Genomic DNA, 288358 nt, shown 5'->3' with positions numbered 1-288358 from the left:
AGCAGGACAGTGAATCCTCTGGCTTTGTTTTTCTTAGATGATTTTAGGCCATTTCCAACAAAGGGCTAATGAGCCAGTCATCTCCTTTGCTTAAAGGAACTGCAGAGTGGAATAAAAAAGGAACAAAGTGCTGTTTTCATCTCTGTTGTTAATATTCACAATCAGTTTCTTACATCAAGGAAGAGAAGCACAAAAGAGAAGCACAGGTAGGACTCAGGTCCAAAGAATACTGCCTATGGAAACAGACTGGATTTAGAGGGGAATAAAAAATCAGGAAAGAATGAAAGAAGGTAAAAGACCAGGTGAGTATCTATATCTAAAACTAATAGCCATCTATTTTATACCACAGACTGAGTAGCTTTTTGTTTTTTTTAATGTTGGAGATCTTTGTGGATCCGTGCACCCAGCACTGCCTCATTCATTTTTTTTTTTTTTTTGGCCACATCATGCGGCTTGTGGGATCTTAGTTCCCCAATCAGGACTTGAACCCAGGCCCTTGGCAGTAAGAGTTCAGCATCCTAACCACTGGACCGCCAGAGAATTCCCATAGCTGTCTATTTTTAATTACTTATTTTTAACGTATCTAAAAACTTTCAGACACGTGAGACAATTGACAGGAAATTAAATTCAAACTTTGAAGAAAATCTAAAGCTAAATTGAGAACACTCAAGCAGCTCATTTTAAAATGACAAATTGTGGCAAAATACAGATGTGCCCTAAGAGAGCATGTCATAGTATCAAATACACAAATGAAATGTCACAGAGACAAAGAGATATTTCAGAAGGAGAATTGACTGGTGAAGCACAGGAGTTTACTGTGGAGAGTGGAGGAGATTTGGCATTGCAGGAAGAGATGATGCAAGTGTGTGCGAGTGTGAGAAATCTCTGCATATGAACTATTTTCAGCAGGCTTTCAGAGAGCAAAGGAAGCTTTGAAGCCAAGCTCGTGTTAGATTGGAACTCAACATGTAGAGCATTCGGAGAGAGAAAAGTTCACTATAATTTGGTCAGTTATTTATAATTTGTTCAAATGAGTACTTTAGCATATGTATTATTCGATACCTGTGCATACAATTACTCACTTTTCAAAACATGAATTTCCATGCAATTGCAAATCGTTACAACAAACTCCTACTGATTATCCTAAAAAACTCAGTTGGAGTTTAGCCAGACTTTTGTATGCAAAGTAAAATAGAAAATTAAAGTTACTATGCGGGCAATTTAATGGAAACAAAATCATCTGAGCCATTCAGAGTACTAAGGCAACACTATAACCCTGGCCATTCATTTTCCTTTTATTTCATCTGTATTCACCATAGATTCTCAAAACAACTAGCCTCAAGGTTTGGGATGTAGGTCAGGAGCTCTCTTATGCAGTGATACCGATTCCAAAGTTATAAAGGTGGTAGATTTCATCCTTCCCATCCTAGTGGTAATACACTAATCACTGAGGAGGTCCAAAAAAGACAGGGATTATCTTTAGATTTTTCACATCTTTAGAAAGCAAATATAAATCTAAACAAAATGTGTTTGGAAATAAGCACTAGATTGCTGCTGCATGTGGATTTGAGAAGTTAGTTTGGTATATACACACAGAAATTTCTATGGAATAACTAGGGACTACTGTGGTTAAAAAAAAAAACTTTCTTTCCTAGCTTTCTAGCATAAAATATATATATGTATATATATATGTATTTTGGCCAGTTGAATCTGCATCAGATACCTACACGGTAAAAATAAATAAAGGCACACAAAAAATTTAGCTGTTAACAGTATGAGTCAGACTGCTAAGGTATCTCCACCTATTTTCTTGAAGTACTACTGAAAATCTCTCTTACCACCAAAGCTCTGCTTTAGTATCTTAGTTGTGTTGCTTGAAACCCCTTCTAATAGTATCCCTTTAGCTTAAATCAGTGGTTCTCAATGTTTGGTCCCTACACAACAGCATCTTTTTCAGAAATATATATTCTCGGGTCCCACTCCAGCCCTACTGAATGAGAATTATTGGGATTGGGGACCAACAAACTGTTTTATGGCTCTCACATGATTCTGATGCATATACTCAAATGAGCTTAAACTGTTAACTTCAGTTCAACATAAATCCATTATCTGGAAAGAGTAATCTATCAGGGAATTGTAATCCATTTATACGTACATAGAGTTACCATATTAAGTGCTTGAGAATAAAGTCCAAGAATAAAACCTGACTCCGGTGATGAAAGGGATAAATTAGGAAGATCTGTTGGTACCAACAGCAATTGAAAGAAAAGTGTCAGAGTGAGAATCCTAGGAAAGACCTAGGGAATTTGGGGTGCTTCAGCCTAGAAAGAACCACTAAAGGAAACAGAAAATAATTGACAAGGCATGAAACATTAATTCTTCCCACAGGATAATATTCTCAACAATCTGTTATCATCAGTGCTGTATTTAGTTTCCCGAACAAATAAACACACAGCAGAATCAATAGCCCATCTACAAATGTATTTACACATTTTTAAACATACGTATATGTGCGTGTTCATATATTTTTAGTCCTATGACAAAAGACTATGATAAATACTGTACATATGTTATTTTATTTAATCAAAAAATCTTATTTGAAAGGTATCATTAATGTCTGTGAGGGTCATTTACATATAAGGAATTTTATGTTTAACACAGTAAAGGAATTTTGCTCAAGGGCATATGTTAGAAATTTGAGAGAAAACAAGATCTGTCGGGCACCAAGTTTAGCCCTTAACTAACAGGCTAAAGGCAGATGATAGATGATGACAGTTAAGCTAGATAGGAGATAGATGGATGGATAGTTAGATAGGTGATAAATAATCAAGGAATAACTTTATCTTTTTACAGTAACATACTCTTTAAAACACTAAATTATTCTGTTTCAACAAGGTACCTTTTTCTGTGTACAAAGCAAAATTGTTCCTCATCAACATTTAACTTTAGAAACTCTTTAACCATCACCCAGTGAAGGTCTCATACTCTGTCTCTCCTTCCCTATCTCTCTGTCTCAAAAAAATTATCTCTGGTAGCACTGCTAATGCAAACACACTGTTCTGGCTGTATTATCCTTCCAGTTCCATTTTCAATGCCATCATCATAGCTCAGTCTCTTAATATTTTTTCCTGATTTATTGTTTTAATGCAGTCTGTATTCAACTACCATATTAAATCTCTTAAATAAACCTCGACTATTGGAGTTATACAAAACTCCAAAGCCCACACCTTTCTTCCACTCAAACCTAATAAAATAGATAAAGGGCTCTCACCTTTGTGTTTAAGACCCTCAAAGATGGGTCCTGATCTGCCTTTCTAGGCACAGACTTAAGCTATAAGAACAGTGAGTTAAATGTAATATCTGTAAGCCTGTCCTACATTTTATTACCTATATGCCTCCTCTCCTATGATTCCCTGCCAACTACGCTGTCTCTTTCTTCTAAATCTACCAGTTAAAATAATTCAAGATTCAACTAAAATTTTAACTCCTTCTTGAAACTGCCTCTTTTACTTCCCACCAGATGAGATCCCCTTTTGAGAACTATGGCCTTTTGTTTCCACCTTTTCTATGACATTTATTACCTGTTCCCTCATCAAAGGAAATTTGCTTGAGAACAGAAATGAAAATAGCATCCGAGTTTCACAGGTCACACTGAGGTACATTTCTTAGTTCTGCCTCAACTTAACTGAGTACTGATTGATACTGGGAAAGTCAGATAACCTAGTTCTCTACTGATTCATTTAGAAAATGTGTGTTTCATAGAGTTGTTATAATGATGAAATGAGACAGCAAACACTTCTAAATATTTGAAAACTAGGGACTTCTCTGGTGGTGTAGTGGTTAATAATTGCCTGCCAATGTAGGGGACACGGGTTCGATTCCTGGTCCGGGAAGATCCCACATGCCACAGAGCAACTGTGTGTCACAACTACTGAAGCCTGTGAGCTCTAGGGCCCATGCTGTGCGACAAGAGAAGCCACCGCAATGAGAAGCCCGCGCACAGCAATGAAGAGTAGCCCTCGCTCGCTGCAACTAGAGAAAGTCCGCACACAGCAATGAAGACCCAACACAGCCAAAAATAAATTTTAAAAAAATTAAATATTTGAAAACTATATTCTTGAAATACACTGTTTCAACCATGACTGATATTATTACTAATTAGGATTGCCTCCCCTATGGTTCATAGAGTAAGCCTTTGCAGTAGTAATGCATTTTATATTAGTTGGGTGAAATAAGTAATTATATATTTTTGAAGTAAGAGTATGAAGTAATAAACCTCTTTTTGTACACATATCAGTATATTAATATGCAACGAAATGCGGTCTGTTCATGGAGCTCAGAATACAGATTCAAATTAGTCTGATACTGCACAAAACATATTAGAAATATTACTGTCAGGGACTGTTTATAAGCCACAAAAGAAGTACTCTCTCTTTATAGTTATATCACCTTTTGAACTAAATCTTTTCCCAGATGGATGCCCAGTCTTACTCACCAAAGTTAGCTCAGAATAATTTGTGACTGTTGGCAAAAATCAAATTCAAAATTAAATATAGATTTCCTACACTATATGTGGTCAAAATATTTTTTTAATATTAAGATACATATATTGCCTGGATGGTATATAGACCTTTGTATCTATGATCTAATTTAAACACGTGCGGGAAATGAAAAGTGTGCTGCGACTGCTACCTTTTCCTACTGAGATGACCTAGTTATTTTAGTTATAGGATAATGTCCGCTGTGGGAATTTTTTCCTTCATGAAATTTCTCTCCTTTCTAGTTAAAGATTCTACCTCATTAGTGTCAAAGAATAGCTTTTCCGAATATAACTTTGCTGAATTTCAAGTCATTTTGTTCTTCATGTGTACCTGCTCTGTTTTATTACTACAGACATTTGATTCTTTTTTTTCAAACATCAAATGTTTTTGTCAACTCAGGAGCCATGGGATATATTTTAGTCTTATCATAAAACAAATGATAACAGTTCCTGGCAATTGCATCATACTTCATAAAGTTCAATGTATTATCCCAGAAAAAATATTTCATTCTATTTTAATGACTTTGTGAAGCAGATAAATCATAGACTCTTAGAGCAGGAAGGAACCATAGTGAACATCCAGTACAAAGTTTCCATGACTATAATAGTTAGGGTGTGTTTTTTGACTGCAAGTAACAAGTAACAGAAGATTCAATTTCAAATGAATCAAACACAAAAGATCTCTTCTCTGTCCTTTCCCTCTCCCTCTCTCTCTCTCTCTCTCTCTCCCTCTCTCTCTCTCTCTCTCTCTCTCTCTCTCTCTCTCTCTCTCCATAACATAACAAAAACTATGAACACAATCTGATTAGGGTTAGTTAATTGATTTGCCAATGATGTCATCAAAGCACCAGGCATTTTCTATCTTTTGCTCATCATCCGTGTATAATACACCTGTATTATTAGTCAGGGTTCTCCAGAGAAACAGAACCAGTAAGATGTGCACATATAGAGAATTGTTATAAGGAAATTTGCTCACATGAAGCTAACAAGCCCAAAACTTGCAGAGCTGATCTCCCAGTTCAAGTCCAAAGGCTGGAAGCTACTGTAGACCCAGGAAGAGTCAATGTCTCAGATCAAAGATCATCAAATAGGAGAATTCTCTCCTAACTCGGGGTCAGTCTTTTGTCCTACTCAGGCTTTCAATTGACTGAATGAGGCCAACCTACATCATGGAGGGCAATCTGCTCTACTCAGTCTACTGATAAAAATGCATCCAAAAACACCCTTGTGGAAACACCCAAAATAATTTTTCACCAAATATCTAGGCACCCATGGCCCAGTGAAGTTGACAAAAAATTAACCATCGCAACACCCATAGCACAGGAACGAGGAGGTGGCTCCAGGCGTCAATTCCTCAGCCATTTACATCAAAGGCCAAAATAGAAGAGCGTATATCCTTTTCCCACCATCCATTTTAACAGCAATGAATCTTCCCAGATAAGTTTTCTTTATCGCTCACTGGACATATTGGTATCACGTGTCCTTTACTGAGCCAATTACCACCAAGGCGAACGGAATTCATATGATCCTCTTAGAGCAATCAGGATGAAGCACTTGGCTGCTCGGGGTCAAAATACTGGGTTTTTACTTTCAAGAAAATTGTGAGGAAAAATAACTGTTGTGTCGACATTAAATGACATCTGATTAATTGAAAAAAGCAAGACCCCCTTCATCTTACAAGCATGTTTACATATTTATGGGCACTCTGTTAATATAATTATTGTTTGTGGTAATTTTAAAGTTAAGGTTTTTCCATAGTGATTTTAAGATAATTATTTAATCTCTAGTAAAACTCCCTACAAATTGTTTATCCATATAGATATGCTTATTAGTCACACAAACCCTTCTTGAACATTTCTAAGAATTGATGTCTTCATTTTATTTTTTCAAACAATTCTAATTATTAAGCAGGTCCCCTTTATGTTTCCCCATAAATCAAAGCAATACGTTGAGTGTCTACCATGTATGTGCCCCCTATAGCTTCTGACTGATAGTCTTGGGCTGCCTTTTGGGGAGCACAGGAAAATCCTAATTTTCTTTGTATATGACTGTGTCCCTTCACAAGTGAGACCAAAAGAAATCAAGCAGCTTGCTAAAGATCACAAAGCTACTTACTGGAAGCACTGAAACAACTCCTCGGTCTTACTTGATATATCATTCCGCTTTTTTATGTACTTGATAGATGCATTCATTTTCCTCCAACCCTTTATTTAACTAGTGCATGTTGAATTATCCTAATATTTCAAGTTTTCAAAAGAAAGCATATGATGTTAAATAAAGAATTATGGCTAAATTATCTGCTGTGGCACCCGTGCTGTATGTTTGAGCAGAATTTGCATTTGAAGGTGCTGAAAGGGCAAAGCTCAACTCCATCCTCTTTATGTTCCTGCAAACTATAATTTATCTTCTCAACTGGTTGCTTTGTCCTTGAGCTTAGATTAAGTAATGCAACCAAGTGGAAAAGGCATAGCTGGACCCTGTTCTCATGCAAGGGAAGCTAAGAAACATGAGGACAGCAGTAATCTGGAATACAACCAGAAGTGACTCTTGCATCTAGTGAAACAGACTCTGGGTCTCATGAAAGACTGTCCATGTTTCACTGCATCTCAACAAGAGAACACACGATTCATTCTAACACTTTTCCATTGTCTAAAACTATAGCTATTAGTTATTAGACACTAATAAATTACTGAATATGTTAATTATGCTAATTAATTTGCAAAAAAAGTACATGTTGAATTTGATATGATAAAAATATATTTTGAATTAAAAAAAATTTTCTGACAAACCCTGAGAGAAATATGCTTTAATAGCATCAAAATACAGGAAGATGGATTCTAGAGAAGCTGAGTCAGCATTCAGAAGGAACATGAGGACTTTTTCATTTTTACCACAGTTATTCATCCAGTGGACCCTCCCACATGAACTAGTTTCTTGGATTTAAGCAAGGAGTAGGACACAAACAACCAAATTATCCCATTCCCTCCCCCATTTGTTTCGATTAATGATCCCTCATTGCTTCTACTACCCAATTTCTAGTGGTGCAGTATAGATAAACATGCACTGTAAGATCTCATTATAAAGCATGTACACTGCTAATGGTTACGGAGTTTCTTTTGAAATGACGAAAATGCACTGGAATTAGATAGTGGTGATGGTTGCACAAGTTTATAATATACAACCACTGAATTGTAAAACAACAATCATCATGATACAACTCATAGATTATGTCTAGTCACTCTAGGGAACATTTTTTCCCTTTACCATTCCCTGATTGCCATTTATTAATCCATGTGCTTCTCTGTGTTAGACTAAAAATTACTTATATCCAATTATGCATCCATCAACAAATCCTTTATCTTGCATGTTTCTATATATTTTCTATTTTTCTTGTTCAGTTTCTCTTTCTTTGGAGAACTGTCCTCTCCTAATTCATGTAGTTCAGGTGAACTATTAAATAATGTAATACCCAAACCCTAGCAACGGGAGTAGACATAGAACCTGACCCTAGCCACTCAATTTCATCATGGAATTTACTGTGAAAACATTTGGAAGGAGAAAGCCTCTCTCATCCTCTATTTTTTAAGTTATCAAGGTGATGTGAACTGAAGGCTTCCAGCAGCTATCTTATATTTCTGACTCGATACATTGAAGGAGACTCTGACACGGTAAATTTAAGCAGAGACAAACAGATCCAAGAGATATGGACAGACAAAGATGGAGGTGGAGAAAGAAACAGAAGAGCAAGACCTTACAAAATTGTCTGAAAGCCTGGATCCTCTTTGTAAGAAGATAGATTCCCTTTCTCCCCTTGGATTTTTCAAAGATATCCACTGAGATACATTCCCTCACTCTCCACACATATTTCCCCCACCCCAAGCAGTTTTACTTTACTTTTCTTATTTGGAAATAAAAACATTCACTTTAGATTAATAAAACACAGTTCTTGTTTTTAAAAGAATGTAAAGACTAAATGGCAGAAATAGACCTATAAGCAGATACATGTCAATAAACTATAAAAAAAAAGTGCTAAAAAATACGTATTAGGTATTCCAGGGAAAGAGTAGAGAAGTTATGTTCAATTATAATTGAGGTGGTGAGGGAACACTTCAAACAAGGTATGACACTAAGGCTGATTCTTGAAGTAAGAATAGAAATTTATCAGGAGCACTAGGTCAGAAAAATGTAAGACAGGCCATAAAAGGAACCAGCATGAGAAGATCCACTGACCATAGCATAACACGAGGCATAGAGAAAAATAAATCAAAATAATATAAAAGTTAATTACAGTTTGGCAACAAAACCATGCCTGAGGAGACAATGGTAAAGTAAGCAGAAGCCGGATCATATAGGTCATCATTTACTATATTAAGGCGTTTGGATTATATCATATAAGATAGAGGAAGCCAATAAAGAATTTTACACAGAAGAGTGACTCTATAACATGTTCCAACATACTGGATGGGATGAGGCTTAAGGCAAGGAGAACAGTTTTCAAAAAGTTGCAATTATACAGAAGAGAAGAAGGCCACAGATTAGGAAGTGATGGAAGAAATGGGAGAAAACGATATAAATTTGAGAATGTCTATTCTTGCCTCTCCCCCAGTCTCTGATTCTGAACTTTCAATTCTCTGCAGCATCAGTAAACTGAGTCTCTAAATTGATTCTCTTGGGACTCCATCCTACTTCATCTGTCCCTAATCTGACCCGGTACCTGACACGTCAACCCACATCCAGGCCTGACAAGAAAGATCAAGTTCAGAGAGAATAATGATAAGTATATTAAACAGGGTGGCGGGCACTGTGCAGAATTTTTAATAATATTCTTTCACAAGGTCACCACCCACCACTCTGAGATATTGATTGCTCTCTATGAACAACAGAGCTAAGGCTTATACTCAACATCGTTCCCTCTGATGGTATCATATCATCATGAGAGTAATCATTTGCAAAGTCCCACTCTGTGACTGATTGCCTCTGTGGCAGAGGATTCTGAATGCTTTTTAAATGGCTCTTCAGAGTTACGGTTACTACTTCATGGAAATACGAACCTGCAGCAAAGTGAGTGCATCAAAAAGACGGTGGTGAAAGTACCATACTGGAAAGGAATTTGCTTCTGCTGAGACCTGACACCTGTTTTTTCAGTATACACCCACTGGACAATGGTATTTGAGACTACAGCTGCAGATAAGCTTGTAATGCACATTAAGATCAATGTACATTACATTATTCTTACTAAGGTAAGAATACTAAACTGGTGAACTAATTATCTATTACTTGAGAAAAATAGCAACAGATAATATTGGAGACGCCACATTTCTTGGAAAGATCTGGATTCAAATATTGGTTCAGACACTTAGCAGTTACATAACTTTGAATGAGTTGCAGGAGGAGGTAGGGCTGTTGGCAATTTCCTTTGACAGTGCATCTGTCCCTAAGCCACCTTCTAATCCATGTGCTGGGGTTTAGGGGATTTAGATCATCTTGTTTATAGAGGGATATAGCTTCACTCTGGAGAAACTAATATATTCTTATGTTCCCCTGTGGGTAATGTATTTGCTGGGAAAGGAAAAAACAGGTAGTTAATATAAACCCTCAGGTATAGAGGGTTTTCTTATTCCTGGTGAGCCTGGATGAGACATTAGGTACAGCACAACACACAAACGTCCCTGATACCACTGCCACTGCCTCAATGCCACCCACTGTAAAAAATAAATCAAAGCACATTACATAACTGTCTTGGGTTTAAAGGTTATTTTCATAGATATTTGACGTGAAATAATAATAAAATGAGCCACGTAACTGACAGTTCCTCAGCATGGAAAACACCAGTACATCCTGTAGGCAGAGCAATAAAGAGGCCAAAAGAGATGAAATACTGAAATTAAAGATGATCGGGGTAATTGGCCCTGAGTGTCTGTGCAGTTTCTTACTGCACTGATATTACTGAGCAGCTCTCACAGTCAAGCAATACCCTTCCCCTAAGGTAGAAAGCAAATTAAAAAGTGATCTTGAACCAAGGCAGGGGTCCTTCAGTGTCTCAGAAACCTAAGGTCACTGGGCTAGCATACCTTCGTCTCCAGGAATATTGTTTGCTTTACCTTTAATGTATCCAAATGTACTTTCCCTGTAAAGTGCAATAAAATTTTTCAGCAGAATTATCAGCCAACTCTCACTTAGCATCATGTTTTAAAGCAGCAGCTAATCCCTTAGGCTCATATTTGAAGTGGATCAAAACAGGTCCTTCATGACTGAAAACAAGCCTATAGACTTTCCAAATAGCCTATTTTATATTAAAAATTTATTCCTCTAAGTCTTCTTAAAATCTTCTATCCTGGTGTTAGGAAAAGAATCTTTGATGATGTCAGTACGCAGTGAAATCCCCTAGGCTGACACCCTGTTGAATGGAATAGGAAGAGGCCAAAGATACTTGGGTGGTTTGAGGCCCGATGCCATAGAGGAGGAACAATAATAAAGAAGAATTTATATTTGTAGGCATCATACTTAAAAGAGAATATTGGGTCAGACGGTGTCGCCAAAATTTGAAGAAATTATCTGGCCTGTTCCTAAGCTGTTTTGCTGATCTTCCAGTTCTGTGTGTCCCCAGGTTATGGAACATGCATTTGGCAGGAAGAAAGTAACAGCTACATTCTCCTCCTAACAAATTCCATTGCATTTTTTGGTCATAGATTTATATGGAAACACCATAAAAATTCAACATATTATGGGCACCATCCATGTACCAATTTCCATATTAGACAATGTTGAATACTTATGAGTTTTTCTTTCACAAGCGAGGTGATGAAGTTTTCAGGACAGGCTCAATGCATTTACTAATTTTCTTGTAAAAATGGTGACTACTTAGTAGAGATGAAATTGTTTTGAAGCACTGCTAGCCTAGGACACTAATGCATGTCCATACCTAGGATGACAAAATAGCTGTAGGAAAAAACACATTTTATATATAATGTTGAAACATCTCTGGCTGTGCAATAACTTCAAAATAAAGCAAAGTTCCATTTAAAATATGTCATCTAGTGTGCTGCTATCCATTTAGAAACTGCTCAGTAAATATTTAATACGTGGCTCATTGTCATGGAATAGAGTGAGGTCAAACTAATTTTGTGAAAATATGAAAAAATAAATATGAAATACGTTTTAAAAGCTGGGAAGAGCTTGAGGCTGCTTAAAGTTGAGCTCTGCAATGATTTCAGAACTCACAGGGGGAAGAAGCACCACAACATGTAGAAGAAACAGCAGGACAACAAAAGTGGGATGTTTTCTAGTTATGTGTTACTTCAGACATTGGAAAATAAATGATTTTAGAGAAAAACAAAACAAAAGCACTCAGTTCTAATTACAAAAGTAGCTATAGTGTACCTAACGGTGTGTTATGCTCCAGGGAGCAATAAACAAAATCTAGTCTTTGCGCTAAAGGATCTTATATCCTAAGCATATTGCTCTAGGTGTAAGGCACATCCTAACAGAAAGAAAACTCTGAGGTGCTAAAAGTAGCCGCCTCTTCTGAAATACTAGCCAGATAAATATGAAACTACAGGTATTCATTAAAACAGTGCTTCCTAGAAACTAGATTTGGTTATAACATATTTTGCACCCTGAAAAGCAAAAGCAAGACTCCTGGAAAAAATATAACTCTCTTAAATCCCAAAGCAAGTGGAAAATTATTAAACCCAATATCCAATATCTGGCAGTAGCTGCAAGGAGAATTAAATTACCTTGCCCGTAACGAATGAATTTTATGGATGAAGAGGAAAGGTTTTGCACACAATAGAATATTGTTTAAAAACTGGACCCACTTTTTGTAGCTTTTTCCACTTTGTGTGATTTAAATTCATTATAGGAAAAAATAAAGGAAAATTGTTTACTTGGGAAAAATTCTATTTTTTCATCAATATTGAAACAGTCCTATCAAATCAATACTGAATTATAAAATGAACTAATGTAAGGTGGGAGGATGGATTTCAAGCTGTTTCCTATCACAAAAAGAGCCCCTGACCCCCACTTTTGTTAGGGGACCTGTTTCTTAGAGTCTTGCTGTGGGCATAGTGTTTGCATGCATCCATTGAAACTAACTTTGTATTTGATTCTATGTTCAGAAATATGAAAATAAAGTTAAATAAAGAAAAGCTCCCTTTGTTTCTGCTTCAAACTAGAGAAGATATTAAAATATCCCAAGGAACAAAGTGGTTGAACTAGAAGGGCAAAGAAAAATGGATGGGTTATAGGAAAGAGAGAGAGAGAGAGAGAGTGTGTGTGTGTGGGTGTGTGACTGATTGCCAGAACTCTTCAATATATGTGTGGCCTTAGTGTTTCTCCCTGGTTTGTGAACAGATGCTCTATAGCAGAATATTTCTTTCATCTTCATCTAGATCTCTTTTTAAAGCTTACTTTCTCCTTCTCTTTTCCACAATCTCCCTTTATCTTTTTTTAGGTTAATTCTTCTCTTCAACTCTTCCCCCTTCTTTAGTTTACTTCCCTCCTCTTCTTATACATTCAAGACCCTAGTGATGGTTGGTTCTGAGGTGGGATTATTTATAGTTGTCAAGTTGAAAGGGACATGATCCTTTTGCATAATTTCTGTTAATACTCTAGTTTTGGTTTAATCCATTAAAGTGGACTAATGGATAAAGTGGACATATCAAACAACTTGCTAAGTTTAGATTCAGTGACATAGTATATTTTATTTACCTGTCTCTGTGTGCACTTAAAAGGGTAATAATAATCCATCTGTTCTGCCAAAATTGCTCTTTGGAAGCCTTACTATGGTAGTTTTAAAACTGTTGAAATAAAAACTTTGCTGAGAAAAAGAGTTTATTTTTAAAATGTATAGGCTCTTCTTTCCTCTTCAAATGAAGTCAAAAAATATACCTTTAAAAGCTTGTTCCTTTAAAATTATTGCCAGAACTTTTCAGTCCAAAACTACTTCCAAAACTCTACCGTCCAAAGTCTTTATTGGGCTCAGGACTCATACGGCCAAATAGTTCCTGGCACATTTTAGTGTGTGTTTAGGTTGAGTTCCCTGCAGACAGACAGAGATGGTATGTTAGTCTGCTCAGGCTGCCATAACAAAATACCACAGACTGGGAGGCTTAAACAACAGAAATTTACTCGCTCACAGTTCTGGAGGTTAAAAGTCCATGATCAAGGTGCCAGCCAACATAGTTTCTCATGAGGCCTCTCTTCCTGGCTTGTAGACAGACACCTTCTAGCTATGTCCTCACATGGCTTTTCTTCAATGCATGCATGCAGAGAGAGGAAGAGAAAAAGCTCCCTGGCATGTCTTCTTATAAGGACACTTATTCTATCTTATCAAGGCCCCACCCTTATGACATCATTTAACCTTAATTACTTCCTTAGAGCTCCATCCCCAAATTCAGCCAAACTGGGGGTTAGAGCTTCAACATATCAGTTTTAGGGGGATACAGCATTCTGTCTATAATGGAAAAAATTGCACACCGGAGGTTTTAGATGGCACATTCTTAGGGTTACATCTGTAAGAAAGTATAGAAGACAGAGCCATGCAAAGGAGAAGCTGACCTGAAGCGTGGTTGCAACTGAGGTGCCTGACCACTTAAGGGGAGCTCTGCGGCTGGTATAGCCACTCAAACCAGTCCCACACTGTAGAAAAGAACCTGTTGCTTGCATCCTCACAACAACCAGTCACTAGTCACAGGCTGTCCCCTGAAAAGGACATGAACAAACACAGCAGCTTGCTGTGTCCCAGGACAATGCTCAGTGAGGGATACAGCTGTGACCTTTCAGCAACTGATATTCCCACCAGCTGTAAAATGGACGCATCGGCCCTGAAGGATTGTGAGTGAAGTACTAGTGTCCCTTGCACCCTCAGATTCTCTTGCTGCTTGTAGGAAGTTTACCTCGTGTACAAAGAGCTTTCCCAGGGTTCTGGTTGATCTTATTTCCTGGGGGCTTAAAAGTAAATGGAAAGAAACACAACCTGTGTTGTTGTAGTTGATCTCAAGGTCATAACTTATACTCATCATCCTCTCCTCCAGTACTCATTCAAGACTCCCTTCACCCTTGGCTAGCTCCTTTGTTGGTCTAATTGGTGGCTTGCCTGGTGGGGTCACCAAGGCCCTCCTCTATTCTTCTCAGACAATGGCTACTCTACTTACCCTTTTAGCACTAAAACTGGACAACATAGCAAAAGAGATTTGTTGGTAGATCACCTGAGCTCAAAACACAATCTACCTCATCCCCATCGTACAGCAATAGCCCTATCTCCTCCTGCTGATCTGAGCCAACTGTCCCTTTCAGTGGTCACTTGCTTTCTTCACTGCTAGTCCCTTGTCACAGAAGAACCAAAGTATCCAGATGGAAGACATAGCTTAAAATCTAGTGGGACTTTAATGTCTTCCCTGGTAAACCAGGAACTTTAGACCCACAGAGCCAAAAACTGCTGTGACAGAAATTGCAAATGCCCTAGAGGAAAACTGGGGGTGATGGTAAGTGACACCACTTCTAATTCCATCCTTTAATTTCCAGAGGATATAGCTTGTATTCTAGCTTCCAAAGGATATAGGACAATACAATGGCCCTTGATTTTTCAGTGTTAACCATGTGAAGGATGGCAATCCATCTTTACAAGGTACGATTTCCAACCTGGTACCTTAGTCATGTTTAAAATACCATTCCACCACTATACCAGATTGACAGTTTCTGGTTTGTTAGAACCATATCTTAGTCTATTCAGGCTGCTATAATAGAATACCATAGACTGGGTGGCTTATAAACAATGGAAATTTATTTCTCACAGTTCTGGAGACTGGAAAGTCCAAGATCAAGGTACTGGCAGGTTTGGTGTCTGGTGAGAGCCTGCTTCCTGCTCCATAGATTGCTGTTTTCTCTCTGTCTTCACGTGGTGGGTGGGGAGAGATGAGGGAGCTCTCTGGTCTCTTTTATAAGGACATGAATGTCATTCATAAGGGCTCCATCCTTATGACCTAAGCACCTCCCAAAGGCCTCACCTCCGAATACCATCACATTAGGGTTAGGTTTTAACATATGAATTTGGGCGGCGGGGGGTGGGGGAGGACATATACATTTAGTCCATAGTATGTGGTATAAAACAAGTGCAAGGAAGTAAAGGAAGCAGGACTGAGCAGAGGGACATTTTGATTTACACTGCATTTGCAACAAGAGGTCTCAGATAAGTCTAACAGAAGATCTGGAGCTGGGAAGATCCTTCAGAGTTGTCTCAAACAGAGGTAAAGGGATGGGATCTTAGGATTTCTGCATCTAACATTGGCCCCTGGAAGAGAAGGAGGCTGTAACCAGGAGAAATACAGTTCCCTGGGGCTGAGGGCAATTTCCAGTGAAAGACACAGCTGTGAGCAAACAGCAGCCACTATTCTCAGCAACTAGGGAATGGATGCATTGGTTCTGAAGAGAGAATCTGGGCAGAATATCACAACCCACTCTTAACTACTTCTCATCATTCAGATTTTAGCTCAGTCGTCACTCTCTCTGGGAAATTTTCCCTGACCTTGACCCATCCCTTCTCTCTGCCACACACTGCACTCTGCCAAACTAGGTCAGAACTCCTTAGCTTCCTGCATTTTTCTTTCAAGGAACTTGTCATATATTTAATTATATCCTTATCGGTATGATTCTTTGATTACTGTCTGTCCTCTCCATTAAATTGTAAGCTCCTAAATAACCTACATGGAGACTATGACATCATCGTCCACTATAGAACCTCTAGTGCCAAGCAGAGCACTGCCCACTTAATATTTATTTGAGTGAATATCCTGTTGATAAGTTGTTGTCAAGGGTGTTGCTCACTGTACCAACGGCACCATTATATGGTAAACTCACCCAGCTAGCTATTACAAAGAGTGGATTTCCACAAGTGAGCATAACAACATTTCTGTCACAGAGGATTATGTTCTTGAACAACATTCACAGCTTCTGGGGAGCTTCATGTGAAGCTGTCAGAGAAGGTGAAACAACCACTCACTGGCCAGATTGTCTTGATACCTTCTTAAATCAGTGATATGATAGATGTGACCACCAGATCAACCTCGTCATTTTTTTTTAAAAAAAAGGATGTACTAAAATTCTGGAAACAATTAAAAGAAGTGCTTACAAAATTGTGTCTGCTTTGCCTTACGTGACTTGAATTCACATTTTAGTTCTATGTTTGTCACTCATGACACTGGTGAAATAATATGCAAATTCTAACCTAAGTCAGTAGAGCAACAGCACTTTGGGGGATGCATTTATTTTATATGTCAAAAGGCACTGTGTGGTTCAAAGTTAGTTTTCTCCTAACGTACTGTCTCCAATACTGACTCTTACAGAGAATATTTCTTTTGATTTATCTGAAGTGATTTTTAATTTACAAATAAAGATCTTGTAGAAATTCTACTTACTCCTTATCTGTAACCATCTTTTTTATTTGTAATGAGACGTGTTCCCACAGGAAAAAAACCCCTGAAAAACCATGGGGATGGTTAACACACATTCAGAGGCTGCTGGTTCAACACCAAAAGATGACTTTCATTGTAGGACTTCAGCAAACCCTGTGCTAACATGGCTATCTGGGATTTACTAAATACTTTTATGTCAGTCAGCGTACTATCTGGGATCCATACACTAAAATTTTAAAGTTCATATTTAAACCATTTATATCCATAGTAAAACAAACTCAGTAGACTATACCATGTATATAGGATTTCTTGATAGGTGACATTTCTGTTGTCAAATTGCACTGTGACTGAGGGATTTCAACTGCTGTCAGATCCAGAGTTCTAGACCAGTGAGTTCTAGACCACTCTTTGCCAGATAGCTTAGGATGCTATTCCATGAGATACCATGAGATACAGACAAGGAAGCTTTGTTATAAATTCTGCTTTATTCTGTAAGAATATTTTAGAGGAGAAACTTCTTAACTGAGAGTGAGTTCATCTAAACATGTTTCATAAGACTTGTACATCCATTTTAAACCTTTACCACCAATCTCCATGGCACATATCCATAGAAAACTCTAATTTGGAAAGGTACATGCACCCCAATGTTCATAGCAGCACTATTTACAATAACCAAGACATGGAAACAACCTAAGTGCCCATCAACAGATGAATGGATGTGGTACATAAATATATACAATGGAATACTACTCAGCCATAAAAAAGAATGAAACAATGCCATTTGCAGTAATATGGATGGCCCTAGAGATTATCATACTAAGTGAAGTAAGCCAGACAGAAAAAGACAAATATCATATGATACTGCTTATAAATGGAACGTAATCTTAAAAAATGGTACAAATGAACTTATTTACAAAACAGAAATAGACTCACAGAGATAGAAAACAAACTTACAGTTACCAAAGGGGAAGGGGAGGGAGGGATAAATCAGGAGTTTGGGATTAAAATATACACACTATATAAAATAGGTAACCAACAAGGACCTACTGTATAGCACAGAGAACTATTCAATATCTTGTAATAACCTATAATGGAAAAGAACCTAAAAAAGAAAAAAAAATATATATGTATGTCTATCACTGAATCAGTTTGCTGTACACCTGAAGCTAACACAACATTGTAAATCAACTATATTTCAATAAAAATTAAAAAAATAAAAATAAAAGTTTACCACCCACAGCTTGGCATGTACTATTTATGAAGCATGAATTTCCAGAGACTATTGTTTGCAAAAATGGCTCTGTGTTTATCTCAGATAAAGGTAAGGTATTTGTGAACAGAACATTGATCTGAGCAGTCAATATCATGCTTTGTCACCCTGCATTAAATGGTTATGTTTACAGATTAGTGCAGAACACTAAGGCTGTCCTGAAGCAAATTGGACCTGCCAAGTGTTTTGCTGTGTAATATGTCATCTTCTGTTCCAAATAGTAGTGAGTCACAACGAATTATCAAGTGGCCATATCTCAGGATTTGAGTGTCTGATAAATAATGGATTGTATCCCATGATCCTGCCACTCGTATCACCTTAATATAAGATTTATTATTTGCTGGGAATTATGAAACCGGAATCATTTTGTTTTCATTGAACAAATACATGCATAGCACATGCTATATCAGTCTCTGTTCTAAATGCTCTATAAGCATTAAGAGATGCGTTTAGGACACTGTAATTGAGAACACAGGTTATATGTCATAGGACATGGAAGAAAGGTGGAATTACTGCTCATCTGTATGTTAATCAGTTATTCCCCCAGAGACACTCACAGCAAGACCACTGAAAGCTGCTCCTATAGAGCCTCTTGGAGTGGCTCATTCTGTGACACTGCCCGACATTCAGCCAATAGCATCTTAAAAACTTTGTGCTCTACTGTTGCTTGTGTTCCATGACATTAATGGATTGCCTGGTCTGTAAACTGTTTTCCTTATTAAACACAAACAACTACTTCAACTGAACCTTCCCGACTTTGACAGATGACACACCAGAACTAGCAGGCTTCACTGCAGCTTAAATGAGTGTGTGCACTCATTTATCCCCAGTTATTTTCACTGTACAGTGGTCTGTTTGTTCCAAAATAAAAACAAATAGGGTGATGTTTTCTACTTCAGGCTCTACTAGCAGTTCTTTGTAGAATGCATGAAAGTTGTTTGCAAGTACATTTTTCCTTATAAAGAAAAAAATTTAGTGAAGGTGTCCAATAACAGATCATAGTGAGCACTTAACTCACTACGTTGGCCGATAGAGTGATAAGAGGGAGTGTGGAAAATTTTCAGCCAATTATTACCCTGATTTCTGGCTTGAACTTCATCTTATTCTCATACCAGTTCCACTCAATGAGTTGTTTTATGAGTTAATACCAAGCCGCGGACAAAATTAGAACACTTATTCTTGAGTTTAAAGTAAATAACACAGCACTCTAAAAAACTAAGTTGGCTGATTTCTCTAACACTAAATGAAAGATTTTTAGAAAGCACAATTTCTCTGACTATGTATATTTAAAATTAAGTAAGTTTCACTTAATTAACAAACCTCGTGGCTGTTGGGGAAAAGACTGATTCGACAAGGAATGCCTCATTTGAGTGCCAGCCTTCTGAGTGAATTGAGAACGTAAATGTCATGAATTACATTTGACTCAGTACATTAAGTGTAGAGCATTTCTGGTCATTAAATTATTATTTAAATTATTTAAGGGTGAGCAGTTTACTCCTTGTCCCCATTGCATTGCTTGTTAGCAGAATAGCTCCGTGTCTAAATCTCTGTGGACTGCTATAATCGTGCTAGTTTTGCTAAAAACTTTTGGAATTTTTCTTTCATTTGGTACTATGGCAACCAAACAGTCATTTCTAAAATGTTACTTTGCCACTTTATTGGTACTTATTTTAATAAAAGTTGATTATATGTTTTGACTTTCTGATGTCCCCCTGATGTCACAAGTTAATAATAATTTTTAAAAATCCAAATAGCCTAATTTTCTTCCAAGCCAGTAATATTCCACTACTCTAAAACAGGCTCATTAAGGGCTGAGTGTTCTGATTTCTCTAAGAGTGAGAGATAAAAGAGCAAAAGAACTTAGTAGTAGCTCAATTCCACCAAGCACCCTAGTAAAGAGACAGATGTTAAGAAGACTGGAATCACCGAAGTGATGTCCGAGGATACATCTCTTACCCCAGCTATTAAAGTAACTCAAATCTGGTACAATCTCAATTTTATTCTCAATGACAATTGATTCTAATCATCAGTATATCAAAAATGGGTGTCAATATTTCAGCCACGTTGGACAGCAATTTGACACTTCCTCAAAATGTTAAGCAAAGTACTACCCTATGATCCAGAAAATAGGTATGCAAGACAAATAAAAATATGTGTCCATGCAAAAAGTTACACAGGAATGCTCATAGTACCACTATTTATACCAGCCATAAAATGGAAACAACCAAATTGTCCATAAACTGATAAACGAACAAAATTGTGTATACCCATACAATACAATAATATTGGGGAATAAAAAGAAATGAAGTACTGATGCATGGTACAACATAGAGGAACCTTGAAAACATTTTGCTAAGTGAAAGAAGTCAGTCACTAAGGAACATACAATGTACTGAACTGTTCAGAATACGTGGTTCTATAGGGACAGAAAATAATGATTGCTTAGACCCTGGAGATTGAGGGAGAGTAGATTCCTAATGAGGAAAGTGGGGACTGACTGCCAATGGGTATGGGAGTTTCTTTTGGAGGTGATGAAAATGATCTAAAATGAATTGTGATGGTCACACAACTCAGTTTAAGATGCTAAAAATGACAGAAATGTATGTTTGAGTTGGGTGAATTCTATGCTCTGTCATTTTTATTTCAATAAAAATATTAAAGATAGGTACCATTTTTTGAGTACTTACTATGTGTCAAAGACTGTATTAGGAAGTTTTTACACATAAACTTATTTAATTCCCAGAACAACCTTTTCATAGCTGAGGAAACCAAAGCTTGAAGATGTTAAGTAACTTGCCACAGCTCCCACAGCCAGGAATTTGCAGAAAAAGTCAGTCTGACTCCCTAAATTACTAAGCTACGCAGTATGGTCATCACCATGCTACCTCCAAAAAGGCAGCAGTTGTAAGAGTATTCAGCAAATCAGGGTGGTTTTAAAGCAAACATAACATTTTGCTAACATGTAGTAACCCCCCAAAAGCAATCAGCCTTACTCAGGTGCCTTTATGATGGGGATACCACCTACTTGACCTATATAGTCTGGGTGACACAATTTTTGTTATTAAAATGGTAAGGTGGTTAAAATCAGTCCAACTACCTGTCTTTAAAAAGATTCAGAGGGATTTTTTTAAACTCAGAGTTTTATAAGGACAATGAGACAATTGAGAAGACTCATGACACAAACTTTTTAATTGACTTAATATTTAATTAAAATATAGTACAAATTACAATTAATAATCATGAAAATCTGGTATGAACTTCCACTTGAGAATTGAGAACGTTACAGAGTAGTAAAGAAGAAAAAAATGAAAAGAGTGCCCCTCTGGTCACAGTCAGCTAAGGATTTCACCAATTCTGGAGTGTTACACACTGTATATGAATTCTTCACAATAATCCCAACATGTATGTTATTATTACAACTGATTGATGATTAAACTATATCTTAGAAAGGTAAATCATCAATGTCACACAGTTAGAAAGTGAGAGAACCTAGATTTAGCCTGAGCTTTTTGTTTAGAGGTCAAGCCCTCCCTTCTCCATGAGGCTATACTTGCACGTATTGTATTGGTTGTTAGAAATGATGTGTCACAATGTGAAATTAGAATACAAATCCCCTGCTACTAAGTCCAAATGATGAAGAAGATAATTCATGGTTCTCAAGAAATTTCAGACATCCTACCGTTTATCCTCTCATCCCAAATCACATTATTTCTTTCCCCAGATATGTGCCTACTCACCAGTGTGGCAGGGACTTTGGACAGATGCATGTCAAGACCCCTTCTAAATATTCCATGTCACCAACTGTCTAAACATCAGACATCTAAGGCATTAAGACTGTTGTACTTGATCGTACAGGCAGGAGCTCCTAGTTTGTGGCAATGCCAAATATATTGATCTTAAATCGTACCATTATTATCACTGTGGTCCAAATGCCGTGTGTGGCCATTAACATTGAAACTCATCAGTGCATTCAGCTGCATCTGTTTTCCAACTGGTCTTTTTTTAAACTTTTTATTTTATATTGAAGTATAGCCGATTAACAATGTTGTGATAGTTTCAGGTGCACAGCAAAGTGACTCAGACATACATATATATGTATCCATTCTCCCCAAACTCCCCTCCCATCCAGGCTGCCACATAACATTGAGCAGAGTTCCCTGTGCTATAGAGTAGGTCCTTGCTGGTTATCCATTTTAAATACAGCAGTGTGTAGCTGGTTTTAATGTGATAAGCACTGTCCTGTAAATAGCCTACATGATTATCTTCTAAAGAGAAAATGAGAAAATGTATAACAGCAGTATTCTAAATCTCATTTTTTCTGATCTATTCACTAGTGAATCACCTACATTTCCTAAACACTCTTAGTACTTGACTACAAAGTTAAATTATTTTTCCCTCTCTCTTCAATCTGTCTTTCCATACTGGATAATTGATTGGTTTGCCTGTATTTTCAATTAAGCAGTATAATTTCAGCTGAAAGTGTGTGACTCCTAGGTGTTGAAAGTTATAGGCAGACTATTGCATTTTCTTTTCAGTTCCCTAAATATCTAAACAAAACCCCTTAAGCCCCCAAAATCCAAAGAGTTTACAAAATTAAACTGCTTTCCCCCTAATCATAATCATTGCTTGCTAATAAGTATTTCTCTGGGTTTAGATTAATTAATATTGGGAGGATAGAAAGAAAATAACCAAGTTAAAATTTTAAAATATATTTAGCTTATTAAGTAACAGAAAATTATAAAATACCATATAAGTTAGAGACAAAAGATTGTGGAGAATCAGGCACTAAACTTTATACTTTGTACCTCTAACAAAGAGACATGAAGTGAAACTGTTATCTTACCACCCGGAAGCCTGTCTTTTACTTAATACAAGATTTCGAGCAAGCTACTTAATCTCCCTACATCTCAGTTTTCTTATGCAGAATGAGATGACGCTTAGAGCTTTGTTAGAAGCTCTAAGAAATTTGATCAAGAAATTTGATCAAGAAATCTGATCATTTCCATATCTACCGAATACATAATAAAATTGAAAACAGTAGAAGTAGAGCTTATAAAAATAAATTTCTCTAGAATATTTTTTACTGAAAAGAAATTATAAATTAAAGGACCAAAATTATTTTGCATTATACGTTATTTAGATCTAATCTCAATATTTCTAAACATCTCAAGTTACGTTTCATTAATTTGTTTTGTTTCATGACACATTATATTTGATGCTAAATCTTTCTGTTGCAGAGGGCATGAATTACTTTTGTTTTACTAAAATCTAGATCTATAAAGCCTTTTACCAAGCATGTATATGCACATGTGGGTGATCAGAGAGAGACACCAAGAGAGGCAGAAAGGGAGACAGAGGGAAGGAAAGAGCAAATAGAAAATGTATGAATAGAAAAATTTTAAATCTCCTTTCGTATATATAGGTAATCTTTCATATATATTTACCAAGAAAAAAAGAAATAATAAGTGGAAAGCAACATAAAGTTCAGGTAATATCTGTATGTTGTGACATATTTTCTTTTCCCATTTGTGGAAACCAAGTGATGTGACACTGTTAAAATTTAAGCAACAGAATTAGAATTAGTACTTCAAATACTAAGAGTGGGATTGTTTGGTAATAAGTGGTTAACCATCACTAAACATTCCTATATTCTTAGAAAAACATGATCAAGCATGATCCAAAGTTTCTAAGAAACTCTGGTATTGAACTCAAGTGCATTTTAAGGTAAAATTTTATTTAAACTGAATTGTGTGATGATTTTCTTTCAACCCATTCAAGATTTTTTCAAAGAAATAGTAAGCAAAGAGCACATCATAAGGAGTGTATGTATGAGTTGTACTGTTACAGATGAGCAAGATGTTAGCTATATCATCCTCAACCTAATAATGAGACACACTGTAATATACTCTTTATGTAAAGAAGAAATTTAAAAGTTAATTTCATACATATCTCAGTCTGAATGATGCGTAAATATTGGTCCCACTGAAGTTCATCTCTTCATAACGGAAAGCTAGCACATGAAGCATTGTATTCACTGTGAAGATCACAGGATCTGAGAGATGAATTAACTTGTGAAAATACATTTTCTCATCATCACAGCACTGGCTCTATCACAGTAAACAACTTGAGTCAATTAGTTCAAGGGAAAGTACTTATCCGACATCTTTCAGCAGTATGGGTGGGTCTCTGAAAATTAAAAATGTGTGTATCAGTCCCAGCTTTACAAGCATATGTGACAAAGTTGAAACAAGCAAATGCATTTGATTTGGATTTTGTGAATGTATTGTCAAGGACCAGGTGATAGTAAATACATGAAGCTGTTCTGTCCAATAAGGTGGTCACAACTCACATGTGACTATTTAAATTTAAACCAATAAATTAAGTAAACTTTAAAATTCAGGTCCTCTTGCATTCACTACATTTTTTATGTTCAATGGCCACATTTGGCTAGTGACTACATTATTGGACAACACATGTAAAGAACATTTCCATCAATGCAGAAAGTTATATTGGATAACAGTGGTTGGTAGAGATAGTTTAATATTTTATTTTCTTGATAATATGTAGACTTCCTTTTATGTAATAGAATAGTTTCTAAAAATATAAAAAGAGTTTGTTTAGTATCATCAAACTCTAAATGCAAGCAGAAAATTAGTTCTGTAGGGAAATAGTTTCCCCTTAAACTCTAACCTCCATGAAGTCAGGTTATGTCATCATATTAACTACTGCATCCTCAACATCTCGAAGAGTGTCTGGCACACAGTAGGTGTTCATTATGTATTTGTTACATTATTTCATTTATTTATCTATGCTGTGGATAATTCCTGTTTAAGTACTGTAAAAATTCATGTAGTCGACAAGTATCAATTAAATTCATGATAATTCAACCTAACATAGACTGAAATTTATGCCTGAACTCTAGGGAGAAAAAGCATTTTAAAAGCAAATTAAAAGTAATATTATAAGGTACATAATTTCCTTAAAAGAATAAAGTGGCTAAATGTCTTTGGAACTTTAGCAGCTCTATTTAGAATATGCTAATTACAAAAGCATCTTCAATTAAAACTGACCTTAAAAGATTCTATTTAGCAAGAGTTTCTTACCAGTGTTCCTTCTAATTACAACAGATATTTAGAATGAAAATAGTCCATAAGACAGACATCTCTAATGTAGACTGACCTTTCCACAAATCATCTTAATTACTGAAATTTTACTTCATGAGCTACTTTACTACATCATTTAGTCTGTCACTATCTTAAAGATAAATGGGAAAACATAGTTAAAATCTTAGTTGAAAGTTGCTTAACAGTCCAAGAACTTTGATCTGTTATACAAGGGGTGAGATAATAGCAGGAAACAGGACTAAGGCAAAGTGCAGTAAGATAGTGCATGACTACAAATTAGGGCAACCTTGTTCACTGACTGTTGATTTACACAGTGCAAGTCAAGCACAGTTCTAGTTCTGAGAATGCATGTTGAGTGATTAATTAAGTAAGCCCAGGACTCCAAGGGGTTTATGTATGTAGTCAGCATCTGTTATTTTGCCTACCCAGCATCAATTCCCTGTTCTGGTAATAGCATCCTGATTTTGCTTTGATGCTCAGCTTTACTCCTAATTTGAATCAGTCTTGGCAGACAGACCCAACTCTCCCCTGCAGAGGGGTAGGTGGTACCCTTAAACCAAGCTAAGTCAATCAGAAGCTGTCTCCCTGGAATTTGCATCTTTCGCAAAATTATACAGAACCTAAAAAGAATAGATGTCTTTTCTTCTTAGTTAAAGAAGAGTAGCCCTTGCTCGCCGCAGCTAGAGAAAGCCTGCGTGCAGCAGTAAAGACCTGATGCAGCCAAAAATAAATTAATTAATTTTAAAAAAATTTGCGTTTGAGAAATTTAAAACTGTATGAAATCCAAGACAGAAGAAATAGAATTAAAATAGCTTTCATACTGAAGCAAGAAGGTATATATTTTTGAACCCCTCCTTCCTTCAACCCATACACACATACTGTAGTGACTAGAGTATTGTCAGAAATATAGTAGTTAGTAAGAATAAAATTGAATTGAGCTTAATTGCCAAAGAAATGGTTTAGAATAAATACAAACAATTTAAGATTTAAAACCAATTATCAGAGCCCTTTCATAACCAAAAACAATTGCCTAATTATACCAATCATTTAAGTAAAACTTAACTGAAACTAGAACAATACATTATATGACTATGTCCCTAGGAAATGCTTCAAGGGACAGAACATTTTGATTCTCCATCATATATCCACATTGGCACACCAGAGAAAATCATGTATTTTAGACTACTCAAAATCTAGAAACATTTTAAGGAGTCACATCTTCCTTTTTTAAGCAATTTCTTTCAAAGGTTAGTCATCAGGATGGGAGAGCATCTTTAATAGTTTCATCTCAGTGTCCATTTATACACACAGCATCTATTCACTGAAATCTATCAGCCAATGTCTGTATCACATTGAAGCCCCAAGATACATCAGGACTGCAGAGCTGTGTAATGTTGAGAAGGCATTGAATTTCCATTTTAATTTTATTTCATTCAATAGTGCCCTTAGGATAGTTCCACAGAACATATCAAAATGCTGTCATTGAGCAAGGAATATTAGATTATTAAGCAAGGGAATTAAATGTTACATGCCTAAAATATCACAGAGGATAATTATGATTAGCTTTGTAAACTTAAATAAGTAATTTCTATGTCAGTTATTTGTCCCAAATTTTATAACCTGGCAATACATTTACTTAACTAACTATAATGAGAAGAGATTGAAGACCTAAATAAAGTCCAAAATAATTGTTCTCTGCCCAACAATGCAATCTTTCTCCTACACTTGAAGCCACTAAAAAAAAAAAAAGGACCTGATTTTCCCCTGCTCAACTTCATCCCAGATATTAGTGCCTAAATGTATCCTCTGTATTTATATAAAGTTATTAGCAGATGACCAAGTTATCAAAAGAATGATTTTGAATGCAGTAAAATTTGCAGAGAGCATAATCTTAGATATTTAATGACATATATAATTTATATTCATGTGATAAAAACTTGGTGTGGATGGTAAGCAGTTCATATAAATTGATGCAATTCATTGCAAACTCCCAATTGAAGAGTCGTTTCTATCAAGATTACTTAGTTTTGGGCTTCCCTGGTGGCGCAGTGGTTGGGAATCTGCCTGCGGATGCAGAGGACACGGGTTCAAGCCCTGATCTGGGAGGATCCCACATGCCGCAGAGCAACTAAGCCCGTGAGCCACAACTACTGAGCCTACGCGTCTGGAGCCTGTGCTCCGCAAGGAGAGAGGCCACGACAGTGAGAGGCCCGCGCACCGCGATGAAGAGTGGCCCCCGCTCTCCGCAACTGGAGAAAGCCCTCGCACAGAAACGAAGACCCAACACAGACTAAAATAAATTTATTTTTTTTAAAAAAAAAAGATTACTTAGTTTTGAGCAACAAAGTATGATTCTGGCTTAAGCAAAATTTATTGGAAGAATATGACGGAGGTAAATTAACCAACAGGAGGCTTGAGGAAAGGGCAGTAGCCAAGCATCAGGCACCCCAAGTGTTCTATCAACTCTGCAGCTGAGATGGAAGGTATTCTCAGTCTCTGTTTTGCTTTTTTCTGAGCAGAACTAACATTCCCTGGCCAGAATAAAACTGGCCTTTATTTGGAGAGATGTATTTACTCAAAAAGAAAGTAGCCGGCAGTAAAGAAAGGGAGATAGGTGCTGTTCTCTATTACTCTGCAACTGAAAGTATTCCTAAGAGATTAACAACAACAGCAAAACTAACATATTGTGAGAATAAGAAAGGCAATTGCACACAGGACTTTTCAGACATGAAGCCAGTTGTTAGATTCTCAGGGCTGGGATGTCATTGTCATTTCCGTTTAGACAGTAGCCCAGGCAGCCCTGCTCTAGAGGAAGCAGGATAATCCTCAGGTACTGTATACAATTACCTCTGCAGAGAATATGGGTAGTTGTCAGAAGTTCTTGACTGTGATGTCAGAGGCTATCAGATATACTCCCAAAGATGTTGTTCTCTTTCCTAAGAAGAATTATGTAGTAGTAATGATGCTGAGACAACCATTCAAAGGCAAGGCAGAAAAAAATGTTTCCTAACCAGCATAACAACACTGAGGATGTAATAAGACCAGAGCCTAGAAAAATTCAAGTTATTCTGAATGGCTTTTCTATGTGGCAGAGAGAAGCATGGTTAGGAATTCCTTAAGCGTCACTTAAAAATTGAAGATGGGGGGAGTGGACCTTGCCTACTTTCACTTCCAGGATGTGGTAAGGAGGGAGCAAAGTCCCTGAGAGGCAGTGGGAGTGCAAAAGTAGGTCTCATCCAAATGAAAGAGTGTCATTCAACAGATTTACTAAAAAAAGAAAAAGAAAAAAGAAAGAGGAGGAGGAAAGGAGGATATTGAAGAGGAGGAGAAGTGAAAGGTGGAGGGAGGGGGAAGCAGTAGGGAGAGGAGAGGGAGAATGAAAAAAGGAAAGAAAAAGAGAAAGAAAGAAACTTCATCCAGATTCTTCATCCCTGATGAGAAGGAGGGCACAAAAGTGGAATTTCTTGAAAAACAGGAAAGCTGGGCTTCCCTGGTGGCGCAGTGGTTGAGAGTCCGCCTGCCGATGCAGGGGACGTGGGTTCGTGCCCCGGTCCGGGAAGATCCCACATGCCGCCGAGCGGCTGGGCCCGTGAGCCATGGCCGCTGAGCCTGAGCGTCCGGAGCCTGTGCTCCGCAACGGGAGAGGCCACAGCGGTGAGAGACCCGCGTACCGCAAACAAAACAAAACAAATTAAAAAACAAAAAAAGAAGGAAAACAGGAAAGCTTGAGCTCATTAGAAGATAAGACTTCCTTCCTTCTCTAGCAGTCGGTCTTACTTGTTTTACCCTTCCTTGTTTAACCCTTAAGAGTGTTTGTTCGGATATATGTCCATGTCAGGCCACAGTCTTCTGAGATGGTTGTTGACAATTATTAATGTTTATTTTTGAGATCCATTACATCTGCCTAGGATTCCAAACTTTTAAGTAAGAAAAAAATTTAAAAACATATTGCCTTCTAAAAAAGAACTACCATTCTTCTATATTATCATTTCACATTCAATTAGTCCCTTTATTTGGCAAAAATACTTCAACTTTTCCAAAGACACAATGTTATAAAGGTAGAGTATGTTCTCTAGCTCATTGAGATGAAGCTAATTTTCAAACCAAGGGGTGTTATTTATAGATATTGAAAACAGGTGGAGAGATGAGTGCTGTTGGTCTTTTTAAAAAACATTGCATTCTATTAAAAGATTTTTCTGAACTTTCAGAAATATTTCAGAAATGTTTTCATGAATGATCATTCTGATCCTACCACATTTCAATAGGTCTGAGAAAGGGTTCAACAAGTCAAGACTTTCCTGCCAGAAAGTAAAGAAGATAATGCTTACCCTGGAACATGATGAAGGTTTAGTCAAATCAGCCTGATTATAACACTGAAATTAGCCCAGGTCCTGAGAGCATTAGGCTCTTTTTATGTTGTCCCAGAGTTCAAGATTCTGTGGCAAATGTCGGGTGCCTTTCCATGTCACAATGTCCACCAACCAAGATATTTCAATGTTAAAGAATCCAATCAGCAAACTCTCTGGTTTCCTCTGATGAGTTTAATACAGACCTGGAGTTATTTAAGGCAACTTGGATTTACATTCTCTTTTAATCATTGTCCTCTACTTTGAGGATAATTTTCTATTAAGGAAAGCTTAAATTCAATAGAATCGCCCAATTTTTATTATTGCGTCCAACTCCAAACAAGTTTAGTCTTGTTGCATATAGTCGAATTATTTTCTTTTCCTCGAAATTTTCACAAGTTTCGATTCTTTCTGACTTGTACATACTATTTTTGCTCATTTTCGTATATGCTATTATTTGTACCTTTCTGAATTGTCATTTGAATACACACATTTGTAATTCTCCCATTTTCATTCTTTTTTTTTTTTTTTTTTTTTGTGGTACGCGGGTCTCTCACTGTTGTGGCCTCTCCCGTTGTGGAGCACAGGTTCTGGACGCACAGGCTCAGCGGCCATGGCTCATGGGCCCAGCCGCTGCGCGGCACCGGGGCATGAACCCACGTCCCCTGCGTGGGAAGGTGGACTCTCAACCACTGCACCACCAGGGAAGCCCCATTTTCATTCTTATTGGAATTATTTGTGTTATCAAAGTGTTTTCTTAAACTTCCCTCACTTCTCGTGCCATGTTTTCTTTTAGGATCTTTAACGAAATCTGTTTTCTCTCTGAATTTTCTAAAAGATTCTTGTGTAAAACTAGGATATCTGCCTAGGACATCTGCACAAGTAGGGTATCTTCCTAGTTGTGTGAAATCTTATTTTTTATTTCAAAAACTCTACCATGGCAACATGACTTTTCTTACATTTTCCATTACTTTAACCTCACTAACTGGTTCATCATTGCTGATGAAAATTAAGTCCAAAGTAGTAGTTGCTCTCATTCCTTCTTCTAACACAGGAAGGATAAAATTATACTTGTTAGTGTGTGTGTATGTATGTGTGTAAAAGCATACAGAGTTAATATTTGGGAACATCAAAATCAATAGTTTCATAATATAAAATGAAAAATAGCCTTGACTTTTAATTTTTATTATTTTTTTATGGGGGTGACTGAAATCATAAATTAGACAAACAACTCCTAATGGTAGAATTTTAATATTACTTAGTTTTAGATATTCTTACACATTAAGGAAAATTTAACTGCATTGGGAAAAAAATATTTTATATTCACTCTATACATTTAGAAAGCTAGAGATTTAAACTTTTTTCTGGGATATCATAGATCTATTGACATGCTCCACCTGAGTTAAATTTTTTTGGAATTGTTTCATTACAATATTTTTGTAGGGGAGAACCTCTCGGGTTATTTAATGACCTAATTTTCATTAGGTCTTCACTACACCCTCTGAAGGCTGGATACTTGTGTTGCTAATTAGCCACTATTTATTTTTGAATAATGCAACACTTCCCTTGTCACATTCCTTAATTAGCTACTAAGATATAAAACAACTCTTTAACTATGTTATTACAGCCACAATTATGAATTATATATTGATAAACTGATAACTATATAGTCATGGTCAGTTCTTGCTTGTGTTACTGACCAACAATCATTAGGGTTGGGATATGCACCAAGTTTCCGCCAAGGCAGGAGGTTGGAGTGATGGTGGCTAGAGGTGAATAAAACACAGCCACTTCTTTTAAGTACCTGTTCAAGCAGGAATGAGATATGAGTTAAATATGAATCACACATACCACCATATTTGCAACTAACTATAAGGCATTTACAAAGTGTCAATAAATGAGATAAAGGGTCACAGTAGTCCACAAATGAGAATGGCATACATTCATATTTACTCAACATCAAGTTATATCTTATCTTCTTTCAAAAAAAATACTTTTTTTAATTAGACACACAAAAAATGGAAACCTCCAAGAACTCTTGGGGCCCATGGACAGAGGCTACTCATACATTTCTCAGCTTCTTCACCCTGCCTCAACTGACATGATTTCTTTCCCAGTATGTGGTAGGAGCTGAGGACCGACCTCCAAGTGCAGGACTGGACATAGTCATTCCTGCAGCTGCTGCCATAAGGACTGAAGTAGAGACTGCGTGTGTCCTGCAGAAAAAAAGTCCTGGGCTCTGAACTCTAGACTCTAGCTGAAAATAAAAAGTGGAAAATATGTGCTGGGACACACACAGACCTTGAAAATGATTAGACAAGGCAAAGATAAATTACTCGTGCTTGTCAACAACTGCCCTGCCTAAAGAAAATCGAAGTGAGTGCTGTGATCTGTCAGCTAAGATCACCGGTAGCGTGAATGACAGTAGCAGCAACACTGAACTGGGTGCAGCTTGTGGAAAGTACCACTGAGCATGCACAGTGTCTCTCACTGACCCAGGGATGGGTGCCTTAAGATGGCTTGGGTGAAATCCAGTTACTATAGGACCTGAGATATTCTCAAAAACACAGAACTGAAATAGACAAGTAAACTTAGAAGAAAGCTCTGATGCGCATGCTCTACACTTGATGAGCTTAGTTATCTCATAATGAGCATATTGTTAACAGACGTTCAATAAAGTAATATACAATGACCTGTAAAACATGAAAAGATGCCCATCCTCCCTCCTAATAAGAGAAAAATAAATTAAAACTAGGCTGAGATACTGTTTTTCACACACTGTGCTGGCCAAATAAGGTTTTAATAAACATGGTAAAGTGTGAAGAAACAGGCATTTTTCAGACATTGATCATGGAAAAATAAATTGATATAATTTTTGTGGAGTGTGGTTTGGCCATATCTATCAAAATTACAAAAGGGCATTCCCTTTGACCTAGAACTTTTTGGATGTTTATACAACTGTCTGCTTGCACACAAGCAAGAGGACCTGCAGAAGGCCATCTTTGCCACAGAACTTTAATAGCATAAACACCCTAACAATCACCAGTACAAGGTCGATGAAATAAATTATAGCACATCTACACAATGGGATATGGTACAGCTCTAAAAACGGAGGAAGAAGCTTTTTTTGTACTAATGTGGAAAAATCTATTATTATATACACTGTATATGTCTTTTCCATAAAAAGAATTTTAAAAAAATTTGTACTTGCATGTGTATGTATAAGTAAATCCTTGAAAAATACATAAGAAATTAATAAATGGTTAGATTAGGTGAAGTATTGGGGGAGATGGGGGCTGCTTGTTTTGTTTATTTTTGTTTTTGAAGAAGTGGGAACTAAACTGATGGAGAGAGGGATTTTTCACTCTATACTTTTTATATTTAAACAATTGAATGTATAAATAAACAGAATTAAAAAAAATGTATCTGTAGCCATGAAGTTGACTAGAAGCAGAATTGAAACATGGTGTTCCTTGGTATTTTTATGAACCCAATCTTTCTGTCAAATCTGGTTGCCAGGAAACAGAGGGCCATTTGTTTGGAGGCATCTGTATTCTTCAACCTCGTCTGGCAAATTCATAAAAGTCAAAGTCTTTGCTCAAGTCTGTCCCAGGTGAAAAATTCCTTTTGATGTTGCAAAGGTTTGTATCATGCTATCAGCCCTCTTGCTATCATAGTGGTTTCAGTAGCTTTACTTATTACTTTGTACTGGTGTGTACTGTGCATGCAAAAGTATCCTTTCTCTGGTAGTCATAAGCCTGAGCAGAACAGTTAGATATCCAAGTGGAAATGTCCAGTAAGAAGTTTGATACACAAAGGTGCATTTAAGGGGAAAGTTTTGAGTACAAATACAAGTTCGGGATTCATCACCATTTAATTGGTACTTAATTCATGAGATTGGACGAAATCACTCTCTGAGTCTGAGTTCCCCTGAAAAGAGCCTGAAACTAGGATTTATGGGCAAGTGGTTTATTCAAGAGGTGGTCCCTGGGAGCAGGATGAAAGCCCATGGAGAACAAAAGAAGGCAGGAAGAAAAGCCGATAAAATCCTAAATTATCAGGTTAGTCAATGGCTTAGGCAATCAGAAGGTCCACTGGAACCTTCTGAAAATCATTTAAAAGGCTTCAGTGTTGTCCCACCCGAGGGTTAACTGGGAGAAAAATTTATCCATCAAGCTCCTGTCTCCCTGTGGTTAAGGTGTCATGGGAAGTGTGAGGATGTTTCTTAACTCACAGAAACGTCCAGGTTGAGCTGCAGTGCTTGATGGGTCAGTCCCCACACCAAAGGTAAGAGAAGTCTCAGGGCAGAAAGTAAAGATGAGGTAATCGCAGCTGCACGAAGCTAGTAAATTCCCACATGTGGAACTCTTTGGCGCAGTCATGGCTGAAATCAGAAGTAAGGAAGTCAGGCAGACCATAAGAGAACTCTACTAAGTAGGAGATATGAGAACTAACTCTGGAGCACTTTAATGATAGATGTTGAGGAGGTAAAGAACACACAGTATAGGTGACAGAGGAGCAGCCAGAGTTGCAGAAAGCAAGCTATTTCCTGTTGTGTGCCAGTCCAGGTCAACAAGGGCCTTTGAAAATGAAAACGAACTCTTACATCTGAAATTCGGGCTGCCCTGGTGGCGCAGCGGTTGAGAGTCCGCCTGCCGATGCAGGGGACACGGGTTCGTGCCCCGGTCCGGGAAGATCCCACATGCCGCGGAGCGGCTGGGCCCGTGAGCCACGGCCGCTGAGCCTGCGCGTCCGGAGCCTGTGCTCCGCAGCGGGAGAGGCCACAACAGTGAGAGGCCCGCGTACCGCAAAAAAAAAAAAAAAAAAAAAAGATATTTTAAAGATATTAAAAAAATGATTCTAAAATTTCGGTGGAAAAGAAGAACAAAGTTGGAGGACTCATGCTGGAGTTTTTAGATAAAACCAAAAGCACAACTCATAGAAAAATAGATGCTGGACTTCTGCTCTGTGAAAGGTATTGTTAAGAGAACGAAAAGACAAGCCACAGACAGAGAAAAAATATAGCCAGAACCAGGAAGCAACCAAGATGTCCTTCATCTGATGAACTGATAAACAAACTGTGGTACATCCACATGATGGAATACTATTCAGTGATGAAATGGAAACGAGCCAGCAAGCCACACAAACACACAGATGAGTCTTAATGCGTATTTATATGTGAAAAAAGCCAGTCGGGAAAGGCTATATCCACTCTCATTGCATTTACATGACATTATGGAAAAGGTAAAATTGTAGAGATGATGGAAAGATCACTGGTTTCCAGGAGTTTGGAAAAGGGGAAGGTTGAACAGCTGAAATCACTAGGCATATGCACTGTAACTGAACATTTAAGTAATTGGATGACAGACTGTGGAATCAAGGTTTCCCACTAGTGGGTTGGGAGGTTACAGACAAGCAAGGGAAGAGGCTAGAATGATCCATGTGGCAGTGGATTAGATTTAGACACATCAGCATAGACTTATGTGTAGTTTAATATAGTTACGGATTGATAACATACAGAAATACTTATAGATACATATATACATATACATGGGTTGGTATACAATCATATTTCCTTGCCTTTCCTGCTGAGATAACTTAAAAGCAATCAGTCCAGCTAGTGCTCAGATCATAGTTTCTAACACAATTCCTCAAAAAGAAGAACAAGAATTCCTTGGAGAAATGGATAAATCCAACCAGGTCATGGAATATGCAAAATAAACCTGGAGCATTTTGTCATGCCAGAAAATAAGGAAGTACTGAAAAAAAAAAAGGAAAGGAAAGAAAAGGATAGCAATTCTGGAAGTATATTGAATGAACAGAGTCATCAAATGAAAGAGCTCCAATGGCCAAAACTGGAACAATTTGGGCAACACAATAAATGAAGTAGTATTAGATTATAACCTAAAGTATAAAATCAATATCCGTGAGTCCATACTGATATAAATAAATGATTGGAGAAAGAAAGACGGAGAGAGAAAAGGAAGGAAGGAAGGAAGGAAGGAAGGAAAGAAGGAAGGAAGGGAGAGAGGGAGAAAGGGGGGAGGGAGGGAATAAAGATAAATCTTCCATGCAGAAAAATTCCAAATAATTTAGTTAGATACCCCATGTTCAGGTGGAGTAACTCACTCCTTAAATGGGAGCTTCCTTGCAAAGAATACAGTATGGAAAAGGGGTGGTGGTGAAAGGAGAATAATAACTTCACAGTGGAGAAACCTGAGAAACTCCAGCTCAGCTAGGTGGTCAAGGTCAACATCAACAAAAATAAGTCATATTGATAGTGTACACCCCTGATATATGAGAGTGACACTTCCTCCCCCAAACGCATAAGCCTAATTTAATCAGAGAACGATGTCAGGCAGATCCCAGTTATTAGGTGTCCCAGTTCTTTGTGGAGAGAAGATAGACATAAATAACATCCAAAAGATAAAGCTAGCAATTATTTCAAATGATGTGAAATAAACTTTAGATGAGTTTAGTTTTTGATTAACCCCTTCCAATGACCGGAGTACAAAATAATGTTTCATTTCTGGCAAGTTTGAGAGGAAATATGGCTCTGCCTCGCATATCTTGGCACTGCTAAGATCAGACTCAAAATATCAAAAAGGAAATTATTAATAGTTTAATTATAACGACAAAATATTTTCAGCCAGTAGTCTCATCTCTTATAATTCCCAGACTACTGAGACTGAATCCATTCTCACAGGTTCTTCACTTGGCAGACAAGGAAGAATGTGGTCCTAATAAAATGTCTGTATATAATATGGCTCAAGTTGAATACTCGCTTGGTAGTCCTCCAATTTGGTAACTTATCCCAACTAGAGCACCCTGAAACTAAAGAGTCACACATTCTTCATGACAAGTCACCCACATGTGTGATATCATGCTGTTTTTTGCGATATCTTCATAACAAGTTAATGAAACCCAGTCTGTTGATATCGAAATGAATGTGATTCTGTCTTTCTTTGTCCGGACAAGTAAAAGAGAGTTGGGATATTTGGAAATACACTTTTATTTCATTTCTGAGCAGTCTATTAAACGATTTAAAAAATGACTATGAAGAAAAAAACATTTTCAAGATTTAAAATATATATTATATTATGAATTAGTCAATAAAATGTATATTAGGAGGCAATGTAGTACAAATCAAAAAGATTTAAACAGTAATTATAATAATTCTTATAAGATCCCTGGTTTACAATTGCAGTAGGAGTTGAGAACCCTGGAGGGAGAGGAGGAGAGGGGAGGAGAGAGGGGAATATCCATGGGAGCGGCAACTCCAATCACTATTAGGAAATAATGAATGTTAACATGAAAGCAATGATTCTTCTTCATCAATACACTGACTTTTCCAATAGTTTTTAAACATTTTACGAAGTTGATCAAGGTGACAAAGTAAGGTGGTTCCTTAGTTTGTGACTGTCACCTCACAGTTGGCTCATAGGCAGAGAATATGAGCGGGACCAGGGCTGGGAGGTTAAAGACCAGGATGGCTTCTCTGATCAGGCAGATACTAAACTCAGAAGAGGTGGGAGGACACGATTGCTGGAAGTCTGATCTGATCGTCTTCAAGCCTCTATGTCAAATTCTATACGATATTTCACATTATACACACATCAAACCAATGAAGCAGATGAAAAAACTGAGGTTAAGGGATTGAGAAACTTTCTTAACATCATAGATCTAATCACTGGCAAAGCCACTTTCAACCAACACCGTGACTGCTTCTCCCTCCCAAGGGTGGCAATTCACTGTGCTTTGTTTCAAGGTAGACCACCAGGTCAGAAATTCATATGTACATATGTCGACACCGAGTCAACCTAATGTCTGGCTTTAGTCATAATACTTGCACTTCCTTGAACAAATCAGCCTTGCTATTTTTTTTTAACCTCTTCAGGAATTTCATTGTCCATGTATTTAGATGTCTTTTGCCATCAGTAAAGAATATAAGTTTTGTAAGCCCTGGGCATTCGGAGAAAAAAAAAATTATCCAGAGTGTACAACATTTTCTAAGATGGCTCTCTGAGGTTTTCTCTGAACTCTAGCCCTGCTAAATCATTTTTTGCCTTGCCATAAAGTCACGGGTTTCCAGGCACTTTTTATTAAGAATTCGACAAGAATTCATTCATTTACTTGATATTCAGACACCGCAGAGTTAGCCATTTCCTATATAGGCACACGTCTTAAAGTCATAGGAACGGAAATCATTTACCCCAGGAGCCGTTGGTAACCTTATTACCATTCAGTCAGCCATGAAAATCACCTCCAATCAATTGCCCAAAGACATGAGAAAGTAGCTCAGATCTAAAGAGAATGAAAATGTATGCTGACAGTTTTTAATCAATCCATCAACTTTCTTTTAATGGGAATCTATCAGACATAAACTAATGTATGTCTGCCTCAGATACGTATGTAATTTCTCTTAGTTTAGTAATGGGGAAAAAGTAAGTGGGAAAAAACCAGGCACACAGAATGTTTCAGCTGGAAGGGATATTGGCAATCACTTAGTTTGACCCATTACTGTATGAATAAGGAAAGGAATGTATAAATTTTAAATGACTTTCTCTAGTTCACACAGCAAATCAATGGCAGAACCAGAACTATGTTCTAGGACTAATTTTTTAAATCACATAATTAAATGTGATCATGGAACGGAAGAGTAAATGACCATGACTATAATTTATAGAATGAAAAAAGGAAATTTTTTTCACTAAGATCTACAGGAAATGACAGAATTCTTTTGATACCATCAATTAAATACTTTCCAAACTCATGAATGGATTAGTGATTAATTCTTAAGTCTCTACTTTTGTAGTATTACAATAAATAACTTTAAGTTTTAAGCCCTTTCTCTGTGTTAGGTGCACTGTGTACCTGATGTCAAACCTCAGGACTGGCTTAATAAGGAGGTATCCTTATCCTCAATTTACAGTGAGGAGAGCAAAGCATAGGGCATTTGGGAAACTTGCCCCAAATGTTTTAGATATAAAACCAGTTTACCCACAGCCAACACCGCAGCCTCTGACCTTTGTCTACTCCACTATGTATTAATAGGATTTGCCAGAATTTTATTTGGCATTGTGCTTTTATATTTGGTGGTCTCTTTGGACTTCATTAAGACCCTTCGATTTGGAGGTAAGAAATCCCCGTTTCTTTTTTCTTTTCTTACTTTTTTTTGGCCATGTGGCTGGCAAGATCTCAGTTCCCCCACCAGGGACTGAACATGAACCCACTGCAGTGGAAGAGTGGGGTCTTAATGGCTGGACCGCCAGGGAAGTCCTGAAATTCCTGTTTCTTTTTAAATCTCCCGGAACTAAAGTTACCCTCTTGCAGGCTGACTCCCTTCTTTCGCTGCTACCTTTGAGGGATTAGAGCTCAATCCTGAGGTTTTAGGAACAGATCATCCACTTTCTCTCTATATAAATCTCTATGTGCAGAGCAGTTGAGCAATCCTTGATGAAACCAAAACCACTTTACTAAAGATGGTGAGGATAAACAAGGATGCACAACACATACAGTTGGCAGGTGCAGGTGCATAGATTACGGAGCAATTTAGGACTTACCCGTGACAAAATGACAGGTTTTTTTGGGGGGGGGCGTTGCTCATCACTTGAATACTTCTGTCTAGCCATGTGATCTCAATCTATTTCCAACTTAGGCTTCTTTTTCAGGTCTCTCTCAAAAGTCCATATTATTTGTCTGTTTCTAATCTTCCACTATTGCTGGACCAGGTGCAACTTCACCAACCAGGTCACCTAAGTAAGTGTGTTGCTTTAGGAGCTACGGCTTCTCCAACATTTTGATTCCTTATCCTTCCCCCTCTCCTATTTTTTCACTGTCAGAACCTCCTATGCCTAACTCAACACCAGACCCTCCAAAATACTTCCCGCCAACCTATTCCTGAGTGTCCTGTTTCCCCTTATCTCTTAGCTAAAGGATCATTTTGTGTGTGTGATCAAATAATTATTGGCACTCTTCTTGTCATTTACCATAAATGTGACAGGTATTACTATTTTCTAAAGGTGCCATTTTTTAGAACAATTTATTGCAACCTAGTGAAATGTACACAGTTAAGTATATATTTTAATTTGCTGCCTACATTTCTACAGGAATACTTAGCTTCAGCTTAGTTTCTTTTTATAACCTACAATCATTTGAAGTAGTATTTACCTCTACTTTGTTACAGAGTCATAGTCAATGGAGCTAGAATCTCTGAAGTACCTATGATTGTATAATCTTCCATGTTTACCTTTTGCCAGAAACATGCAAGAAAATAGAAACTTTTACTCAACTCAATATCCACAAATATCCATGAGCATCATAAACAAAAATGTACATAAGCAAGTTTTATCCTTCAACCTGCTATTCAGCTTCCTGAGAACAACTTGGCTTCATTGTGAACACTAGATCAGAAAAGATATCTTGAACCTATTTAATGTCTTATCTTTCCTACTTCCAAATGAATAGTGAGCACTTTTTGCTGCCTTTCCACAGAATTCACACTTTTGCTATTGACAGTCAGCCATTTAGTTTGAGCAGGATTTGCCATCCTCAGCTCTAGGACAAAGCTCTGGTTGGCCTAAAATTACCCCACCGTCATTGGATAAGGAGAGGACACATAACAGGGACCTAAGTCAATCAGTGGATAAATGACAATTCTTCTGACTCAAAGCAATTATGAAATACACACTTGATATTTTTATTTTTCCTCAATTAGAGTGAAGCCCACGACTTTTGTTCAGTAGCTTTATGTTCTTTTAAAATCACATGGTGTTCAGATGTAAAGCCCGGGTCCACTGCAGACATTTCACTAACATGAGAGAGGATGAGGGTGATACCAATACACAGATGAGATCATAGCTCAGAGAATGACCAAGAAATGAACCAAGAGACTTGTTCAAACTGAGACTCAAGCTTGCCCTATATCTGGGTATTTATAATTACATTATCCAACAAATTCCTATTCATGTTCCAAGTATTTGAACTATTAGTTTTCTATTACTGCAAATGAAAACATGCTAACTGATGCATCCTGTTAAGGGCTAGGCACTAAGAAGAATGCTAGGAGTACAGCGCAGGGATGGAGGTAGGGAGGCTTATCCCATGTACTCAGAAAGCTCAGCTGCTACTGGGAAAATACTGTATTAAAATAATTCATTGCCATCGATCCCATCCTTTAGCTAAGAACTCTTTCTGATATGTACCTAAGACTCCTGTTGACATTCCCTTGATCTGAGAAAACTCATGAGTGAAGTTTTTCAACCATATAATGGATAAGTGAGCAGAATAAAGTAGAAGAAATTCTCTAGTATCATTGTGACTTTTGTTTAATAAGCTGGAATAAAGGAAGAGAAAGAGATTAATGCTTTATGTTAAGCAGCTGGTCATTCATTCATTTATTCATTAATTCATTCATTCAATATGACGCAAAAATCAGATACAAAAAGTTTACAAGTAAATGTAAAATGGCTACAAATGATAGTTGCTTTGTGCAGATAAAAGGACGTTTAGCCTAGTCATCAAGGTTAGGGAATACTTCCCAAGAAAGTGTCAACTGAACTGAAAACTAAAGAATGCATAAGAATTAAACAACAAAATTGAAAACTATCAGTAAAAAAAAAAAAAATACTATAAGCCTGTAATTATTGCTTTGGCTATTTTAGATAATTAAAATATTCTATCACCTAACTTTAAAATAGTATTTGGATTTAAATTTAAATAAATACAAATTTTGCACTACCAATAAGTAGTAGTTTCAGCTATTGTGTGCTATTCATACCAGTTCTTGTGTTAATATTGGTCTTGGTTTGTGTTTTCCATAGAAACCATCAGACATTTTATGCTGATTAGAAATTAGTAAACGAACCATAAAAATATCGTTTTGTTGTGTCATTCCTTCGTAGAAACACTGGGTCAACATGTCACACTGCAAGTACCGCTGCTGAAACCACTGAGGACTTCGCTGATGTCCTAAAACCTTTGTCTAGAGACCAACAAAAAAGAAGAAAGGATTCTTTTCAACAAAGGATGAAAATGGAAACAGATTCTCCACTTGCTTAATTAAAGGTAAATGACTTTTTAAAAATTATTCTCCAAGAAAACACATACTTTTCAAAAACTATTTCAAGAATCCATTTATAAAGACGTTCCATGAATTCAGGTAAGAAAATAACAAAATTCAAAAAACTCAAAACTCAAACATCTAATTATAGTTCAAGTTTCTTAGTAAAGTTATATCTAAAGCTTTTTTATTAAATTTCATCATTTTTATTAACTGCTGCAGCCACTGGGACAGTGCTTGGTACCTAGTAGGAATTCAATAACTATTTATTGATTAAAGCTAAAAATTAATTTGAAGTGTCTTCCAGCATCTCTCAAATCTATGGTTCTGAAAATGTTACCATCTGAGGAAATATTCCTGATAATTTTGCAGTCTTCTTCTTTCACTCTTTTTTTTTCAAACATTGTACCAGTGGGACTAGAAATGATACACTTGAAATCCATCAGTAATCAAAGTACAGGTTTCCACAGAAACCAAAACCCAAATGCTTTCATTTTTTTTCTCATGCAGAGATACAACAGCAGATTCAAACTTACTTAAGAGGATAAATACTGTTCAAGTGATTACATGTTCATGTAATGTGCTAAATATATGATGAGGATTCTAAATCTCATTTGTTTTTAGCAGTGAACTTATTTTAGGGTTTGGAATTTCTAATTTGTTTTCTTAAATATCCCAATTGCTATATTCTTAAAAAAGTGTCTTTGTTTGTTTGCTTGTTTGCCTGGTTGGTTGGCTAGTTGTTCTTTTTGTTTTTTAGTGCAGGTAGTTTGAGAGATGATCCAGGGAAGCAGGGAAGTGAAACAGAGAAAGGAAGTCAATATAAGGTGTGCTATTTAGTGGATTAGGGCTCTAAGCAAAGGGGGCTCCATTTCATTGGGCTCCTATGGGAGACAGTGTAGAGGTGTCTCCCCTGAGAGTGAAGAGACTATCCTTTATCCAGCAACTCCCATCTGTCATCAACTGAGGACTGCTTCCAGCGTTATTAACTTTGCGGCACTTCAGGATTCTTTGCAGCCTAAAGTGGGCCCAGCTGATTATAGCCATTGGAAGGAGCCCGAAGCAGAGGGTTGTACATACCTGCAATGCGATGCCATCTTTGCACACAGGGATAATGAGTACCAAGGGGATATGGCAGGGCACCAATAGTGTCTGCTACTGTAGCCTAGAAAGTGTTTTGTCATTTTTATTGTTGTTGTTCTTGTTACATTGCATAATTTTTTAATAATTATTTTTGGTTATCTTGAAATGTTTAACTGATATGTATCAAATTCATCTATTGAGCAACAACCGAAAGTAAATAAATGAATAAACAAGTAACATTTTAAAATGTCACTATTCTGATATTTATATTTGTGTCACCAAGCACCATATTTGGGTACAAAGAAAATCCTAGAACATTTTCATAAAAGACAACAGTTAGTTCCCTATGAAATACTGTAAAAATTCTCACCAGAACTTTCTGGAATTGGCCTCACTCTTGGTTGTTTCTTGGTCTATTTATTGTGGTTCAAACTGAGATCCCCTTTATGCACCCTCAGAAAATATGTGTGTATACAAATCAATACTTCAGTCACACACACACACACACACACACACACACACACACACACACGACATATTCTATAATTTCAGACAATTCACAGCCATTAAATACCTGCCAAACTTCAGTCCTAGGTAGTGTCTCCAAACATCATGAGCCAAGTCCACTTGAGTGAGGCAAAGTCCGCAGGGTCAACCACCTGTTTTCTCACTCATCATTAAAAAATGACTTTGTGGTAATAATGTGCTAATATTTAAAAACAATTATGAGGGTGGAGGATTTATGTGTATATCATAAAATATTTAAAAGGACATTTTAAACTGACAATCCAAGAAAATAGACACTATATTCTAAAGCAAGATGCCAAATGTATGGTAACTGATTAGACATCTGGTTCTGAGACTCTTAAAGCCTCCACACCCCTTGAAGGTAAAACAGAATCAGGGATCGGAGATCAGAGGAGGAGTTTTGGGGGGTTTTTTGTTTTGTTTTTTATTAATTTTTATTGGAGTATCGTTGCTTTACAATGTTGTGTTCGTTTCTGCTGCACAGCCAAGTGAATCAGCGCTGTGTGTACAGGTATGCCCTCTTTGTTGGATTTCCTTCCCATTTCAGTCACCACAGAGCGCTGAGTAGAGTTCCCTGTGCTATACAGCAGGTTCTCATTAGTTATCTATTTTATACATAGTAGTGTCTATGCATCAATCACAATCTCCCAATTCATCCCATCCTCTCTTACCCGCTTGGTGTCCATATGTTTGTTCTCTACATCTGTGTGTCTATTTCTGCTTTGCAAATAAGTTCATCTGCATCATTTTTCTAGATTCCACATACAAGAGATATTATATGATATTTGTTTTTCTCTTTCTGACTTACTTCACTCTGTATGACAGTCTCTAGGTCCATCCATGTCTCTGCAAAAGGCACAATTTCATTCCTTTTTATAGCTGAGTAATATTCCATTGTATATATGTACCACATCTTCTTTATCCATTCTTCTGTTGATGGAATGGACATTTAGGTTGCTTCCACGTCCTGGCTATTGTAACAGAGGAGGATTTTTGAAGAGAATTTCTTTTCAGAAAGCTTCAGGCATGGGCTACTTCCTTCTTTAATATAGTCTAAAGACTTTATTAAGGTCATTTGGAGCTTGATTTCATTCCTTTGCAACTTACTCCTTCGGAGATAACATGGAAGAAGTCCACATTCTGATTTATCTGGAAAATCTAAGAAGGTGGTTAGGTGTTTTAATGTTAGAATAAATAGAGGTTGCTGCAATGAGCATCCTGAACTTTTAGATCTTGTTGAGACAATGAAATAAATATTTCCTACAATCAAATTTAGGCCACATGCAAAGGAGGGCTTGTTTTACATCTTTCCTCAATGAGACCATCTGGGGGAGTCAACAGAGTCCAGTAACATGAAGTTGTCTAGAGGTATCACTAGTTGACCAGGCGCTGAGGAAGGAGTTGATGATAAGCAGGAACAGAGGTATATTCAGTCTTATCAAAGTAATTGCACAGGGAGTGAGGCCTGACATTGGGAGGGACTCCAAATGTCTCACAAAAGCACTCCATGAGAATCAGCTTAGTCTTTTTTATTGCTGAAATTATTGAGATACTATTGTATTCCACTGTATGGATATACCACATTTTGCTCATTCATTCACCAGCTGATGGCCCTTTGGATTGTTTTCACTTTTTTTTGGCTGTGCGGCATGTGGGATTTTAGTTCCCCTACCAGGGATCAAACCCGTGTCCCCTGCATTGAGAGCGTGGAGTCTTAACCACTGGACCGCCAGGGAAGTCCCTGTTTTCACTTCTTGCATTTATGAATAATGTCGCTACTATAAGCAAATATTTATGTGGATATGTTTAAATGTTTCTTGGGTAGACATCTAGGAATGGACTTGTCAGGTTTTATGATAAATTTAACTTTTTAAGAAACTGTAAAGCTGTTTTCCAAAGTTGTTGTAGCATTTTACAGTCCTACTAACAAAGTATGAGGGTTTCAGTTGTTATATGTCCTTCTCAACATTTGTTATTATCTGCCATTTTTACTATAGCCATTTTAGTGAGTAAGAAGTGACTTCTCATTTATTTTTCAAACAAATTTATTTTTATACTGCACTGGTAAGGTGCTACTACTATTAAGGTGTTATTAAGAAAAATACAAGGAAATAAGCTCAGTAAGAGTTGCTCTGCCCCTGCCTTTACCCTAGAGGAGACATCTTACTATGATTATTCTTTTCCTTTGAAACTTTTATATCTTAGACCTGTAACTTGCAATTATCACTGGAGAATACCAAATGCATTATTACTGCTCTTCAAATGACTGTCACATCTATTTATCTTTCTGGTGGCAGGCACACTGTTATTTCCCTGTAAAATTGCCCATATTTACTAAGAGAAACTGTAACAAAAGTGGAGTGGATAAAATATGAACAGAAAATATAGCAAGGGGAGGTAACAGAGAAACATATACTGCATTTAGATAAACGATCACAGATTTTATGATATAATGCAGAACAACGTTGTAAACACTTAATAATTTGATTGGCTGCCTGATCTACCAATTAAACTTAAATTTACAATCGCAGTATCTACCCACTTACAAAAACCACCATGCACAATAAACAGGAAAGTGAGAAGTGAGAAAAACATGGGAAGCAGAAAAAAGGATACAAAAGGAGAAGGTAGAAAAAGAGATAAAGAGGATTATAACGTGTGATTTATAAATGGTACAAACAAGCACTTAAATATTTAATTTCATACAATTCACAATGTAAAGCACTATCAGGGTGATTAGTTTTGGTAGTGAGGGGAGAGGTATTGCAGAAGTTACCTTTCAGGGGATATAAGGAGCTGCAGGCAGCTATAGCTCAGGAGCTCCTGCGCAGTGATTCCATTTGTCCCCCTACACGATGATGTCACCTTAATGATGCTGAGTCCAGAACAAGAACCAGGAGAGACAATTCTTTGTAACAACACCTTAATTCAACGATGTATCCCCCAGGGTATATTTGGCAATGTCTGGAGCTACTTTCAGTTGTTACAGCACCCTGCAATTCATAGGGACCCTCCCCACAGCAAAGAATTATCTGGTCCACGTCAGCAGTTCCGAGGCTGAGAAATACTGTCTTTAGTGGAAGCATACAGATAATTATTATAAACTCTACCTGAGTAGTCATTTATGGCCCCCCATTAAAGCTCTGCAGAGCACAAAGAATTGACCTTTTACTGAAATTGCTGGCAGTCTCACCAGCAACTGCATATACTTTTTGGATCCCTTGGCCAATGTGTTTTTTTCTGCATGGTCACATTCCTCTTGGTGACATTTTTGTAGCCTGGTGCGTTAAATCGTGAACGTCATCTAATCTTAACAATGGACGGGAAGATGTGAGTGTTAGTGCATGTGTGGGACGTCTCTTCCTGCCAATCTGTGGCACACCTGAAACACTAAAACTACCTGAAAAAATTAAAATCCATAGGTGGCCTGAGAGATATTTTAGATAAGAGCCTTTCCTTCTTGCCTTTCTGCAAAACTGCTTTAAAAAGAGTCAACTGCTGGGCCTCCCTGGTGGCGCAGTGGTTGAGAGTCCGCCTGCTGATGCAGGGGACACGGGTTCGTGCCCCGATCCGGGAGGATCCCACATACCGTGGAGTGGCTGGGCCCGTGAGCCATGGCTGCTGAACCTGCGCATCCGGAGCCTGTGCTCCGCAGTGGGAGAGGCCGCAGCAGTGAGAGGCCCGCGTACTGAAAAAAAAAAAAAAATGAGTAAACTGCTTTTGAGTTTCATCTCTTATGTCTCCTGTGTAACTTATTTAAAGCTTAAAAAAAATGCAATAACATGTCTTTAAAGGCAGGTTGCAGGAAAGAAGAGGAAAAATAAAAGATGCCAAAAACATAAACTGGAAAAACAATTCCTACAAAAGTCTCTAAATAGACTCGAAAAATTCCTGTACTCGAAATGATTCTATTCCTAGTATTTCATAACCCAATTTCATGATCACTGTGAACTTCCCCAAATCCTTTTATACTTTTTGTTTATCCCATTTCGCAAGTCAGAGAAAAGGCCCTCTTTCCATTATGCAAATTAACTGTTATGACTTTTAGACTCACAGTCTGTCCATCAAGCTTCATGTAGGAATGAATGTGTTAGACATATTCTATCACAGTAGTTTTATTTTTTATAATTTCCTATTTTCTCACTGGAAACCTCTGGGAAATGGTGTGGAATATACCTCAGATGTGTCCCTTCCTCAAGAAACAAGGGTAGGGAAGCTGGGAATTTATCCTCTGGTTCCTGTCAATCATTGACTGAGGACTGACCTGGGAGCATCATCTCCCCAACGCTTTCAGCCTTCCCCACAGGCAGAGGAGGATGCTTGCAGCAGGACTTCATCTGCAGGTACCGGAAAGTGAGCTCTTAGGAGATCAGGACAGGACATAAAGGCCCCCTGCTAAATAGCCCACATGTATGGATGCTAAGAGAAAATGTGGAGAGATGTTAAAGGCACTCACTATTTTCTTTTTCAATTTGTTTGTAGTGAGTCGGTTCTACTTTTTTTTCCTAAACAAAAAGTAAATATTACTTTGCTTTTAGTAAAGTTAAAAAACGTATTCACGGGGCTTCCCTGGTGGCGCAGTGGCTGAGAGTCCGCCTGCCGATGCAGGGGACACGGGTTCGTGCCCCGGTCCGGGAGGATCCCGCATGCCGCGGAGCGGCTGGGCCCGTGAGCCATGGCCGCTGAGCCTGCGCGTCTGGAGTCTGTGCTCCGCAACGGGAGAGGCCACAGCAGTGAGAGGCCTGCGTACCGCAAAAAACAAACAAACAAACAAAAAATGTATCCACTAAATTAAAAAAAAAAAAAAAAGCAATAATGTAACTCCCCCAAATCAAGAGACATGAAAGTGGGAAGATGGGAGGTGGTAAAGTTGCACTTTCCTCACCTTGCTCACCATGGAGAAAACAGAGGAAGAAGATTTACCATGAAATAGAAATCGATGTTTATGATTTACATTTGAACTGTTGCTTTAAAGAAAAGTGGTTGGATGGCTGGCGGTCAGAGGTTTTATGTTTCCTACCATTGCTTCCAGCACTTTTCTCATCTTGCTTACCATGGAGAAAACAGAGGAAGAAGATTTACCATGAAATAGAAATTGATGTTTATGATTTACATTTGAACTGTTTCTTTAAAGGAAAGTGGCTGGATGGATGGCAGTCAGAGGTTTTATGTTTCCTACCATTGCTTCCAGCCCTGCTACACTGAATCCTTCTTTCTTGTCCCTGAACTACATCTTGGGAGGATTCTGCAACTTTCTGATCACTTTGAGTTATTAAAGTCTAGTCTAATTTAAAGCACCAATCCTAAAATCAATTTAAACCTTAGCTCTTTCTTTCCTATTCCATGTCCACTTTCGAGAATATATTTGAGTTGCACCCTTAGTTACCTGGAGTAATGGAGGAAAATGGAATCTTCTCGGACTTCCTTCTCTCCCTTTTTTCTGTTTAAATCTTCTTAGAGGAAGACTTGCAAAAGGAGAGAGAGTAGCGGTGAGGTTCATCTAAGATACTTACCTGAACGGTGATAGTGGCCACTAGACTTGGTCGTGCTCTGGTTTGAGCTGACTGTCCTTGCTGCTGCTGACCTCATGGTGGTGACGGTCCACATAGGGTGGTGTGAGTGTTTTTCTTAGAGTGGTGTTCACCTAATATTTACCCAGTTTTCTCTGTCGTAGATACCACATTCAGAGACAGCAGTATGTCTCCTGTTAGCTATGACAGTGGTTCATGCCTAGAACCACTTCTCTGGAAGGGACAAAACCTTACTAGGCTTATCAGTCACCTGGGCTCATACTGCCTCAAATCTCTACGTCCTGCTTATGAAGCCACAGGAACTCCATACATCCTGTTTTGTACCCCTCCCAAGATCACAGAGAACTGAGATGGTTTGGGGAACTGGTTGCCCTCGTCTTCTTTCCATAGCTCACCATGATCCCATCTCACACTATTATCACAGGCTACTCTGAGAAGCCTCCCATATTAAAAAAGTCACAAGGCCGTAAATGGGCATAGTCTCTATGTTTACATATATCCCTAAACTCTGGGGGGAAGATTGACAAACTCGTCCAAGAACTCACGTGCTCCCTTGTACTCCAAGGGAAGGACCAGGGTGGCCATGTAGAGCAGGCAAGTTAACACCTAGTCAGCTTTGGATTGAGTTGCAGGTGTTCATTTACTGTCAGCGTCTTCTATCTATTACTGATTCCCTTGGAGCTCCTCTCACTTCCTTGGAACAGAGAAAGTCTCTCACTGTGAACACTATTTCTCAGTGTCTCTAATGATGACCGACTTAGACTCACCCTCTTCTCTTGTCCTCTATATGGTCTAAGGGTAGGGGCATAGACTATAGTTGGACCATTTCTGCAGCCTCTTGTGAAGTGCAAGAGAAGGACTTGCCCTCAGTGGTTCTATCTTTGGAATCCGGAGCAGGGCTTCTCAGACATCAGTGTGCATATATATCCCTGGAGGATGTTGTTAAAATACATATCCTGAACCATTAAACCTGTGATGAGGCCTGAGAGTCTGCATTTCTAACGAGCTCCCCGGTGATCCTGAGGCTGCTGATTCACAGACCATGCCTCACACAGCAGGGATAGAGTGCCTCGCAACTCATTGACCAGAGCTGTGTGTACTCTAGTAACTAATTCCAAGGAAAGATGGGAGAGGGAGGCACACAGACAAGGCAGGAAAGGACACTTTTCTATTTAAAATCCTTTTGTATGAATTAAAAATGTTTTGTTTTTACTTTCACTAAAAATTTAAAAAGAACACAGAGGGTTAAGCAACACAGAAACCTAAAAATACATTTAAAAGATTGCTGTACTTATCAGGACTTTGACTAATTTTTTCTCTTCACTGGCTCACGGGCCCAGCCGCTCCGCGGCATGTGGGATCTTCCCGGACCGGGGCACGCACCCGTGTCCCCTGCATCGGCAGGCGGTCTCTCAACCACTGCACCACCAGGGAAGCCCCTTCTCTTCACTTTTATATGGAGTCTTCAATTCTGTTTTTTCAAATACAAGTCAAGGGACATACACAGCAGTTCATCCTGCTGCTAAAAGTAAGCAGTTTAGGCCTTTCTCACTTAAGGTGGCTATCATCGTTTACCAAATATCTGTAAACCAAGAGGAAATTTAAAATACATTAAGTTGGACTCGGGGGGTAGTACTCTATGACAACATCAAACTGCTTTTGGATTCTTATTTGTTAAAGACAGAAAAAGTACAACCAGTCCACTTGCCTTTAGAACATAACATAAAAGCATGAAAATTCCCGTAGTCCTTCCGCTAAATAAAAACGTATTAAATTAGAAAAACTTCTCTAAAGGGTTATTTAACCTAATAAAATAGAACTGATGCCCCAGTTCTCTGAGCGTTTTGATCTGTATTCCTGATGCCTCACAGGGCTCGTGCTTCTACCCACAGTAACCTGTCAGGAATTTCTTTCCTATCTCGTTTCTAATGTGCGACTCCCCTAACGCAAGGTCTTTATTTGTTCTTCACGCTTTTCTTTCCCTTCCTCCAGGGTCACTGTCTTAGATGTGCTGCCGAGGTTAAATATGGATTCATGCTCACAGACTTTAGCCCTATTTCTTTCCAATTTCCGATTCGGGTAGGCCCTAGGTTCCCTGTACACTCAGCGCCATCTCTGGTCATGATCCGGAAGTGCAGGCCAGAAAAATTCCGATGTCATTCTTAAGTCCGGCAGTGCTCTCTCTAACGCGTTCTGGGCTGTATTTTTATCCCTGTATCTGCTAAAGAATCTGGCAATGGCTTGCTGCCACACAGTCTAATCTTAGAGTAGCCAGTGCCAAACTAATGAATTTACGACCTCAGAAAGTGGAAAGTTTTAACTGAGAACCAGTTAAGTGAATTTGAGGTTAGGCTGCATACAGAGCAAGGTGAAGGCTTGAAATATGTGTTTTTTTTCCCCAGAAAATATCCTCAATTATTAGGATATATTAAGTATACTCATTTTTCAGGGCTTCAGTAAATATGTAATTATATAAATAATTGCATCAAGTTTTTCTTTTGTGTGTTTCAGACATACTTTCTGTATTCATGCATTTTTATTTTGTCTGAAATCATGTTCAGTCTTTCTCGACTTTATTCTGCCCATCTTTCTATTTTTCTCCTTTCTCCACAGTATTCTTTTTTTCCCTCCTCTTGGGCCAAAATTTTTGTGGGTAAACCAGGACTAAACATTTAAAAGATAGGTACTTCATTTGTACTTCATTTCATTAGTTAGATTGATTTTCTGTCTGATTATAACTTACTTATCTTGAGATCCATATTTCCGACTGCACAGGATAGATGGATTCCCAAGCTAATATGTTATTCAATATAATGAATATCTGTATTTTACCATTTAAAAACTATTAATTTTTTTTTTTTTTGCCATGCCGATCTTTTTTCCCCAACCCAGGATCGAACCTGGGCCCTCAGCCGTCAAAGCACGGAGTCCTAACCACTGGACCACCATGGAATTTCCCCCAAATATTAAATTTTAACTACGTCTTTTATGGCCTCGTGTTAAGAAGTATGTCTTCTGAAAGCTTTTACCCTTATTTCAGGTAGCAAAGGCAGATATTTTGGGGCTAGGGAAGATTGTAGAATCCCTCAACCCATAGTATAAAGCAGTTTATCTTTTTACACTGTTATTTTGACTGCAAAAAAAAGTCAGTTGGCTATAGCTATAAGATGCAAAGTCAGATCTATACTAGCATAACTTGAATTGGTATACAGACATTCCAAATAGTTATTAAGTAATTTCTAAATTAAAATAGTACAGGTGATAGAGATAATATCTGCACCATCACTTTTGAAAATTTTAGGGATTTAATTTTTTTACACTTTATTAATTTGCAGTATTTTCCAGAGACCTTTTTTTTTTAAATCAAGAGAAAGGCTGATTACCCAGATTATCTATCTGGAACGTGGTCTGTCATTGTCTGTTGAAGAATTTGCGACTACTTCCATGATATAACTGTAGATTATACTTTATCAGTCAAGATTCTGACACCTAGATGTATATTTGAAACCTGACCAAGAAAAAACTTATTCTTATGTTAAGCAATGGCATGAAATTTAAGTCAAAATATGCTTGATCCCTATAAAAATGTATTAAGAACAAAAATAGGTTGTTGATATGTTTTCATAGCATAAAAATATAAACCTATTTCTCTGCACCAGATTAACTATCCAGGAAATAAGGCATCTGCAAGAGCATGCCCTCTACTTCAAAGGTCAATGGATGAAACTAGAAATTAGCAGAATTCCTGATTTACAAACTTAACTTTTGGTATTTAATTAAAAAATAAAAACAAAAAGACTCAGAACTTCAAGACAGATCTGCATCTTCATAGCTCCACACTTAGAATTTGGCAGAAGGTAAATGACTGACACCTGTCTAGATGGTCATGTTAAAGACCTCCACCAGTGAACCATAAATCCCAAGAGAATCCTGATGAACTCAAGAAGAGGGAAGGGGAGGGCTAGCTAGCCCCACCAGATACTAAAATAATCCAATCTATAAAGCCTCTGTTTTTAAACACTGTGGGATTTGCACATGGTTCATACAGAACCATGAAAAAAAATAAGTATTCTGAAATACATACACAAATAGTATATGATAAAAGAACTATTTTAAATTTGTGGATGTTGCTTTTTTTAATATGTGATGTTGGGATAACTGGATAGTGTATAGAGTAAAATTTTCCATTACTCAAACCATACAATAGGATAAGCTTCAAATAGATCAGAGATTTAAACAAAAAGTGAAATCATACAAGTACTAGAAGAAAATTGGATGAATTACTCTATAATTGGCAATGAAAATAACTTAACCATCTAAGATTCAAAATCCAGAGGCAAAGAAAAAAAGAAAAATACAAAATTTTGATCAGATTTAAATTTTTTTAATTGTTAAAAACACTATAAGCAAAGCAATAAGATAAGTTACTAATCTGCAACTTAAACCACAAAGAAATAATTAATATCTCTAATATATTAAGTGCTTCTACAATAGAAAATGGACAACGGCCCTATGAAGATGGGCTATAGAAATTAATAGTCAATTCATAGAAATAAGAAATTCAAATGGCTTTAACCATGTGAATAGGTATTCAACCTTGCTCACAACAAGAAAATATGCAAATTAAAAGTATACCACACACATATGGTCACCTTATTTTTGATAACAGAGGCAAGAATATACAATGGAGAAAAGACAGCCTCTTCAATAAGTGGTGCTGGGAAAACTGGACAGCTACATGTACAAGAATGAAATTAGAACACTCCCTAACACCATACACAAAAATAAACTCAAAATGGATTAAAGACCTAAAGTAAGGCCAGACACTATACAACTCTTAGAGGAAAACATAGGCAGAACACTCTATGACATAAATCACAGCAAGATACTTTTTGACCCACCTCCTAGAGAAATGGAAATGAAAACAAAAATAAACAAATGGGACCTAAAGAAATTTAAAAGCTTTTGCATAGCAAAGGAAACCATAAACAAGACGAAAAGACAACCCTCAGAATGGGAGAAAATATTTGCAAGTGAAGCAACTGACAAAGGGTTAATCTCCAAAATATGCAAGCAGCTCATGCAGCTCAATAACAAAAAAACAAACAGCTCAATCCAAAAATGGGCAGAAGACCCAAATAGACATTTCTCCAAAGAAGATGTACAGATTGCCACCAAACACATGAAAGGATGCTCAACATCACTAATCAATAGAAAAATGCAAATCAAAACCACGAGGTATCACCTCACACCAGTCAGAATGGCCATCATCAAAAAATCTATAAACAATAAATGCTGGAGAGGGTATGGAGAAAAGGGAACCCTCTTGCACTGTTGGTGGGAATGTAAATTGATACAGCCACTATGGAGAACAGTAGGGAGGTTCCTCAAAAAACTAAAAATAAAACTACCATGCAACCCAGCAATCCCACTACTGGGCATATACCCTGAGAAAACCATAATTCAGAAAGAGTCATGTACCAAAATGTTCATTGAAGCACTATTTACAATAGCCAGGACATGGAAGCAACCCAAGTGTCCACTGACAGATGAATGGATAAAGAAGATGTGGCACATATATACAATGGAATATTACTCAGCCATAAAAAGGAGCAAAATTGAGTTATTTGTAGTGAGGTGTGTAGAACTAGAGACTGTCATATGGAGTGAAGTAAGTCAGAAAGAGAAAAACAAATACCGTATGCTCACACATATATATGGAAGCTCAAAAAAAAAAAAGGTTTTGAAGAACCTAGGGGCAGGACAGGAATAAAGATGCAGACATAAAGAATGGACTTGAGGACACGGGGAAGGGGAATGGTAAGCTGGGATGAAGTGAGAGAGTGGCATGGACATATATACACTACCAAATGTAAAATAGATAGCTAGTGGGAAGCAGCCACATAGCACAGGGAGATGAGCTCGGGGCTTTGCGACCACCTAGAGAGGTGGGAGGGAGACGCAAGAAGGAAGAGATATGGAGATATATGTATATGTATAGCTGATTCACTTTGTTATAAAGCAGAAACTAACATGTTATAAAGCAGAAACTAACACACCATTGTAAAGCAATTATACTCCAATAAAGATGTTAAAAAAAAATGACACCAAGAGAGCATTTTTTATTTATTCCTTTGATACATATTCTGTTAGCAAAACTGCAGAAAAAGAGGCACTTTCATTTCTCTTTAGAGAGAATGCAACATGGAGCAATCTCTTTGGAAAATAATGGGAAATATCTGGCAAAATTACATAGAAATTATCTTTTGACCCAGCAATATCTCACTTGCTCACTTGTTTGAATCTCACTGCTCACAGATATACTGGCAAAAAAAGGTTTTCTGTAGTAGACGATGTATTGCAGAAATATCTGTTAGAGCAATCTGAATGTACATCATTGGAGATCTGATTGAATTGCATGCTACATCCACTCAATGGATTACCATATAGCTATAAAAATGAATGTGAAATATCATATACTACTAGGGATAGATCTCAGGGAAATATTTTTCATTGAAAAAAAGCAAGGTGATCAAAAGTTGGTAGAGAATGCTACAATTTATCTTACAAAAAATAAAAAAACCTGATGTGATTATATGTGCATGTGTATGCTTAACACTAAAAAATGAAAGAAAATCAACATTTACACTGGTGGACACTAGATATCTTTAAATATACCTTGCTTTGATTATTAGATTGTGAACATTTTTATAATTAAAAAAATTACATTCTCAAAATATCTTAAGAAAACTTAAGAAAATGAAACAAATGAACCTAATTAAACGTCTAGTTGGTGATGATATATTCACACAGAAAGAACTGAATTAAGCGGCTTTAAAATACATTAGAGATTTACAATCAATACATATAACCTAAGGACAAAAAACAAAATGAACTGGCAAAATAAATTGAGCTATTTTGAGAAATCATATTGTTGGTAGTAGTGCTTATATTGTAATTCTGACAACATTGTATCTATGTTATGAGGTAAATTAAATAAAGATATTCCTTATATTTTATTCAAAGAAATAAAATAGCTCATTCAGCAGCTCTGGGCAGGAAATTAATGAAGTGGAGCCTAAAACATTTTGTTATACCAGAGAAAAGACTTGAAAAGTCCTTAAGAGAAAGAAGAGAAAAGACTTGTATGGTCCTCAAAAGAACTCATGACCCAACTTAACGAGACTCTCACTGACCAATTTGAACATCAATAAGAAAAATAATTAAAGTGGATTGAAATGATGAAGTATGTGTCCATCAGTTCATAAAGATTCCAAATAAAAATGTTTAAATTTTTGGTCAATTACTGTTTTGAAAACTGGTAAATAATTAAAACTTGTAATAAAGGTACTTAAGCTCTATCTCACTGATAGCCAAATAGTATTCATAGATGAGGAGATGTTTCTATTTATCAAAGTAATCTATCAAATGAGGAATTGATAAAGTTGTGATACCACCATCTGGAAGCCCCTAATGGATTAATGAATCAAGAGTGTAAACAACTCGTTGCATCATAAAAAAAAAGAGGTAACCAGACAGTAACTGCTCTGATGCAAGAGCTAGCTTTAAAGTAGCCTTGTCAAAAAATTTGAACCTGAATCCTATTAAGTCTCTAGATCCAACTATCAATACAGACAGAAGAGATTTCAGAACATTGGAGAACATTGACACAATCTGCAAAATCCTGATAGTTGGAAACTCCCCTGGATAAATAACCTAATTTCTTCCACAAATAAGTTGTAAGGGGAAAAAGGTTGGAGGGAGAACCTGTAGATAAGAGACCATTTGCACTGTTTGCACCTTATTTCAAGCCAGGTCCAAATAGCAAACCATAGAACATATAAAAATTAGAAAATTTCTGGGCTTCCCTGGTGGCGCAGTGGTTGGGAGTCCGCCTGCCGATGCAGGGGACACGGGTTTGTGCCCCGGTCCGGGAAGATCCCACATGCCGTGGAGCGGCTGGGCCCGTGAGTCATGGCCACTGAGCCTGCGCGTCCGGAGCCTGTGCTCCACAACGGGAGAGGCCACACAGTGAGAGGCCCAAGTACCGGAAAAAAAAAGAGAAAATTTCTAAGAATGATAACACATGTGCAATAGTTGGAAATTGAACACTTACTGGATATTTTGTGGTATTAAGGAATTGTTAGTAATTATTCTAGATAATGATAGAGTGATTTGGCTAAAAACAGTTATCATTAAGAGGTGTATACTGAAGCATTGACAGAAGAAATAATATGACTAATGGAATTGCTTAAAGATAATGAAGGAGGGATGAAGAAGTACGTGTGAAAAATATTGACCATGAATTAATAGTTGAAGATGAGGAATTGTTACATGGGATTTCATTATACTCTTCTGTCTACTTTTATATATGTTCACAATTTTCCACTAAAAAAAAAAAGCAATATGGTGCTCTTAAAGTACAAATGAAACTTAATTAGAGGTTAAGAAAAGGATTCTTAGTGAGAATAATAAACTGTAGAGGTGTAAGCAAGTCCAATTCAAGAAACAGACATCATATGTACAGTTGCTGCTTTGAGTTTAAACAGCAGAGGGAATATAAGGTTGAGATGGTAGGCAGAGGTCAGGTCTTGGAGGATTTTCTGTCTTATGAAAAAAGCTGTATTTTATTGTGAGGGGCATAGGGAACCATTAAAATTTTTTGGGCAGGATACAGCATCACTGGAACTGGATTTAGAAACCGCAGGTAGCACCTGCAAGAAGGACTGATTGAAGTGAGAATAGACAGTAGCAGAGAAGGCTATTACTGTAATTCAGGAAAAAACATTTTTTAATGGAGATAAAATTGACAGGGACTTAGTCGTTGGATGTAATAGATCAGAAATAAAGAAAAAGTCTAGGATGACTCCTAGATATTTGGTTTTGTGACCTGTATGATGGGAATATAATTAAATTAAAATAAAATATAACTGGACTTCCCTGGTGGTGCAGTGATTAAGAACCCGCCTGGCGGGGGGGTGGGGGGGATGAACTGGGAGATTAGGATTGACGTATATACACTAACATGTATAAAATGTATAAAATGATACATTAAAATGATTAATGTATAAAATAAGAATCTGCTGTTTAAAAAAATAAATAAAATAAAGTTCAAAATAAATAAATTAATAATAAAATAAAATGCTGAAAAATAGAAGAAACACCTACCATACTAGAATTATATAAACAGTGAAAATATCCTTAATATGAAAGCAAAATAAAGACATTTTCAGAAAAAAAAGGAATCCAACTGCCAATGCAGGGACACAGTTTTGATCCCTGGTCTGGGAAGATCCCACATGCCACGGAGCAACTAAGCCTGTTCACCACAACTACTGAGCCCGCGAGCCACAATTACTGAAACCCGTGAGTCTGGAGCCCGTGCTCCGCATCAAGAGAAGCCACTGCAATGAGAAGCCCGCACACCGCAACGAAGAGCAGCCCCCACTCACCGCAACTAGAGAAAGTCCCTGGGCAGCAATGAAGACCCAATGCATCCAAAAATACATACATAAATAAATTTATTAAAAATAAAATGTAATTACTTTTTCAGGGTTCTGGAGACTCCTAATGTACCTTGAGCTAATGATATGCCTGGGTACTACAAAACAAGAGCTGTAAATCACAACTAAGAGGCAATTCTGACACAAGTGTCCACTGAATATGAAAACTTACAGTCACGTAACATGGTTCTTTGAATCACGCAAATGATTCTCTACATGATGGTAAATAGACATTTAAATGTCTGAGCCACCATGTTGCAATCCTCACAGTGCAGATAAGAATATTTGCTTCCCAATCACTTAGTAAGACATGCAAAAAAAGTTTAAGTTCTTCTGTATTAAAAAAAAATTCTATTTCACCCACTTACTACAATTTTCTGAGTTGCTCTCTATAAAAGATAGGGTTTTTAATAGCTCTTTTCTGGTCTGTTCCTTTGAGGATGGTATGAAAGTATATTTTAAATATTAAAATTATGATTCTGGAAGTTATGAGATAGGTGAAACAGTAAAGCAGCATGAGTTCCTGAAAGAATCTATGGCAATGTGATTGGTTCCACCACTGGGTCTCTAACTTGAATGGTTCCAGAAGTAAAAGAAGTGGAAGTCCAGAGGACGTATCTTGAAGTTACATTCAGATATAAAGTGTAATGCTTATATCTGAGCAGATGTTTATGTGTAGTGGTGTTAGGAACTGATGGTAAATGAAAGAAGCTAAAACCCAGCTAACATTTGATTCTGCTGTTGATCACCAGGGAACGTCTTCAAGTTCAAAGAACCTGTTCACCTCAATTCATTAAATCCAAGGAGGTAGAGAACTGGCACTCTCGTTAAGTAGTTTCCAACCAAGGTGTCATAGCTTGTGAACAACCACAGTGCACGTGACAACAAGTGTATGAGATGTGAAAATTACATTGCCACAGAGTGAGTTGCATCCACTTCTTGGGGGTCAATGCTGTTCAAAGTTGTGGATTAATCTGGATCTTTAAAGTTAGTTTAATGAACTAATTGATATTCAATTTTACTTAGACGTATATGTAATATAAACCCTGCAGTAAGGTCCACTTTCTCTCCATTGGTATCTATTACATGGAGGAGAATTTTTGCAGACAGCAAAAAATATTTGACACCTCTCTGGTTCTCTGTTATAGACAATATTCTTGATTAAAAGAATATTCTTTTAATTCTTTAATTAAAAGGCAAAAATATTCTTGATTAAATGACACAGTGCAAATCAAAGACATTTACTTCCAGGACTCATGGCCAGGTACCTAAAATGACTCATGCTCCCAGTTATTTCGCCCTTAATTGAGATGTTTTAAAAGGTATAAACCTATCTTAATGGGAAGTCCTCAAAACTTCCTTTTTCTTACAGTTTATTATGTATAAAGTATCTTTCTTCCATTCTTTTTGAGGTGTTGACTTTAACAAGTGATTAATCCTAATGGGATTCTTTGCTTTGTAATTACATTTGATGAGATTTTGGTATAAGAACCCTTGAACATACAGTCCAATGTCTAGGCAGGGAGGAAATATATTTCCTTTGGAAAAGAAAAAAATACAGCAAAAAGTGTTAGTTATGCATTAAACATGCTCCCCACTCCCCTCTTAAGTATTAATTTCCTTTAGAATAAGGATTTGACCCACTCCAGATGTAACTTGTGATCCAGCAAATTTGATAGTACAGCTTTAAAAGTCCTTTAATTACTGTTAATTTCAGTACCTTTTATATCATGATTGAAAGTTACACAATATTCTCTGCTTCCTGAAAACTATTTGCTATGGAGGCACACACACCGCTTATAAAGAGTGATATGAAATTATGATAAATATACTTGGTTTTTCATTTTATACAAATAAAAGTTTATTTAAACAAGTGATATGAACAATTGAAGCACTTACCCAGAAATTTTAAAGCATAAGAAAACTATTCTATTCACTAAAATAAGAGCGATACAATTACAACATTTTTGAGCATTAAGTAAAATGCTAAGTCATTGTCTGAATTTCCTCCTTTTACAGAGGGGTGTTTGAAATATTTTACACTGATAAGATTCTAAGAATTGTTGAGAACAAAAAATGCATATTAAAGTGAGGTTGGATACTATCTTCCAGACTTAGCAAAAGATGTTCAAGTAGTACTGGCCATTTGATAAGTGGCATTTTGTCTTGCAATCAGGGTAATAGTATCTATTACAATATATCAAGTAATATTCTGGGTTCTATGATGGAAGGGAAATAAAGTTCGATTTCTGTAACTTTCTATTCTTTTGACATATTTACGTATGAATTTTCCACTCTCCATTTCAAACCTTTACACGTATAAATGCTATATATACCAAAGATTTCTTCATGGCTCATTTTGCTCTTGTCTAAGGGCTTAAGCTCTGCATGTCTGCTACTACAAAGCAGCTGTTGCTAGGATGTATCTGTTTCCATAGCAATAGATGAACTCCCCAGATGCATCTAGAATTCCTCCTCTTTGTTATCCCTGTCTCCCATGTCATATGTAAATCAGTGTATCAATGTCCAGATCTCTGACTGGAACAGAATCACTTGAAGTGATAATATTCTACATTTAATACCCACGTATGTGGAGTACAGTACAATACAATATTGACTTTTCCCCCTTTAAGCTCTGCATTCTTTTCCGATGCTGTTTAGTCTGCAGAAATTCCTATGACTTGGAGATTAACACTGTGTCAAATTAATAAAGATCAGAAACATATTCTGCTAATGCACTTTTCAGAAACAGCAATTAATAAGAGAAAACAACTAGGTGCAAATTGACTCCTTTCTTCTTTAAAGAAAAAAATTTAATGTGGAACCAAGAATGTGTTACAAAAGTAACGGGCATTATCCTCCACAAGGATTTGCGCCAGTTTGTTTTAGATTCAATCTCAATTTGCACACATCAGTTGAGGTTAACCCTTCAAAGCGTTTCCAAAGTTCTCAAGTCCTAGGCATGTAGTGTCACCATAGTTTCTCCAACTGTCATGTGATAACTCCTGCTGGATCTAAAATTGTCACTACAGGTCTTACTTTCTGATGCCGTTGTTCAGAAGCTTCAAAAATCTGCAGGCTCAATAACTTCACTCAACCAACTGACAAGTTCCTGAAGAAATAGAGAAGCAGTAGAGTTATCACTAGAGACCTTTCATTAGGCTCTACAAGTCCTATCAAGTGCTAAACAGACTGAGAACTTTGCAATGTCTGGGAGAAATAGAGTAAGTAAAGATAGTAGAGATAGATATCCCTACAAATAATATTTGGGTGAACTCTTGGGAACAAACCCTTGTTTTGGGAACACAGACTTGACACTGGGTTCTTTACATAACTTCATACTTTCAGAGAGTGAAAAATATTACTTTCTGTTTCATGTTTCTGTTCAGACATAGGCTCTCTCTTCTGTGCAAGAAGCATTCCTGCTCCTCTACCCATCTATCTTCCCTAGAGGGAAACACAATATTCAACCAAACAATGCATGCTTGTGCCCCATTTGTCTATGATGAGAGGACATATATTGATTATGTCAAATTCATTGGCAATTATTTATTTCATTATATTTTCCAATGAAAATACACTGACTTTTGTAATAAGACAAATGTCTCTGACATCACTATTACCTAAAGGGAAAAGAAATAGTAACTGTGAAAATTATCTTCCAAATATAAGTTATCTTTTATAAATCCATTTAGAGATACAAAATGATATTGTATTCCCTCTATATAAATATCTTAGGAAAGAAATTGGAAATTTGAAGCAATTTGTTATGTGATGTAATGTCTTCAATGTTACTTTCGTAAAGGAAAGTAAAAAACATGTTGTATTTTTTTAAAAAATACCTACTGGCTAATTTGTAATTGCTATTCAATAATTTCCACAAATTGGTATTAGACACATTAGAAATTGCATCCTCTTCCAATTGTGGATTTGACTTTTTTAAAATTTGAAGTGTAGTTGCTGTGCAGTATTATATAAGTTACAGGTATACAATATTGTGGTTCACAATTTTAAAGGTTATACTACATTTATAGTTATTATAAAATATTGGCTATATTCCCCATGTTTGACTTTTTAAGATGGTTATGGAGGAGAATTAGGAAGTGTCTCCTCAGAATGACAATGAGCTGAAACTTCTTTTTTTTCTTTTTTCACACACACACACACACACACACACACACACACTGTATTTTATTTTTACAAGAGATAAATCAACTGACACCAAGCATTGTAACTGGATGATCACAACAAAAGCAACAATGATTGCAATTACCAAACACGAAACACACTCATACTACGTCATAATATTGACATTCAGTCCAGGAATCCTCCACTGTAACAGCTCCTTTACTTTGCAGTGAAAATTGATTTGTATATTTTTTGCCCCTGAGTGCTTGTGGGATTTTTTTTTTATTCAAACAGAAAGTCACAAAAACTATAATCATCCTCATCGGTTTACTCATTTCTCTTTTATCCTCATTATGAGAAAATAGCAGAAGATAATTTTCAACACTGCTTATATTCCTCACTAAGAAGTCAATTAGGGAAAAAAGGACCTATCTCAAATAAATATCCTTTTCAATAAATGTTCCTGATAATTTTCCTTGTATTAACCTTTATATTAAATATAGAAACAGTGACTTAGAAATCCTGATTTCAAATTATTTTCCCAAACTTAAGGTTTCATTTATTCATGTTCAATCATTCATTAAACAAAAATGTAGACCTACCAATCTTTGGACTTGGGCTAAGTACTTAGGTCACAAAGTGGTCACATATAGTTTCTGCCTTCGTGGAGTTTTGTTTAGTTTTTCTGCAGTAGTAATTATTAGTATGCTACATATATCAAATAATTAATGACTATAATTATAAGCTTTTAAAAACTGTTTATTGTAAGATGTTATATGTACAATGAAAAGGAAAAACGTGAAAGAGTTATATAGGTGATTTAGAATTTGTTACACAAAGCTTTAAAAAGGCCTTCTTATTTCTTGGAAATTGCTCTAAAGAAATCATAAGGGTTTATGCAAAGATGTATGTACAACAATAGGGATTGGTTAAAATGATGATGAAATATCCATACAATGGATGTAATTCAGCCTTAATGTCATAATGTAGAAGTGTGTTAGCAACTTATAAATATATTTACAAAATATGTTAAGCGAGTAAAAGGTGAATATACCACAATCCACTTATTAAAATACACCAAAATGATAACAATAGCTATCTCTAGGGTTGGTATTACAGGTGACATTTTTTTCATTTTGTTTATTTTCTAATTTTGTATAATGAACACATACAACATTTTCAAGTTATTTAAAAATAAATGCCTTACCCCAGAACCAGATATTTTGAAAATAAGTGTAAGAAGTAAAGACATCACAGTGCTTCTACTGCTAAATTACCAAAAAAATTGCATCTCAACCTGATGAGAAACATACCAAAGATTTCCATGCTTTCAAATCCACAAAACTCTGCCTGAATCCTAAGTAAAGTAAATATAATAAGGACATTAATATGAACAAACCATCAAAACAAGCTACGTATGATCCTGCAATCTCACTTCTGAGCATATACCCAGAGAAAACCATAATTCGAAAAGATACATGCACCACAATGTTCATTGCAGCACTATTTACAATATCCAGGGCATGGAAGCAACCTAAATGTCCATCAACAGATGAATGGATAAAGAAGATGTGGTATATATATATATAAAACACACACACATATATATACACACATATATATACACGTATATACACACACATATATATACACATATATATATACATATATATATAATGGAATATTACTCAGCCATAAAGAAAATGAAATAATACCATTTTCAGCAATATGGATGGACCTAGTGATTATCATAAGTGAAATAGGTCAAAGACAAATATCATATGATACCACTTATATGTGGAATCTAAAAACATGATACAAATGAACTCATTTACAAAGCAGAAACAGACTCACAGACATAGCAAATTTACAGTTACCAAAGGGAAAGGTCAGGGAGAGGGATAATTTAGAATTTGGGATTAACATATACACACTACTATATATAAAATAGATAAACAATAAGGACCTACCGTATAGCACAGAGAACTACACTCAATATTTTGTAATAACCTATACAAAAGAATAGGGAAAAGAATCTGTAAAAGAATATATTTATATATATATATAAAACTGAATCACTTTGCTGTACACCGGAAACTAACACAGCATTGTAAATCAACTATAATTCAATTAAAAAAATAAATTTACAAAATCCATCAAAACCACAGTGCAAACTTTTTTACCATGAGTTTGATGAGAATTAGCCAACATGGAAGCTACTTATCAACATGTGTTCAAAAATAAACCATGCACAGAGGTCAAGATGCGGTTGTGTGAGTGCAGATGTATTTGCAAGGACACTTTCCTATCTTAGCTAATAAGAATGAAACTTTATGAATGGTCATCCAGTTAGATATCAGAATTACATTTCTGTTGGTGATTTATCTTCAGAAGTACTCCATGAGAACTCTTGCTACAAAACACCTTCATTATTTCATTTGAGAATGACATAGATCTGTACTCCCAGAGCAGGATTTCCTGCCTCTAAGTCTTTTGTTCTTGCTATTTGTTTTGTCAGAAATAATCTTCCTCCAAATTTTTAAACTCAAGTGCAATTTGTTCATTTCTATTATTCCTCAGTGCATGAACCAAGCCTGGTACATAGTAAGAGCTAAATAAATATTTGATATTTGATGAATGAATGAGTAATTGAAATGCTAATTCTCTGTGGCTTGCACTTCAGATAAAAGTGTTTTTGCCTTCCTCCAAATGTCTATAATATTTTGTTGGTATTTTTCATAGGTTACTTAAAACATACTGCCTAAAACTACTGTTTTGTTCTTAGATAGGTTCCTCCCCAATAAATTGAGAGACTATGAGTGATTATTGTTTTAATCTTTAATTTTATTTAAGAAATTTCCCTTCATGGGAAAAAAGACAGCTTTAAATAAAATAGACCAAAAAAGTAATACACAAGGGCAATCAGAATGGAAAATAAAATTTTAAATGTAACTAATATGTTTCTGGAGTTTTGTCCAAAACCTTATTTAGTCTACATTATTTCAAGTGGAATAAACTATAAATAAAGAATTTATCAAATATGTTGCTAAAGATAAACTTGATGGGAGTGTGAATTAATTGAACAACTGAGTTCATATCAAAAAAGAACTTTTTAAGGCTGCAATAATTGATGAAAGTCTAACACACTAGAATTTAATTGATATAATTATATGGGACTACATTCATATCCAGATAGAACAACTATATAAATTCTAGTTCTGAGTGATTTTAGCTTAACAGTAACTTACATAAGACTAATTTAGTTGATTTTTTTCTACATTAAAATGAATACGCACCAAAAACTTGATGTGAATGGTCAAAAATCAGCAGAACAGGAAGACGATATCATATTTACTAGGTACTGATGAGAATACCCTGAACAATTATATTCAGTTTTATTTATTTTTTTAAAAATTTTTTAAAGACTTTTTTTTTGATGTGGACAATTTTTACAGTCTTTATTGAATTTGTTACAATATTGCTTCTGGGTTTTTTTATGTTTTGGTTTCTTGGCCACAAGGCATGTGGGATCTTAGTTCCCCGACCAGGGATCGAACCTGCACCCTCTGTATTGGAAGAGTGGAGTCGTAACCACTGGACTGCCAGGGAAGTCCCCATATTCAGTTTTAGACCACACTTATAAAAGGTACAGAAACCTGGAGAGCAAGCAGGTGGGTGATGGACCTGGAAACCAAGTTACACAGAATTCTTAGTTGAGTTCAGAGAAGAGTCAAGAGGACATGATGGCTTCAATTATTAAAGGAATTATCATGAAAGAGTGAAAGTCACAGAAAGAGAGGTTAGGACCCAAGTTAAAGTGGGAATGTAAATGGTCAGAGCTGGCAGGTGATAGACTAGGCTGATCCAAGAGAGATTAGGGTTTCCTGCCACTGAAGGTGTCCACATCCCTGATGAAGGACCACGTGATGTACTCTGCAGCAATAAGAGCATGATATAAATGATTTAAATAGATAATCTTAATGTGATTTTCCTTGCAAAGGTGAAATTCTAATTTAAGGTCTTAATAGCATAATTTGCTAAGTGAGCTGCTATGAAGACTCTATCTTGGCTGTCCCCCTATATGCATTAGATTGGTCCAAGATTAGGGATCTTTCTCCTTCAAGTTCCCTTGCCCACTCAGAAGAGCTACTACAATACATTAGAACTATTGTAAGATTTTCTTTGTAGTTTCTCTTTGTGCTGCAGTGTGGCAGCAAATGAAAAATCACCCAATAATTTTTAATTGACTGAAAGCCTCAAACAGTAAGAGTTAGTCTGCCAGAAACAGACTTAAGAATTAGATATGCTACATAAAGAATGAAAAAAAGATAGCAGGACAGGACACCGAAATATGATCATTCAATCATGAAAAACAATAAGCTTATCAAAGCTGTGTGCTGAAAACCAGGGACAAGCGAAAATTGAGTTGATGCTTATCAAATAAATGAGCACGGAAAGATGAAACTCTGAATGAATAGTCCCCTGTTAGCTATTGGTATATGACATGGCAATCTCTTTCTTCCTGAACTTGAGATTCCTAGTAAATATTATTTTCTATCTCTTAAGAACATACTAGAACAACTCATTTGCACCAACTTTTCTGAAGCTAATTCCTTAACACAAATTTTAGTTGGAGCTTTCAGATAGATGGGAATAAGGAGTGATAACATAGAAGGTCTGAAACAGCAAGTTTTTAATATTTTTAAATAAACTCTTAAACACTGTTATCTGTGAATTTCAATCTCTTCTGTCTCTTGTTTATCATTCTATAATGAAAAAATCATAAGTTTTGAGAACAGGTAAGCTGGGTCTGAATCCCAGCAATTCTGTTAATTAGATAGATGTATGACATTTCTCAGTTATGTAATTTTTATGAGTTGATTTGGGGGAAAATGATCTTATAAAGGAGTGTTTTGATCTTATTCCTTTAAGTTTATGTGTTTACACTCTAAAAGGGCAACTTGGAAGCAGAACAGTAAGCTCAAGTTTGTAATACTTAACAGCTACTCAAAAAAATTACAAGATGTATGTGAGTGAAACTTGGCTGTGATAAATCCTTAAATTTCATTTTTAAAGCATTCTTTTAAACATTCTCCTAACGTTCCTGAAGAAACAACACAGTTTAAAGCACCTTGATTAGCTGAGCTGTACCTATTGGCTTGGCTGGATTCCATAGTTTTTCCCATTTTCATCTGTTTACAGAAATTTTTGCCTTCCATTGATCCTTGAATAGCCCTTTTTTGCAGATACCTGAGCAATATATAGTACACACCTCTAATTTGAAATTAGTCCTTGAGAGTCAATATTATTCTCAATAATGTTTGGGGTATATTTTTTAATCTTCCCTACTTCATATATATGATGCGCATTCAATAACATGTATCAAACATTCACTATGTACCTAGAACCAGGCTTAGCAATTTGTGTGCTCTGAAGAAGCCACTTTTCTATTGGTATTATGCATAGGGTTGCCAGATTTCGCAAATCAAAATACAGGAGGCCTACTCAGACGAACAACTTATAATTTCTTCATATATGTGTATCCCATGCAATATTTGGCATCCTGTATTTTATCTGACAGACCTAATTATGCCCCACATTGTATTATACAGCATTCTTCATGAGCACATTGCTGAGCCAGATCTAAAGGATATTCAGATCAATATAATGTTTAGGTTAATATAATATTGTAATATTAATACTAGTATATTATTGCTTATCCCAGATAAACTAGAAAATATAACCATACCATGTTTTCATGATATTTTCTGAATTTGTTCAAAGCCACTGTGTACGTACAATAAAGCCTAAAGCATCCTTAATTCGAACTGTAGAACTTTTGAATCTATTATTGTACACTTTACATTATGTCCTGAAAACAGTGCATGATAAGCCAAATATAGAAGGAAATTGACTATGGGTGGAAAGAAAACCAACTTTAGAAGGTAAACTCTTTGAAAGCACTTAAACCTACATTAGCAAGGTCCATGTAGATATAAATATTGAATTAATTTTTCTATGCTCGTTCCCATTTGTTTTTCATTTTTAAAATCTATTTAACTTTTTCTCTAAGAGATCGTTACCCAACAGAAACAAATTAGATACTAGTGCTGATACTATGTATAAGAAACTACATAAAATTATACTTCATTTTTATAACTGTGTAATTCAAAGTTCTATAATTCCCAAATTTTATTTACTTTTGAAGAAGTTTATTGTAATTTATTTCCATGAATACCAGATGCTTTATATTTATATCAGGTAATTTCACAGCTGTGTTATCTGAAGTTTTGCTGATGCAAAGGGCTTATGGATTACCATTTTCCTAAACAAGGATGAATTACTCTTCCTCAAATAAGGGTTGGAAAATGAGTCAAAATAATCTTATCCCACAGATTCACATAAAAATACTTGTTTGTCTGTCTTTAGAAATTGTCATATTATATGAAGAACTCATAGAACTCAAAGAAGAGCTCAAAAAAGCTTTAAAAATAATTCACAATTAAAAACTAATTCACAGCTGAAGAATGAACAGCAGTTTGTGTTGTCCGTTAGCATCTACTAGGAATATATTCCAAACTGTTCATCACTTATAGATAGATTGATAATAGAGAGATAGATAGATGATTAATAGACAGACAGATAGATAGAGTGAGCTATTTTAAGGCTCTAATTTAATCCATAAAATGAATCAGAGCAATGATTGAAAAGTGGTAGAAATGTTTCCTCAATCAGAGATTTTTATTCATTTTGGAGTTGGTAACACTAAAAGAAACTGTGAATTAGAATTTCATGTATTCTTGGGAACTCTGCCTCCTTTACTCATGAGACTTGGCTTTCTTTAAATGCTTTGTCAACTTCATTTCACTGTAAATCCTGAAATGGTGTGTTTTCCTACTTTGAAAATTGGTTCATAAAATAGATCTCTGATATTTCCATGAAATTTAATTCTCTGTGTGTCAACTTTTGTCATAACCATCCTGAAACCTCTGATGTCACTCAGCATTGTGTAAAACTATCACATACAATTATCTCTGGCAATTGGAAATCTTGCTGTCCAAATTTTGGAAGAATTTTGGGCAAATATCCTCTTTATACCTGGCATTGTTATTGATAGTTTCATTAATCAAACTCAGGAAATAGAGAGATTTGACTATTAGAATATATATATATATCCACAAACAAACAAATGTAAGTATCTCTATGTTGAAAGAAATCAAAAGGTACCCTAATGATGCATTAAGAAAGACTACATGTTGAGAAAAGGAATTTCCAAGTCTCCATCATAATAAAGATCAAGCTTAACATCCACTGAATAACAATTATTTTATAGCAAACACCATTCCAATCATAACTGCCTGGTTTCCATAGCACATAATAATACATTAAAATAATCAGCAATTTTAATAACATAATCATTGGAATTATATTTCTAAAAAGCTATGATACCTTTTATTTTTAATTTTTTTAAATATACAAAATATTTGCTGTCTAAAATATATGTGTTCATGTATCTCCTGTCACAAATATTCCCCAAGCTGGTTTTTCCTTCCCAGCTTAACTGAAATGGCTGATGAAGAGCTGCTTTTTATATCCCACTGCTAATATAGAAACATTTGGAAACTTGACAAAGTAACCGAATATTATTAAAATTTCTTCTAAAAACTGAAGATGATGTATCTTACCTAACAAAAAAGATGTTGTTTTACCAATGCCAAGGGTAAATAGACTTTAAAAGGTTACCTTTAAATAATAACCCAAGGAGGTAACATTCTCATATATAAAGCAATAATCACATAAAAAAATGAATACATTCTTTAGAACTAATTTTATTAGGTTTCAAACTACTGAGATTTCTTATGCTAAACTGATGTGACTGAATTCCTAAATTTATCACAATGTAACAGAAAACCTCATGTACATCGTAAGTTCTTTAGAATATACTAAGGCTTCCTTTGAGACCTAGTACCTGATTGATTTTCTTGTAAGTGTGTTGTAAAGATAAGTTTACATTATCTTTCTTGGATGCAGATTCTCTCTATATCTTTTAGGTCAGTTTTGTGAATCATTTTTAAATTGTCCATATCTTGTACTTTTTGAGATTTATCTATTTCTCCCTGTGATTGGAACTTATGCTCCATAGGGTCAAAGACTTTGCCTTTTTTGTTATGAATACCTAATGCTAAAAGATTGTTAAATGAATGAAGGATTAATTATATAATCAATCTCAGCAGTATTGGAAGACAAATTAACATCTGATTCTGAATATATTATTGAATAATAAAGGTACAATAATAATTAAAATGTGATAAAATGAGAAACAATGGGTTTTGCAGACTAATAGATACTGGCATATTACAAAGCTATAAAAATTGACTTCTTTTAAACTTGATCCATGCTATTTTTTATTCTTTACATATTATTAGAAATAATATACCATCAGTCCATACAGTCCATATACCATCAGAAACATACAGATGAATTGTTTCCTTCATCTGAAATAATAACAACAGAAACTGTAACAGTTGACAAAAACAATATATGACTAGATAAGAAAGGTAAATAGAATTATAGAAACAAAATAGAAAATCCAAAAACACTTCTACATGTTTATAGAAATTGGGTATATAAAAATGTGCCATCACAAATGCTCATGTAAGAGCTAACATAAAAGTACTCACTCTATGCCAGATACGATTATGAGTTCTTTACATAAGTCACAACTATTCATGATATGCATGGTATTTTTATCTGCGTTTTACAGATTAGAAAACCAAGCCACAGAGAAATGATAAAATTTGCCCAAGGCCAGAAAATAAGAAATAGCAGAGCCAGAACTTGAAACAGGGTAGTCCTAACCATTCTGTCATGCTGCCTTTCCCACAAATAGGTGGAAAGGAGATAGATAACTTATTAAATGTTGGAAAAATGAGTTCAATACACAGAAAAAATGAAATTAAAATTAGATCATTTTAACACTTTATTAAAATACAATACATAAAGTTTAAAGAAAAATGCAAAATTCAAAACTGTAAAATTATTCTGATAAAATATGAGACTACATTTCTGTAACTGAATTGGAGAACAAAGTTTTAAGTGTAAAACCTACTTCCAGTTCTAGCCATAATGGAGTAACTGATATCAAAGTTACCCAGTACCCTCAAAAACGAAATACATAAAGCACCCATTTTTAGGCATTGAAGGGCTATGATACTTAAGAGAAGGGAAACACATGAAATGATCTCAGGTTTCTCTTGGCTTCCTGCCTGGTGACAACTGTCAAACCATGGTCCAGGTAAGTAGAGTCCAAGCAGGGAGGATCAGCCTCACTGAGTGGAAGAAGCAGAAATCAAGTTCCAGAGAGGCTAGGGTGATTGGAAATAGCGGGACAGGATTTTCTCAGAACATTTGGCTAAGAAACATCTATATAGTTTCCGCCAAATACGACCAAGCTGTTTACGCCAAAGGCAAGACTCAAGGCAGTCAAAAAACAGATCCTGTGGGTTGTAGGCTGAATGAGATCTGAGAGATTACATAGTGCTGGCAGCATAGTGCTGACCATTCAAAGTGGACAGAATACACCGAACACCTGACCTTCAGTGAAGACTTCAAAAAAGCCACTTCTTGAAAGTAGGGCTAATCTGGAGAGAAAACAAAAATACAACTTTGGACAAAAGTTGATACAGACCATTTAATACTGAATTAGTAATTATGTAAGGTAATGGATCTTAAGGCTGAAAAATGAATTCTTTGGGTATCTGTGCAAAAAAAGAAAATCAAGTAACTGTTATAAAGAGATTAAAAATCAGGCTGGCTTTATTTATATTTCTGCCCAGGCATATTCAATTCTGGAAACAATGAAGCAAATATTTCTCAGCCTCAGCACTATGATATTTTGGGTCGCATAAAATTTTGTGTGTGTGTGTGTGTGTGTGTGTGTGTGTGTGGTATGCGGACCTCTCACTGCTGTGGCCTCTCCTATTGCAGAGCACAGGCTCCGGACACACAGCCTCAGTGGCCATGGTTCATGGGCCCAGCCGCTCCGTGGCATGTGGGATCTTCCCGGACCGGGGTATGAACCCGCGTCCCCTGCATCGACAGGTGGACTCTCAACCACTGCACCACCAGGGAAGCCCTGGGTCGCATAAATTTTTATTGTGAGGTGCTGTCCTATACCTCTATCTACAAGATGCCTGAAGCACATGGTCCTCCTAACAAATGTGACTCAATATTCCTGATGTTACTGCTATGGTCTGAATGTTTGTGTCCTCCCAAAATTCATATGCTGAAATCCTAACCCCCAAGGTGATGGTATTAGGATGTGGCACTTTGGGGAGGTGATTAGGTCATGAGGGTGGAGCCCTCATGATAGTAATTAGTGCCCTTATAAAAGGAGCCCAAGAAAACCCACTTGCCCCATTTTATATGTGAAGACACAGCAAGAAGGTGCCCTCATCAGATACCAAATCTGCCAGCATCTTAATCTTAGATTTCCCAGCCTTCAGAACTAAGAAATGAATTTTTTTTAATGAAGTCACCCAGCTGACAATATTTTGTTATAGCAGCCCAAAGATAATAAGACAATCCCCATAGTGGAGGATGAAATTAAAATTGACTTGTCATTCAAAACTACTGAGCCAGAGTATTAAGGTAGAGAGGGAAAGTATGATCTAAAAGAACTGTATCAAGGATGCCATACAATCCAAAAAATGAAAGAACCAGTGGAAGTCATTCTTGAATGATATGAATCATTCTTTAAAATGAAAATCAACAATAGAATCCAGGAGACCAAGCAATAGGAGTATATGTCAGAGTCAGACTAGCAGCTTATGATTATTGACTCTATTCAAATAATAAGGAATAAATCTAAACAACCATGGATATATGGCCACAGAAGATAAAAGCTATAAATGGAAGAATCCAAAATAACACTTTAACAAGTAAAAACTGTGAGATGGTGACAGAAAATAAATTGAAGAATATATGTAATTTCATCATATGTCTTAAAGGAAATTCAACAGCTCTGGTAATGGATAATTTAAGGATGAATGATGTAAGTCAATTAGATAAATTTATTAAAAGAGAAGAAATAAAATCTTTACAAGGAAGAAGGCAGATGTAGTAGAAATATGTTTATGTTCTCCTCTTTCAAAATAAGATATTAATGGATGAACCTACAGTGGTTATACAAAGAGATAAAGGGTTAAGTGTTATAGATATAAAGATTCTCAGTAAAAGAAGTAAAAATAGACTAGAAACCTTAAAAACAGTTACATAGAAACTCACACATTCACTCTATTCCACATAGAACAAAACAGAAAAAAGGAAGTCCAACTAGCAAAAATAGAGTCTAGGAAACGTTCTAAACAGAAAATAAGATTTAAAAATAAACACTAGTTATATCAATTTTATCAGAAATTTTAACTGGAACTTAAGCTAACCTATTGAAACATAAAGATTCATACCTGGTTGAATAAACCAAAACAAGCTATGTGTTTTGTACAAGTAACCCAACCAAAATGTGCCTCAGATAGATTACAAGTAAAAGGATGAAAATATTAAATTAAGAAAGTAATAACAAAAAGGATATTGGAATTGCAAAAATAATATCAACTAATGTTGAATTCACAACAGGTAATGTTAAATAAATCAAAGAAGGGCCCTAAATTTACAAATTAATAAAAACAGGGATATTTAGCCTCTCTAAAATATGGAGTCTTTCATTTAAAAAGCAAGATATTACAAAATGTATTTTAAATTTTTTTTAGTGTTCTTAAAAGTGTGTTTATCTTTGTATTAATAGAAAGAAAACTAGATTTTTTAAAATTACACAAACCTTTTGATAGAGCATTCCTACATTGGGGACTATGTCTTACAGAAATAAATTTCCCATTATGTGAGGTTTTGTATGTAAAACTGTTTACCACAGCTGGGTTAGAAGTTTGAAAGTATAATGTATGTACATCCAAAAGTGAATGGCTGCATAAATTATGGTGTATCAAAACTACTAGGAATTACTTAAAACAATGGGTTACATAAAATCTATCAGGAACTGCACTTTAAGTTGCAGATCGATATATAATGTATAGTTCTTAAACATATGCACAACACAATACCCATACTCCATGCATGCTTCTTTCTGTTTGATTAATCATAGAGCAACTTGTGGAGTATATACATCAAACTGTTAATATTTTTTATTCCTGGCAGGGAGATTTTACAGATTTGGTAAAAAGATTTTAATTTTTTCTAAAAGCATCTCTTAATTATTTGATTTGCTATAAAAAGCAAGTAGTACTTTGGCAGTTTAAAATATAAAATCTTAAGAATTCAAAAAGAAAATTTAAAAAAAAAGGCTGTTTCCTGAAAGATATATTATTGAGTCTAAACATAGAGGCACTCAATATTATTCTAGATCAGGAAGTACCATGTGGGTGTTTTTCTGTCTTCTATGCTAAGGTAGGCAAATGTTATCTGTAAAGGGCCAAATTGTAAGTATCTTAAGCTTACAATAATATTAATAATTAAGAAAAATAATACTTCTATAGCAAAATATGGTCTCTATCACAACTACTCAGCCAGTACAAAAGCAACCACGGGCAGGCAGACAAATGACAGTGTTCTAATAAACTTTATTTGTGGACACCAAAATCTAAGTTTCATTTCATTTTCATGTGTCACAAAATATTATTCTTCTTTTGATATCTTTTCAACTATATAAAAAGGCAAAAACCATCCTTGGTTCACAGGTTTCCGCGAAACAGGCTTTGGACTAGAGTCTCCAACCCTTGTACTAGGGAGTGCAAGTGGAAATGGAAATACACCTGCTGGAATTGGGTCCCACTGTCCAAGCCAATGCCTTTGGGACCCTGGCGAGCCCAGTGCAGAACTTACATAAGATTGGAGGTTATCTCTCCGCCATGACATGATATATGGATTTGGAAAAATAATATCTCTCCATGTTCTTTCCTGGTAGAATGTACTCGATTACTTTACCAGCTCTAATTCTATACTTAGAAGTCTCATTGTTTCAAAAAAAACAAAAAAAAGCTAAAATTCTAAGGGAGAGAAATGCATCAGGCTGTGCTCTCTCTCACTGTGTTGAATAGTGAAAATGATTTTCTCCTAACAACTATACCCAGAAAAAGGAGGTTGTAATGGGGTAGAAGAGAGGAGGAAAGCCCCCTTGTAGGTAATGGACCACTACTAAGAAAGGCTGGATGAGCTGTGAAGGTGGGGTGTTGACCAGGAACGGAGAGACGAGGCACGAGAGACAGGGTGAGGGAGGCAATGCAGACACTGGGAGTGTAGGAGCAAACAAGATAAAACAAATGTGTTAATAGTTGGCCCCATTCTGCTCAGTACTCTGTAATAACCTAAATGGGAAAAGCATCTGAAAAAGAATAGATACTTGTATATGTATAACTGAATCACTTTGCTGTACCCCTGAAAATAACACAACGTTGTTAATCAACTCTACTCCAAAATAAAATTAAAATTAAAAAATAAAAATAGCTCGCCCCAGACAGTATCCTGGTTTTACCACTAAGATCGAAACTGAACTTTTTTAAAAGGCATTTGAAGGAAGGAAAGAAGAAAAGCAAGAATCGTTTCCACTTTAATTCAGATTTCTAGCTAGGAATTACTCAGATGCCTTTCAGTGAGAGAGCAAAACAGCATCATGCATTGAAAATGTGGGCCTCTAGAGTATGTCTTAAAGGCCAACCAGGATTTCATGAAGTGGGAACGTTGAAGGGAAAATGTTCAGGTTCAAAAAAATTTGAGGAAGAATGTGTTAAGGAGGTTCATTTTCTGTAGGACTATTTAAAGTCTTAAATATTCTCATATGATTTGTTAACCTCCAAAGAGAGTGCGTGTATATGTGTGTGTGTGTGTGTGTGTGTGTAAAACCTCTCAAGATTAATCCCCACAAAACATATTTTGGAAAAATACTACCTTAGTTGTAACGTTCTATGACAAAAATTTGCCCTAAGACAATAGATATCACCAAGCACATACACACACTAATGTAGAGGGGGAAACAAAATTTTAATATGCATTTATGTGCAGTTATATGCATTTAACAGAATTGTCCTCTTGTGGCATAGATAGTGGGAGATTTTCTAAAAGCAAAGATTTCAAAATACCAAAGGGATTTCGTATTCTAAAAGTTCGTTTGTGTTACTCTTAATAACTCAGAATATACTTCTAATAGAAACTAATAAAAATGGTGGCGAAGTTCCCAGCCAAGCCTAATACTTTTTAAAATAAATTTGAAATAAAATTACTGGTGATGCAGTAAAACTTTAAAAAAAAAACCACTATTGTTAAAACCATAGTAGTTAAATAAAATGGAAATGCAGAGATCTATTTTTAAAATAGTATATTAAATTTAGTGCTTCTGGAAAAGAAAAACAAGTGAAAGGAGGTATAAAAGTTTAAGAAAATTATAAAGGGAATTTTGTTGCCTGCCACAAGGTTGAGGTACTTGGTTTTATTTTTTAATAGTTTTATTTTCTTTCAAACTACAAACAAAATGGTATAACAAAATATGTAAAATAAAGAACACTGAAGAGTATAAAATCATCTGTAATTTTACCATACAGTGTAATTGGTTCAAAATATATATTCCCAGGCTATTTTGTTTGTCTACATGCACATTTATCAGAAAGAGATTTTGCCTTAATAATATTCCTTTTAAATCTTTTTATTTAAGCGTAACAAAAACACAGAAAATGTGTTCAGAACAAATATTCATCTCTGTGATTTATCACAAGATGAATACCCTGTAACCACCACTTAAAAGATATTGTATGCATGCCAAAAGCATCCTTGAACAAATTCACAATCATTACCCCTCCCTCCTCACATATAACATGATCCTGACTTCTAACATAATCATTACTTTGCAAGTTTTTGAAATTTATGAAAAGGAAAAACACAGTATATCTTCTGCTAGGTATGGCTCTTTTTAGTCAATATTATGTTTGTGAGATTTATCCATGTAATCATTTCTTGCTGTAAATTGTTTACCTTTATTGATGAATAGTGTACCACTATATGAACATGCTACTATTTAACTACTTTTATTTTCAGGTTTTGGCTTTTTTACATTGATATCTCGTTGATACCTAGCAGTGGAATAGCTAGGTCATTGGGACTAAATATGCTCTAATTTAGTAGATAATTCCACAATTTTGCAAAGTGGTAGTTGTTATTTACATTTCTTCCAGAGTTTCCATTGCTTCATATCTACGTTAACACTTGGTATTATCAGTGTGTTGAATTTAGCCATTCTGTATATGTATGGAATGTCATTATGTTTTCATTTACATTTCTTTAATCACCTTTTTATATATTTATTGAACATTTGTGTATCTTCTTTTCCATTCAAGACACTTGCCCATAATTTTACTAGGTCATCTATCTTTTTTATTTTTATTTTATTTTAATAGTTCATATTATAGCCTGGATAAGCCCCATCTTATTTTTCAAATTATTTTTTTTAATTTCACATTTTGGTGAGTTTGTCAGGTTAAGCTAAGCATATGCTGAGGGAATAAATAACCCCAATGATCAATGGATTCACACATAAATGTTTAGATTTGCTGCAGGTCATTGAATTTGGGGACAGCTACTTTGCTCCACACTGTCCTTCAAGATTCCAGAGTGATCAGTGTTCCACCACTTGGAATGTTGCTTGTTACCGAGGCAAGGAAAAAGAAAGAAACTGGAAAATGTCACACCAGAAGTGATACGTTTTATTTCTGCTCATATGATGTTATCCAGAACTATTCACTTGTTCATACCTAACCATGAAGAGATGGGAGGTACAGTCTCCAAAAAGCCCAGGAAGGAAAGGGGGATGCAATATTTGTGGGAACTAGTAATCTACCATGTCTGGACACTTTCCTTCTCAATAATATAAATCTACCTTCATGTTTCTAATATTTGCTGTACATTCCAGTGGGCTTATACTTTAGTTAATTACTTCTTCAAATTATTCACACAACAGCACAAGAAAAATAATATTTCTGTAGCAACATAGGATAAATACTGGGGTATTGGATCATGCCAGTGGCATCTATATGGTATGTGGTAAAACAAATGTATTACACTTTCTTTTTATTATTTATTAGAAAAACAAAGTGTTCAGTCATACAAAGCATGATGAATTTCTATAAAACATTGAAATTACAGGTTTTCAAAAATGTAAATGAGAAATTTGAACTTGTTTCTGTAAACATGTACATTTAATATCAGATTTTGGCTTGAAATGGTAAGAGGTACTTCCTGATCAAGGCTTTTAAGTGATGATATTTTCAAGTTCTTGATGTGATCATCAATAAAACTTTGTTCCTAATAAGTTTGTGGGAAAAAAATTAAATTACCACATTAGAAATTATATTTGAAGATTCCAACAGCACTTCTTTTTCTTTCTTGACAAATTAATGTTGAGATTGCTTATGAAAATATGGATGGATTTTGAAAACCGATTCAACATTGTCAACTCAACTCTTCCAAATTACTGATGAAGGTCTAGTTTGCAGAACATGCATGCATTGTTAGAGCAATACTCTACCACTAGCATAAACATTGAAAAGGGACACAGCCGCAAAGGGATAAAAGTATCCGATTTATGCAAAAACAAAAATTTAGAGATTGGGCCAGGTACACGCCACCAAGAGCCCCTGCCTACCTCCATACCTAGAACTGCATGCATTAACCCTTGGACTTCCAAAGCACCACTCCTCCTAGCAGCACACGGACCCCAGGATCCTGACGTGCAGCAACATACTCTGCAGCTGGCCGCTAATGAACTTGTCAAGGTGATAGATGCTGACCAGTGTGTGGCAGAGAAGTCATTAGTGCCAGATGTTGCTGATCAACTGCAGAGAACTTGAATGTATCACAGCCTAGCTCCAAGGAGCTCTGCGGGAGCTTCATGCTAAGGCAGAGGCAACTGGCAAGAAGACGTGTTTGGCTAAGCTCCATGTGGCTGGACTCTGACTTTTTTCACAACATTTTGGGCACCAATTAACTAGACTGAAACAGGAGGTCACAGTGACATTCACTCAACTTAACACATGAGGAATCTGGGGCACAGAAAGATCTAATGACTTATGCATGGTGACACAGATTGTTAAATGGAGAGTTAGGATTTGAAACCAGGGAATTTGGCTCCATTACTGGCACTCCACATTCTAGAGACATTCATTGATTTTTCTCAAGGTGAAACAAAAATGACACAGTTGAAAAGAATGGATATGTTGTGTTGATTTTAACTATCCTTCAGAGTGTGCCCTGTTGATCTACAGATCGTAAACATCTGCAGATTTGTACTAAAAAATTAGTGCAAACACACTAGTTTTTGCAACACATCATGACACTGGCTCTTCCTTACTGAACAAAATGAACTGAGGAGAACTAGTTTGCCTACAAGTTTAACATCTTAGAATCATATGATGAAAATTGTAGTGGTTTCAGTTGTAGTTTGGAGAGAACGTTTAAATTTTTCAGTGTTTGAACATGGTGTTAATTATATCATAAAATTGTGTTGGATACTTTTTTTCATGGTGAGGCAAGTAGAATTTTAGTCGCCAGAATTGGTCATTCATTAAATTAGAGCTTGAGTAGGTACATTATTTTAGTAACACAGTTTCCCTATTCTCTTGTAACAATAAAAAAGTCACATCTACACTAAGGAAATCAAAAATTATTTAAAGTAATGTGATCTTGAGAACTCTTTATCAAGCATATTCTCAATCTATTTTCTTATACAAGATTTGTCTAGTTAATATGATTACTTAAACTCTACTGATAAAGGAGTATTACTGTAGATTTCCTTAAAGTACATAATTACATTATAGGAGCTATACTAGCAGATTTAGATTAGTAAAAATAAATCTAGTAAACTTTTCTGACACCTAGATCTTTAGAAATGAGGGAATCCATATGGCATTATCTTTCTAACTAAAGCAGATCTGATGATATTTTAATTTCAATCCAATACCCAAAATCTAAGAAAATATTACATAAGCTAAGCATAGTTTGAGCTCCAACAAGATCCTGCAGCAAGGTGTGCTACACACAATATTATTCTGATATGGTTCTTGCCTTGTCCAATTTGTTGATTTTTGATATGATTTCACTGCATAAATTGCAACTTAAAGGAAATAGGAAATAGCTTGTTATTTTGTTGTGTTTTCTGGAAGGCCATTTTATTCTTTTGGACTTCAAGTGCATAGAATTCGGGCAATCAGCCATAGTTTATGACACACTATAATACTTGCTCTCTGTATTCTTCTTTTTTAATTTATTTTCGTCTGCTTTTATTTTCCTTACCTTTCTCCCTTTGTATCATCCCTAGTATCACCTCATCTTCACCCCCACCCATCTTATCACCATAAATTATGTAAATACAATTTACCAAATGGCTTGGGGCTATTCAACTCTCTTTGGTTTTAATTTTTTACTTTTTGGCCACGCCGCGTGGCATGCAGGATCTTTGTTCCCTGACCAGTGGTTGAATCTGCGCACCCTGCAGTGGAAGCACAGAAAACCACTGGGCCACCAGGGAAGTCCCTATTCAACTCTTTATGTTACTTCAACATTTTCGTTCAAAATACTCTTGTGCGTCTCTAGTCTGTACCCTGCAGGCACAGTAGTTTCCTTTTCACTGTAGCGTGGTATTCCGTCATTGGCAATACCACATTTTACCTATCCAGTCCCTGTTGATGGTTATTTAGATGATTTCCCATTCTTTGATTTTACTAGCAATGCTGGAAATTTCTTTGTGTAGATATAGAATGGTTTTTTCTCAAGAGTACATCTCAAGAAATAGAGTGGATGAGTTATGCACATGTACATACACAAATTCACTGCAAATTGCCCTGAAGAATAATCCACCTATTTATATTTCAGAAGTAGGAAGAGATTCAGTTTTCCAAGCAATTTCTTGTATGCTTAAGATTTTAATCCTTTTTAGTTGTATATTATGCTAGAATCATCTCCAGCTCTATGCCTCTCTGTTAATTTTGTCCATGATGCTATTTGGATAACAGAAATCTTTATTTGCGCTGTATTCAAAGCCCCTAAACTTTGCATTTATGTGTATACTTTTTGCACATTTTATTTTTTAAGGTTTTGTTGAGGTCAAACATGCATAAAGAACACAAATTTTGAGTGTACAGTTTGATGAATGTTTATGAATGCTTGTATATGTGTAAACCCTTGCTTCCGTTCCCAGACAAAACCCACTCCTATACCTCCTAGACCCAGATAGCCACCATTTATAGCCAGATATTAGTTTTGTTTGTTCTTCAACTTCATATAAATAGAATCATACATTTTGTACTCTTTTTGTGTAGTTTTGTTTACCCATCATTATGACAGTGCGATTCATCCATGTTGTTACAGGTGGCAGTAGTTATATTTAGTAGCTGTGTGGTTATATATAAATATACTGTAATGTATCTATCCATTCTACTATTAATAGGCATTTAGGTTGTTTCCAGTTTGGAGCTATTATCAATAAGATGTTACATATTACACAAAATATTTTACAGACATATTTTGTAAATATCTTTAAGTGGAAGTATACACGTATTTCTCTTGAATACATTTACACAAACTATATTACATACATACATAAGTATATATAAAATTTCTGTCTCAAGGGTTGTGTATGTATTTCGTATTAGCAGATATTGCAAAACTGGTTTCCAAAGTGGCTGTCCCAATTTACACTCCAATGAGAGCTCTAACTGCACCACGTCTCTGCAAGATTTTGTATTGTTGGTCTGTTTAATTATAGCCATTTTTATGAGTGTGTAGTAAAATCCCATTGTTTTCATTCTTTTTTTTTCCTCAATATTTGACTTCATTTCTCTGGCTTCTTTGTCAATTGTTTTGAGGAGAGCATTGCCTGGAGTACCACAGTACTAAAGTTATTGCCTATGGGCTATTATTGCATATAGTATGGATAAATCAACTTCCTATTCCAACACATTATTTAACAAGATAAATTTCCAATCACAGGTAATAACCTTTATCAATTTTATTTTCAGCATTTATTTACATGTAAAATTACTATTTGAATGTGTTCATTGCTGAATTATATCACTAGCTTTTCTGGTGCTGAGCCTTTGTTATGTAACTAGAATAAAATGCAGTTTATTGCACTGCTAATGTGTTGCTCGATTTTGTTTGCTTAGAATCTGTTTACTTAAACTGTTTCTATCAGTATCCATATGTGAGTTTGAGTTACTTTTATGTGCTATATTTTGGGGGAATTAAGATCAAGGTTATGTTTGTTTCATATAATAAATTGGAAATATTTTGTTTCTCTTCTCTGGAACGGGTCAAATAGTATTCATTAGATCTTGTTCAAGGCAAAGCAGAATTCTCTTTGCCTCTCTCTAGCCTGATGCTTTTTTCTGGAAATAACATTTTGACAGCAATGTCTATTTCTTCTGTGGCATTTGGCTTGCTTATGTTTTCTTAGAGGCAATGTAGTAAACTTGCTGAAATCATGGACTCTGGTGCTGGAAGCCCACAGTTAGAATCTTGGTTTCAGCACTTCTTAGCTATGTGTCCTTAGCGAAGCATTTATCCTTCTGTGCCTCCATTTCTTCACTGAAGAATACGAATGATAAAAAATAATGATAATTCTTACCTCATAAAATTGTTGTGAAGATTAAAAGAATTAACGTATGGAAAGCTCTCAGAACAGTACCTGGCACAGGATAAACAACACTTAGTACTATTATTTCCTCTCTTTTGGGGGCAGTTTAGGCAGTTTACATTCTTGTAGAAAATGTATTTCATCAAATTAAAATGCATAATATGGGCAGAACCATCTCTTTTGCATCTTTAAATTACCTTTGTAGCTTTTGTTATTTCCTTATTATCATTTTTTATTCTTTATTGTCAAATTCTCCTCTCTTTTCCTTGATTGGTTTTGCTAACAATTTTAATAATTTTATGGTCTTGTTTTGTTACCTAAAAAACCAACACAAGATTTGTTCATTATTTCTAATGATTTTCATTTTCTAATTCATTATTTTCTGCTTTTACTTCTATTTATTTCTTACTTGTTTTCTCTAGGTTTATGTTTTTTTTCTAAGTTCTTATGTTAGGTGCTTAATTTTTTTTTCTTTTCATCTTTCTTGATTATTTACTTAGTTTATTCCAACTATATGACAAAGGTTCAGGTATGTAGTCTTTTCATTATTTTTATTTTTCAGATATAGACTTCCTCTTTTACCAAATAATTCTTTGAGAGGTTTTTATCTGTTGATTTTGTTTTTCTATTGTTTCAATTTTCTTTTTATAAATATTGTCTTATTCTCCAATTCTCTTATGAGTAAATTAATATTTATTGAATTATGATCAGGGGAATTCCCTGGTAGCCCAGTAGTTAGGACTCTGCACTTCCACTGCAGGGGACAGGGGTTCAATCCCTGGTCAGGGAACTGAGATCCTGCAGCGTGGCCAAAAAAGAAAATTCCTCTGAGTTTTGATAAGAAAATGTGCAAATGTCTTCTGTTTTTCTATAACTTGTTTTTCGCTTTTCCTAGTGTTGTCTTTTAATGAACAGAGTTCTTTAATTTAGCGAAATTTGTCAAATGTTTTATTTATTGTTATTTTACGAATATTATTTTTTAAAAAATTTTATTACTCAAAGGTCATACAGGTTCAGCCTTCATTTTTTCTATTTTCATTTTGCTTTTCACATTTAATGCTTTAATCTACCTGAAATCAATTTTTGTATGCGATATGGGGTTCAACTTCAATTTTCCCCATTTCTAATCTATTTTCACAACATAGTCTATTACATTTTTCCTCTTCTACAATTTCACTTCTCATATCTCTTGTGTTTATATAGATTTATCAGTTTGTCTTTCCTAAGTCCAATACTACACGGACCTAAACTATCATATCTCTATAAAGGTTTGATGGTTGATAGGACAATTTTCTGCCTATCATCTTAAATACCTTGCTAAATTTCACACACATACACAAATTTAATCCTTATTGGAATTTTAATTTCATTTGTGTTCAACTGACAGATCAATTTGGGGAGAATCAACATCTTATAACCTAATAACACAAAATACTTCTCTATTTACTTTATTTACTATGTGTCAGAAGATGTTTACCTTTTTTTCATACATCATTTGCCTATCCATTGTTAGACTTAAATCTAGGTAGCTTATGTGCTAGCTTTAATAGACATATTAATTTATTTTTCAATTTTAATTGCTTGTGTATAGAAACGCAATGAGTTTTAATATATTGACATTACATTCAGCTGTGTTAGTGAACTCTATTTCTTCTAATGGTTTGAGTATCTTTTTAAACTTTGCTTCTTTTATTTTCTTGTCTTACAGTGGTAACAGGAATTTTATCTTATTCCTAAAATAAAATGAGCTTTTAAAATATTATATCATTCAAAATGTTTGCTTTTGGTTTATGTTAGATTTCAATTATCAAGTAAAGGAAATCCTATTTTCTATTTTGATAAGAATTTTATCATGAGTAGATGTTGAATTTCATCAAATGCTTTTCTTATATGTAGCAGTATGACCATATATATTTGTCTTGTTAATATGTTAACGTGGTAGAAGATATTTCTAGAGACTTATGCCTTCCTGGGATAAATTAAACTTGTTCATGATTTTATTCATCAACATTTTGCTTGGGAATTTTGCATCTTGTTGAGTGAGATAGGTCTGTAATTTTGTCTGATATGGACATAAAGTTTCTATTGGATTCAAATGAGTTAGGCAATATCTCTTATTCTATTCTCTAGAATGGTTTTTATAAGATTGCAATATTCTGTTCCTCAAGAATTTATTAGAATCAGCCTGTAAGGCCATCTGGTGCGAGTGTTTACCTTGGGAGAAAAATTTTAACTATAAAGTCAATTGTATGAAGATTGTAGGAGTAGTCAGACTATTTCTTTTTAATAAATTATAGTAAATTACATTTATGCCCATTTTATCTCCCTAATCTTATTTTATTTTGTCTAACAGTTTTCTTGCTAAAACTCTACAAAGATTTTCCTTTTTTTTTTTTTTTTTGGAAAAGAACCAACTTTAGATTTTGTTGAGACTATGTCATCTTTGGTTTCTGTTTCATTAATGCCTACTGTAAACTCTTTATATTCTTCTTTCACTTTTTAAAAATTTTGTTCTGTTCTATATGTGTGTGTGTATATATATATACATTAAGTTCTACCCTGTTAGCAAATTTCACTTGTATAATACAGTGTTATCAACTATAGTAACCATGTTATACATTAGATCCTCAGACCTTATTCATCATACAGCTGAAAGTAGTTCTGTTCTTTTTCTAATTTCTTAGGTTGACTGCTTAGCTCATTCATTTTCAATCTTTCTTTTGTTCTAATACAAGATTTTAAAGCTATCAATTTCCCCTTAAATAGTGCTTTTCTTACATTTCACTATTTTTCTATGATTCTTTTTAATTTTCTGCTTTATTTTCCTTTTGTTCTTTCATTCTTAAGTTTAAATATATGTATGTATATTACACACTTACATATATATATACATACTTGTGTATGTACATTTGATTGTGTTTTTTTATTATTGTTCTTATTGTGTTCTAGTACAATTACACTATAGTCAAGGAACATTGTTTGTGTGTTCCAAAGTCATTTATTGAGGTCGACTTTAAGGCCTGTATGGGATCAAGTTCTGTAACAGTCCCGTGCATATTTGAGAAGATTGTAGTTGGGTCTAGTTTTATAATTGTGCTTTTCAAATCTTAGACATGTTTTCTAAGTTTTTCATTTTCTTAACTTCTCAGTGATTGAGAAAACTGTGCTAAAATCCAGTATGACAGTAAATTTGTCAGTATCTCCCAATAAGTCTCCAAATTTTTGCTTCAAGTATTTCAAGGCTATTTTAATTGACATATACTCTATTAGAATTACTCTGTCATTTTGGTGAACTGAATTTTTTATTGTTAAGTACTATCCCCTTGAACTTTAATAACATGTTTTTTCTTAATGTCAGTTTTTTTCTGATAGCAATATAGCTACCTCAGCTTTCTTTTGGATAGTGTTTGTACATGTTTTCTATATCTTTAAACTCCATCCATGTCCTTAAGTTTTAGAGTGTCTCTTGCAAACCACATACAGCTAAGTTTTTAACTTATTTTGCTTCATTTTATTCAAATTCACATTATTTTTTAAATTAACAAGTTAATTCGTGAATTATTAATAAAGTTACTAATATATTTGACTCACTACTGCCATAATACTTTTAGCTATTGCTATTTTTTTCTCTTCTTTTTTCTCTGTTTTATTGCATTTTCTTATTTATTTCTCATATTCGATTTTACTCCATCTTATCTAATTGTAATGTATACAATCTATTACTATACCTATTAAGCTTAACAAAGTCCAAATTGTATTTTTTAACCCTCGAAAACAATACAGGAACTTTGATTGCTTAAGTGTAGATCAATCTCCTCCACCTTAAGTTCTACTATTTTTCCACTTTCTAGTGCTGTCATGTGGATCCTAATAATTAGACATCATTATTATTACTATTTTTTATGAATTTCTTTGCACACCGTTATTTCTTACATCAGAAGTTCCTTCTGAAATAAGTTGCCTGCTTCTGCAGATTCATCTTTTAGAATTTAATTTAGTCTCTCTTCCTGGTATATATTACTAATATTCAGCAATGCCCTTCCCTTCTCTGATACTACATGGTTCCTGCATAATTAGGTAGGCCCTTTGACTACTTCTTGGCTAAGGAAGTGAAAAACGCTTTCTCTGCCTTACAGATGAAAGTTCTATGCCAACATGGAGTCAGAAGATATAGTATATAAATTCCTAAGTAAAACATTTGGAAAGGTCTGCCTTGGAAAACCCTAGAAGCACAGCAAAATTCGTATGATTAAGAAATAATTTTTTAATGTTTTCAGTTGCTGAGATTTGAGGTGAATTCATACTGGATCCTAACCTAGAGTTACTCTGTCTAATGTAACATATTTTTTGGTGAACCAAATTTTTGTTTATTTGAAAAAGTCTTTATTCCTTCTTTGTTATTTAAAAGTAGTTTTGTTGAATACATAATGCTAAGTTGTCAAATATTGTTCCTCTGGACTTCACTTATATTAATATTATACTATTGGCTTCTGGCTTAATTTTTTTTTCCTGTTGAGAAATCTATTAACTGCCCAAACTTTATTCCTTGTGGGTGACTTCCTTTTTATCTGATGGCTTTTAAGATTTTTCTCTATACCTATTGTTTTCTTCAGTTTCACCACAATTTATGTAAGTATAAATTTCATTGTGCTTATCCAGACTGATGGGTGTTTTGCTCTCTTGGGAGTCTATGGATTTGTTTCTTTAATCTGTCAAATACTCAGAGAGTATCTCTTCAAGTAGTTCCTTTTATACACTTTTTTCTATGCTCTTTTACTGGAAGTCTACTTAAACAGTTTAAACCTTCTCATTTTTTTATCCCTCTATCTTAACCTGTCTCATAGTTTCCATCTCCTTGTCTCTCTGGGATGCATTAATTACCTCAGTAGTACCTTCAAGCACGTTTATTCTGAGCTATGTCTTTGAGTTATTCCAGCATTTTCTATTTCCAAAAGTTATATTTGGTTCTTTTTTCGTATCTGCCTATTTATTTTTCTAGTGCCTTTTACTTGTTCATTTTTATGTCACTATTTATTTCTTTAAACATTTTATCCATAGTTATATTGTCTTTTCTGTTTCAAGGATTTTTACTCTAAGAGAGCCTCCCTGAATTCTTCTACACCGACAGTTCGATAATTTCTGGAGTCACAATATTTTTTTCCCTTAGGAGATGGTTTAAGATGAACTTAGAGCCCTTAGTGTTGCAAATGAATAGTCAACTGTCAGACTAACTTTTTCCTTTGTAGATAACTTATTCTATCTCTATTGACTTTTATAAGATTGTCCTGTATTCTTTTTTTTTTTTTTTTTTTTTTTTTTTTGCGGTACACGGGCCTCTCACTGTTGTGGCCTCTCCCGGTGCAGAGCACAGGCTCCGAACGCACAGGCTCCGTGGCCATGGCTCACGGGCGCAGCCGCTCCGCGGCATGTGGGATCTTCCCGGACCGGGCCACAAACCCGCGTCCCCTGCATCGGCAGGCGGACTCTCAACCACTGCACTACCAGGGAAGCCCTGTCTTGTATTCTTAGAGTTAATAAATATTATCAGAATATGTTTGAACCAGTTAATTTTTCATCTTTCCTACTAGGAATTTGATAAGCCCTCTTCAATTTATAGATGCAACTTTATCTTCAGCTCAGAGATTTTGTTTTTCTTTTTTTAAGTAGTACATATCCTTTATATATATATTTTTTCTTTCCTTTCACAATTATTCACGTTAGGTTCCTGGATCTATCAAGCAAATCTGTCATCTTTCCCCTCTTAATTGTGATCTCCTTGTCTTTATTCTTGGTTTTGAGATAATTTATGCTCTTTGACCTCAAAGTCTTTTCATTCTGGCCTCAACAGTGACAATATATTCCCTCAATTCATCTACTGAATGGATTTATTTAAATAATCGTGGTTTCTAACTCCAGAAAAATCTTTTGTGTGCTGCATTTGTATCTCCTTAAATGCTGTCAGGGTATCCCTACATTTTTTATCTGTCTATAAAAATCTGGTCTGTTATACCAAGTGTCTATTTGTTTTAAATGATAACCATTTTTCCAGCTGTTGGATCCCCTTAGGGGAGATATATTATTCTTACCCAGTCATCACAAAAGCTGAGCAGCAAAATGCCTGTAATATGGAATGAGACATGCTTCTTGCCAATGCACCTGGAAGAGGCCTCCCGTCTCTTTAGAATCCTGAACTCTACTGCCTCAAGGACTGGAATGACTTAGTTCTCCTTCAGCTTCTTTGACCCTCTGGGTCATGGAGACACCAAGCCCCCTGGTGGTACATCTGCCCGCTCTGCTGCTTTCCAGGGCTCGTCCCAGAATGCCCGGCAAAGCGTCAAAAGCTCTGCACAATTTTCTCTGCAGAGACCCCAAGGGAGCCCTATTGTCTGTACCTAATTGCCTATAGGCCCATCATTTCTGTATTTTGGCTTTGCTTTCCACTATTTGTCCCTCATTTAGCTATTTATAGGAGACAGAGAAATATTTTAAGATTTGGACTTATTCGACCATCTCAAAATGGTATTTTTTTCTAGAACCGGGTTTGGTGTTATTGCTGCTGTTTTGTTTTCTCTATAAAATTTTTTTCCATGACCCTCCAGAATGGAATTATTTTAGTGTCCCTGTCCTCCAGATATTGCGATAGTGCTTCTCTAAGTGCCTCAAGTAAGGGTTATTATAATTACCAGGATCACCATTTAGTACTTGTGACCCTTATGGTTTTATGTAAATTAAATTGTTGTACTTTTCCAAATCTTAGGAGATTTCTGTTTGTATCCTGTGGCAGACAGAATGGAATTAGAACCAGACTCCTCATGTCTTCTGAATAAAACATAATAGAAAGAGAAAAAATACTTTTTCCTTATGACAAACATTGCCTTGGCTCTATACAAGAAATTGTTCTGGGAAGCTTCTTCCTCTGTCTCCTGAGCTCTAAACATGCTGGAAGAGCCCTCCTGGCACGATGAAAGCTTTGCTATTACTGTTCCATGGTGCCTGAGCTCCTCATCCATGTCCAATATCAATAGATGAGAAAAATACCCCAAAGTACACCAATCCTATATTTCAGGGGAAAGGTGAAACAATCTAAGAAAATTAAAAGACAAGTTAATATCATGTGGCTTTGTTTCACAGATAAGGAAATGCAAGGTAGGAGTCTTTACATTATTTAATTCAGCTATAGTTATAATTCTAATTCCCAGTATTTATATTGAGAACCCAAGATATCCATCTCCTATTCTATTCCACCTTAACAAGGCCAGGCATCCTCAGGCACCCTCTCAGCTTTTCCCTCTAGTGTATGGGAAACGTGTGTTCTTTCAGCTATCCTCCCAATAACTGTTGTCTGGCCATGCCCTGCTACACCAACTTATTACATACCTGAATACCTTCTTGCCATGCTTTGGTCTGAGTTTAACCCCAGCCTGTGGACATCCACCAGCCCCATTTCCAAAAGTTCAATTACTTGGACTAAACAGTTTCTCTAGAGCCACAGGGCTGAGAAAATTCTGGGTGCTATCACTGTTATTTCAAAAGCTAATTCCCATTCCACAGAATGAAATATTTATCCCCCAGGGGAACCAAAGAAGTTAAAGAATACGTTGAAATCATCTGCCCATTATCACTTCTGAATGCTTTTGCTGCTCGTTCCATTAGACAATCAGTAACTCAAAGCCAGATGTCTTTTTTTTATCGCCAAGTGAAAAGTCCTACATTTGACCTAAAATTACAAATATACTGCAGTACAGAAAATGACACTCTGAAATTGGCCAGAGGGTTTGTATTTAACATCAGAGCACTTAGAGCATTTCCCAACTAGCACCAGAAATTTATCTCTCATAAGTATATTCTCTGTATCAGTATGTGTTTCATGATGTATCAATACTTACTATTCTGACCAATAAGACTTTGTTTTCATACAGCTCTGGTATGAGGTAAATGAAGTTATGGCTCAAAAATAGATTGTGACAACTTCTTTTTTCTTTTGGCTCTGGGAAAGACAAATCACATTTCCCTGTTACTCCTCCATGAGTTTCATCACCAGGTCATTTCTTTTTTCCTTCTACGATGTTGGATATTCTATTCATTTTTTAAAAATACAGTAACTAGTCTATTCTTAAAACAGGCTTCTGCTAGCAATTTATTTACCACTTGATGAATAACTGAATGATTATCTTTTAAAATCAGTTATATATATATATGTACATATATATATACGCACACACACACACACACACACACACACACACACACACATATATATATATATATGCACCTCAGGAATCCATGGTATTCAGGAGTTTAAGATCTTGCTGTAGTCCTATGGTTCTTCACTGATAAATAAGCAATAAGTCAGAAAAAAAATGTGTTGATGGATGAAAATGTGTTGACAAAAATGCTGGAGCAGCAAGATAGAATGATAACACACTAATAATAATTCATAGTCATCTGAAGAACAAGAACCATCCTGAAGCCAGCTTCATGGCTTCAACAAGTCAGCATATGCAGAGCAAACACAGTTTCTACCTCCAGAATGAAATAATATCCTTTGAAAGAACTCTGCCATAGGGTGATGTTAAAACTTTCACAATGATAGGCAAAGACATTTCTGCCTATATGGAGTCTAATAAGGTGTCCTGATCAATACCTCACACAGCGGCACGTCCATCCTGAATCTGTCCCTAACAGATATGGAATCTGGGACAATTCACTCAGTCTGCTTACATAAGCAGTCTGGCAATATTAATTCAGAACAATTTCAGCCATGAGTTTTGGGCAGAACAGCACAGTATGTAGCAACGAAACAGAGAGTCAGGATCACATCATTCTTCTGTAGAGAAACAGAAACTCAGAACTTCAAATATGCATCCAGACGCCTGGTCTATTTACTCTACTCAGATGCTTATTTCACAATATTTTATTTCTCCTCAAAACTCTATCATCATGTCCCCCAAACATCATTCTAGAAACAAAAACAGAAGCATCAGAAGATAACTTCCTCATTCCATTCCATCAAATCCACCAAGATCAAACATCTGTTCTTTGTACACTGCTTCCTTCCTGAATGATAGGTGAACAGCATTTCTCTTAGATAAAGTCAATTCCTCCAGCTGTGTTCTGGATCCTAGCTCCTGAAATTACCTATTTCATCTCCCCTGCCATCAGGTTTCTCCATTCACTAGATTATTCTCAAGACGTAACATATATGCAACATCTTCCTGCTTTTAGAAATCCTCTTGCAATCCTACATACCTCTAATTTTGAACATACTTCTCTGCTCCTTTAGTGGCAAAAAGATATAAAACCATTTTTATCCTCGTTGTCTCCATTATTTCATCACCAACTCTCTCTTGATCTTGTCATGTCAGGCTTTTATCTTCTCTACTCCAGTGAAACTAGTCTTGTTCTTGGCCAGTAATGACAGTCATAAGGTCACATCCAATGGTCATGGTTGATCCTCTTCTTACACAATCTCTCAGGAGCATTTGACTCAACAATTCACACTTTCTTCTTTCAAACACCTCTTTACTTGGATTTAAGGACATCATATTTTTCTGATTTTCCTCCCTCACTGGTCATTTCTTCTTGGTCTCTTTTTTTGGATTCTACAAATCTTCCTGACTTCTAAGTACTGGCATACTTGGGACTACACCTTGGACCACTTCTATTCTCTGACTACAGTCATTTCTGGCTGACCTCATCCAGCACCATAGATTAGTGTCACCCACACATTAGTGCCTCCAATAATAATACCTCAACTCCAACATTCCCTCTGGGATCTATCTAACTACTTATATGACATCTCTACTCAATATCTAATAGTCACATTAATAGTGATATCTAAAAGTTAAACTCCTATTTGTCCTTCTTAAATAGATTTTTTCTAAGTTTTTCTCAACTCTATGTGGTATCATTGCTATCCCAGTCATGCCAGCCAATAAACATGGAATACCTTGATTTTTCTGTTTATCTCCCACCCCACCATCAGTCCATCAACAAATCCCATCATCTCTGACTCCAATGTCTTCTTACCTCCTGAAATGTTAGTTCAAGACCACGTCATCTCTCACCTGGACAACTGAATAACCCTCTGTTCTCTCTTCTTCTTTTGCCTTTCCACATCCATGTTCTATCTATTGTTGTGTAACAAACTTTCTTAAAGCATAGTGACTTGAAAACAACAATAATTTTATTGTTCTTCATGGTTCTGTGTGATGACTTGGCTCAGCTGAGCAATTATTTGGTTCATCTCACTTGATGTCTTTAACACAGTTGCAGTTGGATAGTGATTAGGACACCGAAAAACCTGGACCTTTCTTTCTCCACGTGGTCTCAGGGTTTGTCCTTTTTGGGGCCCAGAGTAGGCCACCCCAAAATGTGCCTCTATGGCATACTGATTATTCTGAATTACAGTTTCTTAAAAAATGGCCAACACAAGAGGGACACTCTGACCCTCCTTTCTGTCTCCTTGAAAGCAGGAAATAAATCTCCTTCACCTGGAGGTAGAAGGACACCCTATCACCAAAGACAGGAACGTCAGGCTGAGAAGCCTGTACAAACAAAACTTGTTAGTTCTTTAATTTACTACTCCAAATGCAAACTCTGTTTAGATTCTTCACTAATTGGGTACCTAAAACCTGCATTTCATTGTCCTGTCAGTTCTTCAGAAAGGTTTTCCTTCTTTGTCTAAAGAGTATGAAAGCTGCCTGCTTTGGCCACTTCTTAAGTTTCATTTCTATGAGATCTCGTTGTGCAAGAATTAAAATTTGCTTTTTTCTCCTGTTAATCTGTCTTGTGTCAATGTTATTATTAGTCCAGCCACAAAAAAATCAAGATGTATAGAGAGGGAAATTTCTCCCTCTCTAACATCTTCTCCGTGTGATCTCTTCAGTATGATAACCAGGCTTATTACATGGTAGGTAAAGACTCCCGAAGTAAGTGACAGTCCTCTTAAAAACTAGACCTGGAACTGGTACAGCAACACTTTTGTACATTTTATTGGTTAGTATAAGTCAAAGGCCAGGCCATATTCATTGTGGTGGGAGAGAACTACACAAGTGTATGAATTCTGGGAAATATGGCCCATTTTGAGCCATCTTTTGAGACTACCTGCCACATTCTTTTTTTTTTTTTTTTTGCAGTACGCAGGCCTCTCACTGCTGTGGCCTCTCCCGCTGCGGAGCACAGGCTCCGGACGCGCAGGCTCAGCGGCCATGGCTCACGGGCCCAGCCGCTCCGTGGCACGTGGGATCCTCCCGGACAGGGGCACGAACCTGTGTACCCTGCATCGGCAGGCGGACTCTCAACCACTGCGCCACCAGGGAAGCCCAAGAGATCCTTTTAAAACATAAATTATATTATGTAACTCTGCTCTCAATGCTCCAGAAAAATTTCCATGACTGTCAAAATAGATTTCAATGTCCTTCACATGACCTACCAGATCCTACACGACCTTGCTCCTGGGTACCTCGCTAATGTTATTTACTGCCACTCTCTGGAAATGCCAAACACAAGTGTACTGGTTTTCTAAATTATCTTCACAATGGCTTCCATGTTTTAATTCATCTTACATTTTTAGTCTCTGATGGACTGTAAGAAATGCATATCCAAACAAATTCACAGGTGAAAGAGTGGATAAGAAATTAGCATTGTTCCTGCAGAACCAAGAGACTCAAAAACACCATTTCTATTACCTTCTAGGGTTTTGTTGCCTGTAAAGGCCATCACATTTATCACATCCCCTGAACACTGCACTAACAGGCAAACTGGGAATTATTTTCCTAGTTTTCAATTTAAGAACCCATAGTGACTTGTCTAATGTCAGAGATGTAGTAAGTGGTAGAGCCAGAACATAAACTCAACAACTCTAATTACTTAGTGTTCTGGCTACTTTCTCATAATAAAAGTTCAGACAGGAGAAACTCCGAGATATCAGACTATCACAAAAGAATAAACTGCATCAATTTATACTTGTAATGTGCTGTCTTATCTCCTCAATTCAGTTACTGGATAAAAATTATGTTGCAAGGTGCTCCTTGACATTTTATTTACTTTATTGTAGACAATAACCAGAGGCACATGGGCACAAATTATAGTCTTCACAGAGCTTTTTAACATGGGCTGGAGTGATTTGGGATTCTCCTTATCCTGGTATTCATTAATTTATCAATACTTTCACACTTTCTTTCCTTCATTTGACCACTCAACAATATCTTTAAGTTCTAGGCAACCCCTGTTTGTGCAATGCCTTTGTAACTGGTGCCACCTGTGCCAAACAAATAGAGGACAAGCTCTCCCCAAAAAGGAGTTGAAGCCCAACTGGAAGGATAAGAAGGACATACATAACAATGTAAGAACAAAGCAAGAAATTTAGCCACAATGCAAAATAACAAAAGTAAATGTGGGCACATGAAAGACTTTTAAAAAGTTCATCACCTCCTAAAGGAAGGTCTCAAATTATTACTGGTCCCAGGCATAGACTGCTTCTCACACCATTCCCAGGAATTGATGCTTCTCAACTGTTATTGGGAAAGCTATTCTCTACAAAGATCTGAGGGACTTTAGAATATATAGTTATTCTTTTGGACAACTCAGCCACTTATTTTACCTAAATATTTGCAATATGTTATCAAACTGGCTCACACTGATGAAGTCTAGTTACTGAATAAACTTCAAAACTTGCCTCATTTTGCAGACAAACATCATGCTCACTGTGCTTAACATTAAAGGCTAGAAAGGATAACCCATATATTTTCATCATTAGCTTCAGAAATCTAACAAGCCATGCTGATTCACAGACAACCAGAGCAACCTCTCCTGTAGAATTTCAACCTCAAAGCATGTGGGGGTGTGTCTAAATAAAAATAGAAGCCATAAGAACAGAGTGGAGCATATTTCCAAAGCAGTACACTCACAGATGTCCTTGTCCATTGACAGCCACGTGACTTGCCTATCCATTTTATGAGAACCAGCAGGGAAAGGTACCCCTGGTCTCAGTAGCAGGAAGAGTTGTGCTTCTACAGAGAAACTAGGTATTGAACTTTGTGAAACACATAACTGCTTATAGTCCTTTTTTAGCAAGTGTATAATATTTCATGACTGTGATGATTAATTTTGTGTCAACTGGGCTGGAGTGTGGTGCCCAGTTATGTGGTCAAATATTATTCTGATTATTCTGTGAGGGTAATTTTTTTGGATAAGATTAACATTTGAATCAGAGGACTCTGTGTAAAGCAGATCGTCCCCTATATGTGGATGGGCCTCATCCAATCTGTTGAAGGAATTAATAGAACAAAATGTTGACCTCCCCTGAGCAAGAGGGAATTCTGCCTGCCCACGGCCTTCAGACTTGAACTGCAGCATTGATTCTTCCTGGGTCTCCAGCTTGCCAACCCACACTACAGATTTTGGACTCACCAGCCTCCATAATCATGTGAGCCAATCCTTAGAATAAATATTTATTATTTATTATAAATACTTATTATATTTATTTCTTGAGTACATATTACATGCCAGGCTCTGTACAAAGCAGTGAACAAAACAGACAAGATCCCTGCCCTCACGAGATTTATAGTTTAGACCTGTGCTAATCAATAACTACTGTAGCTGCTAGACACCTGTGGCTATGGACCACTTAAAATATGGCTAGTCCAAGTTGAAATGTGCTGTAAGTATAAAATGCATACTGAATTTCAAACACTTAGTATGAAAAAAAGTTAAATATCTCAAATTTTTATATTGATTACTTGTTGAAATGATAATAGTTTGGAGATATTGGGGGAAATAAAATATATTAACAATTTTTTAAAGACACAACCTGGTACAACCATTTCTACACATCCACAAAGAGAAGGGCAACCCTGGCAGAAAGAGAGCAAGTAACTGATGACACAAACTATTTATCCTGAGATGTGGTCCACAGTTGAGGTGGTAGAAACAAGAGAATCCTGGTAGCAGTGCATGCTGAGAACTGCAGTTTTTATGCTCTATAGTAATTCAGAGTATAAAAGGAAGTTAAGAGCCCAAGAACAGGAAAATTATGATGAGCCCTAAAACCAGATAAAGTAGAGGAACTTCTAAATAAAATTAAATTAAGACTTCCCTGGTTGTCCAGTGGTTAAGACTCTGCCCTTCCACTCCAGGAGTAACGGGTTCTATCCCTGGTTGGGGAAGTTCCACATGCCATGCAACCAAGAAATTAACTAATTGATTAATTTAATTTAATACAAATATGAACTTTTTTTCTTAAAGAGAATCTACATTTTGAGGAAAAAAAAGTATATATCTTCTATATACACATTTTATCTGTTCTGTTTCTCTGGAGAACCCTAATACAATGGTGCACATTTTAGATACTGTGTATTCTTTTGGCTTTCACAGGTTTTCTTAAGATTAATGCTTCTTTGACTGATTTCTCTTACCAAGTTTCATTTTAGTTTATCTAGAGACAGAGAAATGCAGTCCCTGACAGTCAGGAGCCAATCTGGCATTCATGGCTAGACCTTGGCGCTCTCCTATGGAAAGTCATTTCAGAGAACATCAACGTCACACAAGGCCAACTGTGACTCTGATGGATCAAGGACAAGAGCATAATCATGTCTGAATACAAACAAAAATATTACCATTGCCCGAACCACAAAAATGTCTAAACATACCCCATCCTGGCTAGTAGGAATGACTACAATTTTAGCCTCAGTCTAGTCTTTTCTCCTTTTAGATAAGATTTATTAAGATAGAATTACTCCCACTCTCTGACAGCATCCAATTCAGCACAAAGTCTGCTTCCTCAGTTCTATTCAAAATTGATAAACCCAAACCCTTTAAAACGTTATTTCTAAAACTCTTCTACTGAGGTGACTCACAGTTCTTGATGGTGTGCATTTTCTTTAGAAGAAATAAGCAGTAAATACAACTTGTTCAACCATAAGTATATTTCTGATGGTCTTTGGCTAGAGAGCATTGACAACTTATCATGTATCATTAGTTGCCTTCAATTACTTCTGGATCAAATCAAGGTGGTTGCAATATTTAAGCAACAGCAACACAAAGTGTGAAATTTAAAAAGACCAATAATAGTTTTGTATTCTAAACACATTCTCAATGCTACATTTGCTGATTTCAATGTTTATTTTAGTATATTATGGCTATAATCCAATGCTGAATATCAAAAGCACTCTACAAATTGCTGTCTAGGAGTATAAAATTAATCTGAAGTAGCTGTATTGTTTCCTTTTCCTGAAGAAAACTATGGATTTATAATCATTGTAATTCTAGGTGTTATGAGTATTCTATAGCAAATACTTTTTAACTGCCACTGTTAATGCAACCACCAAAAGAAAAAATGTAGGATTATAAATTCCAATTCAATTTAGGAGGTAACGGAATGACGCAGTTACAAACTCAAATGATAAAAAAGACCAAACAAATTTGAGCACAGAAAAGAAGTACAAAGAGAAAACAGAAAATAACATGACAAACAAATCCAAATGTATAAAAATACAAAACAAATTTAAAGTTTTCTACTATCAAAAGTGGAGTTATAGAGACTTAATTAATGATCCTACTGAAGGAATCAAAAACAGGATAAAATAAGTAAAACAGAAGTCTTCAAGACATCGGACTATGGCAACAAAGGATGGTGAAGCCTGAGAAATGCAAATGAGGTGAGTCCTAAAATTGCCCCTAAAATTTGCCTTCAAGTGTTTCTAGACCACTGAAACAGGAAGGGGGAACTTAGGCAGAGAATCTGAGTCATAAGGAGATGGAGCTAAGAGCCCAGGTAAAGCAAGACAACTAGAGTTTACCAGACAGAATTCTCAAGAGGAGAGGGCTACACAGAGAAAGGACACTGAAATCTGCAGAAGATCCTTCTTGAGTATTTGACATAGTACTGAACATTGCATATGTATGAAGAAAATATCAGAGGTCAGGGAAAAAATCATCCAAAAGGATTACCTGTCATACAGGGCTGAAACAATGCCTGTTCCTACCAACCAAATGAGAAAACATTGTATTTTATGGAGCATTGGGTAGAGTATTCAGATAGTCCTCTATTCTAATATTCAAAAAACACACTCGGGCTTTCCTGGTGGCGCAGTGGTTGAGAGTCTGCCTGCCGATGCAGGGGACACAGGTTCGTGCCTCGGTCCAGGAAGATCCCACATGCCATGGAACGGCTGGGCCCATGAGCCATGGCCGCTGGGCCTGTGCGTCCGGAGCCTGTGCTCTGCAACAGGAGAGGCCACAACAGTGAGAGGCCCACGTACAGCAAACACACACACACACACACACACACACACACACACGTACATGGGTTAAGAAGGGAAATGATGTTCCTGCAATTTTATTTATTTTCTTAAACATCAGCCTTTATTTTCATTAATTTTCTCTATTGTTTTTCTGTTTTTTATTTCATTGATTTCTTCTCTGACCTGAATCATTTCCTTTCTTTTGCTTGCTTTGGGATTAATTTACTCTTCTTTTTCTAGTGTCTTAAAGTTGGAAACTGAGGTCATCAATTTGAGACACTTTTTTCCCCTAATATAGGAGTGTAGTGCTATAAATTTCCCTCTAAGTACTGTTTTAGCTGCATCAGGAAAATTTTAATATGTTGTGTTTTTCATTCATTTTCATTCACTTCAAAATACTTTCTAATTTCCTTTTTAATTCTTTGTCTTATGGGTTATTTAGAAGATCTCTAAAATTCCAAAGTTTATTTTTATTACTTCTAATTTAATTCCATCATGCTCACAGAACATACTTTCTATGAACTGAATCTTTGAAAATTTATTGAGACTCATTTTATGTTCCAGAATATTATCTATGTTGTTTAATGTTCAACGTGCATTTAAAAAATTGAGTAGTTTAGGCTGGTTTGGGAGAATGTTCAATAAATGTAATTAGGTCAAATTGTTTGAGAGTATTATTCAAGTTCTCTACAACCTTACTGGTTTTCTGTCTCCTTGTATTATTAATATCGAGAGTAGATGTTGAAATATTCAACTGTAATTGTGGATTTGTCTATTTTTCTTTGCTGTTCTTTCAATTTTTGCTTGATGTATGTTCAGGCTGTATTATTAAATGCATAAATAATTAGTATTTTTAAGTCCTCATAATGAACTTCTCCCCCTTATCACTATAAAATGACTCTATTTATTGCTGATAATGTTCATTCTAAAATCTACTTTGATATCAATATAGCCACTCCAGGCTCTTTTGATTACTCTTACAATGGCATATTTTCATTTTACTTTTATCTATTTCTGTCATTTTAAAAAATACTTCTTTATACTATTTTCTTATTCCCTTCTCCTTTAGGAACTCCATTTTACATTTATTAAGCTGCTTGAAGTTCTCCCACAGCTCTCTGATGTTATCTTCATTTTGTCATTCTTTTCACCTATTTCCTTTTGAAAACTCTCATTACTCTATCTGTAATTCTCTGATGTCTAATCTACTGTTAATCTCATCTAATGTATTTATCATCTTGGACATTGTAGCTTTCATCTTAAGAAGTTTGATGTGAAGATATATATTTTTCTTCATTTCTCTACTTAATATGCTCAGTCTTTTCCCAGCTTCTTGAACATATGGATTACAATCACAGTTCTAACATTCTTATTTACTAATTTTGTCATGTGTTGCATTTGGGGGTTGTTTTACTTGATTTTTAGTTTTACTCCTCAATATTGATCATATTTTCTGCTTCTGTGACATGCCTGGTAATTTTTTATTATATGCTAACATTATGAATTTCACTTCGTTGTATGTTGGATATTTTTGTATTTCTATAAATACTCTTTACCTTTATTCTGGGACAGAGATAAGTTACTCTGAAACAGTAGACTTACTTTGGGTCTTGCTTTTCAACTTTCTTAGGCAGGACCAGAGCAGTATGTAATCCATGATGAATTTTCCCTACTACTGAGATGCAAGCCTTTTGAGTACTTTCCTTGATGTCCTATGAATTAAGAGGCTTTCCACTCTGGCTGGTGGGAACAGGAACTATTCTCAGTCTTAGTTAAAGTACTATTTTCTTTAATCCTTTCATGTAATTCTTCCTCTTGTTTCAGATATTTCCTTTACATGCAAGTATTTAATCAGTATACACAGAAAGACTTGAGGGGGAATTCTTCAGCTCTCTCTATGTGCAGCTCTCTTTTCTCTGCTGCTTTTCCCTGCCAACTCAAGCCACCGTGGTCTCCATGGACTCACAACATTCTCTTCTCGGTTAAAGGAGACCGTTGGATTCTATCTGGGTTTTCTCTGCCTGTAACACAGCCTCAGAGCTTCCTCCAGGCAAAAACCGGGGCAGTGTTCAAGTTCATCTTGTTTGTATACAATCTCCCAGACTTCATTGTCCTTTGTTGCCTGATGTCCAGTATCTTTAAAACCACTTTCGTATACATTTAGTTATTTCAGAGGTTATTTCTAGTCCCTTGTATTGCATCCCCACTGGGAGTAGATCCCAGAATTGAGGCTTTAAATTGACAAAATACTGATGCCAAATAGGAAAAAGAATCCAAGTTTGATATAGTATGCCCTGATTCTGCCCAAGTATGTAATTATTGGTCCAAGATATGAATGATTACTAAGAATGATAAGGATTGATATTTCCTTAATATTTTTTATTTCATACACAATAAAGGGAAGAAGAAAGATGTTTCCCATTAAAGGCATCCGAGTCTACCCCTACTTTTATTTTCTAAACTGTTATGGTCTATTAATTTTCCCATCAGCTACATCAAAGGAGTGACTGGATAGCTCTCATCTGTTATGGACACAATTTTCTGCATTTAGAACAATACAGAGAATCATACTGGCAATAATTTGGGGAAGCAGAGACTATGAACTCTGCTCATGGTGTTTCATTTTTACTGTTGCTTTATGGACTTCATATCATACTTGGGTTGAAGTTCATAGAAGTTTTAATAAGTGTAAACCCAGGGAGCTCATAAGCCATGTCCCAAACTCTACAACTGTGGTCATTCTTTATTTTGCTCTGCTGTAAGGAATGCTGAATCATACCCATTTCTCAAAGCAATTTTCCACTCCATTTAGCTTACATGTTTATTTAGGAAATACTTATTGAGTGCCTACTATGTCAAGGCACTGTGTGAGACACTAATTTTATAAAATATGAAACAAAGAATAGTCTCTGTACTAATGAAGTATATAATCTAGTGATGACATAGATAATACAGGTTATCAAATAAATAAGTATTTAAATACAAATTGTATTCATTGCTATGAAAGAAAGTAACAAGGGGCTATGCTAGAGAATAAAAAGCAATCAATTCTGATAACATGGGGAGGTCCTATCTAAGACAGTATCATGTAAGTGACCCACTGAAGGAAGAGAGCTAATCATAGCAATAGCACAAAAGAGAGCTGACAGAGACATATGTTTGTACTTACATATTATGAAAGGAAAGACAAAGTTGTTGTGTTCAAGGATATGAAATAAAGCCATTGTGGCTGAAGTGCAGCAAGGGAGAGAGCGGAACCAGATGAGGTTGGAAGATAAGCAGATGCCATATCACACAGTGTCCTAAGTGCAATAGTCATTGAAGACTTTAAACCATGGGGATGTCAGAATCATCTTTATGTTCTTGGAATATTACTCAGCCATAAAAACAATGAAATAATCCCATTTGCAGCAACATGGATAGACCTAGAGATTATCATACTAAGTGAAGTAAGTCAGACAGAGAAAGACAAATATCATATGATATCACTCATATGTGGAATCTAATTTTTAAAGATACAAATGAACTTATTTACAAAACAGAAACAGACTTACAGATATTTAAAACAAACTTATGGTTACCAAATGGGAAACGTGGTGGGGGGAGGGATAAATCAGGAACTTGGGGTTAACATACACACACTACTATATACAAGATAGATAACCAACAAGGACCTACTGTATAGCACTGGGAACTCTACTCAATATTCTGTGATACCTATATGAGAAAAGAATCTGAAAAAGAATGAATATATGTATACGTATAACTTAATCACTTTGCTGTACACCTGAAACAAACACAACATTGTAAATCGACTGTACTCCAATAAAAAAAATTTTTAAGTAAAAAAAAGAGTAATTTTTATGCTCTTGAAAGATCACTCTAACTTCCATATGTATAACAGACTGGAGGAAGCAAAAGTAGAAGCAAAGATATCAACTAGGGAACTAATGCAGGAGTCCAGATGAGAAAGACAGTGAAATACACTGAGATGGTGGTGGTGGTGGAGATTCAGAGAGTGGGTGACTACATGTTAGGATAGAGAATTTGTTTATGGATGGATATTTGAGGGTAAGGGAGGGGAGGAATAAACCTTAAGTCTCAAGTTTCTGATTTAACGATTAAATCAACAATGATGTTGTTTACTGAGATGGGAAAAGTCTAAGTGAGAAAAAGTTTTAGAGGTAAAGTCAAAAGTTCATTTGTGGGCCATTAAGTTTGGAATGCCCAGGGGTTATCAAAATAAAGATGTTAAGTAGCCAGCTGAATAAATAATTCCGAGGAGGAGTTTGAAATGGAAATAAAATCTTGGTAGTTATTAGAATTTAGGTCATATTTAAAGACATGAGATTGGATAAACTAGCTAAGGAGAGAATGTAATCAGGGGAACCTAAGACTTATCCTCAAGTATGATACCTAATATTATATGTCAACTTGACTGAATCATAGGATGCCCAGATGTCTGGTTAAACATTATTTCTGGGTGTGATTGTGAGGAGATTTACAGAAGCGATTAGCATTTGAATTGGTAGACTAAAGTATATTGCCCTCCCCAATGTGGTTGGGCATCACCCAATCCACTGAGGACCTGAATAGATTAAGGAGGAGGAGGGGAGTATTTGCCTTCTCCCACTGTCTGACTGTTGAGTTGGAACATTGACCTTCTCCTGCCCTTAACACTTCTGATTCTCAGGCCTTCAGACTCAGAATGGAATCTACATCATTGTGTCTCTGGCTCTCAGGCCTTCAAACTATATGACTGGTCTTCCTGGGTCTCCAGATTGCAGATGGTAGACCATGGGACTTTTCAACCTCTATAATCACTTGAGCCAATACCTTTTTGATAAATAGATCATAGATAGATAGATAAATAGATAGATAGATAGATAGATAGATAGATAGATAGATAGATAGATATAGAGATAAGTTCTTTTTCTCTGGAGAACCCTAATACACCAATAAACTCCAACATCTAGATTTCAGGCAGAAGAAGAAGAGTACCATAGAAGAAGGGGGGGAAAGAGGACAGAGTGATATCATAAAAGCCAAAGGAGGAAAGTGTTTTAAGGAATATAATGTGAGTAGGTTGAGGAAAGGCATGTGTCAATTAGTTTCAAATATCAACAGCGCTCTTGTGAAGAACAGTTTTTATGAAACATTAGAAGTAACAGCCAGATTGAATAGGTTGAAAAGAGATAGGAAGTGAGGAAGTAGAGACTGCATGTGTGACAAATAACTTGGGAAAAAATTATTTGGAAGGAAATCAATGTAGTGGGGTGGTTAATAGAGGGTGACATGGGGTTAAGGAAGGAGTTTGTAAAGAGATATATATCTATATATAGATATAGATGTAGATGTAGGTATAGATTTAGATATAGATAGATATATCCTTTCTCATTTTTCTTACTGAATTAGACCCTGAATATTTGTCCTGGTACCAATTTGAAACATACAAATAAGTTAGGGGAAAAAAATAAAGTTACCTAGCATCATCAAGGATGGAAGGCTTCATGGCAGTTCACTGTCCTGAAAGGTATGTGGAAAGCCACTCTATCAATATTTGTACAAAGCGACATATTTTAAAAACTTACTACTATCAACACAATTTTACAAAACAACTATCCAATCAAAAATAGCCTTTCTGTTTAACAAGAAGAAATATTTTTGACACAGATCCTTGTAAAATTGCAGTAATTCATATATGTGTAGCTATGAAAAGCTTTCTTTCTCTGACTGTATAAAACTAAGCACTACCAGACCTAAGACAGAGGGTTTGCCCTCAAATTTAACTTCAAGATTTGCTTTTCCTGCAATTTTACTGCAAAAAGAGCTAAACTCAGAGGACATTTCCAGCAAACATGAGAATTTTTCAGTTCTTTCCCCACATATTGTGTGAGTTATGGATAGGTGAAGAGTAGATAAATAAGCATAGATGAAGAAATGAGCAAAGCCCCTAATTGCAAGGGAGCAGTTTAGAAACTAGTCTTATTATTTAATATAAAAACATATAAAGTTTAAGGGAAAGGATTGTTTTTTAATTTAGTAGTTTCTATCCAAGAATGCCCAGCATATTCCATTCACTCTTGCTGAACACAATGAGGTTGACCTTATTATTTTAATTTTACAGATGAAGAAACTAGGTTTTATGGAAGTTAAGCATCTTACCTAAGTATATACAACTGGTAAGTATCAGAGCTAGGGTTTAAGTCCAGCTTTTCCAAGTCCAAAGCCAATGTTTCCAAAGATATAGCATAATGATCTGCCTCAGAAGGAAGTGGTTAGGAATGTAGGCTAGGAACCAGACTGCCTGAGTTCAATACCTAATTCCACTCCACTTTAATCTGTGAATTTGTGCAAGTTATTTCTTCTGCTCTATCTCAGTTTTCTCATTTATAAAATGGGGATAATGATATTTATCTCATAGGATTTTTATGAGAATTAAATGAGTTTAAACAGTGCTTGAACCATATACCTCAGTAAATGACAACCATTAACACACTAACATTCTTTTAAGAAAAACAGTTCTTCTCTATTTGGTAAGGTTACCCTTTTATGAAGAGTGCTCTTAGTAACTAGTGAGCAAAGATGCTTCACAGTCAAATCACCCTAAACTATTTTTGATCTTATATCTGAACACAGACAACCAGAATTTTAATTTCAAAATTCTGACAAAATTGTCTTCGGTCCATCACTGCTTATGTATTTGCTTTTTGTTCAAGCTTTCCCTACCCCACCCTCCAGTAAGTCTTTGTTTATCTTCCTGTAAAAAAAAGGACAGTGACTAAATCCAGCAGCACCAAAGCTGGGAAAGCTTCCAAGTTCATTTGCAGAATACTCCACAGAGCTAGAGATATGTGATCTGTCACAATATTGTAAGTTTGCACTAAGTCTGCATTCTAAAAACTCACTGGGAAAAAGGAAAGCAAACAGGAAGGAACAGCTGGGTCAGCGGGCTTCTCCATTCATTGCATGGTAATGACTTTGCCCACACTCATTGCCCATTTCTCCTACAAACAATAGAATTCAGATGAGTAGATGTGTCAGAACTGGGTTGCTCTAAGATGACAGAAAAAGACTCCTGTCTTTTATATAATTGTAGCCTTTTGGCCTTGTGGTTGTTATATGCAATAAATGTCATTTTAAGAGGACTAGCCCTTACATCCCATCAAAATCTTTCCAGGAAACCTGGAGCATAGAACTCTGGTATTCTCTCATATTGTGGCAGAACAGCAGCAGTACAGGCACATTACCGAAATAGCATGGTCCAAGGGAGGTAAAGCTGATCTGTTTTGTGGTAGAAAGCCTTTCCATTGAATTTGCTGGAAAAGCAGGAGAAAGAGCTACTTAACACTCATCTTTTGAATATTATGCATCCTGCCTTGTCCCTGTGATGGAAGAGCAGAAAAATGAGGGACTGCAAACAGAAAAAAGGAATCAATAATCTGAGGATAAAATGATACTGGCGTGTATGTGTGCATGTCCATGTTTCCCTGGAGTGGCTGGGGAATAAATGATATTTATGCCAAAGTATGGCTTTATAGAAATTATTTCAGAGTTCTTGTGGTTACTCCTAAATTTTATTACATATTTGGAAGTTTGATAAACAAAGGGAAATCCAAAGCTCCTAGCTATGGGAATTAAATACTTAGAAAAATCAGCTAAAGGCAAAAGAGAAGAGAGAAAAGCTTCAACAGATTAAAAGTTTCACAAAAGTGTCATTTTCCAATATAAATATAAACTTCCTCATAATTGTCTGTGTGTTTACCCATGTGCATATATGTGTGTATTCACACATGGTCACACGCACAAAGAATTTAAAGCCAAGCAATTTGAATTGAAATAATACATATGTCTCAATTATCTGGATGCTACAAGAAAAAGCAAAAATGATTCTAACCAGAATAACTTTTATAATTGTTTTAGTTTTCCATTTCAATCATGTGTAGACTATCTTAGAACAGTTGTTTTTCTTTTTAAGAAAATTATTTGGCAATCATTGGAATGGAGAACAAAATAGGCCCATTTATTTATTCTTTTCAGATGGACTACTAATGCAGATGGTGCTATTAAAATTATGTCAAAGTAATGTTCACAAAAAAGTGGGATTTAAATTCAAATATTTTAAAAAGTTCATTCAGAAAGAAAAAGAGTGATATTTTGAGTCAAGATAAGATAACCTTCCAAATAATTTATGCAATACTTCAACTATCAACAAAATAATTTACGTTAAATGTAAAAATTTAAATATCTCCTACAATTCTTTTCATTATTCCATGGAGTCTTCATCTCAAGAGCACTGGTAAAGGAGAGGAATAATTGCATCGTTAGCACTTGTTTGATGGGGTCTACTCAAAAATACCAGTGGAATTGACTATTTACCATTATTGCTTCAGCAAATGGTTTCATATGGGCTTAATAATAAAAAAATATAACAAGCTAGGATTTCTTAGAGGTGGGCTTGACTATTTGACAAACTTCTGAAATAATCTCAAGCAAGTAAAACTCAACAGAAATAAACATTTGTCTTCTAATTGCTGTCATGATAAAAACTTTCCATAACTTATAAATTATTGAATTATACTCCTCAGACTGGAGCAGTAGGTAGATAACCAACCTTTGGTCTAGATCATAGCTTGGATACATTGCTTTCCTTCCTCTGAGTTGTTAGGTACATTAAGACAGAAAATACAAATTTGCAGAGCTCCCACTGTTGGCAGAAAAATGGCATATACGACAATATCTGATTTCCAGAGCCCTTCCTTCATACTTCCAAAGGGTTAAAGTGGCAAATAATGCCACATTCTAGCACCTGGGAGCCAAGCTGGGATCTTACATTCAAAGTCAGATTTTTTAGTCAAGATGGGTGTATGTTTTTAATTACATTTCAATCAAGTTAAAATGGTTTTTTTCTTTAAATTATTCATCCTCAGCCATAATGTTTAAAAACAAAAATAGGCTCTATGAAATATTTTCTAGAAATATATGAAATATGAGTAAACTTGTTTAGTAATATTTATTGCTCAATATCCTTAATCATTAAAAGAGAGAAGGAGAGTTTTCCAGTGTGTTTATCCTTGAACTCTAAACATTTTGGTTCCTGCCTTTTTAAGGCAGCCTAAAATTCAGAGAAAACAAGGATGATGAAGAGAGTTATATAAAGAGTCAACAACCAGTTGCAGTCAGAATACTTTCAAAGAATTGTGTATGAAATTCTAAGGAGAACTGAGAGACAGCTATGTACATTTAATTTAAATCACCAGTGCAAGTGTATATGAGAGAATAATTAGTTTGAAAAATTCTATTAACAATGTCATTCAAGTGCCTGAAATAATCAATGCATGTTGGCAAAACTTATGAAAATAAGTTTTATGAATTTATTCATATAACAAATGTTTATTGAGAACTCATTTTATGCCAGAAAAATTCCCTGCCTTCATGAAATTAATATTAAATAGTAAAAAACTATATACATCCAAATAAAATATATAATGGGTTGGCTGGTGATAAGTGCTAAATAAAACTTTATTTTATGTTGTAAAATAAAGTTGCAATGGTGTGTCTGTTAGTTATCTATTACCACAATATTGCAGCATTCAGCAATAGGTGTATATTGCACGTGCGTCAACTATGCTGATCTGGCTGGGGTTGGCTGGCTGTAGGATGATGAAGTTGATCTCAGGTGAGATGATTGGGGCAACTCAGCTCTAATCCACGTGTTTCTCAACTTCCGGGAGGCCAGTCTGAGCAGGTTCTCAGGGACTTGGAAGGGGTGTGAGGGAGTAAATGCAGACAGTCAACGTTTCTTGAGACCTAGACTCAGAACTGGCACACTGTCACTTCTAATTCGTTCTACTGGCTAAAGAAAGGCATATTATAGAAGCTAGACACAAAGAACAGTGTAGGTCATCCCACCCACTGGGAGAGAGAACTGGAGAGTCAAGAGTAAACAGTATGGATACAAGGAGAGGTAAAAAAGGGTCCAGTGATACATTTACGGTGTGGAGGCTACTTGAAAAGAGTGGTCAAGAAAGAGGTTATTGATCTCTTTGATCCAATTGATCAGACACCTTAGGGAGGTGAAGGGGTGAGCCACTGGGATATCTAGAAGAAATACTTCAAGTGAAATGGCCATGAGGCAGAATGGAGAAAATGAGGGGAAGTGGTAGAATACGGGGTTACAGAGGTGGTAAGGGAGGTGAATTGGAGCAAAGATCCTTCAGGGCCTTGTAGGCCCTTGAAAGATCTTCGATTTTACTCTAAGTAAGATAAGAAGCCATTTAAAGATTATGAGAAAAGGCAAAACATAATTTAATATTTAGGGGATTTACTACAACTAACAAAATGCTGGGTAGACTAGTGGTTGTCATGAAAATTGAAAGATTAATTGAGAGCCATAGACAGATGTGCACTTATAGACAATAAGAGGAATTGGTAAATTCTACATGTACAATCCTATATACAAAACTATGTATATAATACCTTAAAGGAAATTTAATGGTTATTGAAGGTAAAGTGATTTACAACCTGCTTATGTTGAATTTAGAAAATAGCCCAGCTAAGCAAAGACTTCACTATAGCTATGACCTTGGATGTATTACTGCTATTAATCATGTGTTCCATTAACAGCCACTCTCCAAAATATCAGGACTAATGTATTAAAATAAGTGTGGGATGATGATGGCAGTTATATGAATAACTAAAGCCAATATATTTTGAAGTTCAAGGAAGAGGAGGGACTTTTAGTACTTGCCTAAGATCCAGCTTGGCTTTTACTGAATGCGTTGCTTTGAAGCAAATATTTTTATGAAAAAATGTATGATATGGGTTTTATATCAATGGTAAATCTTGATTGATAGATAAGTTTTTCTTTCTTCAAATAGAACATATAGGCTAAGCAAAAAATATCAACAAAATCACAGATATTGCTAGTATACAGGTAACATAGTAAGGCTCAAGGAAACTAAAGGTTATATGGTTAGAATCCATGTTATAGAAAATAATTAGGCTTGTAATAAATTGACTTATTTATTTACAGTCCACCTCCTTTCACAAGAGACTTGAGGTTTCACGTAGACTTGAGATAACTCAGCTAGGAAATGTGCAATTATGGAGAAAAGAAAGAACACCTCATAAGAGTAACTAAGATATAATGTAAACTGGAATTTCAAGTCTTTTTACAGAATATACCAAGTGGTATTTTTTTCTATAAAAGGTCTTTTCTGGGTTTCTCAAGGTTGTCTTGATATTTGAAAGAGAAATTAAATTTGTTCTGCATTTTCCCAAATTGGATATTGAATAGATGGTACATACTGAGATATAGATGTTAATACAATTTCAGGGAAGCCTTGCAATCGTGTCCAGAATATCCTGCATTCAAAACTGAGATAATAATTCTCCTTAATGAAAATTGAGAAAAGTAATAGAAAAGGAACATATCAAATTTCAGTTAAAAATATATAGTTAAAGCTCAAATTCCTACTCCATAGAACAACTACACTTTTATAAAATAGAATGAAAACCAAAAATGTTTCTGGAGAAGGACAGTGGAAACTGGATTGCTCTTTGACAGTAGTTCTAGAAGAAAAGTCACATGACCAGTTGATTTGTCTACAATATAAAGTCCTGGCTGGTTGACAAAATATACTGAGTTAAAAGATTAAAATGTTATCATTAGAGTATACTTGAAGTTTTTAAGATGTGCCATTTAAAAAATCACTCAAATTATTTTAGATGATATTATTGTCTTAGTCATTTGGGGCTGCTATAACAAAATACCATAAACTGAGTGGCTTATAAACAACAGAAATTATTTCTCACAGTTCTGAAAGCTGGAGGTCTAAAATCATGGCGCCTGCATGGTCAGGTTCTGGTAAGGGCTCTCTTCTGCAATGCAGACTGCCAAACTGCTGTCTTCTCATTGTACCCTCACATAGCAAAAAGGGAGCTAGGGAGATCTCTGGGGTTTCTTTTACAAGGGTAATAATCCCACTCATAAAGTTCCCACCCTCATGATCTACTTACCTCCCAAAGACCCCATCTTCTAACACCATCACTCTGGGGGTTAGGATTTCAATACATGAATTGGGGGGAGGGGCACAAACATTCAGTCCATAGCATTTATGAAACATGCTAATTATTTTTCAACTTTTTTTTCCCACTGATGAGAAAACTGTCACTCAGCCAGGTAAAGTAACATATCCAAACTCCCTCAGCTAAAAAAGTTTAAAAAACGTACAAATCTAAGGTTCACAAAATGATCTGACTTCAAGGCAAGGGCTTATTATACTGTGCTTATTTGTCTTTCACATGAATTAAGTTTAGACGGATTCTGTGTGTCCTCAAGAGATTGAATAATGGCAGATAAATTTCAGCTCAATATGAGTGAATTAATATACTAGTTCATAGGAGAATATGTGGTAAGGCATTTTTATTCATCTTTAGGAGATCTCTGTAGCTTTTTTTTGGCTGAAATTATACCCTTCAACATAAAAAGATAAAAATAATACTGAACATTGGCAAAATCACCTATGATTAGTAGAGTTTACTGGTGTTATCTGTTTTCAAGACAAATGATAAAAATAATAGGGGAATTAAATGTTCTTACCAAGCTCCCTACCTCACCCCCGTCCCTGCTGCCCAAGAATATAGCTTTCTACAACCAATTGGGCATATTTAATGATAATGTTTTTGTTAAAATATATATACATAAACAAATATTCCCATGTATGGAAATGAGAATTACTTCAGAATTAGTGTTAACTTTACCAAAACATAGACAAACAAAACAAAACAAAACCTTACTCTTGGTTGATTTACAAATTTATTTATAAAGTAGACGCTTTTGTAGATTTAGAGTTGAGTTATCAAATTTTAAAACGTATCAATAATCCTCAGCCTTGTGTGAGCTGTTCCAGTTCCAGATGTCTATGTATCAATAGTTTCTCCTGGAATGTCTACACTAGAAAACACTGAAATAATGCAAATGTTTGGTTTTCACAATCTTCTACTAAGAAGCACATGTAGGAAGTCTGGAGATAAAAACAATAATTAATAATTCCAAATGTATGAGATTTATATATGGGATGTCACCGTTGTCTTTCTTTGACTTTTCTGGACACCACAACTCCCTGATTTCTGTACCCCGTTCCTACGCCTCTTCCTCACCAGGATAGAAATCAGATGCAAATAAAGCTTCTACTCTAGGAGAAATAAAGGAATATGGAGTAAAGGGAATAGGTTTCCTTTCTAAAAGTTTGTTTTTCATTTCTTTTTCAGAGAGGGAATCACTCTTGTTTCAGGCAGGTTTGAAGGGTTGGAAATTCTCACTTGGTGATAGGAAACACACGGTTACATTTTCGCGGACAGGCGGGTCTGAGGCAAGGAGGGCTAAAGAAGAAGATTTTGTGTACCCTGCCCCCAAACGATTGCTTAGGCAGTAAGGATGGAAGAGCGCTGGGGTGTAGGGTGGTCAGAGTTGCATCAAGTCAATGTCTTTCCTGTCATATTATACTGAGAAAACGGCGCTGGAAAAAGAGTGATGTCAGCCCCCTTTCTTATGCTTTACAGCCTCCAAAAACTAACTCTCTGTTTGTCTCACTCCCAACCCCTTCTCTCCAACTCCCTTCCTTGTTCTGCCCCTCCTTAGAGGTGTTTGCACAGACGAGTGCCGAGTGAGGAAACCAAGTCGTTGGATCGCTTTGCACAAAATCCACTTCTCTCTCCTCCCTCCGCTCCAGCCTCTGGATCCCGCACAGCCCTCCTTCCCCTCCCCCCAGCGGTGTGGGGTTGACGATGTGTCTCTGTACGTCTAAGGTGGGAGGGGGCTACAAGCAGAGGATACCGTCAGATGCTTAGCTCTCTCCTTCTGCCTGACTCTCCTCTCTGGCTCCGCCAGGGTTGGTCTATAAGAAATAGCCGGAGCTGTGGCAGCGGCGAGAGGAAGCAGCGGAGGCGCGTAGACCCTGAAAGTCCGGGCGCTCGCGGTTACTCGCAACGCGGTCCCAGCCGGCCGGTCGTCAGCACCATGGACAGCAGCAGCGTCCCCAAGAACGCCAGCAATTGCACTGATCCCTTCACGCACTCTTCAAGTTGCTCCCCGGGACCCAACCCTAGTTCCTGGGTCAACTTCTCCCACTTAGAAGGCAACCTGTCCGACCCATGCGGTCCGAACCGCACCGAGCTGGGCGGGAGCGACAGCCTGTGCCCTTCGACCGGCAGTCCTTCCATGATCACGGCCATCACCATCATGGCCCTCTACTCCATTGTGTGCGTGGTGGGTCTCTTCGGAAACTTCCTGGTCATGTATGTGATTGTCAGGTAAGGAAGGCTACAGGGCTCCGAGTGTAGATTTCAGTGGCTAATAGGGGCATAAACGGTGTCCGGCGGGAGGGTGAGAAAAGGGAGGTGAACAGGGGAGAGTATGGAGGTGACAGTGGATGGAATGGTTGCTGTTTGAGTACAAAATCCTACTTTTCTATTCTTCGCTCCGTTGATAAAGACATAATCCAAAATTTGGGGAACGGAGAAGTTGCTCTGGTAAAACTATAAAGCTCCGGCAAAAAAAAAAAAAGTCTATCTTACAGCTTGCTTATACTGAGCCAAGAGGGCTCTCAGCTCTTGAGCACAGTGTCCCACAGTCCCTTCCAAAGGAGCTGTGGAAACAATAATTTGTGAATAATGGAAGAGAAATTCTAGTTATTTTACCCCTAATTGGGGAGTGGAGGGGCAGGTTTCCTGCTCAGTTCTTTTCAGAGATGAACCTTGGCAACTTTCCTACTCCTGCTGGTGCCGGGGTATTTTGCTGCACCACTGGTCCACCTTCCTCTTCCTTGGTCATAGCAGCCCTTATTCCACTCTTTCTTCCATCCTGAGGCCACACTCATAGAGGAAGTTTTTCTGGTGTCTTTCCACAGTAAATAGTGTCGTTTTGCTGTGACACACATGACAGCTGTGTTGCCTAGACCAGTTTGCAGTTGGCAGCTGCAGATCTGCTAGGAGAGTCACAAACTGAATGGGGATAGGTAGGGTGGTTCAGAACTGCAGGACATGAGAGTTTTTCAATGCCTCCAAAAGCTGAAACTAGTTAGAAGTGACCAAAGGCAGCATAATTCTGGATTATAAACTATTACATAAGAAGTTGTAATGGTTGCTCTGGAAAAATTAAGAAGTGTCTTTATCCAATGAAATTGTTTCAAAAGAGTTCGTGGCCCACTTTCTATTTGCCCAGATGTTCCAGGTTTATCTGGCAAAGAGTGTGCAAACTCTCAGCATTGAGATTGATGTAAATAGCTTGTGTTAGCGTTGATGTGCATATTCAAATCCTACATGTTAATATGGAATACTATATTTTCACTTTTGTTGAAGTAGATAATTATTTTAATACTTTAAAATGGCTCCTGATTTAGGATTTTCTTTCTACTAGGGGTTCTATGTATGTAGCAAGCATGGCATTTTCATATTGGCTACAATACTGGCTTCATCTATTCAACAAGTATTGCAGGTTTCAATGGAGCTCTTTAGTCGTTTAACAATCATTTTCTCCATTATGCTTCCATTATCAACGTGCTGCAAGTTGCTTATCGATTCTTTCTACTTTGATGTACGATTTCTTTAATTGGTGATTGTTAAAGAGTGAAACTAATTTTCCTGATCTTTTGATGAGGAATAAGATAAGTAGTTTCTCTGAGAAAAGAGCACCATCTATTGCAAAGAAGGCTAACAACAAAAGGAAAAATGCAGGGAGAAAATCAATGGAAGAATTTATTTTTTAAAACATTATGTAATTCAATATAAAACTTCATATAAAAGATAAAAATTGTCTCTTTTGCATTTATCATAATAAAAATAACAATTAAAGGTCTGCTTCATGAAGGGAAAATGTTTCTCATTTCTCCTAAGAAAATTCATAGAATCATGAGTTTATAGAGCTAGAAGGGAAACTAGAGCTTTTCTAGGCTAGGTGATTAAAATGTGGCAGAGAAAATATAAATGATTTCTCCAAGGACAGATAATTCATTAGTTCAGTACCATGGAATTGCTCTTAGCCAATATAATTTTGTGTTTATTAGAGTGGCAAATCATGATTTGAGTTGCTCTTAGCCAATATAATTTTGTGTTTATTAGAATGGCAAATCATGATTTGAGTTAATTCAACTAGAAGATTGACAGAGTAGGTTTAGATAATAATGTGGAAATAATAAATCAGTCCAAATTTATGCCTGTAATCCTGGATAATGAAGGATAAATAGAAATTACCAAACCATCTTGATACCCTGCCATCTCAAACATAATCTTTTATGCTCTGTTATTGCTTCTCTTGGTATTTTCCTTCCTGACTTTTCTCCTCTCTAGTTTATGCTTTTCTATAAAGTGAGAGCCAATAGAGCAGCAGCTGGCTGTGAAATAAGCAGATTGGTTTTATTCTAGTGTTTAAGAGATTACTACTTGGGTGAGTTTGTTCTAAAGGCATTAAAATGTAAAACCTCTGAACTTTTGATGACTTGGAAAAGGATGGTGACACTGTCTCTGAGAACATGATATTATGCTTTATTTTTCTGTGCTTAAAGTTTTAACAAAATACATTCACTTTTTTTATACAACAGAAACTAACCCAACATTGTAAAGCAATTATACTCCAATAAAGGTGTTAAAAGAAGATAAAAAAAGGGCACCCCAAACACCCACCTGTGGCAAGCCAGGTGTTTAATTCCAAGGTCAGGTAATCCTCTGGGTATATGACTGTGAAACAGAAAAATAGTTCAGTGACAAATGAAGTGATGAGGAAAGCCTCTGGGGAGTGAAGAAACTATATCTATTTAGCTGAGAAATTTAACTGGACTGTCTCCAGGCTGTGGTTATTTCACTACAAAATGATCAGTTCGGGGACATTATTGCCTCTGTTAGAAAGATGAATATAATGCTGCATCTATTAAAGTACTGAGGTGAAATGCTTACTTCCTGCTATTATTTAAAATTCAACAAATACTTTTGAATTTTCAAGTAGTTACGGTTTTCTAATCAGATTAAGATTATATTTATTAGAATGTCTTAACACATTGAGTGAACCATGAGGTTCGATGACTATGGCAACAAAAAACAACAACAAAAATAACAGGTAATATAGATGCCATGAATGATTAATGATTTTCAGTTCTGTATCTTAACTCCACCATCATCATAACTTCATCAACAACATTATTAAATAATATAACTTAAGTAACATTCTTACACAGTGCTGTTCTAAGGAACATAAGGGAGGAAAAGAGATGCTGCTACATGATTTAAAATTTTAAAATCCAGATGTTAAATGATAGACTGTTATAACTGTTCATTATCTGAAAGCTTTTTTGGTTTTAAAGTACTTGCATGGTAACTATATATTAAAAATTACCACAGTTATTCTGGAAAAATAAGGCGATAAAATATTACAATATGTGGCAATCATTTAAAATGGGATAATAGTATATTATTGTCAAGAAGGTTTTAAAGAAAAAAAATCAATCAAAATAATACACAAAGTTATAACCACCAGGAGTGTTTCACTTATTGAAAATATTTGACCAAAGTAAAGAATTAACCATAGCTGTAAAAACTGATATAGTCCCAGATGTATTTATTTTGTGAGTTTTTTTCAAGAGATTTGTCCATTTAGTTATGGTCTATGCAGACACTGTTGGAAAAAGTAAAGGGTTAGAAACTGTTAGATCTCTGGGGGCTATGTAAGCCATCCTTCCAAATAAAGTTCCAATGAAGAGTGCCAAATTATATGGCCTTCTTTTTTAAGATTATTTCTTAACTTGACGAGATGAATTCTCAATATTAGTTATCAGATAAGAGCATTTAAATATAGGCAAGATGTTATTATCTTCGATTTCACTAAGAAGTATTTCTAATTTTAAAACATGTCCTATGATCTCTGTGTATTAAATATTATTAAATATTTGATTCAGGTTTAAAGTACAGAATGATCAGTGGAGAGCTCCTAGTAACATCTATCACAATGTGAACTGTAACTGCTGTTTCCCGTACAGGTGCTAATTCTGTTGGGAACACCTCTTTCTCAGTGTGTCCTGACAACACTAAATTGTTTTTCATTTCCTCCATTGTAAGCTATGTCTCTGTCATTTGCATAGAGTTATCACTGAGTTTCTTTTCCTTCTCTCCTTTCATGAATGAGCTATCTTATACTTTATGAAATATTTCCAACATAAAGAAATGTATAGAGAATAATATGATTCTTCACCTTTAAACCTTATATATAATTATGATAATTATATATACCTCTAATAATATATAATATATGTTATATATAGTATATATTTATATATACATAATACATAATTGTATATAATTTACATATTTTATACAATACATAGTGTAATATATAATATGTAATTGTATATACATAATAATATATAATATATATAAGAAGCCATCTCTCTTCTCCCATTATACTCCCTCCCTTGAGACTATCACTGTTGTAAATTTGGTGGTTATTATTCATATACATATTTTAAAATTTTTATTTCACATGTGTGTTTCCACAAATGAAGGGTAATCATTTAAACATGCTCTTCAAACTGCATATATTATTTATATTTTATATTAATGTTGATATACATAATTTCACTATTTGCCCAGAGTTGTTCTAGTTCCAGCAGATCAAGGATAAAAACAAACGTCAAACACAACAACATAAAAGCAAACAAACAAACAAAAACTCAGGTCATTACCCCTCCTATATCCTTTTACTTTATCTCTAAGGATGTGTTTTAAATTAATGTAAAGATTTCTTTGTGTTTTCCCATAGTGACAAATATTTCCATGTTACTTATCTACAATATTCAAAAAAATGTTTTCAGCAACTACTGCAACAAATATATCTGTTCATGAATGTAATCCAGGCATAATTTCTCCACTTCTGAGAAGGAAATAGAAATAATTTCTGACTACTTCAAAATGTCATTCAAGATAAATACTGGCAATATTTACTTTGGGGTTTTGTAAGCCTTGGAGGACCCCTTACACATAAAAGCTGAAATGTTATTTCTTCTAGTAATGCACTTTAGTTATGAATTGAAACCAAATTGTTTCAGTCAGAAGGAAAAGATAAACTCATTTCAATAGATAATAGCTGATTCACTTTGTTATAAAGCAGAAACTAACACACCATTGTAAAGCAATTATACTCCAATAAAGATGTTAAAAAAAAGAATACATATTTCTTAAGAATCCTGTCTTATAACTTCTGTTCTAAATCTTAGTTATAGAATTGTCATCATATAAATTAAAACAAGTTGCTAAACACTAAAAACAAAAAGTAGCATTTTAAAATATATTGATAAATATGAAGACTAAATGTTGAGTGGAATTTTAAAATATGAGACTCTCATTTTCTCCTAATTCATAGAGAAATTACCTGAATATTTGCCTTCAGAAATTAATCACATTCTGGATGTTGCATTGCAAAACTGATCAGAGAGATAGTGGCTCTACCGAATCTAACCAAGTGAACCTTTATAAGCCAATAGGTAGGGCAGGTAGGGCTTTTACACGTGATGAAACACGTGATGGGTTCTATCAGATGAGAGAGAGAGATCAATCTATTCTAGATATCAGATTCTGTCTAGGCAAGAATATTATCAAGTACAGTTTGCTTTTTTAATTCAATTATGTATTAGTTTGTCATTTGCATATATTTAAACTTCTGTTTTTAGAAATACAAGGGAATCAATTTAATTTTGAGAATTTTATTTCAATATGCAGAATTAAACAGACCACATAAGTTTTTAAATCAGGGCGCCATACCTAGGTATCTAGTGACAGACTGATAATTGAAACATATGGATATCCATTTTGTTTTCAAGCTATTCCCTCTAATTTTGATAAATGATAATACAAACATAAACTTGTCTTCATGCCATGAACTCACTGTCATATTTAATATGGAACTTAGCTTGTGGATTTTCTTCTTCAGAAGAATGTTTTTAAAATATTCCCTTGAAGAATGTTGCATATGTAGTCCACCTTCATTATTCATAGATTCTGTATTTGCAAACAAGCTTACTTGCTAAAGTTTATCTGTAACCCTAAAATCCGTATTCATGGGCTTTTGGGGTCTGTCACAGACAAGGGCAGAGTTGCTCTGATGGGCAAATTCCCAGCTGAGGTCAAACGAAACAACACTCTGCCTTCCTGTTTCAGCTCTCAGAGTGTAAATATTTCTTTTCTGAGTCTATTTAGGGCCACATTTTTAGCGTTTTTGAAGTTTTTGTTGTTGGTGATTTCACTGTTTAAAATGGCCCCAGGTGAGGCTTCCCTGGTGGTGCAGTGGTTGAGAGTCCGCCTGCCGATGCAGGGGACACGGGCGCGGAGCGGCTGGGCCCGTGAGCCATGGCCCCTGAGCCTGCACGTCCGGAGCCTGTGCTCTGCAACAGGAGAGGTCACAACAGTGAGAGACCAGCGTACCGCAAAAAATAATAATAATAATAAATAAATAAAATGGCCCCAGGTGGATTGACATGTACCCACTGTTATATTTAAAATAGAGAACCAACAAGGACAGTTTCCTGTATAGCACAGGAAACTCTGCTCAATATTCTGTAATAACCTAAATGGTAAAAGAATTTGAAAAAAAATAGATACATGCATAGGTATATCTGAAACACTTTGCTGTACACCTGAAGCTAACACAACATTGTTAATCTGCTATACTCCAATATAAAATAAAAATTTTTTAAATGACCCCAGGTGTAGTGTTGACGTGCTGTGCAGTGTCCTAAGCACAAGATGGCTGTGAGGTACCTAATGGAAAAAGGAGGCGTATTAGATAAGCTTCATGTGGGTGTTATAGGGGTGTTGGTCATGAGTTCAGAGTCAATGAATCAACAATATATATTAAATAATATGCCTTTAAACAGGAACACACATAACAGAACGTTATGTATTGATTAGTTGATGAAAATGTGATTGGAGGCTCACAGGAACCTCCCCCTGTATTTATTTGCTCTAGAAGCAAAGCTTCAGTCTTCTCTAATTCAGTAGGTAAAGTGAGTCTATAGAACAAAACTACCATGAATATTGAGAATTGACTGTACTAACTTTTTTTTCACTCTTTAAAATTTTACTTTCTATGTTTAAATTATAAGAGTAACAATCTATTTCCCATTCAAAGTTTGTGAACTTATGTGTAAGTATATATGTGTTTTATTTGAATTTATTATTTGCTGATATCAATCCGCTGGTACAGCTCAGTTTTCATAATTTTGCATATTGAAATAAAATTCTCAAAATTAAATTGATTCCCTTATATTTTTAAAAATAGAAGTTTAAATATAATTGGGATTATGTAATAATCCCATGTGAATGTCTAGATTATTCTTACAATTTAGGATTTAGTTCAGTTGTCTGAAGTCTTATGCTTCTATTTCCGGTGAAGATCTAAACTCCAGAAAGAAAACTTTCACCTAATAAGTAGTATGTAATTGCACTATAGTCATACAATCACAACTATTACTTGATACTTTTTGTTTGCTAATCACTTTATTTTTTAATTTTTTATTTTATATTGGAGTATAGTTCACTTACAATGTCGTGTTAGTTTCAGGTGTACAGCAAAGTGATTTAGTTATACATACACCTATATCTATTCTTTTTCAGATTCTTTTCCCATATAGGTTATTACAGAACATTGAGAGGAGTTCCCTGTGTTATACAGGAGGTCTTTGTTGATTATCTATTTTATATATAGTGTACTTGATACTTTTTACTCAACAAACTTTGGAGTAAGTTTTAAGCCACAAAATTCTTACTCTAGTTTTCAATAAGAAACTAAACTGCCTACAATTTAATGGCTCCAGGTGTGTGAATTAGCCTGGTCCCTCCACACTGAGAAGGGTGAGAATGCTCAAATAAAGTAGGGATGTAATCTGGAACCTAAAAACCTATTTTATACCAAGATATTTTCATGAGCCGATGTAAAGTTTGGATTTAAATGATTCCAAGATAAGAATCTCACCTCATTTTACTATATTTAGGTGCACATACAACTCACACCCATCAGGTGAAGAGGGATCACCTCAGGGGGTGACAAATGTTTACTGTAAAGGACCCGAAAGTAAATATTTTAGGCTTTGCAACCACATGGTCTCTGTCACAATTATTCCACTCTGCCATTGTAGCCCCAAAGTAGCCATGGACAAAATGCAAATGAATGGACATGACTATGTTCCAATAAAACTTTAGGTAGACACTAAAATTTGAATTTCCATATAATTTTCATGTGCCTCAAAATATTATTTTTCTCAACCATTAAAAATATATAACTTCCTACAAACTTATTTTTGTTTTTTGATTATTCTAACTGTGAAGATGTAAAAACTTAGCTCCTAAAATATTTCTCATTAATGACAAAAAAAAGATTGATTTTCTAACTAGCATTTTTTAATAATTTTACCTAATCTTTTAGTTGACTTTTATGAAAAGCCATACATTTGATTATCAGGAAAATAATCATGCCACACCTTCTTTTGTTAACTCATTTTACAAGAATGAACTGATTCTTCATTCAGTACAAAAAAATGCAAACCTTCATTTTGGTTTACTTGATTATACAACGCAAATTATTCCATAATAAGTGTTACCAAATTACTTCCTTGTAGCAGCCTCAGATTAAAAACAGCCAAACTAATTATTATACATATAAAAAAATTAAAATACAAATTAGAATGTAAAACCATTCTTAGCTGACAGATTTGGCCCACAAGCTGTCATTTGCCAAACTCTGGTACAAACGTGCTAAATAAAACTTAGTGGTCATAAAAGAGAACATATCTCCTTCTTCAGCAAATTTGATTGCATTTTGTTGTTTACTAGATGGAAACAAAGCATTTTGTAAAAATAACCTAGTACCACCTTGCAGTATTTTTCAACATGAGGAAATATCAATACAAAATGAAGTTTAACACAAATCAGAAAAGTGGTCATAGATTTTTATGACAGAGGATACTGCTTTTCTGAAACTGATGTTGAAGTTAAAATGGTTAAAATAGTAATCACACAGGATCATCTCCATGTCACCCCAGGTGTCCACCTTCAACCCCCAACTCTTCATCCAACCCAGACAAACCGCAATATTCATTACCACTCTTGGCCAGTGATTAAGGAGTAAGTGCTTAGAAAATTGCGGTTCTTAAAAATTTCCATCTATTGAATATGCTTTGTGGTTATCTTAAATCAGTGCAATTTTCTAGGCTTTTCCACAGTATTTTCATCTTCAGTCATTTGAAGCTTTCAGGAAAAATTGAAATTGTCATCTGTAAATTCACATTAACTTCTTAGCAAATATGAAATCTGTCCTCAAAGACACTTATGCCTACACACACACCCACCCCCATGCACCCAGATGGTGACTGGCAGCTTCATTGCCCTCCACCTCTCTTTAGGCCCTTAGAAACACAAAAGCTCATTGCTTGGATTTTTTTTCATCTTCTTTTTGACTTACGTAACTTGCTCATTTTTTTAAAATTTGTTTTCTGTGGTTCTCAAAAGTCACTTTGAAAAATGTTATTCCCTGTGTTTTAGAACTTAGACTGTCCAGCTGAACAAAGAGGACTAGGGTAAGCCTAGGTGTTCTGTGGTATTTGTAATCCCTTGACTTCCTGCCCATGGTTTCCCTCCATCATTTCCTAAAACTCACTGAAATCTCCTCCCTGCCTGATTTCTCATCTTTAATTCAGTCCCCATCTGTATCCAAATGACTGCTTCTTTGACTACTTGTGTTCAGAGAAGACTTTCTAGCATGTATACGAATTCTTTAAATCAGCCAGATGGCCACCAGGTACAAGTTTGCAAGGAGAGCTAAGTTAAGGAGAGTTTTAACTGGGTGATAGAGTCCAGCTGAAGAATGCTACAGTTCCCAGAATCTCTTAGGTGAGATTTGGATCTAAATTCTAGCAAGAAACCCAGACAGGATAAAATGAATAATAAAAGTTGAATTTCCTTCCAATTAACTCATGGAACATCAGAGCTATTGCATAAATCCTTGCAACGCACTTAAGAGACAAAGAAGGAGAAGACCTCCCAGATATTCCATTCTAGTGGTTCTCAATCTTGATTGCACATCAGATTCACCTGGGAAGCCTTTAAAAACAGAAAGAAAGAAAACCCACTTCCACCTAAGGCTAATTAAATTAGAAACTCTGGGCATAACTCCCGGACGCAGGTAGGTCTAAAAGCTCCCTTGGTGAGTCTAATGTGCAGTCAGGATTGGGACACACAGATCTGGACCAACCTACCTATTTCATGGATGAGAGAGCAGTCCTGTTTGACAAGGAAGTTTAAGAGATCTGTCCATGTTTCATCTCTCTGAACATTATGAAGCTGCTTGTAGAATAAATAGTAAATTAAACTACCTCCCAGAAAAGCTAAAGCTCACGATGTTTTAACAATTTTCCTAAAGTTGACCAATCATCTCCCTTCATAGCAGGCACACTGGCATGGAAACAGTGCTAATTCTGGAATGAGGAATACTAATCATATTCAACCTCACATAAATTTTAGGTCCAAATTAGATAAGATATATGGAAATGGGTGTTACATTCTAAAAGTGCTATATGAGAGACATGTTTTGTTATTTGCTTCCCTCCCACTGGGAATTTCTTCCCTTCCCTCCCACTGGGCTCACACCATCGGCATGCAAAATCTCAACATTCACCCACTACTCCTGCCTTACCCTAGATCAATCATATTATTATTCTTACATTTTGAAATGCAGGTTATCATTTTGGAATCACAGTTTCTGCAGAAGCAAGGCAAGGCGTTGCATGGGTGTTATTGTTGTCATTCTTCGATTCATTCCAACGCACTGGATCACTCCAATACCATTTTGTTTAGCAACCATGATGATGGGAAGAGAATTCTAAGGACACATAACTGCAGTTTACTTGGCTCCCTATTGATAAGTCTTTCTAGATTATATGATAAGTTAATGGAGAAAAAAGACGCAAACCAATTATTTTTTTTGAAAAAGAATAGCTATTTTTAACTTAAATATTTCACATTTAAATCGGTGTTATAGTCCAAGTGTCTAAAGCAGAATCCAAGTCTAAATGCTGACTGCATATAATGAAACTCCTTTTTACTCAGCAGAGTAGTTTACTTGAATTAAAAGAAATAACTTATAATAATGGTGTCCTTTGAACACGAGCTTTGGAAATTCAGGAATTTAACATACCATCCCTGTGAAAAGTCCTGGCTTCTGTTATGAGTCTGACTCACTAATCACAGTAAAACTGTTCAGAAAGATGGAGGTCTTCATGGAGGATGTATTTGTGATGGTACAGTGAGTCCATGTGAATGTCTATTCCTAACACCTTCCTAATGGATTTTTCCAGGACTTGCAAGGCAATGCCTGTCAACTTTTAAATCAGAGTAGTAAACTCTATAAATAAAGCAAGCACAAGATAGAAAATAATATCCTTGAGACCCACTCAAGAGAACTGAGAACTGAGAGTTCTCTGAGAGTATTCCAAGTACAGAAACTGTGGAACAAGGAGATCAGTGAAAGAAAAGGCCTTTGCTTCTGAGCATTTTTTCACTGAAACACTGGGTTCAGTGCCACTGAAATGTTGAGCATTTTGTGGGGCACTATTAATGTTAATTGAAAAATGCTGCTGGCAGTATAACCTGAACATCAGAACTTGACTGTGCCTGCCAAGAAGAACAAGGGAAATTTTTATCAACATTATAACTTAACACTTACTCAGCCCCATCAGCTCTAAAGAGGAAACCACATGGGTTGAAGGCATTTATATATGAGCATGTTTCTGATGATGTTGTTGATCCAAGGCCGTGAAAATAAGAGGTTCTATTAAAAGCAGACAATGTTAATTGAGATCCTTCAAACAGTCATTCCTTCTGATGATAAAAGGAAGCTTATTTAACCACTTTGCAAAATAAGCAAAATAGATATTTAAAGAATAAATGTAATGCCTTAAAATTATATAGGACTTTAATTTTTCATTACATTGAATAATATAATTTTGTAAAATTTTTGTGAGTTTAAACAAGGAAAAAAATTGTAAGTCAAACTAATACTAAAGAAGATGAAACTGAAGCTCATTTATTTGCTATGTTTGTTCAACACTACTTACAAAGCACCCTCCTAGAAGCTCCAAAATCTACCACTGAGCAAAACAGACCCAGTCCTGCCTCTCTCCAAAAGTACAGTCTAGTGGAAAAGAAAATTAAATCATTTCACCAGCTGATAAATGCCAAAGATAGGACCAGGATAACTAACCCAGTGTTCTTCAACCACACTACCAGACAAACACTATTCCCAAGGTTTATTACAATTACTGTAGTTTATCTTCCTCCATCTCCAAGCCTAGCAATGGGAAACATTTTGATTTAAGTCTTTATTAATTTTCTCTATTTCGTTAAAGGTATTATTTATGTTTCAGATACAAGATAGAGAAAAGTAAGTGGAGAGAGCCGTGGTTAATTTTCATAGAACAATGAAACAGAATCCTATTGACCAGGATTTACAAGTATTTCTCAAAGCAGATGTTATAAACATTCCACAAATACTAAGGATAAAGCAATGGAATGGTAGAGTCTGGAATGAATGGGACTCACAGGAAGAAAATCTCAAGAACCATTGCTGTAGGACATTCATTAGTGTGTCACTACACTGAAACAATGTCCATTTTATTTCTGAATACCCTGTCATACATAAACATAGGCAGCAGAAATCTCAAGTTAGAAGTCAGACCCAAAACTTCTGTTCTTTAAAATTACTACCCATTTTGTGGAATTTAGAATACAAGTATCAAAGGAGAAATTGATGCCATCTTTTGAAAAAGGATCATTACTCTGACAAAATGCAGACGTTTCCTGCCTATAAATAAATATGTCACATTCCCACAAAATACATTGGTACATTGGTACGAGTCAATGCCACAAAGCATACATTAAAATACAAACCACGCCAATGATAATTTCCACAAGAGTACTATTTTCTCAACACTTTAGAAACTCAAAAATAAGAACATATGAATGAATGAATGAACGTGCCCATCTACACACCCTTGCAGACCTACTAGAGAATGGACTTGAGGATATGGGGAGGGGGAGGGGTAAGCTGGGACAAAGTGAGAGAGTGGCATGGACATATATACTCTACCAAACGTAAAATAGCTAGCTAGTGGGAAGCAGCCGCGTAGCACAGGGAGATCAGCTCGGTGCTTTGTGACCACCTAGAGGGGTGGGATAGGGAGGATGGGAGGGAGGGAGATGCAAGAGGGAAGAGATATGGGAACATATGTATATGTATAAATGATTCACTTTGTTATAAAGCAGAAACTAACACACCATTGTAAAGCAGTTATACTCTAATAAAGATGTTTTTAAAAAATGAAAAAAAAAGCATATTTTACATAAAGATATATGTCCTTTATCAAAAAATGTACTCTTCTGGAATAATAATAGAAACCATGCTTTGGTGTAGCTGAGATATTTTGTCCACACAGTAGTTTGAATTTGATATTTGAAACATAATATATTGGTCAACTTTCTAGCTAAAATAGATGAAGAGGTGGAGTTTAACATACCAAATCCTTGGGTGGGGAAGATAATTGGTGAAGGAAAATAGCTGTGATTTTAGAACGATCTAGGCTATGACGCATCAGTTATCTTTAGCACACATGAGAAAGCATGCTAAAAAAATTAGTACAAGCAAAAGTAACACTTTTATAAGTATAAACATTTAAGCTGTGTCTTGTCAGAGAATAGTATCTGCCTCATTAAATTTGAAACCCATGAGAGCCATCATCATCATCAAGACCACCTTAGCTAACATTTATTGAAAGTTACTACAAATTAGACTCCAAACCAATAATCCTTAAATATACTATTTTAAAATTTTTTCACATTTACACCAACCATTTAAGGAAGACACCAATATCTTCCAAGTTTTACAGGTGAAGAAAATAAAACTCAGAAAATTTAATTAATAAGCCCAAATTTGTCCAGCTAATAAATAATAGTACTAAGATTTGAATCAAGATCTATAGGACCCTGAAACTTAAGGTCTTTCAAGACTGCTATATTTACTTGCGTCAAGGTGAGATTTTCAAGCTAGTTACTGAGGCTTCACTAGGCTAGCTGATTAGCCTGTTATCTTACCTTACATATCATACCTCCCAGAATGTTCCCTAATTGACAACCTGTTCATAACTTTTTTCTTTATTGATAGCCTGTACTCCCACTGAAGTGAGAATAAAGAAAATAGGAAACTTGTCTTTTCACAGGTCAAAATCTGGAGTCTTTCCTTCATATTAGGCCATGACATTTTGAATTGAACTTATGTCTCTGGGTTAACTGGATTCAGGTCTCTGAGTCTGCCTTTCAACCTGGAAAAAAACAGAATCCATTAATTATTTGTGGAACTTCTAACTACAGAAACTCAATTGTGACATAAAGGTACTCTTATACTTTATTCCCAGCAGCATAACGTTATGCTGTGACCAGTATATACGAATAATGCACCTCAACAAACTGATCAGGAGCCAGCCAGAGCACCAGACTCAGTGCTGAGAGTGATGACGGATCAAACAAGGCTTTCTGGATCTGTCATTCAGCCAGGCACCAGGCCGTTTTCCTAGTTCCCTTTATTTCAGTGATCCTTTTTCACATTTTTGAAAAAGACCGAAATTTCCAATTTGGAAAATTGTAAGCTCCTTGAGGATGAGACTATCTTTTTTTTTTTTTAACATTCTCCTATCCCTGAATTTAACAGAATAACAAATGGTAATAGAACATAATGTAGCTGAAATGTTTCAGTACATTGAATATACTGATTATACTGTTTTGTTAATATTGTATTTATTTCAGCCCTCTGTGTTTCAGTGTCCCATTTCTGGTTGGCAAAATTAGAACTTTTAGAACATTGTTTCTCTGAGTGTTACTAGTGGAAAGAAACTTGGAATTCCCAAAAGTAAAATTCTTATAACACAAGTATCTTTTGTTTAATTTGAGAGCAAAAATATTTTCTGCATTCAAGTTGAGACGAGCACCTGAGTCCGTAGAGTCCCTGCCTTCTCCTTCTTCAACTTCATTGTCTGCAGGAATCCAAATGAGAGGGGGGTTATAAGGAGATAATAGTGACAGAAAAATTAGATCTGCAAGAATTAGTTCTGGAAGAATCTGAGAAGAATTCATGCCTCTGTCTCTCTCCTGAGCAAAACACCAGACAAACAAGCAAGGGTCAAGTCAGCTGGAATTACTGCCAAGTGAAAGTAACCAGGCTTGTCAGTGTTACTCCAGAGAGCCTGAGTAAGGTCAACAGATGCCGAAAGTACTAAAAATCCTCCTTCTCACTCATGACTCTCACCTATAAGTTTCTTTGCTTCTCAAATGTTTATGGAGTCACTTAGGAAAAGTGTGGAAACCTATCCTATTCATCTTCCATGCCAACTTCTATCCCAGTTCATTTCCCTTTCCATGCTTTAAAAGCAGATTAGCGAACGTGAGGTATCTGGGGAGATCACTAGTACATGGAATCTTGCTTCTTGCATCAACATGATAAAATGAAAACTGACAGACGCTGGGAGAAGAATTCTCAGTGGAGAGATTTTTTTCTCCCCGAAAAATCAACGGACATATGCCTCCCCAGGAGAAGAAAGACGAGGTGACAATAGCCCTAATATCAGGAGAATAACAGGAGTGGGGTTCTTCCCAGGACATAGAAAGAGAGAAATCACAAGATAACATGTGACTAAGGAATCCAGATCCAGCTCAGCGATGTGTCACACAAGAAGTCACCCTAGGTGACTAAAGGAACTTTTCTGGTCTCAACTATGGACCAAGCATTTCACAGACATTTAAAAGTACAAAGTTTAGGCCAAGAAAAAGACGTTCTACTTCACTGAGCAGAAAATAAACTGGTAAAATTTGATAATTATTCACGATCAGTAAAATGGTAGTAAAATTTGCCAATTTAAATGTATTTAACAGAGGTTTGTATCTGTTTCTGGAAAACAGGTACATGATAGACTAATTGGAGAAACTAGATTTACATTTATTTCTGGAAAACAGACATTAGATAGACTTATTTGGGGTCAACTTTCTACTAATCCCTTCCTGCCACCATCAGAGACAAAATCCTTGGCGGCCTGGGCCCGTCATATAACTCCGAGAAACAAATTTAATACTTTCACGGACACTGTCCATGTGATGAAACAAATGTCGAATAATTGCAACTTTCTTGAAAACTGAATCCAAGTTTAGCACTTCTTTCAACATTGCCATATCACCTGTTACCTTGCCATGATACCTAACATACCGTTTGGAAAGCACTTGTTTCTGGTCTCTCACCCGACTGAAGGGCCTTCCAAGATATGTCTCAGTTGAGAACCACTGCCCAGCACAGTACTCGGCAAAAATAAAAATAAAAAAAGGTGTTAAATAAACGTATGCTTGACTCAGAGTTGACACTTAGAGGGTTTTATGATGGAAAAAGTCATTAGAAAAATACAAATGGGAATATTTTTTATTTATGAAAATTAAAAACGTGTATAATTCTTAAGATGTTCTATTTCATACATAAAGTCCAATATAATTATTAAGCTAGGAGAAATGTGAAATATAACTTTGATCACAGAGTTAGAGCATTAAACATACAATGTTATGAGTTTATCTCTACCTATTAAGCTGATGGTGATTTGTATTTTATTTTTTATATTCTTCAGATTCTAAACAAATTGAAGTGCAGTGATAGAATGAGGAAAACCACAATTAATAATATGAAAATAAAAGGGGAGAAAATTTCAAAGTAATAGATGATCCTGAAATGTAATAAAATATTGCATTTGAGAGTTTTTTCACTAAAATATAAATCAAGGTCATGTTTGCAGTTTTCCTATTTAAAATACTGTTACATACATTCATTAGTGACTAAAAATGTTGTCAGTGCCAAGTGATTCTATTCCAAGTGGAAAACAATTCTATATTGATTTAATAACCCTTATTGCACCATAAGTCTAAAATTTCAATCTTTAAAAATTAAAGGGAATTCCTTGCTTTACCAAATTACTGGTTTATTCATGAATCATATTTTCTCCTAACAAGTGCTGTTGAATTCTCCACACGGGAAGGAAAAATACGTTCCAAAAAATCTCTCTGCCTGAAAATACTTCTTTAAAAATCTCAACAGGGCTTCCCTGGTGGCGCAGTGGTTGAGAGTCCACCTGCCGATGCAGGGCACACGGGTTCGTGCCCCCGTCCGGGAGGATCCCACGTGCCGTGGAGCAGCTGGGCCCATGAGCCATGGCCGCTGAGCCTGCGCGTCCGGAGCCTGTGCTCCGCAGCGGGAGAGGCCACAACAGTGAGAGGCCCGCGTACCGCAAAAAAAAAAAAAAAAAATCTCAACAAATTGCTTTTTGTTTCCTAGAAAAATCCCAGGTCAGCATGATAGTTAAGTTATAAAGGATTATATAATTCTTGGATGGAAAACAGTTATTATAAATACATGATTTTATATATGCCAAGATCTACAGGCACTAATTGCATTACTATTATTTTTTCCTTCAGTTGGTCCTGAAAGATTTTTGGAGAGCTTCTGCTGCAGGAATTAATTGAATGTGAAAATATTTAGATATCAGGAGGTGCTATGACACATTAAAAGGGATAAACAGGGAATGCTCATCAACAGTTCTGACAAATAGAATTTAAATTAAGTCTTCATGGATCTTAATTAAATCTCTGTTGCAAAACCCAGGAGCAATGAGAACATTCTTATTTCAACTCCCTACACAGTATCCTAATGTATAATTCTCTCCAACGTGTTGTGCTAATATTAAACACTGCTAATGGTTCAATCTACGGGACACACACACACACTCACACAATAAAATATCCAACCTATCCAGGCATTTAGTTTTCATAGCAGCAAACACCCAAGTATTTCAAATTTACTATGTTAAGCATTGTTGTCCTTGACAGCTGCTCTGAACCTCAGTTCTCTTTAAAATAGGGATAATACTCATAGTTGTTTTAGCTAATAGGATTTTTGTGAGAATCAGTTTATACAAATGTATATATAAGTGTTTGTAAACCCAACTGCACTTTATAAAAGTTATTATTTATCATACAGAGAGCTTATATTACATGGTGCATACTGTAGTAGTGTAATGTAACAGCAAAGAGCATAAACTATAAAAAAATAGGTGTGGACTTAAATTCTGCCTCTGCAACTGTTGTTCTTGCACAAGTTACTCAACCTCCATAAAAGTTGGTTTATTCATCTACAAAAGAAGTGATCATGTGCAACTTACAAGTGTGTTACGAAGATTAAGTAATCAAGTGAACTGTGTATAGTAACACCTAGCACAGAGTGAGCACTCAGTAAATGTTGGCTGTAGTTGCAACGCTCAAAAAACAGCACCTATGACCATCATTTAATTTGTCTTAATGGTAATTTTGAGTGGTGATATAATCACCTCTTTACAGTTGTGGAAATTGAAGCTCAGCCACGTGGCTAAGGTCACAAGACATAGCACTTAGACCTATGTATCGTACTTCCAAATCCAATATTCATCCTACTAGGCTATGCTGGAGTTTTACTCCTAACTTGATTAAAAAGCCAAATTGGGAGAAAATTAAGAAGATCAAGGTACTTTTAGTTACTCATTGCTGTGTGGGTTCATAGCATTTTAATAGGGTTGGCCTCACTCTTAAGATTAAGTAAACATTGGTATGACTGGAGAATTGTCACGAATGAATGGTCCTGCCTTGAAAGGTAAGATTTTTGATCTTTAATCTCCTAACACTTAAGATTTTAATTAAGGGAACATCAGATAGTCATTTTAAAATTCAAAATAGCTCTAAAAGATATTGAAAATAAGCACAATAAATATAAACCAGATGACTACAATTGAGCAAGCAGGTCTTTGCTTTGATGACTTCTAGACCTAAAGATGCACATTCAGCAGTAACTGAAGCGATAGGTGCATAATAGGTGAGGGGAGTTAATCTGCAGCCTGAGGAGGGTGCAGCTAAGGATGCAGCATTGGTTGTAGCCTCTGAAAGAGGGGAGCAGCCCTGATAAAAGGGGAGATAGTATGGAATGTGAGTTTTCACAGCCCCCAGTTCCACCAGCAATAGATTCTGCCTGCTACAGATAGACACTGGGTGAATGTATTTGCCAAGATTCCAGTGGTGCAGGCAGCTTTTGTGGCCACCATGCCCTCTAAGTGGCCTGTACCCATCTGTGGACACCACTGGAAGATACCTATCACCTCCCGCCAGTCGCTGATTGCTGTTGGTCTGCTGCTGCTGGCCCCTCCTGAGGCGAGGACACTCTACTATCAATGCTTACCAGACAAAGCCACCAGGAATACTGCTGGGAACAAAATTTGTCTTATTAAGTTTGTTACAACAAGGAAGACAACATCACAGGAATTTTAATTTATACTTGATGATTTAGAAGAGGATTCAAGGAAGCAGAGGTCTGTTTAGATTGGTCACTGTCTCAAAGCAAGAGGAATTTGAAACACGGGCATCAAAGATTTTTTTTTAATCTAGGAGACAGAATTAATAGAGTAGGGCTAGAGTTGTCATTGAATAATAAGCAGCAGTCACTTAATGTTAATCAGGAAAGGGGAGATGTTTGTTATTTTTATGGTTATGGGTGATCTTGGTTTTATCTCTGATCCTGCATGGTTATAGAGTCCACTTGTTTTTGTCTTGTGGCATCACGGTCACAAAGTCTTCATCTGAGGTTGATATTCTATGGAATTACTTTCCACAAAGGAATATCACAACCTGGCTGTTAGCAACTAGACTTGTTCCCTAAAAGCTCTCAGGGGCTTTTTTCTTTCTCACCATTACTCAACCCCACTACTCTCACATGCCATTCCCTCTTCTCCTCTGGCAAGAGGGGAGGGGTAAAAATGTAGATCAATGTGAGAATGATAAGATGACATAGGATGGGGAGGTATGATTTATTCTTAGGGGTTGGGAATGCTTTAAGAACATGAGATGAATAAGAATTTCATATTTAAAGAAATTATATAGATGTGGGCATTAGGGTCAGGAGAATTGATCCTGTCATTCAGACAAGCACGTAGCAGAGTACAGATTGGTCCTGGTCTCTATACTCCACAGGCTTACAAACAAAACAACAAAACAGATAATACTAATATAATCTGCACGTGTGTTACATAGCACTGAGATTTCATGTGCAAGCATACAAAAGGTTGAATTTTTTCTCAAGTTCATTAATAGCACAAGATTGCCCTTTATTACTCAAACTAAAAGTGAATATGAAACAATCTTTCATTTTCAGGATGATCGAGAAGAGGCACAAAACTTTACTTCTGACCCCTGAACTCCAGAACATCTTTCAGAAATTATCTTTTAAAAGAACACAAATTAAATCAATAAATCAATGAAGAGCCATACATAAATTTTTGAAAATGATAGAGAAATTCTTCGTAGGCAATATGAATGCTTAAATAGTCTTTTTTTTAAATAGATTTATTACATTTTATTTATTTTCGGCTGCGTCGGGTCTTTGTTGTTGCACACGGGCTTTCTCTAGTTGCGGCGAGAGGGGCTACTCTTCGTTGCAGCGTGCGTGCTTCTCATTGCGGTGGCTTCTCTTGTTTGTGGCACACGGGCTTCAGTAGTTGTGGCACATGGGCTCAGTAGTTGTGGCTCACAGGGTCTAGAGCTCAGGCTCAGTAGTTGTGCTGCACAGGCTTAGTTGCTCCACAGCATGTGAGATCTTCCCCGACCAGGGATCGAACCCAGGTACCCTGCATTGGCAGGTGGATTCTTAACCACTGTGTCACCAGGGAAGTCCCTAAATGGTCTTATTCAATGTCATTCCTACTTTCTCTTCTGATGTTTGAACCAACTGAGAGATAATGCAAAATGAATCAGCAGAGAAAAAAAATGTCAGCTTTATTACTGATAAATACTTTGCTGATATGACATAGCTGTACAGTAATAATGGCTTCTTAATTAAATCCCAGAATGAAATACACTAACCCACAGGCCTGGACCACCAGAAACTTCTCCATACGGGGACCAGCTCCTTTAAAATTTGGAAGCTGAAGTAGTGGGATGTAACATGCATTTTCTTTGAGCAGCTGAATCTCAGAAAGCAACAGGAAAAGGAGCAGAGCTGTACATAACCAAGTCTTTATCTTAAACATAAACTAGATAAGTCATTCCTTCTTTTGAAAAGAGTGAATGATGCAACAGAAAGATCAATAATGTTAAGATCATAATAACGTTACTGACGACTTTACTCTCGAATTATGAATTCAGAAGAAAGGAGATTCTTTCACTTCAGATAAAGTAAAATGCTAAAAGAATGCCTGGGACAGAGAATAGACAGTGTGAGCCTCATGTTGGGGAGGGCCCCCTGAGGGTTCCATAATGGGGTAGATGTCCACAATGGTGGAGGCCATGTGAGTTGACCCTTGTGTGTTTTCCAGGCTACAAGCTAGACAGAAGCAATAATGTCCATTTGAAAACTGGTGCAGTGCTTGGCGCAGAGATACTAGGCTGAACCTGGAGACCAGCAATGCTCTGGAGGATTAGAAGGTAGCCACCTGTGTACTATGTTGACCTCAAGCCCACCCCATCCTCCATTCTTATTGAGAACAGTATGGTACACAAGCCTCAGGAGCTGATTCCAACCCCTGTCCCGTCAGTGAACAGTCTAGCAAGGAATATTAACTTTAAGAGTCAACGCAAAATCAATGGTCATCATATTGTTAATGAGTGACTACACCATGAAAGAGATGGGAGAGGGTGCATAACAAACAGAAGAATTTACACTTGAGGAAACAGAATTAAAAAGTAATCAGATAAGGACTTTAAAATAAGTTATATTTAATATCTTCAGAGAGGTGAAAGAAAGTATTGTTTCCATGAAACAAGGAGAAGCCATCTGAAAATAAGAAGAGATGATTATTAACAAGCAAAGCATAGCAGCTAAGGACCCAAATAATGTGAACTCAAACCCTGCCTCCAACAATTGCCAGTCAGGGGTCCCTAGGGCAAGTTATCTAACCAGTCTGTGCCTTAGTTTACTCATCTGTATAATGGAGATAATCATAACACTTACCTAATTATTTAACAAATGTAGAACACTCAAAGCAATAGCCTACATATAAGTTTCTTACATAAGAAACCAAATTTGAAATTCTGAAGATAACAACCACAATATTTGGCATTCAATATTCTATGGGTAACACAAAAAGAGGGAAGATCAAGAGTATGTTCGTGAGCTGGAAGAATGTAGTCAATGAGATAGAAATGGAAAGGATGAAAAAACAAATGCGATACCAGAAGTGTAGACAGAGAAAAGCTATCCATTAGAAGTAAACAACAGAGGGAATGGAAGAGAGGCACTATTTGAAGAAATAATAGCCCCACATTTCCCATAACTAAAGAAAGTGATGAGACTTCAAACTAGAGGGACTCTCTGAGTGACAAGCACAATCAATCTTTAAAAAAAGTCTCATCATATATTAATGAGATTCCAGAACATAAAAGAGATAAAATTGCAAGACAGAGAAGGGATAATTCATTGCAAAGGAAGAAAACCAGAATTTTCCATCAACACCATTGGAGTAAAGAAGAAGATGGATGGAATAAAGTGAGCCAAACCATTGTGAATGTCAAGCCAAAGTAGATATTTCAGAGGTAACTCCCTCAACATACTCTAGAAGCATGTTATTTAGAGGTATTGAAGTAAAGATTAGACAATCAGTTACAAATACTGAAAATGACCACATAAGCAATAGGAATGAGATAGGAGAAGAGGAACTGACATTTTTCATCACAAGGATGAAATTATGTTCAGGTGTTTCTTGAATACAGATTAACAGTATGAACAGTATGGAGGTTCCTTAAAAAGCTAAAAAATAGAATTACCATATGACCCAGCAATCCCACTACTGGGCATATACCCAGAGAAAACCATAATTCAAAAAGACACATGTACCCCAATGTTCATTGCAGCACTATTTACAATAGCCAGGTCATGGAAGCAACCTAAATGCCCATCGACTGACAAATGGATAAAGAAGATGTGGTACATATATACAATGGAATATTACTCAGCCATAAAAAGGAACGAAGTTGGGTCATTTGTAGAGATGTGGATGGATCTAGAGACTGTCATACAGAGTGAAGTAAGTCAGAAAAGAAAAACAAATATCATATATTAACACATATATGTGGAACCTAGAAAAATGGCACAGATGAACCAGTTTGCATGGCAGAAATTGAGACACAGATGTAGAGAACAAAGGTATGGGCACCAAGGGGGGAAAGTGGTGGGAGGGGTGGGGGGGGTGATGAATTGGGAGACTGGGATCGACATGTATACACTAATATGTATAAAATGGATAACTAATAAGAACCTGCTATATAAAAAAATAAATAAAATTCTAAAATTAAAAAACTAATAAAATTTTAACTTCTTAAAAAAAGATTAAATATATTTTTAGATAACCAAATAAAATTAGCATTTTTGAGCATCTTCTATATGCTGGGCTTGGAAGAGTAACAAGACTCAAATCCTACCTCTGTGACATTCTGATACATTAGAGGGGGGCAGCATGGAGCAGTGAACAGACCTGAGGTAACACCACTTCTGTCACTTATGGGCTTTACAACTTTGGGTAAGGTAGCTGATCTCTGAGGCTTAGTTTGCTCATCCGTAATATGGGGATGATGAAGTACCTCTCCCTTCAATTTTGTAAATTTACTTAGTGCAATGCCAGGTCAGTAGCCAGTATTAATGAACGTTACTCTTCTCATGTATAAGAAGATGTTTAGAAGGATGTTGGCTCAAGTGCTATCTCCAGGTGGTAGAGTTCCAGGTTTCTATTTCCTTTGTGCTTTCCTGTATTATTTATTTTTACAATAAGCATGCATCATATTTTTTAATTAAAAATATATTCTGAAAAATCTATATTTTAAATTTTTAAAAGGATATTTCAGTCACATTTTAATAACCTCATAATAAGAAAGGCCTTTAATGAAAAATGGGCACACACACACATACACACACCATCAAGGAAGTTAAAATTCAATAGTTTTAAGGAACAGCAAAACATGGTGAATATTTTTAAGCAGTAGCAGTCTGAGAATAAATATTTACAGTTACAGTATACGTTTTAATCTCTGACAAGTCAATAAGAAAAAAATGAGCAAAAAATAAAAACAAATTATTAGAAGAGGCAGTATAATTGACCAAGGAATACATAAAATTATTTTCAACCTCTAGAGTAATCAGTAAAATGTTGATTAAAATGATGACATATTACATGTCATTCATAGATTGGTAGATATTTTAAAGTTTTTTAACAATTTTGCATTATCATTTCTTATAGGTAAGTAGAAAATAATTTAATTTTTTCTCTATCCTAGTTGATCAAAATTTACTTATTTTTATTAGGACTATAGGAAAATGTCTTTCCATTCTACAAATTTATATTGGAATTGTAATGTAAATTTTTAAGATGATCACATTTGGGGAAATTTCTATCAAATTTCTTATATGAGCTATAAGATTTATAGGGAAATATGTATCATATAAGTAAGAAGTGATCTAATCTATTAGAATATATAAAATATGTGAGTTCACATATAGACATACTCATGGCTGTGGTACTGCTACAGACTTGTGTTTTCAAAAGCAAGAATTCTGATAAATTCTATTTCACGCAACTGCCATCAGTGTTATAGTCTATGAATAATTGCGTTTTACATTGTATAATCAAATATAGTCATGATAGAAAATAACTATTTTGTTGGTTATTGATAAAAATCAAACCTCCCATTTACAAAAATGTATGTCTCCTGATTAGAAGAGTTTTCCACAGAAGAGCTTCTAGCTCTGACATTTTACAACTCATTTCTCTCCCATTCACATTCTGATGCATCATGGATAACATATTCACACCTTCTGTCTCTCCCTTGTTCTCTCCTTCTCTTCTTTTCTGTCCCTTTATGGAACTTTGTTCTTCTCTGACTTCAACATTCTTCACATTTTGCAACATACAAAAAGGCAATCTCATCCACTTGCCTGACTGGAATTAACATCTAGAGGCTGATGACATAAATAAATTGCTCCAGCTGAACTGCAAACATATATTTGGCTACTTGATAGTCATTTTCTTTTTGTCCCACAACACAGTACACTCAAAACTGAACTTTCTATCAACACCAAAACTGCTTTTCCTCTCTTCCTTCTCTGTTAAACAATGATATTGCCATCTGTCCATTCTTCTATGCTAGAATTTGGGAGTCGTATTTCACCCTTCCCCTTCTACTCCCTATTTCTAAAAATTTAATTAACTTTTGTCTTCCTAGTTATCTCAGCTCTCCATTTGATGATGTTATTGATTTAATCTTCTTCAATGATGTTATTGATTATTTTGCTATTATTGATTGTGCTGATGGTGACGGTAGTGTTGTTGTTGGGGGGTAAGAAAGAATAAGCACACTTTGACAAGTATTGCATTTGAGAAGTCAGTAGCAGATTACAGATGTCCCAAAGAGAGTGGGAAAGGTATTCATGGAATTTGAGAGAGAGGTTGTGTGTCAACTACATAGAAATGATAGGCTTAAATCATGGATTGTGAAAGAGTAAAGCAAAGGAAATGGAGCAAACTCAATTCTCCTTTAAAAAATATGATTCGGTTACAACATTCGATATAATGAGAAAATATCTCAAAATTCCCAAGATATTCCCAGCATGGGCATCTTTGAAAAGAAGATTAAGAAGCTTTGCATGCCTACCTTGCTTTAGCTACACAGTGGGTTGAGTATATCAGCAATGAACATCCAGAAATACACATGGCCCACAATGCAGTTACAGCACAGAAGGTACGTTTCTGTTTTAAATGAAGCTTAGGGAAGTGGAGGGAAAAGGTCTCAAACATTTGTATGTCTCTCTGTGCTTTGTTTCTTCCACCATAAAAAAAGGTGATCAGACTGTGTGGTCTTGAAAACCCCTTTCAGATCTTACTTCTCATCATTCCATGACCTTCTATGACCAAAGTTCTTTTTAATTTGACAACAAAATGACAAGGCAAAAAGGAATATTCCCTGTTTACTTCAAAAGCCACGGATTCCCTAAAAAAAAAAAGGTTGTTTCATCTTATCATAAAGAAAAATAATTATAATCCAAACCCTTCTTCCTGTATTCAATTCCATTTACTGGTGAGCATCTTGTGCTGGATTCTGTTTTGAATGGATAATTTAATTATAGCTTTTTAACTTTTCTGTTCATGCTATCTTTCATATAATACTTGAGTGATTATACGTACATCATCACAAAAAGTATAGGTGAAATCTTAAATTTGTTGCACTAAGTGCAGTAGATAATAATTCTACTCATAGTCTACTCTCTCTAAAAATTTATAATCTACAGCATACACTTGAGCTTCTTCAAAAAGCAATTTTCTAATATTGACATTGGTAGAATTGTTTTATTATATTTTGAAGTTTTCTCTTTTGTTCCTTCAATATTAAAGAAATACCTAGGGATATCTTATTATTTGATGTTAGTGGTAATGCATCTTTGATTATTTTTTACATTCAGAACTTTCAGATCCTAAAATAAAAGGAATTTCCTTTTCTCTTAGAACTCCCAAGTTTGGAAGCTAAAGTATTTCTTTTTTTTCTTTTGGCTGTGTTAGGTCTTCATTGCTGCTCACAGGCTTTCTCTAGTGCAGCAAGCTGAGGCTACTCTTTGTTGCAGTGCATGGGCTTCTCATTGCATTGGCTTCTCTTGTTGCGAATCACAGGCTCTAGGCGTGCGGGCTTCAGTAGTTGCAGCACGTGGGTTCAGTAGTTGTGGTGCACAGGCTCAGTAGCTGTGGCTTGCGGGCTTAGTTGCTCCAAGGCATATGGGACCTTCCCGGACCAGGGATCAAACCTGTGTCCCCTGTATTGGCAGGCAAATTCTTAACCACTGCAGCACCAGGGAAGTCCCTAAAATATTTCTAAATTTTAAGAAGCAGGCCTTTAGAATAAAAATAAAACATTGTTATCTAAGAAGCAAAAGGCTGAGACAGATATTCTGATGCTGTTTTTGAAGCAATTTGGTCTAAAGAGATAAAAATCTATATTTCAGGAAACAAAAATCTAAAGTCACAGATAAGAATATTTCACCAAATTATAATGGTTTACGTACATCAGAGGATTTAGCATGGTAATATGTTTCTATAATAGGTAAATTTTATTTATCATAGAATACAGGAATCAAGGAAAAAACATTATTTTTTTTCATATAAACTTCTGATGAAATAAATATCCTGAAGTATATAAAATTTTCAGAAATCAAATAAAGCAGAAAACAAGCACTTCCGAAAGGTGTAATGCAAACAATGGTCAAGCGAAGTCTCTTGGCCATAATGGAAGAGTCTTTCTTTTCATTTTCTTCCCTCTCCATTGATGTATGGGCCTGTTCTTTCCCCATCCTCCACCTCAGTTCCCAATTCTAACAAGAGGATTTAAAGAGCCTTACAAAAATGCATGCAACAAAATAAGAAAAATAAAGAAGAAAATAGACAAATTGGAAGCCAAAAGAGAATGAAATGATGTGGTTCGCAGGATGCTCAGTACAATAGAAGTATATTAGATTCTAGTGCCATTAGAATTCTATGCAATTATTAAAAGGAGCCACACATTTTATTCTGATTTTTTCTAGCACCAAATGCGAAAATAAAAATATGATTGGTTACTCGTTTTGCATTTTCTATTTATAAAGTTCATCCACTGCTTGAAGAAAGCAGACTTTTGTTCTTGTTCCACCCGAAGGCTATTTTTTTCATGAATTTTCATTAATGGGACATGGAGTAGGAGGAAAGTAGGAATATAGAGAACAACAACAAAAAGGCGGTATGAATGAAAAAAAAAGAGTACCACTCAACAAAACAGACTCTGATGGTTGTTACACTCCGGTGGCACAGAGACAGAAAGAGGTAATTGACCTCTGGAAGGAGGTGCCTCTCTGTTTAATTTCCTGTAAACCTCTCTCTGTCTTCTCTTCTGAGACAAATTAGTAAACAATAATCACTTTTCTGTCTGCAGGGCTCAGAGGTCTCAGAATACTACTTTCTCCTTTTGCTAGTATAAACTCATTGGAAATTTGGTCACTGACCACAGAAACCACTTTGAAATAAATGTAAGTAAAATGTTTTAGAATATTTTATAGCAAAGTGAGAAATCCCCTGTTCCCTCCACTAAGCTAGTTGAGAAGATAACAGGGAATAATAAACTAATATATGGTCTCTTTCTGTGTTAATATCTAATGAGAATGTATCATAGGTTTTGGTTGTTTTCAACCTCTCTCTCTCTCTCTTTCACACACACACACACACACACACACACACACACACACACACGTACGTTTGCCTGAGACAACAGAATGGAATGGATAATAAAGGAGAGATTCAGGTAGGTACTAATGTGACCATTTTCTTCATCTAAATAATAACCTGAAATGTAGGACAAGTGCCTTTATTTCATTGGATTTATCCAAGTAATCATGAGTATTTAAAGACAGCACTCTAAGTAGGTTTTTTCTCCATTAAAAATGTGAATTTCTCTATGTGAGAGTAAGTGGATATAAAAGTCATGACAGATGTGAAAAAGGTATCTTTCCCAGCACAATGCTGAACATATAAAAGGGGCTCATTGAATCCTTACTGAGTTAGACATCTTTCTTCTTCACTGATGTTAGAAAAAAAAAAAAACCTCCATTTGGTAAAACATGAAAGGGCAGAAAATCAGCCCAAGAAGAGGTGAAAATCTTCTGTACATCCCAGCTGGTTCTATTGTGAACTCCTAAAATAGGTAGAGAGCCATGTGAAGCACATGATGGGGTACAAAGCTGACAGGCTGGATTCTGGGATACTTTCTTCCTCTTTTCAAGCATCCTTGGTCTGTTTTTTTTTCTGGACAGAGATAGGGTCATCACAATTCAAGAATTAACACAAAAACAAAATAGAACAACAACAACAAAAGGTTTGCAAAGCCCATCCCATTGGTATACAAGAGTAATTTATTCAGTTTGGCTTCATTTAGCACCAGTGGGTCAAAAATCAATGATGTTTTGGTAAGTGGTAATATTTGGAGAAATGGAATGAAGAATGCATCTGAAGATAAATAGGAATTATAACCACAAAAAAGGAAGGGTACTTACAAACCAAAGGTATGTATGGAACACAGGAGAATAGGTGAGCTGCCAATGAAATGGGCTTATAATGCCTCTTCCCCAACACAGCATCTGGAGGCTTCATAAAATCACTCTAACGGGTCAAGCATTGGAGGTCCTGAGAAGAATATTTTTTTTAATAGTTGCATTGTAATTCATTTGGATTCATATAGCAAATAAACTACTCGGTCATTTAGAACAAATTTTTTAAAATACATACTAGGAAAATTTCAGTGGGCTAACTAGAAAGGAAAAAATAGCTTGGCTCACCGCCTAGAGGAAAAGATCTAATTCAGTGAGCATAGCAGGAACAGTCAATGTCAAAAAGGTCCTGTAGTACAGGTGAGACACTCTGAGAACGTGTCACCTATCCCTCCCAGTTTGTTTTGCCCACTTTGCCACTAAACTCATCTATGACACAGTAAGAACTCATAGGTACAAAAGATGGAAAAAGGATTGTGTGTTGACATCCAGGAGTTCTACTCAGACCCACCCAGGTAAACTGAACCCAAAGGTAATCCTTCCTCCGGCTCACCTCTTCGGCATGCTTGCTAACTCTGGTTCGTATACTCCTATAACTTATAGTGTGACTCTGATTGTTCCTGTTACTTTCCTGGAGCAATGTTCATGCCACCACATCAGAACAGAACAGAATGAAAAGCCCATGTTTGCTGGACTGCATGACCCCTTTTCTGGTCAGACTATCCCTTCAGATTGAAGGCTTTGGAGATATGCCAGAGGCAAGTGGAATTCCCAAACTTTTAGTCTTGTATAATTATTCTCCTCCACATATTTTGGAAACTGCTGAACCCTCTCTTATATGTTGCTGTGATTCAGAGGGTAAGTAATTGGGATATGAGTACTGGCTATCTTTAGAGGAAAGCTCTTTGGATAAACGGAGAAAAACAGCATTATTCCTGTAAAATGCCAATTGACATAGCTTTTATAGATAAATATTCACTTTTCCTTTTGTGATGTGGAAACCTAACCTAATTTTGTTTCACAAACATCTCATTCTGGGGGAGGAAAGGATTTTTTTTTTAATGAAACAATCATACATCCATAAGTACCTGGTGCTAAGATGAGCCTGAAGAAAATGTTAAAAGTATGATGAGTCATAAACTGACAGTAGAGAACCTGATTATTTGACATAAAACATTCTGCTAAAGATAAGACGTGAAATGTAAGGTCTGCTGGCTCGGAAGTGTCTAGTGTGCCTTTACATCATGCAGGATTTAGGCATGGGTTTCTCTCTCACTCTCTCAGATCCACACGCTATGGGTTAAATCCATTTTCAGACAGGCTCTTCCAACAACTACATACCTTGCATCCTCTCAGGTTTAATTATTTAAAACTAATATACTCTTTCCCCAGAAGTCCCCCCAAAATCTCACCGGCTCTAGTTGAAACATGAGACCATTGCTGGGCATTCACTTTAAATCTTCATGCCTTGAGCTAGCAATGGAGCCCATCGCAAAGTACGTGGACTGAGAATGGGAAATGAGTGGCTCCTTAGAGTGAAATTGAGGTCCTGTTACCAACAGCAGAGCAGATAGACGTGGAGTGTCAAATATATTTGACAATTTGACAATATATTTGCTAGATATTCTTCTACTATCAGATATAATTCATTAGTGTCTCGCCGTACCTGTTTGTCTTCTACTTGGTAGTTCTAATTTCCGCGGCTTTGAGGACACATAACACTCCTAAATACTTATCCCAGAGACAGAAAAACATAAGTCCATGCAAATACTTGTACAAAACTGTTCATAACAGCTAATTAGTAATATCTAAAGAGTGGATGCCTCCCAATTCCCATTAATAGGTGAGTGGATAGACAAGTTATGGCATATCCATACAATGGAATACCACTGGACAATAAAAAAGAATGAATCATTGATGCATGCAACAATGTGAATAAATTTCAAAATAATTGTGCTGAGTGAAAGAAGCTAGACAAAAAAAGAGTACATATTGGGTGATTCTATTTACATTAAAAAGTCTAGAAAATGAAAACTAATCTATAATGACAGAAAGGAGATCAAGATCAGTAATTGCCTATAGAACAGTGGGAGTGGGGGTCAAGGCAGGGAGGGGCAAGATGGAAGGATTAGAGAGCTGCACAAGGAAGCATTGAGGGGGAGTGATTGACATGTTCATCATCTTGATCAAGAGTTGGCATTTTTTGCTGTAAAGGGCCAGATAGTAAATATTTTAGGCTTTGCAAACCATATAGTCTCTTACTCAACTCTGCCATTGCATCATCAAGACAGTTATAGATAAGAAGAATTAAATGGGTGTGAGTGTGTACCAATAGAACTGTTTACAAAATCAGGTGCAGTCTAATTGAGTGTGCAAGCCAATCCCTGCTCTTGGTTATGGTGATGGGTTCGAAAGTGTGTACATATAGCAAAACATCAAATTGTATACTTTTATTATATGCCTCCATAAAGTTATTAAATAATAAAAACAAGACAAACAACCTTAGCTTCCCCATCACAAAGTGGATAAAGTCTAATCTTCTTACCATGGTATACAAGTCCCTCTATGAACTGGCCTCTATATTCCTCCCCTATCAGATTCATGGTCATTCCTGCTGGTATTTTTACTCTTTCAGTGCCAAACATACACATCATGCCATTTCACCTCTATGCCTTTGCTCGAGCTTTCTCTCTGTCTTGAATGACCTACTCCTACCAGCTGTAAGATTAAACTTGCGCATGTACACTCTCAAGATGCATTCCTTCTTTCCTTAGGATACCCCTACTATTCCCTTTGCCTCATCTCTATGACCCCATAATAGCCTGTATATTTGTGTGTGTGTTCATGTGTATGTGTATACACCTACATATACATACACTCTTGCACGATTACATTGTTCCATAATTTTAACTATATAGCTGAAATTTTTCTCATATATTTAGAGTTAAAACGTATTATTACCCCATGTCTGGATACTTGACTGAGCCCTCCCTGTGTCTATTACACCTATCACAGTGTCCGGCACATTTTTTAAAAAAGCAAATAAACCAATAAATCAGTATGGCAGCTCTTATTATAACTTTTTTACAGATAATGAAACTGATAGTTAGAGAAGGTATATATATAGCCCATAGGCACGTGGTTATAAATGGCCAATCTAGTACTGTGAAAGAGTTCCTCTGTATCTAATCTCAAATGCTTCCCACTAATCCTTGCAATTGTTTTTGCTTTGGTTTTGGGGGGGTTTGTTTTGTTCTGTTTTTTTGTTTTTTAGTTTTTGCTTTTTAATTGAAAGCTTAACTACATTTCACCCTGATGGTTTTATTTTTTTCTGGCGGTGCCACTGCTCTTCCTTCATCTCTTAGATACACCAAAATGAAGACTGCCACCAACATCTATATTTTCAACCTTGCTCTGGCAGATGCCCTAGCAACCAGTACCCTGCCCTTCCAGAGTGTCAATTACCTAATGGGAACATGGCCATTTGGAACCATCCTCTGCAAGATTGTGATCTCCATAGATTACTATAATATGTTCACCAGCATATTCACCCTCTGCACCATGAGCATTGATCGCTACATTGCAGTCTGCCATCCCGTCAAGGCCCTGGATTTCCGCACTCCCCGCAATGCCAAGATCGTCAACATCTGCAACTGGATCCTCTCTTCAGCCATTGGTCTGCCTGTGATGTTCATGGCAACAACAAAGTACCGGCAAGGTGAGTACGGCTGCAGGCCTGAGGGATAGAGAGAATATAGACAGATATGTTAGTGAAGTCATAAGCCAAGTAGAAATTATGGAGTGGTCCCATGCTGTAGACAAACTGTAATTTTAATGATTCTTTTTAGCAAAATAGTTTTGAATATTTTGAAATAGGAATTTTCCCCTATAATTTTAAGTCCAGTAAACATTTGAAAGAGAAGATAAACCATAATCTATCGGTTCCTGATTTCTCTGCACTTACTTCATCAAAATGACAGGAAAATAAGAACACAGCTCTTTCAAGAGTAATTAGAGCTTAAACCCAAAGAACATTAAGTGGAGGCTTGTTTTAAAATCTCGAGTGGCTGCCTACATGACAAATTTATTTTTTTAGACTTCACTTCAGAATGGTAAACCACCCATCAAAAAGTGGAGTTAAGGGAATCCCCTGGTGGTCCAGTGGTTAGGACTCAGCACTTTCACTGTGGTGGTGGTCGGGTTGGGGAACTAAGATCTCGCAAGCCACATGGGTGGCCAAAAAAAAAAAACCCAGAAAATGAAGTGAAGACATCCGTTACCTGGAAACCCCTATAGAATCTTGACAGTGATTATATTTTTATATCAGCCTAGACCCCATAGAGGATCTAGCTCACGGTGAGAGATTCATAACTGTTGACTGAATGAAAGCTTAACGTCATCAAAGTGGAGAACCTAAATGACGTATCTGGAAAACATAACTCTCCTGAAAATCAAAAGAGAACTGAGTTTCTTCCATGGTTTCTTTAAATCTTCCTTTTCTGGCTTGTGTAGTAATAGCCAGAAGTTAACCCAGGTCAAGGTGATAAATTAGAGAGCAAAATGGCAATCGTAACGCCCCATGACATCATTAAAAGTTGCTGCTAGTTCTTCCTTATCATTCTTCTCTTCTAGGTTCCATAGATTGTACACTAACATTTTCTCACCCAACCTGGTACTGGGAGAACCTGCTGAAAATCTGTGTTTTCATCTTTGCTTTCATCATGCCTGTCCTCGTCATTACGGTGTGTTACGGACTGATGATCTTACGCCTCAAGAGCGTCCGCATGCTCTCTGGCTCCAAAGAAAAGGATCGGAACCTGCGAAGAATCACCAGAATGGTGCTGGTGGTTGTGGCTGTGTTCATCGTCTGCTGGACCCCCATTCACATTTACGTCATCGTCAAAGCCTTGATCACAATCCCAGAAACTACTTTCCAGACTGTTTCATGGCACTTCTGCATTGCTCTCGGTTACACAAACAGCTGCCTGAACCCGGTCCTTTATGCATTTCTGGATGAAAACTTCAAACGATGCTTCAGAGAGTTCTGCATCCCAACTTCCTCCACCATTGAGCAGCAAAACTCCACTAGAATACGTCAGAACACCAGAGACCTCCCGTCCACGGCCAACACAGTGGATAGGACTAACCATCAGGTAGGCAGCTTCTAGGATTGGGTGTACCTCCTGGGGATGACAGAAAAGTTATAGAGCTTCTTAAAAGCCAAGATTTGAATCCACTGGAAAAGGATCAGTAACCAGGGGATTGAGGCTGAGCTCTATGTATTTTGTACATATGCATTCAGATATAGAGACATTCCAATCAGATATCCATAAATCTACTAAAAATCTACTATCTTCACAGCCTTTGCTTCTATGCAAAATTAATGACTTCAGCACATTGTGGAAGTGATCTTAATCTAGAATTCTTCTCATTCCCCCCAATGTTAGGTGTTTCATGCATATCACTCCAATGTCCCTGTCACTTCTCAAAAGCCAGTCCTGCTCTGGATCTATGGTTACAGAGAAAGTGTCAGCACTTTGCCCACTGTAGTGATGGGTGACGATGTTCCCAGCAACTCACTGTCACACCAAAGGAGAAAAGAGGATTCAATGTCCCGTCCTTAACTTTGTTGAGTCACTGATTTATAAATTTTTATACCTGAGCTCTAGAGAACACATCAAACTTATTACTTAATTATTAGAACTAAATTAGTTTTGCAACAGTCATCATACCAGTTGAGGTTAGTATAATGAGGAGTGACTATCTGTTGGAAGATATATCCCTATGCACAGAAGAGTACAGATGGGAGCCTGCACGGAAGATGCAAGGTTTACACACAACAGAATAATCACATGAGAAATCAAAAAGGAGGAAAGAGAAAAAAAAATCTGTCTCTAAGTTAATATTGCCTTGTTAAGCCACTGGTTTGGAAATTTTGGAGTCTGGCCTGTAAAGTAATCAGGTATTACTGAATCATTAAAATTAACTTAAGTAAGTAAATGTCTGAATGATGGTACCAGCATCCAAAAATCACAGCCTGTGGAATTTTATAACACAGAACTCAAATTCAAACTCCCTGTGAAAGTAAATCCTCATGTCAGAATCTTAGGTAAAGTTTCTAGGGTCAGGGAGCAGAACAGTGGGGACAGATGTCTCCCTAAAAATCATCAGGAAGTCAAGTCGCGGAGCCAGAGAGAGAGCCTGGTTCCCTTAGGATGCAGCTGCCTCCTCTCTGCTTCCTGTTCCCCACTCCTCGCTGTCCCTTGTGACGGCCACTACTGCCACCCAACCCACCCAACCCAGCCCAATTAGAAGGGCTCACCCCTTCTAATTGACCACAGGACCAATGTAATATGGCCCAGAAGGATCTGCCATGGCGACATGAATCCTCATACTCTTGATATTAAATAATGTTAAAATGAACCCAGGAACTCGCAAGCCCTGGGGAGCATGAGGTAATGATGGCAGGCCTATTTCCAACCAAAGGGAAATTATTAACTTATTATGTCTCACTTCTAATTCCATTTCAGAAACAAAATCCAGAAAGAACAGTTTTTCTACTCTGCTTCTTTAATTTTTTTTTTTTTTCACATCAAGACCTCTAAGCCTGCTCCTTTTACTAAGCAGCTCTCCTTCTCAGTGATTCTGGAAATCTTGTGAATAACTTAAAGAGGGTAGGAATTTAAATAGATTTCTCTCTAACCTGAAGATAATACGTTAAAGAATGCAACTTAAAACCCTCAGTCCTAAACTAAGGTTAAAATATTTACCATTGGAGCAAAACAATGGCCATTGTAAAGGATTCATTCTCTCTCCTTAAGCACCTGTTTATACCCTCCCTCTCCTTTCAGGCACTTTGGGGAGTGGCTGCTGGTATTGTACCCTGTACCACTGCCAAGGTCTCTTGTCATAGCTGATCCTCTCAGAACCCTTCACCTGCCTTGCTTTCCTGGAAGTACAGCTCCCAGCTTGTCTGGTGGAGTGTTTTTCCTGAGTTCAGCATGAGTGTCCTTCAGCTGCCCCGACACTGCCCTTGACTCCCCTCCAAATCCAGCAGTTTCACAGCCACATGTGTGGTTCTTGCACAGCCAGAGAGAGGAGAAAGGAAGCTAACTGGGGAAGCTCTGGTCTAAGTAACTAAAAGGTTTGCTTTAAAAATACATCCAAATGGAGCTTATCTTCATTGCTGCCTCTGTGAAGCAGCATCAGTGTCAGATAACAGCAGAAACACATTAGCCCTGGAATTGGCTGCTTTCCCAAAACGCCCAGCTGGCAGAGCTGGACACAGAAGAGTGGATGCCAGGAAAAGAGGAAAAGCCACTGACATATTTGAAAATTAAGATAAATCAAATATCCCTTTCACTAATCTCCACTGAGGTGTCATCATTAGAATCAAGGCAGTTACACACAGACATCTGGAACAATACGTAAGTCTTTGGTGATCTTTTCACTAATATATCAAAATAATAAAATTATTTGGGGGAAAAATTGGAGACTTTACGGCTGTGTCTATAGGTCATTGATTCGTTTACAAATTCAGTATCTGACAGGGAGGTGTTATTTTCTTTTTTTCTTTTTTTTTTAAGTCATGAACCGTCATGTTAGGAAACAAAGCTAATTGGATTTGCATTAACTGTTTAACTGCTGTCTGTACCATTGTAGATGTTTATGTCCTGCCTATCTATGTATTTGTATTTTCTCCAAGAAATATGTTGTACTGTATGTGTCACATGTCAAGCACATTAGTCAACTTCATATTCTGCAGATCAGAGATCCAATATCAAACCTTCCCAGGGTGTCTGTATTCTGAAACTGTACACTGAGATCATGTCCATGCAACGCAAAGTCAAGTGGAGAGTTGGCAGTTATCAAGGTAATTTGATCATATAAGAAAATTATGTGCCCAAGATAAACTTGGAGTCATACTTACATAGCTAAGGGCTACTTGGTCAGCTTTTGCTGCATAACAAATCATTTCAAAATTTAATGGCTGAAAGCAACCATTTATTTAGTTTACAATTCTATAGATCAGTAATTTGGGCTGGGCTGGGCTGGGCTGGGCTAGACAGTTCTTCCAGTCTTAGCTGGGCTCACTCTGTGGTGAGCTGCCCTATCGGCTGTCAGCCAGCTGATCTAAGGTGGCCATAGCAAGAATGGCTAGCTCCTCATGGATCCTCATCTTCCATCATCTGTGTTAGCCCAGGCTTGTTCTCATGGCCATCACAGGTTCTAGGTTCAAAGGGTGGGAAAACAGACTCCACCTATTGATGGAGCTGCAGTCACATTGCAAAGGGGTGTGGATGTAGGGAGGGAAGTCATTGTGGCCACTTTTGCTAACCATCTACAGTAGGCACATGGTGCATGGGACAAGTTAGCCTTAGCTCTCTGAGAGCACAAATTATATCTGTCTTGCTCCCTCTTGTATCTCCAGTATCTGCCTAGCACAGTAAAGTGTACTCCGAAAACATCTGTTGAATAAATGAATGATTGAATAAATATCTTTTGATATTTCAGGAGATCTGGAGGGGGTAGGAATGACCCCTTTCTTGCAACTGATTGACAAGTTAAAGGATTGTGTAATACCCTGACATTATTTCAGGCTCACCCTTCAGTAAAAAAAATATTCACAGGAGGGATTCTTTATTTTTTCTCTCCAGCCTTCAGTCCTCTGATCCAAAGTTACACTTTTCAAAAATTTTCTTACATTGGTGCTTGCCTTCTAATTTTATTTTTAATAAGTGTTATTGATAAGGGGGTCAAGAACCAGACTCAGTGCCCTAAAGAGCTCATACCCTGGCTCAATGTGGAAAAAAAAAAAAAAAAGATGGTCTCATATTCTTTTATGCATTCCAGGGTCCAGCATACTGCTCCAGCTGTAGTGTTCCATGCCTGATTTATGTTCAGCTTGTTGTCTTTATGTCTTCTAGATCTTTGGTAGGTAGACTGAGGCAAAGGCATTCATTTTCCATCTGCTCTCAATGCAACTTAATTTCTTTGTACCCTGTTGTTGTCCTCATTCGATTCCACTTGGCTTCAAAACACTTCCATCATTTGCTCAAATCAGTCCAGGTCCAACTCAGACCTGAGATGCTGGCCTGCCTTCACTGCTTGGTTTCCACCCTGATCACATTCTCTAATGTATTTTTAGTTTTGACACCTAGATTATTTTTTAATGTATAACATTATATGGGAAAAGAGAAATTTGTTATGTCAGTTAGATTATTATTTAAAGAGTTTGCATTAACTATAACCATAATAATAACGCTATCTTTCCCTTATATGATAGCATGAAGATTAAAAAGTGCTTTTATCACATCAGCTTCCTATAATAACCCTAATGGGTAAACATGAAAAAAAAAATTTTCAGGGAGGTTAAATGATTATACAAGATCAAACCACCAGTAAGAGGCAGAACCCAGACAAATATCTAGACTTCTCACATTAATCCAAAACTTTTCTCTGCTATCCCACAAAATACCACTTTGCACTCAAATATTAGTATATGGTCTCAGGCAGAGGATCTCAGGCTTTACAGTGAGCTCCAGAAAGTGTAACTTTTGAGGAACTCTAAGAAATCTGGTTCACTGAGTCAAAGTAGGGTCCAATAATCTGAATTTTGAACAAAACACTAAACTGAAAGCTGATTTAAAAGGTAACTTCATCCAAACACTACCAAAGTTACTGTTTTGTCTAACCTGAGTAACCCATTCGGTCAAGCTGATTGATACTAATTTTTTTCACCAAATGAATCTTGTGTTTAGCAAAATAATGTAGTTATCTTGTGACAAAGCCTTAACTTTCTAATATATCAATCAGTGAGTCTTATAGAACAAAGTAATATAACAATGATAAAGCTAACATTATGGTACCTCCTGCTAACTCCACATCAATATGGCAAGCCCATTCCTAAACCCTTAGGTTACTATTTTTTTAGCAGTTTCTTGACATTTTGATCAAAGTAGCAGGTCAAGGAATGAGGAGATGCTTTGCATTTGCGTTAACTAAAAAACTATATTATCCCCAGCTAAACTAAAAGCAGAAGCCTAATTTGTCAAATCACTCTCAAAAGTTGGCTCTCGACTTTTTTACAAGACATCTGTGGAGAACCAATTTGAGAAGGAAAAGCATTTCAATTCCATGACAAAAGTCCCAAATGAGGATAGCTCACAAAATTACCAGGTTTGACCACATTAATGCATATTTTGTGAATGAGGCCAAAGTGGCTATTCTTTCAATTCTTTAGTTTAAAAAGAAAACAGTTCCAGTTAAGAGTGTGTGTGTGTGTGTGTGTGAGAGAGAGAGAGACAGAGAGAGAGAGAGCATACACATGCATGATATAGGCGTGCTTCTATGCATGTGCAGCACTAGAGTATATCTAAGTTTAAAATGAATTATCCCTTTCATAAATATAACAGAAGAGCTTAATATGTTTCTGTATATTGGCTACAATCTGGGATGAGAAAATATTGTTTACTTGGAAATATGTTTATTGCCACAAAATATTTGACTATTAGTAATAACAGACCTAAATAGACATTTCTCCAAAGAAGACATACAGATGGCCAACAGGCACATGGAAAGATGCTCAATATCACTAACTATTAGAGAAATGCAAATTAAAACAACAAAGAGGTATGATCTCATACAAGCCAGGATGACCATCATTAAAATGTCTACAAATAATAAATGCTGGAGAGGGTGTGGAAAAAAAGGAACCTTCCTGCACTGTTGGTGGGAATGTAAAATGGTGCAGCCACTATGGAGAACAGTATAGAGTTTCCTTAAAAAACTAAAAGTAGAGTTACCATATGATCCTGCAATCCCACTCCTGGGCATATATCCAGACAAAACTCTAATCCGAAAAGATACGTGCACCCCAATGTTCACTGCAACACTATTTACAACAGCCAAGACATGGAAGCAACCTAAATGTCCATGGACAGAGCAATGGATAATGAAGATGTGGTACATATATACTATGGAATATTACTCAGCCAGAGAAAAGAATGAAATAACGCCATTTGCAGCATGGACCTAGAGATTACCATACTAAGTAAAGTCAGTCAGAAAGAGAAAGACAAATACCATGTGATATCACTTATGTGTGGAATCTAAAAATATGATACAAATGAACTTATTTCCAAAACAGAAACAGACTCAAACATAGAAAGCAAACTTATGGTTACCAAAGGGTTTAATGGGAGGGAGGAGATAAATTAGGAGTTTGGGATTAACATACACACGCTACTATACATAAAACAGGTAAACAAGAAGACTTATTGTATAGCACAGGAAACTATATTCAATATCCTGTAATAACCTATAATGGAAAAGAATTTGAAAAAGAATATATATATACATATAGCTGAATCACTTTGCTGCACACTTAAAATTAACACAAAATTGTAAATTAACTATACTTCAATAAAAAATGGTTAAAAAAAGGAATTACAATATTTGCATTGAATAAATTTAGGTTTATGTAAAAAAAAAAGACTTTAGTAATAACATTTATTGACTGGTTTGTATCCAGTATATCTTATTTAATCATATGAGGTGTGGATTATCTCTGCAGTTGAGGAAACCAATGCTTAAGGAATTAACTTGCCTAAGGTCATAGGTAAAGAGCAGTGGCTGAGGAATGAACCCAGTTGAATTTGATATTATAACCCAGACTTTTAATTAATGTGCCCTACTATCCCCCAGTCTGGTTTTCACTATGCTCAGTGGTGTCTCCTAGAACTAAATTTTACCATTTATATACTGACAGTTTGAATGCCATAAGGCCTTTATATGGGCTTGTTTAGATGTATTCTTGGTGTATTTGCATATCTGTATATAAAAGTAAACACTCACATAGATTAATGACTATCACGGGGAATTAGAAATCCAATAATGGGGATCGTGGTTACCATTATATGAGCTCAAATTATTTGGCTAAAATCTTTTGCTGTCAGTAAAGTCATATTGACTCTTACTGAATGATAGAATTTTCTTTTCCACAGTTAAAATTTTTGATTAACGTCAGAGAAGGTCATTTAATATTTTCATAAACTGACTTTAGGATTGTGAGTCCAATCACATCTATCCTACTAGAGAAGGCAGCCTGGCGGGCTGGTGGTGCCAGAGGAACCAGGACAGGGAGTCAGTTGAATGTTCTAGTTGTCGTGCTGCCCCTGACCAGCATGTGGTGGAGGAAACCCCTCATCTTGCAAGAACTCAGTCTTTTCAGCTGTCACCTTGGTGGGCTGAGCCAGAAGATTGTTCTGTACAGCAGAACAGTACAGTGGACACTGATATATGAATTAGCTAGAGTTCTTCCTGACTGAATACTATGAACTTTTAGGGAGGTTGAGTTTTAAAGATTGGATTAACTAATATAATTACTGCAGCATTTTCTTGTGCTTGTTATTCCAATTAATGTAACTAACTGATAAAATATGGCAACACACTTTTCTTTAAAAAATTAACTCAAAATGATGTGTCATTAATTTGGCAACCTTAAGTGGTAAATTGCTATTTTATAAACATTTATCATGAAAAAGTCCTTACATTGAGATTTAGTGCATTGGAACATGTTGATCTTATTTTCTTTTTTTTTAACTTTTTATTTTATATTGGAGTATAGTTGATTAACAATGTTATGTTAGTTTCAGTTGTACAACAAAGTGATTCAGTTATACATATAAATGTATCTATTCTTTTTAGCTTTGGGAGTCAGCTATGAGAGGCAGATTCTTTTCTCTTTTAACTTTCTACAACACATGTATTCTTACTTCTACGTTTATGAATTTGAAATTCAGTTTTATAGTATTTTTTGCTTTTATATTTTTTTCCTCACTTCAAACAACGTTACCATTGGAATGAAGATGACCAACCACTAACTTTTGAATATCATTCTGATGTGGTTATCCTTTGGTCAGTTGCAATAAATATTTACAAATCGCTACAATTTTTTAAAAATTATAAAATTATTTTGGGGGTGACGTTGTGAGAACTACAACTTTCTAGAATAAAATATGTCTTAATATTTCCTTTTTGATTATTATCACCCTGGAAATCAAGAACCTAGAGCCATAACTTTTGCCTGCCTTCTCCCTTTACACTCAAGAATTTCTTTCTTACATAGTAGAGTTCCTAGCTTTGAAATGAGTAGAAATTTTTCACGATGAAAAGAAATATTAGAACTGTATTGTCTATGATTTATACTTTTACTGCAATAAAATAACATATATATAAAATAATAAAATACCATATAATATAATATAGCAATACCAATAAAATACCATATAAATAGAATACTATATATATATATATATATACATACACACACACACACACACACACACATATATATATACACACACACACATATGGTGTGGGTAAGTGGAGGCTAGAAACAGGATTTATTCTGAGTGCTAAAAAATTGTAATAGTACTTTTCAAAACATGAATGGCATTCCTGATACATATCCAAAAGATTATAATGCCAGCTTTCAAGACCCCATGTGAGTTTGGTCATTCCCATTGCCAATGATGTATGCAGAAGGAATGCATATCTGGCATTGTAAATATTAACCATACCTGGGTGGGAGATTAGTATGAATTTAATTTAGTGCTTTTTGCTTCACTGTGAATCAAAGGAAATGAACAACTTTTTCTTTCTATAACACCTGCCTTATTAGGAACACATGCAAATAACTAGCCTGATAAATTAGTTCCATGTAATTACAAATATCAAATAAATATAAGCTGAAAGTTTCACTATAATTTAAAATAATGGCCCCCTTGGTCCAAGAATGAGAATGAATATGTAGAAAAAGAATTCATGCTATTTGTCTGTATAGAGTGCAGTATTTATTAGGAAGGAAGAAAGGAAGGAAGGGAAAGAAAAAAGCTGACACAGAATATATTTTGTGTTGGAAATTAGTCACATTCTTCCTAATATTCTGTTTTCCATATAGACAACAGAAATTCAGGGATACTGGAAATCTACAAAATCTATCAAGCCCTACTTATTTCCTTTTTTTTCTACATACATTATCAAATCTTCATAAAGATTAAAAATTATTATATATAAATTATATGTATGATCCAGAGTCCCATATGATATGTCTAAGTCCCTTAAAGCACAAGAAATGAATAAAATTTTTCTTGTGATAAAATAGGTACCTCTAAGACATCTGATATGAAAGCAAAAAAGTAAAGCCTATGGAAATTGATATTAATAAATAAGAATATCTTAAGAAAAGTTAAATTACTAAAAATAAACTTAACAATGAGAAAATTTAGTGAATAGTGGATGTGAAATAGAGTATGGCCATTCTACGTTTCACAATGCAATCACCAATTTAATCCATCCCATAATTTAACAACTTAGCAAAAATATCTCACTCTTGTTGTTCTTTCTTTTTCTCTGTCATGTCAGCTAACATGTTCTTATACTCAAAAATCCTCAAATATAGTTACATGTGAGCTCATTCAAATTCGAAACATCAACTTTTAAAAAGTGCTGTCTTCGAGATACTCTTTGGAAACAGACGAGATACATGCCACTCCTAGAACCTTAAAATGCTGCAGATAGAGGCTTGCAGAATGGCTAGTATGCCCTTTAACAACTGAAGATTTTTCTGGTAATTTCAGAAATTCAGTGGAACAAATAACCTTTCAAATGGCTACACTGTAAGTAAATATCAACATCTAAATCCCAATAATGCGATTGGATTTATCAAGATGAAAAATATTCACAGTTCTTAGAATATTGGAACTGAAAAAGTATATAGATCATCTAATCCAAACCTCCTGATGTTATAAATGGGGAAATTGTAGGCCAGAAATGTATTTTTTTATTGTATGCTTTTTTCCAAATATAAAATATATAATTGTGAGAGTCTTTTCAAATACCTAGTTTCCAAATAGAGTTTTTAAAAATTGTGACTAAAGAAAAAGATAGATAATTATATTTTATGTAAACTCTATGTGTAAATTTAATTTAAAATACCAGCAGATAAAGGGAAACTTTATAATTAAATAAGAATAGCAAATATAATATAAAATCTTAAATATAATATAATATAATATAAATATAATATAAAATCTTAAAAATTTAGATGGCTCATTTATTTGGCCAGATCCTACCATTGACCAGCTGAATTTCCCTGTGGAATTTCCTGAGACTGTCTATATTTCAATGTCCTTATATGTAAGAATGGTCGTTACTATAGTGTCTAACAGTTATTTTGATGTGAATGTGATGCATAATTAGCCATGTAAAATACATAGCACAGTGCCAGGAAACTGGCTAATAATACTAGTGTAAGCCACTTAGTGAGGTTTTACTGTTTTCACCTCCTCTATTCTCTTTCCCCCAAGAAGTTGAATTATAACTCTTGTAATGAAAAGTTTAAAGGAATGAACTAATGCTGCTAAAAGGGATCGTAAAGTTGGTCTATCCCAACATTTCTCAACCTTGGCTCTAGTGACATTTTGGGCCAGACAATTCTCTGTTGTGAGGGGATGCACATTGCAGGATGTTTAGTAGCATCCCTGTCTTCTACCCACTAGACGCCAGTATCACCCACCCATCCCCAGTTGTGACAGCCAAAATGTCTCTAGACATTTCCCCCCCGAGGAAAACAATCAGTTGAAAACCATTAGCGTAAATATCAGTTGAGAACCACTGATCTAAGCTGACCAATGATGTTTAATAGATGAAGAAACATCAAGGTCCAAATTAGTCATGTCCTTAAAGCACCACCTGAGAGTTGGAACTAGATCCCAGGTATTCTGACTTTAGACTAGATCTCCTCTGAAATATCACACTGATTTCTCAAACAAAGCTTTAGTCTGCACTGCTAACCAGTTGCAAAGAATAAGACTCAGTATTAATGGAAGACAAGAGAAAGCAAAATTCTTCAACGCTGATTTTATTTCAAGCTTCTCTTTCAGAGAAACGATCTTCAGCCTGAAACATTATTAATAAAGAATTGAAGACCAGTAAAGGTGAAGATATTGTTAGAGAACATTCAGAAATGAGCTCGAATCTCTTGGAGATCTTAAAACACTAAGAGAACTTGTAAATGAAACACAATTAATGAAACACAAATCATAACTTCAAAGGCAAAGGAGTTATGAAAACTACAAAGACCACGTAGCTTTGTGCTAATTGTTTTAAGAACCTAGATCAGATTATTAAAGTGTATTTTGAGAGCACTTAGAAAGGAAGCAGTAACCTCTAGGAGGTGAGATAAGTTCTCAAGAATTAGTTACAAGACAAATTTTATTTTCTTAGAGGACAGAGAAATCAGGTACCCCAGTATCAATAGTGTTTTTAACAAGAGATTTGACAAACACTTGTTAATTTCTACACTTCTATCCTATATTGAATTATGATCTGAATGTAATGGTACAGCTTTGATTCCCACCTGAAGGGTCCCAATCAATGGAGAAATGCTCAGTAACCTATGATCGGGTAAGGAGTCAAACATACTAGAAGAGCGAGAAAAAACTAAAACTATAGTAGTTACTAGAAGAAAAACTTTAGTCCAAAAATCCAATTATAGAAAGATAGAATGTGAGTGATAACAGATGTGCAAAAAGTCATAAAGATTTTATTTCATGAACCAACAATATGATATAGGCCATATCAACTCTTGCAATTATAGATAATCACATCAATAGAATTTTGGTTTCTAGAACCAAAGAAATATTAGCCTCACTCTAATAGACAACACACTTCAGGAATGAAATAAGCAAAATAGATTGTGTTCAGAGATGAACAACCAAGAAGGCAAAAGGAGTTAAAATTCCTTAATATGACAAATGGTTGAAATAAGTGCCCATGGTTACCTGGGAAATAGAAGGCTCAAACGGCACAAGATAGTTGTCTTCATATACTTAAAGGGATGTGAGCAGGGAATTGGACTTACCAATACGACTCCAATAATTAAAGCCAACAGGTGGAAGCTACAGGGAAAGGGATTGCAATACAACCAAAGAAAGGCTTTTCTAAGCTTTGAGACACTAGGATTCCCTTGTCACTGGAAGTCTTGAATGTCCAAACATCAGCATTTTGCCTACATAAAAGGGGATGTTACAAGAACTCAAGTGTTAAGATTTGATGTTTAGGGAATCAGAACAAGTGACTCTTTCATAAGTTTTTTTAGTTTTTTACAAGTTCTACTGAGTTCCTATAGAAAGTGCTAATATGTGGTCCGTTAAAAAATAGCTTTTAGACAAATGTTCAGAAACGTTGCATATCTTATTTTGGTCATGGGGACTGATACTTGGATTAGCATTTTAAAGGCTTTGAAAAGCCCTATTGGTATTCGTGTGTGTGTGTGTGTGTGTGTGTGTGTGTGTGTGTGTGTGCTGCATTTAGTCCTGTATATATACTTGCATCTAGTCCTTTAAGCTAAAGTTCTCAAATTTATCTGAGCACCGTCTCAGTTTTTCAAGAGACACGTTGTAACATCTCACAGAATGGTTTCCGCTAAGCATTTCAAAAAGCCCACTGTAGATCATTAGTCCCAGTTATGGACAAATCTGTTCCAAATCCAATGCTTTACTAGAATAAATGGCAATGTCCCATAATTTCAGGCATTAACCAGGGTTCTAAAATTGATTATCAATCTCTTATTCTCACTCATTCAAAATATATGGTCTAAATACAAACAAGATATCGAAACTTCATATCTCTGAAAATAGAACAGGTTGTGTTTTGTTTGGGTTTTCACTTTTGTTTGGCTTTGTTTTGAAGCCTGTCACTTTCTGGTTACAATCCTAAAGGAGGAAATCTTTTAAAAGTGATCCATTGTCAACTGTGAGAAGCGTGCCAAAGGTTAACTAATTACAATCTTTCTTGTGAAAGAATGCAAGATAGAAGCCAAGCCACCTGGGTTCTGGTGCCAGGCTGCTGATAACCAGCTGTGTGGACTTGGCATCCCATGCTAATGACTGCCAAGGGGATCTCTTCATAAGCAGGACTTTCCCAGCTTCTGTCGACGGCCAGTGAATTAGGGCTCATTTCTGGGCTTGATTAATTACCCCTATTCAGAGTCTGGGGGCTAGCTTCTCGTAGTAAACAACAAAAGTAACCACCAAAGCTTCCTTTTGTGAAAGAACTTATTATATTGAACAAAACATTCATATTAAAAGCAGAAGGAAGCATATGGCATATTGAGTCTGGATCCTTTGAACTAGCAGATTATTCCACCTCTCCTTGAATTCTCCTTCACTGAAGTGTGACCCCTTGTTATACTCTAGATCCCAATATGTTTGATTCCGGCAATGGAACTTGGAAGAAGGGATGAGTTCTCCATTATTTAGGTATATGGAGATCTTTACCTATGAGTCATCCACTCCCAAAGTTTTTTTGTGTGGCTCTGTTATTATGCCTTCTGTAATGAATGGGAATTTGAAGTCTATTACTGGCTGAAACACTAATCAGCTTCAGAAGTACCCAAGTCTGGTACTGGCTTCAACTGTAACTTTGGATGGCATCACAAATAGGACAGAGAAAATGGAAGTGGAAGAGAGTGCTGCAAAGAGCAAAAATAAAAATATTAAACGGGCTTTTCTCAACGGATACTCTTGGGCCTGTCACTTCCCCTCTCAAGACCTCTATTTCCTCCCATAGATTAATGAAATTGGAAAAGGCAATCTTTTAAACTCCTTCCAGGGATAGGAAGCACATGTCAATCATTGTATGGATAGAGATTAAAAGTGCTTTAAATAAGCTTCAGTTTGAACCTTAAAGCTTTTCAAAACTTTATTTTTCAAAATAGGTTAAAAAATAGCCCAAGTGGATTTACTAGTTGGCTTTCTGGAAAAAATAACAGTTTAAGAAGCTCTTGAAAAAACTGGAAAGCTGATGGTAGATGAAAATATTTTATCTATGTCAAATGTTAAATTTACTGAATCTATAATGGTACTGTGGTACTGTCAGGAAAGAAGCCCAGTCTTAGAAAATGGCAGGGAGTAGCAAGTTTCCAAAAGAGTTATCTCAGCCACTAAACAGTTCAGCTTGTTATGACTGTCTGGATGCCAAAAATAGACAATGTGACCCAGTGGTTCAGAGAAAACAGTTTATTACTCATAGCACAGCAAACAGTAGGAACATCAACACAGGAGTGCTGGTTCCCTTGCCCCCATGTCCCATGGAGTGACACAATAGACCCTGATTGTCGCTCTGCACACAGTTGATCGCACCACACCTGACAAGCCCAGAGCTAGCGCTTCGCCTCCTTTTGTAGCAAGCAGTGAACAAAGCAATCTTCCTCCTGTAAGAGCAAGGAATCGCACATTGGTCCTACTGTGGTCCTTCTGTGATTTGGCAGTAAAGGGTCTTCCTTGAATCTGTGGCTATAGAAAGTACTTGGAGTCAGAAGATAGTAAGGCCTTGCAGCTCAGCTCAGTCAGCAAGAATGTACAGGGATGCCTGAGGAGCTGCCTCCCACAGTAATGTACCTGTCAGCTCCACTTATTCTTGGCTCAATTCAATTTTCCTAGGATTACGCCACCCCATCAGCAATTTGGATTAGACATACTGATAGAGGCTAGGACCCAATCTGTCTCATTTATCTCAATAAATACGTGATTAGGGTTATTGTCCATAGGATCCCTGTCAACAGGATCAGGTCAACCTGCACTTTTGACCTCAGCCATGTACTCCCAGACCACAGACTGAATCCATTAAGTCCCAGAGAGGGCTGACAGGTCTCACTGCAGATACTCATGTAGCTGCTTTCTCACGATGTGCATGGATTGCACCACGATATTGTTATTGATAGCATGGACGCCAACACAACAGGCGTGGTTGGCAACCATACTTATCAGAATGTAGTCAAAGGCCAATCAGTGACTCAGTTACAGTCAGGGAGTTTAGCCTGGCCTGTTGATTTCCTATGGCCTATTCCACCTCATTGGCTACGGTAGCTAAAGTCAAGGGTGAGTGCCTGGCCTATCTCTAGAAAGTGGACTCTGAAGCCAGGGAACAATACTCACACGACTGTGTGACGTAGGGATTCAGGTATCCTTTGGGTAGCACAGTCTTCTTTATTTGAGGGCCTATCGAAAGGAATGTGATCCAAGGAGTGGTGTCATTGCCAATAATTGCAGGGTGTCAAAGAGGCACTAAGCCTCCCGTCCCCACGCCTAGTAGAGAGATAGCCTGTAGCACTCTCTCTCCCGTGTAACAAACATATATCTGAAGGGGGCAGGTTATTCCAATTCTAGATTTGTTGCTGAACGTGATTCGGATCACAATTACATTGATCTGGCTAATCCATGGGAGCAGGGTCACCAAATAGTTGTGGCCTCGATAGCCACACATGGCATGACCCAAGGGCACTCAGGTATCAGCAGAAGCTTATGAATTGCTATGAGTTTAAATGAAACAAGATTGCCTCTATTTGTGTGTGTTGGTACACGTACAAGGTTTTCACATTTAGGAGGTGCATTAGGCATAGCGCAAGACCAGCCAACCCCACATGAGTTCCTCTGACCTCACAGCACACAGACCGGGGTGATAAACCCCGCAGTAGGTCAGTTCGGCAATCAGAGCTGTTTCGTGTCCAGTGGACCACGTGATTGCTTTGCCAGTCTGCGGGGCTGGAATCTGGAGACAGAGAGAGCAATCATCATTTCCCCCTCCCAGCAACACCAAAGCCTAAGATATTCCTGCTGCAGCTGAAGTGGGGAATGGTGCCAGGAAGGCTCCTAGGGATGCCCCTCATGGAGACTGCCTCCTCTTACAGAAATCTGTGGTTCAAAAAGCTCCAGGGCTGGGCTGCTCTTGCAGTGCCTCCAGTGCCGCATGCTTAGGTCCTCAGGCAAATTTGACAGATTATCTGACGAACCTGCAGACAACTAAACGCATACATAGACAAGGCACACATTGTCTCCAATGGCTGGACAGAGAAATGAAGTGCTGAGTTACGTTTCTGGTAATGGGGAGTCATAGCGCAAAGAATATTTTCTTTATTGCCTCTGGAAGCCACTGTCGAGTCATGGCCCACCCAAGATTTTGACAGCCGAGGTGCTTCATCCACCCTCTAAGAGCACAACCTTCCTCACTCCTTCGTCAGCTCTGGGTCCAGCAGTTGCTCCGTCTGTTGATTGAAATGCCCCTGGGCTGGCTTCCTTTCCCTCTCACTAAGGGTCTATAAGTTGGTGTTCACTGTAGGGACATATAGACCTCTGCATGTTCCCGGTTGTGACTTTAAGACTGAATGCATTTGTGCTTTCCTCCATGGCGGGGCCTGGGGTGCTCTCCTGGTCCCCTAGTCCACAGGAGAGCAAGCAGCAACCATGATACTACTTGGGAAGCTGCTTAGATTTTTTCCCTCACTGCTCAGCCTCCATCCATCAACTCAACTCATGTTTAACAACAGGTAGGACAGGGTGGACTCCCTGTCTCTGCACCACATGGGCCAGAACATTTGCCACTAGCTCCCAAGGAGTTTCTTCACCTCCTCAAATCTCATCCATGAGCCCTTGTCTTTTCTCTTTCAAAAAGTCATCATCCATCTTGACACACTGTTTGTTGTACAGTTTGGGAAGAATCTCATCCTCTTAGAAGATGACAAGAAGTAACGAGACTCCAAAGGAGATGACTGAGCAAGCAAACAGGTTGTCTTGCCACAAGTCCATAGGGGCCCAAAGTAGATAAAAATACTTAGGGGCACAGTGAGCTGTAGAAGCTTTAGCTTGGTAGATTCTCCCTGCTCCCAAGTCCCACGGGGTGATGCGATGGGACCAGATGGTGGCTGCACACACAATGGGTTGAGTCACAGTCAAGGAACCCATAGCTAAAATCTCAGTCCCTTTGGCAGCAAGCAATAAACCAACCTCCCAGGAGCAAGCAGTCCACAGTGATCAATGCTGTGGTCACCTTGACCTACTTAATCGTCTAAGTTACCATTGTAGGAACTGTTCAGGGTCAGACATTGGTTAGTCTTACAGTTTGGCACAATCAGCAAGGATGAGCAGGGGCATCCAGGGCTCATACTGCCTCTTCCACAGCGATCACATAGTGATCTCTGTATTCCTTATTCTTAGGAAATGTATGAAATATTGAGGGATCAGTTTAGCATCAAATTGTTCAATAAGATAATGTGTGTGTGTGTGTGTGTGTGTGTGTGTGTGTGTATGTCTTTGTGTCTGTTTGGAAGGAGAAAAAAAGAAGAGAAAGCAAATGGTATAGTGAAAGGGGTACAATCTTAACAGTAGGTGAATCTGGGTAAAGGGTACACATGTGTTCTTTGTACCATTCTAATTCTCACACTTTTCCTGAAGTTTGAAAGTTACCAAAATAAAGTTAAAGGAAAACAATTCTCATCCCTTTACACTTACTATACAAACACCTCCTTTCTTCTCAACAAAAATGTTAAAAACCAGGACACAGCAATTATCTGTTAATTATAAAACTTGTTTCATGTTCATAATCCTCCTCCCTTATTTGAAAATATCAAGCCATAATTTTGTGTGGGAACAAATGTCCCATTTTTGCTCAACAGATACGCTAGCTTTACAGTGGAGGTGGGGATGGGGAAATCTCTGAACTTCAAATCAGTTGCTTCAGAACAAAGAATCCACTGATTTGGAGAATTGGGTGAAATATAAAATTTCTTTACCTAGAAATAAAGAATGTAAACAGTACTACAAAAAGAGATGTTGCTTTTCTTTTGAAAGTTTGGTCAAATCATGAACAATTTGAAGACAAGGAGGGAAGAGAGTCAAGGACAGAGGGAAACAGAGTTTGGGTTAAAATATATTTTTTCAAGAACCCATCAATAACATCTCTTTCATGACTAGTGTATAATTCCTATTCATTTGTGTGTAAAAATGCAATAGCATATTCATAATGACCCAGGAGATTAAATAACGTCTTGATATTTAGGAAAAACTCTGAAAGTTGTAGGTGAAAGTATACATGAAGGTTCTCAATATAATTCTGCCACATAGAAGATGCTCAATAAATGTGCACTGCAACCCTATCTGAAACATTCACTGTCTTTGCTCTTTCTCGACTTTCAGCTAGAAAATCTGGAAGCAGAAACCACTCCACTACCCTAACTGGGTCTCATGCCATTCAGACCCTCACTGAGCTTAGAAGCCACCATCTATGTGGAAGCAGGTCACTGCAAGAATGTTGGAAAGCTCTGGTTTCCTAGGAAAGTGCCTGCTCTGAGTCATCAAAACTCTTTCCTCGCTGGCCACTCCATTCTGCACATGAGAGGGACAACCAAACTAAATCAAGCACTAGGAAGGAAAGAACCAAACCACACTGAGTTTGCTTGTGTACATAATCACAAGGAAGATGCCCAAAGGGACCGAAACGTGCTGTGGTATGTGCATTGAGGTTACCATTGCAGATGGCCCTTCTGCATGTAATATTGTTTTCAAGCAAACATTTACAGTCTCATCAAAGAAAAACCATTAATTATTAAATTCACTGTAGTAACATGTAAAGTAAATGCTACCTCTGATCAAAGCAACTGATGTGGAATTCCAAGACTTTCCAGTCTTCTGTAAGAGAATACTTTGCTCTATCTTGACCTTTAATGTTAACCTTAAAATTATCTTCAGTTAAGACATAACTTCCACCTTCATGTCTTGTTTTCTATTTTTTTTAAAAAAAAAACATCTTTTACCTAGCTCCATTATTGCAAGGGAAGAAATTAACATGAAAGGTAATCTGAAACCCAGTAACGTGTCCGCTGCAGAAAGGTTGGTTCTTGTGCACTGTGAGTCCTTCCTGAGAGTCATAATGGGAGATTTTCCACTCTTAGGCTTTCAGTGGTTTTCTCCCCGGTTTTAACTGTGCAGTTTCTTTGCTCCCATCCAAGTGTTCGAAAAGGTAATAGTGGGTCGATGAGCTCATCATTTTATCCCTGCGGAAGTCAAGCACTAAAATGTACTCTTTATTTCTCAATAATTTCTCTTTACTACATGCTCCCTTTACATCGTATTTTCTTTTTTTAAAACTCTGCTCAGAATACTTATGCCTTTTGAATCAGCAAGATAAAATGACAGATGTTATTTGTTGATTTTCAGAACAGTTTAAACTTTTTAAAAAAAATATGGATCCAGTCAGCTTAATCTCAAAATAGAAAGATTCAAATGACCGTGGAGAAAAATCGGTGATCTACTTTTCACTCCTCTGTAGTTACCTGGTCATGAAATGTTAACAATGACCCAAGAATATTTTCCTGAATATTATGTTTCTATAATGTCATCACCAATATGTTGGTCTTTTTGATCTTTGCTACATGTCAAGGTTTCCTTTGTAAAATGTCAGTCTTCTAAGTAGTTTCTCTAAGACAATTCGTCTCTTTGGTTTTCTTTGGCATGAAATACAGTTAGAGATTTGGCAATCACCCATTTTATTTGATCTATATCAACAATCAAATTAGATGGCCCATGACCTAAAGCTCTCCACTTTGAACTTTTGTCTGCATTGATTAAATGAATCAAGTACACTGTAGTTTCCTTTGAAGACACAGTAGAAAACAGGGTACCAGCTTCCCTTATAAGAATATTCCTGAATCTACAACCTGCCAGTAGTCTCAACCTTACAGTCTGCGTTCATTCTTCAATCTAACAAGGCACAAATATGCACCAGATATACAGGCAATGTTTCAGGAAGACAGCTGTCGTGGATTGGAATAAACGAATTTACTATCTCAGATCCTATAGGTTGTAGTTATGTGGATCAAGCCCACATCTCTGTTGGATGAGAAAAAAAAACAAAACAAAGGATAAGTGTTTTAGTGTTTCCTTCTGATGAAGTCTTATATTTGCCTCTAACAATCACCAGGTCTCAAATATAATGTCCCAGAATGGATATGCATTATTTTTAAATTTTTTACATTTCCTGATCAAAATAATTAAAACCAGGACTGTGAAAAGATTTAGAAAGTCAAATAAATGCATTTGTTTATATACATTACATACATATATACACTACTAGAGCTTCCACAAGTAAAAGGGGTGATTCAAACGAAGCACAATAAGGGAGAATGAAATATTTGTATATAAGTCATTGGGTAGGAAAGTTCTTATTTTTAATGGGCCATAATAACATGAGTTTTCTCAAGGGATTACATAGTACAGCTTTCTGCTCATAAGGCTGTTTCTCAATGATCATTATTTCTGCCTAATGACCAGCTCTTAGTTAAGACATTCTAAAGTGAATAATACAGTAGTGTGTTTTTTATATTTTTCATTCAAAATCATTTTTTTATTTTCATGGAAACATTTCTCCTGTTCTTTTTTTTAAAATTTTTATTGGCGTATAGTTGATTTATAATGTTGTGTTAGTTTCAGGTGTACAGCAAAGTGAATCAGTTATACATGTACATATAACTACCCCTTTTTATCGTAACTTTGCTAGAACTACATTGCAATTCCGTGGCAAATAGAGAAGTAACAGCCCGGACTCGGTTGGATGAGCTAAAGCTTCTTATGAAATCAAGATTAAGAAAATGTAATGTTCTGATTTGTTCTTTGTTCCTTTATTCTTTTATTTCACCCTTCTCCTTATGCATGGAATTTCTTCCTCATCGGGCATTTCAGTAATGCCGACTCTAGATACGAAATGGAAGTTTTCCTTCTTCACCTGATTTCTTGCTGTGGAATTTCTCATCTCTAGTACATAGTGGCCTTTCCTCTTTGGTCTCTACCTTCACTGTTATTTTGCTCCGGCATCCTTCTCTCCCTGGAGGGAGGTGAGGCTCAGCTGGAGCAAAAGTGAGTCACCAGGACTTTACTGCCAATGCCCCTACTCAGGGGAGGGGCTCCTCGGAAGGGGATTTGATCACACGTTTGTTTTAAACTTTTGCTGTAATACTCTGGATCTACCCTAACAATCTGATGATGTCAAATAAAAGAGTTTAGTGGCGAAGCTAAAAGGTTGAGCTTCAAGGTCATCAAGATCCATGTCTGAAAACATATTGTGGCATTTTTTGGCTTTCTGGCCTTGAGCAACGTATTTCAGCCCTTTTACCTTCAGCCTTCTCTTAAAAGTAAGGCCTTTGGTAGCATCCTTATGGGGTTATGGTCAGGATCAAGTGAGGTCATGTATATAAAAATCTAGACCTACCATGTAGCAAATGCTCCCTATGTGGAATGAAAATTATAAATGAAAACTATCCATGTAAAAAAAAAAAGAGAGAGAGAGAGAGAGAGTAACTTGGTGAATTCATTGGGAATCACCTCTAACCACCTTTGGCACAAAACCCTGAGAGGGACCTCTTTTAAGAAAACAGGAAGCACCTCAAGCAGAATTTCCTGTGATAGAAGAGCATCCCAACTCTGCCATCAGAAGAACAAGACTCTTAGCTTGGCCACTTGAAATACTTCTCAACATTGAAATAGACAGTTGGCAGTTTTAAAATAAAGTCATCGAAAAAACAGCTTTGAGTTGGTAAGAGAATATTCATTTCCTTAGATAATATGACATGTTTTGCTAAAACTGATACCCATTCACTTGCAAATTTCATTATTGAAAAAGCACACTTAGCTTATTTAATATTACCCCTCAAAAAAGATGCTAATAAAGTTCTATTTTCAGCGTTATCACAGCGGGCCTTTTATGTCTCAAGATACAGGCAAAAGTTGAAATTCAGAAGCACAGATTCTAAACCTAGTAGAGAAATGTAACTAAGGTACAAAGAAAGTACCTCTGAAAAGATTCTCCCTGACCACATTTATTACAAAGACCCCAAAGCTTTCAAAGTCCTTACTTAAGTCAGGTATATATTTTTTTGAATTTTATTTTATTCATTTTTTTATACAGCAGGTTCTTGTTAGTCATCAATTTTATACACATCAGTGTACACATGTCAATCCCAATCGCCCAGTTCATCCCACCACCACCCCCACCCACAGCCGCTTTCCCCCCTTGGTGTCCATACATTTGTTCTCTACCTCTGTGTCTCAATTTCTGCCCTGCGAGCCGGTTCATCTGTACCATTTTTCTAGGTTCCACATATATGCGTTAATATACGATGTTTGTTTTTCCCTTTCTGACTTACTTCACTCAGTATGACAGTCTCTAGATCAATCCGCATCTCTACAAATGACCCAATTTCGTTCTTTTTTATGTCTGAGTAATATTCCATTGTATATATGTACCACATCTTCTTTATCCATTCATCTGTCAATGAGCTTTTAGGTTGCTTCCATGACCTGACTATTGTGAATAGTGCTGCAGTGAATATTGGGGTGCATGTATCTTTTTGAATTATGGTTTTCTCTGGGTACATGCCCAGTAGTGGGATTGCTGGATCATACAGTAATTCTATTTTTAGTTTTTGAAGGAACCTCTCTACTGTTCTCCATAGTGGCTGTATCATTTTCATTCCCGCCAACAGTGCAAGAGGGTTCCCTTTTCTCCACACCCTCTCCAGCATTTGTTGTTTGTAGATTTTCTGATGATGCCTGTTCTAACTGGTGTGAGGTGATACCTCATTGTAGTTTTGATTTGCATTTCTCTAATAATTAGTGGTGTTGAGCAGCTTTTCATGTGCTTCTTGGCCATCTGTATGTCTTCTTTGGAGAAATATCTATTTAGGACTTCTGCCCATTTTTTGATTGGACTGTTTGTTTTTTTAATATTGAGCTGCATGAGCTGTTTATATATTTTGGAGATTAATTCTTTGTCTGTTGATTCGTTTGCAAATATTTTCTCCCATTTTGAGGGTTGCCTTTTCGTCTTGTTTATGGTGTCCTTTGCTGTGCAAAACCTTTGAAGTTCATTAGGTTCCATTTGTTTATTTTTGTTTCTATTTCCATTACTCTAGGAGGTGGGTCAAAAAAGATCTTGCTGTGATTTATGTCAAAGAATGTTCTTCCTATGTTTTCCTCTAAGAGTTTTATAGTGTCCGGTCTTACATTTAGTTCTCTAATCCATTTTGAGTTTATTTTTGTATATGGTGTTAGGGAGTGTTCTAATTTCATTCTTTTACATGTAGCTGTCCAGTTTCCCAGCACCACTTATTGAAGAGACTGTCTTTTCTCCAACCTATATCCTTGCCTCGTTTGTCATAGATTAGTTGACCATAGATGGGTGTGTTTATCTCTGGGCTTTCTATCCTGTTCCATTGATCTACATTTCTGTTTTTGTGCCAGTACCATATTGTCTTGATTACTGTAGCTTTGTAGTATAGTCTGATGTCAGGGAGTCTAATTCCTCTAGCTCCGTTTTTTTCCCTCAAGACTGCTTTGTATATTCGGGGTCTTTTGTGTCTCCATACAAATTTTAAGATTTTTTGTTCTAGTTCTGTAAAAAAATGCATTGGTAATTTGATAGGGGTTGCATTGAATCTGTAGATTGCTTTGGGTAGTATAGTCATTTTCACAATATTGATTCTTCCAATCCAAGAACATGGTATATCTCTCCATCTGTTGGTATCATCTTTAATTTCTTTCATCAGTGTCTTATAGTTTTCTGCATACAGGTCTTTTGTCTCCCTAGGTAGGTTTATTCCTAGGTATTTTATTCTTTTTGTTGCAATGGTAAATGGGAGTGTTTCCTTAATTTCTCTTTCAGATTTTTCATCATTAGTGTATAGGAATGCAAGAGATTTCTGTGCATTAATTTTGTATCCTGCATCTTTACCAAATTCATTGATTAGCTCTAGTAGTTTTCTGGTGGCATCGTTAGGATTCTCTATGTATAGTATCATGTCATCTGCAAACAGTGACAGTTTTACTTCTTCTTTTCCAATTTGTATTCCTTTTATTTCTTTTTCTTCTCTGATTGCCATGGCTAGGACTTCCAAAATTATGTTGAATAATAGTGGTGAGAGTGGACATCCTTGTTTTGTTCCTGATCTTAGAGGAAATGCTTTCAGTTTTTCAGCATTGAGAATGAGGTTTGCTGTGGGTTTGATGTATATGACCTTTATTATGTAAGTAAAGTATATTTATATGTTCAAAAGTGAAAATAAGATCCTCTTGATAAAGCTTGGACTAAATGTTTCATTCAAAATGCATGGAAATGATAAGATGTCTGCTGCATCTCATTTAATAGAAGTAATCAGTTTATACAGACCTCTTCTCTGTATACTGGCAATTACCAAGATGAGGTGGCCCACAGGTGACTTTTCCAGCTTCAGCCATGAATACTGCAGGAGGTGATATTATCCCTTGGGGTTTTCCAAGCTCTGCAGTGTTCTAGCCAGAGCAGACTTAGGATAGGACATGGTAGCCTCAGCTTCTTGGCTTCTTTACTGACCACATATGTCTCTGCTATGGCTGTGCAACTGCAGAAGTTGGTCATAATCAAAAACACTATCCTCTTCATAGGCTATCCACCAACAGGAAATGAGTGCCTTTAGGAATTCTTACTGCCATTATAGAAGCAACAAAATTCTTGCCTAGATTCTCAACATAATTCTGTTTTCAAGAGCCATATTGTTTGGGTTAGGCAGGAGATGGGAACAAGCATGAATCTTCATCAATGTCTTGGCCTAACCACTGCATTTTCCCTGGTGTGAGATGCTTCAGGATTCATAGTCACAGAACACGGCATCCAGATTATACTTAAGACCACTGTCGTTAGTTGCAGGAAAACAAGCTCAGGGCTCCCACTGATTCTGCATTATGGTGAGTTGTATAATTATTTCATTATATATTACAATGTAATATTAATAGAAATAAAGTGCACAATAAATGCAATGCACTTGAATCATCCTGAAACCATCCCTTCCCCCCACCCCCGGTCCGTGGAAAAATTGTCTTCCACGAAACCGGTCCCTGGTGCCAAAAAGTTGGGGACCGCTGCTATAGCATCTATCAGACCAGAAGCAAGACCTACTGAAACCACATCTGAGTGCAGACAGCTACACTAGATAGTTTTACAGCTCTGTGTTTCTGGAAAACCTTTGCACTTGTGGCAATAGCACAAACAGCCCTATGTTAGTGTAAAAATTTCCCAGTGTTAATCATAGCAGCTCCCAATTTTTCAACGGAAGCATAAATATGTTTATATTTTTCAGATAGTATGTCTTCTTCAGTTTTGTCTTTGAAAGAATGGTTCTTGACACATGAGTTACAAGTATATATCTTATGAAAGGAGATACAGTTTTCACAGTAACTAAATTTGCCTCTGTCTGTACATCTCAATGATTGCACTTCTAACGATTTGCTGTCACTCAAATCTACCTCATGAATCAAATATGCTTTGCTTTTCACCCCACAGTCATGTGCATGAAGTCTAGATCAGTGCAATCAAAAAAGGGGGTGCCTATTACTTATGTTCGAACTAATAGTATCCCATTCTTAGCAAGTCTTTATAGACTTACATTGTCTATAAAGGAAAATGCATACTTTTTTAATGGTTTCAGAGAAGGAACACAGGGGTCCTTTTGGAGACAGTGAGAAAAATTCACCTTAGTATTGTCACATGCCCTGTAATAAGAATGTTTAGCAGCAAAAAATCTCCTGGGACAAGGTGGTTTTAAACATTATCTGCAAGTTCCTTCTTCTTACCTTGCAATTTGATTTTTAAAAGAACCTAAATCTTGAGAACAGGCTATCATATTTGTTGTCAAATCTCTTTAAAAAATTCTCTGTTGTTTTACTTAAAATACATAAATGTCTTATTTAATTAGCATTACCCACTAATGTTAGAACTTTTTCAGTGAATCAACAGGATTACAAAACACCAAATGGAAATGAGAGGAGAAGTAGTCCAAGCTGAGGGAGATATAAGAAGGGGATAGGAGGGAATAAAGGAGACAACTCTTTTCCTAAGAGTCTGGGTGAAACTGAGCATACTCACATACACTGGACAACATGACTGAGCTTCATAAATTTAACACAGTAAAAATGTTTTAATTAATGAATACCAGAGAAAAGGGAGAGGAGATTACATTTGGTGACCTGATGATTGTGATTTCGTCCTCAGTGGAGGACGAAGCAGATAAATCTCTGGGAAGAACAGCAATTATTTTTTTCCCATTTCAAGGAGGGCAGAAGTATCCCAACCCTATGTGATATTTGCGAGATCCATATGTCTCCTGGGTGCTCCTTTCTCTGGTTCCCTCAGAGATGGAGGGAAGCTCCTAGACGGAGCTTTGGGGTTGCAGAGATACTTTTCATATTCCATACCCGGTTGTGGCCATAATGTCACCACCCCACATTGCCATGACACCCAAACAACCAAGCCTAGAGATCGTGGCTTTTCTGGGCTGCAAGAAAAGCCTGGGTAGATTTGGCTTCCAGTTCTGATTAGGAAAGCCTATTACAAGCAGAAGGTCTTCATTAAGACCTCAAAGGATCTCCAATCACAGGTAAACTCATGGATCCTCCCAGTTTTTGAGTGACAGATTTGAGTTCTTACTTTTTCCAAGTAAGAAAATGTAATTTGCATGAAATTTCCATTATAGAACGCAATACTGAAATGCAGTATCAAATTCTATAGTTTTCCTGGCAGAGTAGTACATGTGACTTTTCTCTTGCTGTGGTCAAGATACCATGCTCTGATGTCCTGGCCACGTGCATATCGTTATCTAAGCTTTCTGACAACCAGAGACTTCCAAAAGAGAAGAGTTCCCATTTATAAAGTGAATTTGAATAAAATGGTCAGTTAGGTGTTTCAGAATGCCTGCTCCTCATTTGTTGACCCTTGGAGACTTTTTTGTTAGTTGGCTGGTTAGCTAGATGGTTAGGGGGTTTTTGCTGCTGCTGTTCAGGTCTCTCTGGAATGCTTGTCACCACACAGATACATACTCCTCTATTCTCTCTACTGAATGGATTTCCCTATGCAATGACCAGTGTAGGAGGTCAGCATCACAGGAATAAAGTGGAAAATTGCGATTACCTTTGCTGATGGCTTGACATCACAGAGGAGCCACCTACATCCATTTCACCAAACAATGGTCCCCTCCTCTACATAATTTTGATTTTAGAACTAGTCAGAATTCAATCTCCAATATCCTATCTAGCACAGGAAACCCATCTTCTGAATCTCTTCTGCATCTCTGCAGGTGATTCCTATCGCCTGCTCTGGGGCCTCCACAGGGGTCCATTCAGAAACAGAAAAATAAAAATGTCTTCCTATTACTCTCTTTGGCTGTGAGACAAGTTGTTCCCATCTGCCCCCAGGCTCACCTAGCACTCTGACTCAGCTGGAAGCCGCTACCGATCACTGCTGTATTAGCTAATTTGCTTTATGGAAATTCATGGCCCTTATTTCTCAAGGGAATGGAAAAACCAGGAGACCTCCTACCAGCTGGGTACTTTCCGTGCAAGCTCCTGCGTCTACATAAATTAAGTTGAAATAAATTATTTCCAGGGTTTACAAATTCAATATTGCAAATAGTAGAACCTGGCAGATGTTCTCAGGATCCCCTTGCTACCTGTGAACCAATCACATAACTTCTACGTGGACTGGGGAAAAATAACAACAGTAAGAAAAACTTGGGTTTACATGAAAAACTGACCAATGATTTTGTTTGTTTGTTTGTTTTAATAAACTCCATCCATTTACTAGCGGGGGTTGGTGGGGTGGGGAGTAAACCCTGATTACATGATTCCTTTTTCACTTTTATTATGAAATCCTTCCTTCTCCAAGAATGCACTGAATCTTATCATAACCATTTCACATACCAATTTCAGTAGGAAATTGGGAGATCAATTTGGTTAGTTTTCTTATTGATTCTGAAGATCTTTGAAGCAATTCTGCCAGTTGCTTTCTAACTGGCTGGTTTCTCACTTAGAGACAAGTGAACACTGAACAATTAAAGACACCATGAGAAAAAAAAAAAAGAGGCTGCCTTATACTTCCCGCAGAGCTGAGGCAGAAGAGAGGGGAATGCCTGTAACAGCCATGCTATCTCTGACATAAATTGGAAAACCGGAAGTGTTTCCTCTAGTTCTGTTTTTGCGTAGCACACAGATATCTTTGTAAATAATAGGAAATTAATGTTAGGTTGGATCTATAAACTAAGTCAGTTTGACTCTGTTATGTTAAAAGAGCATAGTTTCAGCCTGTATCTGTATTTTAAAGTATTTGAAATCTAAGAAGTTCATGTCAACATGATATAATATTGGAGACGTCCACATACAAATATTATTTGAATTTGAGTGCCCCTGTTTAAGAAAATGCCTAATGGAAAAACTAAAACATCAATCATACTTTTAGATTGTATTTTATTTCTTGTAAGAATATCCACATACATTTGAAAGATAGTTCTACGTATATTCTCAAACATATTTATTTAGTTCATGGCCTGATAACATGTGACTCCCTAACTGTTAGGAATAGCTCTGCAGCCTCTCGAGGATCAGAGAACCCTGTGATTTTTTAAATGGCTAGTTTGGATGAAGTTTCTGTTATCAATCAGGTACTTTACAGTATAACTACAGTATAACCTTTAAAATAGCTATCATTGGCACACACACACCAACACACACCCCATAGCAAAATGAAGCCTTGGAAATTATGTGGTAATTATAATCAAAATAGAAAGCAATTAATAAAATGAAATTTATCGAAAATGTAGCTCCTTATTTGAAAGTCTAGATTCAATAAACTACTTGTAAACTTAAAATGAAAATTAGAAAATGCTTTCAACTACACATTCTCTATTTAAATCTTAAGCTGAACTTTAAATGATGCTATGGTCTCCACCCAAACCATCAATTTCAATGAAAAGCTTGAATGGTCATCAATTCTGAATCCATAAAATTCAAGGCTGCTGTTTATAATTTAATACTCCCACCATAAAAAATTTCTGCTCTATGAATATCAGAATATAAATTCCCATTAATTTAATGAGAAACAAATTAGGAATATTGGCATATATATTTTCCATTATATGTCCCATTAAATGTGAATATATATCTCATATAAGTGGAATATATATATTTATATAAACTTACCTATATATTTATATTGGCATATAAATTCCCATTAGTTTAATGGGAATTAAAGAAGAAATGCCGGTTTCCACTAACTCATCCTTCCCTTCGTAAAACATTTTCTGAAACTTTTCATCTACTGACGTAATTCTGGAAACTTAAAATAACAAGTCTCTTGTTTTCATTTTGTTCTGTTAAATGAAAAAAAGAAACCACTTTGCAAGCGGTGCTTTAAAAGAAAAAAGAAATTGAAAAATCTGCTCTATCAAATGGAGAAAAAAGACAAGTTTAAAAAAAGTCTGAATCAATATTAGGTGCTCTGTCACTTGTTATTAAATTTTTTGTAACATTATTGAGACATTTTTGCTTTCTAAAGGTAATTTCCATTAGAAAAGAGAAGATGTGCTGTATGTTTTCAATTACATTTGAAATTCAGGTAACTAAAAACATTTAGTTTATAAAGGTAACCATAATGTTTCTGTGGGGAAAATATCATAAAGGAATATGTTTCATTAAATGAGATTCTCTGTAGTTGACTTAGTTCAAATATTTTTAATCAATTCCTTGCCCACAAACTGCTTTTCTCCCCAGCAATAGAAATGGTAGCAGAATTGTTACTTCCTGTTTCTATAGCTTAAAGTCAAACCTAACATAAGCAATCAACTCAATGCATGGATCCCATTCAAGTGGCTCCCATCCAGGGTCTGAGAGAAGAGCAGAATTGATCATTTTCCTTGAAAGTATTGGGAGTAAAAGAAAAGAAACAGATCTGCTGTTCTGCCTATGGATTCAGCTTTCCTGCAGCAATTAATTATCTAAAGAGCAAGTAGAAGGAATGCCAACTAGTAACATAAAAAGGCAGTCTAGAATAGTTCATGTTTTACAGATTTTTGTATCCAAGTAATGAAATCATAACCACATCTTTTTTTTTTTTTTTTTTTTTTCCTATACGCCGGCCTCTCACTGTTGTGGCCTCTCCCGTTGCGGAGCACAGGCTCCAGACCCACAGGCCCAGTGGCCATGGCTCACGGGCCCAGCCGCTCCACGGCACGTGGGATCTTCCTGGACCGGGGCACGAACCCGTGTCCCCTGCATCGGCAGGCAGACTCTCAACCACTGCCCCCCAGGGAAGCCCATAACCACATCTTTTGAAACATACCATGAAATCCATAAATTTAACAATGAATACAACATGCTTCCTGTATTTATTTTTCAGATCTTCCTCCCGTATCTGTCTTCATCACAATAAGACAAAAGTATTGCCTGGTATCTGTACTTCACCTATGTGCCCCTGCCAGGAAAATAGAGACATATAAATATATTGTTGGTTACGGTAACACACACAAGAGAATGTTTTAAAAATATACAGCATTCTTTTCATTTTGACGGTCTGGTAGTTTTTCTTTAGCTTTTTATTTATGTTTTGGTTTTAATTAGTGTGTTAGTCCCATCAGAATGTCCTTTTCACTGTTGAAAAACAAATATTTTCACTTGCAGTAAAGACTAAGCTATCATTTAATGCTCATTTCCGAGCAGGATAGGATGATCAGCTGTAGCTTTCAAAAGAATGAGCTGTCAAATCACAATGGTCTCATATGCAGATCAAAATGTTGACCCGTACATCAAACTGAGCATATCGCTAAATTAATTTTACATTATTCCTATCTGACAGTTTAAGATAGTTGTGTGTAAAAACATAAACTTTTGCATTGTATTACTCTTGTGACGGAATATATATACATTTTGGTCTATATTGTGATTTTTTTGCATGTAATGTGTGATGATATATATGACCAATAAAGAAAACCTGATAATAACAGAAATCTAGAATTTCCTCTTGTCTTTCTCATTCACACATAATAACTGGCCTGTTTAAAAAGAATATTCTCCAGGTAAATGTTCCAATGTACGTAAAGAGCCTAAGAATCAGACTAACAGATGACTTTGATACTGAATAAGCACTTAGAAATGAGTGAAAGAAGTGGGCTTTTTCTCTTCACGAATTACTTCTATTTTTAGAACTAAAGTGTCCCTAATCTTAACTTCATGACTCCTTCAGCTAGAACTGCCAACCAAACTGTACAAAGAGAAAAAAAAATCCTCAGCTGTAAAGTCCATAGTTGAAAATAAACAAAGTTTCATTCACTTCTAGTCCATTTTTTGAAATGAATTCAGTGTCTTAAGCAATGAAATTCTTTACAAGAAACAAGAAGTTCAACAGGGTGAAATTTAAAGCATACTTTAATTTGTTAGGTATGATCTTTTGAATGCAGAAGCAATCTTGACATGAAAACACTTTATGGTAAGAAAAAAGTATTTCAAAATAACATTGGATCACTCCAGATTATATATTAAAAAAGAGTTGTAGGGCTTCCCTGGTGGCGCAGTGGTTGAGAGTCCGCCTGCCGATGCAGGGGACGCGGGTTCATGCCCCGGTCCGGGAAGATCCCACATGCCGTGGAGCAGCTGGGCCCGTGGGCCATGGCCGCTGAGCCTGTGCGTCCAGAGCCTGTGCTCCGCAATGGGAGAGGACACAACGGTGAGAGGCCCACGTACCGCAAAAATAAAAAATAAAATAAAATAAAGAGTTGTAAACCTGAACATTTTGAAAAGAAAAACCTGTGTCCAAATCCCAATATGTGCAAACATCTTCTCTGCATAGCATGACCAGCTACAACTTCTTCATTCACAACTCTGTTCTCTGCTGAACATCTCTGAATGGTGTTCTATTACCTAACAATTAAAGTCCAATCCCTTTGCATGACATCCAAGGGACTTCATACTCTGTGTGAATATACCACAATTTATTCATCCCTTCACTTATTGATGGACAGTCAGGTTGTTTCCAGTCTGAGACTATCATAAACAATACTAGTATATACATATCTTCTGGTGCACATATATCACTATATGCATTTCTCCTGGGTACATACCTGGGGATGGAATTATTTGGTAAATGAATACCAAATGGTTTTCTCAGGTGACTTCACAAATTTACTCTCCCTCGAGCAGTGTGTGAGAGAGTTCCACTGCTACACAACCTTGCCAATGTTTCATTTTGTCAGTTTTTAACAAATGTATTTATTAATTTATTTATATGTATTAAATGAAGAAGGAACAGTAGGCACAGTATTCATTGTTGTTTCCATATGGACATCCAATTGGTCCACCACCACTGACTGAAAAGACTATTTCCCCTCTGCACTGCAGCATACTTATGCTGTAATTCAGGTAACCTTATATGTGTGGGTCTGTTTATGTTTACTCTGGGCCATTGGTCTATTTTAGATACCATAACTTTACAATGATTCTTGATTATCTAATAGCATATGGCCTCCTTTGTTCTTCATCCTCAAGATTGACTTTGCTATTCTTGGCCCTTTAAGTTCCCATACAAATTTTTGAGACAGCTTGTTGATTTCTACAGAAAAGGCCAAAGGCATTTTGATTAATATAAAGTGTTGCCTACCGGAAATGGCTTATGACTGGGGCATAGGGTTTGAGAGCTGAATGATGGAAGAAGCTTTAACTTTGGCTAAAGCCAAATTTTAAGGGACTTGGATGTTATTTAAGAAATGTATACTTTATTAAGTCAGATGATTAGATTGGCATTTTTGAAAGATCACCAGGAAGCAGCATCGATACCCAACTCCATCCACCGAAATTCCCAGACGCCTACCTTGAAAGTAGGGTTATGTTCATACCCAGGTGCTGAGAACCCGAAAGCAGAGAAGTTGTTTCATGCCTAGTGGTGGCGGGGGAATGTCGTCCCCTTTTAGAGTAAACACAGCCAGCAATGTGCTCCTTTCCGATGCGCCAACATTCAGTCCATATTTTGGTCTGAGAGGCAGGAGAGGCAGGCTACCCTCTCTGAACCACTTTATATCTGCATGGAAGACATGGAGTTCTCTGGGATGTTGAGATGATGAGAGCAGATACAATGGCTCTGGTACTTCAGCTGTGCCCAAATTACCCATCCTCTTCTCCACCCATCCCTTCCCCTTCATGTAACTCCCAGACGGAGGCAGGGAACATTCTCAGCACTAAAAGGGCTGGACATAATACATCCAGAAGCCACATTGTGTGCAGTAAAATGCACACAAATCAGCAACTCATTAAAAGATATTCAACCATGACTCAGGTTTCTTCCCCTCCAACTTATTGACCCAGATAGCAGGAGCAGTCAGGCAGTCCTACAAAAGTACAGACAGTTCTCTTCCAGAAATTGCCTGGCTGAGCAGCTCATTTAAAAATTCATACGCATTTTTAGGACAAGAGTCAAAGGAAAACACTCTTTGAGAAGAGGAAATGGGAATAGTAGCTAAACCGCTTATCAAAAATAGGTGGCAGGAACTATCTACCTAAATTAAATTTTATGTTGAAAAGAGAAGACCTCTGAGCTCTTCTTTATTTCCCACCCATCCCCTACGGGATCATGGGACTTCCAGGGGCAGTTTGATGGCAGACTGAACCTTAGATCATTTCTTTAGGTCAAATCTGTACTCCACCTCTTGACAAAGCTTTGTTCACTGTGTGTATCATGGAATTGATTGTAGATGTCTTTTGCAAAACCAAGATAGACCATAATAACTAGAAGTCTACAAGAACAGCTGTTTTCCCTTATCAAGTCTGTGTATCCATCCTAAGGGATATTGATAGCCTGAATCTTTGTCCGGATCTAAGCGAAACTTTAGTTCTCTTTTAATTTCTGTCTTCTCCCTTGACATCTGCAACTTTTCCACGTTAGAGCAGCTACCTGATGAATTTAATCCACCTCCACTTCCGTGTGTAGGACCGATAGACACACAGAAGGACACCCGAGGGCCACTTGCAACCCTGACGTAAAGAGCTGCCAGGCTCGCAGAGCTGCACTTACCCATTTCTTTTTCTTGCTACTTTTTGTTGTTTGTTTCTTTGTGTTGACTTTGACCCTAGCATGATTTTCCACTCTAAGTCAAACAAGTCTCCTACGTATTGTGTATGTTTAAAACGACAGAACTATTGCTTCTTCATTTGGAAAAAAAAAAGATTCAATCTTTTATCACACACCCTTTTCAAACAAACGTCACAGATCTCTCCGTGGCACGATCGCTATTTTGGGTACCATCACCAGCTCTAGGCATCGTCCGACCAGCCGGCAGCCCAGTGATGCTGCGGTTCGCCCCCCCTCAAGCCAGAAGCAGCGGCTGGGATGGAGCAGAAGCTGCCTGTTAATGCCAGGGCCTTGGAAGCAGGCGCCTTCCGTCCGGGTAAGCATTGGAAACACCCAGCTTTGCAACAGGAAATGCTCCTCAACCTTTTAGAACCGAGTCCGGTACTAAGGCTGACGTCTCTCCTACAACAAATAAAAGCGAGAGGAAAGGAAACAAAGGTGAGAGAAGGAGAAGTAGGAGGCCCACACGGCCTCGGCCCACGCTCCTCCGGAAGAAAGCCACTCACCTTTCCAGAGGGTTCTGCGGGTCAGAGCTGAGCGGCATGCAAACAGAAAGAGGGCTTTGGCCTTATTGTGAATTTTTACACGTCATCGTCATAACATTTATTTACGGGTAGTTATTTTGTTTTGTTTTTGTTTTTGTTTTTTGCGGTACGCGGGCCTCTCACTGTTGCGGCCTCTCCCGTTGCGGAGCACAGGCTCCGGACGCGCAGGCTCAGCGGCCATGGCTCACGGGCCCAGCCGCTCCGCGGCATGTGGGATCCTCCCAGACCGGGGCACGAACCCGCGTCCCCTGCATCGGCAGGCGGACTCTCAACCACTGCGCCACCAGGGAAGCCCCACGGGTGGTTATATTGGTATTTAATTTTTTGTTTAAAGAGAGGAAAAACCCCTGTGTTTTCCTAGTGGAATGAGACGGCTCAGAATGGTAGATTTAGGCAATTTTAAAACATTGATTAGTTCCCTAAAGACCAAATATGATCAATCGGTTCTACGTGTTGTGTGTCAGTCCACGGCATGGAGCTGTACAGTGCTATTGCAGATAATGCATATTAAAAATTATGACATTTAAATAAACAAATAAATTCTGTCTTCTCCACCATAGTGACAGGCTCCATGGTGGCATAGGAAAGGCTTGGACCAGCCACAGTGCCCAATGTTTCTGAGCCACCTGGGCCTCATATCCAGGCCTCCAGTGCCTCTCAGCTTTGGCAGGGACACACGGATGCTCCACGACGATGAAAGCAGTAGTTGGAGCCCCATTCAAACTCTTCCCATTGCAGCCTGATACTGGAGCAGTGCCAAGCTTCCCCACTGAATCTAGACATGCCCTTTCTTAGAGGAAAATCAAAGCAGGTGTATTAAAAACACCGGGATAGAGGGGAAATTGAAAGAATTTGATATTCAATATTCCCTAAGGAAGAACCAATATAATCATAATAGAAAAATTCAAGCTCACTGGACTTTCTTTTTTTTTAGTGTTGAGTCTTTTCACTATTTTAATTTACATATGGAAGGTAGGGAACCACTATCTTTTGCATGTTTAGAACCTATAAAGACATAATTCAGTTCTGCCCATGCTGAAAGCCTGAGACATTACACCCAGCGAGACCTGGTTGGTCACGTGGGAGTGACTGAATGAATTTGTTGGGACCTGGTTCTCATAAAAGAGTGAGAAGCCATATCAAAGGGATCCTATGCACAATCTTACCTGTGTCACAACCTGTCACCAGTGCTGTTTTCCTGGGATCCTGCTTCTCCATCTCTCTGTCACCACTCCCCCCTGCCTTCCCCATTCCTGACTGCACCAGAGTTCCATTCTGAGGCTGAATATTTAATGTGAAAAATACTCTGCCCAAGGTAGAAGGACAGAAGTAGAAATGAGAGAAACCTCTATAGGAATTTATGACATTCGCCTATCCTCGACTCTTCTAGTAAAACAATGGTATCAAATTTCAGCTGAATAATGTAGAAAGAGATGCTACATGTGTAGCCAAGTGATTCTGCAGACTAAGCTCATCTAAATCTCTCATGCTGACCTTTTGCTCCCTCTTTAGAATGGCTAGGGGACCTCATGTCCCACCTAAATCTTCAGCCACTCAGCCCCTTTCCTGAGTCCTCTTCCCCCACTGGCCCAGCATCCCCATAGACAGAGGCCAAGCCACATTCTGAAATGTAGGCACAACACAAAGGTACAGCTCCTTAGATTCCAATATGTGGGGAGTGCAATGAAAACCGCTACCGCTTTTTGGGATCCACCCACGCGATGTGGATGGAGTGAGCTTTGAAGGGGTTCCCACCTGTTCGCTCACCATAGGAAGGCAAAAGAGTGAGGCAAGCAGAGTAGTAGGTAGCTGCCCACACCTACCTGCTGAGAAAAGTCCCCACGACTAGTTGGGAATATAAAGGGCACTCATTTTAAAACTCTTATAATGATAATAAAGATATAATATGGATATCGTGAACATTCATCAAGTGCAAACTACAGTTGTTCCACTAAGTGCTTTATAATTATTATTTCATTTAATCTTGACAACAACCTTCTCAGGCGATACCACTGCTATCCCATTTTGCAGATGCGGAAATCAAGACTGAGAGATTATATTCTCCTTAGTAAACCAGGGAGTGAATGATTTCAAAAGTATGCTCTTAACTTTCACATTATACTACTTCTTTCAAAAATTATTTCCCAACATTCAAATGAAATATAAATAAAAGCCCATGATTGGAAAAATAAAGCCAGAGGTGAGCTTATGGTAAAGAGAAGAATTACAGCTATTTACAGTGATAAAAAGAATTAGATAAGAGTATATTTACTAGTTAAAAACATATCTGTCGCTGAATATGTTTATTTTCTGTGGCATGTCTTGTGCAAGATTAATGAATTATTTTATGGTTAAATAAAGAGATAAACCTTTATATACTCAGTTCTTTATGCCAATAATTTTATTTTCTAATGTTAGAAATACTTTTTTCTGTAATTTGGACAGACTAATTTAAACAGACATTAATTAGCAAGTGCTCTATAGCTGGAGTATTGGGGGTTATTGGAAATTCAAAACAGAAGATTTTGGTCTGTTTACAGTCTTACTCCAATTATCTTACAAATCCAAATGGGAGTATATGGTCTTTATACATACAACACAGAATGGTACAGATTTAGTCATAAATCAAATAATATAATACATGTGTTAAGTGCCATGAGAGGTCAAAGGAAGAAAAACCATTTCAGCCAAGTTAGCCTGGAAAAGTAAGTAGGAAAATGTGGGTAAGATAAAGCGAATAAGTATGGTGTGGAGATCAATGGATAGGAGAATGTGACATTGGAGGCAGAGGGATTCGCAGGAGCCAGGTGCAAAAGCAGAAGTGACTCTTGTTAAAAACAAGGCAGGGGCTTCCCTGGTGGTGCAGTGGTTGAGAGTCCGCCTGCCGATGCAGGGGACGCGGGTTCGTGCCCCGGTCTGGGAAGATCCCACGTGCCGCGGAGCAGCTGGGCCCGTGAGCCATGGCCGCTGAGCCTGTGCGTCCGGAGCCTGTGCTCCTCAAAAGGAGAGGCCACAACAGTGAGAGGCCCGCGTACCACAAAAAAAAAAAAAAAAAAAAAGGCAAAAGGCTCAAAATGGAGTCGCTTGTGCTAAGCCACATGTCACCCAACCAAGACTGAAATACAGATTTTGCTGTCCCAGAAATGGAATCTTAAACCAGTCACTTAGGAATCACCTGATCAGCATAAATAGGTAATCTCCCTGAGAAATCCCCGCTCTCCCCTGTAAGGAAGGTAACCTTGCAATAACCAACCCACTTTTCTGCCTAGTACAACTTACTCGTCCTGCTCCCATCTGCCTACAACATCTCTTGACTTGTAGAGCTCTTTGGAGCTCCTCTCTATATGCTAGGTTGGATGCTGCCTGACTCATGAATGAAGCCATTAGGATCTCTGAAATGTATGCAGCTGAATTTTGGTTTTGAACTCTCTGAAGACCCAGAAGTCAGTGCCAAGACCCATCTCGCTACTGAAAGGCCCTGGAACTCTTGAACAACATATAGTATTCATCGTGCCCAACTATCATCAGGCATAGTGCCGAGCACTAGAAAGAGAGCCATGAAAAGGCTTCATCTTCTCCTTCAAGGGGCTCAGATCCCCATGTAAAAGAAAATTAAAGCAGCGTCTGCAATGGTGTAGTCATTAAAATTCTGAGCTTTCGAGTCACTGACCGGGTTTAACCCCTCACCCCTTCTACTCACTAGCATTTTCTTAGCTCATTTTCTGAGCCTGTTTCTGCCAGGGCATAATCATTAATAACTGACATGAGGATTAAATTAGACGATATGCAGAAAGTTTTCAGTAAAGAAAAAAGTGACAGTTATGTGGCTTTTGATAGTGTTAATATTTTAGAGTGTCTTCATATAGAAGTGATTCTCATCCCAGTTATTAATTTAAATCATCTGATTGTTTTCAAATAAAAACTACCAATGCCTGGGCCCTGCTCCAGATGAATTATATCTGTTAAGTGTCTGGAGGTGGGCCCTGGTCATCAGGACATTTTAGAAGTCCCCAGGTAATTCTCATATGCATGCCTTCCAGGTTGAACACACAGAAGAGACCTTTGGGAGCTTTGCCCCCATGCTTGGAGGGCAGGGAGACAGCCAAGGTGGGCATCCCAGAATTGATGAGTCCTGCCTTGTGCAGCAAGTATCAGAATCCCGCAGAAAAGATGGGAAACGTATCAGATGTGTAACAGACATTGGAGAGATCGTGAGCAAGGTTATATTTCTCCCTTAGGGGCCATAAAAATGTGTCCCCTTCATGGTACATCTCCAAGTCATTGACTTCTCCCCTTGCAATCTCTTGCCTCTTACTTTTCTTCCAACTAGGAGCAAACTACAAACCAGAAAATACACAGAGTTCAGCAGCTGCAACGGAAAAGGACAGCAATCAATAACAGTGGCCCCTTGAGGAGTCCCCTGTCCATCTTCGCTCTGACCATGTTCCCTCTCTCTCATCTGGTCACTGGAGTGTCAGAAAGAGCCCTTAAAGTGGAGGGCGGGGTATACACTGGGAACACGCTTTTTATTTATTTATTTATTAACATCTTTATTGGAGTATAATTGCTTTACAATGGTGTGTCAGTTGCTGCTGTATAACAAATTGAATCAGCTATACATATACATATATCCCCATATCCCCTCCCTCTTGCGTCTCCCTCCCACCCTCCCTATCCCACCCCTCTAGGTGGTCACAAAGACCAAGCTGATCTCCCTGTGCTATGCGGCTGCTTCCCACTAGCTATCTGTTTCACATTTGGTAGTGTACATGCGTCGATGCTACTCTCTCACTTCATCCCAGCTTACCCTTCCCCCTCCCCGTGTCGGAACACGCTTTTAGTTTAGAATTGTCCTGAAGGAAAGAAAGGGTGTCATCATGGCTGCAGCTGTGTCTAACACAGCCATCAGTCTGTAGTAGGCTAATACATTTTCAGAGAAGCAGTCAGAGTAGAAAACACTGAAGGACCCCGGCAAGTGTGGGTAGCCACTTACATCAGCTCCTAATGCCTAGCTTGCTAGAAATTTAATCAAAAGCTTTTCATTTTCTCCAGTGTACATAAAATGAAAAACATGATGTGCGGACTGAAATGGCCAGCAACAAGGAACACTGATCCCACGTGTTACATTTCCCGGTAAGGATATCTCTTGGCCAAAGTCACACTTGAACCGGTCCTAACCTGCAGGAAGTTGGAGAAACCAGTGTGCAGACTCCAGTAACGACACTCCAGCTCTCAAAGAAAACCAGCACAAGGGGCCTGAAACATTGATATGCAAGTCACTCTTGGGCTGTGAGTCAGTTTCTTCTTGAAGCAATTAGCAGTTACCAGCATTTAGTCAGTGAGCAGGGCTCAGGCAGACAGACACTGACAGTCTGTCATTATCACAACAAAAGAAGCACAGCTTTTATCCTCCCCAGAGGAAGTAAGATTTTTAAGAACTCCAGCTTTCCATCTCACACTCTTCCCAGACCTATGATTTATTTCATCATCAACCTTAAAAATAAAGTTCAGCCATTTATTTATGAAGGGCTGCTCACAGAAGGGCCTCGCGAGAATCACAATGCAGCCTCAGAAAACTCTAAAAAACTACTGGACAGAGAAACAGAGATTTAATAGGTCAGCTCCCAGGGGGCGCCATCTCTACCTTCAGCCCAGTTGACTACAGTCTGGGAAAGGGCACCCTTTCTTCAAACTTCCTGCAGACCGCTTCCCTTTCATTACACCCTGATCTCTCAGCTGCTGTCCTGGTGTGGTCAAAGCGATCGTTATTTGTCACATTCTGATTATAGGCCAATATCAGACCCTGGAGAAGCACGAATGAACAAATGAGCCATTTCTGCTCTCAGCTCTTGAGTAGCAGAACCTACGGTTTTGTCGGAGCTTCAGTAACGGAGCCAAAGTCAAACTGGAATCACACTAAATCCACCTCCAGCCACAGCTTACTGGGCATCAATTGGCCGACGCATCCGTCTACTGGGTTGCTTAGTGCTTCTTCTGAAAGGGATGCTCTCTGATGGGTATGAACATCAATACAAAGATCAGGTTCTCACACATTATGCCCTCTCCCAGGGGTAGATCCTCAAGCTTCTCCCCCAGGCCTCTTTGTCCTCAGTGTCACCTGGGCCACCCCTCTCTCCACGCAAACTGGATAACCAGTCGCACTGCCTGAAGCTCTGACGGAGGTTTGCTGCTCACCCCTGGCTTTCAGAGTCACCCATAAGTGAGACGGTAGGGCAGTTGAACAGTTCAGTTTTGGCTTGAACTAACATATAAAGTCAACCCACCAATTACCTAGGTTCAGGCATTTTCCTCTTCTGTCTGACTTCCCATGGGGTCAATGTTACACTAAGGGAGATGACTGTGCGACAGTGACAGGTGGCCGAGATGTCCGATTCACCTGTTTATGCCATTTCCTTGTGCCCCCTCGAGCTGCTTAAGCCCAGCCTTGGATGTGCCACTTCCATTTTACAATAAGTTACTTCTGGGCCACCCTGAAGTTATGTCTCACAGCACTCACCCCTTGATGGTTAGTTCTGGCTGCAAAGCCAGCAGATACGCTATGGCAGGACCTTGGTCCAGAATTCTAGGGATCTGTGCCGGGACTCTCATGTTGAAAGCTGTCATAGACTCCACGTTATTTCTTTCTGTGTTGTATAAATCTCTACTGCCATGGGAGCTGCCAAGTCGTATAGCCCAAGCAAGAGAAGGACTGCTTGCACCACAGCCTATTCTCACTGTAGAGCGCATTCTTGTTCTGGGCTCTGAAAGCTTTCCCTGTCACTCAGTGGATAAAGTCAGAACAATCCTCCCAATTACAGGATGTGTTGCCTTCAAAACTTGAACAGTCTCACCAAGCATAATGCTTCTTTCTTATTGGTAGTAGTCTAAGGTATGATAAGTTACCCTTTGCTTGAGATGTCCTGGTTTTCCCCAAGCAATTGGACCCCTAGATATTTCACATATTTAGCAAGATTTTGAATCTTTGACAGGTTTATCTATCACGCTCTGGAGTTCCTGTGTCAAATCATAGCCTCTGAAGCACCTGCCACTTCTTGTTCATCAAGTTTTTATTGTTTATTACATGATGTCATCGATATGGTAAATCAATGTGATTTTCTGTGGAATGTTCCAATGGTCCGGTTCCATTTTAACTACTTTGTGACAATAGCAAGAGAATAAACATAGACCTGGGGCAAGACCATAAATGTGTATTGTCATCCATCTCCTATAAATGTAAAATGAAGGATATTGAAGAGTCCCCTTACCCAGCCAAGGTCTATGTACTTGAGGCTGTAATCTGCTCTAGTAAAGGGACCACGTCCAACACCGCAGCTACAGTTGGGGTTATAACTTGGTTAAGTTTGCAAGGATCCACCATAATTTGCCATGATTCATCTTGGTTTTTCAGGAGACAAACTTGTAAATTGAATAGGTATGAGTGGGAACCACTACCCCTGTACCTTAAAGTCTTTTAGGGTGGCGCTAGTCTCTGCCATTCCCCTTGGATGCAATGTTGATTTTCACTTACTATCTTTCCTGAAGAAGGCAGCTTCAGGGACTTCTATTTGGCCTTTTTTTTTTTTACTACAGTAGCTATTACTGGTCAAAGAACTGACATGAGAAGTCTTCCAGCTGCTAAGCATGGCATTTCCAATTGTACATTTAGAAATAAGAGGGAGTTCCCCGGTGGTCCAGTGGTTAAGACTCCGCGCTTCTACTGCAAGGGGTGTGGGTTCAATCTCTGGTCAGGGAACTAAGATCCCACATGTCACATGGTGTGGCCAAAAAATTTTAAAAGAAAGAAAGGAAGGAAGGAAGGAAGGAAGGAAGAAATTAGAGGACATAGGCTACTTATCACTTGGTGTGTATATGCCCCGCCCCTCCCATAACCCATTGGCCATATTATTTGGGGGTGGTTCCCGAGAATTTGTACCCTGTATCCAATTTCCCTTGAAGGTATTTCTACATGTATTTTTGTCTCTGGGGTACCATTTTCTATTAGCAGTCTCCAAAGACCCATACGGTCAGCAGCAGACCCAGGCTGTCACTACGTCCATTCCAGTAATTCTGACTACATTTGCTTGTGATTCTCAAGTGCTGCCATCTGGCCTCGGCGGTTATTGGCCACGGCCACCCTGGTTGAGAATGAGGGACGTGACGTCCTGGCTAAGTGGCTCTCATTTAGCTGAGGACGGTTTTCTGGAAATGGGGGACGCAGTTAAGTGCAAATCCTGAGGCATGAAAGCTCTGGCCAAGTGAAGGGGTCTGGGCGGGCATCCACGGTGTCCACGACAACCACCTTTGGTGCTAGGATAAGAACTGGCAAAACAGCCAGACACCCTGTTTGCCTGGGAATTTTGTCCCTTCCCCACACCACCTGCTCTGGACAGAACTGCCGACACACATTCAGCAGAGACCTCGGTGTAGGCAGAGTGCGTATGGCTTCCTCAACCACGAGACGGGATAAACAAGCAGACCAGCATCCGGGAATTACCTGTAAAGATAGGCTTGTTTGGGTGTTTTAAGAGAAAAGGCAAATATAATACTCGGATTGTGATTTATGAGGACCGGGGCCTATCGAAATTCTATGCCTGTCAGTACATTTGAACACCATCACGCTCTCACAAGAGTCTCTGCGACTCTCATGGGAGAGAAAGCTGGGACTCGTCCAGAGCCCTCAGCCAGTCTGACATGGCACAGAGCAGCTCATGAACCTAAGATTTTGAGGCCTGAATTATCCTCTGCATCATGATACTCAATTCTCAACAGTGACATTCTAATACTTTGTCTTTAAATGCAGGTATTATTAAAACTTGATCTGATTGTGAAACTACTGTACCTGTCAAACCTGTGTATGTGTGACTTTAAAAACTAGAAAAATTTTCCCCTTTCTCCTCGTAAAGATGGAACTACTTTCCCTGTGGTGAACATACTTTGATGAAACCAAATTCAAGCCACATGGTATGACAAAGGATTTCATGCTTGTCGTGAAAATTTAGATGTCCTGGAATTTCTGGAAGAAATTGATGGTTCAGGGGGACTAAGCAGGATATTTGAAATGGAGGTTTACAGTCGGCAGAATGATGACCATGAATCACTGGACCTGAGTCTATGTTACAAAGGGGAATAAAGGTTGCAGGTTGTATTCAGGTTGCTAAAACAGAGAAGCAACCTGCTGCTACATTATCCAGGTGGGCCCAATGTAATCATAGCGTCCTTAAAAGAGTCAGTCTGATATATACACTACCAAACGTAAGGTAGATAGCTAGTGGGAAGCAGCCGCATAGCACAGGGAGATCAGCTCGGTGCTTTGTGACCACCTAGAGGGGTGAGATAGGGAGGGTGGGAGGGAGGGAGACACAAGAGGGAAGAGATACGGGGATATATGTATATGTATAACTGATTCACTTTGTTATAAAGCAGAAACTAACACACCATTGTAAAGTAATTATACTCCAAAAAAGATGTTAAAAAAAAAACAAAACAAAAAGAGTCAGTCTGGGGAAGGTGTGACTAGAGAGAAAAGGTATAGAGAGATACCTGGCTGCCTTTGAAGATGGAGGAAGAGGCAAAGAATGTGGGTGACCTGGAGAGGGCAAGGAAGTGGATTCTTCCTCGGAGGTTCCAGAAGGAACACAGTTTTGACCACACCTTGATTTTAGCTCAAGGAAACTGGTGTCAGACTTCTGAATCCACAACTGGAAGAAAACACAATTTTCAAGCTACTGCATTTGTGATGATTTGGTACAGCAGCAATGGAAACTAATGCAAGATTGTTCTAGACATCAAGAACGTACTGTATCAATGCCTTTTGCTAACCTCTTTGGTCTAGAAAAATTTTTACTGCTTCCGTGTGGGAGCCTGGACAGATTTGGTGGTGGCAGATGGAGGAAAAAGAGGATGGGCCTCAGCATGTAAGGTGAAAATTTGGAGAGAGAGAGGAAACAAAATAACACTTTGTGTAGACAGCAAACAAGGAGGCGTGAATCAAGTTCAGTGCAGGCTAACTTCCTCTCATCAGGGGATCCAGCAAAAAGGCAGTTTATTATCTACTTCAATATTTTCTTTGTTCCTTTTTCACAGAGATATCTTACGTATTTTAAGGAGCTTATGTGTTACTGGTTGTAACTTTTATAATCTTCAAATTTTTAAGATTCTCTAAACAAAATGTGGGTGCCTAGTAACGAGTCAAATTGTGTGCACCGACAATTGTGAAAAATAGAAATATCTCGGTACGAATAAATCTGTAAGCTGAAGACCATTGGAGGAGGCCACATCAGTTGTTGTGGAAACAGATTTCCCAACGTAATTAAATCTTTTCATTTAATAATAAAAACATCGATCGTCTCGAATCAATTATTTTGCGGCTGCCACCAGAGGGCGCTATAACCCTTTGTAGACGATAAAAGCCCAGCCATGCCACACTTCCCAAGGAGTTTTTATTTTGAGGAAGCAATATTGCAGGGCAGAAAACGAACACCACTGGGACATTTCCAATGTTTTCCAGGTCATTTTACTAGATCTATTTTCTCCTGTTTTTATTTTTATCTTACAAGTCATCCTCAAACACACAGAGCAGGAGAAATGAGTCATGTCTCTTTTTTCAGTTCGGTCAAAGAGGGTAGAAGACAGAACAAAGTACAATGAGATTGAAGGTATCATTCCTACATTAACATCTTGCCCCCAAACACCATGCAGTGCAAAAAACGTCACATCCCCATCATGCAAGGGCGTTAAAATGGTGGTTTAAAATCCTGGGCTTAAACGTAAAATAGATAGCTAGTGGGAAGCAGCCGCATAGCACAGGGAGATCAGCTCGGGGCTTTGTGACCACCTGGAGGGGTGGGATAGGGAGGGTGGGAGGGAGGGAGACGCAAGAGGGAAGAGATATGGGAACATATGTATAACTGATTCACTTTGTTACAAAGCAGAAACTAACACACCATTGTAAAGCAATTCTACTCCAATAAAGATGTTAAATAAATTAATTAATTAAATCCTGGGCTTTACTAAGAGATGCTCGACGTCTCCCTGGGGCATGCTTCCCCTTTGGACTCAAAGAAATATCAAAACAGGGCAGTGAAGTCTTCTCACAGCAGGAGAAATTGAACTATTTTTTAAAATATCTATAAATATCTATTTTTTTCTTCTTTGTTTTCTCTGTGGTCTGTGGTGATGTGAGGAAGAATAGAGATGTGCAGAGGAGGTAAGAACATCACTTCCTGTCTCACAACATAGAGAAACACGTAGAGGTTCGTTATCTTGTTTGCTGAGACGAGCAGCTCTCAGTGCTGGGTGGAAGGATGGCCCATCCCCAGTCCATTTCCTATGAGTGGCTAAAATCTAGTTTCAGGGGCTTCCATTTTTAGTGACATATTACAAAACCATAGGCAGGACAGTCTCCTCACATTTCTAGGACTCCATTCCTCTTATAAGTGTACAAAAAAATTGAAAGGTGAAATACATTGGAAAACCCCAATCAAATATCAAATTCTATTAGACGAAGAAGAGATGCATCCTAAAACTTCATTTGGACACGGCAGCTTCGCAACACAAAGTGACGGTTGGCTGGGCACCTTGTGTGCCTAACTTACTCACTCAATCGTCTGTGTGGCCTCATCAAAATATTATCTTTCAATCAGAGTATCGTACAAAGAGGTACGTGTCCATGAATTTAAATATGGCTGGAATTGGTATAGCACCTCTCTTCAAAAGACTTAAAAGTATCTGGATCGTCTCTATGATATTGTTTGTGACTTAGAGGCTGTCTGAGGAAATTAGCATAATTACATGAAAAGGAATTGAAAGGAAAGTTAAGGTCCTAACCCTTAGTCACTAAGCTCGGTCTCTGGCATCTCCTGACACGTTTTAAAAGGAAAACAAAATAAATGGATCCCTTCCATCCAAGGATCTCACAGCTCCTAACGAGCAGTGTACTTTACAGAAGGAAGGAAAGGAAGCAGAGTGATAAGTTACACCCCAAGCCACAGCCAGCCCAGCAGCAGGTCACTGCAGGAGGGACAGTAACCTTTCAGGCGATGAGGAAGAGACTGTACTCAAGGAAAAGGGGCCTTTGGGTTTCCAGCGGATGACCTCGCAAAAGCTACCACGGCCCTGTGCCCACTGCAGCGCGATGGCACGTACAGTCCAAGTCCAGCTGCTGGGTCCCCGCAGCCACCGCACAAGGCAGAGGCACAGGGAGGAGGGAGACTCACGGCAGCCGTGCCCCTACTTCCTAGCACAACGTAACACAGAGTGAAAGCATCCTCAGAAGGGAAGTCACAAGTGAGCAGGTGAGTTTGGTCTAGAAGAGCCGGGTGCGAAATCGTGCATCTCAGTTTAACTTTCGTTTGGGAGGTTCTGCATAGTAACTGTTCTAACTAACAAAGCAAAACATCTCGACGAACCTGACTTTGAAAAGTGACTGAAAAGCTAGATTGAGTAATCTCACGGATCTGTTTTGCCTTTAAGTTGGAGTGGTACCAATGGACTTTAAAAGGTCAGTTAAATATGTATTCATGAAAAGTCGAAGTAAAGCGTTAGAATATATTTGCAAGCCCTGGCCAAAAGCTTTCGAAGCACTTCACTTTAGGAAAAACTGGTTTAACGTTTATAGGTTGGTGCTGGAAACCAAAGAGAAAAAGGTAGAAGAATGCCTTATCATCCCATCCTTTCCTCTGCGATTATTTCTCCTTTCCTCACCACTTTGGTTACTTTGTGAATCCGAAACAGTCCACCTAATTATGGGAAGAATTAGATGCTGCTAATTACAGAAAGAATCAATGCTGATTTCTAGAGTAAAGAGATTAAAGCGCCGGCCTTCAAACCAGAAACAGGGTCCAGTCTGAGGACCTAAATGTTTGCTTCTCTCTGTGCCAACAGTAAACTCACAGAGGGCCAGGTCCCCTCTTCTGCAGGGTCTGAGCCCTGCCCAGTACGCTCCAACTGTTGCAGGAGCACCTAAATGTTTACTGCGCCAAACTGACTAGCATGGCCTTTCAGAAGCTTCTAGTATTACAACTTGCTTCCTGGGTTTTTGGGTTTTTTTTTTTCTTAATGCTAAGGTTGTTTTTTGTTTACAAAGTATTAAGACTTCTTAGTAAAGCTTAGGGAAAATTTCAACAACTATTTCCATTTAGTTCGCAGATAAAATTCAGGGGGTTATTTCCATTTGAATGTCAAGCCACACACTTTGACACTATAAAGCCAACGATGTTGTGTTGACAACTTGCTAGGGGTTAGGCCAAAATGGGTCTTTCATGGGTTTCGGTTATTCTTATGGTGAGAAGTATTCATGGTGATTAGTGGGTGAAAACTTTCCTATTGTTTCTCTAATAAAATGAGTTCTCTTAAACGGTAAACCCCCAAAATTCTATTCGTCTTCCATCAAAAGACTGCATTAATTGTGCTTCCTCTGGTTTAGGATACGTAGGCATAAATGGCATAAAACTTAAAGTATATTTACTAGAAGGGATAATGTAAGAGGGAAGTCCTTTTCTGGTTAGGAAGATCGTCTACAACAGATAGAAATCTAAGCATTCTGGAGAGAGAGAGAAAAAAGAGAGAAAGAAGCAGAGAGAAAAGCCAGAAAATAAAGATTATTAATGCATGCCCTACATTTATCCCACAAGATCTCCTGAGCATTCCTCAGACATTATAGTGCAACATAATAACTCCAGTGAATCAATAGTATTCCTATTTTTCTCAAGCAAAAAGTATATACTTTGAAACATATACTGAATAAAACATATAATATCATCTTTTAAGACACTAGTAATTTGAACTTCTATAAATATTCTTAAATAACAAATATATTATATTTAGCTATTCACATAGGACACAAAGTGACACATAGACATACAAAAATAAAACAGTCATGTTTTAACTCTTTTGCTGTTTCTGTTGGGTTGATTTTTTTTAGATACTAAAGATACTAAAACAATTCAGACACCAGAATCATCTTGTCAATATTGATCCTAGGGAATCTGGATGTACATTTATTTATTTATTTATTTACTTATTTATTTACTTATTTATTTATTTTAGGCCGTGCTGCACTGCCTGGGGGATCTTAGTTCCCCAACCAGGAATTGAACCCGGCCCCTCGGCAGTGAGACTGCAGAGTCCTAACCACTGGACCGCCAGGGAAGTCCCTGGTTGTACATTTATACTGTGCATAGCTACCACCCCCAAGGGCAAAGGCAGTAAACATTCCTCGCTGGACATATTACTATGTCCTACAGTGGTTTAGAAAATCTCATAGGGAACAGAGGTGTCCAAGTGTAATGAGAGAGTTTTCTTTAGCTGTTCTGTGGAAAGGAAACATTAATCAGATCCCTTACCCAAACTGGATAAAGTCTGAAAATATTAAGCTGTCCTTTGAGTGAGTGGAATATAGGACACGCCTCCTCCTTGGGCGTTCCCGCACACCATTTGCTATGAAGTATTTCTCAACACGTGGAAAAGGCACCACCATTCTGGACCAAAGCCAAGCGATTTGGGTTCCACAATATCACATCTGTCCTGCCCCGGTTACTGCTGTAGATAGCATTCCTCCACTCGAAAGATGACTTAGGGAACTCAGCTACGCAACCAAATGGGATATATACATTCTTCTTTTGGAAAACAGAGTATTTCTATGAAGAAGTATCCCTGGTAAAAAGTGATCTTTTGTCCATGGAATGTTGTCATTCTCTTGAGAGCAACAAACAGAGGTGACAGTTCTCACATCCCACCTAGAACTTAGCATGGCCGGGGGCTCCCAGAAGGAACACAGAGACCATTTGCTCAGCTGGACTCCATCCCTCCAGCTGGAATGGAAGCACTGAAACTGCTGATGCAGCATCAGTGTTTGTCTTCACCCCAGTTGCATCCCTAGAGGAGGAGCTGGTGCTTCCAGGAATTGGCTTTCAGTTTTCCTTTATAAGGAAAAATGTTAAACTACTACAACATCGTGAAGAGTTGCTTTGGGGTAAGATGCAGGGGGGAGAGCATCCTGGCTTGTTCTCAAATAGAATTTTCAATGCAGGCAGAGGAAGGTGGTTTCTCGAGTCCCTGGAGGGAGCCTTCGGGGGTGGACGTAGGGGTCCTCTGCTGTTGATGCTGCTGGTAGATATCCTGGATGAGCAGGGTGTTCATGACCTTCCACTCCCTGTATTTTCTGGCTGTCAGCTTCGGATCATCCAGCAGCTGGTTAATCATGGCCAGGTCATGTTCTTTACACTGTCCAAGTAGAAAAAAGAGAGAGAGAGAGAAGGGAGGGAGAGGGAGAGAGAGAGAGAGAGAGAGAGAGAAGAGAGTGAGATGTGGTGACTATCTTAATTTCAATAAACCATCTTCAGCCCTTTTACAAATAAACTCACATATACCTTGACTGTAAAATTATCAAAGGGTTTTTACATATTAATATGCAAGTCCCTACAACAACCCTAAGAGCTATGGCAAGACACCCATTTACATAGGCTGACCACAAAGAAGGTAGGCATCCCACCCAAGACTTAGGGGAAGAACTAGGCATATAACCAAGGTCTCCTATGTCGCTCTTCCCTGATCAATCCACTATTCCACACTACAGTCATATTTATATCTCGGTGTGAGCTTTATTCCTCCTGGAATGGATAATTGTATAATCATGCCGTTAACCATCCAAACTTCACTAAGTAAAGCTGGGGCATAGTACTTTTCCTAAGACATAAGTCAGTACAAAAATATATCTTTTTAGAGATAGAGATAGAGATAGAGATAGAAATAGAGATAGAGATATATATTGAATCTGGCCCAACACTGAAATAGCCCACTTAAAAACTCATCAGTTGCCTTATGCTTTGCATATATCTTACCCTTTTTCCTTAAGAAAATCCCTTTATCAGGGAGCTCATTATATTGGGATAATCCTATTCCTTATGCCTTGATCCCAATACATTCTACCCTTACATAATGAAATATATATATATATATATATATATATATTTTTTTTTTTAGGGATTTCCCTGGTGGCACAATGGTTAAGAATCCACCTGCCAATGCAGGGGATACGGGTTCGAGCCCTGGTCCGGGAAGATCCCACATGCCACGGAGCAACTAAGCTCATGCGCCACAACTACTGAGCCTGCACTCTAGAGCCCATGAGCCACAACTACTGAGCCCGTGGGCCACAACTACTGAAGCTCATGCGCCTAGAGCCCGTGCTCTGCAACAAGAGAAGCCACCGCAATGAGAAGCCCGCGCACCGCAACGAAGAGTAGTCCCCGCTCGCCAAAACTAGAGAAAGCCCATGCGCAGCAATGACGACCCGATGCAGCCAAAAATAAATAAATTTATTTTTAAAAAATATATATCTTTTTATTTTCTATTAAATTATACCATTTTTAATAAATTTCACACATTTAATATATACAGAATAAATATGTAGGCTATCATTTTATTCAAAGAAAAGACTATTAAACTTCCATCCAAATAGTGCATATTTCAATGATGCTAGTAGACAGTCTATTCATATTACTTCACCTGCCTCCTCTGTAACCAATGACACATTTCCGAAATGTCTGTCTCAGGTTAGGGGATTTTTCTGTAGTCAAGGAATGGAGTGAAACATAAGATGTATCAGCTGCCACATTCAAGAAAAGATCTCTCAACCTGACACATTTATCTCAAATCTACTCCTGTTCCCTTCATCCCTGTGCACATAATCCCACTTTCGGATACAAAGTCCACTATATCACACTTGACCTGCTGCTACAGCCTCCCAAGTGAGGTTCCTGCCTCCAGTCCCCACTTTGTATCCACCCTCTGCCCGACAGTGCAAGGGGTCCCCCTAAAATTCCAAATATTCTTAATAGTTCCCCTTCATGCCCAAGTTTCCGTGGACATGAGCCCATCCTCCACTTCCTTCTTCCTTTCCTCTCTAAGAGTGTTGATGTGGATTTTCTCCCCGACACGCTGCTACTTCATACCCCCGGGATGTGCCACACAGAGGACCTTCTCCACCTTCCTTCACTGGAGGACTCTAATTCCTTGAGGGACCTTCACATGGAACATTTCCCAGTTGTTTTTTTTCACTGGATTTTACTACAACTCATAAAGGTATACTCACTTCAGGCATCATGCTCTCCAAAAAAACCTCTGAACCCCCAGATTGAACTGAGAAGCTTTTTGTATGTTCACGTGCCTTCCAATGCTGGGATCCAGCCCTCTTAGAACTTACCATGTTACGCTGAGATGTTCATGGCTCTGTCACGCCACCTATTCTAAAGCTTCTTAAGGAAGGTGACAGGGAACATATTTTATTCATTCCTGTGTTCCCTGTACCTAACACAGTCATGAATGACAGGCAGACATTCAATGCCTGTTCATTACTGAACTAATCTCTCTGCCTAGATCCAGGTCAGCACGTGCTAAACATTCACAACTGTGCTCACGGGTCAAAGTTCAAATTCATGATCACTGCCATTAAATGCACTTTCACTACTATCCAATAATTGTGTTTTCTTACCCCTTTTCTCTCCCCCTCTCCCAAATGACTATTTCAAAACTTCTCATTTCTACTCAAATCTTCTCCCCAATCCTCCCTTGTAGCTGATGACCCTGCTCTTTATTTTTTTGAGGAAATGGAAACTATCAGAAGAGTAGTTCTCCCAAGCTCCCAGCACCTTCTACTACATCAGCACCAAGCTGCCTTCCTTCCTGTTCATTTGGGTGAAGTATCTGTGCTCCTAGCGAAGCCCGATCTCTCTACTTGTACAAGTGCTTCCTCTCTCACATTCAAGAAATTCACTTCCGCAATTCTCCCCTCTTTCCTGTGACTCGTCAGTCTCCTGTCTCCATGTGATCATTCTCACGGGCGTACAAGCATGCTCTCATTTCTCCCATCGTAAAAGCCCTCCCCTGAGCCGACTTCACTATTCCTGCCAACGTTCAGCTCTTCTCTGCCTCCAACGTCCTTGTGCCCGTTCTTTCACAGAATGTCTCCAATCAGGCTTCTGCCCCCATCCTTCCACCAAAACTGCTCTGGTTAGGGCCCTCTATGACCACCATGCTGCTAAGTCCAATGATCAATTATTCATCTTCAACTTATCAACAGCATCTAAAACTGCTGACTACTCCTTCTTGAACACCTTCATCATGTTGCTTCTGTGACACACTTTCCTGAATCTTCTCGTCCCAGAGTGACCGCTTATTCTCAGCCTCCTTTGCTGGTTCCACCCAATCTTTTAACACTGGTATGCCCCAGAGCTCCAGATTTAGCCTATTCTCTGTTTTACTTACCTTCGTGCTCTTGGAAATTTCACGTACTCTCTTCCCCTCTCCCTACACACTGAGGGTCCCAAATCTACCTTGCCTTACCATCGCCCTGAACACCATACTTGTTGATCCCTTCAGCAGCTCCACTTGGGCGTCTCCAATAAAATGTATCCAAAACTTACTTCCTGTTATTCTCAATACCCCCATCTACTCCCAATACGTACTGAAACCTGCTCCTACCACAGTCATCCTCAAAGCACCTCATGGCAACTCCATCTTGCCAGTTGCTCAGGCCAGACACTGGAGTTGTCCTTGACTCCTTCTCTTACTCCCAACGTACCAGAAAATTCAGATGGTTCTACCTTCGAAATATGTCAAGCTATGGCACAGCTCTGTTGAGAACTTTCCAAAGGCTTCCTATCGCACTCTGAGTTGAAGCCAAGGTGTTTGCAATGTCAGCGAGGCATTACAGGCTATGATCCCCTGCTGCCCCTTGGACCCATGGCTCTGCTCCCCGTCTTGCCTCCCCACCCCATTCCAGCCACACTGACCTCCTTACCCGTCCTTAAATGGACCAGGCACACCCCCATCCCAAGGAATGTGCGTTTTTGTCCCTGTTACTCGAAACATTCTGCCTCAGGTAGACTGAAGGCTCACTCCCTTTCCTTTTTCAGATTTTACTCAAATGCTATCTTTTAAAGAGGCTTCTCATGCTTATCCTAGTTACAAATCAGTCCCTCAACATTCCTTATTCCCCTTCTCTTCTATTTGCTATCAAATGTATCATCACCTAGCACACTACCAATTTAACGTATTTATTTTGTTTATTTTTTTCTCCACCTAAATGTAAGCTTCATGAGGTCAAGCACTTTTGTCTGATATATAGCCAGGTGTCTGAAAGAATGACTGACACACAGTAGACTTTCACTAAATACCTGTTGAGAAAAATGAATAAATCAAATAAGAAGTGAATGAAAGACCTAGTCACCCATTTGCCTTTTAACCTCTTTTACATCATGAACCCTATTTAGAGTCTGAGGAAATTCTCTCCATAAACGGACAAACAAACAAACAAACAAACAAATATATATATATATAATTATATATGTGATATACATATTATTGATATATCTGTACTATATCTACATAATATATAATATGTTATATGGATATATATTACAGATATATAGGTAGATACAGGCATAGACATAGACATAGACATAGATATAGATATAGATATATCCACACATTTGCATATAGTTTTAGGGATTCTAAGCATTGGCAGCATATATTTTATCCAAATGAGGTATCTGCTCATGCATGATCCCAAATATTAGTGGCACACAAATGTATTTTCTGTCCTCTACAATTAGCTTTAACTTACATTTTATTTGGGGTGTTTTATTACATTTTCTTCTTTTCCTACTTCTAGATTGGTCAGAATAATATTGATTTCGAGGGAAAAGTACCACACATATAGTAATCTGAGTGGTGAGATTTATAATTTTACAGCCAGAGAGCAAGGGTGTGGTGATAAATGGAGATCAAAAGATATATTTGGGTTTCAGGAAGGAGAGAAAACTGTGCAGTAGGGAAGTAACCAAAGAGGGATATGAAGCAGGTTGGCCAGGACCCAGAAGCAGAGGGAAGAAAGGTTAGTTAATAAGTGGGTAACTAAGAAGGATTGCTGGTAGAAAGTCAAGCAGGACCAAAAGAGTTTTCTTTCTTCTCTCTGAGTTCTCCACATCTCTACTTCCAAAAACAATCTTTTCCGAAAAAAAAAAAAAGCTTTCATTCTCTAATATTACCATAGTTTTATTCATATGAAGTTACTTAAGGAGTGTTACTTTGTTCTTAAGAAATTTTGATATCTGTGCAGAGAGAGATCCTAATATTTTACTGAAAAAACGAAATAAGATCTTTGCAGATCAACCAAATTTGGAAAATTGATTTTTTTAAGGTAAAAATGAATTCACCACCACTCTAAAGGGGATAAAAGGTTTTAGGAAAGGGTCTCTTCAACTAACACTTCTCAAATGGTTTTTAGCTCTAAATAATTCAAATTTCTTACCATTCAGCTCAAGTCCGTGTTAGTTCTTTTATGGATAAAAGAAAAAACTGTAGATAAGAATAGAGAGGAAGGAAATTAATGCAACAACTTAACCCTCTGAGCGCCTTCCTTGACTCGGCACCCTGGGGTCAACAGGCATCACGCAAAGGCCCTGCTTCTCCCCTATAGAGCAGCGGGCTCACTGGATGCTTTGAACCACTTTGACAACATACTCCAGGCATTCTGGAAGGCAGGCAGGGTCTGGTAGGGGTTCTGAAAAATAATGTACTTCCATTCTTCACTCCAAATATTCAGTACATGGCTTGCCTTAAGACCTAAGCACTGGAAATGTGTTCTACCAGCGCAGGTGGGCAAAGAAGTGCTCGTTCCTCTTTTGACACAGGCAAGAGGAATCTTGGGACAAAGTTTCAGTTGGACCCATTAATCATTCCATTAATCATTCATTTAAAAATAAATACAGGCTTAGCCAAAAGTCCGGGGATGTGGAGCTATCAGAAACTCCTAAAGGTCTAATCTAAAGGCCTTTAGTGTGTGACATGATAGTTTGTTCAACTTTCTAAAAGAATTTCCATGAAGAGCATTCATTCCAATACAGTCCCAGTGAGAGGATTTTTCTTCATTTCTGGAATGTGCCTATTACTAAGACAAACATTATTATTCAAACGGTTTCCTTGTTTCTGCATGAAACTGTTCTTTTTGCTTGTCCACACTCCGGCTTTGAAATATTTTTTAAGTAAACATTTATATTGCAACGTAACACACATAGAGAAAAACGCGCATACAAGGTTTGTGCTTGATGCGATTATCACAAAATGAACACATCTGTGTAGCCACCATCAAAGTCAAAAAAGACTTATCTCAGAAGCTTTACTTGTGGCCTCTCCCAGTGCATATCCTCCCCTCCCCCTCAAAGGCAACCACTATCCTGACTGCTTTGAGTTTTAAAGACAGTTAAAATAATTCTGATAGCTTTGTGACATGAATGAACATGATGTACCAAATAATCTTTCTCTAATGAATAGGTTGATGTGCTTTTTCTCTTTTTTTTCAACAAGGTCAATTTCCACATCATCATGTCCTCCTCGGAGGTTCACAGGAATACATAACGTGGGGTACATTTCATCAGCCCCAGCGTAAGGGATCTGTGGAAAGGTCTTCTTTCCAGAAATGTTCAGAGAGTGCAGTTCTTCAGCTGGGTGGGGTAGAGAGCCCCTGAGATGGCCCCAATGTTCCTTGCTCCCCGGTACTCATGCCCTTCTGTAATTCCCCTCCTTGACTGCAGGAAGGCTGACCTAGCGACTTGCTTCTAATGAACAGAATACTGTAAATGCGATGTGATGTCACTCCTGAGATTGGGGTATAACCCACCCTGCTCGCTCACTCTCGCAGCTTTACTGCTCTGCAGGCAGCCAGCTTCTATTTTGGGAACTGCCCCATGACGAGACTCACATGGGAAGGAACTGGGGGTGGCCTCCAGCCAACAGACAGTGAACAACTGAGACCCTCAGTCCAACAACCTACGAGGAACTGAATCCTGCCAACAACCACGTGAGAGAGCTTGGAAGCACACCCTCCCCCAGTGGAGGAATGAAAACTGATGCCTGGATTACAGCCCCAGCTGATGCCTGGATTACAGCCTTATAAGAGACTCTGAAGCAGAAGCACCTAACCAAGCCACACCCAAATGCCTGACTCACAGAAACTGTGAAATGATGAATGTCTATTGCCTGTAGCTGCTAAGTTTGTGGGTATTTTGTTGCCTAGCAATAGATAACTAATACCTGGGAAGAAAAGAAAAAGATGCTGAGTTCCTCAAGCCTGTGGCCATAGTGCACGGAGAACAAGACATCACAGAGAACCAGCTGCGTCAGTAAAACCTTTGAATTCTTTGTACAAACCTGTGCTCCCAGTTTCCTAGCCCCTGGCCGTGGTCGGATGAAGGTCCAGAATCCTGAGTTTCCTGCTCTTTGGAAAGCTGAGACCACCATCTTTCTCCTTCTAGAAGTAGCCTGAACTGTCCAGGCTCTCCTTAGCCTCTATTCCCTACTTCTCCCAATGTGGGCTGCAACATCTCATCCACTTTTATGCATCTGCCTAGGCCAGCTCCTCCTCCTTGAATGCACTTCCTTCTCTTCCTGATTTTCTTCATCTCTTATGATGGGCCAGTTTCAGCATCTCCATGGCATTGTCCCTAATGGCCTCAGGTAGGCAGCTGTTTCCCTCCTCTGGGCTACCAAAGCTGATATCAACTATAGCACTTATCACATCTCATAGCAATTGTTTTCCTTTATGTTTCCATTGTCCAGTGGGGTCTTCTCAGTGGTCCCAGTGTCCTAGAGTAGTGCCTCATACATAGTAAGAGTCAGGAAGTATTTGTTCAATAAAAATTGTATTCACTCGTATCAGTTATCGCAAATAAGACAGTAAAATCCCAATTTTGGCATATTACATTGGATGACCAAACACATTTATCAACTCTGTAAATACTATGGAATAGAACATATTTGACTTTGAAATGAGTGCTAGTGATGTCTTTCATCATTAAATGCTAGGGAATTTCCTCTACATTTGGGCTTTCTTTGTATAAATAAAATACACCTTTGCCTTTTATTTTTCAGCCTTATTTTTACAAGGCTTTTAGGGGGCTTAGGTCTTCCACTGACTCACTGGGACATCTGACTGAGAGTCACTCCACCATCTTTTGTAGCCTTGTCCTTTTGATTGCTGATATTTCTTCCTGGAGAGGGATTCAAATTCATGATGCAGAAGGACATGTACAAAACAGCACTAAATTGCGGGTCTACAAGGCTTTCCAGAATCTATAAATCTTCTGCTAATTCAGGACCGTTTTACAAAGTATTCTGGCCTCTACTTGTTTGTGCTATAATCTCAACGTGAAAGCGGGATGCTTTTGTTATAAAGAACCATTTTAGTTATGGGAGGCCATGAACATAGCTTCAGTACATCCTGTGCCCTGTGTCTTATTCTCACTGTGAAAACATCTGCTCATCTGCTACCGTGAAGCGTCTGTTTCCCACTGCCCAGCTCTCATGGTGTTCTTGGCTCCAGACGCAAGAGCTTAGCATCACGTAAGTCTGCTATATCTGAAACGTAGGAAGTTTCTTCTGGATATAGTCTAAAAGAACGGCACCCTTTAATGAATCAGGCAAAATCCCAAGATCTTATTAAATTTTACTGTGTATTCTCACCAGTTGACTATCTCAGGCTCTCAGCAACATTTATTATTCCAGGTCGTAGGGTACAAAAACAAATTACACATGATCCTTGCCATCTAGGAGCTTAGTATTTGAAATTTTACACCAGAGTGAATGCAAAAATCAAGGCCTATTGTAAAAACAAAACAAACCAAAAAAAAACAAAACAAAAAAACTGCATTGGGTGCTACTGTGTGAATTTCCTACTGTTTTAAGAATGTCAAGGGTCAACTCACCCTATAGAGACTGTATTGGCTTTTACTGCCTTTCCCTACCCTCCACCCACACATGTGGTTAGCATAAATCATTCTACAGAACCAGCATTTTCTCACGCCACATCCACAGAGTTCATCCACAGTCCGAAATTTCTTACCTTTAATGTGCTATTCAAAGTTCGGATTTTGTGGAGCTTCTCATTTATGGATGGATTTTTGCACCGCTTGACAAAGGACTTTCTCAACTCCTTTTTGGTTGAAGGTCGCCGGTCCCCAAGAGGAGATAGACTAGCTTGCTCTAACGATTTGTAGAGCTTCTCCATTTCATCATCTTCAGACACTTTTGTCTCTTCTATTAAAATAAATAAATAACAATAAACCCAGTTAATCAAGGACAGAACATTTGACATGGTCCTAAAACAAGGCCCTCCTGATACCTTGATCTTAGACTTCCAGCCTCCAAAACTGTGAGACATAAATTTTTATTGTCTAAGCCGCTCAGTTGGTGGTACTTTGTCATACCAGGGCCATGTTCCCTTTGAAGGCTGTAGGGAAGGATCTGTTCCAGGCCTCTCTTCCAGCTTCTGGTGTTTCCTTGGCTTGTGGCAGCATAACTCTAATCTTCACATGGTGTTTTACAGTGTGCATGTCTCTGTGTCCAAATTTCCCCCTTTTACAGACACCAGTCATATGGATTAGGGGCTCACCCTATTGACCTCTTAACTAATTACACCTGCAAAAGATAACCATTTCCTAATAAGGTCACATTCTGAGGTCTCAGTGGTTATGACTTCAACACAGGAACTTTGGAAGGACACAATTGAACCCATAATAGTACACAATCTAACCTCCCAAAATTTATGACCCTCTCACATGCAAAATACATTCACTCATCCCAACATCTCCGAAAGTCTTAACCCATTCAAACATCAACTCTAAGTCTCAAATCTCACCCAAATATCATCTAAATCAGAGATTGGTGGGACTCAGGGAATGATTCATCCTGGAGCAAAGTTCCTCTCCACCTATAAACCTGTGAAACCAAGTAAGTTCTCTGTTTCTAAAATACAATGGTGGGGCAGGATAAACTTACAGACCAGTACACACCCTAAAGCTTGAGAACCATTGTCCCAGATCACTTTTTAATGTCCTTCCTAGAACTGTTCTTTGAATGAAGGAATCCACCTGTGGTCTGTGGCTTTCAGCAGATAATAATAATTCCTCATGCCACACACCTCCATTCTCTTTGTTAACCACACCTTGCCAGCCTCAGCTCAAATGCTTCCAGTAAAGTGACTCCACCCAGGATCCGGGGGGACCCCGGATGTGCTAGGCTAAGCCAGTGGCAGTTCCATCATGCTAGCCACAGTTATTCACCCAGGGATGAGCATGTGTCTCAGATCAGGCCCACTGGGGCCAAAGAGACTCAATTCTGAGACTTTGGTTTGGGGTATCAGAGAATCAATTTCTCTATTTTCCTAAACGGAGTGGTGTGATGATGTAACCTGGAAGATTCCAGAAATCATGCCAAGAATCATGAGAATGGAGCCAATCCATAGGATCCAACTGACACATGGATTTCAGTGATACCATTACTGCCCTCTTAGCTTATGGGAGCCAGTACATTGCCTTTGTTAAGGTATTCTGAGTGTCGTTTTCAAGCATGTGCAGCTGAAAGAGTCTCAAATGATACAGAAAGTTACTCAAAACCATCTCTTGATGGTGCTTTAATTTCTTACTAAGAACTTCAGTCCTTTATTCACTTCAGTATGAAAATAATGTTGGGAAAGATAGACAATAAGATTGTTTTCTACCATGTACTCTCTAGTGTCTATGCATTTTAGCTCCCGTCCTGAGAACAAGCTTGATAGAGGATCATATAGGAAGTATGGCCTTAGAAGAACTGCAGAAAAGGTCTCACCAAAGAGAAAAGCACACAACAGTAGTCTAGAAGCATCAAAATTAAGCGCACTCACTTACTTTACAGTTTACTCTTATAAGATTAAGTGTCTTTAGGCAATAGTTTTCCCCCTTCTACTACCAGAAAGTCCACAGGTGTGCCCAATACTCTTTCATAAAATGAAGAGCAAAGACGTTGGGCTAACTTTGCAACTAAATTAAAGTATTGGTCAGTAAACTTCTTTGTTCACTACCACAATATTATCAAAAAAGGAGAAAATATTCAAAACTACATTTGAACACAATTAGAGTTTTTGGCTCAGCCTGTGCAGACATCAAAAGTAGGTTTTTGTCAATAAGCACGTGAAAAGATGCTCAGTATCATCAGTCATTAGAGAAATGCAAGTCAAAACCACAATGAGGGCTTCCCTGGTGGCGCAGTGGTTGAGAGTCCGCCTGCCGATGCAGGGGACACGGGTTCGTGCCCCGGTCTGGGAAGATCCCACATGCCGCGGAGCGGCTGGGCTGGTAAGCCATGGCCGCTGAGACTGCGCATCCAGAGCCTGTGCTCCACAACAGGAGAGGCCACAACAGTGAGAGGCCCGCGTACCGCAAAAAAAAAAAAAAAAAAAAAAAACCACAATGAGATACTATTTCACACTCACCAGGATGGCTAAAATCAAAAAGGCACAATAAGAAGTGTGGCCAAGGATGTGTAGAAACTGGAACCCTTAAAGTTGCTGGTGGGAATATAAAATGGACCCACCACTTTAGGAAACCGTTTGGTAATTCCTCAAAATGCTAAATGTAGCATTTTAAGTTACCATATGACCCACCAATTCCATTTCTAGTTATATACTCAAGAAAATTAAAAACATGTTAACACAAAACTTGTGCATGAATGTCATGAATGATATAGACAAAAGGTGCGAACAGCCTAAATGCTCATCAGCTGATGAGTGGGGTAACAGATTGTGGTACACGCATGCAATGGAGTATTAGTCATTAAAAGAAATGAAGTACTGACACATACTAAAACATGGCTGAACCTTGAAAAATTCTTCGAAGTATAAAAAGCCAGTCACAAAAGACACATACTGTATCGTCCATTTATAATGAAATGTCCAGAATAAACAAATCCATGGAGACAGAAAGTAGATTAGTGGCTGCCTGGGGCTGAGGAAGGGACAAGTAGGAATGGGGAGTGACTGCTAATATGTATGGGGTTTTTCCTGTGTGTGGTGCTAAAATGCCCTCAAATTAGATTGTGGATCTAGTTGCACAACTCTATGAATATACTAAAAACCACTGAACTGTATGTTTTTATGTGTGAATTTTATGGCATGTGAAGCATATGTCAATAGAGCTATTAAAAAGTAGACTTTTATAAGATTATCATGATAACTGATGACACTTGCATAGGAGAAATACTAAGCATGGCAACAGTCCTGGAGTTAAGCTGGAGACATTAGAAAGTCTTAAGAGATCTAAATGAAAAGACATCTGACTCTTAGAGAGGAACATTAGCATTGGCGACTCTGGGAGTTTTCAGTCCCACAAGAACACAATAATTGTACACATCATTTTTTTACAGATAGGCAGGTGGGGACTCTACCTCAAATAAAGCCTGAATACATAGCTTTTAATACCACAGTATTTTTAAAGTAATATATATTTAACAAACCTCAAGAAACAAACCAAACAAGTATACAACAAAGAAGATAAACAGAATGACTACTTTCTCTGTGTTCACCAAGCTGCTCAGTTGTGCTGCTAAAGATTGTGATAGAAAATAAAAATACTTTCGACTAACACATTAATTTGTAATTATGTCAGAGTAAAATGATTATATTAAGATCTTACATCTAATTCAACAATATTAAATCAGTAAAGATGAAAATAAACTTTAGAATCTTGAAATAACATGGCATAAAGTACATTCCCTAAATGAAAAATAAAGAGGACTGCCTCTTTGGATAATTTTATTATTATTTAATATATTTATATCAATATATATTACCTTTAAGTTAAAAATATCAGAGATTATCGCCCTTCCACACACATATTCCTGTCCCTATTTGCCTTTTTTGTATCATAATCTGAGAGATATACAACATATTGCTAGATACTCATGGGAAAGACCTGTGATCTAACCTCATCCATGACCTAAATGGGGATTTTATACTGTTTTACTGTTACTAATGGCTGGTGCCTAGGTCTTCACAGGACAATAAAATGAACATCCAGTAATAATGGAAGCAGATGATAAATAGGATCATAGGACAAAAAAAAAAAAAGACCCAAAGGGCACAAGCACACAGGAAAACACAGCTTGCACCTGACCCCAAAGCCGAGGTGAACCGAGTCCTTCCTAACGGTTGTATGGAAGACTAGCGCTGGCTGGCTAATCCTACAGGGCTATCCCTGTACCTTTCAAAGGCTTCTCAATAGAGTAATATTTTTTAAAAATCTCCATTTCACCTTTTTTAAATAAATATTTTTCTAAATTCTAATATCATATTAGGAAACACTACATTGTTCCCTTATCTTACCAGATTATAAAAAGAGCAAAAAAAAAAAAAAAGATTGGCAGAAAAGACCACTGGTCTCTCTCCCTCTGGAAACAGAAGCCAAGTTAATTATTTCTATCTCCCTTGTCTTCTGTGGCAAAATGAAAGACTTTTGTCTGACAATCAAGTGTTTTCAACGCAACTGTTATCCTTCCTCTCAAGTGCATATTTTAGTCTCTTACATAAAATAACAGGACTTTAATTTCCTTCTCCACATAAGGCATCACGCCTCACGAGTTCTTTGCCAAGGAAGATGCAAACTATTTTTATTTTATAGATGAGAAAAAATGTGGAGATTCTTGGAAAACAGTAAGTGATCTTTCCAAAATGTAAAGCAGTGTGGAATGAGGAATAAAAGTTTGCTTCCACACTGTGCAGGCCCAGGCACTTCCGGAGCAGTCTTCTCCAACTTTAATAAGCAAACAACCACCTAGGGATCTTGGTAAAACACAGTTTCTGATTCATTCAGTCTGGGATGGCGGGCACTGAGATGCTAAATTTTTAAGGAGCTCCTAGGTGATGTCTGAAGTGCTGGTCCATGGACATACTCTGAGTAGCAAGGCTAGACTGCTTCCCAGCAATTAGTCATGCAGAAACAGCCTCAGCTCACCGGAAGAGAAAAGGACTGAAATTACAGCTAGAAAGTGGAGACTTGTCCAGAAAGCAGCATCTATTTTCTCTGTGCCATATCATAGTTTTTTTAAAAATCTGGCTTGCTCAGGGGAGGGTTCCAGAATCCCTGCTCTAAAGCATCAGTATCTCAATATTGTTGAGTTGGTAGGAATTTGAGGTAAATGTTAGTGACCCTTTACTTCTGTTAGACTGGCTCAGAATGTCTGGAGGGGTCAGTCTAGAAAACGTTCTCCAAACTTAGGTCAATAATCTAATGATTTAGACTCAATAAAGGGATGATATCTTTTTAAGAAGATCTTTCTTGTTGACATTAGCAAAAGACAAAACACGGAAGATTCAGAAGGAGGGGAAAGATATGAGGAGCACTTCATGCCAAGAGCAGTGAGGCAAGAGGAAGAAGAAGTTACCCCAATACAATTTCACAAGCAGAAAATGAAGGTTTGGAGCAGATAAATGCCCTTACCTTTTCAAGATGGTGCTCTCTTGTCCTTATGTCTATGGTTATAATCTAGTGTGATCTATAATTACTTGCAAGACATCCTTATTTCTGCCTTATAGGAAATCCTCAGTGTACACATTTAGAGTTACATATTTCAACATGGCCATTAAATCCCTACTAATAAACCTTTTCCCAGGAAGTGATAAAAATTCTATACAGTTGAGATTATATTTCATTCCGCAGAGGACTGAATGTTCTGGAAAACTTATGACTCATCCTTGATTCCTCTCTTTCCCTCACACGTTTGATCCCTTTATTAAGTTCACCCATCACATATCTTTGAATGTCCACTGTGTACTTGGGCAGTGCAGCTGAGAGACTAGGGATAGACTAAACCAGGCAACAATCCTTTATGAATCTTACATTCTTACATTGTATGTTTATAATATATCCCAAATATGTGTATTTTTTCTGCTCCCCACCCCACTGCTACCATCATTTCATTGTTGGTCTATTTCGACAGCTACATTCCTAATACCCATTTTTCATACAGTGAAGTGATCTTTTTAAAATGTAAACCACACCAAAACATTCCTCAGCTTCAGTTCCTCCAAAAATAGCTCATTGCACTTAGAACAAAATCCAAATACCTTAAAGGACCCACTAGTTGCCACATAGCCAGCTGCTACTGAATTCTCCAGTATCTTCCTATGCTGCCCCTACCCACTCTGCTCCAGCCATGCTGGATTTATTTCTGTTTCCTGAACCGCAAAATTTGGGCCAGTCCTATAGCATTTATACTCTACTTTCTCTCTGTCTAGGGCATGTTGCCAGCTATTGTTTATATGTGTAGGTTTCCTTGTGAAATTCAGGTCCCAGATCAAACATTGCCTCCTCATGGAGATCCTCCCCAACCAGTCATCTAAATAAAGGTCCTTCTTCCTACCTCCATTATTATATACCCTTACCTAATTTCCCTTATAGAACTTACTCACTACCAGAAATTATCCTGTTCTTCTACTTACCTGCTAATTGTCTCCAAACCCTGCCAAAACAGACATATGCACCAGACTGTAAGTTCTACGCAAGAGGGCTATTGCCTTTGTTATCTTCAAAAAGCATCTCCAAATGCCAAAACTGAGCCAGAAATATAATACCTCCTCACAACATATTTGTTAAACATTCACTGTTTGGTCAAAATTTCCATTCTTAATCTCATTCTCACCTCCTTCATATATCCATACATAAGAAACACAGCAAGCTAATTCTGGATTTGGATTCTTTAAAAACTCAGTAAGTAAACGATTCTTACTAAATGTCAAGTGTCTAGATAGAGTAAAAGTAAAAATTAAAATTTGTTTTTGGTTAGAGAAAAAGGGAAAGGACACAAATTACTAACAGCAGAAATGAAAAAGAGGGTTATCACTACAGAACCCATGGGACATTAAAAGGATAGTAAGAAAATGCTATGAGCTACTCTGTGCCCAAAAATTTAATAACCTAGCTGAAACAGACCAATTCTTTAAAAGAAACAAAACTCACACAAGAAGAAATAAATGATCTGAATAGGCCTATATTCAATCAATAATTGAAAAACCTTCTAATTGAATCAATAATTAATAACCTTCTAAAACAAAGCACCAGTCCCATATGGGTTCACTGATGAATTCTACCAAACATTTAAAGAAAAAATTATACCAATTCTCTACAATCTCCTTCAGAAGACAGAAGCAGAGGGAATACTTCCTGACTCATTCTATGAGGTCAGCATTACCCTAATCATCAAATCCAGACAAATACATTTCATTGCTGAAAACCAATATACCTCATGAACATAGATGCAAAATTCCTCAGCAAAATATTAGCAAATTGAAGAATAAAAAATTTTTACACCATGACCGAGTGGGAATTATCCCAGATATGCAAGGCTGGCTCAACATTAGAAAATAAATTAATGTAGTCGATCATATCAATAGGCTTAAGAGGAAGAAGGAAAAAAACACATGATAATATCAATAGACACAGAAAAAGCATTTAACAAAACCCAATACTCATTTGTGATTAAAAAAAAAAACTTCTCCGTAATCAAGGAATAAAAAGAAAATTCCTGGCGGCTTCCCTGGTGGCACAGTGGTTAAGAATCTGCCTGCCAATACAGGAGACATGGGTTCGAGGCCTGGTCCAAGAAGATCCCACATGCTGCAGAGCAACTAAGCCCGTGTGCCACAACTACTGAGCCTGAGCTCTAGAGCCTTCGAGCCATAGCTACTGAAGCCCGTAGGCGCCTGTGGTCTGCAACAAGAGAAGCCACCACAATGAGAAGCCCGGCACCACAACGAAGAGTAGCCCCTGCTCGCTGCAACTAGAGAAAGCCCGTGCACAGCAACGAAGACCCATCATAGCCAAAAATAAATAAAATTAATTAATTAATTTTAAAAAAAAGAAAGAAAATTCCTCAACTCAATACAGAATATCTACAAAAAACCTACAGCTAACTTCATACTTAATGGTGAGAAACTAGAAGCTTTCCCACTAAGATCAGTAACAAGGCAAGGATGTCCCCTCCCACTACTCCTCTTCAACATTGTACTGAAAGTCCTAGCCAACACAATAACACAAGAAAAGGAGATAAAAGTATACAGATTGGGAAGGAATAAATAAAACTATCTTTGTTCATATATGACATGAATTTGCATCTGGAAAAGGCAAAACTATGGAGATAGTAAAACGATCAGTGGTTGCTAGGCATTGGGGAAGGGAAGGATTAAAAGGTGGGGTACAGAGAATTTGTAGGACAGTGAAAATACTCTGTATGATACAGTATTAATGGATACACGTTGTTATACATTTGTCCAAACCCACAGAATGTAGAACACTAAGAGTGAACCCTAAGTTAAACTATGGACTTTGGGTAATTATGATGTGTCAGTGTAAGTTCATCAGTTTTAAAAAATATACTACTTTAGTGGGAGGAATATTGATAATGGAAAAGGCTATTATGCGTAGGGGCAGGGGTAGACAGGAAGTCTCTGTACCTGCCTCTCAATTTTGCTGTGAACCTAAAATTGCTCTAAAAATTAAAATCTACTTTGAAATATTTGTCAATTGGCTGCTTACTATAGTTTTGTAGTTTGAGGCAAATAGAACCTTATTTGCCTTGGCTTTAATTAAGAAGAAATAAAATTGTAGGGAGAGAAATTAAAAATTAACGACCAAAGGGTAGTGCAGGAAAAGATGTCAAAGGCTTATGGTGTTGTCTAGACAAGAAGGATCTACCTGTAAAAACTGATCTTATAGTTTCCATTTCTAGTTGAAAATTCAGACACGTGCTCATATCATTCTAGTTCCTTGCTCTTGATGCACAGGGTGACATATATTCAGGAGTCTCCGCAACAGCCAGGAAGGGTCAGGAGGGTATAATCAAAGAGACAAACAAATGAATCTGAGACCATTAGGTTGGGAGCATCTCAAAGGACTGCACAAGATTCTTCACAGAAGTGAAGTGTAAACTGCAGATGTATGCGTTCAAGAAGACTTGCAGATCAGGGACGTCATTCTCAGACCAGGGGCACAAAGAATATTCCCCAGCTTTGTGTAGAAATACCTGGAGACAAATGAAAATGGAAACACACTGATCCAAAGTCTATGGGAATAACAAAAGCAGTTCTAAGGAGGAAGTTTATAGTAATATAAGCTTACCTTGAGAAACAAACAAACAAAAATCTCAAATAAACAATCTAACCCTGTACCTAAAGGAACTAAAAAAAGAACAAACCCCAAAGTTAGTAGAAAGAAATAGTAAAGATCAAAGCGTAAATAAATAAGAGACTAAGGAGTAGAAAAGATCAGTGAAACTAAGATCTGATTCTTTGAAAAGTAAACAAAACTGCTAAGCCGTTAACCAGATTCATCAAGAAAAAAAGGACTCAAAAACAGAAATGAAAGACAGGTTACAAGCAACACTACATGAATACAAAGGCTCATAAGAGATTACTACTACAAACAAATATACACCAATAAAATGAACCTAGAAGAAATGAATAAATTCCTAGAACATGCAAACTCCCAAGACTGAATCAGGAAGAAATAGAGAATATGAAGAGACTGATCATCAACAATGAAATTGAATCAGTAATTTAAAAACTCACAACAAACAAAAGTCCAGGACCACACAACTTCACAGGTGAATTCTACCAAACATTTAAAGAAGAGTTAACACCTATTCTTCTGAAACTATTCCAAAAAAATTGAAGAGGACAGAACACTTCTGAACTCATTCTATGAGGCTAGCATCACCCTGACACTAAAACCAGACAAAGATACTATAAAAGAAGAAAATCACAGGCCAATATCACTGATGAACACAGATGTAAAAATCCTCAACAAAATATTAGCAAACCATATGCAACAATACGTTAGAAGGATCATACATCACGACCAAGTGGGATTTATCCCAGGGATACAAGGCTGGTTCAGTAACTGCAACTATAGCAATGTGATACACCACATCAACAAACTGAAGAATAAAAACCATATGATCATCTCAATAGATGCAGAAAAGTTTTTGACAAGATTCAACGTCCATTTATAATAAAAACTCTCAACAATGTGCCTACAGAGGGAACATTCCTCAACATAATAAAGGTCATACATGAGAAAACTAGTCAACATCACACTGAACAGTGAAAAGCTGAAAGCATTTCTTCTAAGATCAGGAACAAGACAAGGATGTCCACTCTTACCACTTTTATTCAACATAGTATTGAAATCCCAGCCACAGCAGACGAGAAAAAGGAATCCAAATTGGAAAGGAAGAAGTAAACTGTCACTGTTTGCGGATGACATGATACTATAGGTAGAAAATCCTAAAGATGCCACCAAAGAACTACTGATCTCAGTTATATGTGGAATCTAAAAAACAAAACAGGGACTTCCCTGGTGGTGCAGTGGTTAAGAATCCACCTGCCAATGCAGGGGACACGGGTTCAAACCCTGGTCCGGGAAGATCCCACATGCTGTGGAGCAACAAAGCCCGCGTGCCACAACTACTGAAGCCCGCACACCTAGAGCCCGTGCTCCGCAACAAGAGAAGCCACCGCAATGAGAAGCACGCACACCGTAACGAAAAGTAGCCCCCGCTCGCCACAACTAGAGAAAGCCCGCGTGCAGCAACGAAAACCCAATGCAGCCAAAAATAAATAAATAAATTTATTAAAAAAGAAAAAATTTTAAAAAATAAAAACAAAACAAAAACAGACTCATAGATACAGAGAACAAATAGGTGGTTGCCTGAAAGGAGGGCAGGGTGGGGGGGAGGGTTAGATAAATAAATGAAGGGGATTAAGAGGTACAAACCCCAGTTATATAACAATTAAATCATGGGGAAGTAACATATAGCATAAGGAATATGGTCAATAATATTGTAATAACTTTGTACGGAGACAGATGGTCACTAGACTTATCATGGTAATCATTTCTAATGTACACAAATGTTAAATCACTATATAGAATACCTGAACTAACATAATATTGTTCATCAACTATATTCCCCAAAAAATGAGATTAAGGTCTGAGAACTATAATTGACCTAGTTATATGGCATAAATTTGCAGGTAACCTCATCAGCATTATTTCATGACATCATCCAGGGATTTTGGGCCACTTGAGATGAAGCAGAGAAAGCAGGTAGTGAGTCATCCATGCTTGAGATTAATGCTATTGAGGTCAAGAATTATAGATTCAAGATTTTTCCAGTAGTAAATATTTACTCCCATTTTCAAATCACTTCGCAAATTATAGTTCAAAAGATAGGATCACTAGGAAATTTTCTAGGGACTAAATTAAGTAGCAGAGATACAAAAACCAAGATTGGTCTTCACCTTGAGAGACATGCTATAGAACCCCTCAGGTAAATCTCTCCTTTGCTTCTTATCCCCTCTGCCACCCCAGCTATTACACAAGCTTCCTAACTCTTCTAATTTCCTTTGTCCCCTTACACTTTTCTACCTCCAAATTCTTAAGCTCATGTAATTTTTCTAAAGTGCACCTCCAATTATATGATTACCCTGATTAGAAATCGTCATCTATTATCTATTGAAATAAACTAACAACGAGCCCAGTATTCAACATCACCCAAATTTATTTTCCATTCCTCTTTTCCATGGCTCACCTCTCTACCTGCAGACCTTCCCACTTAGATCTTAGATCAGCTTAGATCACTTAGATACGATCTTCCGTATTTTGAGTTCCTGCTCTCTTTCAAATCCCTCGAGTACTTTGTATGTCTCTGTGGCACTTATTTTACTCTGCTTTCTTTTGTTAAATGAGTCTTATTCTTCCCACTCTCGCCATTACACATTAAAATATTTTAGACCAGAAATTGTATCTTGCTTGTTTTTGTATTCCTATTAGCACAAAGTACATGAGTACATGTTAGGTACTCAAAAATAATAATAATAATGCTTAATTGAATGGAGTTCATTAATCAACTTTTTCTTTTATTATTATCTTGCTTCCTAAAGAGACATACCTCATAATTCCTACAGCATCATCTGAGGTAGCTAGCTAAAATAAGGTAGCATCTGTACTGTTTGCCCTAAAATTGTGTAAAATTTTTGGTAATTGTTAAATCCTAAAATCTGGCCCATTTATGTCACTTTTCTGAGATGTCATGCATGCGCTAGTATGTATATATCTTCATTAAAAATGCATTTTTTTCAACATGATTCCCAGGTCCATCCTGTCTGTACTTGTACTTAACAATTTATTTGCATAAATTGGGTATTAGTCTTGTTAGTGGTTATAGCACCCAGGGTAGGGTCACCCCATTCATGGAGTAAGTAGAAGTCAAACTGTCTCCACATCGCCAGCATAATGTAAGTAGAGAAATACAATGTGAGTCATCATCACACAGGCGTGAGTCATGGGTCAAATAACCTTTCATTAAAGAAAGAAACGGTATAGAGTAAAACTGAGCTGAGATGAATATTCCATTTAACCCCATCACCTCTTACCCCATTACACTTTGTGGAAAGACTCAGTGAAGAGTCTCAAGAGCTCTGGAACTCCCGATGTAGAAAGGCAATAGAATGCAATTAACACCCTGCATTGTTTAAATAGCTTACTTTGCAGGGGGAAAAATGTCTAAAAAGGTTTAAATTCGGTATAAAATTGTAGCAACCACAATTTCAATCGCATACCAACTGCAAAATATTTCTCTCATTGTCTAAGTAAAAAGAAGGCTATAATACATTCTGTCTGCTTGTTTCAGGGCTCAGTTATTAACCTTTAAGAATCTTTTCTAGGATAAAAGCCTCTTTCTCCAGCAAACACATCTTGAAACTAGGACTTAATCTAAAATCCTAACTCCTGTCATGGACCATGTCGGAACTTCAATCCCTATTATAAAAATTGCTGAACAATATTTCAAACACAGGAAATTCAGCACTTTTTTTTTAATTGGCAGCTAAAATAATAATAATTTTTAGAAGACACAAAAATGAAACACTACCTTCTTTTCCAACACACAAACACACGTTAAAAAAAAAAAAAAGCACAGTACTCAATCTGATTACTCAACAGCACGTCATCGCAAACGCAAGTGAAAACTGGGTTGCTGTTTCCATAGCAATGACTTTATGCAGTTTAACTCTGCTGGGAATTTAACCAAATCCCCAGCAGCAGGAGAAAATCATCAGCAAAAATTTTGTAACATATGGCAAGTGCCAACAGATCAGTGAGGGGAAAAATAGTTTTATTTTCTCTTCCTTCTACTCCAAGGAATACCTTTATGTCAAGCTGTTTGAAGAAGCATACAGATATTGTTGGTCACTCTGTACCTAACTCAAAATTTTAAAATACCTGGTTTCTTCCTTCTTAGATTACAAGAGCTGTTGGTACTCAGTCAGGCTCTGCAGCACACTCATGCCCAGAATGACATTAGACATAGACAAGAATTGCGTGCATCTTCCCATGACTATCAGGTTACTCGTCCTAAAGGAAAACTCAATCCGCGGTGTTATCTCTTGAGAACGAATGCAAATGCAATTTTATTCTCTACTTTGCTTTTGAAGCCATCCTCATCCCGGGGTGCTGTGTGTGTGTGCGCACGTGAGTGTATGTGTATTTGTGCATGCATGAAACAAACATTTTAGTTCTACTAATGGCCCAATAATTAAAGCCAGAGTTTTTAGCAGGAAAATAATAGATACGGTCCTCTTCATTATTTTCTTTAGTTCCACCAGGCCTATATCTGGAAGGATCTTCTAAGTATCAAGTTAGAGGCCATCTAGTTCAAGGTACTTAAATTCCCTCTTCAGTATATCTTCATAAGAGAAAAAATTGTAATCGACACGCAACATGCAATTGAGCCTATTCAATTTTCAACAGTTCTCAATGTTAAAAAGAAGTTTCTTATGCTGAACCTAAAATTATCTCCTTTTTACTTGCACCACGGGCCTCAAAATTTGCATCAATTTCATACTTCCACAGAGGTACAAATTAAGCCCAATATCTTCATATCAAAACACCTCACAGAGCTGAGGCCAGCTTGAGTCTACTGCCTTCCATTCTGTACAGTCCAATATTGATCCCCCTGCCCCTACCTCATTCATCTCTAAAAGTAGGTTATTTTGGCAATGACTTCATTTACTCCATTTTTTCTAATTGTAAAGTAGATTAATTGGCCTAAATTAGGGGTATCAAACAAAAATGACATCAGAGGCCAGGCAGGTAACTCAACTTATGTTGAGTTGCCTTATGTAAAGCATCTTCACATAAGGTCACAGGGAGCAGTGACAATGGACACACGGGTCTGTAGTTGTAATTCTTGGCCTAAATTACTGATACCAAATATCAAATTAATAGGGTAACTATGAAAATCTGAGAACTTAAAGAAACTTTCCCTGATTAGGCTGGGGGAGAGGGGACAGCTGTCACCTACGTCATCAGGCCACCCCGATTGGCGATCATGGGACTTTAGCCAGTCAGCTTCCCCTCAATGGTGCACTGAAAGAATACAGATCAAGCTCGTCATTCTCTCATTTTTAAGTATCTGCTATCAGGTAAACTTGTTTTACACTGGAATGAATAAGGCACAGACCATCAGGAAAGACCCATCATGACTGAAAACTAATTATTTTTTAAAAGTTAGTCTGAATAAAAGACAAGGACCAACAATCATGGAGTATTAAGAAAGCCCACACTCTTCATTTCCATACTCCAATAAACTCTTTCATTTGCTAAGACTTAACATGCTTTTCTTCAAACACATAAGCTGTGCTCTCCTTCGGTTCTAAAGTCCTCGTGCTGCCCCACAAAGTGCATGTAGACCGTCTGTCTTCCTGCTCACCATGTAGGAAGGCCCCTCAGGAGCTGACCTGCGAGGACCCAGACCTCATCTGTGCCCAGGGAAGGTGGTAGCTCTGCGTATGTTTGGAAACATGGTGGTGATGTCATCTACAAAATGTCGATCTAATCACCACAAGCTCCGGAGCACAGCACACGGGACCAATAAAAACCAAAACAAAACAAAACAAAAAACTCAAGTTTTACCTCAGATTGGTGAAAAAGTATCATTCTTTTCTGAACACGTCTCATAGTTGCAAGCATGTGGTTGGTGACACTTACAGCGGGTAATAAATGGTCCTGAAGCTGGAGTTTTCTACATGCGATCTCTCCTCTACAGAAGTAGCCCCTGGACTTAGCCCCACTTGACTGTTTAATTATTAAATCATTCGTGACTTTAAACATTCTTTTTACAATCGACGTTAGCATTCCACATCCACATACAAATATTCATCCTCGAAAAAGAGTAAATCGTTTCTTGGTTTACCTCTATCTGTCATCTCTGATTCAGCCGGCTTGTCTGGGACACAAAGATGATCTAGGTTGCTACTCAATGAAGAAGCGTCATCACTGGATAAAGAGTTCAAAACTCCACTTTCTGATGTGGCGAAGCTGGTTTCCAGGGCCCTGCGACCATTTGCCTCCGAGGGTGCAGGTGAGCAGGCCTGCACAGCGCGTGTCACAGACTGTCCCACGTCTTCAGCGGCAGACGAGCTGTCAACCACGTCCATCCAGGGCTGTCTTTCTCTAGATATGAGAGAAGACAAACTGCTGGGCGTCTTTTTTATGTTTTCCATGGAAGAGAAAGAACGCGACGTTTCATTCAATTTGGGTGAAGACGAAGATGCCCGCTGGGCAGCCTGTTTTTCACAAATAAAAGCAAAAGAGAATAAAATAAATCATGATTAAGTCAGCATTCTCTACTTTTCATTTTCAAGGAAGGTATTCCAGCGTTTCAAAAAGTTGCCAATAATAAAAGAATCAAAAGAAAAAGAGATGGTATTTATACCGGTATGACAGACACTATGATCCCATTTTCCAAAACCAATCTGTATAACTTTGAATCACTACTCTAGGATCTGAAAGATCTCCATGTCATGAATTACCCTACTCTTCAATGCTCTCCAGGTAACTAAAAGACTCCTTTGAGGAATTCATTGGAACACTGAAGGATGCTTTGAGCAAAAAGTAGATTGCAATCTCTCACTGAATTCTTACCAATTGAGCAAAAAATCTTGAGAAAGGTGATTAAGAGAGGGAAAGCAAAAGCTGGAGCCAGACGGGAAGCAAAATAATATTAACTGAGTGGAAGACCAGTGATGTGGGTACAACACATACATTTACACCCTCAAACATTTGTCACAGTTCCTTAGCACATGACCAGTATAAGCTCATAACTGCAGAGTTAAGTGAAATAATGTTAACTCATTCACTCTTCAATAATTTTAAAATATCAATAAACTTTCACCAAAGAAGACGGGAATACATATGCAGTCTCCTCATTCATTAAAGGGAAACCAAAAACTACGAGAAGTGGGTTGATGGTGGGTGTAGGATCTTCTGAAAGCATCTCCTGGCATACAATCCAAGGGTGAATGCCAATCCTTGGCAAAATTTTCACCAGTCCATGGAGAAAACATCAATGCAACATCACCAATGTCCTCTCTGGGGAAGGACTTCATTTATTCTGAGATTTTATCCTTGTTACATTTTGATGTTAAAATATATGCCTTCATTTGGAAAATGGTAATGGTAGCTATTAGTTTTTGTCTTTTGGAGATTTTTTTTAATGTTCTCCATAGCAAAATAAAGATTTGGCAACTATATGTTGTTCCTCCATTTTTAATTTCATTGGTCAATAAAAATCCAAAAAATCTAAACATCAGTGCTCTAGGGGTCACCCTATATCTCCAATGGCAGATAAGATAGAGAAGGCTTTTTCTGGTTCGGTTTCATTATGTCACCCTATGAGATACTCCTGTCAATTTCAAGCATTCAGATCTCCAAGGAAGTGGAGGAACTGGTAGGGAGGAGATTGTTAGAGGGAAGAAGCCAAAGAGCAAAGTAGGCTCCTTTCCCCAAAACCTCAGCATCACTGCAACTAACTCGAGATAGTTGACTTTGTTCCAAATTAATATGTGCCCAAGAATTTTGCAGGTTCTAAGCTCTGAGTTCTGATGGAAAAAGTCAGGAAGTGTCCGATGAGTGCCTAGCTGGCTGCATGCTAGACATGGATTGTCAAATAAGCAATAAATCCACTTTTTAGTAGCATGACACTAAAACATCTAGTTAAGATACTAACTCATCACACACATCTTCTTAAAAATAATATATTTGGCATGACATGAAAACTTTCCTTTCAGGAATGTGTCAAAAATCTTTCAAACCAGCTGCCTTCAATCACCCAGACCACTTAACTAGGAGATCCAGATCTGTAATTCACTAAATAAAACCCTAGCTACCCAGAGGAGGTAACGCACCCCCTACCAAACTGTCCAAATAAATGCCAAGACTTGTTTACTCGTTAGCAGGATCTACGGAATAAATGTTAACAAAAATACCCATTCAGGCCCAGTTCTGACACAGTTCCCTATTGTGAGCTATTTTAGTAAAACTTGGCTTCAGTGGGATCAGCTTCCTTTTCTGAAAAGAGACCAAACACGAACTTTTCCTGCTTCTCCTGCTGATACTACTGTAATTTGATTATAGCAAAATGGGCTATTTATGCAAAAACGCTGTTGCTGCAGCACGTTCCGTAGCCTTTTTAAACCTCAAAACTCTGCTTAAAAGACTGAGGAAAGACACATTCAATGAGCATCAGAAATTTCCGGGGAGTGTATTTCTGCTTGTGGTACTCCTCAAACACACAGCCAATGCTTCCAGCCCGCTTTCTCTAGCACCACGTAGCACGTATAAAGTTGGTTTTCAAATGGAGAAAAGAAGAGCGAGGGGCGGAAAAAGGAAAAGAACCAGAGAGAAGAAAAATCAAAATGAGAAAAGGATGGTGTGTACCAGGTCAGAGGGAGTTTTCGTCAGAAGAGAGATTGACACAAATCAAAGGTTACCTGGAGTGCAGTTACAGAGGATCGATAGGGGAATGTGCTTTATAAACCCTGTGGTTTAATAAAGCTAAATCCTGCTTTATTATTTCTACCATCCTCTAGCTATTCATAGCCATCAGGCAAACAGAGAACCTTTAGCTCAGTGCCTCTAGGAACTATCCAAGTAACACACCCAGAAAACTCCCCACTGCAAATCACATGAAGGTAGAAAGGAGCAACAGCCTCTCCTCTCCAGCCCACCCCTGGCTTGGCTCACACAACCCCAACCTTCAAGGGTCAGTTCAAGGGTCACCTCCTCCAGGAAGCCTTCTCCAGTGGCCTCAGGGCGAGGTAGGTATCTTTTCCCCACGCTCCTGGGCTTACTTCTATCCTGGGCTTACTTCTATCACACCAGGTAGAGTATCATTTTATTTGTCAACTAATACTGTAATTGCTGATGGATCTGTTCCTCTTTTTTGGTGAGTTACTTGAGAGCAGGCTGCTTTTAATCATTTTTGCATCTCCATTTTTTTGCATTTGTGCCTGACTTTAGTAAATTAATAAATTAATAGCTAGTTGGTAATAAATTAATGCTACAAAGACTGGTCTAGGAAACCAGCTATGTGAAGGCAAACAGCCCAGAGCAGTTCAGTCTCTTACTCAGGAGCACCCTGAAGTTCTCTGTGAAGTTGCTATGGATGATTTATCCTAATCCTGGGATCCAGGGGTGACCATTACTGATTGCAATGCAGATACTCCCACAAAGTATTCTCAGAATCTCAAATAAAATTATTTTATTTATTAGACATTAATAATTGTATGTTGTTTCATTTATTTCAGAACATTTGGGCTTCAAATTTTTATTTTTTTAATGAGAAAATGAAAGATATTTTAAAAATCTTAGTTTTAATGAGGAGAGTATGTACATGATTAAATAAAAGAATCAATATTGCTTTTCTCCATTTTCTGTATAAGAGATTTTTATTCATTGAAGAAGCTTAGTTCAAAAGCTGATTAGCTCTAAAATTCTTTTCTCTGAATTGTTTTTAAAACACAAGTTTTAAAGAAAAGAAAAAAGAGTTGAAAATGGCCACCAAAAGCCTGTAATTAGAAAGGAGTGAGTCAGCATAGAAATTTAAGCAGCATTAGTCAAAGTATATAAAAAATAAAAGAAAATACAGGAATAACTTAAGACTAAACAAAATACAACCAAATGAGAAAAAAAGGAAAGTACACAGCTGTTCTTTCCTTCCATTGGCCATATTAATGAAAATAAACTAACCAATTGCTGTTAAGCCCTAGGAGGTATTGTGTTTATAATTCTACCATATGCTAGTAGAAACATTATTCTAAAAACCCGAAGACTTTGTATGGTATACTGCCCCCTCTGTCACTGGCCTTCTGCATGACCTTGGGCAATGAGCTGCAGGCCGTCCATTCCTCACTCCAATCTTTAGTATCCAAGTGGCCTTGCAGAAACCACTTTACTTCCAGGTCCTAGTTTACTGACTTCCTGCCTCTACCATTACCCAACCCCTCCCTACCCTAGTCCATCCACCAAACAATAGCTAGAGCATTTCTAAAGCAGAAAATGCATCATAGTGTTGTCCTGCTGAAAATCCTCCAGTGACTGTCCATCATGAGTAGAATATCCATAGTCATCATTATAGCCAAGACAACCCGCATGGACCCCTACCCACCTCTCCAGCAACATCTTCAACCTCCCCTTCCCTCTCCTTTCCAACCGCATGGTCTTGTTTCTGTTCCTTGAGCACGTCTCTGGTTCCTTGTGCCTGAAAAGCTCACTCTGGATTTGGGGTTGGCTGACTCCTTCCCATCACTTTGGTCTCAAGTCAAATATCACCTCCTTAGCAGGCTCTTCCCTGACGGTCGTAAGCAAAGCAATATCCTCCCCAACCTCAACCCCAGCCACTCCCTAGAACACTGCCCCACTTAATGCTTCTTCATAGCATTTATCAGTACTTAGACTGTTTGAATTACAAATTATTGTGACTTTTCTTCAACTTAGAACTTAAGATGCTCCACGGAAGAGACTGTCCAGCTCAGTTCAGCACCCCCTTCTTTGGAAAATACCTGGCACGTGGTTGATACAGAAAAAAAAAGTTGCCAGTGGTTTGTCTGCCTTAGATTATCAAAAAGAGCAAATGAGAGAACATAAAAGATATTCGTAATAAAAGGTAAACTTAAGCTTGCAAAGGTTACTTAAGACAGTTCTATTTACTTCTCTGGCACTTGACTTCATTTGTAAAAGACGGGACTTCTATGAGTCGAATGAAGTCATCCTTCTGAAAGCCAAGCGAAATCACTAGACAAGTGTAAACTAACTTTCTAATTCACATGGGGGAATATTTGTATAGCTACAGATCTGTGGAGGAAGTGACAATCGTCACCCACCCGCCCATTTATCAATCCATTAAATAAATATTTAATTAGGTTCAAATATGTGTTAGACAAGGTCATAGATGTTGCGGGTAAAGAAAAAGATATTGGACACTGCCTCTAACCTTAAGAATTTAATAATTAGATAAATAAACCAGATACACAAAATCTATAATTCAAGGCAGAGGCTAACACCATGAAAAAAGTATCCCAGAAAATGCACTATAGAAATATAAAGAGTTTAGAAGAAGGAAAGATCCTCCTGTCTCAGGGGACCAGGGAAGGTTTAATGAAAGAAGTCACATTTAAACCAGTCTTGAAAGATATTTAGAAGGTGGAATTGGGGTGAGAGTGAATGGTTCCTGCAAGTGGAGAAACTTTGTAAATATAGGTACAGGAACAGAAAAGTCTGGAAAGCTTTGGGGAAATAGGGGGCAGTTTATTGGGCTGATGAAAAAGGAGGCTGATGAAAAAGGAGGAGACTGTCATGGCAGTTAGAAGTAAGCCCAAGGGCCTGAAATACCAAGCCAATGAATTGAGGATTAATTTGATAAGCAATGAGGATGCACTGAAAGGTCTTTTGTTGTTGAATCAATTTATCAGAACTGCACATTAGGAAGACTAATTTGGAAGTGGTTTTATTAAGAGGAAAGAGAGATTAGAGACAAAAAAAAAAAAAAAGAGGCTGCTATTTCAAAATAGCCTGGGCAAGAGCTAGTGCAAACCCCAACTGGGGCAGGGGCAAACATGGAGGCCCGGGAGAGGTTGCCGACAGCCCCCTGCCTGTGACTGACGGCCAGAAGATGAACCGTTAAAGCAAGAGGCGAAATGTAAAATCTAATTTTAGAAAAATCTTAAAATCAGTTAAGTGCTCAACCATAGAGCTTAAGGAAATGTTTTGCATCTTGAGGACAGAGGGTGAATTTTTCTTTCTACCTTTTCTTTGTAAGTATATGTACTCACTAACAACTTTTCATCCAACTATCTCACTTGAAAGCATTTCTACTATTGTATCATAGTACACGTATCGAAAGAACATGTCTTTTAGTAAACAACTGTGCAAGAGCCATCCTACTAAGATTAAATTTGAATTTCTAAAATTGATTTTACCCCTTTTTGTGTTTAATCTTTGACCTCTGGCCAATGGGCCAGAGTACACAGGGTTTTTTTCCCATCCTTTGGATATAAAGGAATTGTACTTCTGAAAAAGCATCAAAATATAAGGACTCTCATGTTAAAATAATCTGCATGAGCTGCTTAAAACTGGGATATTTATCTTCTCTCATATCTGATCCACCTGTAGGTCTACCTTCCAACTACGTTCAAAATCCAACCATTCCATTTCTCAACTGTGACCTCATCCCAGTCATCATGTTCACTACACTAGATTACTGCACACTCCCCCTTAGACTTCTTTGCTTCTATACTTTCCCCCTATGCCACAGGGTCTCTCCCCACAGCAGCATGAGTGGCCCTTTTAAAATGGAGATCAGTCACATCACTCTTCTGCTCAAAACTTCCAAAGGCTAAGGAACTCAAAACATCAAAGTCCTTAATGGTCCACAGGCCCCATACATATGGACACAATTATCCTCCAACCTCATTTCCTGCAACTCTCACCTTGGTTCACCCTGTTCCAGCCATACTGGCCTCTTTGCATTGCCATCTATGCACCAAGGAGATCTGGACTCTAACTGCTCCCTTTGCTTGGAAAACACCTTCCCTGAATATCCACCTGGCTGACTCTTATACCACCTTTCAAGAGTTTTGCTCAGATCTCAACTCTCACTCAGGCCTATCCTGGTTCCCCTATTCATTGTCACAAACTGTCCTGACCCCTTCAGCTCCACTTCTTCTACTGACCTAGCAGATAATTTACTTATGTTGATTGTTTATTTTCAGTCTCCCTCAACCAGAAGTTTGGCTACATGAAGAAATGAATCTGTGTTCATTTACTGTTGTGTCCCAAGTACTATTTAGAATAGTAGCTCTCAATAAATATTTGTTAAATGAATGAATAAGCATATAAGCACAGCTCAAGTTATCAGACACTTTTTAAAAATTAAACTTAGGGGGAAAATATTTGTAACAAATTTTTAATGATCTTTGATCTCTTAAATCACTTTATAACATATAAAATTGAGTTGGAAATATAATTGAAGTCAGTTCCTTTTTTGCTCTTTTGTGAATTTCAAGGAATCACAGGTAGTGATTTCCACAAAGGATCTTCCAAAGTGAAACCTACAGAGTTCCATCTGTCTTGAGCCTGTGGGAAAACTCTCCATTTTTAATTTCTCTGTAAATAAATGGATGTTCTTTTCACTATCCATCCTGTGGAGCTTTCTCAAGAAGGAAACACATAAAGAGAAATCTGCTGTTCACTCAAAGGAGACCCTGTAATGTTCTTTATTCTCTGCAGAACGTGGTCCCACCCATTAGAAACAGGTCCGAATTGGTCTGGTGCTGAAGTCTTACTGTTTATCTTTAGAGCAATCAAAATGACTGGACACAGAATTAAACTTTTAGTTCGAGATTTTATAATTTTGAGAGAATTTTCCAGAATAGTATGATCTTATACTTTTGAATTCATCATTCCAAAATGAAAGTTCATTACCCAAAAGTTTTTTTAAAAGCAAGAAGTTGGGAAAGGTTTGGGTGTCTTTGGTTTTTGTTTTGTTTTGTTTTGTTTTCTCGCCTAGGCTTGTATAGCTCAGTCATGTAGCCTATGCCAGATGGAGCCTAAACAATAAGCTGCTTCATGCTCTGGATAAAAGTTACCACGATTTTTAAAATTTCATCTGTTTAGATAAAAAAGCTTAAATGTTGTTTTAACCAAGTGTCTGGCATGTCTGTTTTTCAGAAACAAGAGAAAACAAAATCTGCCTGGGAAATACGTGAGCGGGAACAACATACTCTGTTTCTAAGGAAAGTAAAATCTAACTGTTCAACATTTATCTATTTCTAATACATTTCTTCAGAAAGAATAATGTTAGCCTTAGTGGTCTTCAAAAACATGCTTAACTTCTTAGAACTTTAAGGAATAACATTTGATTGACGTTTAGAATGACATTCTAAAGAATGCTCCCAATTCAATGACCTAACCTACTGGTCTCACATCCATCCCTTCATTTACTTGTTTGGAAACAAGCATTCTCTGGGCTCCTACTCTAACATTATGTAAGACTATCATTGTATAATGCAATTGAGCCATGATCCTTCATCTAAGAAGACAACTTTGTTGCTTTTACTTTCATCCAGTAGAGTTCTAGATGCCTGACAATGTTCTTTGTAATCTGTGATATAGTTTGCCATTATAAAACTGAAAATCACAGTATTTTAGAACAAAACTAAATCATATAAGAGACAGACAAAAATGGAGAGACACAGAGAAACAGAGATGAAGGCAAAAAGAAACTAAACAGAAACACAGGCTTCTCTATTAAACCAGCAAGGCACATCTATTTCATTTTTTCCAAATGCAGAAACTGATTTTAAAAGAAGAGATAGACTACTTCAAGGGAAAACTATATTAAGAGAGGCTATATTGTAAATCTAGTGCAAAAATTGGTCGACGTTTTACCAAAGTTTAATTTTATTTATGTCTTGCTTAACTTTGGCTAATCTTATTTAATAGATTTTTAATAAATATTCATTCAATAACTATTTATTTCTGGTCTCAGCTGCTAGCCAAATAAATTAGAAAAGTGACCACAATTCCCCACTGGCAGCAGATAAAAACAGTAGAAGTCATTATTTAAATGATATTAACACCTTAAACCCAGGAACTGGCAAATAAAGACTGAAAACCTTATCACACAAAACAGAAAATTCTGGCAGAAGAGGTCTGGTAAGTGAAGGAGTTGCAGTAACCTATTAGAACTTATAGTTACTCGGGCCCATGGATGAACGAGTGTCATAGTAGAATGGAAGGAGCATATGCTATAAAGCTAGACAGACCGGGGTTCCCATCTCAGGTGCTCCATTTTCTGGGGGTATGACTAGGCCATTCTACCTCTCTGAACCTCTGTTTCCTAATCCATGAAACGAGATAGTAATATCTATGTCCTCATGACCTGGGAATAGGAAACAATATGTAAGCCAGAAACAAAGACACCAACCACAACGGACGTGATGCGTAAACCTGACACACAGAAATCAAGAGCATCTGTCAACAAAAAGAAACAGAGTTTAAAAAATATAAACGCCATAGACTGGGAAAGAAGATCTGCCTCATTTTTAACTGACAAAGGACTAAGGTACAGATTAATAAAGAAATCCTATAAATCCAAAATAATAGTAGTAAGACAGCTAAAAATGTACAAAAGACTTGAGACGCTTAACAGAACAGAAAATCCAGATATCAAAAAAAACATGAAAAGATGCTTGACCTCATTAGTAATCAGGGAAATGCAGATTAAATAATACTGCATTTCAGGGTTATCTGAGGGAAGTAAATGATTATATATTTAAAGTAGCTATATAAGTGCTGGTATATGGTAGGTATAAAAGCCATAAGTCAACCTCGCCAAAGATCTCTGCTTGACTCTTTCTACATGCCGTCGCTATAACGCCCATGAACATCCAAATATAAAGCAACTCTCCATAGCCTTAACGTCCATTAATAACCTGAACTTACACTGGATGCTTCCAAAGCTTAGACTCAAGCTTGGACTTCTCTCTAGTAAATATACCCAGATTTAATGCACCAACCCCACTCCTGGCTTCCTGCTCTCTTTCTGATTCTAATTTTCTCTTCATGTTATTGCCTTCATCCCCTTTACATTCATTTTACATCGTTAGAGTGCATGCACCTAGGCAAGGTATTTTCAATTCTTTCTGAGAACAAGTAGGATATAAATAAACATTATAAAACAAATCTTTGCAAGCATTGGCCCATTACCTAGAAGTCCTCTGCATTACCATGAACCCTCTGAGCATAATACATCTGTGGGTCACACACAAATGCACCGAATCTGTCATATAAATGGGTTGCTATGGAGAAGGCTCAAAATCAGCGCCCTGAGAACTGCACTTGCTCTTTGGCGAGTACCTTAACTTAGCGTCCTCTAAAAATGTATTAGTCAAGGTAGTTTCTACCCAACTGGAAAGAACGGCATCCACACATTTGATCGATGACCAACAGACCAATTACGACGGTACGTACCAAAGGAGAGAGAGTCTCCGCAGAGTAATGAGGGGGTCTTGTCTCGACAGCTATTTCGGGATCTTCCTGTTCACTCTCACTGTAGCATTCTATAACAAAAAGGAAAACGCTGAATGTTTCAGCACTGTCATCACTTATTCCATAATGCATGAGCAGAGGTTCTTCTCCATCTGGCTATTGCATTTCCAACCCAATTCAGAAAGCACTTATCTAGTGAGCTACCTGATACATAAGACTTTCCCTCTGTGAGGGTTTCTGCCCTCAAAGATTGTCCAATAAGCAGAAAGACGACTAACCATAGGTCAGGGAAAATGAAACTAATTCCTCAAAAGAGGTGTGAGTCATACACTAAGGGAGCACAAGATCAGTAGTGATTAATTTTGAGCATAGGAATCTTAATGAGCTGAAAATGGCAGGATAAGTAAACCATCAATGGTGCACAAAGAGTAATGGGAGTACCAGGCTGAGGACACAGACTGAGCCAAGTATTCAGAGTCCCCTACGGGACAGGGTGGAAAACAAAGCTGAAAGGTTGCTTGAGGCCATATCATAGAAGGCCTTACATACCAGGAAAAGGAGAAGGGTTTTGTGTAGTTACTTTTTGCTCACAATCTATAAATATACTTCACATATATAATGGGTGCTTATTTTATGGAAAAGAAGACCAAGGAGATGATTAGGACACTGGTTTCACAGTATTGCATTACACTTCTTTATTGTTTTAAATCAAGTTGCCACTTTTTCATTTCTAAATTTAAGATTTTATGATTTTGTTCTCCAAAGATATAACTCCCTACTTCCAATTTCCAAGTTTTATGTGGTCTGAGCATTTCAGAAATAGTGTCAGCTCTGTGACCCTGGCACCTAAATCCTCTTTCTTCTCAATATTAAGGAGTAACTTCATCATTAAGAAGAATTAGACTCTTGTAGCTTTTGAACCCTGAAAGCTACAGACTGAGCTAAAAATACGGCTTCTGTCCCAATCTGACATTCAGGCTCCTGGTACAAACTTAGGGTAATTAGTCTCAGCACACACCTGGTGGAAATACTAAAATATCAGAGAGGAAACAGTGGGCTGAAAGTTATCTGTCTCGAACATGACGAGATCATGTCTATGAGTAAGAATTCAGTAAGTGGGGCAATAAAACATTTGCATTGGCAATTGGTTGAGATCCCAGTGAAGCCTACAGCTGCTAATGTGTGGGTGAAGTGTGAAAAGCGTTCTTAGCCAGCATGGGAAGCTCTATTCCATGTTGGTGAGCCTGTGTGTCTATGTCTGTCTATACATATTTTCAGATAATTTTAAATAACAAAGTATGGTTCATTAGAACAAGACTACATAGAACATGACATTGTATTTTCACCCTATTCTAATATTCTTGCTAAATTTTCAGAAATTGAAAATAGAACATACCTTCATCCTTTGTAGTGGATTCAAGATGGATTATAGCTAATCCAAATTTGTTTAACCACCTAAAATTCAAATAGAAAATAAATGTTTGACAGAGACACTGGTTCCCAACATATTCACCTTTATGCTAGACCCTAAAGGAAGGTCTTGTACCAGACTTTATAACAAAATTAAGTCATAGTGCTATCGTCAGTCTAAACATTTCTAGAAACAGCCTAAGTTTGTGGTATGGAAACCTAAGACCTCTGGTTTCACAATACTGTCCGTACTTAGGGCATTCTTTGCCAGATAAGAAATGAGGTGGCCCATTATACAGCCAGTTAAAGTGGGCAACTACATTAGATATTCTAAATATACGAATAAATATACGTTTTGTAATTGTGTATTTGAAATTCTTGTCAACCATCAAAATGAATTTCTTAACTTGACCTTTAAAGTTCTATCTCTTTAATTCTTAAAATGTAAGCTTATTTCACACACACACACAAAATGAAGATGATCTATTTTTAAACCACAATCTTTATATCAATCAGTAAAAAGATCTGGCCAGAGCTTCACAGTTATTCCTAAGCTGGGGAAAATTTCAATTTCTTGAAAAATTTTATGTAAGGTAAAAATTGACAATGTCTCATCTTCCATTGATTTACCATTTATTGGCAATGAATTTCAACTACCCATCAATAATGAAAAAAGAACTAGACAAACCTTAAGGAACACAAACTTGGCTTATGACTTCAGGCCACTGTAGTTCCTTTTCAAGGGTTCAATTAGAAACTTATTTAAATACACAAAAGACACAAAATGTATCTATTTCATATGTTCCTAGCTATATAACCTTCTATTTAAAGGGAAAATATCATTTTGGGGTAGAGATAATCTAAGTGATTTATTTCCCACTTCTTTCCAGTTTTCTTTATTTTTAAAAAATATCCCATAATGTGTATTCATCTTGTTTTGAAACATAAGTAGCCTAAGTCAATCAATATCAACAAAATGATAATAATAATGCTATGCATTTATTGATTCACCTATATGGTTTATTTTTTCTAGTCCTGTAATTCCTGCTAAATTACCCAGCTACACCCCACCATAGCACAAATATTGCACATTCCCAAGTCTGCAATTGTCAACAAATTAGGAACCCTTACCCAACCCTCATTCTGCCATGGTCTTGCTGTACTGATTATTTTTTAACAGGAAATATGTAATAAATTTTATTTTAAAAAATAAATAAAATAGAACTGCCTACAAGACAGAAGATGAGCTCCAGCCTCATTTAGAAAGTCCCCTTTTGCACCATGATAAACATGAGTCTCTTGGGCCACTTAAAACTGGACCAATACCTGGGCCCAGATCATGCCATAGGAACTGAAAAATGCTCATCAAGACTCAGTAGAAAAACAAACAAAACTAAGAAACAGAAAATGACCAAAAAAGTACAAATGGTTAATAAATATATGGGAAAATTCTCAGGCTCAGTAGTATTTTGGGAAATGCACAGGAAAATATTTTCCACCACTAGATTGGCAAAAATTTTAAATATTGCTGATTTCTATTAGATTTTAGGAAAAACATTCTCATCCCTTGTTGAGTCGACCATGAAAAACTGGAACAGCCAATATTAAGCAGGTAATTTGATGATACTATTCAAAACATAAATTTTCATCCCCTTTGCCCAATAATCGTAGTTATAAATATCTATCCTATAAAACACACCTTCATGTACATAAATAAATGTGGAAGAATATTAATTCAATAAGGCTTGCAAAGGCAAAAAGAAAAAACTGATACAATATAATTGTCCATTAACAGGAAAACGGATAAAGTATGGTACCAATTCCAAAAGTACCATGTTATTAAGAAGCCAATAAAAAGACTGAGATGGGGTGGGGGGCCTTGTAATGGCCTGGAAAAATCCTAACATACTATTAAGTGAAAAAAGCAAGTACAAAACAAAGTGTTTATCCTGATTCAATGTGCTTCTAAAACTATATATTTGCATATGTATTATACAAGACTTGGTATGCAAAGAAAAGCCTCAGAAAGGACACAGTCATATTGTGAAAAGTGGCTTTATCTTAGGGAAAGAAGTAGAACGGGAAGGTAAAGTTGGGGGAATGGGAAGGTTTTCGCTTTACATACTTCTGTATTACATGATTCTTTACAAGAATATGTTTTATGCATTACTCAACTAAAAGAAACACTTAAAAGTACATTTTTAAAAACTGATCAGGCAAAGCACCATGAATTTAATGGCTCACTAATTCCTAGTTTATTCCTGATTTCATAATTGTATAAGCTGACCCTGCCCGCAAAACAATCATCTCAAAGTGAAGTAGACAAACTTCTTTTTTTAACATAACAAGACAAAAAAACAGATGAATTGAGAATGCCTGAAATAAGAAAAGACGTTTCTAAGTTCCTTTCCAGATATAGCAGAAAACTATTGAACAGTAAAGCAGATTCCTCTCAGCCCTTACCCAAAACTCATATACCTTTAATTGCCACCATCAGTTACCTGCTGGGAAAAACTAGTGATTGTTCAGAATCTTGTTTGTTTTCTTTCTAGAACCCACGGGGTTGGAGTACCTCCTTTGCTAAGCACTTTTTTTTAAAAACATCCAGGCAGTAGCAAACTTTCTATTTGTGTCTAAATAGACGGATACACAAAAAGACATATTTACATAAAAGAAGATGACAGATGTTTCCTGGGAGTTTGTTGTATGTTAACTGGATGAGAATGTGTGTGTTGAAGAAGCACAAGTGTTAAGAAACTGATGTACAAAATGACATTTTTCCCACAAACACCGTCTGAGAAAGGCAGCTACCACCAGTCTTTGTTTAGAAACCAACCCTTTCATTACCTTTAATTACTCACCCCTATACTTGTCAATTGAGGGTCCCTGCAGAACACACAGTGCTTCTATTAAACTTAACTACCTTTTCCTTCATCATCACTGAGAGAAACGTCACCACCCAAACAGGCAGTTTCCCAAGGAGGCGAAATTCTGAAACAGGATCCATCTCTCCAGATACCACTCCCTCCTTCCCTAGCACCTCTGCATCTCACTAAGAAATACCCAGATGCACTCCGTCCTAGCTTAAACAGACCTCATCAGTAAGAAAGGAAGCTCTTCAGGGGCTACTGCAGAACAAAGCTTTAGGGCTTCCCTGGTGGCGCAGTGGTTCAGAATCTGCCTGCCAATGCAGGGGACAAGGGTTCGAGCCCTGGTCTGGAAGGATCCCACATGCCGTGGAGCAACTAGGCCCGTGAGCCACAACTACTGAGCCTGCACGACTGGAGCCTGTGTTCCGCAACAAGAGGCCGCAATAGTTAAGAGGCCCGCGCACAGCAATGAAGAGCGGCCCCCGCTTGCCGCAACTAGAGAAAGCCCACACACAGAAACGAAGACCCAACACAGCCAAAAATAAAAATTAAGTAATTAATAAAAAAAAAAAAATAGCTTTAACCCCCCTCCCCCGCAGCGCCTACTCTTGTGGGAGAAGTTAACTTTCGGGATTCTGCATTGTTGGCTATTAGAAAAACCATCTTCAGAATAATAAAGCTTAATAATGACATTATAAATGAAAAATTATGATACATTAATTGTGATACATTCAGGCACAGACAAAATGGGCCATTTATTTATGAGTAGCCAGACGGACAATTTTTGAGTATAAAGGTCACTGAGAGATTCAAATATATGGGTCATGACACCTCACATTCAAATTTCAATTTTACATCTTGTTTGTAAGCTGGAAAGATAAACAAATACTAAAATAATTTCAAGTAAAATTAACAGATCTTCACAGCATAGATAAGCCATGAGATCTTGGCTTTCATAACTATAAAAGGCTTTGGTTTAACAGTCAAATAGGCAGAGTGTGTAGCTAATAATCATGCAACTGTACTTGCCATTAGATAGAGCTCTGCAAAGGGAGTATGTTGAAAAGTGAAGATAAATGGGCCAGAAATGTAAACAAAAACTGGAGGACTGGGTGGGCAGGGAGCTAAATAACTGGTGTGTGATTTAGAAAGCACATCTGCCTGAAATAGAGCTGACTCAGATAATCTTGTAAGGGTCTCACACTTTTACTGGCTTAAAATGTGTTTCACTGTGTAGGTAGAGAAATTCTCTCGGTAACAAAACCTTTCGCAGTCATTGTTTTTCTGGTAAACTCAGTCTTACTCTGCCCTTGTTGGAGAGAACAGAACGACTTTGAAAGAACCAGTCACAGGATGAATGGGAAGGATGTGGACCGGAAGAAAGTTGGAGATACAAGAAGCTGTTTGGGAGAAGCCAGGCACCAAGGGAACCTATGGGGGTGGGGAGAGGTTGCTGACGGGCAGCCCTGTTTCACCACCATTAAAGCTTAGAAAGGACCACTTGGGATTGATGGATGGCTCGGCTCCGGACTGACACTCACTACTATATGATTCCAAGGACCGCTGGGCAAGACATTAAGCTTTCCACGCACCTAGACCTTGCTAGTCAATAGGATTTAGCGTTACCAACGCAAATAAAAAGAGAAATAAAGAGCTTTGACTGTGAAGTTTTTATCTCCTCCTTTTGTGTATCTGCTCTTATTTTTCTCAGATGCTTGAGAAAGCTGGTGGGGGGGGAGTTAAAAGTCAAAAAGAGGATAGAAACAACTTCTTTCCTTGTCCAAGTAAATTAAAGACTTGTTTGGAAAACGCCGTTGTCAGTACCTTGCTTTGTCATTTCTAACGCAGGGTTCTCTAACTTTCTCTGGTAAAGAGCAATTCCGCCCTCATCTAAAGGTTTGTGGTGGCGAGATAAATGCAGGGAACAGATGAGAATGCTTCTAGGGAGAAAAGGCTTCCCTGGGGATATGGTGTAAGGCATTCTGTGTGTGTGTGTGTGTGTGTGTGTGTGTGTGTGTATGTGTGTGTGTGTGTGTGTGTGTGTGTGTATACTCCTGCTCATATATGTTTAGTAAAAAGCAGCTTTTTTTTCCTTTACATTTCTAAAGCAAGAGGCCAAAGAGAAATTACAGAGAACAGATAGATAAGAAAATCATTATGTCTAAATAAATTAATATGAGGGGTGGGATAAGGAGGATGGGAGGGAGGCTCAGGAGGGAGGGGATATGGGGACACGTGTGTGCACATGGCTGATTCGCTTTGCTGTACAACAGACACTAACACGGTATTGTGATGCAATTATACTCCAATAAAGATCTATTAAAAGATAAACTGATTAATTAATAGATATAAATATATAATTAAATATAAAAATATAAATAGATTAAACGATAAGCTCTGTGAATGGAGGGATTATGTCCATATTTTTCAGGTCTAGTGCCTGGGATCTGCTGCAAGGAAGGGCATAATAGTTATTCCCTACATATACATTTTTTTCATACATATATTTTTAATTAATTAAGTGAAAGTAATAAGAAACACTGAATTCTGAGACTCGGACTTAAATAGAATGCCGTCTGGTGCCTCAAACACCTTAAATATATAGAGCCTCATCCAAGTAAGAGCCACTGCGATCGCACCGTAATCTAAACCAGCAGGGGATGTCGCAAGACGAGTAACACTCTACCAGTATATTCCACTTACTTAAACTGAGCAAACAGGAAATGGAGTTAGGGATATGTATTTATATTAGAGGTACTCTAAACAAAGATGTTTTGCAAACTTTGGGGCTAGAACATGGAGAGATGATAACCATGAATCATGATAATCACACAGCACCTGTGAAATGCTGCAGAAATATTTTTCGTGTAGAATTCTGAAAGCTGTGAGATCGGTTACACAATTCTTTCGAGCCTTTCTCCCTGTGATGCTGATTCTCATATTAACATTTTCTTATAATGTCTTCTATTCCTTTCTCAACTTAGTGGTTCCCTCAGAAGAATCTTATTACTTCTTCCTAAAATAGCCATTTTGATCTGTGTAGCTCTCCAAAATGCTTCTAAATACTAGAAAAGAAAGCGAGAAGACTTTATAACTGCTAAGGAGATTAATCCTTAAAGCAGCAGAAATAAAAAAATCATAATTGATATGCACATGTGCTTAAAATTCAGACACCTGACCAAAGTAATCTATTCCCATAAAGATTGGATTTAGTGATGTTTCTCTACTTACAGGTTCATTTCCTGCACATTCTCAGCTGCAAAATAAAAGGTCTTGATCTGTGGATGGCTGATCTTAAAAGCACTTGAAGGGGGAAAAGCATAGACACATAAGAAATTAGAAGTTAGTGTAGTCAACAATGTAGTCGAAAGTAAAACAGTCAAATGTAAGTATGGTAAGTTCATCTGCTTTCTTTGTTAATTTACAAAAACAAAAGTTTTAGTTACATTAAATACCCATTGTCTAATCTCTATTTTATGTAGAGAGCAGAGGGGTAATTCATCATGTCAGGACATACAGACCAGGACTGAGTCATGGCTGATCAATAGTTTCTATTTAAAACATATGGATATATTCTTTTATTTGCATTTGCTGTTTTGCTATAAATAGACAATAAATTAAAATATAAAGTGATAGATGTATCACTTCAAAATACTCAGATCAATTCCTTCAAGCAAAGTATTCATTCAAATTCAATCAAGCATATACAATAATTGTATTTACAGAAAAACAATCAAGTATAAAACTTCTACACTGTGAAAACACATCAGAAACTTTATCCAAGCTATTCTCTATTAGTAAAGGAAAAATATAAGGCAGATTTTTCGTTTAAAAGAAAAGTATAGAACATTGAAGATAACAAAGTTTTTCCCTTTTACCATTTAGACAGGAAGTCCTGCTGTATGGGCCAGAGATTTTGTAAATGACCAGTGTGGTCAAAACCACAACCTCGTGTATCACTAAAGATAGGAAGCTATATCAGAATGGCAAAGACCTAAAGCCAACACCAGTTTATTCATTAAAAATAAACTAATCAATTGCTGTCACTAGGAACACAGGTCAATAGGGAACTGCCCCGCTCTAATAAAACAGGAAAAGATGTCAAAAGCAGAATAAAGAATAAGTGAAAGGCGAAGAGGGCACATATGCAAAATGCAGCTGGATCCTATCATGGGGAGAGCACTTCACTGGGAGTCTGGCTAGCTGGTCTAGAGTCATGGGCTGGTGACTCTTGGCTCCTGTCCGCTCTCAAACCTTTTGGACTTCCGTTATATCAGGGGGCTAATCCGCAAGTCTAAGACATCTCAGAGAATTCAATTTCAAGGATGTTACTGACAATTTCATGAACTAAGAAAAAGAAACTGGTTTGGTATCATATCTGCAGCTCTGGTGACTCCTATGTAGTCACTCTCTTTACAAGGACACAGCCTTGACATCTCGTCACCCTGCCAGTCCCGGATGGCAGCTTGCTTTTCACTGGATCACAGACACCGTCATTAACAGCACGCCCTGCTAGGGCTCCATGGGGTTTTAAAATCCATCTGCTCCACAAAATGAAATTCCAGAAGACAAGAGGTTAAAAGCTTCTATGATTGTTCGGGGTTCCAACCCATAAAGTCAAAATTCTCAGACATTTGAATGTCACCATCATTAACTTCCAAATCACCTTATCACCTGATGAACATTATAAAGAGATGTTATCCTGGCTCCATATTTTGTGGAAAATGATAGACAACTTACTGCTTTTTCTTGCATTCAGATGCTCTCTCTACAGTGAAATCAGGCAGGTTGATAAATCCATCAGCTTTCTCTGCCTGAAACAAATACATACACAAATATGAATAAAAGTGTCCATCTTAGCAGTTCACTTATTGGGATCATATATGTTGAATAGAGATAGAATAAGTGAAATGGAGGTGTCAAAAGATACCCCTCTGGGCTTCCCTGGTGGCACAGTGGTTGAGAGTCTGCCTGCTGATGCAGGGGACATGGGTTCGTGCCCCGGTCCGGGAAGATCCCACATGCCGCGGAGTGGCTGGGCCCGTGAGCCATGGCCGCTGAGCCTGCGCGTCCGGAGCCTGTGCTCCAAAGCAGGAGAGGCCACAGCAGTGAGAGGCCCGCGTACCACGAAAAAAAAAAAAAAGATACCCCTCTGAATCAGCATTGGACTTATCCTAGATACATATTTTTAAGAGGAATTAATATTCTTCTGATAAATCATCCAGAATCTTTCCCTGAGGAGTAACATGGCACAGTTTAGGGACAGCCAATGTGTGGCACAAGTAGGACCTGCCTGACCCCTTTTTGTCTTCCTAGAAAACATCAGAGCTCACCTATCAGAGCTCCACTTCCTGCTATCCTCAGCATCTTTCTCATCCTACTTCTCTCACAAGCCACAGGCACATAAGAAGAAACCTAATTAGCACGCTATTATATGGTGAGCAGAGGCCTGACTTTGGAGTCAGTAAATAGAGGTTCATATCATGGATCTACCACCTACTGGTTGTAATAGGACTTAAGTGAGCTCAGACAAATAAAACACTTAACAGATACTGAACAAACATTTTTTCCTCTCCCAAGTCTTTAGGAAGTTCCTTGGGGGTTAAATCACAGAGCCATGTCTTGGAAAATCTCAGTTCCATAATCAATTCCCAGGAGTTTTTTCTATAAAGGAAAGACAGCAGAGGAAAATGACACTTTTAAGGATGTAGAATGAATGCCACTTTAAAACACCAAGAATTTTACAGGAAATGTAATCATTGTTCCACCTCTAAAAATGTCTTAATCTTTACTTTATGAATAAAATTTAACTGAACCATAGGAGGCTAGACTGCTTATCATAGACAGAACTCAAATCTTCCATCTACACTGGTGTCTCTGAATGGAGAATTAAAATCCACAAGATTAAATATAAAAGAGTCAGTTATTGGGAGATGAGTAAAAATTGGTTTTAAAAATACAATCTTAATTTTTAGAGTCAGCTAGCTATGAAATCAGCACCATGGGGGCTCTTCATCTGTGTTTCTTTCCCTTATCACCAAATAGGGTGCAACTTGCACTCTTTCTTCAGAAATATTAAACTGTGAAACTTCCAACCTTAGCCCTGTCCTGTCTTCTCTCTCCTGCATGAGTCAACTTATCCAAACTCTTCACCTGAAGTGCTTTCTTCTTATGAAACTCAAAACTCAATTCGAAAGGGCACTTCCTTCTTTAAAAATTATACATGTTTTTTTCACTCAACTTATCTCTCTTTTGATGTGTTATTTAATTACTGAATGGTGGTTTCACCAATCCTATCTCAAAGAGAATGTAAAGAACTTGAAAAGAGACGGGGTACGTCAACTTTTTCTACAATGCACAATGCTTCTTGTGAACTCTCAGTTAGCATTATATAAAAGTATAGTGTTTAGGGCTTCCCTGGTGGCGCAGTGGTTGGGAGTCCACCTGCTGACGCACGGGACACGGGTTCATTCCCCGGTCTGGGAGGATCCCACATGCCGCGGAGCGGCTGGGCCTGTGAGCCATGGCCGCTGAGCCTACGCTCCACAACGGGAGAGGCCACAACAGTGAGAGGCCCACGTACTGCAAAAAAAAAAAAAGTATAGTGTTTAAAATGTATTTTATTGAAGTATGGTTGATTTACAATGTTGTGTTGATTTCTGCTCTAGAGCAAAGTGATTCAGTTATACATATATATTGATACCCTCTTTTTCACATGCTTTTCCATTATTGTTTATCACAGGATATTGAATATAGTTCCCTGTGCTCTACAGTAGGATCTTGTTGTTTATCCATTCTATAGATAATAGTTTGCATCTGCCAATCCCAAACTCCCAAGCCATCCCTCCCCCACCCACACTAAAAGTATAGTTTTAAAAAACGATGTTAGGCTCCAGCAATTTCTCTTTTAGATATATACTCAAAAGAAGTGAAAACAGGTACTCAAATAAATACATGTACATGCGTGTTCATAGCAGTATTATTCACAATAGTCAAAAGGTGGAAACAGCCCAAGTGCCCATCAACAGAGGAACAGATAAATAAATGGTGGTCTATCCATACAATGGAGTGTTATTCAGCCATAAAAACAAATGAAGTACTGATACATACTGTAACGTGGAGGAACCTCGAGAACATTATGCAAAGGGAAGGAAGCTAGACACAAACCATCACATACTGCATGCTTCATTTACATGAAATATCCAGAATAGGTAAATTTATAGACAGAACACAGATTAGTGGCTGCCAGGGGCTGGGGTGGGGGTAGGGAATAGGGAGCCACTGCTTAAAGGGTATGGATTTTCCTTTGGGTTGATGAAAATGCTTTGGAACTAGACAGAGATAGTGGCTGCACAATACTGTGAGTGTACTAAATACCACTGAATTGTTCATTAAGGAATGGACAATCTCATGTAAATTTCACCTTGATTAAAACAACCCTATGATAGGCTAGGGTATTTTAGTGTAAATTCCTGTAATTATTTTAGAAAGAATAAAACAATTTATATTCACCATTTGTTTCTACTTCCTCCCCTCATTCATTTCTATGCCCACAATTCCACAGAAGGGGTAGTTACCATGAACCCCAGTGATTTTCATGTTGCTAAATCCCACTACCCTCTTTAGCCCTCATTTAATTGAAGTCTAGGAACTGACACTCCAGCCCACTCCCTCCCTCTTGAAATGCCTCTTAACAACACATTCCTGCTTCCCCCTTTCTCCTCTAACTACTCCTTGCTTTCTTTCATAGGGTCTTCTTCCCCCGTCTGTTTCTTAAATGTCAGTATTTCCCAGATTTCTAACCACAGACCTACTCTCTTCTCATTCCAGTACTCTCCACAGGGAATCATACACACACCCATGACTGCATGTACAACCATTGTACACACATATCCAAAACCTATACTTCAAACTCATTTCAACCCTGGTGCTTCTGTCCCAAGATACAACTGCCTAGTGTACCTATTCAACGGGTGTTCCACAGACCCCATATTTGTGCCCCCCCATCCCAAATTCATATGTTGAAGCCCTAAACCCTAAAGTGATGGTATTTGGAGGTGGGACCTTGGGGAGGTAATTAGGTTTATTAATTTATTTTATTTATTTTTGCTGTGTTGGGTCTTCGTTTCTGTGCGAGGGCTTTCTCTACTTGTGGCAAGCAGGGGCCACTCTTCATCGCAGTGCGGAGACCTCTCACTGTTGTGGCCTCTCATTGCGGAGCACAGGCTCCAGACATGCAGGCTCAGTAGTTGTGGCTCACGAACCCAGTTGCTCCACGGCATGTGGGATCCTCCCAGACCAGGGCTCGAACCCGTGTCCCCTGCATTAGCAGGCAGATTCTCAACCACTGCGCCACCAGGGAAGCCCGGTAATTAGGTGTAGATGAAGTCATAAGGGTGAAGCCCTTACTAATCCTACGATGGGATTAGTGCCTTTATAAGAAGAGGAAGAGACCAGTGGTTCCCCCTCTTCTCCCTACTCCTCCTCCATCTAAGGATATGGCAAGAAAGCAGCTGTCTGCCAACCAGAATGAAGCCCCTCAGCAGACATGGAATCTGCCAGAACTTGATCTTGGACATCCCAGCCTCCAGAACTGGGAGGAACAAATAGTTGTTGTTGGAGGCACCCAGACTATGGTATTTTGTTATGTGACAGCACAAACTAAGACTCTCCCCAAGAGTGGAAAATCCACAACCAAACTCATCATTTTACCCCATGAAATGCCTGTTCCTCTTTCTCCTGTGTTCTCCTCTTCAGTGAAAGATACCACTTTCTATCCAGTTGTCCAAAAAAAAAAAAAACGGAGATATGGAAGACACCTTTGATGCTTCAATCTCCTTCTCAGCTTCTGTGCAAATAACCACTAAGTTGTATCATTGCTGCATCTGCCACAGCTCTTTAATGCATCCCTTATCCACCACCTCCTTCAGACCACCATTAACTTTCACCTGAATTACTGCAAAAGTCTTCTAAACCATTATCCCTCTCTCTAGTTCTGTCCTTTCCTCTGATTTAGTGTCCAAATCACAGTCACAGCAAATCTTCACTCCATGAACTTCTTCTTTCATTAAAATCCTGTACGGTTTCCAATTGCTCTTAGACAAAGTCTAAGAGCCTTAGCAGAGTATAAAAGGTGCTTCATGATCAAGCCCTGCTTAATAATACAATTTCATTTCCTCCAGGGTCCCTACCCCTTATTCAACCAAAATAAACAAAAAAATTAAAACACAGAGAAAAATACTTCCATTGAGCTGAATTACAATTAGCACCCAATTTATAGCATTATTAGTCTCTAGACAATTTTTTTTCCAGTACAAGAAGCCCATACTAAATGATAACTACACAAAAGTCAATCAACAAAAAACTAAATACAGATATATGTAAAAGATAAATGGTAAGTCTTCATTTGGGTGGATTCCTTTCCTGCAAAATGGAGATGGCTGAGATTCCTTCAAACAAGAGCCAAAATGAATATGAGTAAAAGATGCTTTAGTATTTCCCCAGTAATGTTTCCTTTATGAGCAAAGGCATTTTTCATTGTACCTAAGACATTCAAGGTGTATTCAAAATCACAACTGTGTCAAAAATTGTCTTTGCTTATTTGACTTGCAAAAAATGCCTCAAAAATGACAATCACAGTGGGAAAATCCTAAGGAAATGACAGTTTTCTCCTCTTCTTCCTCCTTTCCCTCCTCCACCCCCTCAGATCCCTTGTTCCTTATTGTATTAATTAAATAACTTTCTCAAATGGCATCCTTTCTCTTCAATCATTCCTAAATTTCTGAAAAGTTACTTGAAATTTCTGCATCGGTACCTGCAATTTTTTCTCTGGATTCTAATGTAATAAAAATCTTGTTCTCTTACCAGAAGTATCAAACCATCCTTTGGTCACTGTGCAAACTTGTCTTACCAAATCTAGTCTTAAATTCTGAAACAAGACACTGCTCTCCACTTTGTGACGTGATGTTCTACAATCTTAAATGTGTTCCTCCTCATGTACCCATCCATCCACTTTACCCAGCAACTCTGATTTTGTTCAACTCAGTGAAGTTTCATCTGTAGTTGGTGTATTATGCAGCATTAAACACACGTTTATCAAAACTGTTTGTGGTTATACATTCATTTATTCAATGAATATTTATTGAGTACCATTTCTTTGTGTCAGGTACCGTGTCAGATACCATGTCAGATACCATGTCAGATATTTGGGCTTTATCAGTGGACAAAACAGACAGAGATCTCTACTTTCAAGGAGAAAAGAGACAATAGCTCAACAAATGAACACATAAATTACATAGCACATGGTAGGCAATAATTGCTATGAAGAAAAGTAAAGGTGATCTGGGTAAAGGGGTTCTGACTGCAAGCAGGGCAGGATGCCTTCTGCTCCTAGGCTTATAATGCCCTTCCTCACTCACTCCCCTAGATATGTCTCCACAAATCAACTTCGGTGTGACCTTCTCCAAAACTTTTTCCTGCTCCTCCAAGCCTGGAATTGTGCCCTCTTCTTTGCACCTCAACCCCAGCGGTGGACTTTGCTTACCATACTTCTCTTAACTGTATTTAGTTATCTAGGTATTCCCTCTGGTTCTCCAACAGATGGTGAGCACTTTGGAGGAAACAATTTTGTGTTTATGGTTATATCATTAATTCTTGGGACAAGGTACGTGTTCAACACATGCAAAATAAAGAAATGAGTTTTGTAAATGAGTGAATGACAGAAACATGGTCTTTTCCCTCTGACAATAAAGAAAGTGCTAAAATGAGATGCAGAAGCCACTTTGGAAAAACACTGGGCAGTTTCTAAAAAATATAAACATACAATTACCATACAACCCAGCAATTCCATTCCTAGGTACCTACCCAAGAGAAATGAAAGCATATGCCCAGGCAAAGATTTGCATGCAAATATTCATAGCAGTACTATTCATAATAGCCAAAAATGGGAAACAATCTAAATATCCATCAACTAGTAAATAGTGTGGTATATTCATACAATGGAATACTGTTCAGTGAACAACTGACACGTGCTAAAACATGGAAGGGTCTTGAAAACATAATGCTAAGTAAAAGACAGACACAAGAAATCATGTAATACTGTATGATTCCTTCAGATAAAATGTAGAGAAAAGGCAGATCTACAGAGACAGAAAATAGAATAGTGGTTGCCTGGAGTTGGGGGGTGGAAATGGAGATTCACTGTAAATCGGCATAAAGGATTTTATAGATATGATTAAAATGATTTAAAGCTGATGTATTATGATGGCTCACCACTCAGTAAATTTACCAGAAATTACTGAATTGTAAATTTGAATAGGGTAATTTTATGGTATGTAAAACATATTTCAATAAAGCTGTTTTTAAAAACATGAGATGCAGGAAAAGTTTGGGGAGTAAAAAAAACAATGAATGAAATCCCTCCTGTCTGGCTATCAGTAAGACTTAAATGAAGGTAAAATATGAGGTCTCTGACGATCCCGCTGATGACTCAATATGATTTGTTCAAACTTTAGACACAAAAGTCGGTTAATATTTCTTACTTGCTTCAATTTTGGACTACAGGAATTTTAGAGTCAAAATATTTTACATAGAATTTGCCACACTCAGACATATTTTTAAAACTTAATTAAGATAGGACATCAAATTTTAATATTTAAATGCAAAATAAGTGTTCATTGCCATCAGTAAAGTTTGGCTTTTTCATACTACGAACCTTGCAAAATAGATAAAATCACTTCTTAAGGGACTACATATGTCAGAAAGGTAGAGACGAGACCTAGAAAAATAAGAATGATATATATATTCCAGAGGATAAGTAGGTCAAAGAAGACCAAACCAGAAGCAAATGAAGTATAATACAGGAAATTATTATGTATTTCATGGTGAAAAACAAAAAGTATAATTATCTCTCTATTCTCAGTGGAACTCTATTTCCTTGATTCTGAGAAATCTGATTTTTTACATTTCAATAGTTCTGAAATCAAGAGGCACGTTAGAATCTATATGAATTTTCATTGTATCATTTCCCCCAAAACCCTGTTATTAAATAAAGTATGTGTTTAAGTGAATAGAATATTAAGTTCAAGGGAAAAATTAGTTTAGAAAACAAAATATAGATTTCTTTGTAATATGCTTTTGCATTTATGTGTGAATATGGATTTGACAGTTTTGGAATTACTTTAAATAAATTTAAGGGAAGTTACCCAATGAATATCAGAATTAGGAGCTTTGCAAAGCTCCAGTTCTCCATATAAATCCGTGGTTTGCTCAGTTCTGCCCTGAAACCCTCAGTATGTTGGAAACGAGCAAAATCTAAACTCTAAGCAGAGCTGTCCATTCTCATGTCACTCTGGAACAGTTGTCACTAAATTCTAATGGCCTATAATTTTCTTTTTTTGCAGTGTCTTTGTCTGGTTTTGGTATCAGGGTAAAATGTTGGCCTTATAGAATGAGTTAGGATATTCCCTCCTCTTCAATTTTTTGGAATAGTTTAGAAGGATTAATTCTTCTTTAAATGTTTGGCAGAATACCCCTGTGAAGCCATCTGGTCCTGGAGTTTTGTCTGTTGGGAGTTTTTTGATTACTGATTCAATTTCAATACCAGGAATTGGTCTATTCAGATTTTCTATTCCTTCCTAATTCAATCTTGGAAGATTGTATGTTTCTAGGAATTAATCATTTCTTTTAGATCGTCCAATTTGTTGGCATGTAACTGTTTGTGGTATTCACTTATGATTGTATTTCTATGACATTGGTTATAACTTCTCCTCTTTCATTTCTAATTTTGTTTATTTGGGCCCACTCTCTTTTTTTTCTTAATGAGTCTGGCTAAAGGTTTATCAATTTTATCAATATCTTCTAAAGATACAACTCAGTTTCTTTCAATGATCTTTTCTACTGTTTTTTTAGTCTCTATTTCCTCTCTAATCTTTATTATTTCCTTCCTTCTAATGACTTTGGGTTTTGTTTGTTCTTCTTTTTCTAATTCTTTTAGATGGGAAGTTAGGTTGTTTATTTGAGATTTTTCTTCTTTTTGAGGTAGGCTTACATTGCTAAAAACATCTCTTAGAACTTCTTTTGCTGCATCCCATATATTTTGAAAAGTTGTGTGTCTATTTTTATTTGTCTCAAGGTATTTTCTGATTTCCTCTTTGATTTCTTCATTAACCCATTGGGTTTTTTTTAGTAGCATGTTGTTTAGTCTGCATGTGTTTGTGGTTTTTCCAGTTTTATTCCTATAATTGATTTCTAGTTTCATACCATTGTGGTCAGAAAAAATATTTGAAATAATTTCAATCTTTTTAAATTTATTGAAACTTGTTTTGTGGTTTAGCATGTGATCTATCCTGGACAAAGTTTCACGTGTATTTGAAAAGAATGTGTATTCTGCTGATTTTGGAAAGAGGGTTCTGTGAATATCTATTAAGTCTATCTGATCTAATGTGTCTTTTAAGGTCACTGCTTTCTTATTGATTTTCTGTCTGGATGATCTGTCCATTGATATAAGTGGGCTGTTAAAGTCCCCTTGCATTATTATATTAGTGTCAGTTTCTCCCTTTATATCTGTTAATGTTTGCTTTCTATATTTAGGTGCTCCTGTATTAGGTGCATAAATGTTTACAAATGTTATAACCTCTTCTTGGATTGACCTGTTTCTCAATACATAATGTCCTTCTTTGTCTTTTGTTATAGATTTTGTTTTAAAGTTGCCTTTGTCTGATATGGGTATTGCTACCCAGTTTTCTTGTCCATCAACAGATGAATGGATAAAGAAGATGTGGTATATATGTGTGTGTGTGTGTGTGTGTGTGTGTGTGTGTGTATATATATACACACACACAATGGAATGTTGTATATATTGTGTATATACATATATATACAATGGAATATTACCCAGCCATAAAAAATAATTAAATTTTGCTATTTGCAACAACATGGATGGACCTGGAGGGTATTATGCTTAGTGACTTAAGTAAGACAGGGAGAGACAAATACTGTATGTTTTCACTTATATGTGGAATCTAAAAAATAAAACAAATGAACAAACATAGCAAGGCAGAAACAGACTCACATATACAGAGAACAAACTGGTGGTTGCCAGTGGAAAGAGGGGTGGGGGAAGGAGCAAAATGGGTGAGGGGGATTAAGAAGTACAAACTACCTGGTATAAAATAGATAAATTACAGGGATATATTGTACAGCACAGGGAATATAGCCAATATTTTATAACAACTTTCTATGGAGTATAATCTATAAAAATATCAAATTGCTAAACCATACACCTGAAATTAATATAATATTATAAATCAACTGTAGTTTAATAAAAATGAAAAATAAATAAATAAGTAAATTCTATAGGTACACAGACTCATGACACTAAAGAAATTTGCATTATATCCTCTAAAATACAAGGTAAAAATAAACTGAGGTGAAAGAAAAGGTGAAATCAATTTTTAAAGTTCTAGCTCTATGGAGAAACAGTCATTCTCATTACACTGTTAGTGGTAATGCAAAATGAAACCCCGTAGAAGGAAACTGAGCAGTAACTAACAAAAATGCATTTACCCTTTGACCCAGAAATTCCACTTCTGAGATCTGTCCTAAATATAAATATGTTAAATGGCATATGTATTGCAACATTATTTGCAAGAACAAAAGACTGTAAAGAATTCAAATGTCTACGATCAGGGGACATCTGAATAAACTATGGCATCTACATATAATGAATAACTATGAAAAATGACATATATACATATAATCTCCAGGACAAAGCAAGAGAAAAAGTAGGGTACAGTACAATAGATACAGTATGCTAACTTCATGTAAGAAAAGAGAGATAGGATACCCCTCAGTATACATACTTGCCTATATTTGTAAAACGAAACAGTAGAAAAAAATATTTTAAACAAAAATAAAAGGAGGGAGGAAAGTGGGTAGAGGAACGGGATGAAAGCGAGGCTTACCTGGTTGTAATTTGTAAATAGTTTTGACTTTGGAATTGAGTAAATGATTTATATTAAAAAAATAAATAAACCAAAAACAAACAAACAAAAAAGAAGCAGTTCCAAAAATTTAAAACAAATAGAAACAAATGAACCTAACTGAACACAAACATGGTGACATAACCCCACACAAATAATAATAGAGCACAGAATTTTGACTATACATATTTAGTGGAATACAGTCTAAGAATGTTTAGTAGCGACATTGTTACTATTTTTAGATAGTTTTAGTAGTGTTTCTTCCCCTCAAAAAATTGCATGAAATCTAAAGCTTCCCTCCTTCTCTTCAGATGACAGATTATGTGATGCTGCTTTGTTCTGATAAGCAACTCGACTCCCTCTTCCTTTCAGTAAAGGAACTAGGAAGATTATACACCAAGGCAATCTCCATTTTACGAGTATTACCTGGGCCTGCAGGCAGAGAGCCGAGCGTATTAGCACTGGGCTATGACAAGCACTGCAAGGGAAGAAGAAAAAATAATTTTTTGTTTTGTTTTGTTTTGTTTTTAGATATCAGAAGCAGGCCTGGCAGTGAGAATGCTTGAAACCCTTTTAAGAAATATAATAATTATAATAATCTTGAGTAATATCTAATAAAACCGTAACATTTACTGAGTGCTAAGCACATGCCATCTAGGTACTATTAGCCTTTAGAGGACAATTAATCATATTCAAGTGCCAGAACTTAAGAAATGGATCAGTTGTTAACCTAGACATCAAACCAGATTGGCATTACACAATAGGAAAGTTATGTGATGTCATTAAAGTGACAAAACTCAGACCAGAAGCCAGAACTCAGTTACATAATTCTAGACAAAAATTTCCTCAGTCTCAGACAAGAGCTGAAATAGAAGAGAATCTGCAGTTGACGGATTGCATGGAAGGAAGAATCCTGAAATTGATCAGAGTATCTTGAAGCAAGCCACTTAATGTGTAATTTTAGGCCGAGCAACTTAACCCCTCAGGCCAGCACCGCATGGTGGATCTAACCAGAGTCTTCAGGCTAACTAGAGTTAACATGAATCTATGTAATACTGTAAAATTGTCAGGGCAATACATAATTTAAGATTTTATTATTAATGATAAGAATTGGGAAAAGGCATGGAAAGAAAATAAGAGGAGGAATGACCCAAAAAGGCAAAGGTGAAGTAAAATAAGTTTTTCACTCTGTGCACTGTCAGCCGAGCCCTCTGAGTAGCTCTTTCTGTGTCTAAACTCCCTGTTTCCTCTGTGTCAGATTAATTGCTGTACAAAATATTTTAAATTCTTTGGAGAACAGTAATGTTAGCAAGCTCTCTGTATCCTTCATACATTATCTGGGGTATGCTTTTATTCAAATGTTATTGCATTGGGGTTTATCTAGCATTACATTATGAATATAATGAGATTTTCACCCAGAAAGTCTTTCTTCTTACAAAGAGACGTTCCACATAGAAAACATTCGGTAAGTGTTCTTCGTTAATAAACAGAAGACCTGATTTCCTACAGAACCCACAGATTCCTGACATTCATTATAAAAATGGACTGAAGGTGTTGATGGTGATAATCATGATGGTTCTGAAAGGCTGACGCTTCAGCAAGGGGGGGAGAAAAGAGCTCTGAAGGAAGCAGACTGCTTGCAACAGATGCTGCCAGCGACCCAGCCACATGGATCACCTGGGGCACACTGGCCAGACTTCACTGCCAGTCCTTGCATCTCTTTGTGGGAGGACTTCTCTGGCTGCCAGATTCCAGTTCCCCACCTGTGCAGAGATGCACTGCCCCCAGGACAAGCCCTCAACCCATGACCGTTGGGACTGGGTATATAAATATTCCAGTGTCCCTGTCCCTTGGGAGGAAAACTCAGAAATGCATGTTTTTCTCAGGCTCTCGGAGTTCCCCAGCAGAATTAAGTTACCCACAGTCATAATTTGCTTGCTCAAGACAGCTTTTTTTTTTTTTTCTTTTTTCTTTTTTTTGCGGTACGCGGGCCTCTCACTGTTGTGGCCTCTCCCGTTGCGGAGCACAGGCTCCGGACGCACAGGCTCAGCGGCCACAGCTAATGGGCCCAGCCGCTCCGCGGCATGTGGGATCCTCCCGGACCGGGGCACGAACCCGTGTCCCCTGCATCAGCAGGCGGACTCCCAACCACTGCGCCACCAGGGAAGCCCTCAAGACAGCTTTATCAGCTAACTTTCCACCCTTTCTCACTTCCTTATTCCCTTTCCAAGTATTTCTGGTTTCACTACCCAAATAAATTACTTGAACCCAAATTCTCTTCTCAGGGTCTGCTTCTGGGAAATCTAAATCGAGATGCTATTCCTCTCACTGAAAATGTCCTCACTCGTGGTTCCTGCTCAGGACCAGCCCATCTGCTTGACACCACAATCCCTCTTCATTATTTCCTTTTAAAAATCACCCAAGAAGGGGACTACTTCATTATCATATTAGGTCATATTTAAGTGGTGACCAAGAAGTGACTGGCGTCTTACTGTATGATTTATAAATCAGCTCCTCTAGCTAGCCATTCTTACTTACATTCTTCCATTCTCTCCCTATGAAATCATATTTTAAATGAAATTAAGTTACTAGTGAACTTTCTGGTAGTCTGACATAAAAGATAGTCATTATCTTCTGAAATATTTTCAGAAACAATTAAGATGGAAATCTTAGCTCAAAACAATCTTGTGTTGTTTTTCTCTGTAATATAATATCCTCACCACAGGGCACAAGCCTTAGTACACGAGGCCATTCGTGATCTGCCCCATGCAGCTTCAACTCTCATCAGTCTTTTAGAAGCCTTAAGACCCTAGAGATGCTATCACTTTCCCCTACATAGAGTTGGTCTCTTCAGCAACATGGTCAGAAAAAAAAGAAAGAAAGCACTAAAAAGGAAGGAAAAGTTTTTAATGAATAGGAAGACATTTGATTAAATTTCGCTATTACAGAATAAATTGTATCTCTTGCTTCCCAGTAAATTTCATCTACCATCCATGGTTAGAGCAGGAGTGAGGGAAGAGTAAATAAAGGAACATCATTTAAGAAAACTTGAAATCTGGTGCATTTGCTTTCAATATTAGAAATTCAAGAGAAATAAAAAATAAGGTTAGTTCTTTCAAAATCAGTTAGTATAGCACATAATTGTGCCTTCACGCAATGCATATTAAATCTTCGAATACTTCAGAAACTTTCAAATCTCTTCAAACTGTTTTCATAAGTTTCATGAGTGCCAGTAAGTTACTACTGAGCCACAACAAAACAACCCCAAATGGGAAAAGACAGTTTTCCAAAGAAGATATATAAGTGACCAAAAGGCACATGAAAAGATGCTCAAGATGATTAATCATTAGGGAAATGCAAATCAAAACCACAGTGAGGGCTTCCCTGGTGGCCCAGTGGTTGGGAATCTGCCTGCCAATGCAGGGGGCACGGGTTCGTAATCCGGTCTGGGAAGATCCCACATGCCGCGGAGTGGCTGAGCCCCTGAGCCATGGCCGCTGAGCCTGCATGCCCGGAGCCTGTGCTCCGCAACGGGAGAGGCCACAACAGTGAGAGGCCCGCGTACCGCAAAAAAAAAACCACAGTGAGACACCACCTCACACCAACTAGTATGGCTACTATCCAAAAACAAGAACAAACAAAAAACCAGAAAATAACAAGTGTTGGTGAAGATGTGGAGAAAAGGGAACGCTTGTGCACCAGTTGTGGGAATGTAAAATGGCCACCATAAAAAAAATAGTATGGCAGTTCCTCAAAGAATTAAAAATAGAATTATCATATGATCCAGCAATTCCACTGCTGGATATATAACCAAAAGAATTGAAAGAAGGGTCTCAAAAAGACATTTGTACACACATATTCATGTCAACATTATTCACAAAATGTGGATACAACCCAAGTGCCTGTCAACAGATATGAATGGATAAAAAAATATGGTATACACATACAATGGAATATTATTCAGCCTTAAAAAGGAAGGAAATTCTAACACATGCTACAATATGATGCAATGAACCTTGAAGACATTATGTTTAGTGAAATAAGCCAGTCACAAAAGGACAAATACCTTATGATTCCAGTTATACAGGGGACCGAGAGCAGTCAACCTCGTAAAGACAGAAAGTAGAATGGTAGTTGCCAGGGATGGAGGAAAGAAGGAATGTGGAGTTATTGTTTAGTGAATACAGCGTTGCCGTTCTGTAAGATGATAAGACTTCTGGAGATCGTTGCACAATAATGTGAATGTACTTAATGCCACTGAACTGTATACCCTTCAAAATGGTTAAGATGGGAAATTTCACGTTATGTGCAGTGTACCACAATTTTTCAAAAATAAATTCTAAAAAATGTTAAGTTACTCCTCTGAAAATCTTTATTTGTCAGTAAAGGATGAGAATGCATTTGCCACAGTAAGTTTCCTAAGATTCAAAATAGGAAAATATCAGTGGTTACTATGGTGTTCGTGAGACCACTTCTTTCCCAGGGAACAGCCAGCTATTCATGTTCCTATTTCACAGGTAAGGAAGAAAGCCCAGAGAGGGCTGGGGATTGGCCTAAGTTGTTAAGTGGCTGCAGCATCACGGTGGGACCCATCGTCCTGATTCTGAACCCAGGGACATCTTCGACTATAGCACGTCATTTCCTTGTGTCCTTATTGAAGACATTGTTTCAAACATGTTTAAATGCTGACTCCTTTAAAAATATATTTATATATATATATATATATATATATATTTCATTTCCACTGCATAGCTTCCTTTCCAAATGTTCTTGAAACACGTTTTATGGGAAACCAAACACAGCAGCACAATGACAGACGAGTTTATCAGCTAGCTTGTCGGTAGAAGCAGCTGGGCCCTTGGTCCTTAAAAAGCTTGCTCCAGGGGGATGATAAATGTTCACATAATGATTTCTCAGGAAAATCCGCAAATCTAACCAAAAGTTCAGCTCATCCCATGGGGCACTTCTCATTCTATTGCTCCGGAAATGTGCACACAGCCCGTATCACTAAATCACGTATTACCTAAACTCTTCCTCCAGGTTAGGAACTACTGTGCTGAAGAATCCCCCAGGGCCTCCTAGTTCACTGTCCTGTTTTATGGCTTAAAATCACCCTTGACACAGGGTCAGTAAGCGTATTTTTAGAATCTCCAGCACACGATAGCCATTGTCACCAAGAAAACAAAACACAAAAACAAACATTTCTGGTGTCTGAAAATCCTTAGCACAATTCTTCTGCATACTAAAATCACAATATTATGTAAGCACATCTCATCTAAAGAATATATATAATTGTCTTTCTTTATATGATTTTATTTTATCACTTTAAGATGCATATGATTTTCTCAAATAACACTCTGAATTACATAGGGACAGCATTCTTGGTCAAAAGTGTACTTGTAAGAAAATGGATGCATACAGAGTTACATCACTGACCTAGGATGACACAACTTAGTACGAAAGGGCAGGACTAGAGTCCTGGTGACGTTTGTCCTTCCTACCCATGCTGGCGAAACTCACCTTCCTGCCTGCTTGCTTAAAAGAATAACTGGGTTATACACACACACACCTATCAATATATTTATACACATATTAGTAATTATATAAACACATATATTAAACATACATAACTATAAATACATACTGCTTTATATTCAATTTAGCATATGTGTGCTTGTATATTCTATTTTCTGTTAGGTATTTTAAATGATTTTAAAATAACAGGATTTCCGATTTCAAATTCTATGGATTGATAAACTGTGATATATCCATATGTAATACAGCCATTAGAAATGATGCTGTGGATATATATGCATATTGACATGAAAATATGTTTGTAATATATTGCTTAGTGAGAAAATCAAGTTATAATTTTATTTTTGGAAAACACAGAAAAATGTTTGGAAACAGATACATTAAAATGTTTACAGTGATCGCACCAAGGTGGTGGGATCCTAATTCATTTAAATAAATAAATGATCTTAATTCATTTTTCTTTCTGTCTGCCTCCATATCTGTCTGATATTTTAAAGCATTTTCTTAATTATTTAAGGCATTTTAAAAATTATTTAAATTTTCAAGAAGGAAGAAGCTGGATCCTACCAAAAAAAAGATGAAGTAATTTAAGAGAGAAAGGTTGTGGAAACACCAGAAAAAGCACTATGCACTGCCTACCAGACGAGAGAAGATAATGCTGCATCCCCCTGACTGGGCATTTCAGTCACTGCTGTGAGCTAAGACAACTATCCTCTGATACAGCCCAACCTATGTCATTAACCCTGGCGTCCTCTTCCAAATCAGCAGTGCCCGAGCATACCACAGCCTCATGAGAACAAGACAGCAAATGAAACATTTCACAGCCTTGGTGTTTCACAATTGCTTTTGCAAAGTTTGGGAAGAATTGAAAGGAAAATAATATTGGCAACATAAGCAATTGTTCCCACACTGTGTGAATTTAGCAACAAGAAGTTATTAATAAAAAATAAAAAAAAAAAAGCCTGCCTCAGCTATTGACTGCCCTAGTCATAAAGATATGGGTGGGGAACCATTATTTTAGAAATACATTCTGGAACGTACCAAGGAAAATAAATGTTAGGACATGGTGATAACATCATAAACAACAAATAAATTAAGCCAAAACCAAACATACTACAATGAGGTATACCTCACACTGGTCAGAATGGCCATCATCAAAAAATCTACAAACGATAAATGCTGGAGAGGGTGTGGAGAAAAGGGAACCCTCTTGCACTGTTGGTGGGAATATAAATTGATAGAGCCACTGTGGAGAACATTATGGAGGTTCCTTAAAAAACTAAAAATAGAACTACCATATGACCCAGCAATCCAACTCGGGGACATATACCCAGAGAAAACCATAATTCAAAAAGATACATGCACCTCAATGTTCATTGCAGCACTATTTACAATATCCAGGGCATGGAAGCAACCTAAATGTCCATCAACAGAGGAATGGATAAAGAAGATGTGATACATATATCCAATGGAATATTATTCAGCCCTAAAAAAGGAACGAAACTGTGTCATTTGCAGAGATGTGGATGGACCTAGAGACTGTCATACAGAGTGAAGTAAGTCAGAAAGAGAAAAACAAATACCATATATTAAGGCATATATGTGGAATCTAGAAAAATAGTATAGATGATATTATTTGCAAAGCAGAAATAGAGACACAGATATAGAGAACAACATAAGGATACCAAGGGAGAAAACGGGAGTGGGGGGGGCAGGTGGGATGAATTGGAAGATCGGGATTGACATATATACACCCCTATGTATAAAATATATAACTAATGAAAACCTACTGTATAGCACAGGGAACTGTACTCGGTGCTCTGTGGTGACCTAAATGGGAAGGAAATCCAAAAAAGAGGGGATGTGTATACATATGGATGGTTTTCTTTGTTGTAGAGCAGAAACTGACATGGCAGCGTAAAGCAACTATACTCCAATTTAAAAAAAAAACAAACATCCATTTTAAAGATCTTTTCACTCACCTGAAATTATGAGGGAAGTATCAGAATTCAAAAAGTCCTCAATAATTCCTAAGTTCAGGTTTTCAAGTGGTACCTAAAATGTCCCATTTACCCCTTTCACCCATGTGGTCATCTTCAAGTAAACGGCTCACTTACAGCTGCTGAAACATCTTTTGCCCTGTGTGGATCTGTCATCATTTCACTTTCTCATATTCCTTTCCCATACAAACTCTAGAAACACAGGTTGGCAAAGAGTTTGTCAGTTTTACTTAATTGGTTTGAATTGTCTTCACTGAAGAAACTTTTCTGAATATTGGAATTTTGTTCGGGATACACACAGAAGCTGGTTGTTAGCCGAAACAATGAATATGGATATCAAACACATTAGAAGCCCATAATTCATAAAGCATCTCATTTTGTAGAACTCTCAGAATATATTAGGTGTTCGAAATGCTTTGATTAATTGATTTATATAATTAGTTGATAATTAAGTAATGTAATAAGCAATTTTCTCAAAAAAGGACTGGTGCCTACCCTGTGCCTACTGGTTCCAGGCTCTAAGGACACAGTTTAAACCTGAGAGGGAAAGAATACGCCCTCAGGTGTTTCCATTATAACGGGAAAAGAAAACAAGAATATAATAAGCTCTGATTGCACTACAAATTCCTACAGATTCTTTTTATTTAATCTACTTTTTTAATTATTAATTTTATTTAGTTTTTGGCTGCATTGGGTCTTAGTTGTTGTGCGCCAGCCTTCTCTAGTTGTGGCGAGCGGGGGCCGCTCTTCGTTGCGGTGCGCTGGCTTCTCATTGTGGTGGTTTCTCTTGTTGCAGAGCATGTGCTCTAGGCACGTGGGCTTCAGTAGTTGTGGCTCAAGGGCTTAGTTGCTCCATGGCATGTGGGATCTTCCCGGAGCAGGGTTCAAACCCGTGTCCCCTGTGTTGGCAGGCGAATTCTTAATCACTGCACCACCAGGGAAGTCCCAGATTTTTTTTTCAACCTATGCTAAACTTGCTGAGACACTTTTCCCAAAATCTATGCTGATAGGTGATTAATAATGAAAATTAAGAAAACTTAAATGTCTCTTTCAAAGGGAGAATTAACCCATTTCTTATTTTTCTTATGCTGAAAAAAAAAAAGGTGCTCTATATTTACTGAAACTTTTAGAACAGTTGTCTCATGAAAAGAGAAATTCTGGCTTTCAAGTAACATTTTCTGCAGAGGTATATTCAGTTTAATCTAAAAACTGATTAGGTTTTTTCTATAGAGATTCTCATAAAACCGATTCCAAGAAAAATCCCTTCCAAATCTAAGATCCTCCAAAATTCGCATGACCTGCATATACAGCTAAATACTAAAAACATCTGATATCGTCCCGGTTACTTGAATCTGCAGACACGTGGAATCATTCAGATGGTGAGGAGAAAAGACAATCACATTAGGGCAGGCAGGTTGGATTCTCAAAGAACTGAAAAGTCTGCATAATATGTATTAAACTACATAGTAACCCACAAACCTCACCAGTTTACCAAAAGTTTTTTATGAAATAAAGAGTTGGTGATTCACCTTTTCTATAAGAGACCCAGGGCTCCCTTGAACCACCGATGCAATAGCACAAATGGCATCAATAAATGGTTACTTCACTACTAAAGAACATGGCTTTCTAGTAATTTTATCCAAAGAAAGAGTGTACAAAGCTAAAATAGACCAGAAAAGTCAATGACATTGAATCTAAATGGAACTCCACATTTTTAGCCACGAACTTGTCCTTCCTCAATTTTCGTATTATTTTCCCAGTCTCCCCGGGCTCCAAAACTTGGAGTCATTCTTATTTTAGCTTCAAATGTTTTGTGTCCTATATCAAGTGCTCAACATACCTCGCCCTTTCATATTGCGTAGTGTGTCCCAAATTTTCAGTTTCCCCTCTACTCTAGGAGTTCACGTCTCAGTACTTCCATTCTGTCACCATCTCTTAACTGACCCTCTGAAAACTCCTTTATTCTCTAATACATCCCCTTTATTACTACTTGGTTAGTATTTTCACATTCCAATTTCATGAGATCAACTTCAGACTCAAGAATCTGCAGTGGCTCCCTACTGCCTACTGGATCAAATCCACATTCCTGCCCTGTGCATTTGAGACCCCATTTACCAGCCCTGGCTCACCTCTAAATGGAGAAGCCGTGCAGCCCAGGAAATAGCCTGGCTTTGGTGTTGGTGGATCTTGTTTTTAATCCCAGCCCTGCCATATACTCTTTATGCAACTTTGAGCAAATTACTTAAATTCCCTGAGCTTCATTAAACTCCCTTGAAAAATGGGAATAATACAATCTATCTTGCCAGGTTATTATGAGAATTCAATATAATACCTAAAACAATGGGTTGGCACAGCTCATATATATTTTCATTCCTTTGTTCACATTAGTCCCCAGACAGGAATGCCCACATACTACCCTCTATCCTTAAAACAAACCAAAAAAAAAAAACCTGCCTTCCAAGGCTGATCTTAAGAGAATCTTCTCCATGAAGACTTTCTACATCCACTGCAACCCACGGGAATAATGTTTTTTGATTGGTGAAAATTATGTTTATCTAGTAAAGAAGGCTGGCCTCTTTGACCAAGGAAATGATGCAGCTTTGGAAAATGATAAGAAAAGAAAAAACACACCTTCCTAGGTAGAAAGGAGAAAGAATCTTCCAGGAATAAAAGTTGCTTGGCAGAACTCTCTCACATTCGACCCAAAATATTTTCCTTACCCCTGGAATTTCCAGAATTCATCTGTATTGCTCAATCTCAGAGCCATATTTTTCACCAACTTTTCTTTGATCATGTCACTTACATAGGTCTTTTCCTCTCCACCAGTCTTATAAGTTCTTAAGAGAGAATTGCAGTCTCTCATTTATTTTTAATTCTACGTTTACAACAGTTAGCCCAAATTATTTTTAAGTCCTCGATAAATACTGGTGGAAGGATATGTAGGTGGGTGGGTAGGTGGATGAACGGATGGATGGATGATAAACTTTTCATGTTGCGCTCACTTAAGAAGAGACTTCTAATATCTGTTATCTGTAACTAATATTAAACTGTGCTTTGTAATTAAAGCCTAAATTGTTCAGGCAATGCCTCCAAGCTGTATACCAGCATAATGCATTTGTTCCCTTGATGTATTTTGATCGCTCACATGTGCTCTTGGATAAAGTAAGAAAATACACCACTAAGATGAGTAAATGCTCCTTGAGTAGAAATATTTAAGAACCTCACTGATTTTAAGTGGGTTGTATAACATAATAATATATATAATATTTACTATATGATTGGTCTTGGGTATAAATAAAATCCACAATATATTTCCCAAGGAACTACGCTAAATTTTAATTAAGAATTCTTAGAAAAGAAAAATAAGAAGTTATAGCAAAAGAAGGAAATCTAAAAACTGAAAGATATAAGATAGTTTTAACAAATAAGTAATCACATCTTAAGGACCTATACTGTCACTATTTCGTAGCAACATGCCTGAAGGAAAACAATAATTCAGAACTTTGCTTCTCCTTCTCCAGAGAGAAGATATTGATCCCAAACATCAGTCTCCAGCTATGCCTGAAATCCAGGCGAAATGCTAGAGTGGAGGGAATTCCCTGGGAAACCTTTCTCTCTTTCAACGTTTCTGCCCCCAGCCTGGTGATCTGGATGAATGAACCCTTGTCTTCAGCCAGAGGCCATGGCTAGAAAGAATCTAATAAAATAAACTCTGATAAGATGTTAGCAAAATGGGAACTGCTGTGTGGGACCTATTTGGGACCGTGGAGCCCTTCTAGCAAATCTCAAATTGGACCTTTTCCTGTATTTTTAAGAATAGACGTGACTATACGTGACTATTTTTAAAAGAGACCATAGTTTTGCTGGAAAATTATTTTCCAGCAAAAGCAGTCCTGGGGCATTCTCTGGCACTGAGACAAAGCGGCTGTCTGCAATCCAAGAAGAGAGCCCTCACTAGGAATCAACCATGATGGCACCCTAACCTTGGGACTTCCAAGCCTTCAGAACTGTGAGGGGGAAAAAAACTGTTATTTAATCCACCCAGTTTACGGTAGATTCTCCTGGCATTCAGATCTTAAAAGGGAGAAGGGGGCTTCCCTGGTGGCACAGTGGTTGGGAGTCCGCCTGCCGATGCAGGGGGCGCGGGTTCGTGCCCCGGTCCGGGAGGATCCCACGTGCCGCGGAGCGGCTGGGCCCATGAGCCATGGCTGCTGGGCCTGCGCGTCTGGAGCCTGTGCTCTGCAACGGGAGAGGCCACAACAGTGAGAGGCCCGCGTACCGCAAAAAAAAAAAAAAAAAAAAAAGGGAGAAGGTCTTGAGCTTCTGTAAGACTCACTGGTTATAACTGTCTCTTGCTGGAAAAGATCTTTCACTAGAGAACTGGAAGTATCATCTTCACCTGCTTAATGGGAACAATCCCCAACCCATTTGTTTCCTGAATGTAAAAAACAACAACAAAATAAGATACGTTCACTCTAACAAGAATTTAGCAAATCATACCAAGGATTGTGCTGTGTGATACGAGGGATCGAAGAAGGAAGACAGTAAGTAGTCCACATAATTTTAAAACAGATTTTTTTTCCCCTCCATATAATTTGAAAGCTCCTTCATTCGACTCTGAGAAAGACAGGGGAGATTGGTTCAAGATGGTGGAGTAGAAGGACGTGCTCTCACTCCCTTTGCAGGAACACGAGAATCACAACTAACTGCTGAACAATCATCGACGGGAAGACACTGGAACTCACCAAAAAGATACTCACATCCAAAGACAAAGGAGAAGCCACAATGAGATGGTAGGAGGGGCACAATCACAATGAAGTCAAGTCCCATAACTGCTGGGTGGGTGACTCACAAACTGGAGAACACTTATACCACAGAGGTCCACCCACTGGGGTGAAGGTTCTGAGCCCCATGTCAGGCTTTCCAATCTGGGGGTCTGGGAACGGGAGGAGGAATTCCTAGAGAATCAGACTTTGAAGGCTAGTGGGATTTGATTGCAGGACTTCGACAGGACTGTGGGAAGCAGAGACTCCATTCTTGGAAGGCACACACAAAGTAGTGTGCTCATCAGGACCCAGGGGAAGGAGCAGTGACCCCAAGGGAGACTGAACCAGACCTGCCTGCTGGTGCTGGAGGGTCTCCTGCAGAGGCAGAGGGTGGATGTGTGTTACTGTGAGGACAAGGACACTGGCAGCAGAAGTTCCAGGAAGTACTCCATGGCATGACCCCTCCCAGACTCTGCCATTAGCCCCACCAAAGAGCCTGGGTAGGCTCCAGTGTTGCGACGCCTCAGGCCAAACAACCAACAGGGAGGGAACCCAGCCCCACCCATCAGCAGACAAGTGGATTAAAGTTTTACTGAGCTCTGCCCACCAGAGCAATAGCCAGCTCTACCCACCACCAGTCCCTCCCATCAGGAAGCTTGCACAAGCCTCTTAGATAGACTCATCCACCAGAGGGCAGACAGCAGAAGCAAGAAGAACTACAATCCTGCAGCCTGTGGAACAAAAACCACAAGATGAAAAGGCAGAGGGCTATGTACCAGATGAAGGAATAAGATAAAACCACAGAAAAACAACTAAATGAAGTGGAGATAGGCAACCTTCCAGAAAAATAATTCAGAATAATGATAGTGAAGATGATCCAGGACCTCAGAAAAAAAATGGAGGCAAAGATTGAGAAGTTGCAAGAAATGTTTAACAAAGATCTAGAAGAATTAAAGAACAAACAAACAGAGATGAACAACACAATAACTGAAATGAAAAATACACTAGAAGGAATCAATAGCAGAATAACTGAGGGAGAAGAATGGATACGTGACCTGGAAGACACGCTGGTGGAATTCACTGCTGCGGAACAGAATAAAGAAAAAAGAATGAAAGGAAATGAAGACAGCCTAAGAGACTTCTGGGAAAACATTAAACGCAACAACATTCACATTACAGGGGTCCCAGAAGGAGAAGAGAAAAAGAAAGGGTCTGAGAAAAAATTTGAAGAGATTATAGTTGAAAACTTCTCTAACATTGGAAAGAAAACAGCCATCCAAGTCCAGGAAGCACAGCGAGTGCCATACAGGATAAACCCAAGGAGAAACATGCTGAGACACATAGTAATCAAATTAGCAAAAATTAAAGAAAAATTATTGAAAGCAGGAAGGGAAAAACGACAAAAAACATACAAGGGAACTCCCATAACAGCTGATTTCTCAGCAGAAACTCTACAAGCCAGAAGGGAGTGGCACGATATACTTAAAGTGATCAAAGGGAAGAACCGACAACCAAGATTACTCTACTTGCAAGGATCTCATTCAGATTCGATGGAGAAATCAAAAGCTTTACAGACAAGCGAAGCTAAGAGAATTCAGCAACACCAAACCAGCTCTACAACAAATGCTAAAGGAACTTCTCTAAGTGGGAAACACAAGAGGAGACAAGGACCTACGAAAACAAACCCAAAACAGTTAAGAAAATGGTCATAGGAACATACGTATCGATAATTACCTTAAATGTGAATGCATTAAATGCTCCAACCAAAAGACACAGGCTTGTTGAATGGATACAAAAACAAGATCTATATATACGCTATCTAAAAGACACCCACTTCAGACCTAGGGACACATTCAGACTGAAAGTGAGTGGATGGAAAAAGATATTCCATGCAAATGGAAATCAAAAGTAAGCTGCAGTAGCAATACTCATATCAGATAAAATAGATTTTAAAATAAAGAATGTTACAGTAGATAAGGAAGGACACTACATAATGTCAAGGGATCAACTGAAGAAGAAGATATCACAATTATAAATATATATGCACCCAACATAGGAGCACTTCAATACATAAGGCAAGTGCTAACAGCTATAAAAGAGGAAATGGACAGTAACACAATAATAGTGGGGGACCTTAACACCTCACTTACACCAATGGACAGATCATCCAAACAGAAAATTAACGAGGAAAACCAAGCTTTAAATGACACAATAGACCAGATACATTTAATTGATACTTACAGGACATTCCATCCAAAAACACCAGATTACACTTTTTTTCTCAAATGCACACAGAACATTCTCCAGGATAGATCACAAATCTTGATCACAACATTGTGATCTATCTTGGGTCACAAATCAAGCCTCAGTAAATTTAAGAAAATAGAAATCATATCAAGCATCTTTTCTGACCACAATGCTGTGAGATCAGAAATCAATTACAGGGAAAAAAAAGTACAAAACACATGGAGGCTAAACAATACGTTACTAAATAACCAAGAGATCACTGAAGAAATCAAAGAGGAAATAAAAAAATACCTGGAGACAAATGACAATGAAAACATGACAATCCAAAACCTATGGGATGCAGCGAAAGCAGTTCTAAGAGGGAAGTTTATAGCTATACAAGCCTACCTCAAGAAACAAGAAAAATCTCAAATAAACAATCTAACCTTACACCAGAAGGAGCTAGAGAAAGAAGAACAAACAAAACCCAAAGTTAGCAGAAGGAAAGAAATCATAAAGATCACAGCAGAAATAAATGAAACAGAAACAAAGAAAACAATAGCAAAGATAAAAGTAAAAGCTGGTTCTTTGAGAAGATAAACAAAACTGATAAACCATTAGTCAGACTCATCAAGAAAAAGAGGGAGAGGACTCAAATCAATAAAATTAGAAATGGAAAAGAAGTTACAACAGACACTGCAGAAATACAAAGCATCCTAAGAGACTACTACAAGCAACTCTATGCCAATAAAATGGACAACCTGGAAGAAATGGACAAATTCTTTTTTTTTTTTTTTTTGGGGGTGGGTGGGGTATGTGGGCCTCTCGCTGTTGTGGCATCTCCCATTGCAGAGCACAGGCTCTGGATGCGCAGGCTCAGCAGCCATGGCTCACGGGCCCAGCAGCTCCACGGTGTGTGGGATCTTCCCACACCGGGGCACGAACCCGTGTCCCCTGCATCGGCAGGCAGACTCTCAACCACTGCGCCACCAGGGAAGCCCAGAAATGGACAAATTCTTAGAAAGGTATAACCTTCCAAGACTGAACCAGGAAGAAATAGAAAATACGAACAGATCAATCACAAGTAATGAAATTGAAACTGTGATTAAAAATCTTCCAACAAACAAAAGTCCAGGACAGACGGCTTCACAGGTGAATTCAATCAAACATTTAGAGAAGAGCTAACACCCATCCTTCTCAAACTCTTCCAAAAACTTGCAGAGGAAGGAATACTCCCAAACTCATTCTATGAGGCCACCATCACCCTGACACCAAGACCAGACAAAGATACTACAAAAAAAGACCCAATATCACTGATGAATATAGATGCAAAAATCCTCAACAAAACGTTAGCAAACAGAATCCAACAACACATTAAAAGGATCATACACCATGATCAAGTGGGATTTATCCCAGGAATGCAAGGATTCTTCAATATATGCAAATCAATCAATGTGATACACCATATTAACAAACTGAAGGAGAAAAACCATATGATCATCTCAATAGATGCAGAAAAAGCTTTTGACAAAATTCAACACCCATTTATGATCAAACTCTCCAGAAAGTGGGCATAGAGGGAACCTACCTCAACATAATAAAGGCCATATACAACAAACCCACAGCAAACATCGTTCTCAATGGTGAAAAACTGAAAGCATTTCCACTAAGATCAGTAACAAGGCAAGGATGTCCACTCTCACCACTCTTATTCAACATAGTTTGGGAAGTCCTAGCCACAGCAATCAGAGAAGAAAAAGAAATAAAAGGAATACAAATTGGAAAAGAAGTAAAACTGTCACTGTTTGCAGATGACATGATACTATACATACAGAATCCTAAAGATGCCACCAGAAAACTACTAGAGCTAATCAATGAATTTGGTAAAGTAGCAGGATACAAAATTAATGCACAGAAATCTCTTGCATTCCTATATACTAATGATGAAAAATCTGAAAGAGAAATTAAGGAAACACTCCCATTTACCATTGCAACAAAAAGAATAAAATACCTAGGAATAAACCTACTTAGGGAGCCATAGACCTGTATGCAGAAAGCTATAAGATACTGTTGAAAGAAGTTAAAAATGATACCAACAGATGGAGAGATATACCATGTTCTTGGATTGGAAGAATCAATATTGTGAAAATGACTATACTGCCCAAAGCAATTTACAGATTCAATGTAATCTCTATCAAATTACCAATGGAATTTTTTACAGAACTAGAACAAAAAAATCTTAAAATTTGTATGGAGACACAAAAGACCCTGAATAGCCAAAGCAGTCTTGAGGGAAAGAAACAGAGCCGGAGGAATCAGACTCCCTGACATCAGACTATACTACAAAGCTACAGTAATCAAGACAATATGGTACTGGCACAAAAACAGAAATGTAGATCAATGGAACAGGATAGAAAGCCCAGAGATAAACCCATGCACCTATGGTCAACTAATCTATGACAAAGTAGGCAATGATATGCAACGGAGAAAAGACAGTCTCTTCAATAAGTGGTGCTGGGGAAACTGGACAGCTACATGTAAAAGAATGAAATTAGAACACTCCTTAACACCATATATAAAAATAAACTCAAAATGGATTAGAGGGGCTTCCCTGGTGGCGCAGTGGTTGGGAGTCCGCCTGTCAATGCAGGGGACGCGGGTTCGTGCCCCGGTCCTGGAGGATCCTACATGCGGCGGAGCGGCTGGGCCCGTGAGTCATGGCCGCTGAGCCTGCGCGTCCAGAGCCTGTGCTCCGCAAAGGCCACAACAGTGAGAGGCCCGCGTACCGCAAAGAAAAAAAAATGGATTAGAGAACTAAATGTAAGACTGGACACTATAAAACTCTTAGAGGAAAACATAGGAAGAACACTCTGACATAAATCACAGCAAGATCTTTTTTGATCCACCTCCTAGAGTAATGGAAATAGAAACAAAAATAAACAAATGGGACCTAATGAAACTTAAAAGCTTTTGCAAAGCAATGGAAACTACAAACAAGACGAAAAGACAAACTCAGAATGGGAAAAAATATTTGCAAATGAATCAATGGATAAAGGATTAATCTCCAAAATATATAAACAGCTCATGCAGCTCAATATTAAAAAAACAAACAATCCAGTCCAAAAATGGGCAGAAGACCTAAATAGACATTTCTCCAAAGAAGACATACAGATGGCCAAGAAGCACATGAAAATCTGCTCAACATCACTAATTATCAGAGAAGTGCAAATCAAAACTACAGTGAGGTATCACCTCACACCAGTTAGAATGGGCATCATCAGAAAATCTACAAACAACAAATGCTGGAGAAGGTGTGGAGAAAACGGAACCCTCTTGCACTGTTTTTGGGAATGTAAATTGATACAGCCACTATCAACAGTAGGGAGGTTCCTAAAAAAACTAAAAATAGAACTACCATATGACCCAGCAATCCCACTACTGGGCACATACCCTGAGAAAACCATAATTCAAAAAGACACATGCACCCCAATGTTCACTGCTGCGCTATTTACAATAGCCAGGTCATGGAAGCAACCTAAATGCCCAACGACAGACGAATGGGTAAAGAAGATGTGGTATATATATACAATGGAATATTACTCAGCCAAAAAAAGGAACGAAATTGGGTCATTAGTAGAGACGTGGATGAATCTAGAGACTGTCATACAGAGTGAAATAAGTCAGAAAGAGAAAAACAAATATCGTATATTAACACGTATATGTGGAACCTAGAAAAATGGTACAGATGAACCGGTTTGCAGGGCAGAAATAGAAACACAGATGGGGAGAACAAACGTATGGACACCAAGGGGGGAAAGTGGAGGGGTGGGGGTGGTAGTGTGATGAACTGGGAGATTGGGATTGACATGTATACACTGATGTGTATAAAATGGATGACTAATAAGAACCTGCTGTATAAAAATAAAGAAAATAAAATTTTTTAAAAAAAGCAGTCCTTATTCACCATCCCATTTCTCAAAATTCCCATGGGTAAGGTAAATGCTGATGATTCCTAAATCTGATTTATTTATGAAATCAATAAATATTACTTGAGTACCTAGGTAGTATCAGACACTACCTAAGGCACTAAAGATATACTACGGTCTTTCTCTACAGAGATTATTATCAATTATGGAAAACAGCAAGTCTAACAACATGTACGAAAGAGGAAGATAAGTGTAATAAGTAGAGGTTGCTACGGGAGAAGAAGAGGCAGCCTAATTTGGGTCAGAGGAAAGGTAAGAACACCTCGAGGATGCGCTATTTAAACTAAAATTTGACTTATGAGGAGGAATAAGCTTGATGGAATTGGGTTGGGAGAAAGACTGTACAGCATGAAGGCAAAGAGTTTGCTGAGCTGAAAAACAGCATATGCAAAGGCTTAAAGAGACAGCCGGCATATAGGACATTAATAAGGAATTAAAAGCAGTTGTGTAGTTGAAGCTTGGGTGGAGGTGGGGAAGCTGGGGAAGTAAGACAGGTACAGGTCAGGAGACGCCCAGGAGCCAGGAAATGAATTGGTACTTTATCTAGAGGCAAAGGAAAACAATTGTGTGGATTTCAATCCAGGATTTTAAACAGCCTGGATTTTTAAGGCTGTTCAACTTGAATACGGTTTTGTAAGACATGGCATAAATTCTTGTGTGCTGCATCACATTCTATGCACATAATCTGGGGTGTGAAAAATGGTAGATGAGTGTCTGGACTTGACCTTTCTCAAGGAAATCTGCGTAGTACTTTTTAAAGCAGCAAAGAGTGATGGAAGAAGGCAGTACACCATGCGTCAGTTACTAGGTAACAACAATGACAAAACGCTGAGAGAGGTGAGGGTGATGTCTCCTCGGGTTGTGTCAGGGAACAAGAGAGACAAGCAAAGGGATCCCATGAGCTCACTTGTACTTGCACATAAGAACGGCCCCACGTTTCACTTCTAGAGTTGTTCTCTCCAAACCCCATTGAACGCAGACAATAGGGGAGTTGAACCACATCATTTATCCTGGTCCCCGCATGGGGTCAGGTTGGCATATGACAACAACCGGGGGCTGAAGAGTCAAAGGAGCTAAAGAGGAGCTATTGTAGCCCCTCCCCTTAGGACTTGGGTCACTTGAAGAATGTACACAAGTTCTATGAGTCTCAGCCTTCCCAACTTTCTAAACGTGGTGACAATTGCTACCTTGGAGGGTATTTTGGAGAAGTTAAAAAGAGTGTGTATGAAAGGTACCTCGACTCTCCCTTGACATATGGTAGGCATTCGATAAGAGGTGGCTCTGGCTGTGATGCTATCAGCTCCATTACCATATGAGAAAGCATAGGGAACAGGGAAGGTAGAAGAAACAGAAGTTTGTTCGTAAGACATTGGTGCCTTGGGAGCTACTCCGTTGAATCTGAATTCCTTGAGTGGCAGAAAGTAAATAAATATTCTCAGCCTGAGGGTACGTGTTCGGCAATTATTTCACAGTTGATATTCACACAGATAGCAGGACTATGACCGTTAATTAAGTATTCACTGAGTAGCCTTTTTTCCCCAAAACAAACATATAATTAAGATGTCAGGGTGTGCGCGCGCGCACGTGTGTGTGTGTGTGTGTATGTGTGTGTGTGTGTGTGTGTGTGTGTGTGTGTGTGTGTAGAGATTATTCCTCTGTAACACAGAGTCATAGAATTAGGAAGTTGAAAGGGTCCTTCTGTTATATACCACAAGTTTAATAGAGTAATTCTGTGGCCAAATAACAGTCAATTTATTCTCCATTCAATGTTGCTAATCTAATTCTATTCGAGTACGTGAGATTCCTAATGCCTAAAATAGGTAATTCATTGCTCTTCTAAGAGAAACTTAGGCCAAATGAACTTATGAAGCAAAATAAGCCAAATCTGTAAGTATGTGTGGTTCCGAGGGGGCTCGATCCTATGAAGACAGGAGCAGTACCAGAACATACGTGCAGAATAATGTGACTGAATGAGAAAATTAATGCCATGCTTATATCTGAGTTTTGTTACTTCCCACAGATGTGTCATGCTCCATCAGCACCCAATCCTTCCAACAGCCTCGGAAAATTCCTAGAGAGCTATTAAAAGGTAAATCAGTAAGCCCTCTCATTTCATAGAAGATGCAAACTATCACTTGCACAACTAACCAAAAGCAAGAGCCTAAAATATTATAAACGAGAGGGAGAAAGTTATATTAACCATAATTAATTAACCTTCATTAAGAAGGAAGCTGTATTTGTTCAGGAAAAATCCCTTAGGATAGAAGGTGAGGCCCCAGCTCCAGTTTGCCTTAATTTGGGTAAAATTATCCCATGCTAGACAAGATGGTAAATGTATCCAGGAGGGGAGAAGAAAAGAGAGAAAAAGAAGATAGTGGAAGACTGCATACTCTGCAAGGTGCTTCTTTCTTGTGAAGCTCCCAAATATTTGATAAAATTGTTAAAACTCGCCAAAAGCTCAAAAATATATATTTTTATAAAACTCAGTGAAGAATTTTGTACCATGTTTTGGGTGAAACCAAATCTGTAAGCTTGGGAACAGGGGACAGGGGAGGGGGAGTACAGAGAAAAGCACAGGGGAGGATGCTTATTCCAGGGCACTGGAATTGGATTTGGGTCCAGTTTAATCAAATCCTTACAGGACAGGTGCCTTGGGTTATGTGGGTGCACAACTTTTTGATTAGTGGCCAGTGAATGTAAATTTATCGACTAAAAATTTCACCCACAAACTACACGGGGCACTTATTTTACATTTATAAAGTTATTTGTCCTAAAGCTCTGTTGCTTGAGAGATGGGCATACACAAGTCATTTTAAAATAATGGTATCACGTAAAAAGAATTTTTCTGGCTTGTGGTCAATTTTTAAATGATTTTCCCTTAATGGATTAAAGGACATCCATTGCTGACCTTCACTCTACCACAAAGGGAAACTCAGGCTCTCCTGAGATCAGCAAATGGCTACTCGGTGTTCATGGAGAGAGTTCCTTTGTGAAAGGTCTCTACTCAGTATTCGACAAATATCGTTGTTTTCAGAATGTTTCAAGCCAGGAAAGATCAGTACACATTTTAACAGTAACTTTATTTGCAGCCCTTTCCAACAGAAAACTCGCCTGCAAAGCAGACCACAAAAGTGAAGTGCCTACTACAGGATAAATGAGGCAGGTTTCTTATCAAGTGCTGTCCAAGCATCATTAGTTTAATGCCTTCACTGTACATGCCAAAGAACGAGAGATGACAGTCACCAACATAATGCCAGCACACAGGTTAGCGATTCCAAAACCAACCCACCTAATAGAGAAGGTCAGAGGAAAAAAAGATAATAAAGGAGGAGAAAAGAAAATAGCTTCCTGTGGACTGAATCAATTTACACCCCAATAGGTCTTAAAGTTGAGTCCCTTTTTTTTTTAGTAGAGATCTTAACAATGTCAAGTTCCCATATCAAGTGCTGTCCAAGGAAATCCTGAAATGATTAGCATCGACCATGGAAGAGTAACATTAATAGGCCCTGAAATCCTCCTTCAATAAGGATATATATTTGGATGCCCCTCTTCAACCAAAGATTAGTCAAGCAGGATGGTTTTCTCCTCCATCAAGTATAATAGAATAACCTACATACCTACAGAAACAGTTTCTAGAACTTATTTGTTTCTTTGCCCTGTTCCAAGTCCCAGAAATAAAAATGATCTTTCCCATGGGCTTCACCTGCTCCACAATGATCTTTGACCCACCCTTTGTTAAAGGGTCCTGGGACAGGAGGAAGACAGTGGACTCACCATTTGATTGCTGTACCAGTACAGTGATGATCCCTTCAGGACCACCCAGAACTTTTTCCATTTGTTGCCTAGGAAAGTTCCTTTTTCCTTTTTCTTACATAGCCACCCTTGGCAGTCAGCGTGCCCCAGGTCTTTACATGATATCCTCCTCCGACTCATGGTGAAAAAACCTGCAACAATTATGTGAAAAGGTAGGTAACATCGTACCCTGATGTATGTGTTCGCTGTTTACCTCCAGGAAGTTGGATTTTTGTACCAAGATTTATGCAAAGCAAATGCAAAAAGAAAGTAATTTATCGATTTTCTTTTTTAACCATTCATTTTGTGCTTAGAAGGTACAAGATATGATCAAGGAAACAGTGAGACTCACATGCAAGTGTTAGTCTAAGAATATTCTTCAATGGAATAAGCTGAAAACATGAAAATCATGAGTCTGGCAGGCACATCACTGCACAGCTCGTTTCAACAATAATAGCAGTAGTTATGCAAGAGATGCTAAAGGGTTAATGCCCACCTAGAAACACGGCCACTTCCCCGACTCAGTGCCAGTCTTTCTAAGCTCTACTGACATACCACGGGGGATTAACCCAAACGAACAGCATGCCGTCATTTCTTAAAATCGATCCAAAAGAACCCCAAATTAATCTGCCATCCACCTTCTGATACTAGCATTAAGACAGACAAAAATCAGATCCTAAAGAAGGCATCCAGGAGAAAAGGACTCTCACACACACACAAACGGGATAAAGAAACAAAAGATCTAATTACCTTTAGTTTTCCTTCTCTGCTTCTGACGCAAGGGAACCTGCTGGAAATGCAGGAAGGAAAGAAAAGAGGAAATTTCTGATTGTGTTGTAACATTTGTAACGAGAGAAAGAGGGAGGAGGTGGCAGTATGTACGAGCAGGATGGAAGCTAAAAAAAAAAACTCTCCAAGCAGAGCTAAAGGGGAGCTACTAGCTGAGGCACAAAATGTGCTAATTAGAATCAATAGACATGGAGCTGCACCTGAAAAAAATACGTAACAGCATTTATCACTAATGTTTCCTGTTTCCACCCACAGGCATCTTTCCCACTACCGCTTTAGTTATGACAGGACACCGTTCACTCAATTTCTTAAAAATAATAAAAATATTTCCCTTTTTATTTTTTGTGAGAGAAGACAAAATTATGTTGTGCTTCATTTTGTGCCATTTCTAAATAACAGCAATTATTTAAATAAACCTGCAAGATAACCATTGCAATGTCACAATACTACAGGTTCACATCAGATTGTTAAATTCATGGTCCTGCTAATACCATGGGGTTGCATCTAAGCCACATGAAGTAAACATCCCAGAAAAAAGAAGTTCCACAACCTCTTTTGGTGAGATCTAAGTACCTATCAACCCTCCTTATCAGGAAATTCTTATTTACATCTAGATTTAAATTGCATATTGCCTTAAGTATCTCTGAATGTTTCTCGTATGTTTTATGGAAGATAAATTAATTGCCAATTTCTATTTGATACTAGCTCTTCAAATATTCAAATCAGACAAAAGACAATCTGAAATATGTTTTTCACAATACATTTTAAACAATTCATGTAAAATCATCAGACTATCAGCAAAAATAGAAAACAAAAAAAAAATGCTTTCAACGGCTGTGTGTGTGTGTGCAGAGAGAGAAACATTTTAGATTAAAGAAGTTTCATTTTTTCCTCCACAATATCTAAACCGAATTTAGTCAAGTTTAATTGACTTAATCTTTTCTGGTAACAAGTGGAGAATTTGAAAAACATTCTACATAATTGAAAAGCAGTTCTAAAAATTGGTATGCAATCTTATTACAAGATTTTATAATGTTATTTTCGATGTACCTGACTAGTATTCTCCATATCTAACTATTGATCTAATAGCTACAATGGTTCTATGATATGTTTGAAGAGGGAATATGACAGAGCGGAAATAAAATGGGATTTTAAAATCCAGAGGCCTGAAATCAACTCATGGTCATCATACGTAGCAGCTGTGTTACTCGGGGAAAAATCCGTTTATTACTCGAAACCAACTTCCTCATTCGTAAAATCAAGATATTTATAATAATTCCAATCCTGTAGGTCTCAAAAATATTTAACAAGATTGTACCTGAAAATGCACTAAAAACTAAAAATACTTTATGTGACTATGTACTATAATACATGATTATAGATATAAACAAGTACTTCATATCTAATAAACAAAAATTTCCTAGTTTTCAAGATAGGTAGGATTTGTATTTCCTTCAGCAACAATGATGAAGTTAAAGTGCTTAAACTGTATTTCCTGGGAAATCCCATACCGACTTTTTATTTTACAAATGTTAGAAGAAAATTTTATTCCTGAAGAAATTAATCATCCTTGTGAAAAAAGGACATGACAAAGGCAATAATTGCTCTAAATTTTAGTCAAGAGTAGACATGCTAGAGTCATGACACACAACTAAAATTTAGGCATTTTTGACCAAGTTCTAGTCTCAGCTTCATAAGATACCTCCCACACTGACCTGCATCTTGGTCTAAAATTCCCACCATTCCCTCAAATGGTCTCCTGAAGTCTTTTCTATAGGCAATTATCTGAGGTCAGCAAAACCTATTAACAAAATATATTAGCCCAAATATCTTATTTGCGTAATGTATACCACTTGGATAGCTAGAACTTAGTTGAGAGCCAGGACGAAAGGTGAAGAAGAGAGTAAGTCAATTTAGATAGTGGGAACACTTTAGAAAATCTGGGCTCCAGGAGACCCCAGGAAGCACTCAAGACAAACTAAGAACCAGGGGAATAGGGAGAGAAGGGAGTTGTAGACAGAGGCATTCCTAGAACGTTCTGGCCCCATGTGAACAAGGTAAATCACATTAGCTCATACAAAAAAAGCAGCTCTGATAAGAAGAGAGAGAGGAAGTAGGAGAGGACAGCTGTAGGATCTGTAAAGGGAAGCATCACCCACTCCAAGCCTCCTGACTGGGAGCCAGTGAATCTCCTCCATCCATCGCTTATGGGCTCCCAGTGCAGCAAGGGCTCTCCAGCTCTACCACCCAACCTTATGGCTGGTTCTAGAGAAAGCCCCCTATCAAACTGTAGGCTCGGTCTCAACCTTGCCCCACGCCAGGCCTCCGTCTATGCTAGATTCTTGCACCTGGGCTGGATGAGATGTGGGGCTCTAAGCAGGACAATACCTCAAGCGATGTGAGCACCCGAGAGGACTTTATTCAGACTTTTTTAAAGGGGGGCAGGGAGTTTAGTCATTGAGTCAGCCCTCCCCAGACAGTACTTCTCCTAAGGCAAATGATCGTAAAATCTATATAACTGTTCAAACTGTTTCCCCCAACCAGAAGCAGAACTGCATATTATAGAAATGATAAATTAGAGAGGATTTCAGTTTCACTTGAAATATATGAATTTGAAACCTAAACTGGTTTACATGAAAGAATGAAAACAATCTTGAGAACTTCGGTGAGTTTGAGATACATCTAACCCCTCACAACAGGAAATGGAACCCACAAACTAGTCAGTTTCATAAAGGTCTTACATGTGGTTTATTTCACTGGTGAGTGACAAAAAGCCCAGCAAGCAGTGTGCATTTTATGAGACAGTCTTTCCATAGGGAATTATAACAATCATAACAAATACCCGAAGCCTAATCAGATAGTTTTCTCACACAATTTTCTTCCCATTGGCATGTTGTAGGTAAAACTGAAGAATTACTCTAAATTCTGAATTTGCCCTAACTTGGTTCTAAAACTTGAGAAAATTTTCTCTTTTAAATAACTATTTCCTTTTTATTGAAAAAGACTATTTTTCTTTTACTTTTTAAGGTGGTTAAAAAAATTCACTCAAAATCACACGTTGTATAAACTTAAAAAGGAACCAGTGTAAAAGATACAAATGGACCTCCTCTGATATTGAATGATGGTGCTCACAACCAAGATCAGGGTAATTATTATATTGACTTCTAATATATATAGTAACTATTAGCTCTTACAGGTACAATTTACCCCCCATGATATATTAAAATTCACCATAAAGTGGTTTGTCATTACATCAAACTTCACAATGGTCCTGGTATTAAGCAAAATTATATAGTGTTATGCTAGTCTTGATTTGTGGCATTTACCCAAGTTCCATGGTGTAAAACTTCACGATTGCCAATTTTAGCACTACTTTACGGAAGCCACAACAATTCCTAAATATTTTAGATCCAAGCCAGCTCCAGCTGATAAAGCTATTAGGCATGTTTCTCCACAAACACCTTTGCCCCACAAACATCTTTCCTCCTTCCTGGCAAATTAAACTCAACTTTGTAAAGAGAATTTTAAAGCTTTTATATATTAAAATTTTACCTGTAAAAATACATGAAAAACTTGCTTAGTTTTTTTCAGAAGACTAACCACTTTAATATTACTTAATAAGTGAATATGAAAAGAAAATCTCTAATAGTGAAAAATGAAGATAGATAGGAGACTTTTATAATAACAATAGACAGTAATTGAAAACAATGATAGCTAAGAAATATATATAAAGCTTATACTCATATAATGTTTGCCATAGGCCAGTCACTGCTCTGAGTCTTTTCATAAATACCTGGATTGAATTCTCACAACATTTATGGCTTAGGTGCTATTATAATGCACATTTTACAGATGAGGAAATTGAAGCAAACGGAGGTTCAGTATTGTGCCCAAAGTCACAGGAGTAAATGGTAAAATGCAAATATTTGTTTCAAGAGTAAAATTCACAAAGTAGTAGCCTTTAAGGTATTTGCTTTGGTTGTTGATGTTGTATAACGGAGGAGGACAGAGAAGCAAGGACTAGAGTCTGAGGGGAAGCTGGAAGCAATGGCACTTTCTACACAGAAGAGAAATTCGAGAAATATTATAAAAGAAGGACTAGGGGGCTTCCCTGGTGGCACAGTGGTTGAGAGTCCGCCTGCCGATGCAGGGGACACGGGTTCGTGCCCCGGTCCGGGAAGATCCCACATGCCGCGGAGCGGCTGGGCCCATGAGCCATGGCCGCTGAGCCTGCGCGTCCGGAGCCTGTGCTCCGCAACGGGAGAGGCCACGGCAGTGAGAGCGAGGCCCACGTACCGCAAAAAACAAAACAAAACAAAAAACAAAAAAAGAAAGACTAGGGCAAAGGGGAAGAAGAAAGAGAGAGGAGAAAAGGAAGGATGGACAGGGAGCTGAGGGGGAAGAGGAGGAGGATCTTAGAACATGGAAAGTGAGGGAGAGCAATGTGCCAGGGAAAGAGTTTCTAGCTTAAGCAATGGGATAAATGACATCAATATAGAGGACACAGTCATATATACTGAATTATAATATATTCAGTAATAAACATATTGAGTTTGATGTACATAAGAGGCATCTGATGGAAATAGTATATATAGTACGTAAGGGTTTAAGGATTTGGAGGAAATCTGGAATAAAGACATAAAATTAGGAATCATCAGTGTACAGAGAGTGGACGTCTTGAGTTAGGATAAGATAACCCACATGTGTAGAATGTCAAAGGGTTGAAGTCAGAATCCGAAGGAAGACCAGTATGTTTACACGGAAGCAGCAGGAAAGGTCTAGGAGACTGAGCAGAACAGCACAGGACAAAAGAAAACCAGGAGAGGAGCTGCCATGGAAGTGAGGGAGAGATTGAAGGGAAAGGTGAGCCCAATCCATTAAATACTACCAGTGTCAAAGAGAAAGAAAAAGTTACTGGAGACCTTGGCAAAACAGTTTCATTGTCGTGTTGGCTGGAAAACAAATTCCAGTGGCTTGGGGAGGAATGGGAATTAAAGAAGTCAACACAGCACTGAAGACTAGTCTCACCAGAACCTTGATTAAAAAGAGGACACATGATAGTAACAGGAGGGCCTAGGGCCAAAAGAGAGATCCTCACGTGTTTTTTCAAAACCACACTCCTGTGCTTATCATCTCTCCTGCAGTAAATTCCAGATACACACTTACTCACTGATAGTGGGGAGTGGAAATTGAAAAGCAATTTAACAACATGGTATCAAGAGTCTCAACTCTATCATATTCTAACTCACTGAGCACACAGCTCTTTCTTCCTTCTTTTCTTTCTTACTCTTTGATTTTACTTTTAAGGTAATGAAATCTAAATACACTCATGTCTCCCTATGTACAACTTCCCTCTCATTCACCCCAGGTTACACTAAGCTGAATGTGATTTTTATCATTCCCATGCGATTTTAGTATTTATAAGCAACATTCACAATACTATAAATAATAGCATTAATGGAGATATTTAATTTTTAGTATTGTGTTTTTGAGATTTTTTTCCATGTTGAGACAAGTAGCTCTAATTCTAATATAGCACTGTAGTGAATGAAAATGACACAATTTATTTATCCATTCACTTAAGGACCCACATTTAATTTACTATCACAACACTGTTGCAATTAACAACTTTGTATAACTGCACTGTGCCCCTGGACACGTGTTCCTCTGGGCTAGAGTATTTATCTGAGAGTGGACTTCATGGTCATAGGATACGTGCATCTTTAATATTGCAGGTATCCCCAAATTGCTTTCAAAGTGTCCTACTTATAATCCCTCCTGCAATATATAAAACTTTTAGTTCTCTACAACCTGGAATATGTTTTGGTCTTTTCTTTCAAAATTTCAGCAATCTTTATACCTGTTTCTTTTTTTTTTTTAACTATTCCATTATTTTCTGCTCTTAATTTTCTGTCTTAATTTTTAATCTGTTTATCTCCCTGTGCCATACATGTCCTGCATAAATTTGTCAATTAACTAACACTCTTTTAGAAAGTATCCAACATGGAATGTATGCCATTTACTGAGCTTTCTATTTCAAACGTTATGGTTTCTTTTCCAATACCTCAGTTTTTTCAAAGCCCACTTGCATTTTATACTTTTTCATTTGTGCCTGCTTTTGTTTCAAAATTGTACAAAAGATTCTTTGAGCTTCATACTTAAAATTTTTTGTCATGCTTTAAAATTTTGTTTTTATGTAAAATAAAGCTATACTTGAATTTTGTATTTGAGAGCCTATCTTTCTTAGCATTTCTCAAATGTTTTGGACTTTTAAGTTTGCAGAATTGTGAGTGGAAGGGCCTTATGTTCTCTCCCCCTCCCTCTCTCTCTCAGTCTCTCCCTCCCTCTCTGCTCCCCTTTCCCCCATTACGGCCGCACCTCCCTCCTTATCCGTTTGGACGTTGCCTCCACCTGATGTGGAATCGGTCCTACAATCAGGTCCTGACGCCGTCATGGGAACTCCTGCCTATCCAGTTGCTGGTCTGACTGGTGACTAGGTTTAGCTCCTGATTTTGATATGTGTCCCTATTCCTTCCTTCTTAGGCCCTCAGGTAGCTTGTGGAATTGTGTAACCCCAGGCAGTGCTTTAACAACTGTTTTCTCTTTTCATCTTTAGCCCCTTTCACAAGTGGGGAAGCTGCCGTTTACCATTGTCATTGAGAAGTGAACATAGGGGCTTCCCTGGTGGCACAGCAGTTAAGAATCCGCCTGCCAGTGCAGGGGACACAGGTTCCAGCCCTGGTCAGGGAAGATCCCACATGCCGCGGAGCAACTAAGCCCGTGCGCCACAACTACTGAGCCTGCGCTCTAGAGCCTGCAAGCCACAACTACTGAGCTCGAGAGCCACAACTACTGAAGCCTACAAGCCACAACTACTGAAGCCCGTGCTCCACAACAAGAGAAGCCACCGCAATAAGAAGCCCGTGCACTGCAAGGAAGAGTAGCCCGTGCTCACCGCAACTAAAGGCCGTGGGCAGCAACCAAGACCCAACACAGCCAAAAATAAATAAAATTTAAAAAAAGAAGTGACCATAGTTCTCTCATATTTAGTGGAGCGTTTTCCCACCTCCCTAACCTGGACCAGGAGGCAAACTGCTTCCTGCCTCCAGATGAGGTAGGTGCCCAGCAGGCCGTAGCTTCAGTCATGTTGCCACTTTTTATTTCTGATCCATAGAGATGATTACTGTGTTTTTGAGCCTAACTGTGCTTTCCCTGTTTTCTATGTTTCTCTTTGTCTATCATTGCTCTGTATTTACAGCAGAGTGGAGTGTCTACGTGTGAACCTGCAGAACCATTATTGAATGGAAGCCAGTCATTTAATGTATGAGATTCCATCTTGAAATCACAGTTTAAGTGTCAAGCGAGTCCCTTCCCACAGTAGCTTCAATATCCCACCAAGACATCTGTCCAATTCCGTTCCTGGCACCTTAGACTTTTTTCTATCCTAGAGAAATGTCAGGCACTTTAACAACTCCATACTTCTGAATGCTTTATTCTCTTCCCCCATTTTTCATCTGCTTAATGCTTACTCATCCTTTCAGATCGAGGTCAAATGCCACCTCCACCATAAAGCCCTTTCTGACTTTAGAAGGCATGAGCTCTTATAAAAATCTTACATTCACCCAGTGTTATTTATTTGTAGTCACTGTAACAATTGATTTATATTATTTCCCAAAGATCTTCATGGTAGGTACTATTTTTACCTTCCTTTTCATGAAAGGAACTTCATCTCGGTGTGCTTAAGTAACTTCCCCTCAGATCACACATAGCTAGTAGCAGAGCCAAGACTAGGACCCAGGCCAGTCAGGCTCCTACGCCTATTGTTTAACTCAGTGTTACTACTTCTTCTGTCTTTTATATTCCACAATGCATTGCTGATGCCTCTTAAATGGATATTATAATCTATCTGTTTATATATCTGAGTGGTACATACATGGTAGTAACACAGTCCATCTAATGGTCCAGCCCTCTATCCCACACAGCTGCTCAATCACTTCCCCTGTTAATGTTGCTTTTCACCAAATCTTTTATCAGCTCTGTAGCTGAATGACGACTTTGCTTAGAGTCAATGATTGGCCAAGCATTCAAGATAAAATTGACATTATTGAACATGTCATGACTTCAAAATCTAGCACCTAGAGGGATGCCTGGCACATAGGAAGCATTCAATAAATATTTACCGAAAGATTAACTGGGTCTTGTATTAAATTTTACTTCCCATAATGCCTTAATAATAGTGCCTGGTACAAGTGGAGATTTAACAACTATCTGGAAAGCCATCTCTACTGTTTGATTACTCAGAGCTAAAAAATACCTCTGCTAACATCGGCAGAGAAAAGCAACATAAAAGTTGCTCCAACATCTTTCTTCCCCCAGAGAGGCACATACACAGAGAAAAGCCCCTGGGATCAGCTGACACTAAGTTTGAACCCACCCGGAGAGATGACCCTTGGCGTTTCCTTGAAGGTAAAATACTATTTCCTCAAAAAACACAGTAGCTCTCCAGCATCCTGTTTTAACCATATCCACCAAATACTAAGAATCAGGAACCCAAGAAGTAGGAAGGCGTGGGGTGGAGGAGAGGCGCTGGGAGGAGGGACACAAGTTTTCCAGTGGTAGCTAACAAGCCCTCACCCAGTCATCTGTTCCCCAGATAGCTGTCATGCACTTCTCCAGTGGAGTCCTACTTGGGACAGAAAATATGCAAAACAGTCTCCTGTGTCCAAGGCAGCATTGGCACAGCCAATTCAACATAGAGTTCTGTTGATGGAGCCTAAAAAAACAAGGTGCCAACATTTCAGCTCTTTCTAGTTGATCAAAAAGGTGGAAAATAGATTCCTCACTTCATCCCTGAATATCACCACATCCCTGAGACACACACCATGAGCACAGGGATGGAGTGGGGGGCAGAGCAGGTTCCCATGGGGGCTGGAATCGTATCTGGGCTGCTCACAGCACACAGTACACATAAAGGCCAGGCAATACACGTTCTGTGAACAACGAATGGAGAGCTCTCTTGTGAAGAAACGCATCGGGGCCCAGTCTGCTGTTAGATCACCACACAGATGACAGTCCACGCAACAGCAGATAACCCAGTGACCACAGGGCCAGAAGCAAATGTCCATTCACGTTCAGTGAGCTTGTCCTAATCAGCAGAAAACTGAGCAATGTAACCATGATTTATACACAGAGACTTTCGTTTCAGGAAAAAGTTTTCACTTGACATTTTTTCCAGGCAATATTTACTGAAGTAAATTTATTTTAAACAATTTTCGAGAAAACACTGTCATAAAGTTTTGATCTAAGATGATTCTGACATTTCTTCCCCACTAGAGCAATCCCTGAAAGTAATCCCTGAAAGCTTTAGGTAAAAGAATTATGTACGATGGTAAAAGAGATGATGTGTACATTCCCTCTGAGCCTTGTCACCATTAAATTAAGGCTGTTTTCCTTCTCTAGGTAGAATGTTGTTACTAAAATCTGAGACCAGAGAAGTTTCTTAACCAAGCCTTAAGATTCACATGCTGGTCATTATTATTTATTTATCTATCTATTTATTTTAATAAGAAACTAATCATAACCATATGACCCAGCAATCCCACTACTGGGCATATACCCTGAGAAAACCATAATTCAAAAAGAGTCATGTACCAAAATGTTCATTGCAGCTCTATTTACAATAGCCAGGACATGGAAGCAACCTAAGTGTCCATCATTGGATGAATGGATAAAGAAGACGTGGCACATATATACAATGGAATATTACTCAGCCATAAAAAGAAACGAAACTGAGCTATTTGTAAGGAGGTGGATGGACCTAGAGTCTGTCATACAGAGTGAAGTAAGTCAGAAAGAGAAAGACAAATACCGTATGCTAACACATATATATGGAATTTAAGGGAAAAAAATGTCATAAAGAACCTAGGGGTAAGACAGGAATAAAGACACAGACCTACTAGAGAATGGACTTGAGGATATGGGGGGGCGGGAAAGGTGAGCTGTGACAAAGCGAGAGAGTGGCAGGGACATATATACACTACCAAATGTAAGGTAGATAGCTAGTGGGAAGCAGCTGCATGGCACAGGGAGATCAGCTCAGTGCTTTGTGACCACCTAGAGGGGTAGGATAGGGAGGGTGGGAGGGAGACGCAAGAGGGAAGAGATATGGGGACATACATATATGTATAACTGATTCATTTTATTATAAAGTAGAAACTAACACACCATTGTAAAGCAATTATACTCCAATAAAGATGTAAAAAAAAAAAAAGAAACTAATCATAAAAGAAAACTAAGCCATACGGATTTGGTGTATAATGCTTAATCACCACAGTATAATGTACGGAAAGCCTTATAAACATCAAGAATTACACATGGATGTTTAGCGATTGTACCAAATTTAATCATTTATGTTAAAAATTTCCCAAAAAGCTACAGGTGACCCGGATCCTACAGGTGATTACCACCACTTACTGCACAACTACTAAGTGCCAAGGACCAGAGATTCAATGGCAAGCAAGTTCTAACACAGCTTCCAGTGAAACCCAGACGAAAGAGAGCTGAACAAGGATAATGAGGTCTGCACACCATTACAGTGCTTACCTAGAACTGGGGAATCAGGGCAGGCCCTCCAGTTAAAGACCTGCGCCTAAGAGGATGTGATACAGAGATGCAGGTACAAGCCAGGAGGCATTGACCACCGAGTGCAGGTAGGTTTTGGACATGGTCACCACATTCAGAGTGGCCAAGCCATGTCATGTAAGTTATGTTTGAAAGTATGAAGTTCATCTGAGAGCCAAGCGAAGCCACTGAACAGATAGAAGCAGGAGGGTGGCAAAGTCACATCTGCAGTTAGGAAAATCCACCCTGGCTGTTGTGAGGCGGCGGAGAGTAGTCGCGGGCGGGGTAGTTGAGAGCAGGTGCAGAGAGAGGCAAAGAGCCCAGTGAACAGAAGGAAGGGCAAGCGTTGCATCTGCGAAGACGGAGAAATATTTAGGAGGGAAAACAGACAGAACTTGGTGAGTTAATACTTTTTGATTCTGTGTGAAGCTTTAGCTTTGAAAATTCTGCTCCTTCCCTTCAGAGGAGAGAAAACCGGAGGAAAGAAAAGAATACCAGCAGATAACAGCAACTGAGCTTAACAAAAAAAGAGCAATGCTTTTTAACTATGCTATACTATAATATACTATAATGAGATTTCAGATGCTTAGAGTCTACTTTCTTGAACAGTTTTATTAGCACCACTTCACCATATCACCCTGCCCCGACCAGGTGGTCGGCTTCTCCTCTTCGTACTCCAGCACCAAGCAGAGAGCTCAGCACATGTAGCTCAATACATGTTAGTTTAGTGGAAATGAGGTGTAATTCGGGATGCGATTAGGCCAAATGTGTCACGCCTACCGAAACTACCTAGCATAAAAATAGGTCTCCTGTGCTACATTTTATTTAGAGAACAAATGACAGCAGAAAATTGAACTAATTTTCTGAATGAAAAGATAATGTAGGGTAACCACTGAAAAGCAGCTGGAAGAAATGCTTAAGAGAGACATTAAGCAGTACTGCCCAGATGCTGATGGCTGTGAGATAAAAATAACAGGTAAATAGACACACAAGGAGAGCTGAGCTGATTGCGTCTAGGAGTGGAGAATGGCTCATGAAATGAGAAAGACCCATAAAGAGCCAGAGTTCCCACCAAGAAGAACAGAATCCACTTGTGCCCAGGACCAAGGGGAAGCAGGTTACCTATTACAGCAGTAACAGCTATAGACTGGGGGCTACGGAACGATATGTTAGTCCTTTGGTAATCACATCTGCCATCTTTGCTCCAAAACCCAAGGCTATACTATTTTTTATAAGATGTGGAGATTTTAACTTGTTTCAAGTCACAATTAAATCTCCAATTCCCACCTATTACAGTGGTTGATTTGACACTTGATAAACTCAGGAGAGGTAATCAGTGAGCATTAAATGAATGTCTCAATGAATGAATGAACGAACTTATTCATTTAACGTCCTTAGGTGGTCTCTTACTATCTTAATTTCCATTCTCTTAAACATATAAGATGAACTCCTTCCAGCTGGAAGACTACATTTTTTCTTCAGAAAAAGCAAAGCAGTGTAATAATTAAACCCTCCATTACCTTTCTCAAGGATCCAACAGTCCTAATTCTTTCTTTTCATATCTTTGTTCCACATAACACATATGCTTATAATCCCATGCATTTTTTTCTTTTTAAAACTTTTCATAAACTTTGGCTTTTCTGAACCTGAGTCTCCCTGACTCTATCTTTACAGATCTGTGACATCCATTTGCTTTTGCCCTTGACCAAACCACAGTGAGGGCTTCCCTGGTGGCCCAGTGGTTGGGAATCCGCCTGCCAATGCAGGGGACACGGGTTCGTGCCCCGGTCTGGGAAGATCCCACGTGCCGCGGAGTAGCTGGGCCCATGAGCCATGGCCGCTGAGCCTGTGCGTACGAAGCCTGTGCTCCGCAACGGGAGAGGCCACAGCAGTGAGAGGCCCGCGTACCGCAAAAAAAAAAAAAAAAAAAGTAAATAGCTAGGGGTCTTAAACAAATGCTTGGTGATCATAAGAAACCCTCAGACTCTAACAAGAGGATCATTTAATTCCATTGTGACTAACCAAATGGAGGACAATAAATAGCTAGCCAAACTTAAAATCGACATAATTTTTTACTCATTCATCAAACTGACAATTAATATTTCAAGTCTGAAGTATTCCAAAGGGTACTTACAAGATCACTGCCATCAGTAGCCATGTATGATGTCAAATTGATAGAAACAAAAACTAAAAGAAAAGAAGGATTTTCAGTTAAATGTGGAATTAAATTGTTCATAAAAGCGTATATCTCTTTGACGGGAAGAAGGGCATTTCTATTTTGATTGATGAATTTCACAATAAAAGTGATTCATTACATGGCCTTTTAATCCAGAATAAGCCCACTGTTAAAAACTGAGTTCATAAAATAAGCCAGAATTTCATCTGCAAGTTTGCCAATATTTTTTTCAAGTCTACAGCAAGATGTATCTATTTTTTATCTACTTAATATTGTATAATACATAAACGTATATCTTTGAAAAGTGAAAATATTTTCATCTTCATGATGAACAACATAATGTAAGATGCAGAAATATTTGATCCATTACTATTATTCTGATTGTGTTAATTTAACAATTTCAAAAATGTAACTAATCCCTCTGCCTCAGAAGTCCCAACTTTAATATAAAGATGAGCCCCTTTTGATGTATTGCACTTTGTAGTGGATTACCTGAAAAACAAGACACTCTGGTTTCAAGAAAAGGAGATGAAAACAAAAAGAAAAAAAAATCTCATATCTTCAGACTTTGACAAGCGAGAAACTTGGTAAACATCCACAAGCCACTGAAACTCTCCCCAAAGCAAAGAGCTTTTCAGTTCTTCCCAGTGACACCATGAATGCAGATCCAAACCCCATGTGACTTTATTTCTTATACCAATGGTTCCCAAGTTCTGAAAGATGTATACCGCTTTTATATGTCAAAAATGCCATATTTATATTACATAAATATGAATAAAACATTTATTTGTAAAATGCCAAAGAGAAAAACCACAATAAAAAGACCAACCAATTTAATTACTTAATTTTTAAATTACTTGTTTAAAAAATACACTAAAATATAAATAGAAAATCAAACCACAAGCTGATGAAAATATCTGCAATATACATTTAATACATGAGAATCATAAAGAGTCCTTACTCACCAATAAGAAAATAATAAGCAGACTGGGAGATGAAGATGGTGAAATAGAAGGACGTGGAGCTCACCTCCTCCCACAGATACATCAAAACTATATCACATGTGGAGCAGTTCTCACAGAACACCCACTGAGTGCTGGCTGAAGGTCTCATACAGCCACAGCTGCAAGAAAGACCACCACATGACTGGGTAGGATGAAAGGGGGAGAAAAGGAAGCAGGACGGGACCTGTACCCCTGGAGGGAGCTGTGAAAAGTTCCCTCACCCTGGGAACCGCCTTCACTGGCTGGGAGATCAGCCAGGACAGATAGGAAGCTTCAGGGGCTCAGAGGTGAGTGCAGCAGCCAGCTTGTAGAAGGCAGGACAAACAGAGACCTGCACAGAAGGTCCTGGCCACCTCACTGCATGCCCCAGCCTGAAGCGCATACCTGCTGGAGTGCTCGCCAGTGGCAGCTGGGTTCTGATACTCGGGCTTCAGCAGACACACCCAGGGAGAAGATTCAGTTAGGCCACGCAGAGACAGCCCCAAGGGCCTCAGGAGTGGTCCAGGTCACAGCTGGCGGTGTGTGAGGGCAAACAGGAGCCCTACTGTCACTGCTAGTGCAAAGGGAGGGGCATGGCCCTGTCACAGCAGCCTCATTCTCAGCCTGCTCGGGTGCAGCCCCAACTCTACAAGCTCTGGGCGCACCCAAACACCTGCAGGTTGCCCACACACAGAAGTGGGGCTGAAATCTGAACTGATTCCTGGTGGGCGCGTGACTTCCACAGATTTACGCCACTGGCAGATTTGTGAGCGCAGCGCCTGAGGGACTTGCAGCCTGATTGCCAGCTTTTCCTCTGCTGAGATGGGGCAGAGGGCAGTTTCAACAGTGCACTTTGTAAGCACGCACAAGGGGGAGAGGCAACATCACAGAGCACACGTCTCAGTGGACGGCTCCTGCGGGGGAATACCCACTGGCTCC

General features: G+C 37.7%; 1 protein-coding gene across 2 annotated transcripts; it reads left to right on the top strand.

Moving 5' to 3' along the window:
- The first annotated feature begins 113477 nt into the window (after positions 1–113477).
- Positions 113478–272974, top strand: OPRM1 (opioid receptor mu 1). Of its 2 annotated transcripts, none has more exons than XM_060167263.1 (4): positions 113478–113770; positions 146051–146403; positions 147318–147838; positions 272936–272974. In XM_060167263.1, exons 1-4 carry the CDS (start codon positions 113478–113480, stop codon positions 272972–272974), a joined length of 1206 nt encoding a protein of 401 aa, XP_060023246.1. The 2 variants fall into 2 exon arrangements, with proteins under 2 accessions (XP_060023246.1, XP_060023245.1); XM_060167262.1 differs by lacking the exon at positions 272936–272974 and adding an exon at positions 150451–150495.
- Positions 272975–288358: the final 15384 nt, after the last annotated feature.

The sequence above is a fragment of the Lagenorhynchus albirostris genome, chromosome 12 (genome assembly GCF_949774975.1).
Source record: "Lagenorhynchus albirostris chromosome 12, mLagAlb1.1, whole genome shotgun sequence".
Classification (NCBI taxonomy): Eukaryota; Metazoa; Chordata; class Mammalia; order Artiodactyla; family Delphinidae; genus Lagenorhynchus; species Lagenorhynchus albirostris.
The sequence above is the reverse complement of the archived record's forward strand: the minus strand, read 5'-3'. Positions and strand labels throughout refer to the sequence as shown.

Coding starts and splice junctions, on each gene's coding strand:
- OPRM1 (XM_060167262.1), top strand. CDS start 113,478: ATGGACAGCAGCAGCGTCCCCAAGAACGCCAGCAATTGCACTGATCCC. Junction 146,404..147,317: donor AACAACAAAGTACCGGCAAG/GTGAGTACGGCT, acceptor CTTCTCTTCTAG/GTTCCATAGATTGTACACTA. Junction 147,839..150,450: donor TGGATAGGACTAACCATCAG/GTAGGCAGCTTC, acceptor CATATTCTGCAG/ATCAGAGATCCAATATCAAA.